The following is a 288,358-nucleotide window of genomic DNA, read 5'->3' on the forward strand; positions in this document are numbered from 1 at the left end:
CAATGTACTCTGAAAGGTATTTTTGGCATTTTTCCTTTAAAAAAATACACCTTTTAATATTTATTTAAACCTATAATGTATATTTAACATTTTGACCTGCCTGAATTTATTCAGTTCTGAAATCTATTAACTGTGAATGCTTTCACAAAACATATTTTTTTTTCATTTTTTGTTAAAGATATTCATATATGCTTCTCATCGGAAATCATTCTACGATAACTGTAAAGCAGATTAAAAAACAATATTTTGCCATTAATCAATAGAACGAAGGAACAGCTTATGCTCCACAGTGAAAGTGAGAACATTCAGGAGAAATCATATTGATGGCCAACATTATCTTACAGCAAGAATAAAGGTATAAAAGATGGGTAGTTTGGTGTCCATTCATGAAAAGTTCAGCTACTTTGTTGCATTCTACCTATAATACAAGACTCTCCCCAGACTGTTTGCCTTCTCTTGGGAATCAACAGATAAGTTTCCAGGGAACTTGGACGAAGTGTTTGGCTATGCCTTTTACAAGGACTTGAGCAAGGACTCAAGACTAGTTCTTAGTTTGACCCCTCTTCCCTGCCTGGCTGGGAGTTTCCTAACATTTGGGCATATTGGTAAAAAAGATTATGTTACTTGTTTAGTCAAAATAATTTTGATCTAGCAGTCAGGTAAATAATGAGCTTGGAAGATCTAAGTACCTGTGAGATATGGAACTCTTTGTGGAGAATCTTGTTTGTACTTTGTCTTCCCAGACTGGTCACAAGCTATTTAACCTGACAAACTAGTCAGAACAAAAATGCATTCGATATTTGAATATGCGATGCTATATTAATCAATTCTTCTGATATTAATACAATGTGTTTATTTTGAATCAGATTTTGCTGGCAACCCTTTTTACGTCAGAGAAGGAGTTCCGCATAAATTATTGTGAAGGGACAGATATCTCAGGGAGGTTTATTGTAGAATCATTTATTTTTTCTAAATCTGCCCAGTAGTTAATAAGCAAATTGCTTAGATGTTTTTCTTCAAAAAATAAAATAGCTCATGGGATGATTTGCAAATGCATAGTGTAATTTTATTTTTTGAAGCTGTTTATATTGAAAAATGTAACCAACTTTATTGAGTTTATAACTTACTGATTTTAACGTGTAACTGCTATTAGGGATATCAAGTTTGCCACAAGAGAAATGGCTTTACTCCAGTAGTAGATAACTATTAAGTTCTGAAATCTTGCCATGCAATAATTAAAACTCAGCTAAAATTAATAAAATAAGGTATGTGTGCTTATCAATCTTGCAGATAAAGTTATTTTAAAAAATAGGGAAATTAGACATAGCACCTCTTCTTCATATGGTATATTTGGCAGAAAAAAACATCCTTCTGGTATTACTGACTTATGAATAACAGAAATTAAATATTCTGATTTTTATGAATTATTTTTGGAGCAAACGTAATGTTTTTACACACAAAAATGATTCTGTTCTGCATGGCTCTAGAGTCAAAAGGCTTTAAATATAGCAATTGTGATCTGATCCACATGTATTTGTTTTTTTAAAAAATAAGAATGCAGTGTATATCGCAGATTTACCTAATTCCTGATAAGAATATATGCTGTGATATAGCAAATATAGCAATTCCAAAATTACAACAATGTGGATGTAGATTAGCGTACATTATTTTGTCCTTATTAATGATTCTGCAATTTGGTTTGAACAATTTTTTTAAATAGCAGGATTGTTTTGTGCTTTTAATGAAGTATAAGACTAATTGAGGCAAAATATGTTTGTATTCCATTCTGTTTGCTTGAAAAATAAGTATATTCTTCCTCAGCAGACACTGAATTCTTGGAACTGGGGTTCAAATATGTCCAGATCCCACCTCTATTTAAAACCGTGTTTAAAAACATGGTTTTCTGCTAATATGAAATTTTAGGCAAAAAATTCAAATATCTAATTTTTAGGGATTTTTTTCTCTCAGTATTCATTTAGTTTCCATATTTTAATTTGTGATTTTGAAGACCACTGATCCAGACTGATAGTAACTGTTCCTTCTGGCTATATGTTGCCAGTATGATAACACACAAATCCTATTGCTAAAATGATTTATCTGAAGAAGGAACCGCTCATAAATTTCTGAATAATATTAGGCCTTCCTCCAATAAAGGCAAACGCTTTGTCTGCCTTAAACTAATATTTGAAACAATTCTCATTTTACACAAATTTAATTACTCATTCTCCATTGCCACAAGATATGGCAAAGAATTAGCTTTTAAAGCCTACAGGTTATTAATAAATATTATCATATTAGCACCAAACCAGTGACTTTTATAGGATTACTCAATGGAATTACATGCCATTAAATTATGTAAGTTATAGTTATTGATAAAGTAAAAATACTAGTATGCGTGTTCACCAAATCTCCGCAAAGTACTGATTGTTATATAAATTTAATAACAATAATTATTTTCCTCATAAGGAATAGTTGGTTTTAAAATGCCAAAAATATCTTAATGAAACCCAGTTAGCACCTTACAAATATCAGTGCAGCCTGTAACAAGAAGAGAAATTACTGAATGAAGGTAAACAACTGAATACAGTGACAATAAACATATCACTTTTGTCAATATGCTACATATGATGTAGAATATGTAAAAATGCAGTGGTGTGACTGCAAGGTTTATTTTTTTAAAAAAAGAACACAGGATAAGCAGCTTTAATATAAAATTTTACATACAAAAATATTAAATCAAAATAAATAATTCCGGACATAAATATAATACATTAGAACTTCAAGAATATACTGTACACACACACGTATGCACACATACACAGATACAATCATTACATACATTTCTCTCTCTCTCTCACACATACACACACACATGCGCATGCACACACACACAAACATAGAAATTTTTTTAAAAAGAAGGCAGAGGTATTGCTTAATTGTCCTTCATCCATCTTGCTTAAGCTCCCGGCATTAAGAAATCCTGGAAATTAAAAACAAGATAAAGAGATCTCATTTCTACTTTCTACACAACTGAGGGGTGTGTGAGTGTGTGTGTGTGTTTGTGTGTATCTGATCTTTTATGGGGATAGTCTGATATGCACAGAAGCACCATAATTCTACTCTGTACAGTTTAACAACCCCTTTTTTTACATTAGTGCAACAGCTTCCAGCACTAGGTCCTTATACCACAAAATTATCTTTATGTCATTCGACTTAGGCTTTATATGCAGATAATTGAATTATGCATATATTCAATACATGCAGACTCAGCAATTCCTCAATGTTTTTGGAACCACCAAGTTTGTGAGAATAACTTCCCCAAGGGTCAAGTGTCCTAGACATGGCTGACATCCAAAATGTCAACTTGAAAAGAAAACTGGTAGACTTTCCTTAAAGCAAACAAAGAATCAAACCAAACCACTATTTTTGTATGGAGTTGATTAGCTGCCTTGAGTGCTCATCTTTAAAGAAAGGGAATGAATGAATGAATGGCAATTCAGAAATACCAGACGGGGATAGGTTTAAGTGGATGGGATTACTGAGAAATTGCTTTTTTATGAAATGTCATAGTAGTAAGCAATATTGTTGTGATGACATCTGAATATTCAAGAAAAACAAAGCAATAAAAGTTAAAACTTAATCAATTGACAAATGATTAAGAATGTTTCCGACATTGCTATTCCTTATATCGTTTGATGGAGTTCTAAACTCTGAGGACAGTCAGCATGAAACTGAACATCTGCTGATAGCAGTATTGTAACTATCACAAAGCACACTCTACTCCTTTTATATGTGAAGGAGTAGAGTTTGTCTCACAATACTGCTTTTGTCATTTTGAAGCAAGGAGCTATGGATATAGTTTCTGAGAAAGTATCTACAAAATGTGCCTCTAATAGTGAGTGAAAGAAGGGCCTCTTTGAACATCTTAATCAAAGTCCGGATGGCTTGTCATAATCAGCAAGCCTATGAAATGTTTCCTAGAGGAGTCCATAAAGGGGCTTTGGAGCATATGCTTCTGGGTGCAATTCAAGGTGCTGGCTGTCACCTTTAAGGCCCTTGGCTTGGGACCAGGTTATCTGAGGGATCCTCTCTTGCTGGTCACATCCACCCATCAGAGTGGGGAGGCAGGGAATGTTGCGGATCCCATCCCTGAGGGAGATACACCTGGTGGGACCCAGAAGAAGGGCCTTCTCTGTGATGGCTCCCTCTCTCTGGAGTGATTAATCTCCAGAGATTAGAATGACCCCCACTCTAATACTCTTCCGGAAGGCGCTGAAGACCTGGTTCTGCCAGCGGGCCTGGGCAACCCAGAGTGGGATGGAGCCCATTACATGGCTCGTGTGATCTGCTGTCTCCAGGGCGGGGGTGAGAATTGGGGAGTGATTTTGTTATATTGTACTGTATTAATTTATTTGATTCCTTTTGTTAGTTTTTATTGTTTTAAATGTGGTTTTTTTATTCTGTAAGCTGCCTTGAGTCACCATGGGTGAATAGGTGGTAATATAAATATCAATCAATCAATAAATAAATATGAGGACACAAAACTCCTGTCTGCTCCTCCTCCTTAAAGCAATGAAGTAGTCAGTAAATGATGTCTACCTGTACTGACTTTTGAACAAATCACACAAATCTGACAAACTTAGGGAAAAGGTGGAAGTGACAATTTTAGAGCTAAATCCAAGTATGGTTTTGTGCCAGAAGTGATGTCATTATACTCAAATGCATCAGTGTACAGTATTTGATGATTCCATGTACCATAATTCTGAGGCTGAGAGATTGCAAAGCAAAACTTGTCTGGTGGAATTACAGTTCAGCCAAATGAACTTCACCGGAAATAAACATAGACTCAGTTGATGAAATAAATAAATATATAAATTAATACTGACCAGATACACAATTAAGCCCATAAACATTTAAATATCTGTAAATATAAACACAAAAATATGCAGAAATTACAATTTACCATTGCTATAACACTTGAACATCGAGGCCAGTTCCAGATGATGGAGTACATTTTCCACAGTAACCACCACATTTTCCTATTACTTTGGTACCATCCTATAAATAAATGAGAAAAAAAATACATCAGAGAAGAGTAAAAGCAATTCTTCATATCCCAAATCTATTTGAGCAATTTATGGAAGGAAAATGTATTTACAATCCTAACCCCAATTACATTAGGCAAAGGGAACATAGTGAAAATGCAGAGGGTTATAAAAGGAAAATATATTTAGGTTAAAGAAACATACAACGAAATGAAAGAACTGATAGTAAAATAAAAAATGTATCATAAAACAAAGACGTCGCCACCCCAACTTTGTAAAACCTTATGATTTTAAAATGAAATTATATACATATAATATTCAATGTTTGTTCTGTTTTCTTTAATATATGTGGGTATATGCATAATTTTGTATGTATGTATGTATTTATTTATTTTGTTTGTTTATTTATTTATTATTATTTATTTATTTATTCTGTCGTGATTATGCAATGTATTTTGGAAGTAGTGACCCTTTGAAAGATGCATGCAACAAAATTTCATTCTGATGTATGCTGATTAGCGTACATTCAGAGTGACAATAAAGGTTATTCTAAGTTTAAATCTATTTCAGCTTCAAATGCCTTTTGATTTAAAAACAACAGAATTTGCCTCAGAAATATATATATATAAACAAACAATACGTGAGACTTTCCAGTCTTACATGTTGTTAAATTGAAGTCTACAAAACTTCCATGTATGCTACTCTTGATCTCTGATACTGATCCCACTTTCTTGTTCACTTATTCTCCTGACAGTGAAACTTCAAGAACTACGCCTGACAGCTGAAGCGGGGAAAGTAGACAATATTGATTGTCTTGACTCTCTGCTTTCAGTTGGTCATTTGGGACTCCCTCTAGGAGTTACTGCTGAACATCGATTATTATTTTTTTCAGCTGCTTCAGAGTAACCAAGTGAAAATTCCCCTTTGCACTGTCCCTTTTGAGACAAACATGATTTCATTTTCCACATGTCTTGGCTCCAGAGGTGGGCTTCAAAAATATTAGCAATGGGTTCTCTGCTCGGTTGCTGGGTGGACGTGGCCATGGTGGGTGTGGCCTAGTTGGCCTCCTGCACCATGGCCGGGGGGACGGGACTTTTGTCCTGCCCAGGCTCCAGAGGCTTTCTTTGTTTCTCACCTTCCTGAACTTCTAGGAAGCCAGTTTTTTGCCCTCCCCAAGCCTCCCTGTGTGCCCTGCACTTACCTGCATCCAAAATGGGCCATGTGGGGACTCCTGGGAGGGGTGGGGCAGGCGGGATCAGCCAGGAGTGGTTCTCCCAATTGCACATAATCTTAGTTAGGGGCTCTCCCAAACCCCTGAAAGCCCCCAGCAGCCCACCCCTGCTTGGCTTCCTTTATGTGCAAGTGGCCCAAGTATGCCAACCATTCTGCTGGACTTGTCCTGCTTATTGCAGCAAATTGTTGATCACGGCAAGATTGAAATTTGTGTAGACTCTCAAACTGTGGGTGTGCAGCTTCAGGGGAAAGACTGGGGACCATCATGAGGAAACCTAAAATGGATTGCACTTGTTCTTGTTCTGCCTGAATGCTTTTGCTGACCTGATGGACTGGGTTATGTGTAGAAAATAGACTATTTGGTCTAGTGTTGGAGGTGCCAGGCTAGAAACCAGAAGAGTGTGAGTTCTGGTCCCACTTTAGGTATGAAAGCCAGCTGGGTAACTGTGGGCTAGTCATTCTCACTTAGCCCAATCCACCTCTCAGGGTTATTGTTTTGGGAAAAATAGAAAGAGGAAGGTATATTAGGTGTGTTAGCTGCCTTGACTTATTTATGCTTATTTATTCTTGCTATATGTTATATTCAGGCATATTCATGAAATTACTATACAATTATTAGTATAGTATAAATAAGCCATACAGAATGGAGCAGCCTAGCGCATTATTTCTCTGGAATCATGGAAAATGAGGGTACTTAGGTACTACAGACCCTGGGAAAGAATTTGTCTTTTTTTCCTTGAGTTTAATGGCATTGTTAGAACAAGCACTGAACTGCCTACTATGGAGGACTCAGACAATTAATTAAAGAAGTATGTGCAGTCACGAAGCTCAGTCTTTTTACTTTCACAGTTAAGGAGATCCACTAATTAATTGCAATAATACAGATCAAGTTGAATTTACTCCATTGTATGGGTTTAACCCCACCAATTACATACCATGCTTTGCAATTCTTGGGCTTTTAATTTTGACTTCAAGGGGCTACCCTTTCGTATATACACACACACATGAACTTTTGCGATTTACAAGAAGGAGCAGCAAGTTAACATATGCAACATTTTAATTCAAAGTAAGTTTCACTTACAGGAGATCTTGTGATTTCAGAAACAGCGTAATTTCCTTGTGAAAGCCACTTTGAGGTCTGCAGTACTGACAGGCCAGTTCCAGAGAGGTTGATGCTAAAGCGACCCTTTCAAAAAAACAAGAAAAGACGTATATGAAATTGTACTGGCTCTCGGAAATGATTACTAAATACTCCAAATGCATGCTCCTTTAAAAACAAAGACAGAGGGAAGAAAAAGAGAGAAAATCTATTTGTGAACAATGTCGTTTTCTAGTGCTTTGGGTCCCCTGTGTAACAGCAGACCACAAGAGTCATTATTCTAACAAGATCTCCCTGGCACTGTTTTCAATTGTTCCAAGCACTCGCAGCGATTAGCACATACTGTACAAATCACAGCAGGAATGAGATTAAGCATTTATTCTCATTTGTAGCAGTTTGAGAACAAGGCTGCCTTGCTGTGGCCTGCCAGTTGAGGGCATTCTTGTCCCTCAAGTGATCTTTGTTGCTCTTTAACTCTTCTGAAAGAGGGAAAGAGAGAGGAGAGAGAGGGAGAGAGAGGAACAGTGGGAGGGAGGGAGAGACACAGAGAGAATGAGAATATATAACTTTCCTACATTTGGACAGGTATATTTTCTTGCTCTTTTATCTACATAGGACATTTGCCTTGTTGACTTGTCAGGATTTTCTGGGGCCAAAGCTAAGGCTCCTTTAGCATTTGTATGTCTGAACATGTTGTGACATACAAATGCTAAAAGAGACCTAGAACACATTATGAGTTTAGTTCTATTATTACATCATAATATTTTTCTACCTAATCAATTGAAGGGGTATCTCTTCTTTTTTCACCCAATTAATCTCAAATATTTGGAGCACATAGTTATTTTGCTGCATGAAGCGCTGGTGTTTCTATCAGGTAAAACAGGACTCTGTGTATTTTATTTTTACTGTAACTTTATGCAATGCTCTTAAAGGTAAAAGTAAAGGTTTCCCCTGTCAGTTGAGTCTGAGTCTAGGGGTCATTGCTAATCTCTGTTTCTTAGCTAAGGGAGCCAGCATTATCTGAAGACATTTCCATGGTCATGTAGCTGACGGTATGATAGTGCACGGGACATTGTTACTTTCTCACTGAAGTGGTACCTATTTATGTACTTATATTTGCGTAATTTTGATCTGCTAGCAGGGGTGGGTTTCAAAAAAATTTCCTACCACTTTGCATGGCTCATGTATTAAATATAAGAAAAACAAATTAAAGAACATTTGATCACCACAATATTTAGACCACCACAACAAACCCTCAGTTCAGAGAAACATACTCTTGCCAGTACAATTTAAAAAAAAACAACATTGTACAATATTTAAGAAAGGAGATGTTAGACAAGGAGTGACAGAATAAGGCAATGGCTGGCGTGTGATTGATTTGATTGGGAATAAATGACAAAATGCTGGAATATAACTCGGAATCAAGGTCTAGAGGGATACCTGTGGGCATTTGGCTGCACTGTAGCAATCCCCCGCAGTGGCAAAAGGAACAGGTCTCCCATCAAGTGTCTGTGCAAACTGTAAATCGGTAGCTGTGAAAAAAATATTTGGCAAGAACCACAGAGACAAAGGGGGAAATGGAATGGTTGTAAAAGAAAAAAAAATGCAAATGTTTAATTTGGCTCTTACATAAAATAAAACACTTAACTTTACACATTTATTTTCTGACTCATCAGCAATCCTCCCTGATTTTTCACATAGATAATTCAATAAGAAACGTGGCACAAAGTTTTAAATTTGTGTAGTGAGATACTGAAAATGAGGAATAATTCTGGGTTAAGCCATTCACCATTACAAGCATTGTAAATATGTAGGGGCACCAATCTTTTAGCAACGGGCTACAGGTTTGCCTCTTTTCCATTTGTTTCTTTGTTTTCTAATACATCTAAAATTGTAGGATTGTTCTAAAGCAGCAATTTCCCCCTGCCATTTGTTTTCAAACATAAGCATAAAGTGTGGATGTAGTCCTACAGACCATAAAAGAACTGCAAGGTATTCGGCCTATTTCATACGCCTCTTTAGGAGCTATCGCTAGGAACTGTCTCTAGCTCGAGACAACGTCCAGTTAGAATACAAAAACCAGCTCCAATATTATTGCTAAATTGTGCAATCGGATTGCTCCTGTATACCCTTTCTGATGGGACTTCAGTCAAAAGGGAATTCTGGTGACAACCACCTTCCCAATACTGTGAAATGTCAAGCTCCAAGGAAATCAGGAGATCCCAGATACCCAATGGGTATCAGGATTTATTGCAAACTTAAGCTTTCTACAAGAATCTGAACTGATAATGTTCAAAACAATTTGGTGGTAGATAAGGCATTCATGGTGGGCTGGACTTAGATCTTTTGTGGGTCAAAGGGACCCGTGACTGGTGATGTGTTTGACTCCTCCCTCAGGCTCAACCTAATTATCTCCTACACTAATTTCCCAATGAGAAATGGGATCACATAAAGTAGACCTTTCATGTCAATGCCTAAGATTATGATGTCACATTTGAGTTTAGCTGAGACAAGATCGGGAAAAGAACATTCGCAGAGAACTAAGTTTAACATGCAAGGTAAAATATTTCATTTTAAAGGAAAATATGGTAACATAAAAGTTAAACTTGGGAAATGTAAGCTGGTCTCTTTTAAAATAGTAATTCAAACAATTCCAACAAAGTTAAACAAGATGAGAAACAAAATATTATTGTTACTCACTTATTATCTGCATAGCGTTCAGGTCCAGCCTTACTTTGCTGAAGGCAGAAAACCCAGCGGCTGTGTAATCTTTTCTACACTGACAATTCTCTCTTCGGCTTCCATTATAGGGACACTCAGTAGGGTTATGTAACCTGAATCAAAAGAAAACCCTTTTCTACTTACTGCACGAAAAATTATGCAAAGTACGAGACATAACGAAAAATACAGAATGGCTGACTGTTCTTACCTGTAGCTGTAGACTTCTGAGAAATTCTCCGCATCACCATTTACCAAAGTGATGTATTCTTTAGGGCTATCAGAGTCCATGCCAGCACAATATATCTGGGGGGGGGGAAAGGAGCCATAATTTTATGAAATAATTAAAACTGATGATGAGCGCAAAGGGCAGAAATAAGAAGAGGATATAGAATTATGATTTTCTGAAAAGCTGCACAATGTAAATGTAATTGAATCTCAAAGGGCCAATTGCTCATTTTCTTTTCACATTGTTCTAATAATCTTTTCCCTCTCGAACTGAGAGCTGAAACAGAAAGTTTTCTTCATAATGATACTTATTGTGGAATGCCTTGCTTCTAATTCACTGAAAAACAAATGCCTATACTTCCAGCAAGCCAACAGAAATGTACAAGAAGCAGAAGAATCTGTAGTCACATGAATCTAAGGTTTTGTTTTTCCCTGTCCTATAAACAGTATTCCCCTCCAAAAACAGAGGAGGTATTTGAATCACACCTTTAAAAGTCTTCCTTTAACTTTCAGAAAATATTCACCATCCTCAGTAATGACTTGGAGTCTTTTTGCTTCTTTGCAGCTTGTTGGTAGTTCACCTAAAATAAGGAAAAGAAAGATGAGGTTCTAATCAGCAAAAACAAAACAGTCAAAAATAACACAGCGTGGATTTCTAACAACTGATCAGTGGAATATTACTATGAATATTTCAAGATACGTGAAATAGCTTCGATTATTTAATTAAAGAGAAAGGCCTTGGAAGTGTATGAAGCAGGGAACCTCCCCCACCAACACCTGTAGTGATGTTATAAAATTTGTAAAAGGTAAGATTTTGTGTGTGTGTATGTGTGTGTGTGAATGACTCAGCACCAGGCTTCCAATGTCAGTGCAACCTATGGCATTTTGCTCACATAGCCATCTAAGTGATATGTTATCACTGGTTGCTCTTCATTTCAACTGATACCAGCCCCAGCGTTAGGCAAAGCATGCTCATCAAGACATGCCCACCGAACCAGTGACAAAACAATTTGAATCTCACCACTGACCTAGATCCTAGGAAATTTTATTTGTGCCTTACATTCATTTCCCTCCCCCTTTGCTTCTTCCTGCATTCGAGACTGCACAAATGATGGTCTTTCAAGAACTGAGCCCCATGCATTGTCATGAAATCAAGCACTGTAATATTCCCTGCTATTTCTGTTGTTGCCTTCCTGGCTTAGAAAGTGCTGCAGGGCATTTTTACAATATACCACTGAAGTAATGCCAAAGCTTCAGATCACTTGAGGGTTCTTCAAACCAGAGTTCCCAAATACTTAAGAGAGATTGTGTGAGCGTGGAAAGGAGCTGTTGGTTCTTTTTTAAATCCTTCTAAAGGAGTGTTTCTCAACTGTGGCAACTTTGAGTGGCATGGACTTCAACTCCCAGAATTCCCCAGCCAGCAAGGCTTAATTTAATTTGACTGAAAAAGTGTGAGACGTGATATAAAAATGTGTGGAACTAGAACTGAATTAGTGCAGGATTAAAAGCAGAGGTGGTATTCAGCAGCTCTGACCAGTTCTGGAGAACCGGTAGCAGAAATTTTGAGTAGTTCAGAGAACCGGCAAATACCACCTCTGACTAGCCCTGCTCCCATCTATTCTCTGCCTCCCATTGAGTCCCAGCTGATCAGCTGGGTCTTCTTTTGTTGCCCTGCACAGGAGAACAGAGCTGGAAAGCAGGTTAGTGGGGTGGGGAGGGAATGGGGATTTTGCAGTAACCTTCCCTCAGGAATGGGGAGGGAAGAGGAATTTTGCAGTAACCTTCCCCAAGGAATGGGGTGGGAATGGAGATTTTACAGTAACCGTCCCCTGTCACCCACCAAACCATGTCATGCCCACCAAGCCACGCCCACAGAACCGGTAGTAAAAAGTTTTGAATCCCAGCACTGATTAAAAGGAAAAATAAAAGTCATTTCCAAAGAGTCTTACAATTATGGATGTTGTGGCATGGTCTCCTTTCCTCAGGTTTTAAATCATCAAGGCACAAAGTACTTGTTTGGTCACTGTTTGTGAGGCACTGAACTGACCGATGCATCACCCCAATTCCACAAGTCACCGAACACTGAAAAGAAAGGAAACCAAATTCAGAACCTTTCCTAATACCCATGTATAGCTTTCTAGTGAATTATGGGGAGAAAGAAAGAGAGAATGAAAACTTAACTGGCCAACAAAACCAAAGCTTAATTTAAAGATCGATAAAAAAGTGTTTGTGCATCTTTATCCTGTTGGCTCTTCTGAACTCTACAAATGCTTTATTACGTATTTGGAACAACTGTGTGAAAATTAAGATGTTCTTTAAAAACACAAAGATATTAGGAACTATGCACAGTGAGCACTACAAGCCTATGGAGGCTTAAATAGCAGAACAATTTTTAAAAGTAGAAAAAACGGGGGAGGAAACTTTTCACACACTATGCAGTTTTTACCCAGTGCTATAAACAGCAATTTGCCATCTAACTAACTCGCTCTCTCTGTGCAACATATACAGATTTGTTTGCTGGCAGGCATATTATCACAGCTATTTATGACTGGATATAGTAATATACCATCTGAAAAAAAGGACATGCTGAAAGAAAACCAATTAATTGTTCAAAATATCATTGATCTTTCTGCAATAAAGCTCTTTGGTAAGGTGCAGATCAAAGATGGAACAATTAAGGAGAAGTAGCAGGATAAACTGCAGGATAAATTGCAGACTGCATCAGCTGTTTGCAGTTATTTAGAGAAATTATTTTCAAAACAATAAACAAATGCAGATGGATACACATATGGTTAAGGAATAAATAAGCTTAAGGTAACACTTCCCATTTTTAGCACAAACTAGAAACTACATTGTCCCTAATTTAAGAGCACATTAGAGGGTTTTGAGAGCACATCTAAGTCACCTTTGGGTGGGCAGAGGATTATCTATAACTGGTTGGAAGGAGTACATGGGCCCCAACATTGGGTGAGACAAAGATGCAAAATGTGTAGGACAAAATGTTAATGTTTTTAAAACCATGCTAAGCCACTTTAAGATTTACATTACGGCTTTTGTGTTTCCAGCCTCAAAAATAGAAAAAAATATATGAATTTGCTGAATTTTCTCGAAGGGAACTTCCTTGCTCTAAACCACACTTCTCTAACTGCATCAGTAATAACTATTGAAAAGAAATATAAGCAACATTTCACCATAACAGACTATTCAAGGACTAATTTCTCTTTTAGCAAAGATCTACAGCCACAACAAGCTTTGTATCGTAAACTGTATGAAGCCAAGTGAAAATCCATTTAATAAATATGAAAGTTACTTGAAGAGCTGTCAGAAAGGCTCTTTTCTAAAGTTCAAATGGATTGGATTTTATTTCTGTATCCAAGCAATACAAACAATTGGTCACAGCGAGAGGAGAGCCTTCTGAACTCCAAACAAATGCCAGACTTTTCAGTTGTGTAGGAATGGTGTTAAAAGGAAAGAAAGATCTGTATGTGACCTTGTAAATGGAATTTGGGTTTTTCAGTAGCAAAATTCTGTATCTCCTAGCAACACAGGACCACACAATCTGACCACCTTGGTTTAAGCATGCTTCGGTCAACACTTACTTATTTAGTGTTGGCCTGCCTAGCTTTCTTTCTTCATTTATTCAACCGCCTAGAGTTCATATTGCTTTTCCTTATGCATGAGGAGAAACAATGATTGGCAGTGAGGAGATAACCTAGGTAAGGAAAAATGAATTCCCTCTGAAGCCAGAACTGAATCTGGAACAAATTTTCTACCCTTTGTTGCTATTTTCTATTTATGTTAACTGGTTGGTTACTCATTTTATTTCATTTTATTTATTTTATTTTATTTTGCCAGGAACCAAACATGTACTTCTCAAAGCCACTAACATTTATGTCAGCAGAGATATAATTATGTAGATATCCTTTGTATACAGATAAAACCTGTAATTTCTGGCCATTCATTGTAGGTAAGGTAAAGGTTCCCCTCACATACACGTGCTAGTCCTTTCTGGCTCTAGGGGGCGGTGCTCATCTCCGTTACAAAGCCGAAGAGCCAGCGCTGTCTGAAGAAGTCTCCATGGTCATGTGGCTGGCATGACTAAATGCCAAAGGCGCACAGAGCACTGTTACCTTCCCACCAAAGTGGTCCCTATTTTTCTACTTGCATTTTTACATGCTTTCGAACTGTCAGGTTGGCAGAAGCTGGGACAAGTCACGGGAGCTCACTCCGTTACGCGGTGCTAGAGATTCGAACTGCCGACCTTTCTGATCGAAAAGCTCAGCATCTTAGCCACTGAGCCACTGTGTCCCCTTTTGTAGGTAGGGAGAATTAAATCAGGGTAGGCAACCTTTGAAGGGTGAAAAGGTGTATTTGGCAACAGGCCATTTTCTAAAACATAAATGGGGCCATGAAAATGAGGTGAGTGGAAACAAACCAGGAACTAAAATTCATTAAATATAATTAATCAATTTGTATTTAATAAATGTTGAATGTTGAATGTACAACTCAGTAGCAAGTCTGTATGAAACTTGTAGGTGAGACCCTCAATTAGCAGAGAGTGAGGTATAATTAGTGTGCTGATGGTGCTCAGTTGTACATTTGTACGCTGGGTTGCTCTTAAGGTTTTTTTCTGGTATGTGGAGGCTGGATGGGAAAGGTCAGTTTTTGTTTTAATTCTAGCAAGCCCAAATGGTTGCAGGCTTTAAGGCCTCCAGAATCTGAAGATGTTTCTACCTTTGACTCTGGTTAGGGTGGCAGACAATTTGCAGGTACTCCTGGGCTTGCAGCTGTTGACTGAGAAGAGGGCAGCCATGGCCTTGAAGGTTTTTGTGCAATCCGTTTGGTGTATAACTTGTGGCCCTTCTTACCTGGAGAGGCTATGCTCACGGTCACCCATGTTTTGTTCACCTTCCAGTTGGACTGGTGCAATGTGATCTGCATGCAGTAGTTGCAAGGGATCTAGTGTGTCCCAGTACACACTAGTTTGGGGCATAACCCGATTTACTGATGTAGCAACATTGCTTTTCAAACTGTTCTGGCTCAGAGTAAGCTTTGGGGTGTTAATTCAAAGTGTCATAGTGCCGGCTTGTTTGCAGGTCTGCCTTTATCTAAGTATTTCTGCTCATCCCACATAATGTGGCAGGTTAGACATGCTCTGTGTCCTTCTGCCATCTAGAGACGTTCAACCCAAGAGACGTTCCTTCCCTATTATGGCACCTATGGAAAAATGTTTCCCACACACAATTGGATTAACTAACCCTGTTAGCCTTTTGTAGAGCTTCAAAGATCTGGGTATCCTGCAAACATTGTGCCAAGGATGCCTGCTTAGCTTGATACATAAAATTATTTCAATTTCAGATAGTTCACTAGAAGCCCTGGTCACACTGTACTATTTATGTATGTTTAATTATTATATTTTTCTGTTACAGATATTTAAATAATCCATTCTATATGTTCCGATGCCTTTTTAGCCAAAAACCAAAATTACTATGTTGAGAAGGACTGTCATATAAATCAATCAGTAAATAGGAATAAATCAATAAATAGGAGGAGCATTTGGCATACAGTACATGGCTCTTGGGCATGAGTTTGTACAGCCATGGAATAGACAAAAGATAAAGATTACTTCATGAAGGAACACACAGTAATCCACGAAAGATTTCTTTAAGGTCAGTTGGGCTACGTAGCAAAATAAATCATGAATAATAACAAAACAAAAATTTAGAAACATACACTTCCCCAATTTCCAACTCTCCACGATGCCAAAACAGGGCACTCGCCTAGATAGCATGACTGCACATTTAGTGGTGGGGTGCCTGGACAAGGGACAGTGTTCTGATAACCGTACTCATAGTGATCTTTCCCTGTATAAATTTCACTGCAGGAAACCAGCCTTTGCTTGTAGCCTTTACCACAGGTCACAGAGCACTGAAAAATACAGAGCAAAAGAAACATGCAGTTTTAAAAAAAAAATCAAGAAAGCATTTGACAAAGTAGGAAATGAGCTATCCAGTGGCCTATGAAGTTTCACAAGTCAAATTATTTACTACTATTTTAAATTATTTGCCAAGTCAAATTATTTGCTACTATTTCCAGCTTGGGTACTTTCCAGGTGTTTTGGCTTAAATTCCATCAGTACCGTATTTTTCAGAGTATAAGCCGCACCTAGCTTTTGGGGAGGACAAGAAGGGGGAAAAAAAAATCTGCCTTTGCCTCCCAGCAATTTGCCTCCTTGCAGCAAACAGCAAACAGCCTAGTCAGCTTCAGCACAGCCTGATTTAGCACAAGCAGCTGATTGACGGTTGGACTGGCCTCCCAGAATACTGCCAATCAGCTTTTACAGGCTGAGGGGATCGCCGCTGTCACCGCCCATCATGGCCTCCACACGTCCCATTTTCGGCCTCCGCATGCCCCATTTTCAGCTTGTCCGTTTTGGGCCCATTCCAGGCTGTGAGGATCGCTGCCTATCATCCCCACAGCATGAAACATCTGATCGGTGCTATTCTGGGAGGCAGATCCAACTGCCAATCAGCTGCTCATGCTAAATCAGGCTGGGCTGAAACTGACCAGGCTGTTTGCTAAGGCAAATTGCTGAGCCAAAGGGTAGGGTCTGGTGGGTGGGCAGAGCTTTGGCAACATTCGCTCTATAAGATGCACAGATATTTCCACCCACTTTTGGCGGGCGGGGGGGGGGAGTGCATCTTATAGATTGAAAAATACACTATATTCCTTTGTTGGTCCTGGGGCTTGATTCCTCAGCTGGCAGGTTCATTGACTTAACTTCTGGGGAAGGTAAACTTCCTAGCTTTGTCTAGTTTGGGTGGGGAGTGATTTGTAAGTGTTACCTTGGAAGCATAGAATTTGGTAATCAACTTGGGAGGATGGATAACCTTGGTACTTCCCCATAATTTTTCTTCAGGGTCACATCCTTTCCAGGAAATGAGGCAATCCATAAGAGATAGGTGACAATATAGGATGAGTACTTTTACTTTGTATTCACCCTGTCTGTCAAACTAACAGCAGTGGTCATGGCGGAATTGAAAACTTTGTATGGCCAGGAAGCTAAAGTACTAGAAAACAGAAGAACACAGGATGAATGTGAAGTGAAAGAAGAAGCTGGAGGCGAAACGTGATGGATTATTTCAATCCTGCCTTTTAATCCTTTGAGTACCTGTTTCAATTGCTCTGACAAATAGGGTGGGTGGGAACGTTGAAGGAAAATAGCCACAGTATCTTTTTAATTTTATGGAAACAGGGCCAAATGTTCTGGAACTCCTGCTGTTTGACTCTGTATGATTGATATTGCTTCCTGGAAACAGGAAGGCACCCTATATCCCTTTTACTATCTACTTGTGCAAAGCCCATATATAATTTGTGAATAGGGTGGCTTTGTTCAAAGGAACGGATACAATATTTATATTTTATCATTTTTGGTTAGTTTTGACTGATATGGTTCTCCCCTAACTGTGAACTTTTTGTTTGCTTTCTTGAGGAAGCCAGAAGCACTTTTACTAGGAAAACATAGAAATCCGTGCTAAAAACGTTACTGAATTTCCTGCAAAGGTACAATTTTGCTGCTAGATTTTGGACTAGAAATTAGGGAAACAGGTTTTCAAGCCAAATATAAATTTTGGATAGGACCAAGACTTCTGCTTCCTGATTAGATAGATAATTTGATTACCCCCTTCTTTCACTCAATAACAGAAAATTGCTGCCCAAATCCAGTCTTTCCCAATATCCTTCAGATGTATTGAAATTACAAATCCAACAATTTTGGATGTAGTCATTCCAACACAACTGGGAGACACAAGATTGGAGGACAAAGGACTTAAAATCTAGCTGTAGTTTGCAAATCTGATTCTATTTAACTTATTCTGGCTAGCAATCTTGAAAAACACAATGCACCAGGAACTTTACAGACGATACTGTTGCAATTGACTTTATGTCACTTCCTCAACACTTTGGTAAAATACCAAAATAGATTAACCATGTTCTTTTTAAGGTTAATATTTCCAACTTCTCTAAAGTACTCTTTTCTGTACATACAATACTAGCGTCACACTTAGGGGAGACCTTTGAAATAAAATGTGTTCTAGGTGAGATCTTACTAAGATGGTCCAATTTCTTTATTACTACTGTCTATTCCAGACAGCTGTCTAACAATGTTGGCATCAACACACAGTGGAAAACCAAATGGGCTGCTGAATGCCCAGATATAGGCAGTTACGTAGTTGACCTTACACAAAAGATGCCAGGTTTTGACCTTCCTCACCAGCATTGGTCAACTCTGAACAGGATCCATATCCAACATGGTGTCTTCCAGGACTCATTGTTTAAGTGGGGTCTTGTCTCTACCCCTCAGTATGACTGTGGTGTTCCTCAACAAAATATCCATCACATTGTGTCTGAATTTCCATCAAGAGCTTACACCAGCCCAATGTCTGATTTTTTCAACATAGACCACCCTGTCCTTGAATGGCTGGATGGACTGGATATTAACATTTGAACCACTCTAAGTTCAGGTATTTGCCATACGCTAAATAAATAAATAAATAAATCCAGACAGTCGTGAAACTTCAATAGAAACTACTCCATCTATTTCACATGAATGCTCATAAGCGACATTTGATTGAAGTAGTAAAAAGTTCCAGATACTGTCAGCTGGACCTTTCTATAAAAATTAGCTTTGACACCTATCTGCAAATGCCAACTTTTGATGGCAACCCTATCTCTACTTTGCTGCAAGCATTAAGATTCTTCAGCTTTGATTTGATTAAGTATAATTTCTGAGCTTCATTAGAATGAACACTGGTTGTACAGATGCTCCACAGGTTTGAGAACCCTTTTCTACTATGAGCTAAGCATACTTTCTGCCAAGCCTCTCCTTCGCAACCCAACAAATCAATCAATGAAGAGCCAACTTCCTTCCCTCCTGGGAATCAGGACTGCATTCCATCACAATACCATGGAGGAGATTCTTCTAATTGCTAAGGGATGCTGGTAGGCTACATGTATTCCCTATGACTTTTATCCCTGTTAGTAATTTTTAAACATCATTTCAATTATTAAATAGGAAAGAGCATTACAAAGCTGGTTGGTTTGCACATTTTATCTTGCCTTTCTGTATAACTGTCATTGATTATAGTTTAACAACGAAGCCTTGCTAGTTTTTCCTTTGCCCAGAGTTAAGACACATACCTCTGACCAGTCTCCTGTAATCCAAATGTATTCACATGGGGGTAAGGTGCAAATCTCAACATCGGATGGCTTCTTGCTTGGATCACAGTGAAGACTATCAACTTCGTGCATGTTTTGGTCAACACAGATAAGTTTCCGGTATCTAGACCCCTTGCCGCAGGTTTTGCTACACTGTCAACATCAAAAGAATAAAGAGAGCAGTTGGTAGACATAATATGACACCAGTGTAGTTAGATGACACCCCCCCCACCCCCCCAAAAAAGTATAAGTATAAGAAAGTGTAAGAATAAGTATAAGAAATTTGCTCAGGGACAAACAATTTCTCTTGGCTTGATGGTTGCTCCAGATTGTACATGGCATGTTGAAGGCTGTATTCAAAATATAGGTAGGGGTAAGATCTGTTCTAAGAGGGGAGTAGTAGGTTTTTAAGAGATGAAATGAATGTCCTAAATATATACAAAGCCTATAGCCATGATGGCGAACCTATGGCATGCGTGCCGGAAGTGGCACACAGAGCCATCTTCGCCAGCATGCGAGCCGTTGCCCTGGAGCAGGTCCACTGCACATGCGTGCATGCCGCCCGCCCGCCAGCTGATCGTCGGGTAGCTGCTGCACATGTGCAGGGGTGCGCATGAGACACACACACAGAAAGGCGCGGGGCGGCAGGGGGGTCACACGTGCATGTGCAGAGATGTGCAGTGTGCATGCAGGGAAGTCGTGCGCGCATGTGCAAGGGGTGTGGGCCCTCCTGCATGCATTTCCTTATGGGTGTTGGCATGCATGTGTGTGCATGCACTTTTAGCACGTAAAGACAGAAAGGTTAGCCATCACTGGCCTATAGCATCCATTTTGCCCTTAACCCTAATCCTTTAAAACTCCCACCATGCAAAAAAAGAGTTAACATCTTAGCTCTAAAACTAAGAAAGCTGTGATTCTTTTAAGCAGTTTCCTTTACTGTTCCTCGCCTATAGATCAAAATCTTACCAAATTAAAAGAAACTACTTAACACCATTAAACATATTCTGAGAACTACTACGGAGGAATCGTCTTAACTGTCTCCCATCTAAATTTTGCTAACTTTTGCTCCACATGTATAGGTATCTTTGTTCTATTAAGTTATCCGCGCTAATATTAATTGTTGAACAATCATATTAGCAGCTGTTCATAGAAAATCTAACTCAACTCTACAATAAATGCTCTCGGCAGAAAATAAAATTTGGGGATAGGAAAGGTAAAAGACAGAATGAAGCAGCCACCCAATAGGTAAATATTGCTATATTGTGTTGTATGGTATGCACATAGCTTTCAAATATGCAAGAACAGTAACATACTACTGCTGCAATTTTATTTTATTTACAGTGTTATTACACTGTAATGTAATAACAGTACAGTTTATTTACATTGTTAAGGCAATTTAGAATTAAAACACAATACAATCTAAACTGTACTAACACAAATTAAATTCATTAATGCAAAACAAACATCATCCACAGCTTCAAAAAGGTAGCACTTGAAATGTTGTGCAAATTTGTTTCTTTCCCTAAAATTCCAAGGGATTATTCAAGTGGGCCCAATAAACCCACCTACATCATAACCATGTTTAACCATTCTAAATAGGCGAAAATTACTTCAACCCACTGAGCCTCTCTAGAACTTTCCAATCCTCATTAAAAATGCAATAATTTCATAGTGTGTAATAATTACTGTGAAATGACTGCAGCTGTACAGCCCACTCTTAACCATGTATTATGTATATTAAATGAACACCAGTACTAGATTTGTAAGTGCTTTCTTTAGGGATTACTGAAAATAGATAACAAATGGCACTTTGCTTAACTGGAAGCAAAGTGACAGCCCAAGAAATTTTCCTTCTTTGACTTCAATACTTCCTTTTACAGTGAATCACAAAATAGTGGACTTGTACAGTATAGCCATTTACTCTACTGTATATGTACTTTACAATATAACTACCTAGTATCACTTATTTGGTCTTTTCATCCTATTTCTATATCTATAGGAAATATAACAACTCACTGAAACATTACTGAAAAAGAACTAACATTTTATAGGGGACTCTTCTGAAGATATAAATGATATAGTTAGTAACAAGGGAGATACACCTGTTGGCTTGCCATGAGTCTACACCTGACTCAACAGAGCAAATTTGATGGCCCCAACATTTTGATTCCTGGGTCTGAAATTCCAGTATTCTCGTAAATTAATGCCCTTTCCATCTATTTAACTGTTCTAAATCTAATTTAAAATACACCTGAGAATGACCTGAGCAGCTTGAGTATTCTTGGATCTACCATGGATATATGCTATAAGTCTAAAGGTGGCAAAGAGATGCAATCTAGTCAACTCTTTCTGACTGTTACCTGAGCACTAAAACCTCCCAACCAATCAATATTTGCTTGCTGGCCATCAACTAAGCAGAGATCTCTTTCCCCTTTTCACAAGCACAGAACAATTTTAAAAATGCTATTCATTCCCAATAGTATGCTAGGGACCTCCAAACTTCTAATGCTGGAACATAGCCAAGTCTGCCTTTGGGTTTCTTGACTAAAGATACTAGTAAGTGAAAGACCATCAGATTTGGAGGCAAAGTCCCCCTTGGATAAAAACGCAAGAGAGTTGTCCTTTCTGCAGCAATATTTACTGCTTACATAGCATTTTCACTCCCATCAATTCTGCATCACTGTACAGTGATATATTAAAATTGCTCACAATGGTTACAAGATTATATAATTGATGAGGGATTTGTCCTTCAATAATAGGAAATGCTTTGTTCCCCAAGACTAAAACAAGGTTCTGGGATGACATTCTGTAGTTGCTGCCACCTTAATTTCAGAAGGCCTTAAGTAAAGTCAACCATGAAGGCAATTCAGAAGGGCAGTAGGTTCACTAAAACGAAGCTGAGGTGGGAATGAGGGAAATGGTTACTCAAACATATCAGAACCTATCAGAAATATGTGGTGCTGACTGCCATTATATTCCAGCAAAATTCCTGAATTTGAGTACTTGATCAAAAGTCGGATACATTCATTACCTCAGGAAATATGACACATTCTTCCCACCTTCACAGGGTACTGTGAGAGGTTAAGACAATTTTCTGGAAATCTAATATCCCCAAATTCTTCTCTGATGAAGTTGATGGACACCTATTTAGATCGTTTAAATGGGGTGGGGTAAACAAACTTATATAGGATTTGACTATAAATGGCTATCAGCCTTACAGTTTTTATTAAGAAACCATAGACAGCATACTTTAAAGCAGGGGTCGCCAACTTTTTGGACCTCAGGGATCATCAAACTCACAATTTTTGATCCCAGGGACCACTAACCGGTTCTGTAGGCATGACCTAATTTGTGGGTGTGGCTTGGTGGTCATGTGATGGCATGGCTTGTATGTAAATATTATAAATATTTATATAAATATTGAATTTTTTTATAAAAAAGAGCAACTTTTACCCAAAATCAGGCAAAGTAGGCAGGCAGATTGAGTTACTCACAGAATCACAGATTCATTCAGAAATCTATCTGCCATTGGCTAGCTCAATCTGTCACATAACATTTGCTTGCAAGCAAACTCACAAAATTAACTCACAACACACCATGTATGTAAATATTGAACTTTTTATTAAAAAAGAGCAATTTTTACCCAAAATCAGGCAAAGCAGGCAGGCAGAGTTGCTCACAGAATCATTCAGTGATCTATCTGCCATTGGCTAGCTCAGTCTCTTAAATTTGCTTGCCATGAGTCTGCACTGAATTTGCTTGCAAGCAAACCTTCAGTCCTAAGGGAGGTTCGGCAGAGCTGAAGATCTAAAGACTAGCTAGAAAGCAAGAAATCCAACCGTTTCTTGCTTCCTAGATAATCTAAATCTCCCGCAGAACAGATGATGGTCGAAAAAAGGAAAAATAGCAATTTTAGCAGGCAAGTTTGCCGGGTAAGGAGTGAGTGGGTGGAAAGTGTTCCTGCGGGCCATGTGGGCTGCACAGCCTTATGTTTCTGCGCAGCCTGAATTAATTGCTTTGGGGGGGTGCTCTGGGGGTGAGATTTCTCAAGGCCCACCAGTTGGCAACCGCTGCTTTAAAGAGCAATAGATGACAATGCCTCTGACCATGTTTATGGACCTCCTGAATGCAGCCAGTCAGAGAAGGCTAAGCTAGATGGACAGTTGGCCTGATCCAGCAGGTCTCTTATGTCCTTCCATGGGAAAAAAAAATCTCCTCTCTGCTGTCTTTCCTTTGATTTACACTTTTGCTGACTTCCTCTTCATCGGTAATCTGTAACTTGTGTTTACTTTGGACATTTTTTTCCCTAAATCCCTTGGCTCAAAGTTTCAATTTTATTTTGGAAACAGCAGCCTAGCTCAGAGCACAAGAAACCATTAAGCACATGAGGTAAACTGAAGGGGAAGTAATCAGTGATATGTGTTATTTGCCAATTAAGTTAAGAACGGAAATGTGCTTCTTCTGAATATGTGCTTCTGTGGGTGCTGTTCTCAGAGACATGCAATATTTGGTAGTACTTATATAATGGTGAAAGTACACTCAACAGAAAATAGCTAGTCAGAAGTCTGGAAGAAATATATGGAGAGTTGCTATCTCTTAATATATCAAGAAACTGAAACAACTCTGAATACCATTTATATCCACAGCAATCATCTTTACCAGCTTATCCATTCTCAAACAAAACAAAGGGCAATTATTTTCTACTAACAAGGCTATTTTTTTTTTACTGCTCAGTTGAAACTCATTATTCTTTTATGTTATCCCATTTTAAGTACAGGCTAGAGCTTTGTCACCCTGGCTTGAATTCTTAAGAGTGCCACAGAATATGAGCAATATTTCTCTCCTTTTTAAAATTCTCTTTTCTTACTTATTCCCTTGCCTCATTTCTCTTAGATTGATTTAGCACAGGATTAACCAGCATCTATTTGTCCCCTGGACTGTTTTTTGGCATTTCTTGCCTAGCGCTAAAATTATTGCTATTTTCAGACCAAGAATTCTTGCCACCATTCTTGAATTAAATACTCATCTCCTATGCCTATTTAAGTCATTGGTTTGCATAACCAGAGAAAATGCTTTGAAACAGCAATGGAATCTAAGCTTTGTTCTGTAAATGTTTAGTTTTTAGTTGCCAGTTCCTTTAATACTTTATTTGGGCATACGAGAGAAAACCACACCCTTTATGAATGTCTGCTCGTAAATCTGAATAATTGGACTGATTTTTTTTTCCTGCTGCTTGCTGGTTCATTTAGAAAGGAGTTATTCCTCAAATCGGTGGAACTACTGTACAAAATCTGCATGCACTTTGTACATGCATGTCAATCGGAAGATACCTGGCAATAACTGATGCTGTTTATTTGCTTCCATTTTTTTGCACACTGCTGTCTATCAAAACTATCAAAAACTGCATTATATCATTTAGCTAAGAGGAAAGTATGACATCATGTGTCATGGCAATGGATTTATTGAAGAAATTCACTTGCATTGCTTGTCTTCACAAATTTTTAATACAGTGATATGGTCTTATGCAATAACCCTAACCCAAAAGTCTAGCGTCATTGCAGACAATAAAATACTATGCCACATACACATTATTCAAATTCAATTATGGTGTTATAAAGAGCAATAAAAATATCTAAGGACTATGGAGAAATCATAGTTCATTAAGAATGAACTATGCCATAGAACAATAGACTCTTATGATGTAGAGTAGCATATTTATTATGGAATTTATGTCATGCTTATGATCATAAGGAAACTAAATTGAGAACTACCTGAACTTTCACTGGAAATGGTTATACCAATGGCATCACTGTAGTGTCAAGATATATCCTATATTTGAAAATATGATTTGGACTTGCTAAGTTATCTACAAAAACTACTTTACACCAGGCTTCCCAGATATGTAAGTCTTGCATTATAAAACTTCACTTCCATGTTATCTGGGGATTTGAAGATTAAAGGTGAACTATTCTGATGGGCATCAAATTATGGAATGCTGCGCCAACTGCATTTCTAAAGAATTATGTACATCAAAACAAGGCAGAGTTTTGGAAGGATTATGAATGACAGCTTGGGACAGTCAATAACAAAGTGGCAGAGGGTTCAAGTTGAGACATTAATGAGGTTGTAACCTTGGTTCTGTCAATTTGGATTTATTAAAAGCTGGCTTAATTCAGTATGTATCTCATTTCTCAACAAATAACTGGCACACTACTTATATACTTCAGAAAAGGTGACTTTTTGATATGTGTTTTTTCAATCGATTAGCAAAACTAAAATGAAAAGGAGATGAGGCAAACTGAAATAAGAAATCCAGAACGGTTGGCAAAGAGAAAAAAAGGAATAATTTTTTAAAAAACCTGATAGGACTGGAATATGCTTTCTTTAAAGTGGAATAAAAAGTGGTGTGCTTTTTTTTTTTTTTTAAGAAAAACATTCCTGGTAGTTTCCTCAGTCACATGTTAGAGATTTACAGAGACTAGACACAGATACACACACACATCCAAACTAACACAGAGCCTGGAAAGCTTTAGAGAATCAGCATAGCCCATATTCACCTCCCACAAAAGGGTGGGCAGTAATTTTGCAGAGGACGGGTATCTAATGCTTTCCAGTTGTGGAAAGTTGTAACAAAAATAGTGAGAAACAGAGAGGAAAGCAATGGAGAGACAAGGCAAGTTAGTTACTTTGGAGCTAATTACTTCAACTGGGTAAGTCTTGCTAATTTATTTATTTTTTAAGTACTTATAATACATGTATTAGTTTGAATGTATTATGTTCATACTGTGTTACCAACAATATCTCACTCTCTTTTTACCAGAAGCTTATTGGAAACTAACAGGATTGTTAGATTTGAATCTTTATTTCTTTCTTCTTTGTGTAAAACGATTACAAAATCCTGAGATACTGTAAGCTACTGCAGCACTACTCAATATGTATATATTAAATATATTTACTCCAGTTGAAGATAAACCTCTTTGGCATTTCCATTACCCTTTCGTTTCCCATGACATGCAAATAAATCATGTGTGGATTATAAATCAATAGAAAAACAGCAAAATACATTTTTTCTTTTTCTTTTTAAAAAAACCATCTCTGTAACTTTATACAGAAAATGTGGTAAGAAATTCTGCCCTGTATATTGTAGTCTTCACTTAAGCAACTGACAAGAAGGCTGACATCAGAAGAGATGTTTAATTGGAGGGGGGTTACTTTCTTAGTTTTGAATAATTGTCTGAAAGGGGAAAGTTGGCTCTTTCAGAGTTTGAAGAACTATGAGTTGCATTACTCCCCCCTCCCTTCCAGATAGACATTCAGCAAGAGAAGAATAGAAAGGAAACAACTATCTGTAGTTTTGCATAGGTGAATCGTTAGAGCTGCATCTTTCATAACCAGATCATATTAGGCATCGTAATTTAACAGCTTATGTACAATCATGGATTCATCTTGGTGCTAAATTGTATTACACTGGGCAAAAGTTGTGGTAAAAATTGGCAGAGTCTTAGTTCACGCCTTCATTCTGTATATAACTCAAAGCTAAAAAAAGACATATACTTTGCATTATTTTGAGATCTTCTGTGTGATAGAAGTAATGTGATGTACCTCTCCTATATTAATGTACACAAGTCATAAGTCACCAAAGTCTGATTATCCTGTAGAATATAAACGAAATGGGAAGACAAATAGGTATTAAGAAAACCCCTTGCTGGTGGTTATTCAATTTTTAATCAGCATGAAAGTATGGGGTCAAAGTAGGCAGGCAAGCCCTAGTATAGAGCAGAACCTCAATTTGATAGAGGGGAAAGTTTAATCGTTTGTATGTCAGACATCAATAAGACTTTTCTGTTTCTTTTGTTTTGGGTTTTCACTACCTATGTCATGTGAAAGCTCCAATTAAGTTTTGAAGTGGGTGCATGACCAAGGGAGTAGGGATAAAATCTGTCCAGTACACTGATCAATGTCAATGCCAGGCTCCTATGCTTTGTTTCAATAGAAGAAACCCCAAAAGGGAGCTGTGTATTTTATATTTAATCTACTAGGTCATCTAACCAAACTTTCCCCTCTTAGATCAGTTTTAATATATCAGGTTTTACAGCCTCAAGTACTGAGAATATTCTAATTATTCCAACCATTCTAATTATTACCTGACTTGCTCTGACTTCATATAATAATCTCCTCTTAATGATTCTTATTCTATTTTAACAGCCTTTGGAGAAAGGTTTTTTGAGGCATGGACAACAATTTAAGCAGGTTTTATTTTCAGAAGAGCCTTCATGTGTTTCCTCTTTTCTCTTCCACGACATAGACACACTTCTTACAAAGCTGGCTGAAATTGAATGCCTTTGTACCAGAAGCTGTCCTATACTGAATCCATCTATACAAATGTTCTCTATTCTGCCTAGATGTGGATCTGTTTCCCAACTTTGCTTGCAAAAATTAGGGACTAAAGTTGTTTCTCTCTTCTTTCAGTGTGTAAATCCATTCCCTGTTCAAAGCTAAGTACTTCTGATTATGCCAAGAGCTATACAAATTGATCATCAGTTCAGAAATACACGTGGGCAATTTCACATGAAGGATTTTGTGATTTGAACAATAATTTCTAAATCTACTTGTTCAACTACTTATTTTCTCCCAAAGCCACATACAAAACATTGTTTTTTAAAGAAAATTAGCGTATCGTACCACCTAATGATACACAGTGACTATTTCTTGATTTTACCTTATCCTACTAAAATGTGTATTACTTTTAAGATTTTTTTAAATAACACAGACAGCAAAGTAGCTAGTCACAATAATGTAGGGATATGAAATGTTTTGCATTTAACTCTAAAAGGATGCTTCGGAGTGCATGGGAGTGGGAATGCACTGCTTTTTGGTAACTCAATCCTGGAAAAGGACAATGCTGCTTTAATAAGTCTTTGGCAAATACAGTGAAACCTTGGGTCATGAATGCTTCTGACCACGACCAAATTGGGTGCTGACCAAAAAATCTACAAACTGTTCGACTCTGATTGAGAACACATCCTCAGGTGGCAATCAAACATAGCTGTGGCAATTTTTCCTTCTGCGCCATTTTTTTTTTGTGCGCACATGCACAGTCAATCTTGCTTCCGGTCACGACCAAATCAGGTTGAGACAGAAGACTTGGAATGAATTATGGTCGTGACCCGAGTTTCCACTGTATTGCATTTATGGTCCTGTATGCTTCAAAGCACCTTTTGGGAATTGAATGAATCCAAGCTTACTGCTGAGCATATCTGGGTCTATATTCCAGACTGCTGCCCCAAAAATCATTATTTAACAATCAGTTTAAGATGTAATTGAGGAATGCAACTTTGGATTTATCAAGGCAATTTCAAAACAGAACAAACTTTTTGTCAACATTTACCCTACTATCAGCATTGTAATTTATACTGAAGAGAAACTTGAAATTATTGTATTTGCCTACATGGTAGTATTAAAGTTAGTGCTTATTCTATTTCCTACACTGGGTGAAATAAAGGTAACTTACTAAAAATATTCTACTTCTTATCTTCTGAAAAACTGAAATTCTGCTTTAATTATCAACTCACTGGTTATTGAAAATACCTTCGTGTTTTTTAAATCAAATATTCAGTACAGTATATCCCTGAATTAACATCCCAGGTGTTTGTCCATGGTAGTGTTTTTATGCATCGTTACCAAATGAAATGCCCAAAGGTGGGATTTAACCAACTGCATCAGAATCAGTAATTACTTTAATGGGCTTTAGTTCAGAGAACGCCAAGGACTCCACAATTCAACCCTGAGCTACATATACAGGTGGTACTCAAGGCCACAACTGAGCCCAAAATTTATGTTGCTAAGCAAGATGAGTTTTGCCCCATTTTATGGTTGTTGTGTTTTTTTTTGCTACAGTTGTTAAGTGATACATTATAGCTGTTAAGTTAATAACTGGCTTCCCCATTGACTTTGCTTGTCAGAAGGTTGCAAAAGGGGATCAGATGACCCTGGGACATTGCAACTATCATAAATACATGTCAGTTGCCAAGCAATCAAATTTTGATCAAGAGACCTTGGGGATACTGCAATGGTCGTACATGTGAAAAAACAGTTACTTTTTTCAGTGCTGTTGTAATTTCAAATGGCCATTAAATGAATGGCTGTAAGTCAAGACTGCTGTGTTCTCTTCTATGGATTTTATTTCATTTCTGATAAGCTTTTTTACTACCTCCCAGATCCATTCACTATGTCAATAAGTCTATCAGGTATTTTTCACCTTCACTCCAATTGCAATGTTTTGATTTACAGCAATGAACAATTTGGTTATGTCTTAACAATACATTTTTGAAAGCAAGTGATCAGACTTGGATCACATATATAGTATGTATATTTCAAGTATGTATAGATCAATGCAGTAATAGGGTTACAGAGGAAGATTATTGTAATATGTAACTATTGGTGATTAATTGATAGAAACTTTTAATCCAATTCTTCAGGGAAAATCATACAATAAGCTTCAGGAATTAGGTAAAGCTCCAATTTGTTTATAATAATAAGTCTTCTTTAGCCACACCACTGTGGAACTTTCTGCCAACAAGAATTGACAACACAAATAAAAAACTCTATTTGGGTTGGTTTAATGGTTAGGAACAAAGTAAGAATGTTGACTTGTTCCTTTTCCCATAAAACAAGAATTGCAAAAATAAGAGATTTAAAAAAAAGAAAAGTAGTCAATAAAGCCCTGAGGTCAGGCTCTGAATTGAGACATAAGGCTTCCTGGTTTGTCCAATCATTTTCGCTGTCAGTAGAAGCCAAATGGAAGTGCTTGGTAGAATGTTTTTCTAAACGAGACATGGTACAAGTTAACTGTGCCATAAAAATTGTCAATTTGTTATGAGCATGCTTGAAGTAGCCAGCAGTTATTTCATTCAGCTCATGGTATTCCTGAAGAAAAAGTAAAAATGTCCCCAAGTTAAGTTCAACCTTTAATGACTACATTTCTCGTTTCTTTTCTCTCTCCTCCCCACAATATTATGGAAGTGGCTCCTCATTTCTTTCTTTCTGGGACTTTATTTTTTAACTTTCCACTGTAGCCAATAACTTTGGTGTTTTTTGGTAGTTCCTAATCCAATTATTAAACATGGCTGGTATGTTCCTACCTATAAAAGTTCAGTTGATGTAAAAGCACTTTGCAAAGAGAAATAAGGCCTGTGAAAATAACTCTTTTCTAAATACTTTTAATGTAATTGATTTTATACCAAACTATTTGTCCACTTACTTCTTGCCAGTCCCCTGTTTTCCAATAATAGAATGAACATTCTGCCATTTGACATTCCTGTTCAGAAGCTGGTCTGCTTGACTGACGGCATTCAGTTTCTCTAGCCGGTTTTGAAGCAGTAAACTGGCAGAAGACGTTTCTCTGCTGAATTCCTTTCCCACAGGATACTGAACACTGGAGAGATTCAAAAAGTAAGTGTCAAGCACTTTGCCTGTGTTTTTAAAATCTTTCTTCATTGGGGAAATGTTCTTAATTCAAAGCTTATCTTTAGATCTTAAGACAGACATATGCCATTGCAATTTCTCAGAAAATTTATTACTTCCACATGTAGCACTCTTATATGGGGCTGATCTGAGGCACCACAGAGCTTGAACAATAAGCTTGAATAAATTCATTTGCTTATATTCATTTAGTTATATTGAAATTATATTCTCCCATTGGGACACAGCCCAATGTATGTTGTATGGATAAAGTATATCATTAAAATAATAGCTAACTATTGTATCCATTTTCCATCGGATCAATATATTTGCATTCATATATGTAATTTCAAATCATTGCATTGTAGAGGACAGAATATAGCATAATATATGCAAAATCATTTTTACAACATACATATAAAGTGGATAATTGACAGCAATTTTGTGCTTTACTGTGCCTAATATCTCCTGGCGAAGACAGACTCCTCAATATATTTCATGGCATGGATGGTCTTTATTTTGAGCTACATAAGTCTATTGTTTCCAGGCAAATATGATGCAAAAAACATAAGTTTACACATGGAAGCACATTCATTTTTTTCTATAAGAATCTAGCATATTCAGGCAACTTTTCTTTTATATTAATTATCATTGGGAAGCCTTAGGTTTTATTTGCAATCCATGAAAACACTTGATCAATTATCACTGCACTCACTGCACTAGTGAGTATTTAGGTTTAAGGCTGCTCAATAACAGGTTGAACGTATGTGTTTCAACCTAACAAATATGTTTACAAGAAAGACACTCCTAACAGCAAATTAGATTTATTTTGGAATGCTTATGCACAATTCTGCAGCCTGATTATAGCAACACCTGATATACTTGTTACAATATTTTCAAAGGTAATTTAATTCTAACTAGGATAATTAAATTTAGTGGGGAATAGCTAAAAGTCAAGAAGATATATAGATAAATAATAATCTGTTGTTTAGCATTTTTGAACTTTAAAGGCTTTGCAATAATGCAAAAAAAATATTAAACAACACCTTCTAATTTACATTCCTCCACTTTCTGAGATATTAGAAACACAAATAACTGGTATAACATGTAGTCAAGTTCCAGTTAAAGCAGGAATAAGTTTATAAGTTAAATAACATTGCATCTATAAGTTATACTTTCTTGTAACTTTTTTGCATTTACAATTTGTTATAAATTACTATACAAAGAAAAATAAATATTCCACAGAAGAATTTCTTTAGCCTTTGTTGCCCCATAAAATGAGTAAACCCAAAAGAATAAGATGACTGTGGGCATTCCTTTGGATTATAAATATTTATAGCTAGTTTTCTAACACTGAGAATGGAACACAATATAGTCTCATTTCTATGTTGGCTGATGCAAATATTTCCCATATGTGCTTTCCATTGTGATTAATAATACTGTTTATTCTCTTTATTCCTCATGGGATAGTGGGATAGTTTAATCACAGCAAAAGAAATGTACTCTAAAATTTAAAGCTATCTCATATCTATAGTATTCTAAATCTTGAGAATATATGTGAACATATGAATCTGATACTTGTGTGATTTCCCAACTAATATAATGGGAATAATCGCAAGCTCATTACTTTAATTCCAGTAGATCAAGAGATTTTTTTCTGCAAATCACAATTCATCTACAAAAATACCCACCTTTTTTTATATAACTTGGCATTATATTTCCTCGTTTGTTTAAAAAAAATACTGAAATAATATTTCTCCCCATGAAAAATTCTGCTTTGCTGGCTTTCCCCAATTTGCTCTTCAACATATAGAAATGTGCATTTTCACTTTGGAGTATGCTTACAATCTCAGGTCATTAAAACGTGTTTAGGCTTTTATAAAACTTAAACATTTCCCTGAAGTCTTAAACTTCAAAATGGGTGATTTCTTGCTATTTTACTCTCCCCTCCAAATAAATGCAGGCATATACTGCCTTTTTTATTTGTGTAAGAAGAAGAAGATATGAAAGAAGGAAGAGCAGAGGTTGTTTGGTTCACTGTTTTTTTAAAAGCCGGAAAGAAGTATTGAGAATATGTGAGTACAAAGCTTGACATTTAATATACATACATACATACATACATACATACATACATACATACATACATACATACATTCTGAAAATGGCAAAACATTCAGATAACCAACAAATGAATTGTAACAGCAGAGACTATTTTGCACATCTTCATTGTATCTGCCAAGGAGGGATATAAGTCCTAATACTACTCTGAGTCTAGATTATGCAGAAATGAATTGGCATTTAAATATGTTTTGGGACAGAAGTCTCTTTTCTGGACTGAAGTTTGATTTAGAGAAAGAATTTGAGTATTTTATCATAATGTAGGTAACATTGCAGATATTGCAGATATTAATGGCTATCCAAGAACAACAAATGATCAGCTTCAAAAGTGGCTTTGCTAACATGACTACATGTAAGAGTTACTCAGAGTAAGCCAAATGCAAGAAATGTTGGTGATGGGCTTACAGTTGGTAATTCAGAGGCAAAAGAAACACGGTGAATTGCTTCTGACAAAAATAGCAAAATTATCAGCCATCACTTTACTACTTATTAGGAAATAAGATTTCAAGAACTATTCTGCTGGTTCAGACCAATGTTGTATGCAGTCCTACCTGCTTACCAATTTAGATGCCTATGGAAAGTTACAATCAGCAAGTAATAACCAGGACCATGCTAATTCTCTGATCTAGCTCTTTTTAGAACGGAAATGGACATCATTTCTAACAATCATAGCGACCACCTCTTTCCTCCAATTGGTGTTCCTCCTCCTTCATTGGGGGAAAAATTAGGTTAGAAGTTACATTGGGAGCAACTGGTATGAGCCTCACCCGCACTCCAGTTGGGCAAATGGATTCTTGCTTTTGGCACCTATGTCTGTAGCCGCTTGCTTTCATTACCTGATTCAGTTGTTTCAGCTACAAATTTTCAGTTTCAGTCACATTTCCATGGACCTTGCAACATACTTAAGGGGTAGAGGGGGCATGCATAAGTGCACTATTGTGCCTATCATCCCTGTCATTGTATTTTTATTCTTTTATTCTTGTTCTCATTTTTGTTTGACAAATTCTAATAAACAAACAAACAAACAAATTTGTATCTCCAATCCTTTGTGGTTTTCAACAGGGTTGTCTGTTTAATGTAAGGACATCCCTCCCACAAGCAATTTGAGGTACTTAATTGGGGGAAAAAACTCTTACTTATGGATGGGTATTGGGGAAAAAAACTCTTACTCATGGTTGGGTAAATACTGTAGTCTTTTTATAGGCATTTTTCTCCCGCAGCTTTTGCCCCCAGTAAATTTAAAAGTGAACCATGAAATTTCATGTCTCTCTCCTTCCTTCCTTCTTTCAGTCCCTTGGATTAAATTTCAAGCCTCGGCTATGTTATCTCTGTGTTATATTATACCTAAGCTTCTTGACTTTCAGGACTTTCTGTTGCTTTTACATTCCTTTTAAATGACCAGTTCTCTGTGATGCCTGAAGAACTAGGATTTGGAAATGCTACAGGAGGAGTATATTGCAGCAGCTAATAAAAATATTTTTTTTCAACATCAGCACCCAGCACTAAGAGGCGCCACATTCTAAGAAGCATTATTTCAACCTCCTTATGCTTTGATTTTCCAACAGTTCAGCTAGACAAAATGTGCCACCACATTGTTCCATAATGAATAATATACTGTATTTTTCTAGACAGACTATATAATGGCAAAATCTCAAGTTCTCCCGTGGGTGGCCATAAACACATTTTGTAAATTAAAAAACAAACAAACAGTGCTGCAAATTTTATAGCCAGATGACCAGATGGCTTAGATTGATATCACTTACAATATAAAGGTGACAGACACTTCTATTTATAATGTCTGAAAAATATAGCCTCCTGGCTAAGCCTGATAAGCTTATATTTGAAATAACCATTGGCATTCAAATTATATAAAATCTTACACTCAGTTAGGCATGCTTACCCCACTTGTGTCAATAGGGCTAAACATATGCAACTGGGCGCAGCACTGCAATCATAAATCTTTTAATTGCCACATCACAACACATTATCATAGTCTATAAATCATGCTGTAGCCTTGCTAATTTGTGTTTCTTTCCAAAATGGACCTAATCATTTTGGATAATGGTTAAACAATTTAAAATGTCTATTTTTATATTTCTTCATGCCTTTGACAGACTGTTAAGCATTCTCCAGTATGCATTTATTAACTTCCAAATTGTTTAAGTTATGAGTTTGATAACTAGAGGCAGCTATTTTGTTAAGGAGACACAAAATAATATATTCATCTTTTCAAATTTGCTCCAAATTATGATAGGTGACCTGATTAACATTTGGTACAGATGGACAAATATTGGGAGTCCAAGAAGGGGACCCAGATCTTTTCCTTATGCTCTTCCTCGCTCTAGCTGGCTACCTTCCTTTCCTTGATATGTTTAAAATATTATATTCAGAGTATAAGGATGCAGAAAGAAAGACCATTGGTTGATTTATCCACTGCTTCTCCTTGCAGCACCAATCTATTTCCTTACCCATTTACTCTTTATGCTTACTAATTCAACTGAATCTTTGGGTGGCACTTTTGTCTTTCAGGATGCTCACACACCCTCAATTTCTCCTTTCCTTTCCTTTCTGTTCCCTTCCTTCCTTCCTTCCTTCCTTCCTTCCTTCCTTCCTTCCTTCCTTCCTTCCTTCCTTCCTTCCTTCCTTCCCATTCATCCATCTTCAGAAATCCTCCCACCACGGTTAAGCTCTGGATGTAAGTCCTAGAAATTCCCACTAAAATCTGCATTGCTGGGAATTCTGGGAGTTAGTCCACACACACACACACACACACACACACACACACACAAACACACACACACACACACACACACACGGTAAATCTTGGGAAAGACAGATCGAGATGCTTAGGCTCCTGGATAAAGGAATAGTAATTCCCTAGCTTTTAGAATAATATTACTAAAGAATAATAATATTACAAAGAATAATATTACTAAATTGAAGGCATTTTTGTCATGTTGTTATTATTTACTCAGAGGTAGTCATATTTTAGGTCCAGAGCCTAACTATATTTCTGATCACTTGCTTTATGTTTTATGTTTGCATGTTCTTCGCTGTTACCCCTCTTTTTTTCTAGGTAATTTCATTTTCAATCTTTTCTTTCCTGTTTGCCATCTAGCCACTAGCAAGAAGGGGAAGTTAGGGCCAGGTATTCTGCTATTTCAGGCTCCTTGACCCGCCTCACAGTTGCCTTGCAACACCAAGCACTGGTCCCTCCCATTCTTCTCTGTTTATTAAAAAGGATGGTACATTATAACAGCCTTTTCTGTGAATTACTAAGTGGAATAGTCACAGCACAGACAAAACCAGAGGTCTAGGATATGAGACAATCTATGGGCTGCATTAACAGAAATAATTTTCTTCCATGTAGATTCTCTGCCCTTTCTTTAGCTACACCCAGAGGCTCAGATCTCTCTTTTCAATAACTGATGCTGTAGCTTTTAAAGCTAAAAATTCCAAGGAAGGTTATGAAGAATGTATGTGTGCAGGGAAGATTATGATCCATGCAGTTTTGTATTATGCAATATATTCTATATTTTAGTAGCCAGTTTAAATTTAGTGGGCGTGCCTATTTCAATAGGAAGATGAGAATCCCCCCACCCAGCCAGTAATTATTAGTACATTGGGTGGGATAGTCATTTTACATTCTCTGAGAATGTTAGTAGTAAAAATGAACTTAGCCTCACTGCTTACCTACTAACTCCTAATCTTTTTCATAATTCCTCAGAAGGGCTATAGGGGTTTTCCCATCAGAAATTAACCCTCTGCTTGTGGAGGGGAACAAGAGACTGAAGGACAAAGCAGCTTAGTACCCAAGGATCTCTTCCCTATGTAACTTCTGATTAAATAAAACATGTTCACTTCTATTGAATATAAACCATACAGTAGATTTATGTTCAGATGTTCACAGACCGTAGGTATGAAAAGATATATGTGAGGGATCAATTCATCTGACCAAATAGATGCCTTATTTTACAAGTAATTAATTTTAACCAGCATTTGTTAATCCCGTTAATTTTGACTTGATTTTATTCTTTTTAGGGAAAAAGAGAGTTTGGCTTATGCTAGTGTGCACACACCCAAATGTTTATCTGTACATACATATATTAATGAGCATATGCTGTACATATAAAGCAGGTGAGATAACCACACTTAATGGGGAAATACAGAATTGGTTTGGTTAAGAGTTAAAAATCCTAATTGACCAGAGAGAGAGAGAGAAGGAGGGAGGAAGAGGGGGAGAAAAGAAATCTGGCAGTATAGAGAAAAATTATTTGTGGTGATAAGTACTTGTTAACCCTCTTGGTTTAGAAGGAGGGGATACTTTCTCAAATTAGGGTTATCTTCCTTTAGTACATCTGAGTAGATATGTGGACTAATGTCAGATAAATTAAAAGATCCAGGTTCTGTGGCATACAACAAGAGAAGCAGTGGAGGAAATATTACCCAAACACAAGATGATGTTCCTTTGGTACTTCATTTCAGTCTGATGGATCAGCCCAACCCCCATCTTTAAAATGGTTGGGCTGAAGGAAGAGCGGTTTTCACTTCAGAAATAGAAAGAGAGGTACTTAATACTTAGTCCACAGTGCCTTTGTCTACATGTCAGGATTCCAGCAGTGGCCCTAATTAAATCACATACGTCTATGTGTTTGGTATTGATATAGAAGCAGCGCTACCTAAGAACAGTTTTTTTCAAATGGATAACGAATGTTCAACAATTTTCTTGCATGTATCAGTTTCTTGTTTCTTTCCATGTAGAATATATGGGAAGTTCAGTATCTGTGGGAGCATAAAGCATATACTCCAAGTATTTTCAGTATACACATGTAAAGAAGGTACACACACTTTTCAGTCTTATGCAGATATGACCAAGAGTTACTATGTAAACACCTTACCTGTCCCCAATCTCCTGCTTTCCATTTTGGGCACCTGCCACCTCTACACTTTCTCAGCACATTTGGTTTAGCCAGTTGTGTACAAAGACTGTTTTCTAAAAGTTTTCCATCCTTCGACATGCAATATACTTCTCGGTACTTCTGTCCTCGTCCACAAGAAACAGAACACTGAAAAGAAAAGAGGGATGCTAATGTACCTTACGCACTTGTGTTAAACACTTACACATATTTTTAAAATACAGCATTTTAAGGGAAAGGAAAAGCATGCACCAGCTGTTATAAGCCTGGCGTCCCCCTGTTTACTACACTTCTATTTTTCAGTTTATGGAACTCTTCGAGATGATGTCACCAGTAACGTGTTCAATTTTGTCTTTTAGGCTGAAATAATTGTTTGCTGTTGCTTGCTAATTACACATATGTGTAACCAGAAGGGGCTTGGGATTTTATGTACTTTTTGTAGCCAACTCCAAAGATGGGAAAACAGACGCAATGGGACATTATGAGTCAAGCAAAAAGCACAGCACGAGTATATTGGCTGCAAGCTTTGTAGTAAAACAGTGACATTCAACCTCCTTCTGCTGGTTCATTGAACTTTTACAAATGTGACCACTTCTGGCATATGGGCCCCTGAACATTTTGATTTTAGATTAGTATCTATCAAAAGATTTAGGAATCAAAAGGAATCTAAAGGCAGAGCAGGAATTTAATATGACAGTTCCTTGCTTAGTGGGCCTCTTACACAGCATGATGCAAGAATATTCATTTTTCATTCCTTCATTACATGTTAAACAAGTCATTATGTGTTATTTCACACACAGTGCCTGTTTAATCCTGAATCCTACACACAAATACGTTTTCTTGTGATCTCTCAAAGTAATGATCTCCTGTTTTCTTTCCAGAATGGAGTCAATACAAGAACAGGCAGCTCACTAACACCTAGCAGGTTCTTGGCTTAGTTGACAGAGATGATAATCAGTGCAAGGGCTTAAATGGCAGGTTTTTAAAAATCTGATTTAAGGTAACCATAACATCAAGAGCTGGAAAGTATTTACTTTATTATCAATTGCATAATCACCACATTTTATGTTCACAGCGCCATTACTACTTTCACAAAACAATTGCATGACAAAATCAGTCTGTGACTTACCACTAGCCATTTTGCAAGCTTGGAAGAAATGGCCTCTTTTTTTTGTTACCGGCCAAATTAAGTCAGTAATTATGATTTGGATGCTGAATATTATTAGTTTCTACTGTGCTAGCTAGACGATATGCAGAACATCTAGAACTCTCAGGGCATTATAAAAATGTAAGATCCGCAGTTATAATTAGGAAAACCTTATGTTAAGCTTTCTAAATATTGCTAGAGAGTATGGTTTTATATTTGGAAATGTAAATCAATGTAAGCATTATTTAACATTTCTATATTCAATTGTTGAAATGCTGGACCTGTATTTTATTTACAGATAGTCCTTGATTTACAACCAATTGCATAATAATCATTTCATATTATAACGGACACCCCAAAAGCAACTTACCACTGGATTCGAAGTTCCATTTCGGACAAGTTCAAGTCTGCATTTATGGACTCTCAGAAACTAGGCCACATTTATGGCTAGTTGCAGTTTCCTGCAGTCCTGTGACCATAATTTACAATGTTTACCTCCAATTTCTGGCAAAAAAAGCCCCATAGTGAACAATGGGTTTGTTTAATGACTGTGGTAGTCTCTTAGCAATCACAGCATTTGCTTAATGACCACCACAGAAAAGCTTGTAAAATCGGGTCTAGTTACATGGTGACCTGCTTTAACAGCTGTCACAATTTATGACCAAAATGGCGGGCTCAATTACATCTGTAAGTCTAGGACTACATGTATTTGAAAAGTTGATGTGTTGCCTATTACTTTTATGGCCTCAGAACTAAGATAATAAAATATTTATTAAAAACTATTAAAAGATATAATGAATAAAAATGTAAAAACTGCAACATAAGCCAAAAAAAATCTAAAAGGCTTTAAGTAAAGAGAACAGGCTGCTTTAATTCCAGTGGCAGTTCATAGCATGAGTTGGGCAGTAGGAAAATAAACTCAAATTCAATTTGGACGTTAAAAGCATCCAGGATGGGACCACAAAAGAACTGTCCCATTTATGATCTGAGATTAGGGGAAGGAGTGTGCAGGCAGCACCTAAGCCATGTAAGGCTTTAAACACATTGAAATGAGGTGGGAAAGCCGTCCATGAATGCGTTTTAGTGCCTGGATAATGAGAAATATCAGTCACTGCCTGTAATTTGGCATCTTGAATCTACTGGCATTTTCTGATTATTTTCAAAGGCTGCTCCATGAAATCTACATTATAATAATTGAAGCTCGAGCTTACCACCTCATGAGTTATCAAAGCCAAGTTTCATCCAGATAAAGTCAAAGCTTATAAAAAGTTGCCTTACCATCAGTGATACACGGCTGTCCAACATCAGTGCTAAACCCTAGAAGATCAAAACATTATCCATGCCTCTAGCCCTGAGTAGTGTGTTTGTAAGGATTCAACGATATGCAGTGTCTCTTTATTTCAAGAAATTTTTTTCAGATACCTTTTTATTTTTAGCATATTGGAGATTTATTGAAAATACTTTTATGGCTGCCCATCTTAAGAGATACAACCTGGATGGCTCACAACAACAAACCTGGTGTTTCAGCCTCTTATGCATTCAACATCACCATATTTAGCTCCTTCCTCACCCCATGCCAGTGTTTTGGGGAAAGAGACAGCTCTTTTGGCCTTATGGAAATCCAAGAGAGTAGGGTTTGCCCAATACTGGGTATGACATTCCACAGGGCCAGAGCTGCTACAGAAAAGACACACTTCCTAGGGTCCACACCAGATGGCAGTATTTAAGGGAAGAGACTGAATCCTTTGATCAACGTATTGCTGACGAATCTGGAAACTAGTGAAATGATCAGGCAGGAGTTGTATTGCAGTTCTCTCCCCTATAGGGAGTTGTTCATGCTGGACCCATGAATGACAGTGCATTCAATGCATGATACAATAAAGAAAGAGAAGTATAATCTTCTACCATTTCCATGGTGTGGGCTCAAACATGAGCTTTTACCTATACTTGTACCCTTACTTGATCAGCTTCGTTTTCCTTCACCAGCCTCCACAGATATCACTTTGTGATCAGGGAGCCATCCTAGATCAGCCAACTGATAAGTTTAAGGATAATAATGTTAAGCGCCAATTGCTTCCTGTTCCCAGTGAGCAACTAGGCCCTTGACAGAACTGCTTGTTGGATTACAGTGAAATTCCCTAAGCAATTCCCAGAATCCCCAGTAGAGAAAACACCAATTGTGCAGTCCTTGTCAGATGTCTTAATAAATTAAAAAGTGTATGCAAATAACAAATCAAGGGAGTAACGTGAATAACTTTCCTATATTGGATGTATTTATTTTATTTTATTTATTTTGTCAAGCAATTATAAGATAACAGGTATAAGTATAAATATAGTTATGGATACATGAAATGGATACATATAAGAAAAAAAAAATAGGACAGGGATGGTAGGCACGTTGGTGCGCTTATGCACGCCCCCTGCAGACCTCTTAGGAAAGGGGTGAGGTCAATAGTAGAAAAATAGTACAAAAGAGGCTTGTTAAGAATTTTAAATAATTTTCTGAGAAATGAAATCAAGTTCTACAATGTTATTTGAAGGGATTAAAGATTAAGATTGTTAGAAATAAAAGGAAGGAACATAAAGCTGGTTTATTGGATTAAGGTTAAAAGAGGAAACTCTGATAAACCTTAGTGGATTTTTGCAGACATCAGATGGATTTGTTATAGATAAGAGATGAGATATGGGGGAAAAAAGATCATTTGTTGCATTTTAAGAGAAGATAATAAGTTACTAAAACTGTTTACATTTATGATGTAGGGGGAGGTCACTTTTCTTTTTCTTTATTACATTCTTATTTTTCTTCACTGTTTCTCTATTTTTCTCTTTTGTTTTATTTACCTTTTACATTTTCTTTTTCTTTTTGTTTGTATTAGTTTTTATTGTTGTAACTGTAATCTTTAATAAAAGTACTATTAAAAAAACCCAATATTATTCAGACCGGCACAAATCCACTACAGCAGCTTGGAACAACAGAAAAAGGAAACAAATTGCCAATGCAACAGAGTCCAACAAAATGGATACCTATGTAACTTTATCAAGAAGTGCTTGTCCACTCAGTTCAGTATATTTAGCACAACCAGAACAAGTTATGAAAAGAATAACAGCAACGATCGTCATTTTGAACCAATCAACAAACTATTACAAATACATTACATCACCACAGCACACAAAACAACTAAAGCCCTCTAAAACAGTGGCCCCCAACCTTTTTTGTACTGCGGCCCAGTATCGGCATCACAAAATGATCCACGGACCAGTACCGGCATCAGCATGCACAACCAAGGCAAGGCGAGCTGAGCGACCGGCCAGCCAGCCGTCCCCCGCTTCTCCCCGCCACCTTCAACTCCTCCTTTGTACCTTTTTTGTGCTTTTCGGGCTCTTTCTTAAACGCCTCCTGAGTAACGCGAGCCTCCACCGCCATTGGGACGGCTCTTTGTTTGAAGCCGCCCCCCCTCTTCGACGAAACTAAGGCATGAGGATTCCTTCAGCACCCAAATGCCGCTTTCCAACAAACGACAAACGACAAGCTCACCCGGAAGCACTTTCTCAAGCGCCGTCGAAACAAGGTGGCGGTGCCCAAGCAAACTGGCGGCCCGGTACAAAATTATCCACGGACCGGTACTGGTCCGGGGCCCGATGGTTGGGGACCACTGCTCTAAAACATCTTAAGCAAACCAAAAAAATCCAGTAGCCCAAGAAGGAAAAACAGAAGTCATCTACAATATGTAATATAAAGACTGTAACAATAACTGTCAAGGAACTTGGAGTACTCATCTCTAATGACTAAGTGCTACAGCCCACTGTAACTACATAGCCAAAAAGGCATTAAGAGTTGTTAACCTAAACCTGCATAGCTTTTGCTCTGGTAATATCACACTACTAACTACAGCATACAAAACATTTGCTAGATCAATACTTGAATACAACTCATCAGTCTGGAACCCGCATTATATATCTGATATTAATACAGTTGAGAAAGTCCAGAAATATTTCACAAAAAGAGTTCTCCCCTCCTCTACTTGTTGCAGAATACTTTATGCCACCAGACTTGAAATTCTAGACCTAGAAAACCTAGAACTATGCCACCTTCGGTCCGATATAAATATAGTACATAAAATTATATATTGCAATGTCCCATCTGTCAATGAATATTTCAACTTAAACCATAACAATACAAGAGCACACAATAGATACAAACTCAAGGTAAACCACACTAAACTTGATTGCAGGAAATACGACTTCAGCAACAGAGTGGTTAATGTCTGGAATACTCTACCTGACTCTGTGGTTTCTTCCCCAAACCCCCAAAATTTTAACCTTAGACTGTCTACTATTGACCTCACCCCTTTCCTAAGAGGTCTGTAGGGGGGCGTGCATAAGAGCACCAATGTGCCTACCATCCCTATCCTATTGTTTCTTTTTATTTTTCTTATATGTATCCTTTTCATGTATTCATAACTATGTTTATACTTATACTTACATCTTATAATCGCTTGACAAATAAAATAAATAAATATTTTTTAAAAAAACTATGTAGGACAGACATAGCAAACAACAAGAAGAATGCATCCATGATCATTAACTACAGTCAGAAGACATGATGAAAACTCTTTAATATCACAACACACAGACAGACACAACTACAATTTCAACTGGGAAACTGTTAGCATCTTAGACCAAGACAAATCCCAAGTTGCTAAGAAGACCCTGAAGCTTGCAGTTCAGACAAAATAATCACTAACAGACCCAGAGAATTAAACCATATTTACATATCATTCACCTGAGGTGGGGGGAAAAATAAGAAGGAAAGAGAAAGACCAGAATACATTTTTTTCCAGCAGCTAACACCCAATAAACAGAGATTAACATCAGCAAACGATCAAGCAAAAAGCAATATTCTAACCAAAGAACTACCAAGGAGAATATTATTCCACTATCAAAACTGGCAGGGTAACCCAATATAAACAGGAAGTTAAATCCCACGCTCACTAGCACTGATATTATTGCATGGTTGGCTAATGAAATATTTGCAAACGATCAATCCTAGTACCAAGGATTCCATAGTTTGAGTCTGAGCTATGTACATTCTTTTCTACTGAACTGTAATTGGCCTATTCACCTGAGATCATTGGTGGCAACTAATTTTACTGGATCAGAAAGTGATCCAGACTCTCTCCATATCAAGATAATTATACAATAGCTCAAGAGGTCTTCATGTGTTAGACCAGTATCTACTTTTGATAGTTTACTATAGAACCTACCAACTCCTGAAGCACTATCATGATCTAGCCTCCAAGGCTTGAAGATTCAAACCAAGCAGAAATAATATTTAAGAGACTTCAAAGCCATACCAGAGAACAGATCATACTGTATGTGTAGAGATCTTGCTGAGAGAGTGAGTGGCAAATGTATCAGCAGGACTTGTCCCAATGACTGAATAACATACAGACATCCATACCCAGTCATTTACAGAGCAGTGTTCTCAATCAAAGGGCAAGTGTCTATTAAGATCAATAGATCCTGGCCTTGAGACTGAGACTTTTAAAGAACTAAAAATCCTGGAGGGCGTTTTCAAAAGACAACTGGATTTTCCTTGTTTTTCCTTGAAGACATTTCACTTCTCATCCAAGAAGCTTCTTCAGTTCTAACAGCTAGTACTTAAGAAGCTTCTTGGCTGAGAAGCAAAATGTCTTCAAGGAAAAACAAAGAAAGCCCAGTTGCCTTTTGAAAATGCACCTCTGGGACATATATTGAGAATTAAAGATAGGAATAACAAGTAGGCATAAAATGCAAGGAAATAAATAAATATTGGCAATTCACATATATCAAATTGATCTTGGTGTAGCAGAACATATCAAAAATATTTGAAGGAATGGTAGAATTTAGAAAAACTGTGTGATTTATAAAGGACTTGCTTAAAGAGCTCTGAATTTGAGATTTTCAACTAAATTAGGAAAGCACTTTGTTGAATTCTTTCTTGAGTTGGACTAAGATTTTTGTTTCAAATTTATCCATTGATTTTAATGCTATTCAAAAACTGAAATCAATCAAAATTGCAAAACTAACCACATTGAGTTGGCTGAAACTCAATTTGGACTCAATTATATAACTTCCATAGTCATTAAAATCTCAACAATGAATATCTTACTTCTATTAAAAAAATAGAATGAGAAACATTAGATGAATCCTAAGTCAACTCTTTTACCACTGAGGTGGTAAAGTTGACTAGTTGGAGCTAGTCAATTCTTACTAGTTATTAGTTGAAGCTAGTGAGCTGCAACTATCAGTTAGTGAAATTAGTTGAACCTAGTCAACTCTTTTACTACTGAAATTGTTTAGATTTTTGTAAGTCTTATCAAAATAGTTATTCTAAGCAACATCAGGAATATTGCTACAGCTAAAGCAACATTCTTTATTAAGTAACATTTTGTGTGCATGTGTGTCTTTGAGTCAATCTTGACTCTTGGCAACTGCCTTGACAAGTTTGAAGTTTGTGTGGTAGCATTTTAGCAAGTTGTTTGCTAAGACTAGGGCTGAAGGAGAATGATTGGCTCAAACACTCCCAGCTATCTCTCTACCATAGGCAATACTACAACACACAGTCTCCTGGTTTCTAGCTTGGTGCCTTAACCTCTACCCCAAATTGACTCTCATTAATTAAAGAGAATATGAAAATTTTGGGTATCAATGCATATTTATCAAATCCTTTACTTATATTGAATACATATGCATGCATTAAAGAATTATTGACTTTTTGGACAAAATTTGCAATATTTGTCTTTGTTTTTTTTTGTCCCACAGGGTCTTAGGTATGGAAGACACTGGATGATGAATAGATAAACAGAAGAATCCAAGCCAAAATATATAAGGCTACATTGAAAGTGTTTTGACAATGGAAGGTTGAGTTTTATTTGAGATCACTTCTACTTCTTAGCATTAAAATAAACTGGTACATTTTTCTATAGTAATTCAGACTAGTGAATGATCTAAACGTATGTAAGATTCAGGTCTAAATGGGCAACAATTTTTTGGTTCTACCAAGGATTTCCTTCTTACATCTGATAACTTTTCCTTAATGGAAACATACTTTCTGCTGGGTTTATAAGGCAAATTGCTGATCATGGATTGGGCAGCGATGGCTGAATATGGGCAGTATCAAGAGTGCCCTGAAGGGTTTATTACTTCTTTACTCAAGAACATATTTTTCTGAGTCCACACAGGTATCGTACGAACCTTGGAAAATACACAGCCCCTTTCAACAAGGAGATGAGAGAATCCCACATCAATTTCAAAATACCTTTCCTTCTTTGAATGTGAACAGAAGAACATGATTCTAGAACATGATTCGCTAACAGGTTCATTTGATTAGGCAATTGAACACAAGCCTCATTTTTACAGTAAACCATTGGATTATGATTTATGAATGAGAATTGTAATGTGAAATTAAAACACAAATGCTGGCATTCTTGGACTTAAATTGGAGTTCAAACATTTCATAATCAAGTAACTGAATCAAGGCTGATCTATCAATTATTTAAGGTTGCCTTAAATATAATTCGACACAATTTCTTACTGATCTGTAATATAGATTATTTCAGGGTAGAAGGAGGCCTCGCTTGAGTATTCCATATGAGTGCTACATGAAGACCAGGATATTTAAAGTTTCCTTTTCTTAATGGTGGGAAATGTTAAGCAACATGAAACAAGTTTTTAAACAGCTATTGATCTCGTGATTCTTCCTTATACTGGAATGGATAAAGAACTGTACACTGATGAAAGGAAAAGGTATCAACCTCAGTCTTAGGAAAATATATAAATTAGGTTATATTTTATGCATATTTATGCATTACTTTCCTAAATGTTAATTAAAACAGATTAGTTATAGCCAGTATGTTTCTATAGATACATTCAGGATATAGATTTAACAAAGGATTGCTGTAACCTGTGTGCATTTATGACCTTGGGCAAATTAGTATAATCATCAAATCTCAATTCCTATCACGCATTAATTTAAGTATCACACCATTCTCAAATATTAATATCATTGTTTAATTATTTGCATTAAAAATACGGATAAACAGATAAAAATGATACAGTACTTTTCACATTTGTGAATATAAATTAAGACCAAGTCATCAGCATGACTTCTTGATTTATTTTGAAATTATGGGTTTGGTTTTTTGATAAACTGAAAAAGCTGAAAAGCTGAAGAAGTCTTTTGATTTTACTTGCTAATTCTTATAGGCTGTCAAGTCTTTTAAGATTTATAGAAGTTAATCAGCCAGCAATACAATCATATGCATGTCTTCTGAAAGGTTGTCTCAGTTTAGTTCAATAAATTCACTCCCAAGTAAGACTGTACAAAATTGTAGGCTAAAACATTGTAACAAAGAAATTAGGTGCAGTTGTTGAACTTAAGTCGTATAAAAGCCAGCAGATGAAAATATTGCCTAATAATATCAATAAAGGAGAGTATTTGTAGCTCAGGGTTGAAATGAGGAGTCGGTGCTCTGAACTTGGTTTTTTCCTTGTAGATGTTTAGATAAGGAAACATCTGCAAGAAAACAACCAAGCTCAGAGAGCACTTAAGGACCCCTCATTTCCTAAAATATTATAATACTGATCAATTTCAATCTACACATCTCTAAAAAAAACTACAGGAGTAAATTTGTCATGTATGGGACAGCCTTGATGCCCATATATCAAATCAAATTACAGAAATGCTCTCAGACTTTGGCTAATTTTGTATGAGATCTTGTGAAAGTTGGTGGCACATTGGTAAGAATAAATAACTAATGTACAATCATTAACCCACAGGGTTATAAAGACATAAATAATTATTACATTATTTTATTTTAAAATTTAATTATTAAAAGAATGCATATACACATGACCTGTAGGAGGAAATCTGCATCAGAGGATTCATGGTTTATGGAATGTTAGAGAGGAAGATCCCCTCCCTTATCATGGTAAACACCACCCTGTCTTAATGCAGACTATATTTTAAAATCTACTTTGATATATATCAAATTTTACTAGTTTTGCACTAAATTATTCTTCCCTCATGAAATCTCAAATATGCTTTTTCAAAAGGCAACTGGACTGCTTTTTCCTTGAGGAGGACATTTCACTTCTCATCTAAAAAGCTTCATCAGTTCTAGCAGGATGGTGGGGTGGGCAGGATGGTAGTCTTCAAATACTTTGCCTTTTAAAAAAGCACCTTTGAGATAACTATGACCTGGATGACTGAGAATCTCTACAGACATTCCTGCATGAAGATTATCAACCCTGTGGGCCCTCATGATTGCTGAAAGTAAGGTAAGAGGTTCAGTAATTCTTATTTATGTATGTGTTTCACATTTCTTTTGATTAACAGGAAAAACACTCAAGGATCTGATTTTAAAAATGTAGGGGGTAAATGACCACAACACATTTTTAAATTTGCCATTTTCCCGATATCCGCTTAATTGACTCAGCCTTCCATCCTTCTGAAGTTGGTAAAATGAGGACCCATATTGTTGAGGGAAATACACTGACTCTGTAAACTGCTTAGAGAGGGCTGTAAAAGCATTATGGATCAGTATATAAGTGCTATTGTTATTGCTAGTTTTAGCAATATGCACTATTTTAGTTTTTTTTCCCCAGTTACTTCTAGTTCACTTAGGGACAGACAATTATTACTACATTCCATGTCAGAAGAGTTACCTGTGAAATGATTCTTTGGGTGCTGATCAGTGGTATGAAACAGAGAATTTGGACATTTATCAGTATAAGCTTTTGCAGGGAATTCTTTAGATTAGGAAGTTAATATAAAACGATCCTTAGTCTTGCTGACATAATCAGGATGTCTAAATTTATTTTCATGTTATCAGTATCCATTCCACGTTAGCACAATATAGAGGTAAAGTCCCATTTCTTTTTCCAAGGTCAATTTCAAAACGACAGTTATAGTAGAGCCTTAAGAATATGCAATTTCCAGGCCCAATGATATTTTATCTTTTGGTGATTTCAGTTTAGCAGACAGATGTTTAATTATTGTTGGAATGGATAATTCTTTCACATTACAAACAGCTTATGCTAGCTAAAGACATGAATATTAGGTGATCTGTTGATTAAATTGCAAAAATTCTTACAAAAGAATTATATTTCAGTCCTAAGAAATTTGGCATCCTTTTTGTAAACAAATAATTCTTTTCTAGTTTAAGAGTGCCTACAGTAGAAGTTAACCTTGACTTATGACCATAATGGATCTTGCCCATCATGGTTGTAAGTTGTGATAGCTGTAAACAGTTGTAAAGCAGATGCTGTGGTTGTTAATACTGCAGTCATTAAATGAACCAATGGTTCATACAGGCAGTTTTGTTGAAAATAAGAAGAGCTGTCATATATGGGATGCTGCAAACAGCCATAAATGCGGCCATGTGGCCAAGTGCCTGAAGTTCCAGCCAAATAACTACAGAGAGAGGGGGGGCAAACCATCAGAACTTTAATCTGGGTTGTGGTAGGTCAGTTGTAACTTTGAACGGTTGCTAAAAATCTAGGACTACCTTTATATGTAAGTGCATTTAATCCTATAATCAGCCAAGGCTGACGGGGATCTCCTTTTACTAAAATAGCCATATCATAATTTAAAATGTTTTCCAGTTCATTACTAGTCCTCTAGAACCAACTTTCATCAGAATCATATCTGGAGTTTAATGTATCCAAATATAAAAAGGCATTAAAATGATGAACTCTGTGTAGCTGATTTATATGTTATTTTTTATGCAGAAATTTAGAGTTGTTTGGATGAGATTTAATTTATCATAAAAGACTGGAAGAGCAATAAATCCCTTGGTGAGCATTTCTACTAGCTGAGCTATTCCAGAAATACTCTGACTGGTGGGCTCCTCTTTTGGCAGGTTTATTCACAACTATAAATAATATTTGCCATAAGCCAGTTGGATAGAAGACAATAATAGTTCCTACATACAAAAAGGGAACACAAAGGACCCTCACAATTATAGGCTTATTATTCTAATAGATATTGTGGCTAAAATATATGTCAGGTTCCTTTTAAATAGAATTGAGAGCTGGGTAGATGAAAAGTACATTCTGGCAAAAGAACAAGCTGGGTTTAGACAGAGTTGATCCACTATCAACAATTGCTTTGTTTTGAACCATCTAATTAAAATATTTCAGTAAGGAGAAATAACAATTTGCTGCCTTTATAAAATTTAGTACAGCATGTGACATAGTAAACAGAGAAATATTATGGAGGAAATTAACTGTCCTCAGTATGGAACCCAGACTGCTAGCACAGATCAAAGCCCTTCACAAACACTTACTTGAATGTGTAGTTTGAGCATGACAATAGAACAGTGCACCAGTGATATACAATCTATACATTAATGACTTACCAGGACTGATGAAGGATCCAGAAGGATCTATGCCTAAAGCACTCAAATTCATATCCGCTGATAATATGATTTTTTGCAAGCTAGGTTGTATAGTTGTTAAGAAACTTGGTCAAGCTATCATAATAATTTTCTGATTATTAATAAATTAAAGTAAAATATCATGGCTTTTGGAAAATGACATCACAGCCATAGATACCTATTAGATGGTGAGCCAATAGAGCAAGTTATCTAAGGATAATCTTCTCTGAGACTAAATCTTGGCTCCCTCATCATGAAAGGAGTTCAGAGTGAAGGCACATGGATATTTACTGCTCACATTAATAAACCACAGCTACCTGGGTTCCTTAGCCCCAGTCATTAAAGGTTACCTCTAAGCTTTTATATAGAGCTGAAGATTAGGGCTTACAACATATACCAGAATTAGAACAAACACAAATCACAGTATCTGAGAAATATTTTAGGATCTATATAAAAGGATCTCACCTGCTGCAGTTGGACCTGTACTGGGAATTTATACAATTTGTTCTTTGTCTAAAATAAGATCATACAATTATTGGTGTAAAATCAATGCTATAGAAAATAAGAGACTCACAAAAGTGTGTGAGAACAGACAAAATCTCAAATGCATCACTTTGTACCACTCGCAAATGATATCAGGAGCTGTGATTGCCCTGTTTATTGTCCAACTGTCCTTGGAAAACAAGTTAAACAAGTTAAAAAATTTGCTGCACAAAGAATTTGGGATATTGAAGCTCAAAGAGATACAGCCATCATTAGCAAGGCTGGACGTTGACATGGATGAACCACTATAAATGTACCTTCCAAACTGCCAACTATTTAAACACAGAAATGCCCAAACACCTTAGGGGGGTATTTACTCAAGCATGATTAAATATGAAAGATTTAACTGAGTCCCTTACAATGGACATACTTATTTGTGGAACCCTAGAGATTGAAGACATAATTTGAATGTCAATTGTATAAGAAAGAGAGAGATCAGTATCAGACTGTACTTTAGATGAGTAGCCCACTGGGAGCCCTATATTAAAGCAACAATTTCCATGTGTGGTTAGAATTTTAAAATCACATATAATACAGCCCTTTATTTGAACAAAACAGTACAGCTGAGAACTGCATATGTGGATCTGATTGGGGTAAACAGTAGGAGTGACACACAGATATGATCTGCATTTTATTTTACTTATTTCTTTTATTCCATTTTTTAACACATAGCCTTATTACTGTTCAGTGTTTTATATTTTAAATTCTGAAATGTATGGTGGCTAATCAATAAAGTATTACTATTTCTATTGTTTAGACATAGGTTCTAATGATAATTTTGAATGATTTGAAGGCCATAGATTACCAGGCCTTGATATTAGAATTCTAAACTTAAGCTGACTTGTAGTATGTTATTGTATTAATTTCTTGGGGTATTTTATTATTTTGTTCTAAAACTAATTATACAAGTGTGAAAAATAAACTATTACTAGTAGTGCATTAATTATGTTATCCCCTCCTTATTACTGGAACATATGTGCCCTTAAAATAAAATAGATGCATTAAGCTTTTCAGAGATTTAATATGTTTCTTGGATTTATTTTGCAAAACAATATACATAGAAAAATATACACAAAAACAATGTCACAATTATTTCAGCAATATATTATCAGATGGCTCTAAGGACTGAAAAATAGGACCTTGGCCCCAATGTCTATGAGTTACCTCATATCTCTATAATGAATCGGTTATTCAGTTAATGCACATGGAATCAGTATTTAATGAATCCTTAAGCAGAAAAGCTACAATAAAGACATTAATCTTTATTAATAACCTATTCTGCCTCCTGGATTTATCTTTATAGGCCAAAGCGATACGATTATCTAAATTTGCTGCACCTTTAAGTAGGACTTGGCATGACCTCACCTTCTTGTTATTTCTTCACTTTATCTCTACCAAGAGCTTTTAATGACTGGATCTTCACACAATAACTCCACAATTCTGAATATATAGAATAGACCTGTACAAATTAAATAACCCTGCAAAATTTCATGAATTCCTTGTTTTAATGTTCAAAGGAAACTGCTTGGTAAGTACTCCCACACTTTATGAACATTAAGGAATTTGCAAATCAAAGACCTGAAGGAATTATGGACCTGAAGAAAAGAAATTATGGAGAAAATCTATCTATGTGGTTCCTAGGAGTCAACTTTGAGTTAATAGAGATAAGCAATCAATCAATTTGATCCTGTTTCCCTTGGTCAATTAAAAGAATCCAATTCACAGAAAGAGAATTCTAGATTCCATCTATTGAATAGAACCAATGGAATAATTTAGCAATTATTCTGGTCAAGATTATAGAAGTGTATAAAAATATTTGCCTTTATTCCTTAATTTCAGTACAAATTTAAATAATGCACATGAGAATGCATGCATTTTCCGATATATTCTAGGATTCAGACCATAGGGATAAATCAAAGCACATCAAACACATCTGCATTTTGTGAATCAGCATTGAGGGCTGAAGATTTTTTTTCAACAGGCCTAAAAGACTTTTACAGAACATCTATCTTTGCCAGAAAAAGGGATCAATTTCAAAAAAGAGAACTTTGTAGGTTTCAACTCAATCAAATTTTACCCTCTTGGTAATTATGGCTTCCTTACTTGAAGACCTGTTCCTAATGGATTTCACAGGGAGAGAGAAACTGGATTATTATACAGCAAAATACTAGTAAAAATTATATTGCAGTCTTGGGAGTTCTATGAATGTAGGAAAGAGAAAATTGCCTAGCTCCCATGAGCATTTTGAGAGAATGAATTAAAAATAAAGTGAGAACAAAAGCAACCTGGTACAAAGTGGAGTCAAAACAGCCATACAAAGCTGCTACGTAATAATGGAAAAAATAGCTAGGAAGAAAAGGAAATGACATTCCAGTTTGTTGACAGTACTACTCCAGCTTTTTTGCTAGACCTATCATCTAATATTAAATGGTCTGGTCGAGGCTTGCAGAACCAGTGTTTGCTTTATGCCTGCTCCAACAATACCTTTACTAAATTCATCTCTCTAGTTAAAAGACAATGGTGACAAATAATTCCATGCTAGGTCATCAAAGGAAAACTGGTGTGGTCCAATACCAGAATGGGAACATCATAGGAGGAGTGGGCAGTTTAAGATTTCCTCTCTAAAGACACTTTTGTTTTGACAAATTGATATACACTCTGTAGTATGGAATTGCTGACCTCTTAAAAACCAAAAACCTTTAGTAATGCCAGCCAGCCAAACTACTTTTGAACTAAACCATTGCTTAAAAGAAGGAAAAGAAATGGTAGATGCATGCGATGTACTTACATACGATGGCGCTTGACTCTAAAAACCACAGACATAAAACAAACTGCTGCATTAATCCCTGACAGTTCCTGTTAAAAATCTCAGATTGTAAATGAAGTACACAGTTGTTCGCGTGACACAGTGAGAGTGTTAAAACCGCAAGAATTCAAAAGGTCTTTCTTCATTTTTTGCCAGTAGATCCAGATAGATCCGATACTCCTTGAAGAGCCTAGTGTGAATCTAACAATTCACAGTAGTGCAAAATATTATTTTTTCTGTAATATACATAGGAATGAAATGCAACTAAAGAATTGAGCTGTCAGTTCCATGTGGCTACACTACTTCCATACATACAGAAAGGATGCATTAATAGAACAGACTCACTGCATGTACAACTGGGAGCACTGACATACTATAGAGACAGCAAGAGATAGAAATATATAGACACACATGTATATGGCAAGCCTACATGTACAAGAAAATGTGCTACTTACTAAAAACACATTCAAATTTACTCCAACCTTCCTTCGGCAGGTAACATACAATTATCCTGAATAGATAAAGGGAAGCTACAGATTTACCTTGTTTTTGAAGTTCAGAAATGGCAACCACACACATATATTATGAGTTACCACACACACACACACACACACACACACACAAAAGGCATTTTGATGTACAGATTAAAGTGCTGATCTAGAAACCAGCATATGCCTAGTGTCACTTAGGCACGAAAGCACCAGCTGGATGGACTTTGGGCCAATCACTCTCTCTCAGCCCTATTCTCTTCACAGGGTTGATGTTGTGAGGAAAATAGGAGGCAGAAGGAGTATTAGGCATGTTTATATCATGTGTTTATGGCATATAAATTTTAAAAAATAAATGAAATGTCCGCTGCCTTGTGTTAAATATGAAAAATATGGGATCAAAATCTTTTTTTTTAAAGGAAAAAAAGCCATTCTATATTAAAGAATTACATGTTACAACCAAGTGCAGAGAACACCCTCATTTCGAGCTATAAATATTCTCTTTTATCAGAATTACATATGCTGTAGAAACAAACAAACAAACAAAAGTATACAAGCTATGCAGAAAAACAAACCTGTTTGGAACCTCCTGCTTATATAAAACAGATGCAACACTTTGCAGGAACAGCCACTGTATCCCGAGTACCCATGCAAACAACTAATAAAGGACATACTTGGCTGGCAAAAGGTCTCAGATTCAATCTCTGGTATTTCCTAGTAGGAGAATCATGCATAGGAACCTGCAATGCTGCTGTCAAGTCAATGAAGACAGTGCTTTGGCATTACTGAGCTCCATAAACCATGTTCTGGCAAGGCATAAAATGACTATGTTCATAGTGAAAAAGCAAACACGGTAAGTAAGACCAACTGTATTTTGGTTTTTAATGGTTCTAGCTGCTAGGACAGTAACTATAAGTATATTGGCTAGAAGGACTGATATATGAGTTAGGTTAAACTCAAGGATGTAAATATGAAGCTCACAAGTCTTTGAAGAAGTTGCACAAAATGGAACCAAGACAAAATCCAGGTATGCATAATTCTTCAAAGGATTTAATTGCATTAAAATAAGATATTAAATTTGCTATGGGTCGATTATTGCTGATGTGGGATCAGATTTTATAACAATTTCCTTATTGTTTAAGCATGAGAACGATACAGAACTGAAGAATATCACAGCCACTTCTCATGTTACAGATAGGTTATTATTGTATTCAATTTGCTTGTTCCATATATTTCCTCATTTACTGATGAATTTTACTGGACTTCAGCAAGACAAGCCCATTGAGTGTGCCCTAATTCCCCTAGGTCTCATAATTTAGTTGATCCTTGGGCAGAAAATATGCTTAGGACTGCAGCTTTAAAATCTGATCCTAATATACACTAGTAATAAGTAACACCTTATGTTTCACTCCAGGCAGCAAAATGATAAGACACAGTCTTAGTAAATCCCTTTGCGTTGGAAATAATTTACTGCATGATAAATATGTTCCAAACTAGCTGAATTTCATCTTTTTAAAGAGACTCAATATACCCATCAGCTTCAGCTAGTACCTCTTAGAGTTCTATGAATGATGTGCAATATATGCCTTTAGTTGCCGTTTAGCTCAAGAAAACTTTCTGAAGTAGCATTCAGCTGAACAAACTGCCTATTAAATTAGTGATATATTATTCTATCAGTAACCCTAGATTGTCACAAAGATTAAGTTTTCCATAAACTTCCAACAAAGGTGTACTTTAGATACTTCAAATTATTTATAAAGCAATCAATCTGTCTCTTTGCACTATCATACAAGGTATTACCAAATATCTGCAATTATATTCAGTATCCAAAATGAACAAAGTTCAGATGTTTTGATTTGGCTTCATGGTCCACTTAAAGAGAGATAGATCAGGACGATGCTTAGTGAGAAATTGCTTTTCCTTCACAGTAACCTTGCCATTTAGAATGTAAGGAAAAAAGCATATAGAAAATCAAATGACCAGCAAGTCACAGAAAAAAAATGAAATAGGTATCTTTGCAGTCTTCTTGCTCAACCTGATATGCAATAGAGAAGATATAATGTATGGTACCAATTACAGAGATGGCCATCTAGCCTCCGGTTAAATATTTCCAAAAGACAGCTCAACATGTTTTGACACTATATCACCATTGAACAACCTCATTTTTAAAGAATATTTGCCTAGTGTTTCTTTTCCAAAATGTATATTTCTGAAATTTCTACTCATTGGATTTAGTTTTATTTATGTATTTATTTATTAAACATATATGCGGCTCATCTCACTGACAAGCAATGGGGATGGAACTATGGAATGACAAATCTCAAGACATTAAAATACAGTTATTCTGTTTCCCAAAGAGTATAGTTCAACTTATTGCAACTCAGCTTATCACAAAAAGCCTACCTTGGTTCCTGTATCACAAAAACAGGTCAGGAAAATTTCATATGGAAATCAAAATGGATTCTGGAATTGAACAGCTTTCTATGCCAAGTATAGAAAAAAAACATCAAGATATTGTAGCCACAGGCAAACTGATCCTCTACAGATGTTTGGGACTCCAATGTCCATCAGTCCTTCCCCACATGGCAAATGAAAAAGACGGTGGAAAATTGCAGATTGATTATATAGAATATTCCAGGTGGCCAACTGCTTACATGCTGAAAATAGAAGTCAGACTGACAGATTTTGTAAAGCCATCTGGTTAATTCATGGAAGAGAGTTTATATGGCATGTGCATACATGCATGTGAATTGCAAAATGCCTTTGCATATACATTTTTGTTTCTAAACATTTGTTCTTGGTTTCTATTGACATTTTGATTTCTATTAACAAATTAGCTATTCTGTTGCAAACGATCTGAACCAGAGCTAGAAAATCTTCTGTTCAGAAATCTGTCTCTTACAATGTGAGTATATTGTGAATGTATGATAGAAGAGCCAAGACAAGACAAAACACATTAACAATATATTTTAATCTTTTGGTCCTTAGACCAGAATTCAAACACTGTAAAGGAAATGCAATGTTTATATAAAATTAAATAGCAACAGTTGAAAAATAAATACATATCATTAACATAAATACATAAAGAAATCCATTCTACTGAAAAGCTTCAGCCAATAGTATACTGTTGGTTCAAAAATCTCCCCTAATAATAACAACAACAATAATAATAGTATCATAACATCATCATCATAGGAAGCAACCCTCCATCTGTTACAGATGAAGTATAAAGATCTACAGCAGAAATGTATTAATAAATGTCAGAGCTAAAAGAAATTGTAATTCAAAACTAAAATACTCCATTGCTATATTAGTACTGTATGATATCAAAACGAGGTAGACAAGCTTATGAAACAATAAGCTTATTTTCTTGGAGAAGGTTTGTTTTGGTCAGCACCATTAGTGTTTTCATTCTGGAGAAATCTAACATGCTTAAACTTCTGTGGATTTTATATTTTTAAAACAGTGATACATTTAGGTTAGGATACAGAGATATGGCTCAGTCCTGCAGATATTTTTGGTATGTGCGTGTGTATACGTGCATGGAATATCCACATACGAGGACTGCTGCAATTTTAATGAAGGCCTTTCATAAGACTCTTCCCTGAAGAACCAAAAGCTGTTCATATAACAGAAGCATGCAAAGATAAAATATCTTAGCTCAGGATTAATAATTATTGAAAGGTATGTTGAGCAGCAAGAACTGAACTAAAATAGTGTTATTTCAGTTCTGCCATCATTTGCCTTTTCAGCATCAAACCTTATATAGAGGCAAGAAGGAGAATGGAATTATGCAATTAATATACTTTCTCATCACCTTCTGTTTCAGAATCTGAATACTCAGAATATTTAAGTAGGTTAGGTCCACTTCTTTAGATTTCGGTTTTTTAAACTATTGTGATTGTGTTTAATAAAATGACAGCAGGGCATTTTATTTTTAAAGCTATAGAACAATGCACAGAAAATCACCCAACGAAGTTATATTTTCTATAAGTCAGATTTCTAGTTTTCGCTCCTGCATTAAAAATACACAGGTATCATAAGACTTTGGTTTATTTCTGTTTTAATTAAAAAAATAAAACAAGACATTGGGAAGTATAGACACCTCAAAGGGTTACCTAATTAAGAAACGTCTGAATGACATCTCTGTTTCATTATTAAGAGTGGGAAAAAATAATCACATTTTTAGGAAGAGGAACTTCATTTAATTTGCCAAAGAATTCTAGAATAATTACAGGAGGGAAACAGGGCTACATTTCACTAAGTAGCTTTTTATTTCATGCTCTTTGGCTTTTGAAAATTTAACTTGAAGTAAATGTAATTCACTATCAACAGCAGTTCTCAGTACACAATTTGAAAATAAAGTTAACATGTAAATTTAACCCTTGGAATTGAGAAGGCTTTACTAGCATCTTGGAGGTAAAATATTTTACAGCTCTGTCCCTTGCAATGATAAAGCACCACAAAAATATGATTTATGCATAAGTATTATGGCTGTTCAATGTTTCACCTTCTATTCCCCAAACAATTGACGAATGTAGCACCTGTCTGCCACTCACCAAAGCTACTGTATCTTTTTCCAGGATTGTACAACTGCCTTTTGGTCCTGGAAAATGATGTCGTTGCTTTAAAGATTTGCAGACAAGACAGTCATTTGGGTCCTTGCATACTCCAAACACTTTTTGGAATTGAATTCAAAGCATTGCACAGCCCTATTCTGTATAGCTATTAAACCATTCATTGAGGTATGCAGATTAAAATTATTACAAAACACTCCTCAGAAACAGCATAAATGAACACATTACTATTTTTGCAAATGAAATATAAAAATCAGGCAAGGTTAGGGAATTTATAAATTGATTGAATAAATTGATTCTCTCTATAAAGTGCTTTAGAGTCAAATTAGGCCAAACGAAATCTAAATGCACAAAATAATGACATAAAATTTATTTTGCTTTGTATTCAACTTTGACAGGGGTATCAGTAATCTACCATTTGGCTAATGTGTCATGTTCTAAAGTTATTCAGTTGGGGTGAATAATAATTTAAAAGGTCCAGAAATTCAGCAATGGTTCTGTGTCTCCTGCACTATCATTAGAAGAAGGAAGGATGAGTTTATTAGTTAAGCTCAGGGCCTCTCTTCAAGTGGTAAATTTGCACAGGACAGAAAAAAAAAAGCTTATTTATGTATTGGTGTTTATGCTATCCCACAAAGACTTAGCTACCAGTAGAATTGCTGGCATCAGGGAGTTGTGTGTGAACAACCGAAGGTTGCCTTGCCTCCTTGCTGGGACTTGTGAGATAAGTTGCATTGTGAAGATAGGTTGTATTGAGGTCAAGATCTTTGCCTATCTATGCCTTAATGGACCTGGCAAGTTAAGAAAGAGAGAAAAAAAGTCTCTCCTTTCTGTCATTCCATGCATCTGTTTGATGAAAAACTCAGCTAAGCTCATTTAAGGTTAATCTGCAGGAACTCAGGAAAACTGAAGTGAAGCCCAGTTCCTTTTATAAGACACCCATCTATTACTAGCATGGAATTAAATATAGGTAAAAATGCAAACTGCAGTACTTCTAAAGCACAGGTGTCAAACTTGTGTTGTCTCATGATGTATTGTGACTTTCCCCCCCTTTGCTAAACCGGAGGTGGGAGTGGCCAACACGTGACACATCTTGCCCACGGGCCGTGAGTTTGACACCCAATTCTAAAGATTACAAGCGGATAAACAAGCCTTGCATTTTTTACCTGAAGAAAGTGATTGAGAGAAACCTGTGGTAATCAATCAAATGTCCCATTTAAGGGAAAAAAAAAACTTCCCCTGAATACAGTATCCACAAATGAATGAGATCTTTTCACTTGATAGTTCCTATCTGCAGAACATGACAAAGCATTCACAAGGATGTCTTCTAGAAATACATATGCATATACTTCTGAAGCACTTCACAGCATGTTACAAACAAAAGCCAACCCAGTCTCAAAAAACACCCCCAACAATTAAAACCCAGCAAAAATCTCAGTTCTTTTAAAACGAAATGGGACAACTTGCCACAGTCAACTTACCACGGCCAACTCATTGCAGGACAACTTGCCAGGGCCAATTCGCCGTGGGATAACTCACTTTGGAACAATTTAATAATCTTATTTAATTATTTAAAATACATAAAAAAATTTCAATTGTTGCCATTCACATTTCATTCTGTCCCATTTTCCATACCCTTTTTTTTTCAATTATTCTATTCTACTATTTCTTTGATATTAGTGAAACTTTTGTCATGTAGCGAGTTGGCTGTGGCAAGTTGGCCATGGCGAGTTGGCCATGGCGAATTGTCGTAGACCCATTTTTAAATATGCCCCCCCCAAAAGATGGAACGGTATCATTATAAGCTTCTGAGTTTGGGAATAATCAGTCAAATCCTGAATCGTTATGAAGCTTGCTGAGAATTAAGGCGGCATATATTCTTTGATATTTAAATATGAACCTGGGACTATCAATGAATGGTTTTTAAAAATTTATTATGTGGCGTGTAGTCAAAAATTGGCATCGCTGATTTCTGCCAAGGCCCAGATCCCAACAGGGGAGTTATCGCCTAGGCCTCTGCATCTTCTAATGCTCTTCCTTATACTTACTAATTTCTGAACAAGCTGAATTTAACATCGAGTGCTGTTTTCTGTTCTATATAGCAGCGATCTCCAAGCTTTCCAGCTTGGTGCCCCAGCGGGAGGGGGGGAGAGATGTTCCGTGTGAGTGATAGGTATGTGCATGAGCTTACCCAGTTCCATTTGCGCAAGCAGGCGCACATGGACTTGCACAAGTGGAACTGCATGTGTGCTTTTCTGCCATTTGCATAGTTCAGTTCTGAAGGGGCTGTGGCCCACAAGTGGGCCGCAGCCTGGGGGTTGGGGACCTCTGCTATAGAGAAATACTGTATGTTGGCTCAGAGACATAAGACAACAGAAACTTTTTTGAGGAAGGTAGGACTACTTAAGAAAGGGTGCTCCTAAACCTACCTCTTTGGGTTGATAAATGTTGAAATTTGCAAGTTAAGACATGCAAAACGCTTGTCATATCTAAATTTCTAGAGTAAATTTCTATCAATTGAGTTTATTCAGCATCACATGCCAGCATAGTAGCGCTGACTTGTAGAAAAAATATGTTGCCTGCTTCTCCATTACTTATCAAGGTCAAGTTGAGATCTACCTATAGTATTTGGAACATTAAAAATAAGGACTTGGAATAATTAAAGAAGAGATTGGACTGCCATTTGTCAGAAATGGTGTAGGGTCTCCTGCTTGGGAGGGGGATTGGACTAGATGACCTACAAGGTCCCTTCCAACTCTGTTAATCTGTTAATTAAAATCAATCAAGAAGTCTATTGATACATGAGGTTAAAAGAAAGTCACTTCGATCTTTACATTTAAATTCAGACAAAGAATTATACCACATGCTGTTAACTATATTTCACAAAGTAATGGTTTCTCCCGCATGTAATCCCACAATCACCCTGTTTGTATGCTATTCTTTCATATGGGTGTGGAGAAAAGACTAGACAGATCGGACAGTGGTACTTTCCCCTAGTAGCTCCACAACATTAAGGATCTTCTAGAAAATGTCAGAGACGGAACAAATTTGAGAGCAATAGCATTTTGCAATCTCTTCTGGAATTACACAGAGAGCAAATTCCTGTTGGTGGGATCTCTCACCCGTTTCCATCCATTCAGATTCTCCTTCTGTTGCCAAAGAGCAAGGTGCCATCTTGCCTTGCTATGCTTTACTTTATTCTCCAAAGTTGCACGGGAGGAATCTTTATTTGTCCCCTCACTAAGCAGTGGGTTGAGTTTTTAATTATTTTTCTCCTTTCCAGAAAAAAAACAAAAAGTGCACCAAGGAAAGGAGGAAGTGGGGTGAGGTGACAGCTGGATATATTTTGTGCATCTTTCCATTAGCCAACTGAAAGGGAGCACTGTTGGCAAGATGGGGTTAAGAGCTCAGTAGTGGGGATACTATCCCAATGCTGTGAAGTTGCTGCAGAGTATATGCTGCAGAGTATCTGCTGCAGACCAGGATGGAGGTTGCATGAAAAGGCCCTTATTTCAATTGATTCTTATTTTTTTTTTTAAAAAAAAAAGTTCTCAGACAGTTAAGTTCGTGCTACACCTAGAAGTAAGTACGCAAAAAAAGAGGGCAGTATTTTAAGATGAGATTTAAGATTCCAAGCCACTTTTGCAGAGGATTCAAACTGTTGCTAAAGAGCTTAATCAGACCGATGAAGACAATAATGAAAAAAGGTTGGGTAATGGAATGTGCTTACTAAATATTCTTCATGAGAAGATGCAAGGGGTACAGAACTTGAAACGGGCTAATAAAGTGTACAAAACTTCACTATCAAGCAGAAAGTGCTTTTGAAAAAAATGAACAGATTTGGGAGATGAAGCTTTCCTCCCACATGTCTATACTACATGGAACTCATCATTTCTTTTTATTTTTTCCTTTTAAAAAGAATTTTAAGTGAAGATTCATTTTAAAAAAAGACAAGCAAACAACCACAAATCACCAAATATCAGGACCGTGACTTTGTTCCATTCCTAAGAATAATGTGTAACACAACAAAATAATTATGTTATGGTCGTACCGAGCTCCAAGGACCAGCATTCCAGGCAGCTTCTCGGGGACAGTCCTGCATATTGCACTGCTCGCGGTCTGGTGGTTTGTCAAGGATTTCACAGCTCAGATCAGTAAATCTTTCTCCATTGGAATGCTGGCATACAACTAGTCTTGTTCTGGTTCCTCCGCCACATGACTTGGTACACTGGAAAGAAAAGACATTACAATGATGGATAGTACCAGTATTATTACTACTTTATGCTTCCTTGGTCTGACTCAAAGCCACTTTGGGCATTAATTTTTCTGCCATTCAACAGGCATAGGATTCCAGGGGGAAAAAACAACAACTTGCAACACAAAATCAGAGAGAGTTAGCAGCACTGATGGGATGTGGGGGACATGAGATTATTGATGCTCTGCAAACTAAGAATTTATTTTCCCCTGGATTTTTCCAGACTTCTGAATTGATATATAGAGGTAGTCCTTGATTTATGTGCATTCATTTAAGGACAGTTCAAAATTATGATGGCACTGAAAAAAATGATTTATGACTGGTCCTTACGCTTAAAACCACTGTAGTGTCCCCATGATTATTTGAAAAAATGGTGGATGCTTGGCAACTGGCACATATTTACAATGGTTGTAGTATCCTAGTATCACATGATCACCATATGTGATTTCCCAGGGGTTTTTGACAAAGTCAATGGGGGAAGCCAGATTTACTTAACAACTATGCTATTTGCTTAACAAGTGTAGCACAAAAGGTTGTAAAACTGGGTGTGATTCACTTGCTGACTGCAGTAATGGAAGTTCCAAACTCAACAGTGGCCTTAAGTTGAGGACTACCTGTACACTGGAAATAGTAGTGATTGTGCCCCCAAAAATAGGGAGAGAAGGAAGGTAAAGAGAGAATAAGATTAACTTGTTGGGTATGCTATTAGTTTTCCAAGCTCAAAGCCTGTTGAAAATAGAAATAAGGCTGTGAAAACCTGATTATTTATCCAGATCTGAATGGGACACTCCTGTTTGTGATGTTTTGTGTTCACTTCATTGTTTGAATTGCCATCTTGGAATTATTTTGTGATTATGCTCTTACTTGGTCTGGTTAATTTCTTGTATTTTGTCATTTTTATATTACTCCCTTCTTGTGAGCTGCACAAACTTAGATGGAGTCAGCTGGCATCCAAACTGAATGGATGGATGGATGGATGGATATAATGAATGAAGCATTCCAAAATATGGTTCCTTCTATCTTTTAAGATTAGTTCTGATCTCGGCCTCACAAACATGGTTGACAGAGTGGGGAGAAGGAAGTCCTGCATGCTCCAAACTACTTCCTTAAAGATAGCCTGGATTCAGCAACTACTACAATGGTCTGTTAAAATAGCTTTCTGTCATATCCAGCTTTATAAACAGAAGAAATTATACAATAAAGGAAAGAAAAAAAACATCTATTCCAGAGTCAACTTTCATTAGTTAATTATCATGCTTTAATTTTATGTGTTTCACTTGCTTTTATAGGCTTTCATTGATATACTGTTTGCAATGTTTTGGTTTAAAAAAAAAAATCACCTCAGGGACTTCAGTGGTCAGTGACATACTAAGCTAAACAAATACATGCATACCTTCTCTCCGCTCTAACAATTATGATCTTTCAGATCAAGATCATTATCCCTGGACCAAGCCTTAACACTTTTGGAGAATCCCTTTTGAAACAATGAATGAACTTCACTTTCAAATGCAATCAGACAGCCTGTGTAATTATAGTACTCTATTACTAATATATTATAGTAATAGCAATGGCACTTAGACTTATATACTGATTCACAGTGCTCTACAGCCCTCTCTAAGCCATTTACAGTGTCAGCCTATTGCCCCCAACAATCTGGGCCCTCATTTTACCCACCCCGGAAAGACGGAAGGCTGAGTCAATCTTGAGCCAGGTGAGACTCGAACTGCCAAATTGCAGTCAGCCGGCAGTCAGCAGAAGTAGCCTGCAGTACTGCACTCTAACCACTGTGCCACCGTGGCTGTAATGTAATGGTAATCACATACAAAGTAAGAGTTCACTTGATTTTAAAGCTAAATGGCTTACCTCACTCCAGCTTCCATAGGCCCACTGAGGGCAGGGTCCCGATTCGCAGGATCTTAGCTCATCTGGTTTCATCCTTGCATCACAATTATCAGCAGCATATCCATTTTCATCCTGGCATACGACTACTCGCCGTTGAAATCCACCAGCACAGGTACTTGAGCACTATAAAAATTTAATTGTCACAGGCTCAGGATGGTTAGAGTAGGTTGCTGCTCCTGTTTCATCCTTGCTATAAATCCAGATCTCTTAAGTGTATAAAAGCTTTTGTATTTTTTGCTACTAGCAGCAGTGATAATATACATTTTTCACTGGTGGTGAATTGCAAAGCCACTTGTAAATCCTTGGAACAAGGATTTCGATTGGTATCATTTCTATTATTCTTTGTTTCACTGATTCAGATACCATCCGATACCAATCACTATGTCTTCTCCACCTTTCCATGTTCCTGCATACCTTTGGTTCTCTGGTGGGGGAGGTGAGAAGGAATGCAAACTCCTTAAAATCTTGAATTTTTGAAGCATAGATAAACCAGTCTGGGATAGCTGAGCATTTATTTTATTGGCATGGGGAAGGACGAGTGTTATATAGCAGGTTATATCTAGTGTAGAACCCGATTCACAAGGGAACAAAAACCCAAACCCCAGCAACTACTTACTGCTCCCCATGGCCCAGTTCGCCACTGGTTGCCTCCATGTCCATGACCTTGATTTCGGTTTGGGTGCCCTCCTCGATCGTTTTTTTGATGATAGTCAGGGTAAGGAAAAGGATTAGCGGGCCTGTTACCCAGGTTGATCTGCTGACACGATGGCATAGAGCAATCCTGCTCTGTCGCGAGGATATCTTCAGCATCACACTCGTTTCTATCGATACTCTGGTCATTGTAATCTACGCAGAGTATTTGCCTGGTCACCTTACCTTGCCCACAAGTTACAGAGCACTACATTAATAAGAAGAGAAGAGAGAGAATAGCTGGCCATAGCAATAAGATAGAATTTGAGATATAGCAATAGCATTTAAGTCTTATATACTGCTTTATAGTAGTTTACAGTCCTCTCTAAGCAATTTACAGAGTCAGCATATTGCCCCCCCAAATTTTGGCTCCTCATTTTACCCACCTGAGAAGGATGGAAGGCTGAATAAACCTTGAGCCTGGTGGGATTTGAACTGCCAAATGGCAGGCAGCTGGCAGGCAGCAGAAATAGTCTGCAATATGCATTCTAACCACTGCGCCACCATGGCTCATACAAAATACAAAAAAATACAATCCCCCCCAAAAACCCAACAACAACCCAAACAAACAAATCCTCATACATATAAACCAATTTTAAGTACCAAAAGTTTCACTAAAGTGGATTCAACAGATCTCATTGTTTTATTCCTTTAGCAGCTTACAAATCTGCCTTATATCAAGTCAGAATGCTTGCATCTAGCTCTTTGAGTATAGGTATTTGCCATCACTGAGTACCTGGTCTTTTTAACCAGAGATGGATGCCAGGTATACACACTAGCTCCTGCTTCATTATGTATTAACCTGATCATTGGTAAAACCATCTTGGCTATGTTCCAACAAGGGTACTTGATAGATTTTGAAAGAAGAGCTGCCATGATGACCAACAATGATGTGCGTTTTGCCTTCCACCCAAGAGCAAAACAAATCTTCTCCTCTTAATGTGAATTATGCATGTTCATAAGATTATCAATGGGCAGATATTTGGCATATTTAAACGAGGAAATTGCTTACTGAGCTCCATTCCATGGCTTTCCACCGGCCACAAGATATTACAAGACATGCTTCAGTTGCTGATGGTTTTGGAAGATGGAAACAGGCAGCTTCATCAGCCACAGAGCCATGATCATCACGACAGCTGACATACCTCATCCTGGTGCCCTTCCCACAGGTAGCAGAACACTAGAGAAGATCAACAAGAATGTCTCTGAAGAAGCAGATTCCTTTGACAAGTGTATCATAATCTTTACACAGATAGGATTAATTATCTAGTCTAATGGAAAAGAAGGACTAGGGGAGACACGATAGCAGTGTTCCAATATCTCAGGGGCTGCCACAAAGCAGAGGGAGTCAAGATATTCTCCAAAGCACCTGAGGGCAGGACAAGAAGCATTGGGTGGAAACGAATCAAGGAGAGAAGCAACTTAGAACTAAGGAGAAATTTCTTAATAGTTAGAACAATTAATCAGTGGAACAAGTTGTGAATGCTCCAAGACTGGAAGTTTTTAAAAAAATGTTGGATAGACATTTATCTGAAGTGGTGTAGGGTTTCCTGCCTAGGCAGGGGATAGGACTAGAAGACCTTCAACTAGACTCTGTTATTCTATTCTATCAAGGGAAATAAAAATGTAAACTAATTTGATTAGTTTTAACATACAGAAGTCCAGGATCCAAATCTCCACTGGGTTCTGTGACTGCTTTGCTTGATTTCTGGGCTGCTAGGATGGAGACGACATGACACCGTTTCACAGTCCTATTTCATAAATAAGAACATTACAAAAATAAGTACACTATCCAATAACTGACATCACAAGTATTTCATTGCAGCTTAGGGATTGCACTACTACAACGATAAAAGATTACAATATTAAATTCCCTCCCTGTCCAAACACAAATATAACTGACTCATCTTCTATTAAAAGTGGATATATCCAGTATATCTGGCAAATCATAAAATATAAATATATATGATATATGCATGTATATATGTATGAGATGACCAGGGAGGACTCAAATGCATCCTCAGCCTCGAGTCCCTTCATACTCACAAGCAATCTAAGTCCAGTCCACCTTAAATTGACTCTTATCTACTGAGAATTTGCTTTGACTGTTAGTAGTTCAGATTCTTGTAGACAGCTTAAATTTGCAATAAACCTTTATATTCATTTGAACTTCCTGGATTTCTTGATTTCTTGCACTTGACAATATATTACTAGTTTTATCGTATCAGGTAACATCTCTCTGGAAATCTAAACCATGGTGGAATTTGGTGTCAAAATGTATTCCCATTACACAAAAAACAGCTAGCATTTATAAACATATACAGTACAATTTAGATAAGAACATGGTGGTACTATTGATTTGCCCCCCTGAAATTACTGCATGCCTACTCTATCACCACACCGCACCTACCTGTGTATCTGTTGGCTTGGTTGCAGCATTGCATTCGTTATCATCTACTACAGAAATGTAGGCACCAACTACACATTTCACTGCCCTCATCTGATAGCCTTGCCCACAGGTTACTGTGCACTAGGAGGGAAAAAAATCCACAGATTTTAAAAAATGTCTGAACATATCAATACTGCAAATAAACACATTAGCTTAACACATTGACGAGCAAACAATTATAGCCTTGTTAGAGTACAGAAAAGCCAACTTTCCTAGGTGAGAAATGTACTATTGCCTTACCTGATTCATCAAACTTTAAAGGGAAGGGAGAGTCTAGATGGAAGCCTTCTGTATTTTTTCTATTTCTTCCTTGTTTAATATTTTTTAAAAAAATTAAAATGTGAAACAGGGAATAGCGCACAATACTTTCAGATTAATAGTGCTAGGAAATCTCTATTTGGAAGCAATATCATTATAATATAATATAATATAGTATAATATAATATAATGTAATGTAATGTAATGTAATGTAATGTAATGTAATGTAATATAATATAACATAACATAATATACCTTTACCACAATATACATAGATGATTTCAGAAATTAAATTCCTCAAATGTACAATTTGTCCTGCCCAATGCAAAGAAGAGCCAATTTGGTGTAGTGATTAAGGCACCAAGTTAGAAACTAGGAGACATGAATTGTAGTCCTGCCTGAGACACAAAGCCAGCTAGGTGACTTTGCATCAGTCTCTCTCTCTCTCCCTCTCCCACTCCCTCCCTCTGTTTCAGTTCCTTCTGCTTCCAATTAGATTGAACAGTTAAAACATATTCCTTTCACTAGAATCCCAAATTCTTCATTTATTTCCTTCAAATAAATGTGTGCAGTGATTTACGGATTAGAATGTCCTCCCCTCCCATACTTATTTTCATTGGGTTATCTGCCTTGAAGATAACACACTATATTCTTTGCAGATTCAATCCATTTTCCAGATTACAGCATAGTTAAGTGTCAGGGTTTAAAAGGACTTCTATCTGACATGGAGCTTGACACAGATAGCTTGTCACATTTCTTCACCAAATGTAAAGTTAGAGAAATAGAGAATTCTCTGGCTTTCTCCAGGGAAGAAGAAATTTTCCAATCATTTTTCAAGGGTAACACTTCCATTTAGCAAGGACATACCAAAGTTACTAAAAAAACATCGTAAGATGAATTCCCTTACTCTACTCTCTCAAGGGATTCAACTGAACTAATAACTTCTAACTTCTGGAAATGTCCTAATCAATGTCCCATCTTTCATTGTATATACACCCCTTGCAACTTGTAAACCAACTAATGAAGACATGAGAACACCATATTCTGCTGACAAGAATGTTAAAGAAATTTTCTGCTTTAGAAATTTTTTTAAAAAAATGTCTTACATAAAACCGAATGAGAATTGTTAGAAAAAAAAAATCAAGAGGCTTTCTCTGGTATTAGTCTAGTGACCGTTTTCATTGCATTAACTACAGCTACAACTGAAACTCAAAGCTATAAACAGTCTGGACTATTAGAATTGGGCACAGGAACCTATAATCTGACTCAGTATAAATTCCTTTTTACTTTTTTTTTTTAAATCAGGGCAAAGAAGTAGATTACAGTTAAGAACTGTACCAAGAACATGTTCTAAGAGGACCAAATTAGCCATGATTGCTTAAAGGGATGACTCACTACTTCAGCAATAGCATGAACCTGGCTTTCTCTTGGTAAGATATTTACACACTGGGTACAATTATGATTTGGTTATTAGAATACTGTGTTAAAACTGAAAATATTTTTAAGTTGCCTTACCTTTCTTACATGGAAATTATCAAAATAAAACTACAAAGGGTAGAAGTCACATACAACACTTGGAGGAAAAGTAGCTTATAAATAAAAAATATAAATATTCAGACAACTTGCATGTATTTTTTTTTTCATTTCATTTTTTTCATTTCCTATTGTTCCAGGAAGCTATCAATATCCCAACTGGTTGCTATCATCATCATCATCATCATCATCATCATCATCAATAATGATAATTAATTATCATTAATTCAATACTTTGCTTTGTGTCTTGCTTGTTACCCTTTAGTTGTAGAACTAAACTTTTTTTGGGTTGCAGAATGAGTGACATATTTTGGAAAGAAACAAACAGAAGGAACAAATGGCATCAAGTACCTGGCCCCACAGTCCTACTTGCCACGCTGCACATTCTTGCTGTTGGCAGTCTTGCATGGAATCTGGTTTGGCCTCAAGGTCACAAAGTCTGTCACTGATCCGATCTTCTCCAAATTGGCACCAGATTTGCCGATGCTTGTGCCCTTTTCCACAGGTTACCAAACACTGAAAAAAGAACGTATCTACCTTAAGCTGGCCTCACTCATTCAATGCCTTCTCTTCTCAAAAAGGTTAACACAGTGATACAAGAGTTTATGGAAGGGAACAAGCTTGGGCACATCAAGGCTGAACTTAGCTCTTCTAACTAAAGACCCATTGTTCAAAATAAATCTTAGCAGTGGTACAGGCCAAATAAATTCTACAAGCAGCCCCATAAAGCAAAAGTTAGATCATTGTCATGCCTATCTTCTCTTTATCTGTTTTATTATCTGGTGCTAAATTAACAGTGAGACCCGCTTTTCAAACTGAAAGGAGGCCTGCAGAAGCCTGTCTAATTCATCATGCTAATGACAGAGGAACCATGCATTAAGGAATAGAGATGTGAAGAAGATCATCAGATCTGAATAACCATTTTAGTGCAATTTCGCTGTGATTAAAATTACAGGGTTTTCTTTATTTTTGGTCTTTTAATGACCTCGTAATCCCTTGCACCAGGGTGGAGTCAGGGCAACTGAATGGAGCTGAGTGTTTCCTGGCCGGATGCCCTTCCTGTCACCAATGCAGAGTTCGCACTAGATGTATTCTCATTGTGCCCAGAGAGAGAAATATCTGCCTTTACCTAGGATCGAACTCACAGCCTCCTGATTGTGAGATGAGAGTTCCACCTCTAGGCCACCACCCCACTCTGTGATTAAAATTACAGTGTTAATGCAATATAAGATTCTTACTTCTGACCAATCTCCTGTTTTCCAGTGTGGGCACGGGAGTTCGTTGCACCGCTGTGCAGTCACTTTTTCCTGCTGGCTGCACTTACTGTCCTCCAAAACATCATTGAATGTGTTCATGCAGACTGCTCGACGCCTCTTTGTGCCACCACCGCAGCTCTTAGAGCACTTCAGGGAATAAAAACGAAGTCAAAGTTAGGGACTAGTACTACACAGTCAGCTGAAAATGCCCACTCCTCCATATTCCAGGTCAGCATATGATTGAATTTTAAGTGCATGTTTGTCAAAAAGTTCTTTACAAAAACAGCCAGAAATTTCTCCTAAGAAAATTCCAGCTATAAAGTACATGCTAATTATTGCTACCCTGACTCTCTCAACAGTCTATAAACTGGAGAAATTGTGCTGTATCTACTCTGGCTAATAACTGCTAGTACATACATTTAGTACTACAACCCAGTAATACTAAAAATAGCTACTTAAAAATAGTAATAATAATAGGGAAATCCTTGAGTCACTATGGTCTTCACAGGCTGATATCCCAAAGAACTGCTGTCCCATCATGGCAACTGTTTGGGTGGTACCTTTCATTTCTAAGCTCCTCGTCAGCTAACTTGCTTTTAGGGTTAGAATTGAGAGGATGGGATCAAATCTTTTTAGGGGAGGTTACTGAGAAAGTGATTGGCTTACAGCTCCAGGGGTCCCTGGAAAAAGCAGATTATCTGGCCCTCTTTCAGTCAGGATTCAGGCCTTCCTAAAGTACTGAGACAGCACTGATTGTGTTATTGGGGTTATTGTTTATCCTTGGGTGCTGGTGGAATATGTGTGGTAGTTTTTTTTTTTTAATCATGAAAATCACCGAGATTCACTTGTGCAAGTTGGCTATATAAATCAGATAGAGCAGAGGTGTCAAACTTGTGGCATCATGGTGGCATCACGTGACATATCGGGACTTTCCCCCCCTTTGCTAAACCGGGTGGGGATGGGGCCTGCATCTGACGCATCTGACCTGTAGGCCGTGAGTTTGACACCCCTTAGATACAGTATACAAACAAATAATGTAAATACAAAGTAAAATATGAGCAACCAGACAGGTCAAAGAATAAATATTCCACTTGTTAGGGAAGATAATTCAGTGGTTTAAATCACTTCTGGTTTAAATATTACATTGAATCATATTTTTTTTATGTAATATAAATGCTTTTGTTCCATTTTTTAATTTCACTTTCTTATTCATATTAAAGCAACCTCCCCCCATCTAATACTTTTCCCATTGTTTTTTTTTAAATAGGATCTATTTATAGTGGTTACTAAATTGACAGACTGGTTATGCAGCATATAAATAACTTAATGTAAAATGTAAGTTGTTTATACCACACACGGTTCTAATCATTTTGACTTCCTTTCATATCATTCTTCTTACCCACCCTGCATGCCTTGCTGCTTTTATCCCATAAAGGACCAACTTACTTCAGTCCAGGCTGAGTAGCGCCATCCTCCAGTGTTACAGTCTCCTGAACACTTTTCCCTAGTGTTTGGCTTGGATATGCCACTACAGTATCGGTCATCATACTTTTCAATTTTGCCTTCAAGTTTGCTGTACTTGGCACAGGAAATTTCCAGAGTTTTATAGCCCATTCCACACTGCACAGAGCATTCACTTTTTCTGACAATATGCCACCTAGATACAATCAAGAGCATGTCTTAGTAAAGGCAATCGCTGCAAGAGAAAGCTCTTTAGGTGGTCAAAAATGTGCCCAAGACAAAAAGCAAAAAACAGAATCAGGGGAAATATGTAGCGTAATTGTAAGCATGCTTCATTTTTTCATTTTATGCAAAGCCACTTTATATTGAATTCAGATTATTTGTGTGAATCTGAATTTGAATCAATGCATTCCATGTACGTCCAAGTGATTAAGATATAGGCAACAATATGGAAGTTTATAAGATAATGAACGGATGAGGGATCCCAGTTTCTATAGATGAGAATGTGGTAAAACTGGGCTGCATTTGTGTTAGTGGCATGCTAGCCAAAATGTGCCTAGAATTGCCCTTACCATTTTCAGGAAATGCTGCAAGGGGTACAGGTGTGTCCAAGATTAGTAACCTACCCTTCACTTTCTCTGATTTACTAAAGTCTCAAATCATCAGTCAGGCTACAAAAACGAAGAAAGACACATCGAGGTTTTTCTAAGCATTTTCCTTTATTGTTATTCACCTATAGACAGCCATCTTGCCAAACTAAAACAGACTATTTGCCTCATTAAACATGTACTCTTGAGACCTGCTAGGGATGACCCATCTTAATTGTTTCTCGTACAACTATTGGAACTTTTGCTAGCCACTAATACAATAGATGTATAATCTTGCTATGAATGCAATGAGAAAAAGACATGTTTAAGGTTAAAAGAGGCAGAAGAAATGCTCTGATGGAAGGTGAGTGAAGAAGTCTCCAGAAGAATGAACCAAATTAAAAATAAAAGTAAATACACCATTTGGGATGAAACCGAAGTGAGAAAATGCTGGAAAGATAATTTGAGAGTCAGCTCTACAAGAATCACAAGGTTGAGCGATAGACTTGAAATGAATGCTACACCTTTTAGCATTCAATTGTAAGGATGTAAGTATAGATGATATAATTGCAGAAATGTCATAATGTGCGTGCTGATTGACTGGCTGTTCGACTTGTTTAATATATGTGAAGGCTGTATTTGTGCTTGTCTATTGGAGAATGTTCCACAAAGATCTTTGTCCTGCAAGGTAGTCTAGACAAAGTGCACACTCAGGAGTAGTAGCTTTCTCTTTATTGTGATGTCACACTAGTAGAAACTTTCAATCCTGAATGCATTCCCACCCCTCTTCAGCCCTCCCAGGTAAATCAGACAGGAAACATGACCAGATGACTTCATCTACTTTATTGTAAGGCTGCATTAACAAAATCTTGCAAGTCTGAAAGTACAAATTTCCTGCTGTCATTTTTAGCAGCCTGATCAATTAGGGCCAATCCATTCTAAGTTTCTTTCTCTGACTGTTAAGCAACTGTAGGCTCTTCCCCCTTTCATCTGATGCTCCCTGGAGTACCAGAAACAATGCAAGAGGTAACGATGTCTAATATTTGAGAAGGGCAGTATAGCTAGATGAAGCTGGAAATGCAATCCAGCCTGACAGCTTTGCAGCCCGAGCACTCTTGATGAGAACCAGCTGAATAAGAGCTGCTTGGCTTGAGAGCAGTTTATTACAGCTGCCTTTACTTTGTTGTTAAAACCTAGGAAAAAATATGACAACAATCTGGCCACCACCACTTATTACTAGAAGCAATGTCTACTGCTAAAGCACCCATATGGTCAACTACTGTTGTACTGTTTGACAGACTTTGCGTTACTAATTCTTTGCTCTATGGACCCCAATTTTTACAGTCTTCTCTTTTGAGAAGATAGGCAGAAACAAAGGAGTTGGTTCACATGTACTTAGAAAAGCAACATATTTGAACACTTCCCCAGATCATCCCCAAAGGAAAACTAAAGACAACCCCCCCTCTACGATTTACCAGTTTCATATGCTTATAAAAGAAAGGATCTGTCCTGTATAAATTGGACAATTTTGTGGTTGGAGTTGTGGTTGCCAAATGAATGCAGATTCCCCACCCCATCCTCTTTTTTAAAATGAAAAGAGAGAGAGAAAGACAACATGGATGTTTATTTTATGGAGCTTAGTGTTCTGAAATAAGAACTTTCTGCTGTGATCGTCTTGGGGAGGGAGAGATAATGGGAGAAAAACTGAAATATGGAACCCTTATTATCCTTTCAAATAAAAGGCATCTGGCAACCTTCAGCATATTCCTTCAGCTACAATTTTCGGAAACGGGTTTCTATTGTTTTAACAGTAAGAGCAGAAAATGACAACCTAAGCGACTACTTTCTGCTATTAATTAATTTTTCTATGGTGCTAATTTAAAATGAGTTATTTCTATTTACAATATATACCACCCAACAACAGAAATATTCTCAACACTCAGAAAAAATAACAAGATAGTAGTAACACAATAGATAATTAAAAAATGACAAACTAGAAATTGGCAGCAATATCAATCCCATAAGTTCAAAGACTGAAAAAAAAATGAAAATAAGCAGAAGTGGCATAGATAGCATCACCAGATGGATTTGTAACTGGTGGACAAACCATACTCAACCATTGGTCCTTAATGGTACTACATCTACATGGAGGGAAGTAAGCAGTGGGGTGCCACAAGATTCTGTTTTAGGCTCAGTACTCTTCAGTATCTTCATAAATGATTTAGATGAGGGAATAAAAGCGAAGCTTACCAAATTTGTGGATGATATTAAAACTGGCAGGAATAGCCAACACCCTAGATGATAGGCTCAAGATCCAGAGGGATCTTGACAGATTCGAACACTGGGCCATATCTAACAAAATGAAATTCAATGTAGAGAAAAGTAAAGTCTTACACTTACGCAAGAAAAACCAAAAGTACACATATAGACTGTTGAAACCAGGCTTAATAGCAGTAACTATGAGAGGGATCATGAAGTCTTAGTGACAACCAATTAAGTATGAACCAACAGTGTGCAGTGGCAGCCAAAAAAGCCAATGAAATCATAAGTTGCATTAACAGAGAGGGATACAATCAAGATCAAGCGAAGTACTAATATGACTCTATAAAGCCTTAGTAAGACCACACCTAGAGTACTGTTTACAATTTTGGTCACCACACCATAAAAAAATGTTGAGACTCTAGAAAGAGTGCAGAGAACAGCAACCAAAATAATTAGGGGACTGGAGGCTAAAACATATGATGAATGGTTGCAGGAACTATGCTTGGCTAGTCTAGTGAAGAGAAGACCAGGGGAGACATGATAGCAGTCTTCCAATATTTGAGGGGCTGCCACAGAGAGGAGGGGGTCAAGCTATTTGTCAGCTACACTGACACCTGAAGGCACCTGAAGGCCAGACAAGGAATAATGGATTGAAACTGAGGAGAGATTTAACCTGGAAATAAAGAGAAATTTTCTGACAGGGAGAACTATCAACCAATGGAACAGCTTGCCTTCGCAAGTTGTGGGAGCTTCCTCACTGGAAGCTTTCAAGAAGAGACTGGACTGCCATTTGTCAGAAATGGTGTAGGGTCTGCTTGAGCAGGGGGTTGGACTAGATGACCTACAAGGCCCTTCCAACTCTGTTAGTCTGTAATCTAATGAGGCCGGACTGTTGCCAAAATTTCATAACTATTGATGCCATCACTAAAAAGCCCAGATGACAGGCTGGTCACTGGCCTTGGGTCTGGCAAAAGGGGATGCTGAGAACCCATCACTGAAGGAATTCTGGCTGGAAGGGTCCAGGGCAAGTGCCTTTTTTTTGCCATGGTTTCCATCCTCTGGAACATTGTGCCCCTTGAGGCGAGATCCACCTCCATCCTGAAGGCCTTCCAAAGGAGCCTCAATCTCTAGATCTGCTGGGGTTTTCCACACTGGAAGTGGTTTGTGGACTAGGAAGAAGATTCCCACCTCCACCTCAGTGTATTTTAGTTTTTAATGTTTAATCTCTGTTTGTTTTAATATTTTAATGTTTCTGTGATCTGGGGCATGACACAGAGGCAACACAGTCAGCTGACAGTTCAAACTGCACCTTTATTGCTCCAAATGTTCCCCAAACGTCCCCATGTTTCTGGCAAGTCCCAGAGCAAAGCGATGACACACACACCTCCAGCAGCCTCTAGCTGCAAGTAGTCTAGCACAAAGCTGTGAGCACAACAGCTGCAAAACAAGAAATCCATCAGGGCAAAGGAATAAGCCAATTAGTCCAGAAAGCAAAGGAAGAAGGCAGTTAATCCAGGAAGCAAGAAATAAATCAAGGAGTCCAGGAAACATCTAATGTTGGCAATGGCACACAACCCTCCATGAATTCAGCATTTGTTCCCGACAAATGCCCTCCCCACGGTGTCTCCTTAAGTCTCAGTTCCCAGGTGTGGCTTGTGGAGAGGGGTGGGGCACTCTTCTCCTGAGTAGTTGGGTCAGCCTGTGCTGTTCCTGCCTTCTCTCCACTCTCCATGCTTGAGGATCAGGAGTGGGTGGTCCTTGCTCATCGCCTGAGCTCTGTCTCTCATGTTGACTGCTTAGCCTCTCTTGGTCATCGTGCCCTGGTTCCTCTGCCTACAAGCTTCCCAATCCTGAAAGGCCCTGTCTTGACTCAGCCTGCTCTTCCACATATTCATCCGAAGCTAACAAAACCCCGCCCTTAATCTCGGTCGACTCCAGTTCTGGCTCATCTTCCTCTGCAGATTCAAGCTCTGATAGGGGCATGACAATTTCTATCTCTGCTTTTATGATGTTGTACGCTGCCCAGAGTCTCATGACAGCGAGATGGGCGGTATATAAATTTCATAAACAGAGGTGGTATTCAGCAGGTTCTAACCAGTTCTGGAGAATTGGTAGCGGAAATTTTGAGTAAGTCAGAGAACTGGCAACTACCATCTCCGACTGGAAATTTTAAAGTATCCTTCCTCTGCCACGCCCACCAAACCACACCCATAGAACCAGTAGTAAAAATATTTGAATCCCACCACTGTTCATAAATAAATAATTAAACAAGCCTGAGGTGAAACTAGCAAGGAACATAGGAAACGCTATAAGTAATAATTGGCATTCAATTCTCCCATGCAATGTGCATTCTTTGGGATTATGAACTTTGTGCACTCTCTAATATGAGATGAAAAAGAATAGTATGCTTAAAGTTTCCAATTGTTTGATGGCAATTGTTTTGCCTATGAGTGAGTGAGGTTCCTATTAATGCAATTTTAAAATGTGTGCGCAGGGAGAGTAGAAATCATGTCCAACCTATCATTAGAGTCAGGCACAGTCTCAGCGGGAAGGTCTAAGTATCATAAAAAGGGCAGAAAATGGTTAGTCATTTAATGGATTTTGACTATCAAAGAAAGGGAAATGCACTTCTGGGATTTCCTGTTACATGTGAAAAATATCTTGGCTGCTTTTCAGAACTATGCGCTTTGATTAGGGAAGGGAAAAAATGGTCTCAACCCTCCCACACCCGTTATTTTCATTAATCACTGAACAGCCCCAAATATTTTTTTTTCCCTGAGGGAGGGAGAGAAGCACAAAATAATAGGTAATTGTGCATGAAAGGAAGTGTTTAAACACCCACATTCCAGGCCCCTTTCATTTTAAAAACAAAAGCCAACTAATCCTCTCCCTATTACATGACTGAGGCAAATCCAGATTGTCAATGGAGGTTCACCCACAGCTTGTGGGACACATGTGGGTCTCAGGTGCTCCTTTGGGAGAGGGGCACACGTTGTTTGACAGAGGCTCACCTCCTTTTTCTGCTGCGCAGTTTGCTGTTGGATGAGGATAAACCAATGATTATAGAAATGGGAGAAACAAGCATCTGAAGAGTTTCTGAGATGGAACAGCAGGAGGCTTCTCAAAGAATGAATGAGCATTCACAAGATCATTGTTACCTTCTTGGCATTACCATCAGGGAAGTAGAAGTCTAGACCATGATAGGGCGGGGGGAGCAAGGGAATGGTTAAACTTTTCTACACTACAGTACATTGCAGAAAGAGGACAGATGCGCACATACATACATATACACAGTAGTTAAACTCAAAAGCCAAAATCATTGACTTCCTAATCAAATCAAGCAATCTGGAAATAGCAAGTGCTTCCTTCAGGTTCACAAGTATGGCAGAAGATTTAATGGGATTATAGTATCTACAATGAAACTCAAATACTTTGGCCACCTAATGAGAAGGAAGGACTCACTGGAGAAGAGCCTAATGCTGGGAAAGATTGAAGGCAATGGAAGAAGGGGACGGCAGAGAATGAGGTGGCTGGATGGAGCCACTGAACAGTCGGCGTGAGCTTAAATGGACTCCAGAAGATGGTAGAGGAACGTTGTCCATGGGGTCACGATGGGTCGGACACAACTTTGCAACTAACAACAACAACAAAGTTTCTACAAATATATACTTTTGTGATCAAAAGTGGAAGACTATTTGCCAAAGCAATCATAACAACCTTACTAAATTTTAATACAATCTTAGAGAAAAGAATGATCTTCTTTGGTGCAATGCCCAGTCTTCATAACTGTGTTCTGGGGAGGCTTACGGAGGGCCATTGGAAAGTGGAAAGTTTGTCACTAACTAAACTAATGATCTGTGCTGTAATTAATTGTTTAATTTGCTTTTTTGCCACTTAACATTTTATTATGATTATTTCTTTTAAAACTGAATTTTGCTTTGGATGCTTTTAGTGCCCTAAAGGTTCTTATGACTAATAAAATATTAACATCTATGAGATTGCACAGCAATGTATTTTCCTTTAAGTTTAGGCTGACTCCACAGGAAATGGAAGTCATATAGAATAAACAGCCTTGCTGTTAATGCTGAGTGGCGAGCAAAAATGTGGATTCATCGCAACCAGCACCAGAAGGCAAAAAAAGAAACAATGGATGGAAACTACCCAATGAGAGAAGCGACCTGGAATTAAGAAGAAACTTCCAAACAGTGAGGACAATTTTGCCTTCAGAAGTTGTAGATGCTTCATCACTAGAGGTTTTTAAGAAAAGACTGGACAGCCACTTATCAGAAATGATATAGGATCTCTTGCTTGACCAGGTGGTTGGACTAGAATGGGGGTCTCCAACCTTGGCAACTTAAAGTCCACAAGTCTTAAAGTTGCTAAGGTTGGAGACCCCTGGACTAGAAGACCTCCAAGGCCCCTTCCAGCTTTGTACTGATTGATTGAACCCAAAAGGAAAGAACAACATTCTACACTTCGATGTACAGGTGGTCCTTTACATACAACCACAACTGGGATCAGAATTTCCACTGATAAGTAAGACAGTTGTTCGGTGATTCCTGTCTGATATTACGACCTTTTTTGGTCACAGTTGTTAAGCAAATTACTGGAGTCGTTAAGTGAAACACATGGATCTTAAGGAAGCATGGCTTCCACTGTTGACTTTGATTGTTGAAAGTTGACTAGGAAGGTCAGAAATGGTGATCTCGTGACCATGGACCTGTCACAAATGCTTGCTGGTTTTCAAGTGCCCAAATTTTGATCATATGACTCTGGGGATGTTATGATGGTCCTACGTGCAATAACAGGTTCTAAGTCACATTTTCCAGGGCTATTGTATCTTCAAATGTTCGCTAATGAATGGTTGTAAGACTCATATAACTTTTAAAATTTAAATTCATCATTTTAGCCATTGTCTACCAACTGCATGTTTCTAGTCAATAAGATCCTGCGGGTTTGGGGTTTTTTTTTCCAGTTGGGCCTGCAATTTAAATTATGGTGTCTAAAACAATGGAATCCACATCTATAAGATTGCCTTACCTTAATTCACAATTTAAATTACATAGCTCTGTCACTGGATCAGGTTGAGGGATTTTATCACATCTTTGGTCAGATACCATGAACTGATCGGATTCCCGGGTGCAAATTGGTTTCCTTTTTCGTTCCCCTGAAAAGAACGAAACAAACACAATTACATAAAAGGTAAAGAACTCATTTTTCCCATACATATGTTCCAAAGTAGGCCTATATTTAGACAGGTTCTAAATATTGTTTATGCCCTTCCTAAACAATTTACATTGGCTAACTGCAAGGAACGGAAACACCAGAATATCTGAAGTTTATTTTTCAAAACCTGGCTGTATTTGGGAACTTCTTTTTAAAATGGCTACTTGATGCAACTGAGGTTTACCTCACTCTCCCATGTTTCATTTGCAAATATGTCGAACATGAGGGGATTCCTAAATCAAGCATTTTGGAGATGCAGAGTTCAAGCCCCCATTGCAAACAATGTGCAATGAATTTGTGTATTTATGTTAAATCATAATGAGGGTTGGAGGGGCATCTACTGCTGTGCATGAACACAACACAGAACTTGACACATAGACTTTGACTGCACATATGATTATTCCATTTGCTAGGTTTAAGTAGGATTAAATAGCTACGTGCTCTCTTTCTGAACTCAGAAAGAAATAGTGGTGAGGTTAACAGTTCCGTTCCTACTCTACCAACTGCCCATGAGAATGACAGCTTCACTCAAATTAATACTGGTATAATTCATACAATTCTTCCTAGCTGAAGCTGTTGTGCAGAAGCATATATCAAAATCTCTCGGCCAACATTTTTTTACTCCTTTGCATCAATGATAGTGGAGTTTGGGGGGCCAAGCCCCACCCTCAGCAGCAGTATGAGTATGAGTATGAGTAAGGAAAAGGGAAGGGCTCCAGAGTGGCTTTCTTTCCTGCAGCAGAAATAGGTTTGAGTCCCTTCTCCTAGTATTCATGCAGAAAAAAATGACAAGGTATGATCCACTTTTCTCTTGCTACCTTATGTAAATTCCATATTAAATGACCCAATATTGCATTATTTCCTTGGCTTTGCATTCTTACTTCTGGTCCCTCTAACTACCACACCAAACTGACTCTAAAGTACAAATGAAAAAAACCTCTTCAAAAGGGAGGATGACTTGAGGGATGCCAAGAACATCTCGTCTGGAATGTTCTGGCAAGACGTTTCCAGGTACTAATTACCTGGTGTCAAACTCAAGGCCTGGGGGCCAGATCTGGCCTGTGGGGTGCTTAGATTTGGCGCAAGGGGCCTCCCTGGAAGCAGCAAAGGACCAGCCGCAGTGCCTCTGGCAGTGAAAACGAAGCTCAAGGAGGCCACACAAGGCCCCCGCCCGGGCTCTGTTTTTGGCTGCAACGGCCTCCTGCAGCCCTCTGCTAATGAAAATGGAGGCCTAGGGACGCCGTGAACTCATTTTTCCCTGGCAGAGAGCTGCAGGAGGCTGTCACGGTTGAAAATGGAGCCTCAACAAGTGATGTCAAGCTGGCCATAGCCACCCTGGCCACGCCCCACACAACCCTGACATCAAACACAACCCTGATGTGTCCCTCAATGAAATCGAGTTTGACACCCCTGAATTAGATCAATCTCCCTCACCCATGAAAAGGTATTTAAGCCAAGAGAAGTGAATGTGAGTTTGGCAACTTCCGTGTAGACGTAATAGGAAAGGTGATACATTCCATCTGGCATTAGAGAGAAGTCTGTCTACAGTCTTTTCAACGTTCCTGTCTGCAGGTGAAGGGGTTTAGTTATACCTTCTCTTATAACTTACTGCATATTACATTAATAAACTTTGGGGCTCTTTGTTTCCATGAGTGTTTAGTTTCGTTTTCTGTCTTGAATCCAAAAGAACCTACTAGCACCTAACTGGCCGCTTAGTGTTAAAACATCTGCTCTCCCATTAGAGTCAGGGAGATTCTGTCTCCCGCTGCCATCACTAAGGAAACAGCACATTTTGGAAGAACTCACGACTCTTCCTCTAAAAGATCCTCCTAAACTCAGCCACCCTTCTGTGCTCGAAGCTTTGATTGGCCAGAAAATAGCAGAAAACACCTTTGCTTTTTGCTGGGGTTCTGCATACAAATTTCCTCCCTCTTCATTCCTTCACAAGTATCAAAAAGGAAATGAGAAGGGAATGAAAAAAGGGAGGAGGATGAGAACTCTATTCCCAGTGTTAGCGGCTGCGGAGACAACAACTAGCTCTGGAATACTTGTCTGCTGCCTTCTTCATTTTATGCTCTTCCTTCATTATCACTTACTGGACTATTGAACTTCAGGTACAATGTCTGTTAGGCAAAACTCCACCAGATGGCAACAGAGAGTCAAGAGTTTCTGTATTGCATGTCTAGAGGTTATCTGAGTTTTACAGTCCATATATGCTAGTCCTACCATGCTATCATATTTCTTGAAGGCATGGGGAAGCCTGGCAGGGCGTATTGGATCCCAGACCAGTTATCTCACTATATTTAGGCCGCTGTAACTGTGAATACAGTCATCTAATACAAACTGTCATAATGAAAAAGGAAGAAATATTCAGCATAAAAGTCACAGTGCAAATCCTGGCCTTTGGTATTTGCACCCAGAAGTCCTAAAGTCTGCATCACAATACACATTTTTCATTAGCTCCTCTCTGCAACTTTCACCCCCCACAGCAGTTGCCTATACTGGGAACTGGGAACAAGTAATTCATACATGGAAAACCTTAGATAATTTTTGACGCATCCAGTTCTCCGAAGTGTAGTCTTCTTTGGTAATAATAAATGAACTATTAATTGATTTTCCCAGGCCCCAGGATATTAATTGATTTTCCCAGGCCTCAGGATTTAGGTTGGTATCCTATTGAACATGAAATAAGAAGGAGCAACTTGTGCTTTGAAAATAAAAGAAAAGCCTGAATCTGTGAGAAAAGCCTATCGAAAAAGATTAGTCTCCGAGGAAAGAGTAAAGCCAGCCATTAATTGCAATACAGACCCAGAATTTGTAGCACTGCAAGACTGGTGAAACATGTACTTAATCAGTAAGATTTTGCACGTGTTAGGAAGAAAATATCAAGAACATATTTGAAAGGTCAATCTGGTTACTTCCTTGCCTTTCTAATACATCCTAATGTTATCCATGCCATTAACATTAATTTATCCTACAATTAGATTACTTCCAATTTGATTAATTAGATTACTTTAGGTTAGAACCACCCCTCCCCATTTTCCTGCTGATCGCAGTTTTCTCAAGCACAGAACAGACGCACATCCCAGAAAGGCGTTGCAATCCTGCGCAGGGAAGGCTGCAGTTTGCTCTGAAGTTATGGCAGAGTGTTGCACTGGGAGGCCTCCAAGGGGTAATACTAGTATATTTGGGGGTGAAAAGGAAGAAGGGTGGATTTCCCCCACTCTTCTCCGTCCCGCTGCAGGACTGCCATGGAGCTCGCACAGTGTGACCGTGGCAAAGGGGGCCCTGGCAGGCCGGTGGCGGGGGGAGATCTGGGCTGAGTTGTCCCATGCCAGGCAAGAGCAGCCTAACCGGCTGATGAGAGCGTGCAGCCAGGAAGGCGATGAGGCCCCACGAGGCCAGCAGCAGCAGCTGCAACAGGTGTGCAGCAGGCCCAGCAGCCGGGTTGAGGTGGGGGAGAAGCTGATTCCAATGCACTGCATGGCTTTCTGCCTCATCGTAGCTCCACCCGAACTCCAAGCCTGGCGGAGCGCAAACTGTAGTCGCTGCCTGTTCCAGAGCCACAAGATGAGCTTCAGAAGAGAGGGGCCCTCAGTTGTGAGGTTGTCTGGAACCATGGGTAGGACTAGGGCGGACAAGAGTGCACTGGAAACATCTCCAAGCACCCAGAGACAGAAAGAGAGGGAGTTTCCGGCTCTTGCTGGCTCAGCTGATCTGCGGGCTGCAATTAAGGGGCTGAGCAGCCATGAGGTGACCGGGGAAGGGAAAGGCTGCCTCCTGTGCTGGCCATGCCCACCTCCTTCACTAGGGCTTATTTTGGGGGTAGGGCATATATTAGGCCCACCCCCCCCCCAAAAAAAATCAGGCTAGGACTTATTTTCAGGATAGGTGGTATTTTCAGGGAAACAAGGTAGCCCCCAATCACTCAGCTGGACTTGAGAACTCATCATCTCCTGGCTTCTAGTCTGGTGTTAACCACCCCACCAAACTAGCTCTAATGCAGAGCAGGTGGCCATGATTTTGAGGTAAATATTCCCTCAAGTCAGCCTAAAGTAGTAAGAAAAGTCTTAATATTGTGAGCAGCTTAAAAGACATTCTCCATCATCCAGCTACAGCTTTTGGAAATGTAAAGTTTGAATTATTTTTCAAATCCCTTTAAAGCCACGTACCTTGACAGAGTTTACTGCAGGGCTGCCAAGGTCCATAGACATTCCAATAAAACTGCTGAGGTTTATCTTCAATGGGGATATTGAATGTGTATCGAACATCGGGGTTATATAAATTACCCACTGATAAAACCTGAGAAGAAAAAGATACAGAAAAGTATAGCATCAAGGGAGGAACTATACTATTTCATCTACATAAACATTAAAATAAAGCAATATTTATTTGATTTTCTTTTAGAAAAAGAGATTTTTTTTACCTGAAGAACTATTTCTTGATCAATGCGGTAAGTAGAATTGATTCGTTCAACGGGAGTATCTGAGCCACTGTATTCTATAACAGCATTTCCAATTTTTATTTCCTTCTTAAACATACTGACAACATAGTCTCCATTTAGTATGAAGCCCTCATTACTTGACAATGCTATGTTCACAAATATAAACAGAAAATGAATCCAAGTAATTTTCTTGTATACAGCAAGAAGGATATTACAGTGCAATTGAATATCAATATTGATTTATTTATTTTACTTCTAGACAACCCAATGATTTTGGTTCTTCCGGCAGTGTAGAAATCAATTTATTTACATAATATGAATTCTATAATTTAAATTCTGCTTTAAAAAGCAACCTAATTGGAATAAATTAAAAAATCATAACCATAGAAGTTGTGTTTTCCGGATGCAAACCCACAATATAAAAAATCATAACCTGTAGAATTGTGCTTTTTAAAAAACTAGACTACTCAGTTACTTTGGAATACTCTGTAACATCTTTCCAGATTTCCTTGAATTGTACCTATATTCAGAATAAGGATATGATATAATGCTGGAACAATATGTGTTATAGAACAAGTTACATATTTTTTTCCAGAATGGATCTCATTTTACTTGAACATGATTTCAACAATAACCAGATCAAACTATAAGGCAGGCAGTCCTCGACTTATGATTGCAATGTAGCCTGACTATTACAGGTAAGTAGTTTTAAGTGGCGATGGTGTAAAATAAGTCACTGTGTGATTGACCTGATTTTACAATCTTTTTTGCAGTGGTCGTTAAGCGAATCCTGGGATTGCTAAGTGAATCAATTTTTTGGCAGATTTTGCTGAAAACTGGAAGTAAATGCCATTAAAAAAAGTAATAAAAGGTTGTCATGCAGCCGCAAATGTGAGCTGGTTGCCAAGCACTCGAAATGCAGTCACACGATGAGGGATGGGCAAGCGTGGGCCCTCATTAGAACTTTGGAACAGAATTCTAAATACCAATGGTGAGGTCCATCCTAACTTCAAATCATTATGTGACCGATTGTAAGTCAAGGACTTCCTGTACAACAGGGGTGTCAAACTTGCATCGTCATGGTGTTGTCACGTGGTGTATCGTGACTCCCCCCCTTCACTAAACCAGGCATGGGCGTGGCCAGCTCGTGACGCATCTGGCCCGCGGGCTGCGAGTTTCATACCCATGCTGTAGAAGAAAGCAATGAGTCATTCTTAATTTTCAGTGATTCCTGATGTGTTTGGGTGGATTGTAAAAGCTACTCTTTTTATATGATTTCAGACAACCTGTACAAATGAAGTTCTAATTTAGTGCTATTTAATCTTGGCCAATCCAGTAACAATAATTTTTTAAAAGTTAATTTTTAATAAGGAATTTTGTAGAGTATTCAAATGTAACTCTACCTATGGTACATTCCCAATTCACTTCCTATGGTACATTCCCAGTTCATTCGTAGTTGTAGCTGATACATTAGCCAAAGCCAATAAAAGGATTTCAATTGTCTCTCAGATTATTTTGATCTCAAGTATCCAAATTTAGTCTTCAGGCACCTCCAAGTTATAAACTTGATTTTAGTGAAGAAAATGTATCCCATTTAGAGCAAGCTGTATTCAACTTCGCCAGCCACAACACTTAATCCAGGAGAAAAACCAAGGAATCAATTAAAATCACAAGGGAAAGAAAAAAGTAGCTTTTGCCAGTATGAGGGGATATATTTTTAAATAGTAATCCAAATTGTAGGTAGACTAGTTTTCAGTGCAAAACCAGGCTACATTGTGGAAATTGAACTAAGTTTCTTCAGAATTTAGACTGCGGTCTCTCCAAGGGGATAATGGAGTTATATAGTTCCTCATTCCAAATTATTGGCTTGACCTAACTCAAGTAATTTAAGTAGGCCCAGTTAAATCAAAATAGCTTGATCCTCAAACATGCCAAACTGGTCATGGCAGACAATGTTATTGTGACTCTAAGTGCCATAGAACAGGGCCTGATTAACCAGATTCAGAATGTGTTTTCCTCAGTCTGCATGCAAGCATTTTGCTTCATGACTTAATTCTACCATTTTCTACTATGAAAAGGTGGCGGGGGGAATCACCTCAACATCTCAAAAACAAGGTTTCACAAATTGAAAATCACCATTCTAGAATTTTCTGAAAAGACTTAGCTTCTATGGATCCTAACAGGTTTCTGTGCTTCCAGAAAGGATAAAGAAAACCAGAGCCTAAGGCTTAATCAGGTTTCCTTCCAGTTGTATATTCTACTTGTGTATTAATCGGATGTGTGCCTGTGTATGAAGGGAATATATATGTTGCAATATTTCCCACTACTTACAATTACAGAAAAAAATACAGCTCAAGCACCACCACAAGCACATTATGCCAGATCAAATTTCTACCTGCCTCTTCCCTATCCAACATCAAAAAACCAGAAGTCATGTATTTTTGTTCAGTGCAATTAATTCCAAACTGAACTTACAAATGGAGAATGAGAAAGTATTGTGTTTGCATATTTTGTCTTTGACTTGAAACTATATACAAAATTATACACTAAAAGCTGAAGACTTCAGAGCTTAGAAGAATAGTTCCCTTTCAGTTCAGGAAACCATGCCTTCCTTTAAAATGTATTGTTTCCTGAATGACAGAAGCCTGCTGTTATTACCTAGTTAATGTCCTACCTTAGTTTCTCACCTGTTTCTTATCACTGCTACTCTACTGCCCTACTACTCTACTCAGTGGAGATTGAACAAGGCTGCAAGAGATAAGACACAACTGATGGAAAATCCAGGCACGATCACATTCTATTCTAAGTTTGTATGGTGCCAGACAGTAATGGCTAGACCCAGATTTACACTTATAATAGATCCAATTAAATTTATTAGACATGAATTGGCCAAACCATTACAAAATATGAAAAAACTGAGAGGGATGAAAGATTGAGAGAAACGAAATTCCTCCAAAATGTCTAAGTATCAATGTCAGCTTTAATAACCCAGGCCATTATAGAAGGCTTAACTGCATAAATATGTAAATACATTGTATTGAAAGCTTCTATAGACATTTCAATTAACATTTGCTCTGTTCCAGATTTTGAAAGAAAGCTGAATTATATTTCAAATCCAAAATAGAGAAAAAAAAAAAACAATATTCATTTTATAGCCACCTCAAATGAGGTTTTTTTTTTAATGCAGGAAAAGGAAAGAAGATAGACCTGGGCATCTGGCGGATACTACACACAATAGGTGGAGGGAGGTTAATTCTACCTAATAAAATGCCCCATGTGTATGAGATTTATCCTTTATCCTTCACATAAAGTGATAGCATCAATAAAAATGTTTATTTTCTACCCTCCCATTTGACTAGGATGAGGTGTTTTTTTAAAATAAAACAAACAAGCCCTAATGTGGCCAGTTGACTAAATGGCCAAGTCTATTAACTGTTCACATGAACCTAATCTTAAAATGATACAGGAAGGCACAACACAAGTAATCCTTGACTTATAACTGATCACTTAATAACTATTCAAAGTTACAACTGACCCTGAAAAAGATTCTCATGACCTCTGGCCACACATATCCCATGCATCACTGGTACACATTTACCACCATTTGCAGCATCCCATGGTCATGTGACTGTGATTTATAACATTTTTGCCAGAAACCAGTGTTTGTTTCCAATTTCTGCCAAATAACGCCTCATAGCGAACAACGGGATTGATTGCTTGATGACCAAAGTATTCGTTTTATGACCGCTGCAAAACAGGTCCTAAAATCAGGCCTGATCACAATATGACCTACTTTACAACTGTCACAACTTATGACTGAAATTGCAGATTCAATTATAGTTGTAAGTTGAAGACTGCCTATGTCATTGATGGCTAACATTTTTGTCGTCGTGGGCTGAAAGTGCACCCATAATGCAATGCATGCACGATGACACCCCACCCCTGCACATGTGACTTCCTGTGCACACCATGTGCCTCTGTGCATGTGCGTGTGACCCCCCTGTGCACACTGCATACCTCTGCGCATGTATGTGCCCCCCCAGTGTGCCGCATGTATGACCCCATCCCCTGCACATGCGCGGCAAATACCTGACAATCAGCTGGTTGGCAGGAAGTGTGCGTGCATGCACAGTGGATCTGTTCTGGGCAATGGCTCATGTGTCAGCAGAAATGGCTCTGCGTGCCACTTCCGGCACGCATGCCATAGGTTTGCCATCATGGGCCTATGTGATCTTTCTGTCTTTTTCCAACCAAACAGCCATATGATAGTATGACAAGAGCATTTATTTTATTTTTTTGACAGGAATAACATTAATTTGCAGTTGCTGAAGAGCATCACTTCTTACCAAGGTAATTATCATCTTCTGGTTTCCCTGAGTAACTATGCTGCCGTACATCGATATTTGTAGCACCGGCTGGAATGCGTATCACAGTGTTATAACCTGAGAAGACAAACTAGAAAGTCAAGCTTTTTATGCACACGTAGTCTTGGCATTCAAAAAAATAATGATAAAAAGAAAAACTGTGCTACAATTCGACATCACAGTAACCAAGTTGATGCTTCCATGTTATCATCAAATAGCAAGAAGCTCAAAATATGAAAAAAAGTGAAAGCGAAATCTTGTTCGTCGTAGGACTGGTTTATCAAAACATGTCACAGATGGTTAAGTTTGCTAGCAAACAGCTTTTCTCTTCTTACCATAGTGCACCGTATTGAATGTCCCTGCAATGGTTTTGCATGATGAATTATCGCCACCACACACACCACATTTATCCCTTCTGGCTTTGGAATTGAGCACGTGATCACATCCAGCTTGCTTTAGAGAAAGAAAAGTTCAGAGTGAAATTGGACAATATGAAAATAAGATAGAATTCACAGGGTTACAAATGAAAACTATACTACCAGAGGCGACGGCCTCTGACAGCACATTCATTCTTTATTTTTCCAATATCCTGTTATGCTATAATAATCATAACCACCCTATTAGGACATGAAAAGTAAGCATGTTTCAAGCCACGTGAAGTGTAAAACCGTATAGCATGCTGGGAGATAAGCGAGACAGGATAGGCAGGTGAGCTCCTGGAGCTACAGAGAAGATTACACAAAGTTTATTATGCCTTGTGGTAATGGGTAGCAGTTGAAAGAACAAAAGATGAATCTGGGTTATTAAGCGCTAGGCTTATGAAGCTTTCAGCTAAATCGTGATGCAATTGTGATCCCAACAAAATGACTACAATTGCCCCAATTATCTATATTCAACTTGTCCATAATAATGCCAATCTCAACTATGTAGGTCTTCTGTAACTCTAAGAGAGTGAGATTTCTAATAATAATAAGTTTCTCCCGCTTAAAGTAGAAACTTACAATGGTGTGATCTTAGATGCTTAAAGCTAGCTTCTCAAGAGCACAATGTAATCTCATGTACAATACAGTAATTCCTGCACTGCATTTTCAGAGTTCTTCAGACATTCAGGGAAGGAAATGGCTCCCATTTATAGCGCACCGCAGGACTCTTTTATATCTGTCCTTGTTAAATTATATCGTTTTATGGGAAGCCTGGCACCTAAACAGTTCTCATAAATACGCCAATCCTGTAAGTCTCTCCAGAAAGGAAAAAAAGCAACATGGCCGTTTCAGTTCTGACACTACAGCCGAACAGAAGAAACAACAGAGAGCCCAGGATACTTATAATGTACTTGTTTTTTTTAGCCCCTCCACTGCTTTTCATTATCACTATCAAACAAAAAGAGGATTTACAGGCAATAGAGAATAGAGCTGATTTATACTTGAATCAGACAATTAGCCCATTTAGTTCAGGACAATCTGTATTGCATGGGGAACAAGCGGTGCACACACGCAACACTTCAAGGACTCCCGTACAGATCAATACAGGCTTTCTGGTTCCCATCCATGTTCCCTGCTGCTGCAGCTGCTGCTTTGTGAAGGACGATGACACACAAGGAATTATCCTGGCATGCTGTCTTCCTGGTTCAATAAAGCTCCTAAGTTAGTGGAAGTCTGATGGAAATGTGGAAAATGATATTCCACTCACATCTTGTCTCTTCAGACTTAATTGTCTCTCAATTGTTCACTAACAGGCTCTTTGGAAGATAGTCAGGAAAGCAACTGAAAAGGGGAAGATGGTGTGGGAAGCAGAGTTCTCCTCAGATCTAATCTTCTCCATTTAAATTTCATGCCAAGATTGGTCCCGAGGTAACAGAACAACAGAAGGGGTCTTGGAGGTCTTCTAGTCCAACCCCCTGCTTAGGCAGGAAACCCTATACCGTTTCAGACAAATGGTTGTCCAATATCTTTTTAAAGACCTCCAGGAAAGGACAGGTGTAAAATAAACTCAGCATGAGGTGAAGGAGATTTCAGTCTCTTATCTCTGCTTCCTGAAATGGGAAAGAAGTATTTTTGCCTCTCTTGCTATGTAAAGTCTCCAAGTGTAACTATCTGGTGGAGAGGAAAAAGGGATAGAAAATTTGGATCAGCTTGAATTTGGATCAGTGAGAAGACATAGTGTGGCTTCTAATTCAGTCTGGGCTGTATGCAGAGGTGGTATTCAGCAGGTTCTGACCAGTTCTGGAGAACCAGTAGTGGAAATTTTGAGTAGTTCAGAGAATTGACAAATACCACCTCTGACTGGAGATTTTACAGTATCCTTCCCCTGCCACACCCACCAAGCCATGCCCACAGAACCGGTAGTAAAAATTTTTGAATCCCACCACTGGTTGCATGGCTATCGGGATCAAAAAAGGTCACCTATTTTAAGCTCAGCTGAATTTAAGAGAGCCAGATTGGTGTAGTGCAGGTGTCAAACTCGTGTCATGTGATGTATCATGACTTCCCCCCCTTTGCTAAAACCGGTGGGCATGGCCAGTGCACACCCCTGGTGTAGTGGTTAAGGTGCTGGCTTAGAAACTAATCTGTGAATTCTAGTCTTGCTTTAGGCAGGAATAGCTGGCTGGGTGACTTTGGGCCAATCATTCTCTCTCAGCCCAGCCCACCTCACAGGAGTGTTGTTGTGGAGAAAATAGAAGGAGGTAGGAGTTTATGTATGTTCATTTCTTTGAGTTAACTATACCAGGGGTCTTCAACCTTGGCAACTTTAAGACTTGTGGACTTCAACTCCCAGAATTCCTCAGCCAGCAAAGCAAAGTTGGCTGAAGAATTCTGGGAGTTGAAGTCCACAAGTCTTAAAGTTGCCAAGGTTGGAGACCCCTGAACTATACGGTCTTAACGGCAGGACAACCATTTAATAAAATAAATAAAACTGATAGCAGTTCTTCAAAATTCAAGCCTCAGATTTTCCCTAAATTAACTTGGAGCTGCTGGACATTAAATGGATTTTTCCCCACTGGAAAAAAATACTATGCTATTAATAGGAACTGTTCTTGCTTACAGAGAAATGGCAATACATTCTGCTAGAGCAGGAATTAACTGGTAGAATATAAATGCTAAATCCAGATCCATTTAGGATTGGACTGGCTTTTTTTTTTTTTTTTTAAGATTCAGGTCAGGTTTTTGATGCCTCCAAGTTCTGACACATGGCATTAACATAGCCACGCACAGGGATCAAACAACATCTCTCTTTAGGATGGCATTTATTTATGCTTGACATACTTGACATTCTGTACAATTTGGAACTTTACTACTGTGGTTAGCCAAGGAGTAATACAAAACAGAAAAACTATTGTGTAAATTATATAAAATAGTGCTCTGGCTTAAATTAGGGAAATGTCACACAATTATCAGTTCATGTGAGGAGAAGATGGAAAACGTGACCCATGTTTGAAAATGGTTAGCTTGTTAAGTAAAAGTAAAGTAAAAATATTTACCCGACAAAGTCCTTGTACACAGATGTCATTCGTGTCTGGGCCACAAGGGGTGCCATCAATAACCCTGTCCCTGAGCTGATAATAAGCTGTATTTCCTGCCACTCTGCAGAAGAGCTTACACCGGTCTTTCATTAAAACTGTCAGAGCAAAATAATCTGGTTATTTTCTATCTAGTCTTTTCATGTTTTTTGGTAAGAAAGTTCTCTTGTCATTGATCCATAACACTGAATACATTCTGCGTCCTTCTTCAACTCAATGCACTCTACATGGGGCTGTTCCTGAAATCCATTTGGGAGCTTTAACAGCAGCAAGAGCAGTCTTTGGGGTTCCTAGAATGATCCATATTGCAGCTCAGCTCCGTGAACGACACTGGCTACCTGTCTGCTTCTGGGTGCAGTTCAAGGTGTTGGTGATGACCTTTAAAGCCCTTAATGGCATAGTTATAGGCTACCTGATGAACCATCTTGTCCCACTAGGACAAACTCTTGTGCTGTTTTACAGATTAAAGATTATCAGAGTTGGAAGGGACCTTGTAGGTCATCTAGTCTAAACCCACCCACCCCAAGCAGGAGACCCTAGACCATTTCTGACAAATGGCAGTCCAAACTTTTCTTGAAAGCTTCCAGTGATGAAGCTCCTACAACATCTGAAGGCAAGCTGTTCCATTGGTTGATTGTTCTCACTGTCAGAAAAATTCTCCTTATTTCTAGGTTGATTCTCTCCTTGATCAATTTCCATTTATTATTCCTTGTCTGGCCTTCATGTGCCTTGGAAAATAGCTTGACCCCTTCCTCTCTGTGGCAGCCCTTCAAATATTGGAAGGCCTATTGAGGTCAAAGAAGTCTTGATCAGAATTCAGAAGAAGAGCTTGCTGTAGTGCCCACCCTTAGAGAGTAACATATTCCAAGGGGTGGACACTACAGCAGAGAAGGCTGTTCTTCTGGATCCTGATCATCAAGATCTTTGTGACCAATGGGATCTGCAATAGGCCTTCTCTACCAGCACAAGAGGAGCGGCTGATTACCTACAGACTCCTACCCTTCTGCAAGAATAGCAATAGCATTTAGACTTATGTACCGCTTCACAGTGCTTTACAGCCCTCTCTAAATGGTTTAAAGAGTCGGCATTTTGCCCCCCAAAATCTGGGTCCTTATTTTACCGACCTTGGAAGGATGGAAAGCTGAGTCAATTTTGAGCCGATCAGAATTGAATTCCTGGTAGTGGTTATAGTTAGTCTGCAATACTGCATTCTAACCTGAAGACCTGATTCTGCCAAATGATCTGGGAACCCAATGGGGGAGTAAAACACTGGAGGTAGCTACTAGATTGATAGCAAACCCCACCACCCCCTTGCTTTCTGTTTCCCTACCCACGCATCTTTTATTTTCAGGGGATAAGAGCGTTTGTCTTCCATGAAGAATAGGGACAAAAACAAAGAGGAGGTAGAGGAAACGGGCAGCCCAAGCATTGTTTTAAACTGTAGCCCATAAAACCAAAATAGTATTAACATATATAAATAGTACATATTTTTCAACAGAGGGAAGAAAAATGAAATAATGATGTTTCTTTTGATTTTCACATCAAAAGTACTCAGTCCTACTTTTGACAAGATTTTCCCAATGCACTTTCAATGTTTATTCATTCAGTTTCTTATTGTTTACCTCAGTTGAGAAAACTATTTTCACAGTAGTTCATCTCATAACAATAGTGTATGAGAGTCAGCCACAGAGCTAGGAAGAACAAGCCCTACAACAGTATTTAGGAAGGGATCAGGTAGCTTTGGGCCAGTGACTCTCTCTCAGCTCCACCCACCTCGCAGGGTTGTTGTTGTGGGAAAAATAGGAGGGAATATGTGCCTTGAATTCGCCACCTTGAGATATTTATAGAAATAATAAAGGCAGGATATAAACCAACAAGCAAAAACCAAATCCTTCACGATTTCTCACTTCTAGTTGCCTTATTGATGTACTTACTTCCACTATACTTAGGAACCCAGCGCACATTAGGAGGTAGACCGTTAATGTTAAAATGCTTCCCATCAAAGACAGCGCACTGTTCATCACGGAAATCTTTCTTTAGTTTAGAACATGGTTCAGTGTTGCACGATTTAAATTTCATCCTGCGTCCCACACAGTATTTTCCACCATTTTTTGGCCTAAAATAAACATTTAAAAGATATGTTTATGAATGACATTAAGAGCTTTCAGATTCAGCCCCTCCATTTTTGAGTTCATGATGGTTTTCTCAGCTTTTGTTTTCTTTCCATTATACCAAGACTGTATTGTGTCTGAATTAAGTTAGCTTTTATGCTTCCGTTTTTTATGATGCTACTTCTTGTGAATCAGGAATAAGTTCTTTCACAGCGATGAAACATATTTATAAAGACTAAGGAAATCATATTCAAAGAAAAGGACAGTGATCATGAAATATTATCATTAGAACTAATTAAATCAGTCCAGTGTGTTTTAGTGAGCAAGGAGATGTATTTATTAAATAATGAAAGTCCTCTTAAATTTGAACTAAGTATCATAATTTCAAGATAAACGTTTACAATCAAACCTTTTAATTGGAGCTTAAACCTCACATTCAAATGTAAAAGGAAATTAGGTTAGCATTAGCATTTAGCCTTAAATATGCTGATGAAGTGTGCAAAGGAAGAAAAAAGAAGGGAAGTGGAGAAAACTTGTAAATCACACTCATTCTCCACCTGAGGAAGCTCTGGACTGAAATGGTTACATTTCAGGATCTGTTCAGAGAGGAAGAAAAACCATTTTATAAATTAAACTGATTTCATTTTCAACATATATAACATAGAAAGACCAAATGCAATCTCCCAGTTATGTGGAATAGCCATATAAAGGCTAAAAACCTTTTTTTTTTTCTTATTTGACTGGGACTGCAAAAGGAAAATTGTCAAAAGCCACACAATGAAGCTATATCCTATTTAGTTTGACAGGTAAAACTGTCAAATATACCCTATATTTAGAAATCATATTTAGATTTTTTCCCCCTATGTCTTTATTTTCAGGCAGAATTTTAAAAAAGTGCATGCATCTGATTGTGAATCACTAATGCCACCTTCCAATACTTAGGAAAATAGGTAAGGTGAAAATTATGAAGTATGTGGCCATTCAAGAGAGCCAGTATGGTGTAGTTGTGAAGGTGCTGGTCTAGAAACTAGGAGCCTGAGAGTTCTAGTACTGCCTTAGGCATGAAAGCCAAATGGGTGACTTTGGGCCAATAACTTTCTCTTAGCACTCCCTACCTCACTGGGTCGTTGTGGGGAAAATAGGAGAAGGAAAGGTATGTTCACTACCTTAAGTTATTGATATAATTAAGGCAGGATACAAATAAATACATACATAAATCCAATCCATGCCCTGAATGGATATTTAACTTGCATGCTGTACTTCATATCTTGCTCATCATTTACGGAGAATATGAAAATTCTTTTTTTTTTTCATTTCTTTTCCAAGGCTTAATAATGTGCCAGGAAATACAGAGAGACCTCAATTTACAACAGCAGAATCTTAGTTGCAAGACATGTTTTTTGTCAAATGAGACATCCATATGACTGCCTTGCTCAGTGACCACAATCCCAGCTCTCCCCATTGCAGTTGTTAAAGGTGCCTAAGGGGGAAGTCTTGGGAGGTTCAGCACCCAACTGTAAGCAGAAACCTACTGGGGCCCTGAAGGACTTGGCCAGCCAGGTCCCAGCAGTAGGTTCTCCCTGTGCCATTATGCCAATTGGCTAGACCCAGGGGCATGCAGGCCTCCTCTCTCTCTCCCACCCTCCCTCCCCCCTCTCTCCCCACACTCCCAGAAAGCCTAGGCTTCTCCCTGGCCTCCTCTTCATCATCCCCAGAATGTCCCAGCACAAGCCAGTTCCTGTTCTTGGCCACCCTTAAGAAAGGTTGTCTCTCTAACCATGAGGAAGATGTCTTTCTTCCAGGCTTTCTAGCTGAGCCTCACATCAACTGGACACACCTGTCAGCAGCCATAAGGAAAGGGAAAGATAACTGGATCTAGGAGTAGGCACCTGGTGCCTTCTGGCATGGTGGGCAAAGAGAAGATCCAGGCCTTTCGTGAAAGAGGGGAGATTGGAGCCTGCACCTGGTTGGGCCTGCTCGATCAGTTGAGGCCTTCTAGTGTGTGTGAAGTTTCCTAGGCAGCTGAGGAGTCTACCGTTAAGGGTGTGTGTGTATGTGTGTGTGTGTGTGTGTGTGTTTGTTTGCAGTATTCCCATTGTCGTGAGGGTAGGCACATTGCCAAGCACCTAAATTTTGATCACATAACTGTAGGGGCACTGCAACATTGGACTGTCATGTAAGGGTTCATTTAGTGCCATTATAATTGCCAAAGGTGTAATGTAATTCCATACCTATTTATGTAAGCATCCAGAGGAAAAACAATGGAAAATTACATGTATGTTGTGACATCACAACACAAGCCTGCTTGTTATGTACATCCATCCTGATGTTTGATGCACTTATATAAACCATACTATTTGCATTCTGCCCCTCCCACTCTGCAAAGACAGTGATGCCTGGAGCAAGTCATATAATTAATTATATGGGAATCTATTTCTAAAACAAACATACCTATGAGGTTTGTATGCATAAACAATCTCTCCTGAAAACTTTTACGCATGATACTAAGATAACTTTAATTAAGATGGCATGCAATTTTAATCTGACGTCAGTAAACAATAATGGATTGTTTAATTTATCAATAATGAATTGTCTAATTTAAAACTAGGTTTGAAGGCCACCTACAATAATTTCTGAAAGGAATACTATTCTCCCTAGGATATTGGTTTTTTTTAACATCAGAGGTAATATTGTTTTTTTAATACAATATTGCTTTTTGTAACATAATATGTATACAAAATTGTCACTAACTGTACAATGCCAGGTTCTTCTTCCAAGCTAGCATTTACAAACTTCAGAGTGCTATGATGGAACTTTCTGTCAACTGAGATGAATAGGTTAATACGTACTGCTTTGAAATGGCTTTCTTTTCCATTTCTTGCTCCTAGATAGTCTAACGAAGTTATGAGACTTTGGAAAATTTCAGGCTTAATCTTGCTTTTCTTAGAAGCAAGCAAACATGAATCTCAACCTAATCCCACTTCAAAAAGGCCTAGAAGATCTCTGTTGTATCATGACTTGTAAGTTGACTTGAGCTTTACAAATAAACTTTTTTTAACATATTAATGTTTCATCATGAATCATTAACCAACAGATTATTATGCCAAAGTCTATCTTATGGTTTAGGGATGGTCAATCAAGTTCTTTTATAGTCTTTTCTTAAAACTAATAAGTTTGAGTATCAAACATTTGGCTGGAGGTAGCCAGATACAAGACTTAACTACTGAAGACAAAAAGAGGAGTATCTCTATTTTGATGCTATTCCCTGCCTCTAACATCTATATACTGAATGAAGATATGTGCAAAAAATATTGGTTTTAGCAGAATGCATGTAAATGCTCCATATGACTGAAGTTTTGTCCATTACTTTTCCAGATTTTAATGCAACCCATCCCAACAATAATATGAAGAAGAGAGTAAAGGCTTGATCAAAAGGAATTGAATAATGAGAAATGAGCTGCTTTACCAGTTACATATCTTCATTCAAATTGTGATTGCAGATACGGGAAGATGTGACAATGATAAACCACCAGTTTGTCATCTCTACTCTCAGAAGACAGGAAGGGGTGAAGCTGTTTATCCTAGTTCTTTATTCATGTCCCCCCCCAAAAAATTCAATTTCCATGTGTTCAATAGAGCTTATTAGCAAGTAAAGTACCTTTACATTGCAATCTTGCAATATATATATATATGAAATTCAATGTCACCTAATCCTGTTGTTGCTTCCTTTTAATTAACCAAGCATGCATCTATTGCAAAGTATAATTTTCCAGTTGCAAAGATGAGAAACTATTTTAAAGGTAAATTCCTTTCACACTGTATTCCCATAAACTGATATTTAACTGTGAACCAAAAGAAATTTTAAAACATTTGTGAAGTCCTAACTTTTATTCACTAAGTTTTATTGAGATAGCCTAGAGCAGGGGGGTCAAACTCAAGTCATCATGGTGGTGTCATGGGATTTTTTTCCCCTTTGATAAACCGGGTGGGAGTGGGACCAGCATGTGACACATCCAGCCCATAGGCAGTGAGTTTGACACCCCTGGCCTAGAGGTATTTCCTATTTTAAAACTGGAATCATTTCCAGGTTATATAAAAAGTAGTACAGTATATTAGAAACCATATATTTATATTGTCAGGCATAGGGACTTTTGGAACTTAATGAATTCACTCTTTTCTGTATCCTTTTCTTAGTTTTGGCATAAGCTTCCACCGTCACTATAAACAATATTATTCATTTGAACACCTGTGTTTGGGAATGGATGCTGTATCTCATATGCAAAAATTATTTGAAAAAATATATTTAAGGCCTTTAAATATGAAACAAAATGACATTTTGTTCCATGTCATTAACATCTTTATTACAGCCTTCCCCCCAATATAAATGTATTTCCCAATGTATTTCCCAACCATGAATTAACAATCTTATAACACCAACTTGACAGAATTCTCGTGACATCTGGCAGATAGGTGTAAAAACAGAGAAAGAGTCTGTAGTTTTTGCCTCTACCAACATATTTCTGCCTCTCTGCAGCGGTGTACCATTAACCGCCATCCTTATTCTCCCCAAAACCATGGTCATGGTTTGCAGGCACAAAAAGGTGTCAATATTCTAGGAATCTTCTCCAACCAGAAGGTTGAACCAAAACAAGCAAAACATCTCACAGCTGTATATCTATGGTGAATTCCAACTGTTCTAAAAGGACCAATTTGGAAAAGACAATCTAAAGAGTCTTTAAATTTTTCCTTACATAGCAAATTGATTAAAACTCTCTAAAAGAAGTTTGCCTTGATGTATTAGGTATCATGGCTTACTCAGAGCCACCATAAACAATAAAATGTAAGCAGTGAAACAGTGGAATGGTCCTAATGTAGGTGCTATCTTGAGATGATTTGTGCTTGGGAGGGTCAGTCCTGTAGAAGGACAAATCATACACTAACGCCAGTTCCCATGACTGTATATGGTATGGAAGCAGATTATTAAAGCAATATTTATAAGACTTTATTTTCTCCAGACATTACGTAATTCCTTTTTACCCCAGAGCAGGCCTTGTATACCATATTCTCCAACTCAGGCCAAGAAAATAGCTGAGCTGGGTGTCATTAGGGTTGTTGCTCATCTGAGGAAAGCACTTTTTACCCACATTGCAGAATCTGTAACAGCTTCTTAAGTTGGTACCAAAAAAAAAAAAAGCCATTCACTGTTTTGATTCTGCTGGCTTAAAGCAGGGGTTCTCCAGCATGAACTGCAAAGGTCTCGGCAGCTAGCAAAATGGCAGCAAAAAATAAAAGGTTCTGCATCTCTTTGCTAGCATTTTATGGTCCTCCACAGGTTTGCATTTACATTTAGCAGTCCTATATAATATTTTCCTGATTTGTTTTTTGTGAATGCTACATTTTTGAATGGGTTTGTAATACTCTATTGAAAATGTCTATTTTCATTGATTGTGACAAAAATCCAGAGAAGTAAGGCAATGCTATTTGTTTAGCAAGTATTCAAAAGTCACAATAGCATTAAAAAGTAACTTACAACTGGTCCTCATATTTAGGACCACTGAAGCACCCCCATTGTCATGTGATCAAAATTCAGACCCTTGACAATTGGCATGTATTTATTTGCAGTATCCTAGGGTCATGTGATCACTATTGGTGACTTTTCCAGCCGATTTTCACAAGCAAAGTCAATGGGGGAAGCTTGACAATTGCATGATTCACTTAACAGCTATGGCAAAAATGTGGTAAAATTGGGTGAAAATCACTTAATAACTTTCTACTTAGCAACAGAATACCTGGTCCCAATTATGGTTGTAAGCCAAGGACTGCCTATAGTTCTCAGTAGAAAATGGAATAATTCCTAATCATAGCAGTTGATTATTCTTTACAGGAGATTATTCTTTGGAGACCACAAAGGGCTTCAAAGAATTTGTGATATGATGACAGCCTACAAGCAGAAATGAAAAAAGACACTTGCAAAGATACTCAAGCATTAGCATTAGCATTATTTTATGATTTAAGTTTAATGCTAAATTAAAATGTTCTTAATATTTGTTAATGATAATAATTTTAAATATTTATTCTTTCAACCCAGGAGCTGTTGATACAGTTTTACAGAGGAATTATTGCTTCTGTCATTCGTACTTCGATAACTGTCTAGTTTGGTACTCCAACCAAACAGGACAGGTACAGACTTCAACGGATGGCTAGGATTGCAGAAAAAACAAATGCAACCAGCTCGCCTTCCATTAAGGACCTGTAATATTGCAAGGGTCAGAAGGAGAGCTGAGAAAATATCTATAGATCTCTCACATCCTGGCATAAATTGTTTCAACTCTTCCTCTCGGATGCTGCTAAAGGGCATTGCATGCCAAAACAACCAGGCACAGTTTTTCCCCCTCATGCCATCACTCTACTGAACACCTAATTCCCACAGTACTATCTTATGCCTAAGTATATTTACCCATGTGGAATGGCTATTATTATCCTTCTCATCTTTTCTACCACCTCCTCTCATTGGTATCATTATTATGATTATTATTCTGTTGTTCTGCATGTACACTGAGAGCTTCTGAACCACACGCAAAATTCCTTGTGTGTTTAATCACAATTGGCCAAATAAAGTATTCTATTCTGTTCAAATTTAGTTTTGTAGTATACCACCGAGTCACTTGCTTGTGAGATATGCAGTTATATACATTAGATAAATAAATAAAATAAATAAACTGAAATAAGTATATGTATATGGTTTCAAAATCTAAGGGACTGCTTTGGACAAAACTCAGCAGCACTTTTTCGTGCGGCTGTTGATAAAAATAGGATCGCCAACATCCGATGCCGGATATGGCATAAGAAGAAGTAGTAGTAGTATCAGATTATCAGATTAACAGATTAACAGAGTTGGAAGGGACCTTGTAGGTCATCAAGTCCAACTCCCCACCCCCCACCCAAGCAGGAGACCCTATACCATTTCTGACAAATGGCAGTCCAATCTCTTCTTGAAAGTCTCAAGTGATCAAGACTGCAGCAGGCAGGGGAGGTAAATTCTCCACTTTCCATTCTAGCTGTACTTCTAAGAAAAATATCTGATTTGACTGTTTTTCCCCCAATGCAAATCACAGCTTTGCTGGAGCAGTTCTGAACTAAGTCCCAGTTTCATTAGTTCAGAGTTGAGCTTTGGCAATGAAATAAAGTCTTGGGGGTTCAGTCTTCATAAATGCATTTCAGATTTAATCCCAATTTGGGGCAATTTCCAATCTAAATACAAACCTATACATACACCAACCTATGCAATAAAACATGTGTTTCACTGCATGCACGTTGAAACACTTCACTGGATTACAGCTGTCCCCAGTATGTACACTATACGTATGCATGTGTACAATCTGTTTGTCATATACTATATGTCTGCCTGTGTGCCATCTGTTCATCGTCTTCATAATCCTATTTACATGAATCATTTGTGATATCTTGATCCATTTTACCAAAATGCCTTTCATACAGTGTTCTTATTTATTCGTCTTTTAATCTAGCTATCTATTATAAGAATTTATATCCTGTCCCTCAATAAAATTCTAAAGCAGATGATGTTTCAAAACATTCTAAAATATTCAACACGGTAAATTAGCAACAGCATAAAAACAGACTCAACCACGATAAAACACTCCAAATTAAAATAAAATGTATCACTGCTCTAAACTAAATTCAGAAGAGCCAACTGGCAAGCTTCTTTAAGAAATGGGTTTCACAAAGAGTGTTACCCCCTACTGTTCTGTGAAAAACCTGCATATTTTGTGGGGCAGCATATTTTATTATCAAGATACATTTGGGGTTTTCAGAGAAGAGTGTTCATTATATGTTATAGCTTCCTCATTATTTTTGTCATCTAACAGGCTGCTTCCATATTTTTTATTTTAAAGCCAGGAATTCTGTCATGCGAACAAGCAACTTTCTGATGCTTATGGCCTACTCACGGCAGCTTCACTCCCGCTTCAGATGATTGCTAACCACAAGTCAGAAATAGACAACTTCATGTAGTATTATATGCAGTAAACCTCAAGAAGTCAGTACGCTTAAGTCCACAATTCATCCTAGCTTAAACTTAGTTTATTCCCAATGCTTCATATAGGAATGCAGTTGTTAAATACTTCATCCAGATTCCACACATATAGTAAGAAGAAACATACTTGCTGGGCAGCAAACAGACAGGTTGCTGCCCATTCATAATGGGTTTATTACAAAACCTAAAATTGTGGTAAGAGAGCTGTAATATTTAACTTTTTGTACTTACTCAGGCCTGTTGCATTCTCGAATGGCATTTTTAATTCCTCCACCACATGTTCGTGAACAAACTCCAAAGGGGCTCCATGCGCCCCAAACCCCATCTGTCATAGGTACTTCTCGCTCTTTGGGAACACAGTGGCCATACTTGCAATGCTAAATTCCAGACAGGAGACCAGACAGAGACAGAGAAAGAGAAAGAGAGAGAGAAAACTATTAACAAGATTATTTTATTGTACAGTTAGGCTTCATTCTAGCATATTACAGTATTTTTAATAGCAATTTTATTAAAGATTGTAATTGCAGCAATACAAGCTTAAAAAAAAACTTTAAAAAAGTAGAATAAAAGGAAAGAGTAGACGGTGCAAAAAAGAAAGGAAAAAAGGGAAAAACAAGGAGACAACAGAAAAGAAAGAAAAGTAAGGATAACGGAAAGAAAAAAAAAATAAAGTAGTGACTTCTCACCATCATAACAAGAACAAACAATTTTACCTTTATTTATTTTATGTATTTATTTTATTTATTTTGATTTGTCAATTGCTTACAAGATAATAGGTATAAGTATATACATAGTTATGAATACATGATTTCCTGAAATCAAGTGTGGTGCAGTTAACCTTGAATTTGTATCTATTGTGTGCTCTTGTGTTGTTATGGTTGAAGCTGAAGTATTCATTGACAGGTAAGTCATTGCAATGTATGATTTTATATACCATACTTAGATCAGACCGAAGACAGCATAATTCAAGGTTTTCTAGGTCTAGAATTTCAAGTCTGGTGGCATAAGGTATTCTACGAGTAGAGGAATGGAGAATGCTTCTTGTGAAATATTTCTGGACTTTCTCAACTGTGCTAAAGTCAGATACGTAATGCGGGTTCCAGACTAATGAGCTGTATTCGAGTATTGGTCTAGCAAATGTTTTGTATGCTCTAGTTAATAGTGTGATATTACCAGAGGAAAAAGCTACGTAGGATTAGGTTAACAACTCTTAATGCCTTTTTGGCTATGTAGTTACAGTGGGCTCTAGCATTTAGATCATTTGAGATGAGTATTCCAAGGTCCTTTACAGAGCTTGGATCATCAACAAGGTCTTGACTATTCAGTTTGTATTTGATTTTCTGTTTTTTTTTTGCCAATATGTAAGACAGAGCATTCATTTGTTGAGATTTGAAGTTGCCATTTGTTTGACCATTCTGATACATAGCCAAGATCTTTTAGAAGGGTAGCAGTATTGTCTGTGGTATTGAACAGCTTTACATCATCAGCGAAGAGAACGCAGTTGCTCTTAATATGATCACAGAGGTCGTTTATGTAGAGTATGAAGAGAGCTGGTCCTAGAACACTGCTTTGGGGGACACCACTATTGACAGGTACAGAATTTGATAGGACACTTCCAATTTTGACCATCTGTTGTCTGTTTGACAGGAATGCTTCTATCCAGTTATGCAGGTATCCAGAGATACCATAAGATTTTAGTTTTAGGAGTAGTTTGTCATATACCACTGAATCAAAGGCTTTACAGAAGTCTATGTAGATTGTGTCTATTGCTTTGCCCTGATCGAGTTGTGTAGTCCATATATTTTTGCAGTGTAAGAGTTGCAGATTACAGGATAGTTTTTTTCTGAAACCAAATTGTTTATTGGAGAGTAGGTTGTTTGTCTCTAAGTGGAGGATAATGGATTGGTTAATCATTGATTCCATGACTTTACAGGTGACGCAGCACAAGGAGATTGGTCTGTAATTTTCAACTAGGCTGGGGTCTACCTTAGATCAGGGGTGTCAAATTCACATCGTCAAGTGACATATCGAGACTCTTTTCCCCTTTGCTTAACTGGGCGTGGGCATGTCCAGCACATGACGCATTTGGCCCATGGGCCAGGAGTTTGACAGCCCTGCCTTAGGCAGTCCTCAACTTACAACTGTTACAAGTACAGATTCTAAAAAGTTATTTACAAACCATCCTTGAAATTATGACTGCTGTACCCCACCAGCAGCCACCCGATTACATGTTGGGCACTCAGATTTACAACCGGTTGCAGCATCCCATGGTCAGGTGATTGCATTTTGCAACTTTTTTTCACCATTTTCTGGCAAAGAACACCCATTGAAAAAGCTAAATTCAGACTTACAACCATGTGGTTCGCTTAATGAGCATAATATAAACAGATGTAAAACTGAGTGCAGCCACATGGAGATATATGTCTGTAACAACAACAACAATAAAATACTGGGCTCAATTATGGTTGTAAGTCAGAGACCCTGTAGCGTATCACTTCCTCTTAAAATACAACAGATGATCTCTTCTTCACACACACATTACAATCTTTTTGAAATATATCTTTCTCTAATTTTGTAATGGCTGTGGTAATGACCTGGGAAACAAGAAGAAGAGCGGCAGCCTAAATATAAATGATAAATGAAATTTGAATCTGAAGGAGGAGAGGTGGCAAAGCTGTGTCAGAAGGAACCCCCCTTTAGTTTTTGTGTGAGTAAAACTGAGGGCAAGAGGGTACTTTCAGACTTGCAAGATTCTGTTAAATGTAACCTTCCAATAAAGATAGAGCTGGATTTATTGCTATGTTTCTTGTCTGGACTAACCTTGAGGGCTAGCAGATTGTTATAGCAATAGTACTAAGACTTATATACCACTTCAGAATGCTTTTACAGCCCTCTCTAAGCAACAATCTGGCTCCTCATTTTACCCACCTCGGAAGGATGGAAGACTGAGTCTGGTGAGATTTGAACTGCCAAATTGCAAGCAGCCGGCAGTCAGCAGAAATAGCCTGCAGTACTGCACTCTAACTACTGCGCCACTGTGGCTCATTATGGTTATACTTGTAAAATGTTTCCCTAAAGATAAGCCTTCCTTGCTCTCAAATGAGTTGAGAGAGATAGTTTTATTCTGAATGAAACAGATTAATTTTCATTAGTATCCAAAATTATGTCAATCTATTACTTTGCTGTCTTACTACAATTCTTTCTTCTTGCAGTTTTTAAATGTACTACAAAAAGCGATTTATAAATAAACATATGCAATAAAATACATTTTTAAAAAGCTAGAGATATCCGGGCTAGGTAATAAATATTTTAGAAAATTGAAATTACTTGAAACAATTGAAACTAGGAAAACATTCCATTACTCTGGAAATACTTATGTTTCTCAACGTAATTAATAATAATAGATAATTCAGTGGCACTGGCATTTGAAAATCTGTAACAGATACAGACTTTTAATGATTTCTACTACCATATTTTTCAGATGCAAAATTTATTAGCTGATGCTGTATTGTAGTCATTGTGCAGCAACTGAATATGAAAAGAATAAAAAGCTATGCATAAAATAACTCAAAAGATTTTGTTAAGATACAGTGATTTAGAAAACATGTTTATCTTAAAATTCTCCCCGCCACTTGTATATTTCATAGATAAGATCCAGCTTTTATGATATTTCAAAGTTTCCTTCATACTTAAATATATCATGTCAAGATGTCAGAGGAAATTAAGTTTTGATTTACAAAAATCACAGAGAGAAAGCTGGTAGCCTAGATTTTGATAGACAAACCATCTTTTATAATGATCCAGTATCATATGCTTATGTGACAGCAGGAGGGACAATTAAATTTAGATTGGCAGAAACAAAGAGCAGAACTTTAAAAAAAATGTAATGGCACCACAAATGGGAAAAAGAAATTCAAATGTTAAAAATATGGCTCTACCCATGTTGACAAATGAAATAACATAAATCTATGAATAATTCACTAATTATTATTGTTGTCATATTATCCTAAAGCAACATTTGTAGTCTCTTCAGTTAAAAAACAGAAACACAGAAAAAATGGAAAGTGCAATGTTTTGGTATTTGTATATACTCTGAACAGGGTATCTTGACTGAAATGTTACCTCTTAGATGCATTCAGCACATGGGATGGGCAAAGGGTTTATATAAGGGTCAGATGGCAAGGGTGATACAACATGCAGTGTAGCAATTACTGATTCTACTTCTGTATCTGAGCAGAAGCACATATGGTTATTATATGGGAGACTAATATATTTGCCCAGAGTCTCCATATTAGCCATCGCACGAATTCAAGTCAAGGTGAAAAGTCTCCTATGTGAGATATTCAGGTCGTTATAGAAGTAGCAACCTCAAATTACATATAATAGGGATGGATCATTTGGGCACTCTCATTTTCTGCATGTAAATCCCAAGTCCTCTGAGTTCAATTAGTCTGGGCCAAGAGATCATATTGCCTGTGGTAAGATGCCACAATATGTGAGATCAGAATCTATTTGCTTCTTTAGAGGGGAGGAAAACCTATTCAGTAGAATAAAATGAAGCAGAGATTCACCCCAAAGGATTTCTTTTCAGCCAAACCTGAGATAGTGAAATCCCAGGCTAACTCAAAAAAGCTAACCAAAGGCATTTAAAGTTAAGTGTGGAACAGTTAAGAATGGTTTTCAGAAAATTAGAATGAATGGCTTTTAAAGTAGGGGCATTTTTATACTGTAAACACAGAACTATGCACCATATAACAGAAAGCCCAAGATCTATGCTGTATGCAGTTCTATTGTTGCAGGGACATCATTACTGTATCTTCTCTGATTGCCTTAGAAACTTTGTGAGTTTTAATTATATAAATTGAATTGAAATTGAATTGAACTGAAATTGAATTGAATAGAATACTTTACTTGGCCAAATATGATTAAACATACTAGGAATTTGTCCCTGGTTCAGAAGTACTCAGTGTACATGAAAAGAAACAGAACAAAAATAATAATGCCAATAAAATTAAAATAAATTAGCATTGAACTGAAATTTCTGGACATAAGAATAAATTATAAAATGTTCTTTCTTTTAACTTGCTCCTACCAAAAATATGCTCTAACAACATGTTGTTAATATTCCTTGAATGTACAGGTATCCTCAACTCATAACAATTGAGCCCAAAAGTTCTATTGCTAAGTGAGACACTTGTTAAATGAATTTTGTCCAATTTTATGACCTTTCTTGCAGCAATTCTTAAGTGAATCGCCACAGTTGTTAAATTAGTAATACTGTTGTTACGTGAATCTGGCTTCCCCGTTGACTTTGCTTGTCAGAAGGTTGCAAAAGGTTGATCACATGATCCTGAGACACTGCAACCATCATAAATTTGAGTCAGTTGCGTGACCCATGGGGATTGCTGTGATGGTCAGAAGCATGAAAAAGGATCAGTGTCACTGTAACTTTGAATGGTCACTAAATGAACGGTTGTAAGTCAAGGACCACCTGTATGGTTAAGACAAAATGTTTAACACTGCTTCCCTTGAAAAAATTATGTGACTTTTCCTGTCTCTGATCTCAAAGATAAAGGTAAAGGTTCCCCTCGCACATATGTGCTACTCGTTTCTGGCTCTAGGGGGCGGTGCTCATCTCTGTTACAAAGCCGAAGAGCCAGCACTGTCCAAAGGTGTCTCTGTGGTCATGTGGCTGGCATGACTAAATGCCAAAGGCGCATGGAACACTGTTACCTTCCCACCAAAGTGGTCCCTATTTTTCTACTTGCATTTTTACATGCTTTCAAACTGCTAAGTTGGCAGAAGCTGGGACAAGTAACGGGAGCTGGGAGTCACTTCATTACATGGTGTTAGGGATTCGAAGGCCAAACTGCCAACTTTTCTGATCGACAAGTTCAGTGTCTTAGTCACTGAGCCACCGCTATCTCTGATCTCAAACGAAATAGTATCATACCTTTTTAAAGAAATGGAATCTATTTCATCGGCAGTGTCTAGCCATATTGTCCTCAGAGCAGTCTACTGTCCTACTGTCCTACTCTGAAGTGGTATTCTCATGAGTGAATTTTACTAAAGCCAAGTTGGCAAAAACAAAACTTCTATTATTTCTAAAGTAGATGTGGAAACACAAATATACATTCTACATGCACATACATGCTGCCTTTTAAATTCAGGCACACTTTTTACACCTCTAAATACTTTGTTTTTAAAGTAGGCAGTATTTTTCATGATAATGAAGCTATTTCATGTTGTACCAAGAGAAATAATTAATCATACCATTATTAGGATTGTGAGGATGTGGATCTACTTTGATGAATACTTCATGGCAAGCCATTGGTTTTTCTTTTTTCATTTTATACACATTTAATACAAATACTAAGGTAAGTCATATTGTCAAATCCTTTTTCTAATAGCAGAATTTAAAGAGACAATGGTTTTCTGAGTTCAGATATCACAGGTAATTGCTTACAAAACAGAACTGGTTACAAAACAGAACCAGAAGCTTTCAGTCTTTCCCTTGCTTTATAAAATAAAATAAAATAAAATAAAATAAGGACAAGTGTGCAATTCAGGTGGCTGGGCAAGATAAACCCTGAAATTTTGTAGCTTGCATTGCAACAACAACAACAATAATAATAACAATAAATATTTTGCAAATAAAAACAGCTCTTATTCTCTTTATCAAGGACTTGCAGTTTATTTGTTAAGACTGGGTGATCTATTCTTTTGGCTGTGCCCATTTACCGATCCAGAAAAATAAATAAATCAAAATGTGATAGCTTCTAAGGAAAACAATCAGTCTATTTTTCAGTTACATGTTAGATATTACAATATCTCAACAGAAAATGTTTTATCTGCAGAATGATTTTTTTTATGCATAAACTATCATACTAAATAGCGCAGTAGCAAGGAATGTAAATAGTAGGGTAGGCTGTTCTGGGATGCAGTGCTAAGTCTAGTATTTTTTAGTTAGTTTGGCTTCACATCTCTGATCTGGATAGTTTAAAATCAGTCAGCCTTCTAAAAGGCTATAAGTAGCCATAAGTGGTTGCACACCATTTATGGGCACCCAGTAGACTCCAAATGGAAGAGACAGCCTGAAAATTAAAGAAAATCAACTCACTATCCTTCTGCACTAGCCTGTTAATACCTCAGCTGACAAAAAAACATATACATGATGTTAATTGAGATAGCACTATCCCTTAAGAATACTTTGCAGCTCCATATGTACTAAAGTTGCTGAAAAGCAAGTATGCCCATTGCCAAATGGATTGATACAAGACATTTTAAGCAACTAGAAGTAACAGAAAGCAAGCCCTTTCCTGTGAGAATTTTATTATGACTGAGTTCCCAACAATGATAAGCTTATTACAGATTATATTTCCCATTTAGATGCGCAAATGCAATGGCATAATCATATTCTGAAAAATATATCTGCTTTTTATAACATAGCAGCAGCATGATAACCCTGAAGTAAACAAATACTGTATAACAGATATTTGTCTGAAAAGTTTAGAATTTGGATTATTATTTGGTTTAATACTATCCAGCTCAGTGTTCTCACACATGAAATATGTCTAACACATCACATGAGTTTGTCTGCTATAGGAAAGAGGTTTAAAGCAGATATTTGTATAACGTTGTTGGTTTAATTTCAGGGTTGGGTTTTTTTTTTGGTGTCTCAGGTTTTAGGTCTTAAAATGTATTCTCTTTATTTGTTTTTTACTGATTACATACACCCATGAGTTTTAAAATCTGCAGATCTGAAGCAAAACATTTTGCTTCATTTTGGTTAGAAAACACAGAAATAGTTTAAAAGGAAGATAAACTTTCTCCAATTGAGGGATCTGGGCTCCAGATGTTGTATCAGTACGCTACACTCAACCTACTTGTTCCAAATTAATTGTGGAGTGATGTTGCCTTCAACAGTATTTAAAAAGAAAACGTTATGATATAGGAGAATCCTTCACAGAAATAATCTGTAAAGTAGTCTTCGTGCAGCCCCATTATTAATGGTCACCAGTATAACGCTGGATATTACAGAAAGGAAAAAAAATCTCATTCCAAAAAAAAAGTTGAGCTTTTTCTCCTAGTGAATAGGGAAATAGGAAGTGATCTGTGAAGGAGTACAGTCTGATGACAGAGCAGTTTAAAAATGCTGCCGTCAAACAATGAAATGGTTAAAGATATTCTCAATGAACAGATACCATTATTTGGTGCAGCGGTTAAAGTGCTGGCCCAGAAACCAGGAGACAGTGAGTTCTAGTTCTGCCTTAGACATGAAAGCCCAGTGAGGTGACTTTGGGCCGGTCATTCTCTCTCAGCCCAACCCACCTCATAAAATTGTTGTGGTGAAAATAGGAGGAAAGAATATTAAGTATGTTTGCCGCCTTGAGTTATTTCCCCCAAAATAAAGGTGGGATAAAAATCTAAGACATAAATAATGGCAAGACATAGAGCAAAGAGACCAACTAACCTTTCCAAGGCCACAGTCCGTCCCATCTGCCCATGGTGTGTGTTGCGTACGACATCCTTTATGAGCTCCATCATCATTAATGCACCATAGTCTTCTGCACTGCTTCTGCTTAAGTGATTTTAAATGGTCTCAGCATTACTCAACAGCCAGTATAACATATGCTATAGGCCACATACTTATTTTAGATTATCTCCCTGGTGTTATTACCATCACTGAGAAAGGAAGTATAAACAATGAGCACAATAAACTAGAGGAAGTGACTTGGCTAAGGTTGCAAATGCTGACATTTTTGGCTCAAGTGCCTTAAACCTCCTGATTCAAAAGCGAAACCTTGTGCCCATACAAAATGCTCAGAAATCCCATTATGAAAAAAGTGCAAAATGAACAAAACCTGAAAATCAGAAATAGTGAACATTTTTATGACTCCCAAATTTGACAAGATTCTTCTTGAAATATTTGACACTGTTCTCCATCTGGATTATACTTGCATTCTCTTTCCTTGAAGTAATTAATGGTTTCTATTTTTAAATTTTGTAATTATTAAGAAAGAGTTGAATATGCTACAGCTGAGAAAGGCAGATGGTCCCCAAATTATTAAGACTTAAGCATCCTATGCTTTCAAATCAATCCCATTGAAACAAAACCTCTTACATAGATTATCAGTCACTATTTCCTAAGAGAGAGATTGTCTTATTATTCTATTTTTCTTATTCTATTTTTATTAAAAAAAAATACAGATATAAGCTGCAACTCTGCAGAATTTCACTCAGCTTTCTCTGTAATTTCTATTTACAATGGCTATATCTTTTTCTCGGTTGTACACAACATAGGGGGTAGAATTTAGAATTCACAATTACTTGTAAGTAAGTTTTATTAAGTTCAATAGATCACTACTGAGTAGACACTGGGAAATTTCATGGATAAGTTGCTTATTTTTATGTACGCTGATTAATGTACATTTAAAATAATTCTATTCTGTTCATTCTGTTTATTCCATCTTTGTATATATCTGTATGTGTATGAATAAGAAATCAAAACAAGATGAATATATCTTGCTAAATCTTAGGGAATCTCCTAGCAATCCTGCATGTCTATGCTGCATGACTCACCATTCTCTAACCTATGAGGATGGCGATGGAATTGAAGATTGCCACCCAGTATACACCTTGAGAAGAAGCCACTTCTCAAGTCAGTTCTTTTGGATAACAAGTGACCAATTTCCAATTTATTATGGAAGATTTTAGAGAAGATACTGCCGGGGGGGTGGGGGTGGGGGTGTAATCCAGATATAGAGGATTCTAGGGGAAACAAATTTATTAGAACCATTGGAGTCAGGCTTCAGGTTTTAGCTTGGAACAGAAATGGCATTTGTTGCCCCAGTGGATGATGTTTTGGGGCCTTGGAGAGAGGATGTGTACATCCTCCTGATCCTAGCAGATCTCTTGAGTTGACTCTGAGATGACTCTGACAACACCAACCACCCCAGTTACACAGCCAATACACTTTAAGTAAATACCACAATACACTTTTGAACTGAGGCTTGGAGACCTAATCTCAAACAAGTTGTTCTTTGAGAGAAGAACAATTTTGCTTTTGGTTTCTAGGTGGGGTTGGTTCTCGCCTCCATGCTGTTCAATACTGACTGAACTTGATGAAGTCATCTCTAAGTCTGGAGTGAGGAATTATCATCTGATGATAACACCCAGTCATATACTGATATCCCTAAAGCAAACCAGGGGAACCCCCAGAAATCTTAGCTGTAATGGCCTGGATGGATCAAACAAGCTGAGATTAAAACCCTGAAATATAGGAGTTGTCAGTAATATTCCTGGCTGAAGCCTCATTCCAAGTTTGATTCTGGATTATATTATAGGTCTGTAATTTGGAGTCCTCAGGATTCTAAACTCCTATTATAGTATAAATGGAGAATAGGGCCATGAGGGACTTCTCATCTGGTTTACTGTAACTTCCTGTATATGTGGCTGGGTTGAAAACAACCCCAAAACTCCAAATGGTACATAATGCTGTGGCCCATCTGCTACCCAGCTATGTTGTGATTGTTGCACTGGTTACCATTCTGCTTCTGAATCCAGTGCAACATGCTAGTTATTACCCCTAAAGTCTTGCATGGTTTGGAGCACAAGTAACTACATGGAACATCTTTCCTACCCTAGATATGGTTGATTCAGTGCAATCTTTGAAGAAAAGCACATGCCCTACCCATAAGAGATGAGGAGGGTAAAGTCTCAAGGATGCAACTTCTCTGTGGCCACTCTCCTCTGGAGATAATAAATGTCCCCAAATGTTCTGATCCTCAAGAACTCTATTGCTTCACAGGTCACATAATGGTTGATATGACTCAGTCAGATTAGGTTATTCTTTATTGTTTAAATAAATGCAATGTTTCCCCCAAAATAAGACCCTGTCTTATATTTTTTTGCCACCAAAAAAGGCACCAGTTCTTATGTCATCCCTGACTAACCTCACTTGCGTGCATCACCCCCCGGCCTCCTTTTCGCTATCAGAGGCCTTTAGGAACTTCTTCTGCAGCCGGCAAGGCTTTCCTGAAATCGATCTGGAGCTTTGCTATCAGCTACAGAGGCCTTCAGGAAAGCCTTGCCAGCCTTGCTGGCTGCAGAAGAAATGGGCCAGCAAGGCAGGTGTTGGAGTGTGAGGAGCCTGGCTACAACTGTCCAAAGGTAAGTAGTAGGGCAGCTCCACCTCCCCTATCCCCACCCTAGCTTAATTTTTACCCATGCAACCTGGAGTGAGCGGGATCTTAATTAGGGCTTATTTTGGGGGGGTAGGGCTTATATTGGGCACACATGTAAAAATCAAGCTAAGACTTACTTTCAGGGTAGGTTGTATTTTCGGGGAAACGGTATGAAATTCTAACATTCAGAGCTAGAAACCCCACATTTCTGAAAGATGTCTACATCAAGCCCCAATCTATGCATCCAAGTTACAAAAACAGATTCCACCTTTCAAAGCCGAAATTACAGTATATGTGCATACCGTATATGCTGTAAGTGTGACTGTTGAAGACATTTTACACTTGTTGATAAAACTAATGATGCATCTAATCTGCAACTCCTCTAATTAGTCATTTCTATGTCACCTCAATCCTGATTAAATAATCAAGAGGTCATGAGTGTGACAGCAACAGTCACAGCTCTTTCATAGCCGTATAAAGAAAACAGCAACTCTGTTAAAATATTTGCTTGTGTAAACAGGTGGAGGTGAATGTCTGTAAACAAGCTCCCTACTTTTTATGCTAATGGATTTTTCTCTCAAAAATTCAACACGCAACCTAATTTTAAAGATTATTACACTCATACAATGACAAATTCCTTCTGAACCTTTTTTTGAAAAAATATTGCTTGCAAGAATCTCAATTGCTGACCAAATAGCTGCCTTCTCGCAATTATTCAGGCATAGCCTGTACTTTGCTATAACCTTCTTTCACTAAAATTATAGAATCATGCGGCTGGAAAGGACCTTGGAGGTCTTCTAGCCTAATCTTCTGCCCAAGGCAGGAATTCTTATATCCAGTGGTGGCTAATCTTTTTGGGCTCCTCTGCCAAAACTTTTGTGCACGCTTGCATGCTTGCACTTGTGTGCCAGCACCTAGAAGGCAATGCGCCCCCCCACCTGCTATGCATGCATGTGTAATCCTCACCCACCATCCCCACCACCCCCTTACCTGTATTGCGCCTCACAGCTGATTTTTGGCTGGTTTGAGGCCTTTTTCAGCCTCCCAAAGGCTTGAGGAAGGCTTCCGCAGGCATTGCAGGCCAAAAACTAGCCCCGTTTCATCACTTCCGGTATTTTTGGAAAAACAGGAAGTGATGAAACGGGGCTAGTTTTTGGCCTGCAAAGCCTGCAGAAGCCTTCCTCAAGCCTTTGGGAGGCCGAAAATCAGCTTTGAGGCGCGTGCATGCCCAGTGAGGTAAGTTTGCTTGCAGCTCACACAAATGGCTCTGCGTGCCACTTGTGGCACCTGTGCCATAGGTTTGCCATCACAGTTATATGCCATCCCAACAAATAGTTGTCCAGTCTTTTTCTTGAAAACCTCCAGTGATGGAGAATGGATCAGTGTTTTTCAATCTTGGCAACTGTAAGTTGTCTGGACTTCAACTCCCACAATTCTCCAGCAAGCATGGTGGCTGGGGAATTCTGGGAGTTGAAGTCCAGCTATCTTAAAAGTTGCCAAGGTTGAGAACTATTGCACTGGGCCATGGAATGCATGGGCCATACGAGGGAAGGCTGACAAAATTCCCGAAGGAAGGATGGTGCTGTTTGAGAGTGGTGATCCATTCACCTACAAGTAGTCCTCGATTTTCAACCACAACTGAACCCAAAATTTCCATTGCTTAAGGACGACAGTTGTTAAATGAGTTTTGCCCTATTTTGCACGCTTTCTTGCCACAGTTCTTAAGTGGATCACTGCAGTTGTTAATTTAGTAACGTTGTTAAGTGAATCTAGCTTCCCCATTGACTTTGCTTGTCAGAAGTCACAAAGGGTGATCACATAACCTCAGGATGCTTCAACTGACATAAATAGATGCCAGTATCTGTTTTTGATCATATGATCATGGGGTTACTGCAACAGTCATAAGTGTAAAAAATAGTCACAAGTCACTTTTTCAGTGTCATTGTAACTTCCAATGGTCACTAAACAAATGGTTGTAAGTCGAGGACTGCCTGTACATATCTCAAATCACTGGACATATACAAGTGGCAACTCTAAAATTGGTATAGAAGTGTTTTATGAGTTGACAACAAGGCTGAATATTGTAGAAACCTGTTTTGGGATTTAAAAACTGAAATCTAAATTGGTCAGACCATAATGTTTTTTTCAGAAGTAAGGTCCTTTTCCAGTTCCAAATCTTGCATACCAAGCAGGCATTTTCGTTTTGATAAACCTAACAGTTGTTCGTATTATAAGCAAACCAAAGAAGTAAAAAAAAGCACATTACCATATAAGGGCAAACCTTAGCTCCAGGCCCAAAAATTAACTCGCACTGCTTATTGACATCATACATGTGACCAGGAAGTTGTTGAGGCAAAGTGTAGGTCCTTGATGAAGGCTCATCAAGCAAACACTCCCCGTATCCAGTGCTAGAATGAAAAGCATTACAGTTATCTTCACTACTGTAGTGTGGCAGAAGATTAAGGTTATTTTAAAATCTCCCACTAACAGATAATCAGGAGAATATTAACACTGAACAGATAGCACTTTTCCCGCAGTAAGTAAAGCATTCAGTTCATATAGCTGCTGTCAACTGAACAATCACTATCATGCCATCAAATGCTGCATTTCGTGACATGCACCTGCTCTTAAGAATAGTACTATAGTATATATTAAAATTCAATGCTTGTTTCCGAAGGCGGTTGCAGCGGTGGTCAGAAATGGCCACCTCAAAGAAGAACTCAACCGGAAAAGAATGTGCAGGAGGAAGATAAGAAGTGAAAGGTTTGGCTGACTGGGTTAAATTGTAAAAGCAACAACTAAGGTACCCTGGAATTTAAATTTACAAAAAATAACATTGCTCCCAAAGAAGAGTTGGAAGCAGCAAAGAAAAGTGAAAACGGAAAGGTTTGCCTTTTTTTTTTCTTCTCTCTCCTTCCCTATACTGACAACTAAGAGACTTAAATAAGAAATCGGAAAAATCCGCTTTGACATCAATAGGCAATTAAGCTGAAAAGAAAACAAAATGCCAAACGAATAATAAAGATTTCTGGACATTAAAAATTTTCTTTTTCATCAGCAGGAAGGGAGAGAAAAAGAATAAGGGCAGGATCTGGAAGAGGGAGGAGACTGCCTGGAATTAAAAAGAATCTACAGTAAAACTTCAACAAGACTTCTAAAAGATACATTTTAACTGAAACTTTGCAACTAAATAGTAACCCCATGAAGAGAAAGTGGGGAAAAAAAGAGCAAAAAAGAAACAGCTTGCGTGTATGTGGATTATTTGGTGATCTTTGGATTCTTGGTTATTATATTTGAATGACTAAAATCAATCGGGTGGTTATTTAAAAATTTATACAATGGCACTACTTCTGGATGAATTGAAAATGGAACTTAAAAAGTACAAAGAAGATGCACAAGAAGGGAAGGGTTCTTTTGGCTTAGTTTTTCAATTCTTAGAAATGGAGATTTGGAACTATGAGAAACAACAAGAAAAGACTGCAAAACAAGAAGACTGGGACAAAGAAGAAGCCATCTTTAATGAACAAGCAATTTTATGTGGGGATAAAGGAAAGTGGGGAAAGAGAATTGAGAATTTAAGACTTAAAAAAACAACCAAAGAAAAGAAAAATAATTTGAAAAATAAGTATAATACTGGAAAACAACAGAAGAGGGGAATACAGAAGAGAGAAATAGAGGTAGAGAGACAAGGGGGTAAAAAGGGGAGAGAGGAGAAGAGAGGGAAGAAGGAAAGGAAAAGAAGTTACAAAGGACCGGAGCAAGATGTAGAGAAACAGGACCTATTTAGAGATAATGGGTGACAATCTAACTGAAAAAGGGATTCTGTAAAGGTACATAAGATTGTATTTTTATATTAGTAATAGAAATAACTTTAGAAAATTGGAAACAATGTATGATTAAAATGAGAGATAAAATAGTTAGTGTAATTTAGTGAAATGTTTGTGAATAAAATAAGTGAAATAAAATAAATGAGAAAATTGAATTAGGAAGGAACAGGAACATTTTAATTAGTTAATGTTTTATAAAATATAAGTGAAGGAGTGGGAATTAACTATGGAAAGCTTATAATTGTTCCCATAGAAGTATGATATTTAATTGAAAAGTAATGTTAAAGATGTTAAGACTTTAATGAATATTAATATTAATGATAGAATTGAATTGGAATGGAATGTTGTTTTAATTATATTATACATTTATAATTTTTTCTTTTTTTAAGAATACAGTGTGTATTTTAAGAATGTACCAAGCAGAATCCGAATGGAAGTTATGTATTATATTGAATGTTACAACTTTAGGGAAAAGATATAAAGGCGTCATACTCCAATCAGTAACTACAGGAGAAATTTTGTTTAATGAGAAAGGATAACAGATAATTGAAACAGGACAGACAAAAAATATAAATACAATGATTTGAATTGAGATGAGATAATTAAAATAAAATTGAGAAAATTAAAAGAGGGGAGAAGCTATGCAGAAAATGTAAAATAGTAATAAGATATGGAATAGAATATAAAAATGTGCATGAACCTGAATTTGTGTCTGTATGAAGAAATGTAACCCGAGATTACGCTACTTTCAAAAAAAGATGTTTTATTTGTATTTTCTTTTCTCTTTGTGAAAATTCAAATAAAATTTACAAAAAAAAAAAAATCAATGCTTGTTTCAAAAATGACTTGGAAGAAGGGCTTCAGACCTCCTGGGAGCACAGAACTTTGCTGCTATTAATTAAACAGCTAAGGATTTTTTTTTGAGCATGGAAAAAGATGGGACTGACTTAAGAGTCACATTAACTGTGAAGAAGTAGCATCTCTTTTTTCACTCAACTGAAAAAAAACAACCACCTGAGTTTCTTTAATGAATTGTAGAGATACTGGGCTCCTGGGAGTTATTTGGCAATTCTTCCAAATAATTTTGGAAGCTTACCAAACCCTAGCTAGCACTATTATTCTGGGAGAAAGCTCTGCTTAAGATCTGGGTTCTGGACTACAACATGAATCTCTTTAGTACTCTTTTTGATATAAAACTCAGCTACCAAGTATCCGCAAAAGTATAGCCAAAGAAGAATGAAAGAAACAAGAGGGAGATATTACTATTTGATGGGACCCTTTCCCCAGTTTGTAGAAGATCCTTACAAAAACCGAATTTTTGCCCCTTATGAACCCAATGGAAAATCAGTTTGCTTAGTATCTAGAAAACACCTGGGAAAAACCAGAGAGGAGAGGAGAAGACAACAGAACACACAGTCTAGCATTAGGAAAATAAATCATTGCAACTTTTTTGGGTCCGGGTTTTGTGATCACACTCTTTTTCAGAGAAATGTTTTTTTTCAATGTGGGTTCTGCTTTTTGTCACTTAGTTCTTTCTTTTTATCCAGGTCTTTACCAAGGAAAAATTAAACGCTTGGATAGAAATTCATTCCTGTGCACCTTATGATCCATACACATGTCATCTGTAGAAAGGATTCAGGAGATGAGGTTCATACGTGTATGGGTGTTCATTATATGCTTCCTAAATTTATGTGCTAATTATAACAACCTTTCTATCCTGCCCTACCTCAAATGATTTCAGGTGGTTTACACTAAGGGGATTTTAGCACAGTACATTTCATTAATTTCTGTATAGGTGTACCAAAATTCAGATCTCATAAATCAATCACAATATAGCTACCCAACTTAAACAACTTTGGGTGGCTCACAACAGCAGTAAAAACCAGTAACTATAAAACATAAGCATAAAATGATAAAACAAAAACAAAATAATGTCATCTTAATCATCTATTCTATTCTATTCTATTCTATTCTATTCTATTCTATTCTATTCTATTCTATTCTATTCCATTCCATTCCATTCCATTCCATTCCATTCCAATCCACCCACTCACTCTACTCTATTCTTATACTGCACTGCACTGCACTGCATTCCATTCCATTCTTTCTGTAAAAAGCCACGTCTTTTCTGGAAAAAATGTTACAGCGGTTAGGAACATTCAAAACTTGCACGTGAAACAAGTGAAGAAGCATTTAGAAGAAAATGGCAACCAATTCAAATGTGTAATGTCATGCATATAATAAACTCTGAATGTAGCCTGTATTTTGATATGCCCTCACACGCAGACATACCCATTAGACACTTGCCTACAGCGTATCATTACATCAAAGTTATTTGCATGTCACTGTCCCACAATATCATGCCAAAAGCAGCTCATAAACTATTTTTAAAAAAATCACATGACGCGCACCAAGAAATCATTAAAATCTTACTCCAGAAATTCCGTGATGTATTTACGGCTGCATTTTGACCACATCCAGGGGTTAGTGTTGTAGTTGAGGGTGGGAGCCATAACATGCTGCTGGCTTTTTCCTCCTTCTTCTTTGCACTTATTATTGTCATCATGGGGCATGTTAAATCTAAAGAGAGATAGTAGGTTGACCACTGCGTTATACAATATTTTCTTTTTGTAAAAAAAAATTGATTTGTTCAAATTAAATACTTTTATATATAGCGGATTATATGAATTAGACAGATTAACTCCCCTGTTAATATCAACAAGGTTTAAAAGAGCTGAATCTGCTGGTTTATGATTTAAATAGGATTTATTGTGCAAAACAGAAGTGCAGAAGTTGCAGACAAGCATACACAATTTTATACCCTGTTTCTTTGAAATATGAAGTGCTTTATTCATAGGGTTCTTTTCTGTAAACCAGAATCCTCATTCCAAAGCAAAGATCTGTAGCTTATATGCATAATCAGAGGAGCTATCGTAGAGTTGGCTAAATATATCTGAACTCAAGAATGATTGATTACATGCCATCAAGTTATTTTTGACTCTCAGCAACCACACAGATATTCTGCAAGATTATCTGTCCTTAACCAGAACCCAGGAGCAATCCCAACAAAGAATTTCAATTTCTATACAGGCAAGGAAACAAAATAGCACCAGTAGCCAAAATGATATCAAGAGATATATATAAATTAAGAGGTCAGTCCTCATGGGATTCAGAGATTCATTTACTTATGAATATTTTGCCCTGCATTATAACATACTGTACATATTATGCAACCATTGTAGAAATATTTTTGAATTCTACAATTCACTATGACTGACTGATTAAAACACTCCTAGTTTTCCTAGTTTATTGCAGTTAATAAGCTCTTTCCTGAAAACTATTAAATTCTTGGAACAATTTAAAACAATTCATAAATTATTTTATAGATTCAGCACATTTATATCCTGCTAATCTTGCAACTCACAGGAGTTTATAATAAAACACATAAACCAAAATATAATTAAAGACACAAAAGTACAGATAATAAAATGATGAACTATTATGATAATCCCAAGAGTCCATCCAATCTCTGAATTTACAAAGAGTTCAGTTCCCAAATTTTCAGTTATGCATTAGGATAAAGTACTGTATATATGTATACATTAAAGTTTGGAAAACTTTCGATTCAGCTAGCCGAATAAGCTGTGCTATATTCACAGTTGAATGAACACAGGCTTGATTCAAATGTAAGTCTAGATTTGCTGTTCTATTGTCAGTTACTGCATTCTTTCTTTTCTCTTTTACTCTTTTGATTGGATAAGACTAAATTCCTGTCCCACCTCTTCCCTCAATCCAGTAGGCTTCTAGGAGAAGAACAAAGTGCCTTAAATTTACTGCTTGCAGAAACTAGCGCAAAGCCAGGACCTTCTGCTATTATAGGGCATTTTGGGATTCAATAGAGAGTAACTTTAATAGCCATACTTAAGATTTATTATGCTGACTGAGCATTGCTGGCAGATGTTCCACTATCCAACTAGGTAAAATAATCACTGCTAGTGAATGTTGAATTTTCTCCCTGTTTATATATAGTACAGTAGTTGCTAGTATGTGACATTTTCCTTGGTAGTGCCTTGATTAGGGTATTGGTAAGCATCCTAAAGCAAGCTAAATCTAAAAATAATAGGGAATTCCTGAATGCTTGGCATTCGGACAAATCAGCCATCAAGAGACATATATAGGTAAATCACATTTATGCACCACTCAAAAGAGACAATAAAAAAGTTAAAAAGGAAACAAAAAGACTCAGAATAAAATCCTCCCCAGCAGCCAACACCTAGATAAGCAGGGATTAACACCAGACAAACAATCAAGCAGAAAGCAATACCCTAATCAAGGAACTATCTAGGATAAAATTATACTGTCACAACAGCTGGCAGGGCAAGCTAATATGGTGAGCAAATCTCACCTTCACTAGCACTGATGATAATGTTGCCTAGTTGGATAGTGAAATATCTGCAAGCAAGCAAACAAGCTCAGAGAACAACAAAGACTCTACAGTTGAATATTGAGCTACATATGCAGGTAGTCCTCAGCTTACAACAGCTCATTTAGTGACTGTTCAAAGTTACAACATCAATGAAAAAAATGTGACTTATGACCATTTTTCGAGCTTACAATCTTTGCAACATTCCCATGATCATGTGATGAAAATTCAGATACTTACATGACCGTTGCTGTCATTTGATCACCTTTTGCAAACTTTTGACAAGCAAAATCAATGGGGAAGCCAGATTCACTTAACAACTAACTTATCAATTGCAGTGATTCCCGTAATAAATGTGGCAAGACAGATCGTAACACGGGGCAAAATTTACTTAACAAATGTCTCATTCAGAAATTTTGGGCTCAATTGTGGTCATAAGTTGAAGCCTATCTGTATTCTCTTCTCTTACTATGCTAAATTTGGTTATGGTCTAACTACTACAGAGAGACAGGCAACAGATCTATCGAGCAAGCTGTATTCTCTAATCACTTGAGGTCTTGATACATTTGACAAAAGCCTGAAGACAATGTACATTAAGCCTAGTCTGAGGCATAACATTACAATTTATGTATCACAAAAGTGGCAGGAAATCGTGCCAATAATTTTTGGCAACTGTGCTAGGAAAGGGCCCCAAAAGGAGGTTCAGGGACTACAAATAATGCCTTGCTGAGGCCACATTTGAAATACTGCACCAGTTTTTGGTCGCCACGATATAAAAAAGATCTTGAGACTCTGGAAAGAATGCAGAGAAGAGCAACAAAGATGATTAGGGGACTGGAGGCTAAAATACAGTATATGAAGAACGGTTGCTGGAATTGGGTATGTCTAGTTTAATGAAAAGAAGGACTAGGGGAGACATGATAGCAGTGTTCTGGTATCTCAGGGGCTGCCTCAAAGATCAGGGAGTCAAGCTATTCTCCAAAGCACCTGAGGGCAGGACAAGAAGCAGTGGGTGGAAACTAATCAAGGAGAGAAGCAACTTAGAACTAGGGAGAAATTTCCTGACAGTTAGAACAATTAATCAGTGGAACAACTTGCCTCCAGAAGTTGTAAATGCTCCAAGACTGGAAGTTTTTAAAAATATGTTGGATAACCATTTGTCTGAAGTGTAGGTTTTCCTGCCTAAGCAGGGGGTTGGACTAGAAGACCTCCAAGGTCCCTTCCAACTCTGTTATTCTATTTTATTCTATTCTGTTCTGAATATTCTGCCTGATGGTCTTGGAATTTCCTCAGCATTTGTTATGGTTGTATTCTCATAATGCACTAACTCGGAGTTTACCTTTATATAATTAATCATTTTGTCTATGATATGTACCACATAGATAAAAGGTAAAGGAGTCCCTGCAGATTTTACTCTGTTAGTAATTCCTGACTAATAGGGGACAGTGCTCATCTCCCTTTCATGGCCATTGAGCTAGTTCTGTCCAAAGAGTACTTCTGCGATCATGTGGTCAGCATGACATCACAGAGAGCTATTACCTTCCCACTGAAGTGGTTCCTATTTATCCACTTGCATTCGTATGCTTTTGAATTGATAGGCTGGCAGGAGCTGGGATGAGGAAAGGAGCTCATCCCGTTGCGTGGAGCTTGGGTCTAGAATCTGCCCTGCCAGCTTTCCTGTCAACAACACCCAGAATCTTAACATTTGAGACACCACCCTGCCCCTTGCACCACTTATTGATCTGTTAAATTAACAACATTGGTTAGACCTGAAGGTAATATAGATGCACATGTTCATGTGACCTCCTGAGAAGCAAAATCAACGGGGAGGCCAGATTTGCTTACCAGCCGTATTACTAACCTAAGAACTGCAGGGATTCACTTCACAACTGTGGCAAGAAAGGTCGTAAAATGTGGCAAAACCCACTTAATAACTGTCTCGCTTAGCAACAGAACTGTTGGGCTCCATTGTGGTCATAGGTTGAGGACTACCTGTATAGGCTTTTTAAATACATTACCCAATATTGCATACTACTGTTTTTAAAGTTGATATAAAATGACAGCACATACACATGGCCAAGTTCATGTGCAATTGTAAAAGCAGTACTTAGTCCACTGTCTTCACTAATAGAACAACTTCGGTATGGATCACAGACAGTACCCAATTCAGCCAAACCTGGGAAATTAAAAAAAAACAATAAAAAAGAACTTGTTATAAAGACACACAACATGCTGTCAAAAATGTTATCATCTTAAAGGGTAAAAAAAAAAAAAAAAGATTAAGCTTACCTAAAGTATCACATTTGTCATGAGCTCTACAAATATCCTGCCTGAAAGCAAAGCATACTTTTAATGCCTTTAATCTCCGTGCAAGTCATCATTTGCAATACAATAAATCTATTGTTTCTGCCAATGTTAATTTTCAATATTTTTTCATATCGATTGAGTAACAGCAGGCTCAAAAACAAGAATGAACTCTATTTTTTTAAAAAAAGTGTTAGAATAATACACGTAAAGTACATATGGAGTAATCTTATGTATGTATTCAACAAACAATCTGAAATATAAATTAACGTTGCCATTCAACTGCATGCCTTTAAACACTATTATTTTTGTCCTGGCTTCAGTCAGGTTTTGGGAGGTGATGATCAGCTTGTTATAAGTCACAAGTATATGGTCCTTCCCAGTGGTGGGATTCAAATATTTTTACTACCGGTTCTGTGGGCATGGCTTGGTAGGCGTAGCAGGGGAAGGATGCTGTAAAATCTCCAGTCATAGGTGGTATTTGCCGGTTCTCTGAACTACTCAAAATTTCCGCTACCGGTTCTCCAGAACTGGTCAGAACCTGCTGAATACCACCTCTGGTCCTTCCCCACAATCTCTTTAAAAAAGAAAGGTATATTACTGCTTTAGAGGTAATAGTATCTCTGAATCTTAGGCAATTTTGCCAAAATTCAGGCCATGGAGATAGCTGGAAAAGTTCTCCATAGCATAGGCTGTTTATGATATATTACTAAATCAATCCAGTTACAACCAGATAGTCCCTTATGCTTTTAACTAGATATTTTTGCTGTTATAGATCAAGTCAGTTTTTTGTAACTTAGTACTGTCTAGATGTATGTTAGGACTATACTTTCCATATTTCCCAGCAGGCATACCCCATGACTGAGTATTCTGGGGATCTATTTGGGTGGTACCACTGTGGGGAACCAAGTTTGAGAGCCAATGTGTGTAGTGGTTAAAATATTAGGTTAGAAACTGGGAGTTCTAGTCTTGCGTTGGGCACGAACACAGCTGAGTGATCTTTGGCCAGTCACTTTCTCTCAGCCCTTGCAATGGCAAACCACTTTTGAAAAATCTTGCCAAGAAAACTACATCAACTTGTCTAGACAGTCTCTGAGAACTGGATATGATTGAATGGAAGGGAAAAAGCAATCACATGGTTATTTCAGCACGAGCTGAAAGTTTCCCATGACATACCTTGTCACCAATACAGCAGTATCATGTTTATCTGGATGTTCTTCACTGAGCTGATTCTGAGTTTGCTGCCATTGGCAAAAGTTTTTTAATGTTGTCTGAGCATTGTAAGATATGGCTGGGCCATCCTAAACATAAAAGGTACAAAAATAAGGGTTATATAATTTTCTATCCACCTTAAATGTCCTCCTTCCCTCTGTCACAAGAAAATTGGTGTCAATTTTCAGATCGGGAAATCTTATTAAAAGGCATCTCATTCTGATAATAAAATACCTATGTACCATTTTTCTGCCCCAAATACACCTCAGTAAAATATAAATTCAATAAAGAGTAAAGTATGAAAAGGATAGCCATAAAATCGCAAAGTAATGTGAACAAGATTCACAGTCAGCTTTTGTAATTATCAACCGTACTAGAAACTGTCAGAAAAATAGCTCTGCATGTTTACTCTCCCATAAAGTCTTTCCTACAAAAAGAAAAACTGAGTGCTAAATTACATATTAGATGGGCTCACATAACCCACTTTATTTGATTGCCAAATTAACCTATTTTCTGGCTTCTCGCAATGCGCTGAATCAAACTAATTAAATTGCCTGCATTCATACAAGGTGCTGACCCACAAAAACAGCCCGAGTTAAAATCAACTGAAGTTAGCATATTGTGAAAACAAAGATGTTAGCTTTTTAACTGAGTTCCAGGATGCTGTCCTAGTGAAAGTATTGGACTAGGATTAGAGAGAGCAGACTATTAGCCATAAAAACACATTAGGTGACTTTTTACCACTTGCTCTCCATTAGATGCCTCCAAACTTCCAGAATGGCTGTCGGGGAAAATAGAGAAATGCAACCTATTCTCAACCTTAGCAACTTTAAGCAGTTTGGAATTCAACTCCCATGATGGCTGGGGAATTCTGGGAATCACAGCTTAAAGTTGCCAAGGTTGAAAAATCCTGATCTAGAGGAAAGGGGAGTGCTGTATAAATCTAATAAATAAATTTGATTTGATCTGGCTCACTGTACATCAATGGTGGTGAACTTTTTGGCCTGGCAGTGCGTGTCAAAAATCGGAAAATATCCTTACTAGCATTGATGATGTAACCTAGTTTGGGTAATGAAATGCCTTCAAGAAAACAACCAAGCTCAGAGAGCACCAAGGATCCCTCAAATTGGAAAATGTGTAACTTGATCCTGCTGGCATGTCACCTCTCTCACAACAACAAAAACAATTTGTTATCATCCCCTCCCCCCATCTAGGCCCTGAACAATGGCATTCAAGCTTGAGGAACAGCAGAATTGTCCTTGCAGTCCAGTGGTCCCCAGAATCTGCAACATACAGTTTCTTCATTTTATTTATATATCTCTTTCTCTATCTCTATCTCTATCTCTAATCTCTATCTCTGCCTGCCTGCCTGCCTACCTACCAACCTATCTACCTACACACTCCTATATCTGTTTATAGGTATGTATATGTGTATGTATACAACCAAGACACATAGTGGCTAATGATGTTTGGTTTTAATGCAAGCTAAAATATATAGGCCCCATAACTGAGGTAGATTTAAACAACCTGCCTCTACCAGTCAAGTTTCAGCAGTTTGAAACCCAGTGAATTGTCAGGCATGACATGTTGTAAAGCATCTCCTTGAAGGAATAATTAAGAAGGCATTTTTTGGAAACATAACAAGCAGATACACAAAAGAAAGGGAGTATTCTCAAAAGCAATTACCTGTTCATTATGTATGATGGCTAATTTCACAATAACAATATTAATTAAATTCCCAATGCTTGGGTCTTTGTATATAGATGCTACCTGCGTAAAAGATAAAAAATTTAAAATGTTAATTAGCATACGAGCAAGGAAAGAATTGCCAGCTTTTTTCCCTTCTTTTGAAAAAAGATGCCGCTTTTATTGGTATTAACAAATATACAAGGAAGCAAAAAGTGAAAGCTACACAGAAGGAAATGTGGCACCATAAAGCAGCAGGCAACCAAGACTGGAGCTGGATATAACTTTTTTCTTTTCAGTAAGCAAGCACAGATAGAAAACAGCCCTGGGCTACCAGACTGGCTGACAATTTTCCCTATCCAGACTGGTATTACCTTCTTTAACTCACATTATTCATATATCCTCTCTTTGACAGTCATAAAGGTGCTGGAAGTTCAGCTTGTACAGTCATAAAGTATAAAGCACCTTCTTGGTGGTCAGGAAGCAAAAGCCACAATAACGCTACTTTAAAGCCAAAAGGAAATCTAAAGTTGAAATGAGGAATCTAGCGAAAAGAGTGGCTTAAGAAGCATAGAGCAGGTTTAAAAGACAACACAGGAAAAAATGTTCTCTGTTTATATAATACACCAAAATACTCTAAAACATTACACGTAGAAAAAAGATAAAAAAAGGTTTTGGGTTTTTTTTGTTTGTTTGTTTATGGGGTTTTTGCTTTGTTTTGCTTTGTTTTTTTTCCAGAAATCACTGTTCTTTGGGAAAAATTGCTTAGGCGATTTAGTAAATTATAAGTCTGGGAACAAACAGAGACCACACAAAAATAGGTTGTTTTCACAAACCAAGACTTACCTCAAGACCTATGCAAAACTATATACATGTGTAAACAAAAGTCCTGAATGTAAAGATATGTAGCTTCCAAGATCTTACAGAATAGTTTGGACATAAAAATAATGAACTATTTCAGCAAGTAATTTCATTGTTTGGAGTGGGAATTTCTGGACTTAAGCTGAATGCTGCTTTCAGGACTCCCCCAGCAAAACTGCCCACAGAATACAATGGAAAAATCCAGGAGTTTAGCATATTTACAATTGCACAGTCATTTTCTTGATGTCAGTTCTATGTATGGAAAGCACCCTCTACAAAGAGACTTGGCTGTATCATGGGAGGGCTCCCTTTGACCTATCAGATCCAAACCAGGAGTCTTGTTGACATCTCCATGGAGTGAAGAACCATTCCACTGTGGGTAGTCATGTTCTACATCGAAGAACCATTCCACCACAGGTAGTCATGTTCTATACCAAAGAAACATTCCACTGCGGGTAGTCATATTCTACACTGAAGAACCACAGGTAGTCATGTTCTACACCAAAGAACCATTCCATTGTGGATAGTTGTGTTCTAGACCAAAGAACCATTCCACAGTGGGTAATCATGTTCTACATTTAGAAACCAATAGAAGGAAAAACACTAACATAGGTGACCCACTCAGTTTGGTTAGTGGGCAAGTATAACATTTAAAAGCACAAGTGGAGGTGTGTAACAATATAGAGAGAGCCAGTTTGATCTACTGATTAAGGCACTAGGCTAGAAACTGGGAGACCGTGAGTTCTAGTTCCACCTTAGCCATGAAACCTGGTGGGATGAGCTTAGGCAAACTCTGTCACAGGACTGTTATTGTGGGGAAAATAGAAGGATGAAGGACTATTAGGAATATTTGCTACCTTGAGTAACTTATAAAAGAACTACTGGCAAGATACACATAAATAAATAAATAAAATACATTTTAATACTTACTATGGACATTAATGTCAAAATGTAGTGTTGAAGATTAGTCCCATGGTATGAAGCCATTCGACTGTCTGCTACCACCATAACTTCCACATATCGGGGATAGGAGAGAAATCGTTTGATTCTTCGTGGACTACTTTTTTTCCTTATGTTGCCGGTGTTGTTTTTGCCAGATACAGGAAATTGCCCTAAGTTAAGTTTCAAGGCCTCTATGTCAGAGAACATGCTATTGGGGGGCCACTGCTTTGCCCTGTTTTGTCTTTTAGGGTTTTTGTGATTTTTTGCATGCCCTGCAGTGTTAAAAGAAAATAAAGCAGTAAGTATTCTCCACAAGATACCTTAGTAAGACACAAAAAAACCCCCAAACTTTACTTGTTCTTAGTACAATAAACAAAATACCATGCTCGAAAGTAGGCATTTAAGTGGAGAAATGAGAAATGAGAAAAGTAGAGCATGTTTGACATCTTTTCCAAATGTGTTTATGAGCCAAAATGCATGTATTGGCTGTCAAAATCTAGTTTTTAAAAAAAGTCATGGTGCATTACAGTTAAATTACCTTAAAATATATTGCATGTTAATTAGAATTGATAACAATCTACTATAGGCAAAACCTAAACTATAATAAAGTATTTGTTCAAAAAGAAAATGTGAACTCAACTAGCTTAAAAAAATGATAAAAAGTAACAAAACCAGGGACAATGTTAAAAAGAAACATATAAACAAAATATTCAAAGAGGAAAGTAAAATATAATAATGCAATTATTGAACCATTCACATTTCAAAATTGTATTACGATTCTACAAACAGTCAGAACTGAAGATGCTTCTTGGAAGCAAATCATCTTCAAGGAAAAACAAAGTAAAGTTGCCTTTTGGAAAAAGCATCTTTGGGATATTCTATAAACACTTAAGTTATATTAATATAAATAGGGTTTTTAAATAGATGTATGGACTTCAACTCCCAAGATTCCCCAGCTACCAAGGAAAAGGAATGCTGGCTGGGGGATTATGTAAAGTCCATATATCTTAGAAGTTGTCAAGGTCGAAAAACATTCAAAATTATAATATGTAGGAAAAAAATCTCACTGTATACGTCTGTATCTATTTTATAACTCTCATTCTTGAATGTCAAATAAAATTAGCAACCACGTCATTTAAGAGAACTATACATTTAAAGGACATTTCTATTCACTAATAGTTTCTGTTGACTGTCATTAATCTAGTGAGGCTATTTTCCATTGGTTATCACAGTGTAAATCAAAGCTTGTTTCTTAATAAATGATTTAACAGAAAATAATCTGCCCAACTTTTTTAAAATTTCAGCAGCAGTAAACAGAATATTACTTATATCAAAATCAATATAGAAAGACAGAAAAACATAGGTGAGAATAAAGTTGGGCAACATAGTTCAAACAATATAACACCCGGTCTAGAAATCTTTAAAAACATAAGATATCCAGGCTATATGGCAAATCACATATCCATAATCCCTGTGCCCATAAGAGTTGTTATGCTAAATCAGGGGTCCTCAAACTTGGCAACTTTAAGACTTGTGGACTTCAACTCCCAGAATTCCTGAGCTAACATGACTAGAGGAGGAATTCTGGGAGTTGAAGTCCACAAGTCTTAAAGCTGTCAAGTTTGAAGACCCCAACTGTTATGAGAGGACAATCACACATTCTTAGTACCTCTGACTCTTTCACTTCCATATTAAACTAGTGCTTCAGAAACTAGCATTTTTTATTACTTAACATGAAAATAAGTGTAAACTTGGTTTCAAGTCTGTGTGGGGAAAGAAATTTCTATAGTAACCTTGACTCAGCTACCCTCAGGGCTAAATACAATAAGGAGGGAATTAGTTATTTCAAAAGGCTTTCACAGAGCCGATTGTTTGTTACTTAACGTTCCCTCTGGCAATTGCACATACTGTAGATGGAAAATGATGGGGATTTTCTTACTGGCTGAATCTCAAATGATATTGCCTTTATTTAGAACTGTAACAAATGTACCTTCACTGCGTCTCAGCACACTGGGGGTGTGGCAGCAATAAACTGGATTACAAGACTTGCATACAATGTCATGAACATGCCTGGATGTATGCTTGTATGGTTCTTGCTTAATGCAGATTCTAAAATAGACTTGTTATGAAGTTTTGTTCGGAAAAACAAGGAAGTCAAAGTGTAGAGTCTGTTCTTAACTAGAAGCATCTTGGATCTAATTGGATCTAAACAATGGTGTCCAACATTGGCAACTTCAAGACCTGTGGATTTCAGGGTGCACAAGCCTTAAACTTGCCAACATTGAACACCCCTGAACTAGAGAACCGTGGAAATGTCCCACACATTGTTCTGCTGATGGAGGAGGAAGCAGCAGCTTTGATTGAAAGGATTTTGAATTAGAAGCACAAATCTGAGCCAGCAGTTTGCAGCAGCTGCCAAAAAAGCCAACACAGTCCTAGGCTGCATTAACAGAGATATTCAATCAAGATCACATGAAATGTTAATACTTCTTTATGAAACCAAACTAGGAATTTTACATCCAGTTTTGGTCACCACAATATAAAAAAAGATGCTGAGACTCTAGAAAAAGTGCAGAGAAGAGCAACAAAGACGATTAAGGGATTGGAGGCTAAAACATATGAAGAACAGTTGCAGGAACTGGGTATGTCTAGTTTGATGAAAAGATCTAAGGGTGATATGATATTCCAATATCTAAGGGGCTGCCACAAAGAAGAGGGAATCAAGCTATTCTCCAAAACACCTGAAGGCAGGACAAGATGCAATGGGTGGAAACTAATCAAGGAGGGAAGCAATCTAGAACTCAGGAGAAATTTCTTGACGGTTAGAACAATTAATCAGTGGAATGACTTGTCTCCAGGAACTGTGGGCGCTCCAACACTGGAGGTGTTTAAGAAGAGATTGGACAATCATTTTTGTGAAATAATAGACTTTTTGTTTTTGAGCAGGGGGTTGGACTAGAAGGCCTCAAAGGTCCCTTCCAACTTTATAATTCTGATATTCTGCTGACGACCTATGGTTGGAAGTGAACTCAGGAAAGGCCTATTGAAGGGCTAGAAGAGGGAAAAAAATGAATTCCTTGCCAATTCTGGGTTTTACAAGGTCTGGATTAATATAAAATAAGGATAAGTGGATAAATGGAAATATACCAAGGAATATGGTAAAGACACTAAGAGCTGGTTATTTAGGTTTGTAGGTTGGAGTGAAAACTTATGGTCATCATTATTGACAAGCACACGGGAAAGCATAAGATAGGGACAGAAACCACAGATTCAGTTTCTTCTAATAGCTAATACATGTTGGCTGTCAATAATGACATTTAACCCAAATAACTTGAGCTTTTCCCATCTTATCTTGGAAAACATTATACTATGCATAGTCCCTTGATTAAAGCAACTGCTACAACTTCATCTCCCATGGTCTTCTAAACTGGGTCATACTATTACACAAAGTGCATGTTGTTAACCCAGGTTTAGAGATGCTATACACTGTGTGAACTTAACTAGACAGCAGAAAGAAAAGTGAGAGTGAAGAAACAGGAAAAAAATTTCCTCTCCTCTACTGTGTGAGTGATTGATTTACTTGCAATATTTATACATTGACAATTCTATGTGTCTCCTGATTATTCATAAAACCATTCAAACAATTAAAACCATAATGTAATCAAATCTCCTTCAGAATCCACATCTCAGCAATGTTACACATTTTACGGAATAGTACTGTCTTCTCTGCTAGCTTAAACACCACCAGGGAGGGTGTTCCCAGATCCCTGGGAGCAGACTATTCCATAATCTTAGGTCCTACCTCCCACCAAATCTCACATGGGAGAGAGACGCTCGACTTCCCAATTTGGACAGATGCACTGGTAATTTTATCTCCATGCCAGGAAAAAAAAATTGCATTCTGTGTATCAACATTCAGATGGAAAATAGATGGAAAATAACTAGCCACATGCAACTACTGAGCTTTCCAAATCTTTTCTTATTGTTTCTAATCCATGCTTTAACAATTCAAAGAAGAAAATTTTGCCAGGAGAAATGCTAGTAACTGGGGAAAATAAAAATCTCACTTAGGTAATGAGGAAGCCCACAATAGGGAGCATTTTCAATCAGCTCTTGAGAAGGATCATACGTTCTCCTTTTTTTGTCCTCTGACACCATTTAGCAACTGTATGTTCTCATGAAAGGCAGGAGCCCAAAGCAGAGACAGTCCATTCAGAACCAGCTCTTGAAGCGGTTTTTCTCTGTCAGCCATAGTTACAGGTAGTCCTCGACGTACGACCACAATTGAGCCCAAAATTTCCATTGCTAAGCAAGGCAGTAGTTCTGCTCCATTTTACAACCTGTTCGCCGCAGTTGTTAAGCAAATCACCGCAGGTTTTAAGTGAATCACACCATCGTTATGCGGATTTGGCTTCCTCATTGACTTTGCTTGATGGAAGCCAAACAGGAAGATTAGAAATGCTGATTACATGACCTGGGACAATGCAACTTATAAATACATCCAAGTTCCCAAGCGCCTGGATTTTGATCACGAACCTGCAAGGGTTGCAACTGTGAAAACGGTCTCATAAGTCACTTTTTTCAGTGCTGTTGTAACTTCATATGGTCACTAAACGAATAGTTGTAAGTCAAGGACTACCTGTATCTTTGTAATTTTATTTTTAAGTCTGTGATGTAGGAATGATAGCATATGCTTATTATTAATCAAGTTAAGCATGTGCCAATTCAATCTTCACTCAAATCATCCGGAATCATCACATCCATATAATCATAAATGTTGTGAAAAGAAAATACAAAGAAAACAAGTGATGTGAGTTCTCCTTTCTTTACAGACTACTCTATATTGTGTTACTGAGTGACTGAGAGGTTATGCTACCATGAAATCCAACTCTTAAATTCGTTTCTTGTAGAACTAGTCCTAAAACATCCATAATAACAAAGATGTCTATTCATTTCAGCTTATCTCTAAATGCTTCCGTTATAGATAGTTTTCATAATTTCAAAGGTCCTTTTGATTACTGCTAATGAAAGCTGCTAGCATTAAAGATAGTGGAAACTTATTCCATATTGCCATTGCCTCACCTTGCCTCCAGACCTCCCCAAAACTCCAGGTAGATAATACAATACTGTAATGCAGGCTACAGTAATTCAACTTTTGCTCATTCTGCTAATGTATTTCAACCCAGACTTAATGGGGTCACTCACAGAGACTCCCATTTCTATTGCTTAATGCACAGCTAAGTATGAGAACCAAAGACTATTCATTCCCAACATGACCTCCAAAACTGAAAGTGCAAAGCTGAGAGTGGATCTCAATATTATTGCTGCAGAAACTTCCACATACTTCAATCTCTCAAAAAGCAATTTGAAATCACTCCACAATATTCTTCATTTCTGGTAATCTTGCAATTGCTGCTTATCTTCTAGTCCAGTTAGTCAACAGCAGATGAGAAAAAAACCCAGAAACATACACCATCCAGTCTAGAAGTGACATGAAGCTGTCACTCCACACTCAAGCACAAATGAAACAAATTGGCCGCGTACAGTACCCTCTCCCTCACCATTTTCATGTACTGTATTCCTTTATTTGTTGATTTAAAAAAAAACAATATGGAAGCTTTCTATGTTGGGAAGCTGTGAGCTAAAAAGTGGATTGTAAAAAATGTATAAGGGAAGCATTTAAATTCTCGGTTCCATTTAAAGGCTGCAATGATTTGTGAAAGTGAAATGTAAACAGGCTTGCAATTTTGCAAACGGGTGCTTTCCCCAACAATTGTGACCCAGACAATATGCTGCTTACTAGGGTATAGAGAGAAAGATAGACGTCTAAGTATATAGGAGACACAATCTATGGCAAGGAGTAAGGAAAGAGAGTAATGACTGGCTTGAGCTCAGGGACTGTCTACAAGAACTGTAAAACTCCTGTATACAAAAGATTTCTGCCCATCCTACTCTTGCGCATGGTTTGACAATCAATTTAGCTTTGTTTCTGTACTGTTTATCACAACCCTGCATGCTTTTTTTCCTTTTAGAAGGAAAGCCATGTGCATAAGTGAACTGTCAGGCTCTCTCTGTGTATACAGATCTAAATCAGTCAAACCACATCTGATGCAAGTATATAAAAATCTGATTTATACTTCATGTAGGAGAGAGGGAGGGAGCAAGAGAGATCAAGTATGAGGTGATTTCTTCATGCGTTTAAGCTTCAAAGAGTTGTGGTGTGCATTGAAGCGAGGGGACAAAGGACCTCAGGCAAAAGCCTTTAACACTTCTGTCACCCACATTTCACCTGACCAGTCACTGTTGAAAGGGGAAGAGAAAGACGTTGGCGTCAGGTCCCCTGTAGGGTCCCAGAAACTGGCCCCATGCTAAGAACAATTCCGCTACCACTGCAGGAATCGGCTGAAGGCCTTTTCTCCCCTGATTGTAATCCCCCTTTGGCTCTTCTCAAGAAAAGGGAAATCTGATTGCTTTCCTACTCACAAACGAGATGAGTAATGCGGGGTCACTAGAGCTCTGGGCCTCGAGTGAACATTTCACCTCGATCAGGAATCCCTGGTGGCTGCAAAGGACTGAGGCATGCAGGCAGCCACACCAAGCAAAGCAGGACTCAGCTTTCGACCTTGTTCCTTGAGAAATCACCTTATCGGTCGCTGCAGAATGAAGCAGATGCAGCTCTCCCTAACCTCCCCCGAAGACCAAAGAAAGGTCAACAGGAAAATGTTGTGCAGCAAAGAGGAGGCAACTTGTATGACACATTTGATAAAAAAATATATAAAGGTGAAACCAAGAACAAAACAAAGGAAGCCAAGCAAGGAAAGGCCAAAGCCCAAGTTGAAAATCAATCAGGAAGCTGAAGAAGAAAGGGCCAGAAACAGCTCATTAAAAATGACACTTCTTCAATGCAATGCATAGGGAGAAGGAAAGAAAGACTGTGTACAGGCTCACAGGTAGGGAGAAATAAATCTAGCAGGAGAAAATTGAAGGAAACTGCAATTGTGCGATCAAACCCATGTTTAATTGGAGATAAGCCTCATATGCACAATGCAACTTATTCCTGAGTAGGACTGTATATAGCTGTGATGGCGAACCTATGGCACATGTGCCACAAGTGGCACACAGAGCCACTTGTGCTGGCACGCGAGTCGCTAGCAAACTTACCTCACTGTGCATGCGCACGCCTCACAGCTGATTTTTTTTCCCCAGTTGGTTTGAGGCCTTTTTTGGCCTCCCAGAGGCTTGGAAAAAGCCTCTGCAAGGCTTTTCAGACCGAATTATAGGCCCGTTTTGTCACTTCGTGTAATACCGCCTCTGGGAGGCCGAAAAAGGCCTCAAACCAGCCGAAAAATCAGCTGTGAGGCACAGTGCGAGGGGGATTGCACACGCATGCGCAGAGGGCATGGGCTCGCACACTGCATTCTGGGTGTTGGCACGTGAGTGCGTGTGCACTGGCATGCGTGCAATTTTTGGCACAGGAGCCCAAAAAGATTAGCCACCACTGGTATATAGGACAGCATTCCTAGTTTTACAGAAATAAAATAACATAAAGTAAAATTCAACTATTTACTGATTTATACAAACTTACGACCGCAATTGAGCCTGGAATTTCTATTGCTAAGTGAGACAGTTGTTAAGGGAATTTTGCCCCATTTTACAACCTTGCCACAGTTATTAAGTGAATCACTTTATAACTGTTAAGTTAGCAACATGGTGGTTAAGTGAATCTGGCTTCCCCATTGACTTTGCTTGTCAGAAGGTCGCAAAAGGTGATCACGTGACCCCTGGAAACTGCAACTGTCATAAATATGAGTCAGTTGCCAAGCATCCAAATTTTGATCATGTCATCATGAGCAGGGGTCTCCAACCTCAGCAACTTTAAGACTTGTGGACTTCAACTCCCAGAATTCCTCAGCCAGCGTTGCTATGTGATTGGGCTTAGTTTTTGGGGAGGAAAAGAAAGAGAAAAAAAAATCTGCCTCTGCCTACCAGCATCCATCGGTATTCATCTGGCTAGCATCCTGTCACTGTATGAGAGAGTTGAGGGCTGTTTGGAAACTGAAGCAATATTTGTTGTGTGAGCAAGAAGGAGACAGCAAGGAGCCTGGGTGTGGCTTAGGTCAACTGTTCTGTACTAAAACTTCTTGCTGCTATGAAGCTATAACTGAAACTCCTCTCCTCTGCTTGTGTTTTGCAGGTGGGGAGGACGATTAAAACACTTTAGCATCAGAGTGTGTTAATAATAATATACAAAATACTAATGCTCTGATGGTCATTTTGAAAAACCCTTTCTTAGTGAGCACCGAGAAGCCAAGAGTAACATATGTGCCAAATTTCAAGTTTGTAGGCTTTAGGATTCTGGAGATTTTGTGATGATGCATGAGTGGTATTTCCATTTTATATATATAGATGAATGTTGCCCAAACCATTCTCTATACAACCACAGCATGCAGAAGATAAGCTGCAAAACTGGTACAGGTAGTCCTCAACATACAACAGTAATGGAGCCTGCCCATCATGGTTGTAAGATGTGATAGTCATAAATTTAACTCAGTAGTAACTCATTTGGATGTGTTGTTATTCTGAGAAGCAATAAAATCATGACAACAGAACCCAGAAAAGCAGAGATATACTCTAACAGCCAACTCAATAGATTAAAAATAAATAAATTCCACTAGTACTAATTTTGCAAATAATGAAAAAGGTCCATGGAGAATTCAGGTTTAGAGTAAAACCACAGAATTCAATGGAACCTGTTATCTATACCCTGATCGGTGAATTCAAAGAGTTTCCCTTAAGCGTGATTGATTAAAGCCACCTTCTGGCATATCCTGCAAGAAAATATGTGAGGAACTATTACACTAGATTATAAGAGGATATGAAATGAACATCCTGTGTTTCACAGTGCTATGGCTTGATATCACTCTATCTCTAGCAATAAAATGTAATCCTTGACTTTTTTTAACTAGTTTTCCTTTCTTTATCATTAAGCAAATCTTAATTCCTCTCTCAGTATCCTACCTCAATAACTCAGGAAAGACTCAGCTCCTAAAATCTGCTATGAGAAATTTCCTTTCTTTATTAAAGTTATTTTTAAGTTCCCAATCCCTTCCTTCTCCTGGCTGTCCCCTTCACTTCCCCTCCCTACAATAACTGGAAATGTTTAGATCAGAGTTATTTGAAGCTCAGATCTGAAAGACCCACTCAACAGGGATGCTGGCATGAAGAATTTACAATTGGCACCAATTTGAGCTTATGACTAGAAGACTCCACTAGTAGCTGCATTCACTTCTGTGCAGTTGCAACTAGATCTTAACACATCAGAACTACCCAGTGTGCAATATTTATTGTTGACAAGCTCCAAGGCTGCAGGCACAATGAACTTAAAAAGAACAGAAACATCAACGGCATCTTCTGTAGTTGGCAATTCAGATTGATCTATTACAGTCAAAACAAGATTTAAATTCCAAGATCCACTATGTGCATACTAACAACAGTAGTTCAATCACAAAAAACATGTTTGGCAGCCAGAAGCACCTACAGCCAATGCCCAATTTCTCCAGATAGGGGTGGCAAAGGATACTATCTGAACTTGGCTATCACCAGAGAGCTATGTGGGATAATTAAGGCTGAAATTGACTGTCCTTTCAACTGAGGGCAAATTCCCCTGTACTTATTAATTGCATTGTCTTGCATAAGGTAAAGGTTCCCCTCGCATATACATGCTAGTCGTTTCTGGCTCTAGGGAGCAGTGCTCATCTCCGTTACAAAGCCGAAGAGCCAGCACTGTCTGAAGACCGTGGTCATGACTAAACACCAAAGGCGCATGGAACACTGTTACCTTCCTGCCAAAGTGGTCCAGATTTTTCTACTTGCATTTTTACATGCTTTCGAACTGCTAGGTTGACAGAAGCTGGGACAAGTAATGGCAGCTCACTCAGTTACGCGGCGCTAGGGGTTCAAACCACCAAACTGCCAACCTTTCTGATCAACAAGCACAGCATCTTAGCCACTGAGTCACCGCGTCCCTGTTTGTCTTGCATATATACTATTTAATCTTGTGGGCTAAAATCCTGCGATCAATGGAAAGCTCTGTGATTACATGAAAATCCCACACCAGGCTAGTTCTCTGGTGCTTGACTGAGAAACGCACATCCCTTATGAACCTGAAGGCAAGAGATCACTCATATCCTGATGTGATAGAGGCAAGATTACGCTGTGTATTTCCCATCTGTTCTCTCTATGTTCCTTTTACCTAATTTTTTTTCCTGTCATTGCCGTGTGACACACCTAAGACCCACTAAGGACTTGACCTGGAAACAGGAAGTGTTCTATTAAGCCAAATGGGAGACAAGAGGAAAGTGAGGAGGCAGGAAGGAAGGAGCCTCTGCTCCAATGGGTGGAAATGTGACTTTGAAATAGTGCCAAAAAGTTATCTGTAAGTCATGGGAAATTCATCAGGTAAGATTTTTTTCCCTCAGCTTAAAAGGAACGGGGATGGATTCAAATTATATTCCCTTCTATTTTCCTCTTTCTGTTTTCCCTATACCTGACCTGGCTTTGGAATCTGCAGACAGTACAGTCTTGATCTGTCTTGATCTGAACATTTCTCTCTTGGGTTAACCAATACAGGTGATCCTCAACTTACAACAGTTTGCTTAGTGACCATTTAAAGTTTCCACGGCACTGAAAAAAATGAGGTATGACTGTTTTAAACACTTACGACCATTGCAGCATCCTCATGGTCATGTGTTCAAAATCCTGACAATTGGAAACTGGTTCATATTTATGACTCTAGCAGTGTAGAGTAGAGTGGAGTGGAGTGGAGTGGAGTGGAGTGGAATGGAATGGAACGGAACGGAACGGAACGGAACAGAACAGAACAGAGCAGAGCAGAACAGAATAGAATAACAAAGTTGGAAGAGATCTTGGAAGCCTTCTAGTCCAACCCCCTGTTTAGGCAGGAAACCCTATACCATTTCAGACAAATAGTTATCCAATCTCTTCTTAAAAACTTCCAATGTTGGAGCATTCACAACTTCTGGAGGCAAGTTGTTCCACTGGTTAATTGTTCTGTCAGGAAAGTTCTCTTTAGTACTAGGTTGCTTCTCTCCTTGGTTAGTTTCCATACTTCGCTTCTTGTACTGCCCTCAGGTACTTTGTAGAGCAGCATGACTCCCTGTCCTGGGGTCATGTGATCACCTTTTGTGACCTTCTGACAAGCCAAGTCAATGGGGAAGCCAGATTCATTTAACAACCATGTTACTAATTTAACAGCTGCGGCGACTCACTTAATCACTGTAGCAAAAAAAGGTTGTAAAACAGGGAAAAACTCGCTGAACAACTGTCTCACCTAGCAACAAAAATTTTGGGCTCAATTGTAGTCTTAAGTTGAGATCTACTCGTATTTATTCCAGTAAAGGAATGAAGAATAGCAAAGAAATTAAAGGCATGAGATGAGCAAAAGAAAAAGAACATAGCTGAAACACCAATGCTCATACTTCCCCAAACCTATCCTTACAATCCACCTGTGCATACACCTGTTCATTTATCACCTTTAAACTTTTCACCTCCCTTTCTGAGGATCTCAGCTTCACATAACCCTAACTTTCTCGGTCTGTCTCTTCCTCTCCACCCATTCACTGTTTCTTCATCTTCAGGTCTTCATTCACTCTGTTTGATCAAGCCATCCCAATGTTCTTCATTTGTGTTGGGTTTCTCATTCGTATGTATTCATTCAGTGTCCATTCATTCCTGTCTCTTCCCATTTCTTCCCAATTCTGACTGCATTCCAGCTTACTTTTATATTCCTCCTGGCACTCTCAACTATAACACATAACACAGTGAGCCAAAGCATATTATTGTATTGTATGTAGCCATTCAGCTCCTTTTGAGAAACATTCATTTTTCACAATAGACCACACCATATCCACTATTTTTTTTACTACCCTTAGAATTTCTGTATTCCCACCCATAAATAATTTAAACAATTAACAGCATCTGTAGTTTGAACCATTTGAGATTCTATTTATTCTTATGCTTTCTTTATTCCCATCTTACATTCAGCAAAGAACCATCAATTCCGTATTTACAGAAAACACCCCATAACTCAAGGCTATTCACTTTATTATATACTGTTTCTAAATCAACAAAATACAATAAACTTTTCTCTGCCCATTAATTTTCAATGACCTGCCTGAGAGCAAAAGTCTGGTCTGAAAATTCCTCTTTTGCACAGAACTTTGGTGCTTTTCTCACTATCCCTTCTTCTACTATTTTAATCAGAATTAATTTAATTAAATCGGAATTTAATCAGAATTAAGAGCTGTGGTGGCACAGTGGTATTGCAGGCAAAATCTGCCCACTGCCAGGAGTTTGATCCTGACTGACTCAAGGTTGACTCAGGTTTCCATCCTTCTCAGGTTGGTAAAATGAGGACCCAGATTGTTGGGGGCAATAACTTAGAGGGCTGTAAAACATAAAAAATTCCCTTCTCACCCTATGGGTGGTCTGGATCTTCCTCAATCTTCTTCTATCAAAGGCTGCGAGTTCAAGTCTTCTAAGCAGTATCTTTGTTCTTCCTAGCACTGCACTCTTCTGGACAGAGAGCTCTAGTGCTACTCCTGGGAACTGTTTGAGCCACTTTCCCAGTTTAGGATTTCCATCCCAAGAGGTCCTACTACCACTGGAACCAGTTTGACCTTTATTTTCCACATCCTAATTCATCTTTGAAGACCTGGTACTTCTCCAGTTTCTCATATTCTTTCTTCCTGATGATCTGCATTATCTGCACTTTGGGTCCTGTCTAGTTGCTAGATCCGTACTACTACAGACTTGGTATTTAGTGCCTGCTCTTCTGCTACTATGAGCACTGCCGCAGTGCTTTTAGTCCAGTCCTTTCCAACTACTGGTAAGAGATAGATATATCCTCATGAGATGAGGTTAGCGCCTACCCTTCTGATTTTCCAGAAAAGACCAGGTTCTTCCAATTAGGGTGGATATCTAAGAATAAGATTCAGTCTTGGGGATGGCTGGCAACTTGAAGCTACTTCCCCTGTTTTGTCCATTTTTACCCTTTAGGTTATATTTTTTAATCTCTGAATTCCACTTTTACCTTATAAATTTTAACTTTGTTCCTAACTCCGTTTTTAATCTGTATTTTCATTAATGTGTTTATATTGTTTTATTACGTCATAGTAAGCCACCCAGTCGAGATGGGCAGTGTAGAAATTTAATAAACAAATAAACAAAATGTATATGTACAATATACGTATATGTGTAAGTGTACTGTAGATGTACATGTACTGTACATGTAGATAGATAGATAGATAGATAGATAGATAGATAGATAGATGGATGGATGGATGGATGGATGGATGGATGGATGGATGGATGGATGGACGGTCAGTCAGTCAGTCAGTAAATTTAGCACATTTTGCTATCCAGTTTCTTCCTAGACAGTTTTAGGTGTGGGCTGCATTTTCTCTACCAACTCTTACTCTGTCTGAGGAAAGAAGTTTTGCTTTAGCAATTCTTTCAGTAGTGAAGAGGATAGAGAGACCCTGGTGAGTGATGTGTGTATTTTTGAGCCTATTCAATTAAAACGTGGACAGAGAATATGAATGTCCTTCTTGGCACCATACGGTCAACCTTCCAGTGGTCTGTAGTCTGCCAAGTTACCCACACTTCAATTAAAGCACAAGGAAAGACATAAGGTGGGAACCTCTCCAGTAATAGTACCACTTAGTGCAGTTCTGCCCTTGAGAAATTGTTGGATAGTTTCCCATCTGCTGAAATAAGCATCTACTCAATTTTCCTGATCTTAAATGTGATGGAGAATTTGTATCTAACGCTAGAATATTTTTCCCCTCCTGTGAGGCAGATTTCCCATTAGCAATTTTTGTAACCTATTTTGAACTGTAAAAGATAAGAAGAAAAAGAAAGAAAAACTCTCAGAATACCATTTAGAAAAAGGCAGTATTTTTTGTCATTCCCCCAGGAAATAAAGGAAGTACTTTCCAGAGAACTACTGTATTGTCTTCCTTATAAGACCCCTAAGTCAAATATAAGGAAATGACCACATAAATTATTTTTACATTTAGGAAATATTTAAAAGCTATTAGTACCTGAGAAACCTTTTATTTCTCATGAACCTGTATTCAGCTCTTGGCCAACAAGACTTTAGCTGAACTATTATGAATGAGCCTTTAAGGTATTTCTGCATTTGCAATTTTCTTCTTTAGTTAGAATAATATAATAACAGAGTTGGAAGGGACCTTGGAGGTCTTCTAGTCCAACCCCCTGATTAGGCAGCAAACCCTACACCATTTCAGACAAATGATTGTCCAATCTCTTCTTAAAAATGTTCAGTGTTGGAGCATTCATAACTTCTGGAGGCAAGTTGTTCCACTGATTAATTATTCTAACTGTCAGGAAATTTCTTCTTAGTTCTCCTTGATTAGTTTTCCATTAGTTAATCAACCTTTGCTGGTAAGAAGCCATGTGCAAAATATAATTTGTTCTGGGGCTGCTGTAAACACAGAGTGTCTTCCTGCAAGCTTCCAAGTGACAATGAGATTATTTCTTTGCCTCGGGTTTGGCTGGCATCTGTGACTGATGAAGTCACCCTACACAAAAGGACATCAGCAGGCAAGTCCCAGTGATGAAGCTGACAAAAGCCACTGCTCCTCCCCACTGCCCTGTGCCTTTGGAGTAAACCACTCTCCAACAGAAAGGTCAATGAAAAGGACCTCATGGTCTGTATGTATTGTGCTTCCCAGATATCTTTAAGGTCAGTAGTTACCAGCACAGCAGTCTCCGCTTGGATGATGACTGAGAAACTGAATAATGAGATCTGGTTCTTCTCGAGAAGCAAACAACATTTGCGGTTCTCCAAGTAAATATTCAATCAAGTAGAGGAAATCAAGCAATTCCAAAAGAAAGAAAGAAAGAATGAAAGAATGAAAGAAAGAAAGAAAGAAAGAAAGAAAGAAAGAAAGAAAGAAAGAAGGAAGGAAGGAAGGAAGGAAGGAAGGAAGGAAGGAAGGAAGGAAGGAAGGAAGGAAGGAAGGAAGGAAGGAAGGCCCTAATCCCCCTCTCTCTCTGCCCGTACTGACAATGAAAGACTTGAAAGGGGGGAAAAGAAAGACAAAGAAGAAAAATGTCCAAAGTTTGCTGGGATCCTTCCAACTACCTTTGCCTTGTTGAGGTCTGAGATCTGTTGCTTCAATCTTCCAAGGGCTGCTGATGAACTGTGCCAGATTCCGTGTTTCTTTCCAACTGTTCTGAATCTCCTGTATCTGATCTCAAAGAAGGGAGCAGATTCAGCTGGAAGAGAGAAACCAGAATGGCATAGTCCAGCAGCAACCCTTGGAAGAACAATAAAAGCCTGTTGAGAGGTACCATTCTCTCTCCAATATGCTCTGTCCTCTCACATGATCTAATAGGATGAAATTGGCACACCTCAGCACGATGGTTCCTGGTTGCATTAATGCTTCTACTCGTCCCTTCCCATTACACATCTGGAGAGTTCCTACTTGGGAAAGGCTGATTAGATATTATCTACTATCTGTACAGCTCAACACCTACGGCTGTCCAATTCTTCAGATTTGATTTGAAAGACGGGCTTCAGAACGTGCAGTAATGTGGATGCCCTTCCAGTCTGTGACTCATTAAAGCAGTCATATCCACTTCCAGAAACTGCACAATCCTGGAAACTTCCTTGAATGAATCACAGGCAGGTGTTGTGCTCATGTTCCAAAGCACCTCTTCCAAGCTAAATCCTACTGCGTGTCTCCATCATTTTCTATATATCCTTATATACTGAATGCTAGCACAATTGCTGAAATATGGAACAGAAGCTCTTGAGTTCAACATTTACGGCTGCCATAAAATTCTCTCCAACACGAGGAAATTAACAATATACTTTATAGGTAGCAATTACTCAAAACAGCATGTAAAGCATTTTCACCAAATTTAAGGTTCATTACTTACCAGTTTTAAATCAAGATTATAAAAATACATTCTAAATATTATTTATACGGACATATAGGTCTAGTTTTCATTAGCACTTACTAAACCTCCGGCTTTCTTTTTCTCAGAATGATGCAAGAAACCATGACAACTATACCGTCATATTATGCTATTTACCACCTCTGATTGCACCCTTCCTCTCACATCACTTGACTTTAACAGTGCTATACATCAGGGGTGTCAAACTCAAGACCCGGAGTCCAGATCCAGCCCGCTGGGTGTTTAGATCTGGCCTGCGGAACTGCCCTGGAAACAGTGAAGGACTGGCACACGGTGCCTCTACCAGCGAAAATAGAACCCGGGGAGACTGCGCATCGCCCACCTGGACTCCATTTTGGGCAGCGACAGTCTTCTGCAGTCCTCTGCCAGTGAGAGGATTGTTTTCTCCAGTAAGAGGGCTGCAGGAGGCCATCATGGCTGAAAACAGAGCCTTGACGAGTGACGTAGAGCTGGCCACGCCCCCCAGGCATGCCCCCACCAGCCCCGCAAGGTCAAACACAACCCTGATGCAGCCCTCAATGAAATTAAGTTTGACATCCCTGCTATGCATAGTCACGTATTATGTCCATTATATTTTATTTTTATTTTAGTAACAAGATGCGGTTGCGGTTTAGTGGTCAACATTAACATGAAGCCCAAATGTTTCATATGGATTTTTTTTTATAGCTTACAGGTTGATACAATAAGTAATAATCTTACATATTAGTCTAAGCAATGGGTGGAAACTGATCAAGAAGAGAAGCAACTTAGAACTAAGGAGAAATTTCCTGACAGTTAGAACAATACAGTATATGAAGAACGGTTGCTGGAATTGGGTATGTCTAGTTTAATCAAAAGAAGGACTAGGGGAGACATGATAGCAGTGTTCTGATATCTCAGGGGCTGCCACAAAGATCAGAGAGTCAAGCTATTCTCCAAAGCACTTGAGGGCAGGACAAGAAGCAGTGGATGGAAACTAATCAAGGAGAGAAGCAACCTAGAACTAGGGAGAAATTTCCTGACAGAACAATTAATCAGTGGAACGACTTGCCTCCAGAAGTTGTGAATGTTCCAACACTGGAAGTTTTTAAGAAGAGATTGGATAACCATTTGTCTGAAGTGGTGTAGGGTTTGCTGCCTAAGCAGGGGGTTGGACTAGAAGACCTCCAAGTTCCCTTCCAACTGTTATTCTACTCTACTCTACTCTATTCTAAACTGAACATATAAAACACAGCTGATGCAGCCTTCATACTTTTATTTATTTTAGTCTAATGACTAAAGAAATCAATCACATTAAGTTGCATAATCCCATAACTGTTCGGTTTCTTAGCTCTAGTTTTGGGGGGACGGAATCTGATATTGTTCCTTATGTCTACTGTCAGAAAGGCCTCGCCACAAGAAGACTCAAGCAGGACATGTTTGGTGATGGACAGAGGGTGGAAGGAACTCTGGATGGCAGCTAAAGTTTTCTCTGTTTTGACTGTGTTCTCAAGCAATTTATAGAAATTGAATAAATAAACACATAAATCATCAAATAAAATTATATCAACTCATAACTTCTCAGGCCCATGTTCCTGAAGAAAGTTTTCCTCTCTCTCAGCCACTTCCTGAGGCACTATAAAGTGAACACCATATTACCATATTTTTCATAGAAGGAGACTAAGTGCTCATTTCCAGATTCAACGATAATGAAATATAGGTAGCCCTTGACTTACAGTTCATTGAGTGACCATTTGAAGTTTCCACGGCCCTGAGAAAAGTAACTAATTACCCTTTTCTTTACACTTATGACAGTTGCAGCATCCCCCTGGTCACATGATCAAAATTTGGACGCTCAGCAACTGGCTCCTATTTATGACGGTTGCAGTGTCCTGGGGTCATGTGGTCATCTTTTGTGACCTTCTGACAAGCAAAGTCAATGGGGAAATCAGGTTCACTTAAAAATCGTGTTACTAACTTAACAACTGCAGTGATTCACATAATAACTGTGGCAAGAAAGGTCATAAAATGGGACAAAACTCACTTAGCAACATACATTTTGGACTCAATTGTGGACGTAAGTTGAGGACTACCTATACAAGGAATATAAGCTACATGTAATGAGAGATGAAAGAGGCTGAACTTCATCCCAGGAGATCTCTATTCAGTACTGGCATGGTGGTCTGGCAATCTGGTTTACTATTTTTAAAGTAAAGAAACATCCCATACAATCAGTTCTTCATGTTGGATCTTAGTTCTCATGAACAGAGTAGTATTCTTAAAGAGTTATTTTACCAGTTCAGATGGAAGGCCTGAGAAAATATAAACAGAAGGTACCTGAAATGTCACAGGTCTGCTTGTTCCTTGGTGAGAGTGTTGGTGGTACACTGTGTCGGTAGACAATATGTGGCTTTTTATTCTCTTCTTCATATTCTTGTTGGTCAGGTGATATGAGCGGCTCTACAAAGTATTCTCCATCATGAGACCTAAATGTGCCTAACTGAGAAGGAATGAGAGACACATCACATAACTTTCAATGGAGCTGTGCTTAAAAAAAAGATAATAAAAAAAGAAAGACACCAAAGTTTAAGGGAGATTTATAAATCTTCTGCTGAGAACTATAGACGTTTCTTTGGCCAACAAGGTTTTTTTTTCCCTGGTTTTGCTTTATATGTTTTATCATTCCTAAGCTTCCTGCAGGTCAGCCCTTTTTGAGGCCAAGGTAAAGGCTATGCTCCAAAAAAAAAGTTGGGGGATGAAGCCACAAAATTATTTTTACTTCCTCATGAAAATTAAACCAAGTACATTCAAGTTGATATAATTGCTTCCATACGTGTAATAATTTCCCCCTTGGATGACAACAAAATTATAATTTAGTAGCTACTCCAGGAAGGCTCTCACACTTGCCTACCCAAGTAGAAAACTTGTCTAGCTGTGGATTCTTGAATGTACACTCAGTTGCCAACCTGAGTTGACCTTTACTTAAAACAGGTTGCAGTGGTTGGTCAACTTGGTAAGTGCAGGTTTGGTTAGCACTTGCAATGGTACTGGAGACTGCCAGAGAGCTATATTATCAGCCTGGGAAGTTGAAGATCTCAACTGGAAGAATGCAATGAATGGCAAACCACTTTTGTACTGCGGGTACAAAACTTAGCTCAATGGCTCTGTCCGTGAAGTCACCAGCACAATTTAAAGGAGACACAATGTTTTTCTAATGCCAGCTTGCCCAGCAATAAGGCCTTCCAGTCACTGCCACCATCCTGCAGAATGGGAGAACATACCATAGCCAAGTCGCCATGGCCAACTCACTGTCTCACTGCGGGACAACTCACTGTGGCCAACTCACTGGGAGAACTCACTGCAGGACTTTTCAACCGTTCAATTTAATTATTTAAAGTAATTACAAAATTATTTTAATTTTTGTCATTCCCATTTCATTTTGTCCCATTCTGTTCTATGATTTCCTCAATATTAGTTGTAACTCTTGTCCTACGGTGAGTCGTCCCATGGTGAGTTGGGCATGTAGAGTTATCCCATAGTGAATTGGCTGTGGTGTGTCGGCTGCAGTAAGTTGGCTATGGCAAGTTGTTGTAGACCAAGGGCCTTCAAAGTTGGCAAGTTTAAGACTTATGGACTTCAACTCCCAGAATTCCTGAGCTAAGATGACCAGAGAAGGAATTCTGGGAGTTGAAGTCCACAAGTCTTAAAGCTGTAAACTTTGAAGACCCCTGTTGTAGAGCCACAATACCCTGTAGTATGGTCAACAAATCTAGAGCGTAGCATTTGGAGAATGGCTGGCATAATTTATGAAACAGTTTTAAACTATTTTAGACAGGGGTGTCAAACCTGATTGCATCGTGAGTCATACCATGACATATAATGCCATATCACGACGTATCAGGATGTTTTTTGCCTTTCCGGAGCTGGGGTGGTCGTGGCCTGTGCAAGCCATATCCCACCCGCGGGCCGCCAGTTCGACAGGCTTAGTATACTAGTTTCAGGACTCCCTATCAGATTCAGATTCCTTGATTAATTTATCTCTTTAAATTTTGGGAGCCTTATTAATACCACAGTGACGCAACCAGAGAAATCAACAACCAAAAGGGACATTTTCCCAGGAAGTATGCTTTTAGTCAGCCAGCCTTGTCTTCAACCTGCCTCCCAAATTAGTTGCTCATCCAATTTCTTGGAAAGGAAAGAGTTTGGTCTCATGGTTAAAGCACCAGGTGGGAAACCAGGAGACTGTGAGTTCTAGTTCTGCCTTACCCATGAAAGCTGGCTGGGAGACATTGGGCCAGTCATTCTCTCTTAGTCCAACCCACCTCATTGTTGTGGGGAAAATAGGAGGAGGAATGAGTATTACCTATGTTCACCACCTTGAATTATAAAATTATAAAAATAATATAAGAGAAAAATAAATAAATAAAGTGGAAATTGACCTGGAAACCCAAGCTGAGGCAATATAATTGTAACTGACCCCTTCACATTTTTCAGCAGGCCAGTATCTCACCAACACAAGTTCAGGACTGTATGTAACAAAAACAAAAATACAAAAAAAACCCAGACTATGGGGGAAAGGGATTATTTTAATGTACAGATAGCTCTGCAAATTAAAGAGTTTCCTTGATAAAATAAGAGAAGTCTTTTTAAAAAACCCTGCTCCTTCTACCCTAATAAAAAATTGAAAAGATCCATTGGGTCTTTCTCTACAAAATTCAGAAACACTGCTCTAAACATCCTATAAATGCAGGAAGGCACTGTCTGCCACACAGTACACACGAAAGGCAGATGCTACACAACAGAGCCTTACCTCCCCCGCATTGCAGGGGTAACTTCCAAGTTACCCCGGGGGGGAGGGCTCCTCTTGCCATCTGCCACAATTCATTTTGGACCTCTCTCTGGACAACCTTCTCTTCTTTCCACCTTAAGTCTCCACAAACAAGCCTGGCCTCCCTTAAGGTTGACCTTCCATGAAAGCAAATGCCAAATCTTGCAGTGCCTTATCTACCAGGAAGTGGCTGTGTACTGTTTCCCTCCTCAGCTTCAACCCTGCTTGCCTGGAGGGCTGGGAAAAACACACTCCCACCAGGTCCGCTGATTCCCTTGGGAGAACTCTGGGGCGGTATCGGCCCTCCTCCTTCTCCTCTGCCCCACCCGCCAAACACCAGAGCATTACAACAACAACAACAACAACAAGCCCAGAAAGTGATCACCACGGTACAAACTGGAGGAAGTCAAGATGGTTTGGGGGTGGTGGTGATGGAGAATTGGGGGCTCCCCATTCCTTCAGCCCCTTCCTGTTTGATGAAGGGCACTGCCAACTGGACAGTTCGGCCTGGCTGGTAAGTATAGCTAAACTCAGCTGCTTGCATCCTTTTTTTAGAATACTGAAGAAGGAAAGAAGAGCCTAGCTCCCTCACCCCTCACCCCAATTATATTTGCAGAACAGATCTAGAAAATCAGAGGAAACCAAACCCCTACTCCTTCACCACAGACAGCTACCAAACTATGATTTCTCCCCCCAACTCCACAAAAAACTTTGAGCTGCTAAGAGCACAAGTTTTCCAGCGGAAGGGGAGTAAAATCAAATTACTGATTTGGTGCTTTGAAAGCCTCTCCTTTACTCTCCCCCTCAACTGCTTTACTTCTAAACGGTTTCCATGTTACAGGGGTGGTGGGAATGGTTCCTCTCGGTCCAAATGTAGGCATGCTGACAATTTGTTGCCTTTTTCAAATCCCAGTTCCATTAAACGGGAGCAACTGGTTCTTAGCATTGGCACTCAAATCTGCGTGGAGTATACTTTCTGTCCCTAGAGGGAGCGAGGGAGAAGGAATCAATTACGCAGTTTCTGTTTGCTTCCTTCCACCTTAAACGCCTCTCGGGCCTCCAAGTGCCACCCTTGTTTGCGGTTCAGACTCAAAAGCTCCTCACCAACCCACTCAGCGGCCCCTTCTTCCCAAAAGCCACCTGGGGTAAACCCCACCTCCTCGCTTTCACTCCCCTGGCAAACATCAGTCTCCTTGATGTTAAGATGTTGAAAGTCTTCAGGGACGCAGCTGTTGCCAAGTGCACAAAACAAGGCTCCCAAACTACCTGTCTGGGATGACCCTTAAGAGAGAAAGTATAGAAATGGTTCACGACTACTTGCATGTTGCTGGCACCTCCCAGGATTCCCCTCCTTTCTTCTCCTCCTCCCATCAATCAAACTGAGAGCTCCTTAAAAGCAAAGCCTTTGACTCTTGAGGTTTTGCCATACACTCCAGTAATGATTTCTTAAGTTTTCTGCCACTAGATAGAAGTTATTTATAATCTAAAAGAAAGAAAGTGGCTGGGCAGGGGGCAAGGAACCAGGAAAAGAAAGGCACCCTGTTGTAGTGTTGATCAGCACAACTCTGAAGAAAGTTTTGCTGTGCTTTTAAGTTTTGTTGCAATCAAAACCAAGAAAGCAGTGGAGAAGACAAGAAAGAAAAGAGGTTTTAAAAAAACACAGAATGTGCTTCCCACTCTCCTAGCAAGATCCAAAGCTGGGAATGGAGGTTTTTCCTTAATTTTGATTGGCATCCTGTAAATAAAACTCTGAATTCAGCAAGACGATTATACACACTTACCATCCCAGAGCACAGGCTTATGACTGCTGTATGTTGGGGCTCCGTGTTGACATGTCCTTTATAGAAACAGTGCTTAATATCACTTTCCTCCTCGGTGTAAAAGTTAGTTTGGTTAACCTCGGGTTGTCCAAGGAAGCTGACCGTGAAAAGAGGGGCAATAAATCCCGAATGGGCCGTAAGGTTGAAAATGAAGTGCTGCCCAAAGGCTTGCAGTCTATAATGCACTTGGGTGGTACTGAAAGAAGAGGAGGCGATGGGAGGAGAGGGAGCATCCAAGATCCAAGGCTCAGCTTCGGAAGGAAGGCTCCGTTTCCTTCTCTCAAAGTGCACCTTTGCAGGCAATGGTTCTCCAAGCTCATTCACACGGGTCGGGACAACAATCTCGTACTCTCTCAGCGTCTCCAGCAGTTTGGCTGTGAAAAGTTGACATAGGTGCCCATGAATGCATAAGGGGGTGTGGGTGTGCGCGTGCGCATGCGCAAACTATTTAACAATACTTTTTTTACAGCTCTGGTCCAACAAGGAGAGATTAATTTAGTCAGCCACGAAGGAATATTCTTGTCAGAACCGATTAGAAAGCCCTTCTAAAACTTTAGCACCCAAATCAAACTCCTTCCTTTTACCCACCCAACTCAAGTTCTGCAATATTGCCAAAGTTGACCGGTCTCTGCGTCTGGTCCCATAGGTGAAAAGCTGGCAAGCAAAGGATGCTGAATTCATTTTTAGTCTTTATGTAACCAAGCTCAGTAACTGTGAGCAGCACACCCAATCAGCAGCATTTGCAGCATAAAAAGAAACTCAGTTAGGACCTGCAAATACTACTTCCAAAACAGTCCCATTGCAGCATTACAGGTAGGAATACAATAATTGTTCGCTATTAACATACCATAAACTCATCATGTAGGAAATAAGTATTTTCATTTAATAAAAAAATAGCTTTGCAAGAAGCTTCTCAGGCTCCCAGAGAATACTGTCACCAAAAAAGTCAAAGTATTGCCAGGAGGCACAGTTTAAAACTTGTGCCCCCTGGCAATATTTTGACTTAAAAAAAAACACAACCACCTTATTAGCTTTAATGCAAAAGGCCAAAGTGTCAAGAGATGAACAGATATGCTTGCAAGTTATGCATGGTGAACGGGTGGGGTTTTCTTTTTTTTCCTTTCCCCCGTTTTCGGGGTGGCAAGAGGACACTCGGTGACTCCCTGATCGGTGCTTTCTAGGACATGCACGAAAAGAGCCACCATGAATAAAATTAGCATACATTTGTAGGCGGAGCTGCTGGAGAGAACTTCAACGGGCTTAACACCGCTTTCTGAGCTTTTGCCGTTTTTTCTTCCCCTGCGGCAATGTAGAGGAGGGGGAAGAGAGAGAGAGAGAAACGAGTTGGGGGGACAAGAACAACAAAAAAAACCCCAACAACAACCTGACCTCACACAAAGTAACGCCGAAGTCGCCGGCTCTCTTTCCGACAACTCTGCGCGCCTGCTCTTGCGACTTTTTCTCCAAGTCCTGCCAAGCATCTTACCTTGTCGGAGATGCCTCCCTTGCTTTCTGGCTGCTGCTGCTGCTGCTGCTGCTGCGCCGGCTCTATTCAAGAAGTCTTGCAGGAGTAGCGTGCTTAATCCTACCGCCCATAACACCAGCTGCATGGTGGTTTGTGCCGCTTCGTTGCAGCGATCGAGCTTTCCACCCCCCTTGGCACCCCCCCCAAAGTCCTCCCTTCTAGTTGCTTGGGGAGGGGGGGCGGAGAGGGGAGGAGAGGTGGTTTATTGTCAAAACTCCCGAGATCTTTTCTCCCTTCCTCCTCCTCCTCCTCCTCCTTCCCCCACAACGCTTTCCCCGACTTCACTTTTATTAAACTTGAGGATCGCGCTCATCTAATTGGGTTTCTCGGGATTCGGCTGTGGCGAGAACTGTCCGCCCTGGAGCCAGTCGATCGAGAGGAGAAAAAGGAGTCGAGCTCGGGAGAGGATAAACACCAGCATCGTGCTTTTAGCGAGAGGGGCTGGGTGGAGGGGACGGAGGAGAGAGAGAGAGAGGGAGAGGAAGGAAAAAAAAATCAGCCCCACTAAGCTGCGGCTCCCCTTTTTCGCCCTCCGCCTCCTCCTCCCCCCCCACCCACCCACCCCGTTTCTCGGCCGCACTTCAGGGTCCTTGGGATTCCCGAGGAGGCGGGATCCGAGAGTTCCCGCCTCCCGGGAAGGAGGGGACAAAAGGCGGGAGAAGGTGGGGAAGGCGAGCGCTCCTGCCTGCCGCTCGGCCGGACGGGTTGCTGTTTGGTGGCGCGGAGGCCGCGGCGTTTTGGGGCTTGGGAAGTTCATGCCCTTACCTTCGGTGGCGGGGAGGCCAAGGCCAAGCCACTGCAGCATCCCTTCTCCCTCTTACAATTTTCCTTCAGGGGGGGATCCTTTCCCCACATAATGTCCGGGCACGCTGGCAGGGAAGGCACCGGCCCGAAAGGACAGCGCGTCACTTTTTGCGCGTGTGTGCAAAAGAGCTCCCTTCTTCGCTTTTCCCGTTAGGATTTTGCCTCCCGAAACCCGCCTGGGTTTGTGCTCTGAACCTCTCTTAAGGTTAGCCGCTGATCGGCCAAGCTTGCCTCAATTTATCATCCCGTTTGATAAAAATTAACCCGGGACCATCGAGTATCTTAGTAATATTTTCTGGAAAGTGCAGGGGTTTTTCATATATATGTATATGTGTGTGTGTGTGTGTGTGTGTGAATACACATACACACACCTCTTTTTTTCCCTGCAAGTTTATTTAGGCATGAACTATTGGGGGGAAAGAAGTAACTTTTACTGATGCTACCTTTTTTAAAAAAAATTGTATGTTGTACTTGGATGTAGGCTTCATTGTCATCAATATTGTCTTTTCAGGAAACAAAATGTAAAACTGATCATATAACATTCCCGAATCAATGCAACTTAATGTATTGGACAGGTAAACACAGTTGCCTAGAAAAATAATTGGGAATGCATTTCTAGGCACATCAGAAATAGTATTCACTCTGCCTCTCTTATACCCACATTGGTCTCTAAACCAAGGTTATACAGACACATGCAAAGATCTATGATACCCTCATGTAGACAAAAAAGTGAACTTCACTGCTTGAAAAGTGAGGTGGTTATGTATAAAGTTGGAGGTCACAATCAGCAATACAAGGTAGTTACTCAGAAAACATAAGACGGGGTTGGGATAGTCCAATAGCAATGCCCCACCTTCTAATAAATTATAATAAAGCCTGGATGAGAACAGCGTACATGTTCATCTTAATGTACTAATGTAGGACACATCCACCAACACATCCCTAGTTTAAATGAACTAATAATCCCCTTTCAATTGTTCTTTTGAAAGATTGCTGTGTTGTAGAAGCCAATCTGGTCTTGCAGAAGATACTTAGGCCTGTGCATATACCTCTACAGAGGTAGTCTGGTGGCCATCCAGTCCCCCTTAAATCCTAAGGAATAGAGAGAATGGCCTGTGCCCAGTGGCGTGGTGGGGAAGAATGACTTCAATAGCCAGTAGGAGTTGGGCAGATCCCAATCCCTGATCATGCCACTGCCAGCATTTCAACAAGACATCAATTGTCTGTACTGCACGTTTTGTGTCGGGAGAAGAAGAGAAAAAGCTCTGTAATAGCAAAGGAACTAAAGACTATTCAGGGTCTCTCTGCAGTAGGTTAGGGATGAGACAGAAGCAATGTCAGGGGCACAGCTCTCGCAAAACTGCTTACCAAGGTGTTTTTGTGCCACAGTAAGTAGGATCAGTCCTTGGTTAACCATAACAATTCCTATAAAATAAATACCAGCAGCGTAAACATTAAAATGATGACATCCGTCTCTGCTACATTAAAGTTACAATGAAGTAATTACGGGACTTGCTTCATTTGCAAATAACCATGCTACAAACTTGCCTGGACAACATCTTTTTTTTCTGTGTTTCGTGATGCGTCTCATCTTTAACCCACAAGCAAGACAGGCTTGAGCTGTCCTTAGCTGCACTAGTGTTAAAGGAATATTTGTCATTTTATCCTGACACTGCCCAGGGGTAAGCTGAAGACATGGAAATTCTGATAATTGTTACCTATCACCTTGGAGGCACCTGAGCTGACGGGGATCAGCAGCAATAGAGCTATCACAATTAGGAAAGCAAATTTAATGCCGGTACAGTTTTTTTATTTTAAAGAACAGGAGGATAACCCTTCAGTTCAGCTGTGGGGAAAGGCCACAGAGTGGTATGGGATTATACAGGATTTAATAAATATGTTCTCTTTTCCCCGCTTCTTTTTGGTGACTTTGAGTCAGTGTTAACTCCTGGAAACTACATGGACAAGTCCTCCCAGTTTTCTTGGCAAGATTTCACAGGTAGTTTGTCTCTGCCTTCTTCCTAGGACTGAGAAATAAGGACTGGCCCAGGTTCACCCAGCTGGCTTCATGTCTAAGACAGAACCAGAACTCTTGGTTTATAGCTTGGTATCTTAATCACTACACCATACTGGTTCTTTCTTCTCATCTAATTTCAGGATAGAACTAGAATTAAAAATAAAACTCTTAAATGAATCTTAAATGTTATTCATTTTATTTGGAATTTTTCTCTGGTATACCCATTCCAAGGACATTCAAGTCTTCTTCAGAAAAGCCCTTGAGGTGGTTAGAATGAAAGTAATATGCCAAAAATCAAGTTTTGAACTGGGCACTTTTAAAAACTTTCATTGTAATTTAAAAATTCCTGTTATTACACCAGTGCTGTTTGCACAACAGCCTTTGATCAGCAAGTCAACTAACCTAGTTAAGTCTTCTAACCCAGTGTTTCTCAATCTTAGCAACTTGGACTTCAACTCCCAGAGTTCCTCAGCTGGAATGCTAGGGGGATTCTGGGAGCTGAAGTTCAAACATCTTCAATTGCCAACTGATGGTTCAGGCAACATTGCAATGTGGCTCACTTTCTCCTAGAAGTGATTAGTATCTCATGAACTTTTGCACCACAAAGTATCTTTACAAATGCAATTGGTTCAAAGTTGGCTCAGTGGACAGAAGTAGGTATGGCTTTTGTGCTACAGTCAACCAGTGTTTGGAAACAAAAGGATTTTTTGCAGTGAAATCCAAGGTGGAAGAGCTGGGCTTCATAGCTGTGTTATAGCTGCTTGGGCTCGCTTCAAACAGTGAGATGGATGGCAAATAAATTTTATAATAATAATAAGAAATAGCAGACTATCTGGTTAACTGCTGCAGAAAGACTGCATAGATTAACCACAAACAATGCCACTACAAAGTAGCAACAATGGTACATTGGAAGATCTGCAAGAAAGATTTGTCTGCAAGCAAGAAGTGGTGAGACCATAAAATATAAAAAGTAATAGAAAATGAAGAAGCTAAAGTACTAGGGGACTTTAGAATTCAAATAGCCAGGCACCTGTGACATAACAGTCCAGACTTAACAATTGTGGATAAGAAAGACAAAGTCTGGATAATGGATGTGGCATACCTGAAGACAGCAAAATAGAAGAGAAAGAACTGGCGAAGATAACAAAATACAAACACGTGCAAATAGAAATAGAATGATTGTGGCAAAAGGAAGCAAAGGTAATATCAATAGTAATAGGAGCCTGGGCTGGGGTGCAATCCCAAAATAACTGGAGCACCCCTTGGATACCATTATCATTGACAAAATCAGTGGTCAATTGCAAAAGGCAACTTTACTTGTTTTTGGTTATTTTTTTAATGGCTTGATTAAAGAACATTAAATTCACCATACTATGGAAACCCATAACATGGGTTAATTTGGAAACGGATTACATGTTTGTGTGAAGACACTTTTTTTTCTTAATAGGATTGATTGGACAGAACTTGGAAAGTACTTTGAACAGAATATAGCATTCACACAATGCAATGTATCAAATGACGATAGCCTAACACATTCACCTAAACCTGGAGCTGTCTAATATTAAACATAACCTTCTACCTCTTCACTGCTGATTGAATTATGGTGTTTGCACAATATACTAATCTCGCCATTGGCAATCAGGACCTGGGCTACAAAATAATTACATATTTTTGAACTCATTCATTGTCTTCTGCAATGCATCATTAGACCATCTTAGCTCACCTTAAAATATAATGTATCTAAATCAAATGGGCTCCAGTTATAAATGCTTATGCGGCAATAAAAATTACAATTCCATGTTCCCAGATCTTTTTTCCAGACATTCAAAGCACCTCATGAAACATACAGTATGTTAGTCACGGCAAGCTTGTGCTCTTGAGTGATTTCTTTGTTCTTCTGATTGTTATCCCACTTTTCCTTTCCTGCAATTTTATACTCCCTACAATGTGAGGTTAGTTAGGCTTGTGAGGTTAGTTAGGCTAAGATGGGGACTGGGGTCAGCATCCTTCAGTAAGCCTATTGGTTTGCACAGAGTCTATTCATATCCAAGTTGACATCCATAGCATCTATTCTGGAAAGTCAGAAACACTGAATTATAGAACCAGATGTACTACATTGCAGGTAGAATACACGCACATACTACAAAATTGTACACAGTTGATGCTATGGTTAATAACTAGCAAGTTGAAAAGTGAAATACTGGTCTTTCATCTACACTCCACAGCATGTGTGGGCCTAAAGTTTAAATCATTAAAATTAAATACTTTTAAAGTCCATTTAGTTTAGTGTGAGAGTGATAATAACAGATTTTTACCCTCCAAACCCCTGCTTTATACAAAAAAATGTGATTGACTGAATCAGAACTTGCTATTGAGTTATGTTTTAAATTACAGCCTTAAGCGCAGGCTTAATATCTCCAACTAATATATATGATTCTAAAATGTCAAATTTGATTGTGTTGTGGCAATGTGTAATAATTTTAAGCTTTAATGGTAAATGCCTCCATAATTATTTAGCATTTTTTTCCTTTAAAGACATATTCAGTGTTTTATTCAGGCGATATGTATCCTATATTTTCACCAATAGGTGGTGCTCAAGGTAGCTAACAAGATAAATTTAAACAATACAGTACAGTATAACTAAAAGCATACATTAAAACACATTAAGATATACCATGACTTGAAATATATTAACTTTAATCAGCCAATCCTTGACTACAGGTGAAAAAATTGTCTGTTTTTTTACTCTGCCAATACGAGGACCACAATTAGCTTTACCACTTTTTAGAGTAAAGAATAATCACCAAGTTGCCTATCTCATGTTCCACCAGCCATGTCTTGATAATGGAAAAACTGAAAGAGGGTATTTTCCTAAAAACCTTAACACCTGGGCAGATTGCCTATGGAGATTCTCAGTCATCCAGGTCATGGTTGTCCCAAAGGTGCTTTTTGAAAGGTAACTGCACCTTTCTTTGACTTTCCTTGAAGACCTTTTGCTTCTCGCCCAAGAAGCTTCTTTCTTCAGCTCCACAGTTGAAGCTTCTTGGACGAGAAGCAAAATTGAAGAGTTTCTTGGATGAGAAGTGAAAAGTTTTCAAGGAATAACAAAGAAAATCCAGTTGCCTTTTGAAAAGTCACCTTTGGGACTTGGGCAGATTCCTTGGGATAGGGTTTCAAGTTGTAAAGAACTTCTTAAGTCATAACCAACACAATGGAATTGGGCCTAAAACTTACCAGTAATTGATAAGTTTGTTTTAACTTGGAACTCATGTTATCCCTTTAGCTAACTTTAATCAATAATTTAGATCAATGGAACTTCCAAACCATTTTAGGGATTGCCCTGGGTGGACAATATTGTCCAACTAAGTTGTGATCAATAGATGTATCACCAAGGCAAATAACATCATAAAGGACAGTTATATTAATATTATGGGAATTGATGTATGGAATGGAATCCTAGGGCTGAGCCAAGGCATCTTCAGGCTATATATAACTCCAGCACAGATGATATCTCTAATCCTATGGGCTATTTTGTGATGACTGTCCAAAAGTATGTTAGTCTTTTGTGGATTAAGCTTCACTGTTCAATACTGTTCAACTATTACAAATTCTGCACTACTATTACTGTTAATCTTCTCATCACTCCTTATCACCCATCCCTTCCGACTTGTGACTGTATGACTGTAACTTTGTCATTTGTATCCTTACGATTTATATTGACTGTTTCCTAGTATGATTTGATTGCTTATTGTACCTTATGACTGTCATTAAGTGTTGTACCTTATGATTCTCGACTCTTGACGAACGTATCTTTTCTTTTATATATACTGAGAGTATTTACACCAAGACAAATTCCTTGTGTGTCCAGTCACACTTGGCCAATAAACTGTTCTATTCTATTCTATTCTATTCTATTCTATTCTATTCTATTCTATTCTATTCCACTCCACTCCACGCCACGCCACGCCACGCCACGCCACGCCACGCCACGCCACGCCACGCCACTCCACTCCACTCCACTCCACCCCACCCCATCCCATCCCATCCCATTCCATTCCATTCCATTCCATTCCATTCCATTCCATTCTATTCTATTCTATTCTACTACATTAAGAGTACTGGACGCTGATTTAGGATCTTCCTTGCAAGATGGAGATGGAGCACTAAAGTTATAGAAATCAGTATTCTTATAGACAATCCCTGCTTAATGACTGTTCAAACTTCTGGTGGACTTTCCCAGAGCTACTTTTTTTGAAATTCTATGTGGTCACATGATCACATTTTGGCTGCTTGGCAACCAACTTACATAGATGGCTGTTTGCAGCATCCCAAGAGCACACAGGCTATAATTTTTGGCATTTTTCACTGGTTTCCAGGGTTTGTTTCTGGTTTACTGCAAAAAAACACCCATTGGTAAAAAACTAATTCGCTTAATGAGAATGGCATTTGCTTAACAGCTAACACAAAGAAGGTTTTGAAATCATACATAATCATGTGGTGACCTATTTAATGACCACCACAACTTAATCATAATTCTGGGCTCAGTAACAGTCATAAATTGAGGACTTCCAGTAATGGCATTGAATATCTAAAATACAGAGTATTTCCTAGCAGGATTAAAAATTCAAGGAGGATAACATGAAAACCGTTATCGAGCCTTGGCACCATCTCTTGAAACCTGCTCCAAGAAGGAGCAGACCCATCATAAAACAGAGCTATGAAGACTTATCCAATTATGATGTCATGGCCATTTTGATTTTAAAAAATGTCTGAAAAATCCAGAAAAACCGAAAGCAACATACACTCCTTACTAGTTTGCAAATTAGATCATTCACCATGGTAACCAAAGCAATCTCTTTGTCATAAACACACCCTAAATTATGTTATGTGTAATCTACCATATGCTCATATAGGAACATTTGAGACTGCCTAGAAATTATCCAGTATGAATTTCAGGGATTTCAATCCCTGGAATAAATAGCAGATGAGATTCATAAGGGACATCTGTAGAAATTCAGAAAGAGCAAGAATACCCCCATCTCTCTCTCTCCCACTCCCCTCTTCCTTTCTCCCTCCCTCTCTCTCTCTCTCTTTCATACAAGCACAAAAGCTGTGTGTGTATATGGGGTGTATGTGTCTTTAGAAGTACTTGGTATAGATGGCTAAGAATTGTTGTTTGCAGTACCGGTAATCCTTGACTTATGAACACAATTGATCCCCAAATTTCTGTTGCTAAGTGAAACATCAGTTAAGTGAATTTTGCCTCATTTTATGAGCTTTCTTGCCATAGTCATTAAGTGAATCACTACAGTTGTTCAGTAAGAAGACTTTGCTTGTAAAAGGTCACAAAAAGATTGATTGCTTATTTGTACCCTATGACTATCACTAAGTGTTGTACCTTATGATTCTTGACGAATGTATTTTTTCTTTTTATGTACACTGAGAGCATATGCACCAAGATAAATTCCTTGGGTGTCTAATTACACTTGGCCAATAAAAAATTCATTCATTCATTCATTCATTCATTCATTAAAAGGAGATTACCTCACCCTGGAAAACTGCAACAGTAATAAATATGAGTCAGTTTGCCAGGCATCCAAATTTTGATATGTGACTGTGGGGATGCTACTATGGTCATAAGAGTAAAAAATGTCATAAGCTGCATTTCTCAGTGCCATTGTAACTTTGAATGGCCACTAAAGGAACTGTTTTAAGTACAGGACTGCCTGTATCTTTTTGTGCCTTAATTAGCTAAAATTTAAAATGCATCTTTCCTAACATTATGATATAACTTCATCTTTCGCCTTTCTACTTGCTAAAAGCATAGATACCCTATCAAAACAACTGTCCTTCAAAAGTTAAAAATCTTTTCCCCCAGCACTTGAGAAAAGCTATAGGTATATTAGCACTAATATATGTATCTGTTTCTTTCTGTATGTAACCTTAAGGAATGAAATCTTAGAAGAGGTTCCTGATGTAACTAAAAGCAAAATTAGGCCAAGAACATCCAATGTTTTTATAAATAGATTTGTACCTAATAAAGTTTAATCATAACAGCTAATTGTCACATCCACATATGAAACTTCCATCATGATATGACTGCATTACAGCGAAGTCACACTTTATTATTTAAATTGGTACAGAAGGTACTCAAATTAAATAGCAAATGTATGCACTTGGCCTTGTCAGTTATGAGCTATGAATATTCATTTAAATAGCGAGGCTGTTCATCACTGGGTGTGTAAGTAGGGATTTCATCTTTTTCCAGATTTGTTTCTTAGTTTAAGGCAGGAAAATTCAGTCATCCAATATCACGCACTCTTCATAATGCATGTTGCTATGCATATATTTTACTGTTTAAATTGAATAAAGAGGTCATGCCCAAATCCATTTTGAATAATGAAGTTATGCTTTACCAAATTTTACTCAGAAGGAAATTATAAAAATGGATCACACTAATATATTTGCATTTTAGCTGCACTATTCCTACAATTTTGTATTAAACATTGTATTAGGGTAAATTTGAGGTAAGATAGGTGGTCTATGAATTTAATAAACAAACAAACCTGTTCCACAATCTATAGATTCACTACTTTTCTAATGTTCATATTTATCTGATGTGCATAGAAAAAATAGTATTATTTTGTCAGAGAAGATGAAAGTCAGACTCCATTTATGCCTGCCACACCTATACTTGTCTTTATACTGCTTATATACTGCTTTATAATGATACTGCTTATCATACATTTGTTCAATATTTCATTTACTTGAATAGACCAAAACAAACAAACAAACAAACCTTCTAGCTCTAAACTAGTATTTCTCAACCTAAGCAACTTTAAGATGTATGGATTTCAACTCCCAGAATTCCCCAGCTAGCATGGAGAGTTGAAATCCACACATGAGGAATATTGATACAATTGTGAAACAGTACTAAAATGGCTGAACATACCTGTAATACAGATGTATTGGATTCAAATCTCACAATGCCCAGACAGTTAGGGCAATCAAGCTAGCTACGCTGTCTGAGGATAACGGGAGTTGTAATTCAATGTGTTTAGAATTTATCACCATGGGGATGCAGTGGCTCAAAGGTCAGCAATTTGCCAGTTCGAATCCCTTGCACTGCGTGACAGAGTGAGCTCCCGTTACCTGTCCTAGCTTCTGCCAACCTAGCAGTTCGAAAGCATTTAAAAATGCAAGTAGAAAAATAGGGACCACTTTGGTGGGAAGGTAACAGCATTCCGTGTGCCTTCAGCATTTAGTCATGCTGGTCATATGACCACAGAGACATCTTCGGACAGCACTGTCCGCTGTTCCCTGGCTTTGTAATGGAGATGAGCATTGCCCCTTAGAGCTGGAAACAACTAGCACGTATGTGCAAGGGGAACCTTTACCTTTACCTTTAGAGTTTATCAGACATTCTTAAGCTTTTTAATATTAAATCCAACACTTAATAATTTTGTTTCTTTTGTCTGTACCTATTCCTACCCTATTGGATAATCTAATGCGGGGTGGGTGGGTGGGAGAACCCACATTTTTCCTCCTGAGTCACACAGAAATACATGCATATACATATAATAATCTGTTATAGTATGCATATGTGAATAAAGAGAGAAATTCCCATGTTGCCCATACCAAAAAGGAAGAAAAAAAATACTTTCAATTATCAGAGAGTGCTAACTAATGCAAACGATGGTTTCATTTAATTTTTCTTGGCTCCTAAAACCAAAAGCAAATCATACATCTACATAATGAGATCTAACCATGGTTGAACTAGAGTTTCAGAATCAAGTCTTTATTCTTTTCTAAGCTACTACAGAAAATGTTTGTTGACATCAAAATTATGTTTCAAACAACAAAGTGATTTTAACCTAAACCTAGACTACAGCTTCCATTGCTTCAAATTATAGAATTAGAAGGGGTCATTTAGGTCAAACACCTGCTCCATGTGGAATTTGTAACAGTTACCCAACTTACCTTATTGAAGTCATCTGATGAGTAGAAACATTCGACATCTCCTGAGCAGCTAGGTCCACTGTTGAATGGTCTTAATGTTGGGAGTGTTTTTTTTTCCTAACTTTCCACTGAAGTTTGTCCTTCTATAACTTAAATCCTTATTTTGTATTCTGGAATCATAGGTCTTAACCTCCTTCTGTGTGACATCCTTTCAAAAGCTGGGAGAATGCTGTCGATTTGACCCCCTCAGTCTTCTCAAGGCTATATGTATACAGCTCTTTCTCTTTTCATATTTTTTTAGTCCCTTAATAATTTTGTTTCTGTTGTCTGGACCTATTCCAGCTTTTCCTTTACTTTTTAAAACTTTTTTTTTTAATTTAACCTCTAAAACTTTTAAAAACATCCCCAGGATTGCACAAAGTTCTCAAAGTGGAAACTCATTAATGAAGACTCAAGTAGACCTAGTACTTCACTGGAATTAGAAACTGTACAGTCTAATTCTTTTATTGATGCAGCCTAAAACTGTGCTTTCCCTCTTTGCCACCCATTGTACTTCTGAGTCATATTCAATTTGCAGTCAAATCCTAGTCCAAGTACTTGTGAAAAAGCACTATTATTAATTCAAATTTTCGAGATCTATATTTATGTATTAGTTGTTGCCTAACTAGAAAAAACCCTCACATTGCTTCTTGTTGAGTTGGATTTTGTTACTTTCAGCCCATTTTTTCTAAGTTGTAAACAGCAATGTCTGCAGCAGGGATGGGTGTAAATGATAAGTGGAGCATCATATAATGCAAGCGCCACCATTTTAGGATAATGTGATATGGTCTGCAAGTATGAGAGCCAGTTGGGTCTAGTGATTGGGGACTAGGAGACTATGAGTTCTAGTGCCACCATAGGTTTGAAAAACTGGTTGGATAACCTTAGACCAGTCCCTTGCTCTCAGTCCAAATCAGCTCACAGGGGTGTTGTTGTTGGCAAAATAAGAGGAGGAAGGAATATTAGATATACTTGCCACCTTGAATTATTTATAAACAATAAATGATGGTAAGAAAAAAATCCCAAAGCTGCTTTTTCAAAAGGCAACTGAACTCATTTTGTTTTTTCTTTGATAGCTTCTTCAGTTCTTGGATGAGAAGTGTAACATCTTTAAGGAAAAAAAACCAAGAAAGTCCTCTTAAAAAAGCACCTTTGGGACAACCATGACCTGGATGATTGAGAATCTCCATGGGCAATGAGATAAAAATCAAATAAATAAATGAAAGAGGCAGAGCTTATATTGCAATGACCTTATGGCCTACCCCCATAAAGACCAATTTGAACTACATTTCTGTCTTTCTGAACATTAGTTATCCCACCCAATTATGTGTCATCTACAAATTGAATAAGCATTCCCTTTATCTCTTCATCTAAGACATTAAAATATCTTGAGAATAATTAATACTAATTAATAACTAATAATTAAGTTTAGAAGAACTCAATGGCAACTTACTGTACCTGCCACCTTATACCAATTTAATTGGATTCTATTAAAGAACACTTTTGATATTGATTCGGAATGAATCCTTTTAATGTTCATTTGATTTTATTCTGTAGATCAACTCCCAATCTCTCTTGGGAAGGAAGTTTTCCTTCAACAGGAAAGTATATTATAGACTAGCATCACTCTTCTAAAATTAATTATTGTTTGAACACGTTAGCTTTCCTGATCTGCCAGTAATGTTATTGTGTTAAAAAATAAATAAATCTATTTATCTATGTAAAAAATAAAACTTAAGTATTGTCCCTAAAGGCAGCCTAATAAATCAGTTATTAAAAATATCATTTGCATATCACACCCTCAAAATATGTCTAGAAGTTGGATCTTGACAGTTAAAAAAAGTCCTCAGGTTAGGCAAGCTCTAAAGGGATGTTAGAAGATTGAAATATTCATTATATTACTTTAATTAGAACCCTACATTGTATAGTGTTCTTATCCAAAATATCTTATGGCAATTTATGGGGAGCCTCCCACCCCCTTTTCTCTCTCACACAAACAGAATGAATACCATTTTCTTTACTTCTTAAAGTCACATCTTTTCATTGAGCTGCCTCACTGGTTTCAGTGAGGCTGAGGCCATTGAAATCAATCTAGACATGGAGACAGAAAGCTGAAAAACTATCAGTATGCAGTTGATGGGAAGTGAATGTAGTGACCATAACTAGCACTCTTTCCCACCATAGCACTCAAAAACAAATAGTTGCACTGTAAATTATGACATATTTCTAACAGGATGCAGAATCTTGTAGAATAAGGTGTTCTCCATGATACAGTTTGCAATAATTCAGGGTTGTTGTTTTTTGAAGGACTCTTTGTTCCCAAATGCATGGGCTCCTGTGTCTATGACAATTTGCCATGGCCAACTTGTCATGGCCAACTAACCCCGTCTAGCTCACCATGGCTAATTCGCCACCTTGCCATAGGACAACTTGCTGCAGGACAAGTGTCACACTAATATCAAAGAAATGGTGGAATGGAATCATTAATGAAGGGATGAAAAAGGAGAGACAGAATGAAATGTGGAACGGCAAAAATTAAAATATTTTTTATTTATTTTAAATAATTAAATAGAATTGTTAAATTGCCCACAGCGAGTTGTTCTGTGGTGACTTGTCCTGCAGTGAGCTGGCCATGATGAGTTGGCTACAATGAGTTGGCTGTGGCAAGTAGACTAAAATAACAGAGTTGGAAGGGACATTGGAAGTCTTCTAGTCCAGGGGTCACCAACCTTTTGGACCTCAGGGACCACCAAATTCATAATTTTAAATCCCATGGACCACTAATATGAATTTTGACTGATGGCGGCTTGCTGACATTGGTGGGAAAGTCGGTCCCATATTCCAGAGATGCAGTAGTCACAAGACTGGCCCTTTGGTTATCCCAGAGCAGCTGCTCTTCCACCCGGGTGCACTGGCCTGCCATGGACTGCAGCAGCTGCTCCAGAATGACCAAAGGGCCAGTCCTGTGACTACTGCAGCTCTGGAATATGAGACAGACTTTACCACCAATGTCAGCAAGCCACCCTGCGGCAGATTCCCCCCCCGCCCCAGCCATTGGTCTTACTTTCCAGTTCCAGCTTGTTGGCTGAACGATGGGTGCCATGTGGGTGGTGCAGCCTTGTGTTCCCATGCAGCCTGGATAAATTGCTTTGGGGGAAGTGCTTTGGAGGGGGACATTTCTCAGCGGACCACCAAAATTTTCTTGCGGATCACCCGTGGTCCCCGGCCCACCAGTTGGCGACCACTGTTCTAGTCCAGCTCCCTGCTTAGGCAGGAAACCCTATAGCATTTCAGACAAATGGTTATCCAAAACATTATAGTTGTCCCATTCCCTGGGCTCCCAGTCCAGTTGAAAAGGTTCCCCTCAACTCACTCCTTCTGGTGATCAGGAAATTATCAGGAAATTAAATGCAAGGATATTCCCAACACATAAAAGCATGATTTTGCTTTTGTTTGGGATGTTAGCTTGAGGACAGATTCTCACAATGATGCTCTTGTAGTGATCCAAAGAAAAGAGAAGAGAAATGTGGAAATCACACCTGGCACATGCAGATTTGATAGTTGCAGCTAAGCAGATTATATTTATACAAAAATATAACACATGATGTCAGATTTTAATTGAATCAGCATATTTGTTATTTTTTTTTAGATCTTTCATTACATATTTTTGTGGAATTTCTTTCTCTTAGCTTGTAATTTACAATTCTTTTCCCTTTAGGATAACCCACCCAGAGTCCTATAAAAGTAAAAGAGACAGTTTTATAAATTGAATGAATAAATCTATGTTGGCCTAGGCTTTTTGAAAATCCAAATCAACTTACTCCTTAAATGGTTTTGGTTTGTGATACTTAAAATAGCAACCATTAAATTGGGCTTATGCAGTGCTAGAAAGATGCATTGATGTTGCCAAAGTTCATAGCTAATTGGCTGAAGGAAACATGAATTCGTCCAGCTTGAAATGAGCTGGGTTGCAGACCAATGACCATTGCTGCATTTTCCTCAAAAGTTCTTCTCTGGTTCCTAATTTCAAGCAAGTGCTTCTCTGACTCCATTGATCTGTAAGAACAGTCTGGAAAACATAGCTTGGAAATATAGTTGGCTTTCAACCTTTCTAATTCCCCAGATAGCATGGGACATATTCAGGAATGCCCAAGACTTTAATATAAAATCAAAATAAAGCTATTTAAAAATTACCTGGTATTTAATACTTTATTGATTTTATATTTTTGCATGCTAACAGCCCAATTATTTAGAAATGAATGAAGTATAACTTATACAGGTGAAACTCAAAAAATTAGAATAACATGCAAAAGTTCATTTATTTCAGTAATGCAACTTAAAAAGTGAAACTAAATATGGATAGACTCATTACATGCAAAGCAAGATAGTTCAAGCTGTGATTTGTCATAATTGTGATGATTATGGCTTACAGCTCATGAAAACCTCAAATCCACAGTCTCAGAAAATTAGAATATTACATGCAATCAATAAAACATGGATTGTACATAGAACAATATCGGACCTCTGAAAAGTATAAGCATGCATATGTACTCAGTACTGGGTTTGGGCCCCTTTTGCAGCAATTACTGCTTCAATGTGGCGTGGCATGGAAACTATCAGACTGTGGCACTGCTGAGGTGTTATGGGAGACCAGGATGCTTCAATAGCGGCCTTCAGCTCTTCTGCATTGTTGGGTCTCATGTCTCTCATCTTTCTCTTGGCAATGCCCCTTAGATTCTCTATGGGGTTCAGATCAGGCGAGTTTGCTGGCCAATCAAGCACAGTAATACCATGGTCATTGAACCAGGTTTTGGTACTTTTGGCAGTGTGGGCAGGTGCCAAGTCCTGCTGGAAAATGAAGTCAGCATCCCCATAAAGCTCATCTGCAGAAGGAAGCAAGAAGTGCTCCAAAATCTCCTGGTAGACAGCTGTGTTGACCCTGGACTTAATGAAGCACAGTGGATCAACACCAGCAGATGACATGGCTCCCCAAATCAACACAGACTGTGGAAACTTCACACTGGACTTCAAGCATCTTACAGTGCGTGCCTCTCCATTCTTCCTCCAGACTCTGGGTCCTTGGTTTCCAAATGAGATGCAAAAGTTGCTCTCATCAGAAAAGAGGACTTTGAACCACTGAGCAACAGACCAGTTCTTTTTTTCTTTAGCCCAGGTAAGATGCTTCTGATGTTGTTTGTTGTTCAGGAGTGGCTTGACAAGAGGAATACGACATTTGAAGCCCATGTCCAGGATCTGTCTCTGTGTGGTGGCTTTTGATGCACTGACTCCAGCCTCAGTCCACTCCTTGTGAAAGGCCCCAACACTTTTGAATGGCCTTTTCCTGACAATCCTCTCCAGGTTGCGGTCATCCCTGCTGCTTCTGCACCTTTTTCTTCCACACTTTCCCCTTCCACATAACTTTCTATTAATGTGCCTTGATACAGCACTTTGGGAACATCCAACTTCATTTGCAATTACCTTTTGAGGCTTTCCCTCCTTATGGAGGGTGTCAATGATGGTTTTCTGCACAACTGTCAGGTCAGCGGTCTTTCCCATGATTGTGATTCCTACTGAACCAGATTGAGAGGCCATTTAAAGGCTCAGGAACCCTTTGCAGGTGTTATGGCTTAATTAGCTGATTAGAGTGGGACACTTTGAGCCTAGAATATTGAACCTTTTCACAACCTTTTTCTGAGATTGTGAATTTGGGGTTTTCATGAGCTATAAGCCATAATCATCTCAATTTATGACAAATCATGGCTTGAACTATCTTGCTTTGCATGTAATGAGTCTATCTCATATATTAGGTTCACTTTTTAAGTTGCATTACTGAAATAAATGAACTTTTGCACAATATTCTAATTTTTTGAGTTTTACCTGTATTTAATTAAGAACTGGTTATGTGTTAAGAATGGATTGGTGGGAGTAACAAAAATGACAAAAAGGTGAAATTATCTTTGTTGCAACCCAAGAGTTGTGTTGGATGAGCCAAATATTGCTGAAAATCTGAGGGAGCTGCAAGAAAGTTATCTAATACCTAATGGAAACAGAGTGAGGAATGATGATGTAACTTCTCCTATTCTGCTACCTATGCAAATACCCAATAAAAGTGTTGTATAGTTTCTTAGATATTTCTAAGTATATAATAACACTGGATTCCATTGTACACTATGAAAAACAACCTTTTCAGTCTGACTTCCTCCCATAATGGAAAAAAACAACAACCTTGGATTATATTTTAGTCTTATAACAATTTCCCTTACCACCTCCTCCCACCAGCAATTAATATGGGCGACACCATATTTCAGTTTTGTATAATTCTTCATCTGAAACACTACTTTCACCTTAGGGACCTGTGAACTCCATATCCTTGCCCTCAAGCCTTTCTGGTAACTGTGGAAAACATTGACTAAAATGAGGTCAGAGGGCTTCCTTAAAGGAATAAAATATAATCTGACCAGCTGCTGAGATAACATTCTTTGTGTTTTAATATTGCAGAACTTCAACCAGAAATGTACTATGAATTATACATAGCCTTAATTCGTCTGCATCTTGAGAAGTCTATCACGCTGGAAAAGTGGAAAGGAAAGTGCCAACCACAAAGTGGATGCCCTCAATTACACCAATGATAGGTGTTCTACTAAAAGAGCTGAAAGACCACACTAGATACACAAGATAAGGTTTAGTTATGTTGTCTCTAAGAGTTGACACTCTTATTGGTTATTCATATAATCAATCAGTCAGTCCATTTCAGGTCCCTTCTCTATAAGAGAGCTTATACTATTTTTGTTTAACTATGCTTGCTTCACTGACAATTTTATCAGGTTACATTTCCTCTTCCTAGATCTGTCAAATGTTACTGACTTTCCTTATGAATCTTGGCTACATGGAGAATAAGGCATTGTATGTAAATTTTTTCCATCTCAGCAGGCACTGTAGAAGTCATAAATTACTGCTACGCTGCTTGTTTATAAGCCATTATTTCCCAGTCTCAATACTCCTTCACATTACATGGAGGAAGTAATTATTGACTATATTTGTGAGGTACTCCTTTCACAAGATTTTTGTATTTCATTTTGCTTTTTGAAAGCAGCAACCTTAGAAAAGAGTAAGAATGCCTGTGTTTGTAATGGTGAGAAATCATATGCCCTCCAAGTCACAAATACAAGAAATCAGGAGTCTTTGGCCCCTGGGATCCAATGGACACATTCAGAATTTTTTTCCTACTGGTGGAAACATGATGGCACCAATACTCAACAATGAATCATTCCTGCAATGTCTATTCATCAAACAGCCTTAGAAGCTGCATTTATAACTAAGGTCAAAGGAGATGCTAACTTGATGGGGAAGATCTCACGGGTGCATAATATGGTATTAAAGATGATCTTGAAACTCCAATTCAAGCAGAAAGCAGCAATAGGTTACTTGCAGGAGTAAAACACTCCTGATGCATTATAGCTGTTCTACACTCCTTATAATTGGCTGCCTACTCATTCCAGTTCAGTTTAAAAAAATTAGGATTTACCCTTCTAGAGCAATTAGTCTGAAGTTTATCTACTTGCATCAGGACTGATATTTTGTCTTCTTTCTGAGAATAGGGAATAACTACTTTTTTAGAGAACAGAAAGAGACACCAGCTGAAGAATACTAGGAAGACAAATCAGTTTGACGTAATGGTTTAAGATATTGGCCTAGAAACCAGCTGGGTGACCTTGGGCCTATCACTTTCCCTTAGACCAAGTTACCTCACAGGTTTGTTATTGGAAAATAGGAGGAAAGAATATTATGCATGTTTACCTCTTGAAGTTATTTATAAAACATAGTAAAGCTAAAATAAAAAAGGCCTCATTAAAAAAGCAAAACAAAACATGGTCTTTTATGTAATCATTTTGCAACTCTTTTCCTAAGGGATATCTGAAGTACCTCTCCACTGATTTATAGAGGACACCCATATACTTAAAAAAAAATCCAGTGATCTTTTCATGACTTTCTTATTTTGTTGATATTATTCTCATGAAAGACTCACATATTTGAATTTAAGGGTTTTTTAAATATGTTTTTTTTAAAAATTTAAGGTATTCTCAATCCTTCAGAGAGAGCTCCAAATGATTTCACTGGAGCTACAGGCATCTAAATTTCACAAGAGGGCATGCAAAGAAATGGTGCCCTTTTCCCACTGTTAGAAAAATGATATTTTCCACTATAGAGAGAGGTTTGTCTCTCACCAGAGGAAAAAGTGCCTAGACTTTTAATCAGTTAACCTTCTGTTTTGTAAATCAGGAAACCAGCCTTAGAAATATCAAAAGATATCCTGGACCTTTAAATATGTCGTTGGACATAATAAGCTGCCACTGAAATCCATCCTGCACTTTCTCAAACATTTTCTTCTCCTTCAAAAGAGGCTTCGGCTTCTCCATCTTATTTCCTGAGTGCTTGAGAATTCCTTTTGAATGCTTGGGGACTTGGGGAGGGTTGGTGGTGGTGAGGAATTATTGTTAGAAATGGCAGAGAGCTACCACTGCTAGTGTTGTTCTTCTTTATTGTACATCTTTCCATCATTCTGAAACCTCTTTGCCTTCCCAATCTGAAAATGCTCTGTCAGAGAAGGAGGTCTTTTTCCACCAAGTCTTCCCTTTCTCTTTAATTAAAGAGTGGAGAGCCAAAGAGGTTGCAATCTCTCACTTAGATAATGAGATGGGGTGGTGTATAAATTTGATCACTGAAAACTATTATTATTATTATTATTATTATTATTATTATTATTATTATTATTATTCACACAAAAACAACAGTATGCACAGCAAATGAGATAACTATGCTGGGTTTCGTATCACAAATCACTAGTTGAACACTTCCCAAGCATTTAGGACTGCGTGATGTATCGGCGGATTATGCGAGCGGATCCCAGTAAGGTGGCCTTCTGCAGCTGACCAATGGTGATTTTGTTAGCGCCAATTGTTTTCAAGTGCTTGCCTAAGTCTTTAGGCACAGCACCCAGTGTGCCGAGTACCACTGGAACCACCTGCACTGGTTTATGCCAGAGTCTCTGCAGTTTGATTCTCAAATCCTGATATCTGGTGATTTTTTTTCAAGTTGTTTCTCATTGATTCTGCTGTCACCAGGTATGGCAATGTTGACAATCCACACTTTTTTCTTCTCCACAATCGTGATATCCAGGATGTTGTGTTCCAAAACTTTATCCTCCTCTTCTCTTTCTCTTTCCCCTTTCCCTCTTCTCTCTCCCTCTCCCTCTCCTCTTTCTCCCTCCTCTCTCTCTCTCCTCTCTCTCTCTTCCTCTCTCTCCTCTCTCTCCCTCTCTCTCTCTCTCTCTCCCTCCTCTCTCTCTTCCCTCTCCTCTCCTCTCTCCCTCTCCTCTCTCTCTCCCTCTCTCTCTCCCCTCTCCCTCCTCTCTCTCCCTCTCCTCTCTCCCCTCTTATCTCTCTCCCTCTTCTCTCTCTTTCTCTCTCACCTCTCCTCTTCTCTCTCTCCCTCTCCTCTCTCTCCTCTTCTCTCTCTTCTCTCTCACTCTCCCTCTCTCTCTCTCCCTCTCTCTCTCTCCCTCTCTCTCTCTCTCCTCTCTCTCTCTCTCTCCCTCTTCTCTCTCTCCCTCTCTCTCTCTCTCTCTCTCTCTCCTCTCCCTCTCTCTCTCTCCCTCTCCTCTGTCTCCCTCCTCTCTCTCTCCCCTCTCCCTCTCTCTCTCTCTGAAGCATATTCTTAAGCCATTTCTGAACTCTTATTCTTTCCGAAAGACACACCTTAAACAGCAGTAAGAACTTAACACATCTCAAAAGCCATCTAGAATCAACCAAGTGAAATCTACAGAAGAAGAAAAAACAAAAACAAAAAATGGGGCAAAAATACACAGACGGCTAGAAAAGATAATAGGGGAACATGTAGATTTTAAACCTGAACTATTTTTATTAGGGATGATATCACAAAAAATTGATAAGAAGGCTATGTATTTAGTATTATATGTCTTAACAGCATGAGGATTATCTTCGCACAATATTGGAAAAATGAAGAAACACCGCAAGATGAAGAGATAATTAAGAAGTTATTAGATTGTGCAGAAACAGCCAGACTTACACTGAAAATCAAACAGAAAGAAGACATAGAATATTATCAAACATGGAACCAATTTTACCAGTGGTTGGAAAACAGGGGTGGAGTGTAAGAATGGAATCTGTATTGTTAAGCAAATTAAACACCCAGACAACACGATGTTTATTAAGCACTAAGAAATGTAATTAATAGAAAATTAATAAAATTTATTTTTTAAAAATAGAATTCTTTATTGGCCAAGTATGATTGGACACACAAGGACTTTGTCTTTGGTGCATATACTCTCAGTGTACATAAAAAGAAATGATACATTTGTCAAGAATCGTAAGATGATAGTCATGGGGTACAAATAAGCAATTAAATCAAACTAGGAAACAATCAATATAAATCATAAGGATACAAGCAGGGGTGGGTTTCTACCAGTTCTGTCCACCTCTCTAGAACCAGTTGCTCCGAAGAGCAACAAACATAGAACCGGTTCTATGTCTGCTGCTGTTGTGGCCTACCCCTCCCCCCCTCCGGGCTCTTACCTGACCTTTATTTCCTGCTTTTTCAATCGCAGCTGCTTTGCGCGACACAGCTGCGGTTGAAAAAGTAGGAAAAAGGGGCTTTTCCAACTGCTGCGCACTTGCACGCAACGCTGTTCAGCTGTCCGGGCAGCTCAGCATGTTTTAAATTACACTCACACGACTCACGCATGTGCACACAACGCTAATAGACAGAACCAGTAGTTATACCAGTTGGATCCTGTTAAGTTTGGGAAAAGAGAGGCTGAACCAGAGCATGAGTGCAACAATACTTTATTATAACAATAAAGGGCTGACCGTGCTTGCCAAGCCGGGAACTGGCTCGCAGCGATCAGCAACTGGTTGGACCCCGCAGCCTGCTTTTATAGCTGGCTGCTGGGGAGAACCAACCAATGGGTAAAGGGGAGAACGCCCCGCAAAGTGAATGGACCTGAGTGAGAACTCCTAGAGTCCTCAGGACATAACACCCCTTCCCCCAGATGCGAACACGCATAGTCCTTGAGGTAGGCAGGAGGTTTATGTTGGCGCCCGGGCAGCGCAGCTCCGGAACGCTGACTGTCCGCTCAGAGTCTGTCTGGGAAGGCAGAGCCGGGTATGTGTCACCAACGTGCCCCTTGGTTCGGGCAGGCCCGGGACTCGTAGGGTTGGTCACTGGGGACGTGCTCCCGTATACTGGATCGGGCTGGTCCACCGTCTGGGCGCCGCTGTCCGTGCTCGGGCTTTCTGGACTGACTGTTGGTGTGTACTGGTCGCCGGGCAGGATGTGGATGAGGGGTTGATGCTGAGACCTCCCGTCGCTTTGTGATTCTGGGTCACTGCTAGTGTGGGTGCTGAGGCGCCTACGCAGCTGGTCCAGGTGCCTTCTCCAGACCCGGCTGTCCTCCAGTCTGACCCGATCGACCTTGGTCCGGTGATGGCCACGATCTCGCCCGGGATCCACAGGGGGTCTCCAGCGAAGTTCCTCGCGAATACTGGCTCCTGTAAGATAAAATGTCTAACCCCCGATGTGGAAGCGAGGGGAGAGTCAGGGCAGTATTGTGAGTGAAGTCTGTCCAATACAGTCCTCAGACGCCTGCCCATCAGGAGCTCAGCCGGGGACTTGTTGGTGGCTGAACATGGAGTTGAATGCTGGCTCATCAGGAAACGCGAGAGTTTGTGGTGCCAGTCATCCTTACTGAACCTAGCCAGGGCTTCTTTAGTGGTCCTGACGGCCCTCTCAGCCAATCCGTTACTGGCAGGATGAAAAGGGGCTGTGAAAATGTGGCGGATACCCAGGTTGGCAGCGAAACGGCTGAACTCGGTTGATGCGAACTGTGGGCCATTGTCGGAGACAATGGAGTCGGGTAGCCCGTGTGTAACAAACAGGCGTGTTAATACGTTGGTGATTGCTTGTGTGGTGGTCGTGGATAGCTGTGCAACGTCAATCCATTTAGAATAGGCGTCCACGACCACTAGGAACATTTTCCCATGCAAGGGGCCGGCCAGGTCGATGTGGATTCTGGACCACGGAGCGCTGGCGCTCTCCCATTTAGTAGGGGTGGCAATGGGAGGAGCCGGACGGGATTCCTGGCAGATGTTGCAGGAACTTACCCAACTGACAACGTCCTCGTCGAGGCCTGGCCACCATACGTAGCTGCGTGCTAATGCCTTCATTCTCACGATGCCAGGGTGTCCCTCGTGCAACGCCTCCAGGACCCGGGTACGTAGTGAGGTCGGGATGACCACTCGAGTGCCCCACAGTAGACAGCCCTGCAAACTGGACAGCTCCTGCATGCGGGTCTTGAAAGGTGAGAATTTGTTTTCCACATTGCCACCCGGCCACCCCCTCCTCACCCAGTCGAGCACCTGGGCGAGCGTTTTGTCTGCCTTGGTTTTAGCAGCAATGTCCAGGGCAGTGATGGGGAGGTCCAATTGGGTTACCTCGAAAATGGCGTGGACAGGAGCAGGGTCTTCAGCTGGAGCCGGCAAGGGACAGCGGCTGAGAGCGTCAGCGTGGGACAGTGTTTTACCTGGCCGGTGTAAGAGTCTGTAGGAGTAGGCTGCTAGGAAGAGGGTCCATCTCGTCATCCTAGGGGAAAGGACTTGAGGGGTCTGTTTGTCTCTGGCTAGTAGACCCAGGAGGGGCTTGTGGTCTGTGACCAGCTCGAAAAAATGGCCAAAGAGAAATTCGTGAAATTTTTTCACTGCTGCAACAGCTGCTAGAGCTTCCTTATCGATCTGGCTGTAATTACGCTCTGTTGCGGAGAGCGTCCTGGAGAAAAAGGCAATGGGCGCCTCAGCGCCATTGGGAAGCTTGTGGCTTAATACTGCCCCAATTCCAAAGGGGGATGCGTCTGCTGCCAGGACTAAAGGAAGGTTGGGGTCGAATTGAATAAGTACCGCCTCTGACGTGAGTAGTGATTTCACGGCGTGAAAAGCTTGGTCTTCTTTGTGCCCCCAGTGCCAAGGTGACTTTTTATCCAGTAATCTGTGTAGGGGTTCAGCTACTGATGCTTTATGGGGCAAGAAAGACGCGTAAAAGTTTAATAGCCCCAAGAAGGCCTGTAGTTCAGTTTTGGAGGTTGGAGTGGGTGCCTTGTGAATTGCCTTAACCTTGGACTCCAGGGGGTGAATGCCTGAGGCGTCAATTTTATAACCCAGAAAGTCCACCTGTCTAGTGGCAATGGCGCATTTTTCTTTTTTCAATTTGAGGCCATGCTGTCTGAACCTCTCTAACACTGCTCGAACTCTCTGGAAGAGTTGGGGTCTGTCCCTGGCCGAGACTAAGATGTCGTCGAAGTAGGGTACTACTCCAGGGAGGCCCTGTAAAATCCGCTCCATGAGGGATTGAAAGATACCTGGGGCAACACTTACGCCAAATTGGAGACGCTTGCATCGGAAAGCACCCCTGTGAGTGACGATGGTCTGGAGTTCCGCTGTTTGGTTATCAACAGGGAACTGTTGATACGCTTGAGACATGTCCAATTTGGCAAAAATGCTGCCAGGTTCAAAAGTGTGTAATAAATGCTGAATGACGGGCACTGGGTAAGCGCTAACTTGTAGAAACTTATTGATTGTGGTCTTGTAGTCCGAGCAAATTCTCAGGCTACCGTCTTTTTTGAGGGGTGTGACAATGGGCGTCTCCCATTTGGCGAAATCTGTTGGCTCAATGACCCCTTGTTTTAATAGTTTATCCAATTCAGCATCTAGTTTTGGCCGAATAGCGAATGGGACCCTATGCGGTTTTAGCCTGATTGGTACTGCCTGGGGGTCGACTGAGAACGATATTGGGGTACCGTTATAACACCCCAGCTCATCGCTGAATACATCTGAGTAATCAGCGAATAAGGAGTCAGTGTCTGAGGTTGAGACAGCATGGACTCCTGTAAGCCCTAGGCCGAGATGGGGAAACCAATCGAGCCCCAATAAGGTAGGGAGATTGCCGTTAACTACCACTAGAGGTAGGTGACCTTTAAAAGCTCTAAAACTGACAAGGAACTTGCCTCTGCCGATTACAGGAATGGTCCTCCCCTGGTAGTCCTTCAGGCCAAACTGGCACTTCTGGAGCCGGCTAGTTGATAGGCTGGGCTGGAGCCTCTTGAGGGTGTTCCACGAGATAATTGAGAGCGCTGACCCTGTGTCAACCTCCATGCGGCACGGTTTACCTTCTAAGTAAACGGAGAGAGAGATTTTACTAACAGTGTGGCAAGTGTGCTTGGCACGGTGATGTGTGCGACAGTTCAATACTTGCCTGTGCGGCCCCGAGTGTGAGACGGCGGGGTGCCTTTGTGTTGAGCTTTGAGGGGCTTGGCAGACTCTCGCAATGTGCCCCCTTTTATGGCAGTTATTGCAGGTGGCTCCTTTAAACTTGCAGGTGGCCCTCAGATGAGATCCACCACAGGCTAGGCACAGGGTGATGTGCTTGGGTGGACCCGATGTTTTCTTGTTTGGGTCCTACCTGTGGCCGTCTGTCGTTGGAGAGGCGGTGGACGTCGTTTTCATCACTCAGGGATTCCTCTGCTACCACCTCCTCGGAGTGGACTGGAATTGATGTCAGCTTGGCAGTCGGGCCATGGATTTCGGTGGCTGAGTGCGCTGCCAGTTCTGCTGCTAAGGCCTCCTCGACTGCTTGTGCGAGATTGAGGTCTTTTTTCGCGAGGAGGCGCCTTTGAAGGTGTAGGTCCTTGACCCCGCAGACTAGTTGATCGAGGAGCATGTCCTCCAGGTAGGTTCCAAACCCACAATGCAATGCTGCTGTTCTGAGAGCGGCCATATACTGATTAATGGTTTCCTTGTCCGCTTGCTTCCTCATACGGAAGGTGAATCTCCTGGCAATCTGTGAGGGCCTGGGGGAATAGTGGTTAGTGAGGATCTCAAGTAGCTCTGACCAAGGAACGTTTTTCAACTCACGTGGAGCCACGAGGGCTGTGGCAGTATCGAAGACGATGGCCCCACAGTAGATCAGGAAATACGATTTTTTCCGATGTTCTCCAGCATCAGCAAGTCCAATTGCATCTATATAATGGTTAAAACGGTTCTTGTATGATTCCCACTTTTCCTCATCCGGTTTGAATGCTGGGAAGACTGGATTGGAGTTCATGGTGATGCGGCCGGTAGAACAACCTGTGGAAAAAAATCTCTCTGGGGCAGCAGAAAAATGCTCTAGTGCCTGTGGCAGGCAAGTGATTTCAGCTCTGGAGAGGCTTTTCGCAGTCCTCTCTCTCTCTCTGGGTTAGCCAAGTTTGGCCGTCAGCCGTTGGCGGCGTTTGAATTCGCACCTGAGTGGGCGTTAGTGACTTGACTACGGCACCATGCTGTGCCTTTTAGGTTTGAAATTCAAATGACAGCCGTTTGAATTTCGCACCTAAACAATGAGCGGCTGCGGCTCGCAGCGCTTCACTTTCCCTGTAGCTGGGCTAACAAGCGGCTACAGACGCTTCTAACTTTTCGTTCTGACTGCTCTCTCTGGCTGCGGATCAGTGTTCGCTTCTATTGCTTGCTGGCCGCTTTCTCTGTCAGCGGACCAGCATTCGCTCTTTTTGTTTGCTCTTTTGCTTGCTGACCGCTCTCTCTGGCTGCGGATCAGCGTTGCTCTTATCGCCGGCCGATCGCTCTCTCTGGCTGCGGATCGGCGGCTAGTGAATCAGCGGTTGCAAGGTGCTTCTGGTAGCCATCCCACCTTCGTCGCCAGTGTTAAGTTTGGGAAAAGAGAGGCTGAACCAGAGCATGAGTGCAACAATACTTTATTATAACAATAAAGGGCTGACCGTGCTTGCCAAGCCGGGAACTGGCTCGCAGCGATCAGCAACTGGTTGGACCCCGCAGCCTGCTTTTATAGCTGGCTGCTGGGGAGAACCAACCAATGGGTAAAGGGGAGAACGCCCCCGCAAAGTGAATGGACCTGAGTGAGAACTCCTAGAGTCCTCAGGACATAACAGATCCCATCCCTGGATACAAGCAACAAAGCTACAGTGATACAGTCCTAAGTGGGAGGAGATGAGTGATAGGAACGATGAGAAGATTAATAGTAATAGTAGTGCAGACTTAGTAAATAGTTGACAGTGTTGAGGGAATTATTTGTTTAGCAGAGTGATGGCGTTCAGGAAAAATTGTTCTTGTATCTAGTTGTTCTGGTGTGTGGTGCTCTATTGTGTTGTTTTGAGGGTAGGAGTTGAAACAGTTTATGTCCGGGATGTGAGGGGTCTGTAAATAGAAAGAAGAAGAATTAAAACAGAAAGTGGTACAATGGTAGCCAGAACCTGAGGTGATAAACTGGTTTGCCTTTTCCTGTCCACACATACAAAAAAGTAGACAGCGTTTGAGAAGCATGCTGGCAAACTGGATGTGGTTCTTGGATAAATGACAGGATGTTGCTCAACAAGCTGCAAGCTAACTCTACCCTGCGAGTCCAATATTTGTACACCACATTACTAGCTAATGTAATACATACATGTCCAAGCAAGATGAAATAAACCCTGGGAATTGCACAGAGACCAATCCATTTTTAAAATTACTTCAGTCTGTGGGCCAGTTTTCCCTGAAAAGCCATTGTTTCTGTATACTCTCTTTTGGCTCATGGTCCGTCTGGGTTATCCAGAGCAGTGAGACTAGTCTTCACGGTTCCCAGGCAACACTTTCATTGTTCCTGCAGACTGGAATTTAGTCTAATTCAGGTAGTCCTCAATTTATGACCATTGAGACCATCAACCTCAATTTATGACCATTGAGACCAATTTTATTTTTGCTAAGCAAAAATATTTGTTGGTAAGCAAGGTGTTAATTGAGTTATCCCTAAATTTATAACTTTTGTTTTGCCATAGTTGTGAAGCAAATCATGCGGTCATGAAGCGAATCCTGCTTCTCCCTTTAACTTGCTTATTGGAAGCCGGTTGGGAAGGTTATAAATGGTAAACACATGACCCTGGAACACTGCAACGGTTGTAAATACATCCAGGTTTCCATGTGCCAGAATTTTGAAAATGGGGATGCTGCAACTGTCATAAGTGTAAGGACAGGTCATAAGTCACTTTTTCCAGCACTGTTGCAACTTGAATGGTCACTGAATGAACGGTTGTAAGCTGAGGATTATATGTGCAAGTGAAAAACTCCAGATTTCAAAGACCGACATTGGTGAAAAAAAGAATTTAAGAAATAATTCCCATCCATTTTGGAACTCTAATGCTTGATAAGGCTATCTCTTACCCACTGAGAAGCACTGGAATGGGATGTGGTAGTCCCAAAATACATTACATTAAAACAATACCATTAGTATAACTACATCCATTCAATATTTCTAAAAAAAAACTTTGTTAAAAAATCTTTGGTAGGAGGTTGATGATTCCATGCAAGCTTATTGGGACTCTGTGGCCTCAGATTATGCTCCCTGCTCAAGTATTACTCCTTTCCTGTAAGGCACTGTGAAACAGACATTTCTGTGGAAAAAAATTGAGCGGAGAGGGAAGAGAAAGCAAATTGGAAGATTTCCTGTGGTGGAAGATGGTTGTAAAACCACATCTGACCAAAGAAGAAAAGCTGAGAGAGATGGATAGACAGTGTTCAGGCTCTAAAGAACAAGAAAATATTTGACACCTTGTTTGGAGATAATATATGAGGGCACTTTCTAGTGACCTTGTATTTGGTTTTAATGTTCACTATACAAACTAGGTCATCGATTCAGAGATGTTTCCTAAACAGAGAAACAGAATAGCCAAGGCTGGGCAAAAAAAAAATCAATAAGAATGGGAGTAATTCATTCCTTCCTTCCTTCCTTCCTTCCTTCCTTCCTTCCTTCCTTCCTTCCTTCCTTCCTTCCTTCCTTCCTTCCTTCCTTCCTTCCTTCCTTCCTTCCTTCCTTCCTTCCTTCCTTCCTTCCTTCCCAGAAGGGATCCTCTATCTACTGAGAATGGGGCAATTCAGAAACCACTTTTGAAAAATCCTCACCAAGAATATTGCTGGGATTTCTCCAGGCAGTCACTAGGAGTCAACACTGGTTGGAAAGCCCATACACACACACACGCATATCATATAAGCAACAAAAAACAACTCAGTTTTCCCATAACATCTGCACTGACTGAAGTAAAAAAATATTTCCTTTATATCTGGAAGACTGTAACTCCCATTATGGCAAGCCAATAGACCTCTGCTGGTCACAAGCCAAGACACTGGAGAAATTAGGGGGAGAATGAGTAATAATCATGTAATTATTTGAAGAGAACTTAAGAGATAACAGATTTGGCCTGTGTTGTTAAGTACCAATTTTAGCTCTTAAAAACTCAAGTTGAGCACAACTCCAAACAAGCCTCCGGTGTTAGATATTAACTGCAAATGGTACTTACTAGAATGTCTAATCAAGTACCTAATTACAATTGACTTATTTCATCATTCTCACATAATTTCATTTTTTGAAAAGAAAATACAATAAACACAGGAAAGATCAAGGGAGCCCTGGAAAGAAAGAAAAAAAAAGGGGGGGGGAGATAGCTCACCATCATAAGATTCTATGGAGAAACTTTTTTTACAGCAAATTATTTACTGAGAAGTAAGCTTCTTGCTTATTCCTAGTAAATACATGGCAGTCTTAATTACCTTTTACCCAGTTATGTTTTCTAGAAAGGAAACCTACAACGTAAGGAAGCAATTTCTTCAAAGAACAGTCTGTTCCCTTTAAATCTGTTGTTAAACTATAATATTATTCTGTGTAGCACATACTTATTTAGCTGTTTCATTGTTGTCCATAGGAATAGGTCCGTCCTGTAATAGTAGCAAAGGCCATTTGCTTTTTCTTCTTTAGAAGTTTTCCAACTTTAACACAAAAAGGTCAAATAAATGCTTATTTTGTGCTTGTTTTGTTTTTATTACCAGGCTTGATCAACATATTTCGGTGCTTACATAAAGAGCCATCAACTGTGGAATGGAACTGTAGATCAAACTCTGCTGTTGCCCCCCATTCCTGGGTGGTATTGTATATGACTATTCAATTTACTTTTATTGGCAGTTTGGATGACATGCAGACTATTCTCTTATGGTTCTGTGCCATGAATCTTTGCAGACAAGAGAGACCGTGTGCTTGTAGAAAAACTCTAGCCTAAGCGAACAGATACCCAACATCTGAAAGAACAAAGCTGTATTCCTAAATACATACTCAGCAAATAGCTTCCCTATCATGAAGAGTCTGTTTCTACTCACAAACAGCTCTGGATATAATATCTGTGCAAACATCATACTGTGTAGTCCCAAAGAGAGGAAAAATGTCATTTATGTGGGTCTAAAATTCAGCTCCTTCCTGCTATTTCAGATTGGATTAATTATTGGGTGATCAACATACTGCATTTCTATATTCAAACCAGTCTTATCCAACTTCCATAAATCCCAGTCTGCACAACCAATTCTGTGAATGGCAACCCCAACATTCAGTTTAAGTAAAACTGAACTTTAACTTAATAGTTCAAAGAGCCCAGAGATAGTCTGGGTTCGTATAAGGAACGGATGGATTAATATAATTGATTTCATAGTTCCAAAATTATAGTTTGTAATTTCGATTTATTTTATAAACTGGAATTAAATCATGGTGTAACATGCTGTGAGTGAGAATTCAGTTATAGGTTGATTTCCATAAAATCACTGTGGTTTAGTTTCATAATTATTCAATTAGCTTTTAAGCCTGGTCCATGTACTACTGAAAATATATGGGAGTAATTCTCCTGTAGTTAGACTTCATCACTCTATTATGGAAGAATATTATAACAGAAGTGTGAAGTAATATATTTTAATTACTTGTCCTTGTTGTTTACTGATTGTAGGCCTTAGACACAACGAATTCCTGGATAAAGAAGATAACTTGTCTTTGGTAGAATGTGCTTGTGGCCTTGACTTTGAAGCTGTCTAAATAGACTATAAAATGATATGTGTGGAAACATTCTAATCGGTCTTCCCTGTGTTATCTTTTATTATTATTAATTAACTTTTTACTGCCAGCATTTTGTGCAATTATTGTAAGAGGTTACAAGGTTCAAATTACAAATGCAGGCATATTGTCTAAAACTGAAATAAATAATACAATTCAGAATAATGCTATACATGCAAAAAATAAAATTTTAAGAAATCTAGATCTTATAATTAATTAACAGGATTATAAAACTAGTTTGTGAATAAAAATACTAAAATGCTTTACTTACTAAGTATTACACTGGAAATAAGTATATGCACACATACCATATACCTGTATGTTTATAAATCTTACTATGGTTGATGCTTAGTGAAACGTAACAAGACTAAAAACACGAAACATGAAAGCATTTTTTTAAAAAAACGGAGTTGTATATTAATAGGGTCCTAAAAGTTAAAGGAGAACCAAAGCTGGAAAAAGTTGTTCAACTCTCCTAGAGACGTTAGAGTACCTGACAACACTAAGAAGCAAATGATTTTGTCCTCAAAACTACTAAGACTACTATTAATAGCAGTCATAAGTCAGTGCATGCTTCTATAGAAAGGACATCTAAGAAACACATGAGCTATAAATAGGAAATGTTTTCATGTTAGCAAAGGTTACTAGAAGAATATTATGTATTTAATATTATCTAACTAGTGCATTGCTATAAAGACAACAATTTCTGAGTGTTTTCTTTAACCTGATTTAAAGTTTTGTCCTTTGCAATTTGGGAGGGAAAGTACAATAATATTACTTTTTCAGAGAAATCCTTCCCATGACCTGAAGGAACGTGAACCAGTACCTTATATTAAAAAGACATTTAGAGGAGTAAGTTAGTAGTAGTTCTTAGCTGATGTTCAATGCCAGGCAGGTGATTAGCTCACATGCTGGTACTTTCAGAAATTGAATTTATTTAACAGTAAACCAAGTAAGTGACAATCTCTGCGTGTTACATTTCCTAACCAAAGTAGGTTATTGTTCCCTGTGCAATGTTACTACCTATGGAAAGAATTAAGAGTCAGGTACACATGAAGTTTAAATAGCATGAGCGTAAAGCAGTAACTCATCAAGTTTTGAAATCGGACACATAGAAAAATAGGCTTGGGAAATATAGGAAGAGAGAAGAAGGGGAGCACTTTAAAAACACAATCAATTTTTTATTTTATTTTAATGCCCCATATTATCTAAGCAAATATTTTAATAACAGAAGATTTCGGTCAATTTTATCTGATTTTCTCTGCTATCCTCTTTTTATGATAGCCGTAGCTCTTAAGTACAATAGAAATATTTGTAAAAATAGTTGCCATTCTCCTTTCACATAGGTTCTCTTCTGGTGGTGACCCCAGATAATTCATTAAAAAAAAGAAAAAAGAAATGAGACTGTCATTACTCAGTGAAAGACAAAATGGCTGTTTTTTCTAATGGCTGCTGGATAATGCTGCAATTAGCTTTCTAGTCTGCTGCTGACCTTTTATGGTTGACTCATCTTATCTTTTTCTGAATATTTACCATATTTACTTTTTGGGAGTGGGGAGGTATCAAACCTGAAGTCATTATTAGACCACAGAATTTATCTTTATTTCTGATAGGATGTGTTATTTATTTAGGAAGAAGATTCATAATGTGGGTAAATTCAACTATTCAACATTGGGAACCATCCATTTATTCATACCAACAGGAAGGAAGGAAGATGAGGGTTATTAAAATTTAAAATTCACTACAGCTTAGCTGAAGATGAATCCACTCATCTGTTGAATTTAAAGGATAGGCAGTTCCTCATTGCCGCCTTGACTCTCATACTGATCATGGGTGTTTCTTAATAATAATAATAATAACCTTTATTGTCATTGTAACATATATACAACAAAATTGATTCTTATGCCAACTTGTGATATTCTAGTCCGGATTATAGTGGATTGGGAATAAGGTTGGGTTGGTCATGTAAGATATGGGATATCTTTGGGAAAAGAGACAAGTAAGCATGGTGTGTACATTCCATTATTCTGTTTCATCAATCTGAGTTTTCCTGGACCACCCAAACTATGATCAGCCTAACTAATCTGGTGTAATTAGTAGGAATGCTATTCTAGAATATTTTCACCATCATAAATAGCCTTTTATTTTCTTGTATCCCTTCATCTGTACTCAATTCCATTATACAATGATTTATTTTTCCTTATCACCATTTTTTGGGAATATGTGGCTTTTATTCTTGTAAAACATATATTTGGGGTTTTTTTTTTGTAACGGATTGTAATCCTGAAAGGTGGAAAATATGTGTTTATATGAATGCACACTTAATCGTTGATCAATAACAGAAAATTTCAGTTCACATCCTGAAACTGGAAAGGCGATGAAAATGCTGTAGCACCAAGAATTATGTTTTAAGAATTATGAGTGGAGAAAAGAGGAACGGAAGAAAATCTGAAGCATTTTTGCTGACTCCTGCTTTAAGGGGTTATCAAGTTAGTGATAATGTAAGGAGACATGTTGACTTAAGTGGCATAGATAAATGTTTTAGCAATATGCAGGATTTAAAACCTATCAAGAGACAATTTTACCAAGAAAGAATGATGATTACTTAGGGACACTTTTCACTGTATTTCTGCTTTTTCAGCAAATTGTTCCCCCATTCATATTCTCTCTGTGTGTGTCAATCCTTGGAGAATCTAGTCAACTTTTCCTTGAATACATCTCATGTTTTTAATGCATGTTTTTACCTTCCTGATAAGAAGGTATTACTATTGCTATTATTATTATGGTTGGTTGCAATCAACCCAACCTGAGATACATATACATTGTTGTTTGATGGTTAAAAAGTATCATTGTAGGAGAAGGGTCTTCAAACTTGACAGCTTTAAGACTTGTGGACTTCAGCTCCCAGAATTCCTCCTCCAGTCATGTTAACTCAGGAATTCTGGGAGTTGAAGTCTACAAGTCTTAAACTTACTAAGTTCAAAGTCCGTTGTTGTAAGTTATAAGCTGTTCCAAGTCAAGCTGTTTTTTGCAATTGACTGACTACCATCCAGATCAATTCACTGCAGTATGAAAGAAAGCCTCTTCGTTGAAGGTTATGGATCATAATCTACCATGCTAGTTTGCAGATATTTTTTTTTTCAGACTTTCCAGTCTGAAAGTAGGTGGCCCAAGGTCCCATCATATACAGTAATGGTAAAGATTTGAAAACATATGTACCACGGATCATAACCCAGGAATCTTTGCCAGAAAAATTATAAATGGTACTCAGTTAAGTGGAAAAAACTGTAATTCTTCTATCTAACCCAGATAATGATTTGTGAAATGTGTAATGTTACATAAACGCCCAGAGAGCTTTTAGCCTTATGGCCATCTATTCTTCACTAACTATTTCATAATCTATAATACCATAAAGTAATCACTCAAATAAGCTCACGAGGAAAGTAATGCTGTGCTCTTACAGCCTGGATCCAAGGACAAGCCATCTATCAGCATCAGAGAACAAGTGGACCAGACTTCTCATTTTATTCATTTTTATTTGAAAATGAGCACATCAGTTAAGAATTTGAGCACATATATAGCATGTGGGCAGTGAACTTGAGGCTTTCCCACTGTGTCCAACTAATCAGAGAATGGTGAGTTGTTCCAACACATCTACTTGTAAACTAGCTTATCTCAAAAAGGTGACACAATCACTGGAATGTCAGAGTTTGTTTTGTCAGTAAAAAGCATTGTTTGTGCAGAGTGGCACTTCCTTTGCAAGGAAGCTGCAACATCTCCTTTAAAAAGGCAGCATCAACTTATGCCAGGAAGCAAACATTTTGAGTGATCTCTAAAATGGCTACCATGATTGCTATAGTCAGTCACAAACACTGATTAAGAAGACAAGTAGGAGAGGTTTGGCATCCATTAGCTCTCCTCTCAAACGATCTCTAGCATCTTTCTCTCTTTTTCTCAAGGCTAATGGGCCTACGTCCAAACAAAGCACTTGCCTGAAGCCATTCAATATTATTATTTTCTAAAGAATCCCTCTAGGCACTTTTGTAAATAAAATGAAGTTTTGTAGCATGGCATCTTTCCAGATTATTATTGTTTAATTTAAAAAAATCTTATAAAATTTTGATCTGGTGATGCAGTGAGCCTGGCAGGCACCAATGGTGGTGTCCACAAGCCCATGTTGCTTACCTCAAAACTATATAAAATATTATCTTGATGTGTATCACACATCAAGTATTACACAAACAATTGTATCACAAGACAGCATAAAAGGTCTTTTTAAAAATAGCTTTCTCAATTAAGCTTTTTATTTTCTGAAATGTTGATGTATTGATTTTCTTCAGACTCAAACAACCTGGTCACAAAGGCATTAGCTATTTCATCATATTGAGTTTATTGCTGTGATTTCTTCTGAAAAAAAAAATGCTGTAGAAATGTCTGTGAAGTTTCTTAGCCATCCAGATCATGGTTGCCCCAAAGGTGCTTTTTATCAAGAGCCAATTAGACTTTTTGGAGCTGAAGAAGCTTCTTAGATGAGTAGCGAAATGTCTTCCAAGAAAAAACCAGAAAGTCCAATTGCCTCTTGAAAAAAGCACCTTTGGGACACGTTTTAGAAATGTTGCTGAACCTTCCAATAATGTTTTTTCTTGTGGAATCCTTGATGTTCTCTGAGCTTGGTTGTATTCTTGTAGATCAGGAGTGGCAGCCTGCAGGCCAAATGAGTCACACGCAAGCCACGGCCACCCCACCTCCACAAATGGGGAAAGCATCATGAAATGTCTTGTGTCAGCAAGGTGACGCGGCGAGTTTGACATCCATGTTGTAGATGGTTCATTAGTTAACCTGGTAACATCTTCAGTGCTAGAAGAGAGTAGGGTTTGCTCTCTGGTACAGTGTTGTCAATGTTGGTGGCAATATTGTTTTTTTTCTTGGTAGTTCCTTGCTTAGGCTGTTGTTTATTGTTTCCCTGTTTGTCTGAGTTGGTATTTGATTGGAGTATTGTTATGGCTTGATTGCTTCATGTTAATCCTCGTGTTAATCCCCGCTTATTTGAATGTCAATTGCTGGCAAGGAGATATTTTGGTCCTTTTGTTTCCTTTTTAGTGTTTTCACTGTTTCTTTTGAATGGTGTGTAAATATTATATCTGTGTGTCTATTGATGGCTGATTTATGAGTGCCAAGCTTCCAATAATTCTTTAGTGTTTTTGAACTGAGCTGGGTCTAGAATGCTCACAGTTTCTCAGTTGAAAGGATGGTTGAATCTGTCCATGTGAGATTAAGGGTTTTTTATTGTGTTTGCTGACTGCTAGTTGGTGTTCATGAATGCACTTCAGCTTGTTTTGAGCTGTCTGTCCTACATAGTGGCTATTACAATCCTTTCACAGTATGTTCATAGGTTTTTCTTGTTTTTCCTTATTGAACTACTGGATCTTTTGCTTTATTTAAGATTTTTGAAGGACTTTAGTTCATTTGTGTCCTAGGGTGATACTATGAGGTAGTAGCGTGTTGGTTATTTCTGAGGTGTTTGGGATGTCTAGTTGTGTTATCCTTTTCCTAGTTTGTGTTGGTTATGTTGGAGTGGTTTGAATAATCAGGTGTTTTTTGATAAATATGTATGGGTATCCATTTTGTTGGAAAATATATAGGCACTCTATTTCCTTTTTCTGGTGTTCAGCTGAAGTGTGTTTGTGCTCATCTAAATAATGTTCTTACATAGGGACTCTTGTGGAAGGTTCTATTGTTAGCTTGGAAGTGGAACACTTGGCTAGTGGAACACTAGTTTATGATAAACTTGTATTTCTAATTTGCTGTTATTTCCTCTCCTAATGAGGTCATCAGGGAAGAATGTATATTGAGGTTTTCTTCTTCCTTTGTGAGTTTTATTCCTTTGAAGGTGTTATTTCATGTGTCTTTTCTAGTTGTTCTTTTTCTGTTATGACAAAGGTGTCAACTATATATCGGACCCATACTTTTGGTGGTATGCCTGGAGTATAGTTTCTACATCTTGCATTAGTCTCTGCCAGTGGTGGGATTCAAAATTTTTTACTACCAGTTCTGTAGGTGTGGCTTGGTGGGTGTGGCAGGGGAAGGATACTGTAAAATCTCCAGTCAGAGGTGGTAATTGCCGGTTCTCTGAACTACTCAAAATTTCCGCTACCAGTTCTCCAGAAATGGTCAGAACCTGCTGAATACCACCTCTGGTCTCTGCTGTGAATACTGAAACTAGTGATTCCAAGGTTGTTCCTCTGATTTGTTGGTTATATTTGTCCATAAAACTGAAAGTAGGTAGTAAGGCAGAGGTAAACGTCTGTAGAGATTCTTGGTCATTCAGGTCATGGTTGTCCCAAAGGTGCTTTTTCAGGAGTCAACTGGACTTTCTTGTTTTTTTTTCCTTTGAAGGCATTTTGCTTCTCATCCAAGAAGCTTCTTCAACTCTGACAAGATCCTGTCAGAGCTGAAGATGCTTCTTGGATAAGAAGCAAAATGTCTTCAAAAGAAAAAACAAGAAAGTCCAGTTGATTCCTGAAAAAGCACCTTTAGGATAAGGCAGAGGTAGATGTGGTCCATGATTCTGGGTACAGGTAATCCTTGCTTTATAACAGTTCGTGTAGTCACCATTCAAAGTTACAATGGCACTGAAAAAAATGACTTATGACCATTTTTCACACTTATGACATTTGTAGCAGTCCCATGATCATGTGATCAAAATTGGAATCTGGTTCATACTTAGGGCCATTGTTGTGTCCCAAGGTCGTGTGATTACAACCTTTTGACAGGCAATGTTAATGAGGAAGCCATATTCACTTAACAACCTTGTTACTAACTTATCAACTGTAGTGATTCACATAACAACTATGGCAAGAAAGGTTGTAAAATGGAGCAAAACTCACTTTACAAATGTCTTGCTTAACAAGATAAATTTAATGTAACCACTCCTATTGGTTTCTCTGGGTCCTTTTCTGAAAGAGCATCCTTGACAATTAGTGAAGAAGCTAAGTCACCCCTCCCCAAATTGGAGCCAAGCTCCACTGTATCATCTGAAACATCATGTCTGAACTGCTATCCAAGAGAGGCAGATGAGTTTCAAGATAAAACGCCAAATATCCTCTAAAAAAATAAAATTACTGTGTTTCTTGGCCATGAATGGAAGATACCAGATGGTTTTGGATGCGTATTAAACAGAAGACAAGTTCTCTTGGCATATTGAAATTTGTTCAGAGATTGTGTTTATATTTTTAACAAGCTTTCTTTGGAGGCAAAATTTGCCCATATTCTTCAGGTTTTTCATAAAAAAGAAAACACAGATCAGAACATTTTCTTTAGGGGGAAAAAAAAGGTTCCAAAGGCCCATTTCTCTGAAAACAAAAATCATTGTACATAGCTCCATAAATCACAGAACTGGTATCACTTAGAATGCAGTGACAGTTTGGTTAACTTCTAACACTTCACTGAAACCATAGCCCTTCAGTTTTCATATAAACCAGCCTCGTATGAAAGATCCTGCTGTGAGAAATCATGTGTAACCCATGCCAAAATGAACTTCAGATACCTTTTTTTTTTCTAAAACACTAACAACATGCCTCATAAAAAACCTTAACAAAAGAATTTGTTGTTTAGTTAAGGAAACAAATATGGCTAGTCTAAAAAAAGGACTATGGGTGACATGGTAACAGTTTCAATATTTGAGGGGCTGCCACAAAGAAGAAGGGATCAATTTATTTCCCAAGGTGCAGAGGGCATGGCAAGAAACAATGGATGGAAACTAATTAAGGAGAGGAAGCAACCTAGAATTAAGGAGAAACTTCCAAACAGAACAATTAACCAGTGGAACGGCTTGCCTTCAGAAGTTGTGACTGCTTCATCACTGGAAGAGACTGGATAGCCATTTGTCCAAAATGGTATAAAGTCTTCTGCTTGAGTAGTGGGTTGGACTAGAAGACCTCTAAGGTCCCTTCCAACTGTGCTGTAACCAACTAACAATCCTAACAAAGCCCCAAAATTTCAAGTGCCCTGCTAACGTCAGAGTAGCTTGATGAAAATACAGGAAGAGCAATATCTAAAGGAAAACAACTCTGGCTATTGCTAGCTTGAAAACTAGTTTAAATATTAAGAGCATTCAGGAGAAATAGCAGCCTGCAAAATAGCATAGTGTATTCTAATCCTAACTGGCCTCACCCCTTTCCAATTCCAATAACTTAAGAAGGTGGGTATTTTCTAGGGTTGTTAATTTCCAGTCCTAAAAACAAGTGACCTTGGAGGGCAGGACATCTGGAAGGAAGAATTCTTGACCCCGAGGTTGAATTCTTGACCTTTGACCTTGGTGAATGGGAAGCAGCATATGTGTTCCTTGTACCTTTAAAGATAATGTTTATGCAAGTTCATATCTCAGATGTTAATTGGAAAGAAATGAGGGTAGCAAAGGGAGATTTGCAAAAAAATATATTTTTTTTGCATATTTTTTAATTATTATTTTCCCATCATTATTATATGAACTTTCTCAGTCACTGAGATAATTGCTGAAGCCCTTCTTCTGGCGCTTTATCCATCATAATGATGGAGGTTGGCAATTTGAGATCAGGCCTTACTATTATTACCGGGCAAGGATTATACAGCATTGTTCCCTGGTGTAGATTGTTATATTTCCAATTCTTGTCATCAGTGTTTTTCTACTGTTTAAATTTTTTATTATCTATATACTGCCTAGAATTGCTTCAACAAATAACATTGCAATATGCTTTCTCCAGAATATTTACTTGAATCTTTCTTTGGTGTTATGTTAGTGACTCTCTCTCTTTCTCTTATTTTTTTTTAAATCTGGGAATTCTGAAAATGAATTGTATAGACATTAAACTGTCAATATATGCCTGTTAACTTGCTAAAAATAGAATTGGTAAAATAGAATATTAAATATATTTCTGATGGTTTCTAATCTTCCACTGGGTGGAAAATACATATTTCAATATACTAGTGATGAGCCATCAAGGGCATTTAAAATAGTTTCTGCTTCTGTTTCTGAACCTATTGCTATTTCTGTCTCTGCCTATACTTTTTTAGGAGTGATGTCACATTTTATCTCTTCACAGATTTATCATATAGAATATTTTCTTTTCTCTTTAGCAGCTAATTTTTCTCAGTGCAGCATATTCTTTCTTATTTGTATAATTTGGCAGCTGGACTTCTTTCTTCTTTGAAGAGTTTATAGCAGTGGATTTGAATTTCTTTTAGCCATTAAATTCACAACTCAGTTGATGCTGCTGCATCTAAAATAGATCATGTTTATACACAACCATGACGGTTATCAATTCGTCATTGCATAATACATCCCTGTAGTAGAATATGCTGCGTGCTCAAGGAGAGCTTTTAAAATTTGTTTCTGCAGATACTGTACTGCTGTATTTTGAAATTTTGCGTAAAACTAAGTTTAAAATAAAACCAGCAGAAACCCCACCTGTCTTTACAAAAAATTGTGGACTGTTTCTTAAAATGACAGTGACAGTCCCAACAAGATATAATATGTAACTCTCTTGGTAAGTGAAATTCTTGAGTAGTATAAACACACATATTTTAAACATCCTATATTAAAACTGATGAACTCTCTCCACAAATAAAGACATATGGCATCATTATTGTTCTCTGCCAGCTCAATATATTTTTAATGGTTTTTCAACTTTCCTGTTTCTCTTTATTGTGTGCACAACTGTCTAGCTTTGTAATACAGGTAGTGTTTGACTTACAACAGATCATTAGTGACTGTTGGAAGTTACACCTGCACTGAAAAAAGTGACTTATGGCCATTTTTCACATGAGTACTGCAATGGGGGCAAAATTCACTTAACAAATGTCTAACTTAGGAACAGGAATTTTGGGCTGAATTGTGGTTGTAAGTCATGGACTACCTGTAAATCTGTTTTTTTTTTCCTTTTGCAATGTTTCAGTCAGCTAGTCTGTTCTTTCATTAAGTTAAAACACCAAACATGAACATATTTTGAAATTTCTTTATTGACATTGTCCATCTTCTCACAACCTGCATTTTCTCTCATGCTGGTTGAGCTAAATAAGCTTTTTCTAAATAAATAAGATAAATAAGCAATATCTTTAAGGTTGTATGACAAGTGATACGTGGCTTCATTTTGTTATAAGTGTAATTATTATTTGGCCTACCTTCATTTCCCTCCCTTTAATATCATCCTGCATTGACCACTAAAGGCCAAATTACAAATAATAAAATTTACATCTGGGTAAAGAATGGGATCATCTCTTTGTAACCATCTATGAAGTCAACATTGATCTGATGGCACATAATCAGTCAGAGATGGGATGATGTTACCCATCTCTGAGTTTTTAATGCAAAGTGAACTTGCCTGTATTTTACTATTTATCTTTATAACTAATAAAGACAAAGGTGATATTGCCTTTATTATCAGAACTGCTTGCAAATGGGATGCTTACAGTATATCTATATATCTCATCATCTGCAATGTTCCTTGAATCTTGTTTTTAACTCAGTCACCAGATTGTAAGAGTTTGGGACAAGTTGGTGGAATGTGGCCTTGTAAAACTCCCAGATTCAGTCCATAAGATCTTCAGTTGAAAAGAAACTACACCAACAATTATGTAAGAAATTAGCTGGTACAACTCATCATGCACAACCTAGCATACTTTATGTAGGAATTTCCTCTCATTTTACTCCCCTAAGCAACATTGTGAGGTAGATAGGATGAGAGGGAGGGAGGGAGAGAGAGAGAGAGAGAGAGAGAGAGATTTGGTTATTCATGGTTGAATGAGAACTTTTACACCCAAAGGGGTTTTTTAGGAGACAACTGGACTTTCTTGTTTTTTCTTCTTCAAAGACAATTTGCTTTTCATCCAAGAAGCTTTTTTAGCTCTAACTGGATAGTAGGGGAATGAAAGGATTTATACTCCTTGCGGACAGCTGGTCATTTGCATTATTTTTGAGGCCACTTGGAGGTTTGCTACTTAGGTGACCCTGAGGACATAGATAAACCTCCAAATGGCCTCAATGGGTATAAATGGGTGTAAATGTCCAGCTGTCTGCAAGGAGTATAAATCCTTCCATTCCCCACCATCCAGTCAGAGCTGTAGAAGCTTCTTGGATGAGAAATGAAATGTCTTCAGAGAAGAAAGATAAAACAAGAAAGTCCAATTGCCTCCTGAAAAAAACACCTTTGGAACAACCATGACCTGGAGAACTGAGAATCTCCATAAACCAAAAGAAAAAAGAAGTTAGCTATTATTTTAATGAATCAAGAACTATTCATATTCGTCTTCCAGTTCCAAAGCATTCCTTCTTGTTTGAGTTTGATGCAGTGCACAGCTCAAAACTAAAGGGAAACACTGTATACAATTTATATTGTGTTTGTTTAACAAGAACCCACACCTCTATTCAAAACTACAAGAATGTCATCTGTCAGTTAGATAAATAATTTCTAAATGACAGAGGCTTCAGAGAACTGAGTAGCACTGTTAAAAGTCAAGCCAAAATAAACTCCATTTATTTAACCCTAATTTTACACTGATGGTACAATAATACAGTTCTGAAGATGAAAAATAAACTTAAAAAAAAAACCTTGAGGATATAGATTAACAATGGCTTAGATCTGGGAACAGCTTAAGGAAATAGAGTAAACCAAATAATTATAAGGGAAGTAAAATATATATTTTGAAAACTTCTGTTTAGACTGTGATATATGAGCATATTTTAAAATCTATTTGCAGAGAAGAAAAATATAAAAAAATCAATCTTGGGCAAGCATGGTACATGCAACAATAAAAGCTAGGGAGAAAAAAACATTTATTTGTTTTTTAAATGTGAAATTACATATTGCACTTCCACAACCTATAGGCAACTTAAAAATCAATTGTCAAGACACAATATTAGATAAAATATTATTAGTGCCTGAGACAAAATAAATAAAGAAACTCTATAAATATGTACTTGAGACCATAGCATGTATGAAGAACCAGTTCTGTTTAAGATGTTCTATAGGTGGCATCTTCCACAGGCTAGGTTAGCAAAAATGTATGGTTCTCAATCACCTGTATGTTGGAAATGCTTAAAAGAACGGGGTACCTTTTTTACCATATGTGGTGGGACTAAAAAAAAATAATACATGAATTTTGGCAAAAAAATTGGCTATGGCTGGAAGAAATGTTAGGTTTAAAAATTAGCTTTGTACCAGAGATGTTCCTAATTAGGTATAAAAGATAACTTTTGCAAATCAGATATTTACTTAATTATCCATGTAATTACAGCAACAAGAATATTACTAGCCCAAAATTGGAGGTCAAAAGAAATTTCAAATGATGACACTATAATAGATAAGATTTTTCGATGTGCTGAATTAGATAGTTTGACACTAGAATTAAAAGAATGAGATGTATCCGAATATTATAAAGTATGGAATACACATGGAGAGACATGAAAGGAAGTCTATAAAATGAAAATTAGAATTTAAGTTTAATTGAAATGTGGTACAAGAATAAGATCTAATAATGATGCAAAGATTAAACGTATATATGTAAACGTATGTATATATGCATATAAATGTTTAGATTTGCTATTGATTTTTCTTTAGTTTAAAATGTAAAGACTGAAAAGTATGTCAAAGAAAGTTCACCACGTTTAATACTTTTTAATGTTATTTTTACTAATTTTTTTTTAAAAAAATCTGGGTAGATCAACGTTACAATTTTAAACTAGCTCATTATAGAAAAAGTATGGACAAAAGTCAAATATTAATTTATTAAAACTGTGTACTGCCTGACTCTCAATGACTCTGGATGGCTCACAACAAGAAAACAAAGAAATAACAAAATATGCCTTCAAAACTGAATACAGCTAGTCCTCAAGTTACAACAGTTCATTTAGTGACTGTTTAAAGTTACAACGGCACTGAAAAAAGGGACTTATGACCGTTTTCCACACTTACAACTGTTGCGACATCCCCCATGGTCACGTGATCAAAATTTGGATGCTTGGCAATTGACTTGTATTTGTGATGTTTGCAATGTCCCAGAGTCATGTGATTGGTTTTTGTGACCTTCTGACAAGCAAAGTCATCAGGGGAGCCAGATTCACTTAATAACTGTGTGACTAACTTAACAACAAGGTCATAAAAAAGGGACAAAATTCACTTAACAACTATCTCACTTAGCGATGGAAATTTTGGGCTCTATTATGATCGCAAATTGAAGACTACCTTTTATGAACAGTGAACAGAACATATGGAGATGAGCTTGCAGCAAGAATTGCATAATGCCATTTTGTGGTGGTCTCAGAAGTGTATCCCATGTCCTCAGTCTTTGAGATGTTTAACAGAATAATAGAGTTGGGAGGGACCTTGGAGGTCTTCTAGTCCAACCCCCTGCTCAGGGAGAAAAAAAACCCGATACCATTTCAAACAAATGGTTATCCAATCTCTGCTTAAAAACTTCCAGTGTTGAAGCATTCACAACTTCTGGCGGCAAGTTGTTACACTGGAACCACTCCACCCCTGGTTCTTCTGTTCATCAAACTAGACATACCCAATTCCAGCAACCATTCTTTATATGTTTTAGCCTTCAGTCATCTAATCATCTTTGTTGTTCTTCTCCGTAGTCTTTCCAGAGTCTCAGCATCTTTTTTTATACTATAGTGACTAAAACTGGATGCTAAAACTGGATCCAAGTGTGGAATACAACATCCAGGAGTTTACTAATTCCTACCAAAGCATTATGAAGAGGCATTAACACTTCTCGTGATCTTGATACTATCCCTGTGTTAATGCAGCCTAGAACTGTGTTGGCTTTTTGACAGCTGTAGCTATCACCTCATATTTATGTGATTGTCCACTAGATTCCAAGATCCCTCTCATAGTTACTACTATTGAGCCAGGTACTACCTATACTATACCTGCGCATTTGTTTTTTCTTGCCTAAATGTAGAACTTGACTTTTTTCACCAATGAATTTTATTTTGTTAGATAGTGCCTAATATTCACGAAGCTTATCTTCTGGAGGGTTGGCTATCTGTGCCAGCTTGGTGTCATCTGCAAATCTGACAAGTTCCCCATCTATCCCCTCATCTAAATCATATATAAAGATATTGAAGAGTACTGGGTGTAAGACAGAGCTTAGGATACCCCACTTTATACAGTACTTTCCTCCAAGTAGATGCAGTTCCATTCAGTGGTGGGATTAAAAAATGTTTACTACCGGTTCTGTGGGTATGGCTTGGTGGGCGTGGCCATGTGACTGGGTGGGCATGGCTTTTTTCTTTTTTTCAGCCACCCTCCACCCGATTTTTGGGGCTTTCTGGGCCTCAGAGGAGCCTCGGAGGGTGTTTTTGCTCTCCTAAGGCTCCTCTAAGTCTCAGAAAAAAGAAACAGAGCATGGGAGGGGCACACAGCACCCCCTATGCTCTGTTTTGGGAGCTTCCTGGCCTCAGAAAAGCTTTGGTGACCCATGGCAAATCCTTGCTACCGGTTTGCCCGATCCGGTGCAAATCTGGCTGAATACCACCACTGCTTCCATTAATGATTACAAGTTGAGGATTACACATTTACATCTCAGTTCCAAAAATAAGAGTTTAATTAGATTTCCAGAAATCTCTATGGAATGGAGGACCCTAGTTTAGGTTGCATAGGCATTAGCAGGGAAATATTATTTGATCCCCAGGTTGAATGTCCATAAAATACACACACACACACACACACACACACACACACACACACACACACACTGTTTTTTTTTTTTTTACAGAATTCAGCCCCTGATCTCCCCAGCTAAAGCTCTTCCAACATGTTTTGAAGGTGGTTGTGTCTTTAGCTTTGCTCCTTCAACCTTAGCATGTGGAGAACAAGCAGAGACCACGAACTAGAAATTCATCCTCCTTCCAGTGGATCCCCAAAAGAGTGTAAAAATGGTAATTTAAGAGCTATTAGAACTCCTGAAGTCACACAAATCCTCTCATACCCACTGTACACAAGAAAGGGAAAAACAAATAAGTTCTCCCTCCCTTGTGTTTTCAGTACATGCTGTGTCAATTTGTCTGCCTGATTTTTTTTAAAAAAGAAGGAGGAATGGAAAGTTTTTTGACCTAAGACATCATTCCTTCTGGCATGTTGCACTGAAAGCGGTTACAGTAGTGATGATGTGTTTTGTTGTGGCTGGTGTTTTTTTCCATGGCTGTAACCCTGTTGCAGAGCGTAAAGCTTCTATGTAGGGAGACAGAGAAATGGCTTAACTAGGTGGTTCTCAACCTTTTCTTTACCACGCCCCACCAATTTAAATACCTTTTGTGGCCACGGATCATGGCCACAGACCACCAAGACTTAACACAACATTTAAATCATGAAAATTCCTTCAAGAACTTGTGGACCTCTGGCGATGACATTGCAGCCCCACCTCCAGCGGTCCACAGACCACAGGTTGAGAAATGACAGGTTAACCGAGAGCCATGGTGGCACAATGGTTAGAATGCAGTACTGCAGGCTACTTCAGATACAGATTCAGATAACAGATAATCAGAGTTGGAAGGGACCTTGTAGGTCATCTAGTCCAACCTCCTGCCCAAGCGGGAGATCCTACACCATTTCTGACAAATGGCAGTCCAATCTCTTCTTGAAAGTCTCAAGTGATGGCGCTCCCACAACGTCCGAGAGCAAAGCTGTTCCATTGGTTGATTGTTTTCACTGTCAGAAAGTTTCTCCTTGTTTCCAGGTTAAATCTGTCCTTGTTCAGTTTCCATCCATTATTCCTTGTCTGGCCTATAGGAGCTTTAGAAAATAGCTTGACCCCTTCCTCTCTGTGGCAGCCCCTCAAATATTGGAAGACTGCTATCATGTCTCCCCTGGTCCTTCTCTTTACTAGACTAACCACGCCCAGTTCCTGCAACCGTTCATTGTATGTTTTAGCCTCCAGTCCCCTAATCCTCCTGGTTGCTCTTCTCTGATTCTCACCAATTTAAGGTTGACTCAGCCTTCCATCCTTCCAAGGATGTTGGGGGCAATATGCTGACTCTGTAAACCATTTAGAGAGGGTTGTAAAGCACTGTGAAGCCGTGTATAAGTCTAAGTGCTATTGCTATTAACTTACTCTTAACTTCTGGGACGAGGTAAGTTTGGTTCTTGCTACTCACGTAAATAAGGCAAATCCACTAGCTTTTTACAAGGATTTTGAAAGTGATTAACTAGGAAGCAGAGGGAGGACTGAAAAATTGGGGAAATTGCAAAACTGGGGGAAATGGTCTCAAATGCAACTGAATTTCACAGATGCAGTTTACAAAAATGGGAGCTTTACTATGGGAACTCTGTGGAGAGCTAGAAGGAAATCATCTCAGCTGTCCAAGCAAGGAAGGAAAGAAGGAAGGAAGGAAAGGAAGGAAGGAGAAGATCTCAGCAAAATGGATTCCAAGTCAGAAAGGGCCAAATGTCATACGTGGACAGTATGACGGTAAAGCAATCTGCCTGAGAAATTAAAGTATCGTCACAAGTCAAGGGTGCCTGTACTAACTGAGTGGGTAGGTAGATTGATAGTTAAGCAAAATAGCTCCTTATATTCAGGTACACGGTGAAAACAGTTTTATAGGAATAAAATAGGTGGAGAAGTAGAATAACATACAGGTAGTCTTCAGGTTTACAACGGTTCATTTAGTGATGGTTCAAAGTTACAACGGCACTGAAAAAAAGTGACCAGTGACCGTTTTTCACAATTAAGCCCATTTGTAGATCCCCATGGTCACTTGATCAAAATTCAGGCACTTGGCAACTGGCTCATATTTATGATGGTTGCAATGTCCTGGGCTTGTGTGATCCTCTATGGCGCAGTGGTTAGAGTGCAGTACTAAAAGCTTCTTCTGCAGCCAGCTGCCTACAATTTGGCAGTCCAAATCCCACCAGGCTCAAGGTTGGCTCAGCCTTCCATCCTTTCGAGATGGGTAAAATGAAGACCCAGATTGTTGGGAGCAATAGGTTGACTCTGTAAATTGCTTAGAGAGGGCTGTAAAGTACTGTGAAGTGGTATATAAGTCTAAGTGCCATTGCTACCACTTTGCTATTGCTATCACTTTGACAGGCAAAATTTATGAGGAAACCAGATTCACTTAACAATCCTGTTATTAACTTAACACCTGCAGCGATTCAACTCAAGCAACCAGGGCAAGAAAAATTGCAAAATGGAGCAAAGCTCAGTTAACAAATATCTGACTTAGCAGCAGACATTTGAGCCTCAGTTGTGATTGTAAGTCGAGGACTACCTGTATGCTTGATTTTAAAAAAGATGGTAAAAGGGAGGTCAGGCTCCAAACTAAGATGTGGGATTTGTGAACGGAGAAGAAAGATATATTATACCAGCACCAAATAAAACACATCTTATCCCACAAGAAGTAAGATGTCAATGCTTGATAATAAAAAAAAAAATCGAGGAGAAGAAATACAGATGCTGAGGAAATTATTGACTTTTTTTTTCTTTGCCCTAGAAATCAATCAATTTTTGCAGTTTTAGCACATTTGCCCTAATCTCCCCCCCCCTTTTTTTTTCCAAGTTCAGTTCCCTTCTTGGGTTGCTTTCTAAAGTGGGGAAGTCACAGTGACCTGCCTTTTCAAGCTGGATTGAATCCTTGAAGAAGTGCTCTGAAGCCAAGGACTAGTTGCAGTTATTTATGTAAACAGTTCAGGAGAACAGCACAAAAGTGGGGGGGGATGAGGAGACGAAAGGAGAAAAATGTTATTTGTGGTATCTTTGCTGCTTCGATGAACAGAGCAGTATGTTTGGATTTGCTTCACTATGCATCATTGGGCCTCCTGTGAGAAAAAGTCTGGCCTCCCTTTACATGCATGCGCGACAGAAAGCAGGCTCAGAAAAAGCTTGGAAACTTACAGGCTTGTAGTATTTACAGGGTGAGGCCCAGTGGTGGAACTAAAAATATTTTACTACTGGTTTTGTGGGTGCGCGCTTTGCGGGTGCGAAGCATTCTAAGACGGGCAATTTTAAGCATAAAAACTTACCTTACTGTCAGCGCTTGTGAGTAAAACAGCTGAGGTGTGGCAATCTGCTCTGCTGCGCCTATCAGCTGAGCAATAAACAAAGGAAATATAGGACAGGAAAGGGCCGGGGGCAGGTGGGCAGGGCCAACTGCTGACTGGCGCTCCCGGATTGCTAGAACCAGTGTCAACTGGCAGCATACCACCACTGGTATGGCCAGTTTGCATCCCTTAATGCAGGGGTGTCAAACTCACACCGTCATGGCGGCATCACATGCTGTATTGGTATTTTTTTTTCCTCTTTGCTAAACTGGTCATGGGCCAGTGTGTGATGCATCCAGACCGCGGGCCACGAGTTTTACCGCCCTGTCTTAATGTACATCAGGTGTGATGTCAGAAACTGGTATTTCCAGGAAATTGTGAGTGTCCCAGTTGCCTTTCTAAGATCTTCTGATGATGGTTGTCCAGCCTTTTATGGCAGCTCCTCCATTTGAAGCATGTTATGTCCCTGGAACTTAAACAAGTTCCCACCCAGGTCCGTTCGCGCCGCGGGGGCGGTTGCCCTCTCTCATTGGCTGGTTCTCCCCAGCAGCCAGCTATAAAAGCAGGCTGCGGGGTCCAACCAGTCGCTGTTCGCTGCGAGCCAGTTCCAGGCTTGGCAAGCACGTTCAGTCCTTTATTTCCTAAATAAAGTATTGTTGCACCCATGCCCTGGTTCAGCCTCTCATTGCTCAACTACAACACTGGCGACGAGGATGGGATGGCTACCAGAGGCAAAATGCAACCGCTGAATCACTAGCCGCTGATCCACAGCCAGAGAGAACGATCAGCAGGCAGCGAGAACGAACGCTGATCCGCAGCCAGAGAGAGCGGTCAGCGAACAAGTGAGAGTGAGAAAGCGTCTGTAGCCGCTTGTTAGCCAGCTACAGGGAAAGTGTAGCGCTGCGAGCCGCAGCCGCTCTAAACAAAAGGGCGCGAAATTCAAACGGCTGTCATTTGAATTTCTATACAAAAACAGCAGCGGTGCTGTGTTCTTTGAAATCACTGACGCCAACGCAGGCGCCAAATTCAAAGCGCTGCCAAACAGCCGTTGCTGCTTACAGCGCGCAAACCCAGAGAGAGAGCGGGAGGCGCGGAGCCCCCGCAGAGCTGTAATCACTTGCCTGCCTAGGCACAAGAGTTTTTTCTTGCCTCCATTGTGGTCCCAGAGAGATTCCAAAGCAGCTAGCCACTAGATTCTCAACATGAATTCCAACCCAGTCTTCCCATCGTTCAAGCCGGATGAGGAGAAATGGGAGTCATACAAGAATCGCTTTAACCATTACATCGACACCATTGGGCTGGCTGATGCAGGGGAGCACCAAAAAAATCATATTTCCTGATCTACTGCGGAGCCATCGTCTTTGATACTGCCACAGCACTCGTGGCTCCACGTGAGTTAAAAATGTCCCCTGGACAGAACTGTTAGAAATCCTTACTAACCACTATTCTCCTAGACCCTCACAGATTGCCAGGCGGTTCACCTTCCGTATGAGGAAACAATCAGACAAAGAAACTATCAACCAGTACATGGCTGCCCTCAGGACTGCAGCACTCCATTGTGGGTTTGGGACCTACCTGGAAGACATGCTCCTCGATCAGCTAGTCTGTGGGGTCAAGGATCTTCACCTTCAGAGGCGCCTACTCGCCAGGAAGGACCTCAACCTCGCTCAAGCCGTCGAGGAAGCCCTGGCAGCGGAGCTGGCAGCACACTCAGCCACCGAGATCCAAGGTCCTGGCTCCAAACAAATTGCAGTTTCCGTCCACTCTGAAGAGGTGGTCATCGAGGAGGACCCCAGTGATGCGGCCGACATCCACCGCCTAGCCCACACCAGACACCCGCAGGTAGGAGCCAAGCAAGAAAGCATCAGTCCATCCAAGCACATCACCCTGTGCCTATCCTGTGGTGGATCTCACCTGAGGACCACCTGCAAATTCAAGGGAGCCACCTGCAACAATTGTCACAAAAAGGGGCACATCGCCAGAGTCTGTCAAGCCACTTACAACTCGGCACAAAGGGTCCCTTCCTTTTCACATTCCGGACCCCAAAGGCAAGTATTGAACTGTCGCACCCGCCACCATGCTAAGCACGCTTGCCATACCGTTAGTAAAATCTCTCTCTCCGTTTTATTAGAAGGTAAACCTTGCCGCATGGAGGTTGACACGGGGTCAGCGCTCTCAATTATCTCTTGGAGCACTCTCAAGAAACTACAGCCCAGTCTATCCAGAAACCGGCTCCAGAAGTGCCAGCTTAGCCTGAAGGACTACCAGGGGAAGATCATTCCTGTAATCGGCAGAGGCAAGTTTCTTGTTAATTTTAAAACTTTCAAAGGCCACCTACCTCTAGTGGTAGTTAGCGGCAACCTCCCTACACTTTTGGGACTTGATTGGTTCCCCCACCTCGGCCTAGGGTTAACAGGAGTCCATGCGGTCTCAACCTCTGACACTGACTCCCTATTCGCTGACTACTCAGACGTATTCAGCAATGAGCTGGGGTGTTATAACGGTACCCCTATCTCATTCTCAGTCGACCCCCAAGCAGTCCCAATCTGGTTGAAACCTCGTAGAGTTCCATTCGCTATTTGGCCTAAATTATATGCGGAACTGGATAAATTATTAAAACAAGGGGTCATTGAGCCAACAGATTTCGCCAAATGGGAGACGCCCATTGTCACACCCCTCAAAAAAGACGGTAGCCTGAGAATTTGCTCGGACTACAAAACCACAATTAATAAGTTTTTACAAGTTAGCGCTTACCCAGTGCCCGTCATTCAGCATTTATTACACACTTTTGAACCTGGCAGCAATTTTGCCAAATTGGACATGTCTCAAGCGTATCAACAGTTCCCTGTTGACAACCAAACAGCGGAACTCCAGACCATTGTCACCCACAGGGTGCTTTCCGGTGCAAGCGTCTCCAATTTGGCGTAAGTGTTGCCCCAGGCATTTTTCAATCCCTCATGGAGCGGATTTTGCAGGGCCTCCCTGGTGTAGTACCCTACTTCGACGACATCTTAGTCTCAGCCAGGGACAGACCCCAACTCTTCCAGAGAGTGTGAGCAGTGTTAGAGAGGTTCAGACAGCATGGCCTCAAATTAAAAAAAGAAAAATGTGCCATTGCCACTAGACAGGTGGACTTTCTGGGTTATAAAATTGACGCCTCAGGCATTCACCCCCTGGAGTCCAAGGTTAAGGCAATTCACGAGGCACCCACTCCAACCTCCAAAGCGGAACTGCAGGCCTTCTTGGGGCTACTGAATTTTTACGCATCTTTCCTGCCCCATAAAGCATCTGTGGCGGAACCCCTGCACAGACTTTTGGATAAAAAATCGTCTTGGCACTGGGGACACAAGGAAGACTCCGCTTTTCGCGCAGTCAAATCACTACTCACGTCGGAGGCGGTCCTTATTCAGTTTGACCCCAACCTTCCATTAGTGCTAGCAGCGGACGCATCCCCTTTTGGAATTGGGGCAGTGTTAAGCCACAGGCTCCCCAATGGCTCCGAGGCTCCCATCGCTTTTTTTTTCCAGGACGCTCTCTGCAACAGAGCGCAATTATAGCCAAATCGATAAGGAAGCTTTAGCAGCTGTCGCAGCAGTGAAGAAATTTCATGAATTTCTTTTTGGCCACTTTTTCGAGCTGGTCACGGATCATAAGCCTCTCCTGGGTCTACTAGCAGGTGACAAACAGACCCCTCAAGTCCTGTCTCCTAGAATGAGCGGCATACTCGTATAGACTCATACACCGTCCAGGTAAAACATTGTCCCACGCAGACGCCCTCAGCCGCTGCCCCCTGCCTGCTCCAGCTGAGGATCCTGCCCCGGTCCATGCTATCTTTGAGGTCACCCAACTGGACCTCCCCATCACTGCCCTTGACATTGCCGCCAAATCCAAGGCAGACAAAACGATCGCCCAGGTACTGGACTGGGTGAGGAGGGGGTGGCCGGGCAGTGATGTTGAAACCAAATTCATGCCTTTTAAGACCCGCCTACAGGAGTTATCCAGTTTGCAGGGCTGTTTGCTGTGGGGCACACGAGTGGTCATCCCGACCTCACTGCGTACCCGAGTGTTGGAGGCGTTGCATGAGGGCCACCCTGGCATCGTCAGGATGAAGGCATTAGCACGCAGCTACGTATGGTGGCCTGGCCTCGACGATGATATCATCAGATGGGTAAGCTCCTGCCATCCCTGCCAGGAATCCCGTCCATCCTCCAATTGCCACCCCCACTAAGTGGGAAAGCGCCAGCGCACCTTGGTCCAGGATTCACATCGACCTAGCGGGCCCGATGCACGGCAAAATGTTCCTGGTGGTCGTGGACTCTTACTCTAAATGGATTGACGTGGCACAACTATCCACAACCACCACGCAAGCGGTTACCAAGGTATTGACTCGCCTGTTCGTAACACACGGGCTACCAGACTCTATTGTTTCCGACAATGGCCCCCAGTTCGCATCGGCCGAGTTCAGTCACTTCGCTGCCAATCTGGGCATCCGCCACATCTTCACGGCTCCCTTTCATCCTGCCAGTAACGGATTGGCAGAAAGAGCCGTTAGGACCACTAAAGAAGCTCTAGCTAGGTTCAGCAAGGAAGACTGGCACCACAGACTCTCCCGTTTCTTGCTGAGCCAGCACTCAACCCCGTGCACAGTCACTAATAAGTCCCGGCTGAACTCCTGATGGGTAGACGCCTGCGGACTGTATTGGACAGGCTTCACCCACATTACTGCCCTGACTCTCCCCTCGCTTCCACATCGGGGGTTAGGCATTTTGTCTTACAGGAAACCATGTTCGCGAGGAACTTCGCTGGAGACCCTCTGTGGATCCCGGGCGAGATCATGGCCATCACCGGACCCAGGTCGTATCGAGTCAGACTGGAGGATGTCCGAATCTGGAAAAGGCACCTGGATCAACTGTGGAGGCGCCAAGGCACTCACGTCAGCAGTGACTCATGGTTGCAGACTGGTGCGAGGCTACAGCATCAACCCCACATCAGCACCAATTCCGGTGACCTGTTTACACCTGCAGCCGAGCCGGGGAGCCCGAACACGAACCGTGACCACCAGACGGCTGACCAGTCAGAACCAGTCAACGGGAGCACATCCCCAGTGACCAGCCCTATGAGTCCCGAACCAGCACTGACCGAGGAACGCGTTCGTGACACCCCACCGGTCCGACCTTCCTCTGCAGACTCTGAACTACCAGACAACTCACCAGAGTTGCGCCGTTCTGGGCGCCAGCATAAGCCTCCCGCGTACCTTAAGGACTATGCGTGTTCGCATCTGGGGGGAAGGGGTGTTATGTCCCTGGAACTTAAAGAAGTTCCCACCCAGGTCCGTTCGCGCCGCGGGGGCGGTTGCCCTCTCTCATTGGCTGGTTCTCCCCAGCAGCCAGCTATAAAAGCAGGCTGCGGGGTCCAACCAGTCGCTGTTCGCTGCGAGCCAGTTCCAGGCTTGGCAAGCACGTTCAGTCCTTTATTTCCTAAATAAAGTATTGTTGCACCCATGCCCTGGTTCAGCCTCTCATTGCTCAACTACAACAAAGCAGAACAGAGAGGTAGATTTATCTACATATTTAGGTGCTTCTGATTTAGAGTCACTCTGGGAAACTTCAACTGGCAGGCCTTTTAGATGCTACCAACATAGAATGGCATCTAGGAAGGACATAGGATATCCACAAATCTTGTTGCACTGATATATGTGACCTGTTAACTCAGAGATAATTATGAACCTGCTTTGGTCAAAAATGCCTGGATGACTATATTGTTGCACATTTAGAAGCTGAAATATTGGGTGTCTGAATTTCTGTGGAGCTTGCTACAAGGACGACTCCTCCTGATCCATAGGTGAGGAAAAGCAGACAAGGCAAGCAAATGTGAAATGGAGCTGAAACCAAAATTGTTCATAAACCCAGTGACAGAATAACAGAATAATAGAGTTAAAAGGCCTCTTCTAGTCCAATCCTCTGCTCAAGCAGGAAACCTAATACAGAGTGACATACAGAGTGATGCCAATACTTTGAGATGGCTATTGAAGAGAGGTTAGAACTAGCCCCTTTGCTGATGGTATTTTTCTGCATCCACACCGAAGTATACCTCTAGATATTTCCATGGGCTGAAATCTAATTTCAGCTCTATTAATTGCTTAGCAAGGAATAGATCCCAAAATGGGTTATTCCCTGGGATATGGGCATAACAATACAGCTGTGCAATGAAAGTAGATTTGAGTCGGTAAGATTTAGATTTAAAGCTCCTTCATTCTCCAGCTTTTTTTCTCATTATACATTTCCCCTTCATCCCACTTCTGAAATTTACTCTGCTCTTAGATTTGTTTGCCCCACTGGAACCAATTTGTAGGCGAACAAGGAAGAAGTCAGAGAACTGGATAAATGAGAAAAGGGAGAACCCATTCCTGCTCCTACTTTAACTCTGGCTGATGTCAGCTGACATGCCTTTGGAAGTTTTACTCTCCTGATAACATTTTCACAGGCTGAAAGTCACTTCATAGTCTTTACAGGCTGAAACATCAAATTTCACTCACAATTCTGTCCCCCAGAGTTCTGATTTTAAGCTCTCTGATAGGGATACTTGGGAAAATGCTTTACCGCACAGTAAATGGGGTATTATATATGGAGGTAGCAAGCTGTTCTTTTTCAGCAAAAGTCTTCCTTGATTGGTAAGTCCACATTGCTAGAGAGTCAATTCCAGATTACTTTGGTGAGAATATTCTTCACAAGTGGTGTTCTTGTGTGAAGAGCTTCATACTAGAACTGTGAACTCATTAGGGATGGTAATTTACAATTTTTGATTCATAAAAAATAAGAATTGACCCAATTATCCTGCCTTTATCCTGCCAATTATCCTGCCTTCCCTGCAATATTGTTCAAATGACATGTGAAGGAAGAAAGACTTTACATGTAAAACTATCCTTACATTGGCTTCCACACTAATCAGAACTTTGTGTTAATCTATGGAGACAGTTATTATGAAGAGCACTCCCATGGTGTTAATAACATCTGAACGGGGTTTCAGAGTCTGGAGATATGTGGTAGGTGATAGATGCCACCTCAGTTCCCACAGTATAATGCTCCGATTCTCTATAGCTTCGAATTCATTGTATTTTTTAAAAAATATTTTTTTTGAAATGTGCCAAAGTTAAAGGTTTATTATTACAGTCAATTTGAATATGTATTACTTCATACTCTTATCACTTTTAGGATTTTACTTCCATAGCTCTGGTTATGTTAGGTTCTTTGTTGCTGCATTACTTTAAGAAAATGGATATTATATTTGAAATATTTCATATTAAATTTATAATGGTTCATAGTGTATTTGTAAAACACAGTGCATCATTTGTTGATATGAAAAACGCTTCATAACTTTTAATTTGAAATCCTGATGATAATGAGGGCTTATTATTTTATTATCTTAATTCACAGGACTAGGGAATAAAATGTTATGAGGCACATTGCTCTTAGAAGCACTGGGAAAATGGCTGGGCATGAAATATATTACCATTTTTTCTAATTTGCATCCTCAATGGCTTTTCTAAGAAGTAATGTTTTTTTTTTTAAGTATGGGTATTGTTCACTGTTATTCAAAATGAGTTCTCAGTAATAACGTTCCTTCCTGCTTTCGTGTAAGGGGTTATATCTGGGCCAATGCAGTAATTCTTTCTCTCTGAGAATTCAGACTGCTCTCAAGAAGTCTCAAAGGAGTTGACTTGAGAAGAAACTTTATTATAGATACTCTGCAACCCTAATGACAAAGGCCAGCTTCTGCAGAGACTAACAATCTAGCTGTGTGTGTCCCTTTGCGGGTGCCCAAATCCCAACACTTAATTCCTGAGCATCTTTCTCTGGTTCTGAGATAACCCAGGGTGTGGCATGAAGACAACACAGTCAGATAATCAGTAGGAGTCCTTTTATTAGCTCCAACTTTGCCCCCCATGTCCTGGTTACCTTCTGTCTGGAGAAAAACTCTCCCAGGAACAGCCTTTGACCGCAGAGAATCAAGTCCAAAACGTGGTCAACAAAAACTGTAACTATAAGTCCAATCAAGGCAAAATGAGGTAATTAGTCCAACAGGGCAGGAGCAGGAATTCCAGATGTGAAGGCATGGCAATAACTCCACACGGTTAGAAAGACGCCAGGAACACAGATAAGCAAAGTCAACACAAGATAAACTCATGTTTCCTCCCAGAAGCTGCTATACTCAGTATGCATTTCTTTTGAACTCTCTTCCCAGTTGTAGCTAATGAAGGGAATCAGGGCCCTTTCCTCCCCCATAAGCCATGCAACCCACGTTGCTCTCTTCTCTGTTCCTCCTTGCATGCCCTAGGATGAAGAAGTGGGCCTGGGTTTTCCTCTGAACTCCTTCTCCCTTGTTCTACCTCTCTCCCCTGCTTTGCCAGACTTTGCCCTTCCCCAGTTTCCTTCACAGCCAATGGAGCCACATTCCCACTCCCTGTCAGCTGTTCGTCTTCCTCCTCAGATTCAAGGGCATGACAGGTTCTTCCCTTGACTAGTTTTTTGCTGCTGGGTTGTTGATGGCCCCTGTGTCTAAAGTCTAAATAATCTCTGAGTTCATTTGATGATCATTATCCTACCTTCCCTCTAGAATCTTAAAATATATTCATAATACTCCCTCCTCAACTTATTCCCATAATAAACAGTTTGTAAAATAAAATTGGCTAAATGCCATCCAGTAAGGGTGGTGTTTGTTTCTTCCTTGCTACATGTGAATCCAAGATGGTTTTTTAAAAATTATAAGAAAAAAAACCTAAGATACAGTCATGTAAAATCTGTAAATATTTGTGTGTGTATATATAGATGCATATTTGAAATACTACACATAAAAACATTCTGCCTCAATACTTTTACCTCTCCCTCTTCTTCCCTTTCTTCTTTCTCCTTCTTTGTATCTTCAATAGCAACTATTCAAGGTTGACTCAGCCTTCCCTCCTTCTGAGATGGGTAAAATGAGGACCCGGATTGTTGGGGCAATATGCTGGCTCTGTAAAACCACTTAGAGAGGGCTGTAAGTCACTGTGAAGTGGTATATAAGTCTAAGTGGTATAACTATTGCTATTCAGAGCCCAGAAAAGGAATAACAAAATATTAAGCCAAAGAAATGGAAGATTTGCAATAAAAAAATTAAAAGATCCCAGCATGATCATATGTTTTGAAAGATGTGCAGTATTCATGAAGCATCTTCAATCTGCAGTTATGGATGAATTCTTAATAAAATTAAGATGGGACACACTATTCCAGGGGTGTCAAACTCACATCGTCATGGTGGCATCATGTGACATATCGGGACTCCCCCCCTTTGCTAAATTGGGCAAGGGCAGCATGTGATGCATCCGGCCCACGGGCCAGGAGTTTGACAGCCCTGCACTAGTCTAGCAATATTATTTGTACTCATGCTAGATGCAACATTCTTTATTAATGGTAAGGGTAACATCAGTCAACCATGGCATAGTTTGGCTAGTTTTAAACAGGTACGAGAAAGGTTCATTTTTATTCTAAAACTTGCTGAACAATATTCTATGCAAGATATGCATCAGAATGATCAAACAAATGGCAACTTCGAATCTCAACAAACAAATGCTTTGTCTTACATATTCGCAAAAAATATATATCAGAAAATAAAATACAAGCTAAATAGTCAAGATCTTGGTGATGACTTCAGCTATGTCAAGGACCTTGGAGATCTTAGTGCTAGAGTCCACTGTAACTACATAGCCAAAAAGGCATTAAGAGTTGTTAACCTAATCCTGCATAGCTTTTTCTCTGGTAATATCACTCTATTAATATCACTCTACTAACTAGAGCATACATTTGCTAGACCAATATTTGAATACAGCTCATCTGTCTGGAATCCACATTATATATCAGATATTAATACAATCGAGAAAGTCCAGAAATATTTCACAAGAAGAGTTCTCCACTCCTCTACTCGTAGCAGAATACCTTATGTCACCAGACTTGAAATTTTAGACCTAGACAACCTGGAACTATGCCGCCTTCGATCCAATCTAAGTATAGTACATAAAATTATCTACTGCAATGTCCTACCTATCAATGAATGCTTCAGCTTCAACCACAACAATACAAGAGTACACAATAAATACAAACTCAAGGTAAACTGCACCAAACTTGATTGCAGGAAATATGACTTCAGTAACAGAGTGGTCAATATCTGGAATACTCTACCTGACTCTGTGGTTTCTTCCCCAAACCCCAAAAACTTTAACCTTAGACTGTCTACTGTTGACCTCACCCCTTTCCTAAGAGGTCTGTAGGCAGTGTGCATCAGTGCACCAATGTGCCTACCATCCCTGTCCTATTGTTTCTTTTTCTTATTTGTATCCATTTCATGTGTTCATAACCATGTTTATACTTATACCTGTTATCTAATACTTGCTTGACAAATAAATAAATAAATAAAAAATAAATAGAATCCAGAAACTATTTTGTCAACAAACATACTCTCATACCACAAACTAGAAGGTATGTACAGGATATACATTCACCCATTCAGGATATATATTATATATATATCAGAATGAATAATAAAGATAGTCCTTATTTAATGACCACAAATAGAACCTGGCAACTCGATTCTGGTCATTAAGGGAAATTGTGCATATGATCTTCAGCTTTCCTTTGCTTTACCGTGTAGGCCTGTCAAACTGGCAGCCTGCGGGACAGATGTGTCACATGCAGGCCACAACCACCCCAACTCCGCAAAGGCACAAAATGTCACAATACGTCATGGTACATCACATGATGCAATCAATTTGACACCCTGCAAAAATTGTAAGTGGAAAGAATTGGTTGCAAAGTTATTTTGTCATCATCTTGATTTTATAATTGTGAATAGTTTCTGTATGAGACTGTTGCTAAATGAGGAATACCTGAATTGCTAACCCCAGAGTAATGAACTACTTAGTTTAGGCTGAGTTTGGGCACATAATAGCCTCTTGACATTGAATTGTGCCTAATAGTCAAAGCACACAATGCAACATGAGCTATATAAGTCTGCAATTTCTAATAGTTTGCGGAACCTTTGCACAGTCTATCAGCCAAAGCAAACCAATGAAAGAATTATCATGGTGTTAAACTTTAAAGACTTTAAAAAAAAGTTGAAAACTTTTTCCCGAAATAGTAAAAGCTAACAAATAAGTTGCAGCTGTTAAAATATAAATGCTACACTGGTAAAGTGTTTGGACCCAAAGATACCAAGTCATTCTATTTTTTCCAGACTCTTGATTTTTGCCTGGAAATAACATTGGTGATTATTGTTGTTGCTGTTGCAGTTGTACTTCCCATACAACTACCTACAGTTCTTCAGTCTGGTTCCATTTAAGAAATGGAACTGTTGCTTCTGAATGTCAGGATTCCAGCAGTTAGCCCAATTAAATCACGAGTCTCGAGCCAAACTTCCAAAACTTCAAAAGGATTTATTGGGAGTTAACATGTCCGGCACTACCTGGGTGTAGCTGACTCTGAGACACATAATTCATTGTCACCCTTGACCCTGGTTTCCCCCCACCCCCTGGGTGTATCATAATTCATATTCTCCAATGAGACACATCCATAGCCAAGAGTCAAAACCATTTATGGAATGTACTTTCAATTTCCAAGCTGCCGCACTGCTCTTCCAAACCCCTTTCCCCCCTCCCTTTCTGTTGGCAACTCTAAAAAGACCATAGAAATATTTTATGAGTTGACACTGAATGGATAGATAAAATACAGTGTTGGACACCATCAATGTACTGATGGCACCTCCTTTCACTTTCTTTTGATCAGAATACAGAATAACAGAATTGGAAGGGACCTTGGAGGTCTTCTAGTCCAACCCATTACTCAAGCTGGAGACCCTACACCATTTCAGACAAAAGGTTGTCCAATCTCTTCTTAAAAGCTTCCAGTGTTGGAGCATTCACAACTTCTGGAGGCAAGTTGTTCCACTGATTAATTGTTCTAACTATCAGGAAATTTCTCCTTAGTTCTAGGTTGGATCTCTCCTTGATAGGTTTTCCACATGTTTCTTCTTATGCTGCCTTCGGGTACTTTGGAGAATAGGTTTACACCTTTTTCATTCATACTTTTTTTTTTAGCGTATGGCCCATGTTAACCAGGAATCACTGAGGTGTCTCTGTGAAAGGAATTTTTTGGGCGGTGTTATCTTTACCTGCAGGGCACCTGAATGCCGGTAGGTAATTGGGCAAGGCTCCTTTCTTGTCCCTACATGGTTATTTGCTCACGGGAATCGAGCCGCTGATCTCAGCAGTGTGCAGCATCAGCATCTAACCATGTGAGCCGCCATGGGCCCCTTTCATTCATACTGATTTGGTGTAGAATCTGATTGAAAAATATTTCTGTATTTATTGGTTTTTTTTATTGCTGTATCAGCAAATAAGAAAATAGAACATGAATTGGTCTTAATTAGAGCTACTGAGATAGAGAAGAAAAGCAATCATGGATAATAACTAGCAGATTCAGAACAATAAGATCAATTCTAAGGTTGTCATTAGAATCTTTTTTCTCCCTTCCCTTCCGTAAGGAATTGATTTAAAAAAATCTTTTAATTAAGGACAATCATATCTGTGGTTTGAATGTCTCAGATCAGCATTAACTCTGGATACATCCACAATTTAATAAATGAAATCAGTACAGTATAGTCTCAGAGAATGTATCTTCTAAGTGAATAAGCTTGATTAAAATGTGCACTCACACAAAACATTCCTCTAGTGTTACAACTTAAAAACTTAATATTTGGTTGATCCAACATGGCAACAGAAACAGGAGAAGAGATTCTATTTCGTGCTTAATATTTGCAGGCAAAAGGAGCTGTATCTTTATATCAGAAATGTACTTTATAGATTAAACTGGCTTGAGTGAAGCAAGACAAATAATCTTTTTTTAAGAAGGATGTTATGTGACAGATTGGAGAAAATGAAGAAAAGCTAACTGGATCAGTTCTTCTTTGAAGAATCATTTTGTTTATTTGTCTAGTTAGCTTATACATACATATATATGAGCTGCATATGAGCTGCAGTGGTGCAATGGTTAGAATGCAGTACTGCAGGTTACTTCTGCTGACTGCCAGCTGCCAACAGTTTGGCAGTTCGGGTCTTATCAGATTCAGAGTTGACTCAGACTTCCATTTTTCCAAGGTGGGTAAAATGAGGATTCAGATTGTTGGGGGCAATTATGCTGACTCTGTAAACCGCTTAGAGAGAGATGTAAAGCTCTGTGAAAAGGTATATAAGTCTAAGTACTATTTTGATTGCCATACATACATACATACATACATACATACATACATTACATAATGAAAGAGTAATTGGCCATAGTATGACATAGACTATTGAACAAGATTGGGTCTTTGCCTGATCCAGCCAAACTCTTACATTCTCTGTGGTTTCAGTGGTCTGTTAAAGGCTTTGCATGAAATATTTTCTCCTGCCCATTTGCTTAAACTGATACATGGATTCAGCCACTTGCATTGATAACTTTCATAGCCATTTTCTCACTGCATTGGGGCTTCAATAGAGAATGTCATTCAGACTCATCAGGAAATTTAAAGTCATCTGTACAAAGAGATTGCAATTCTTTCTAACAATTGCATTAGTCCCAACAATATTTTCTTGCCACTAGAGCCAATAGCAGATGCCAATGCCAAATTCTGCCATTGCTAGTCTCTGGAGCCTTTTAGTCATGCTCCAGGTCATTGTTGCTGTGCTCCCCATGTGCCCATTCAAGCAAGCAAACTATGTTCAGGATGGGAAGAATTACAGTCTCTCTCCATCTGACTTGTAGTTTCTTTCTGATGGTTTCATGGGTTGAATGCAGAGGAAGAAAGCTAGTGAATGGATATATTGCCTTGAAGAAGAGTTGGGCAGCTGTCTGGTGGCATCTTGTTCAGCAGTCTTCCAAAATCCTCAGATAGAGAAACAGGGAAAGATCTCTGCCCAGATTATTATTATTATTGTTGTTGTTATTATTATTGTTGTTGTTGTTATTATTATTATTAATTTCTTTGCTTTTGTTTTCATCATATTTCCATTGTTAACTGCAGTGCTTACCATTTCTGTACAAGAGGCATGGTTACATTGAGCAATGTAGTTATCGACGTAAAAAACATAATATTAAACACAGAATATTGTGGTACTTCTAGCAACTTTGTTCTGCTGACTAGCTTTTAGCTTGCTGATGAGATAGACTTATTTGTTGACTCTGAACATTCAAAAGAGATTTTTGAATCTAGTACTAAGGTCAGAGTGCCGGGGGCCAGTTTTGGTGGTCAATTTAACCTCTTTCAGAATAATGCCTGGAATTTTCTGTAGAATTATCAAAAAGTAAACTAAATTTGTTGTAATGAGCCTTGTCCTATCAAACAGCACATTTTCTCCTACATAAACTATGCAAAAGTACTATCTTTTTCAGATAAACCCACAATCGTTTTTTGAAGTTCTATTCATTAAACAAAGAATCTTCTTTTTTTAAATCAGTCTCATTGGGCTTCCAGGGCAGGTCATGCTGCACACAAATGACATGCTAAAACAAAGTGCATCTCAGGTAATAATATTTAAAACCCCAGAACTCCAAGCAAATAGCAAGCTTAGAAGCCCGTGTGACGTAAGTGATGTTTTGACTCAAGATTGCTGGATTCAAATCATAATGCCTTCGCTGAACCACTTTAAGTCTAAATTACATTATCAAGATTATTGTGAAGGTATGAAGGATTTTATTGAGTAATGTCCTTGAAGTCCTGTTATAATATTTCTCAAGTTTAGCAACCTTAAGATATATGGGCTTAAACTCCCAGAAGTTCCCTTCCTTCAGCTGGAAGTTGAAGTCCACATATCTTAAAGTGGCCAAGGTTGAGAAATATTGTCCTATCAGAAGTATTGAAATATTGTCCTATCTACCTGAGTCTTCAACTGAAAACTTTTTCAAAGTACCTTACCTACCATCCATAAAAGAAAGCTATGTTTAAATTTATATTTCCAAGAATGAAAGCAAAGTCATTTTTGCAAATCTCAGAAGGGATCCACAGAAAATCCTGGCAATTTTGCTGAAGGACCAAGGAGAAATTGGAGTTACAGAGCATACAGAACATCATAAATGCTTGTTAAGCCATGGTGGCACAGTGGTTAGAATGCAGTACTGCAGGCTACTTCTGCTGCCTGCCAGCTGCCTGCAATTGGGCAGGCTCAAGGTTGACTCAGCTTTCCATCCTTCCAAGGTGGGTAAAATGAGGACCCAAATTATTGGGGGAAATATGCTGACTTTCTAAACCGCTTAGAGAGGACTGTAAAGCGGTATATAAGTCTAAGTGCTATTGCTATTGCTAAGGTTCAGCAGGCATTGGAAAGTGTTTAGAACAGATATGTTGAACCTACATGCGGCCTTGGAGAGCTAATAATGCAGTTCCATAAGACTTTAATTTTTTAACATTATTATGTCATTTCTAGCAATAGTTACTATATTATATAGTATATAGGAGCCCTGGTGGCTCAGTGGTTAAAGTGCAATATTGCAGGCAAAACTCTGCCCGCAGCTGGAGTTCTATCTTGAAGGGCTCAAGGTTGACTTAGCCTTCCATCCTTCTGAGATTGATAAAATGAGGACCCAGATTGTTGGGGTCATTATGCAAATAATGCTTTTAATCTACCCAGAGAGTGCTGTAAAATTCTATGGGATGGTATATAAGTATACATGCTATTGCTATTACATATTGTATATGCAGACCAAGACAATTACTCTTCCCTCACTGCAGCCCAATCAAGCCAAAAGGCTGGATACGCCTGGCTTAAAGTCTTCCAAATTTTGTAATATGTAGCTGAGCATAACCCTTTGTTAAAAAACCTGAACAGCTTTTTATCCCAATAGACACACTTACTAAAATGAGATTACTTACAGATGATTTCTAATGCCTACAGTTGTTTTTCCCCTATAAAATTTCATATTTTAAAGCTGGGCTGGATAGCTTGTGAACCAAAATCTCTAGCATATCTTGATTAATACCTATGAACTATAGCCTGCCAAAAGATTAACAATTTTCCTGCCTCTTTTATTTTGGGAAGAAAACCAAAATAGAAAAGTTACACCACTGTACATTTGCCTATAGAAAAACAAGAAAATTTTGATTAGGTGGAATTCTTTGGTGTAATGGAAATCATGATTGCGCACATTGTGAAAAGATTTTGAACAAGTGCTTCAGTATGTTCTTGGGGAAAAAAATATATGGTTGCTTTAGGAAGCCAACTTATTAAAACTAATATGATTCTAAAAGCAGTAGCACCATTTTTTCAGATGCTCATGGAAGTTGGAAAAGTTTGGGTTGCTTTAATGAACAGCAAAGTTTAATGAACAGCATGTTGCTATGAAGTCTAAAGCACTTCTGAAACATGCATAATCCTATTATATTTCAGAAAATTATAAAAATGGAATTCAGGTAGGTGTCAGGTTTCCAAGTGATGAAATCCATTTTAAAAAAAAAGTACAAAGTCCATCTTTCAAAAAGATTTCTTTTATTTAGGAAAACATCAAATTGGCAAAGTCCATGGTAATTCTGGATCTGACCTAACCCGGAATTACCCCACAATATTAGAAGTTAGAAACAACCCCCAAAAGTCACATTCTCCAATAGAAGTAATTCAACGTTGCTTGATGTCATAAATCTCCACCTACAGGTGCCCAAGAATGGACAGCTCGTTTCCCACGGGAAAGAAGATCACCTAGCCATAACATTCTCTTTATCTCCTCTCCTCCCCCCTTAGGAATGTGTCAAGCCCAAAACCCTTCCCCCCATGACTGCCACAGTGAAAAGAAGAAAAATAATATATACTAAGACAAACTAAAATGGCTACACTTATGTCAATTTTGGGCTTGACAGGCTGCCCTCCCTCATTGGAAAAGAAACCCCTGCAATGACATAAAATACACAAAGATTGAAATTAGGTGAAATTAGGTTAAATTGTGGCTGTGGGTGTTTGTCAGCTTGTATTTTTTGGATCTGTGCTGCCTTATTCAAAGCCTTTTTTGTGTTTTCCCAAGAGTCTTTAATTGCATCCATCTACTCAGTTACTGACATGGATGGCAGGGAGTCCCTTGGCAATTCAGGCATGGGAACAAACTCCATCCCAGTATTGATTGGGAAAGGTATTAACCCAGTACTACTTTGTACAGCATTATTATAAGCAACCTCTGCAAATGGCAGCAAATCAGCCCAGTTGGTTTGTTGATAATTTACACAACATCTCAAATATTGTCCAATAATTTAGTTAGTCTTCTCAACCAATCCATTGGTCTTGGCATGGAAAGCTGAACTCAGACCTTGAGAGGATCCAATTGCTTGTATGAATTCTCTCCAGAATTTAGCAGTAAATTGTAACCCCTCTATCTGAAATGATTCTGTGAGGCACTCCATGTAGTCTATATATATGATTCACAAACATTTCGGATAATTTTGTGGCTGATGGTAGATCTTTGCATGGAATAAAATGAGCTTGTTTGGAAAATAAATCCACTACAGTCCAAATTACTGTGCCCCCCCCCCCTCCCGGAAAAGAAACCCCTGCAATGACATAAAATACACAAAGATTGAAATTAGGTTAAACTCAATCATACAATGCACATTTTTAACCTCCTCTGCCACCCACAGAATTTGGTTTTGGCTTGTGTGGATATTTTTCATGGAATTTCCCCACCAATCTATCATATAGATTATAAGCTTGTAAAATACTGGGGTTCCTAGATTTTACCCAATTGAAGTTAAAATGATGCAAATGTTTTACTTGTTCAAATAAACATTGAGAGAATTTTAAGGCAAATACAAGTAGCATAAACATTTTATTTTGTAGACAATGAGAGAGAGAAAGGAGGGAGGGAGGGAGAAAGATTCCTTGAATTTCTTGTTTCTTTTAGGGATAATGGGTTAGCTGAATCCAGTTCTCAGATTCTTTTTTTTTTAATTAAACAAATTTTATTCAGTTTTTCACATAAAAACAAAAATCTCTTTTTAGTGGACAGCATATTTCTGGGTCATCACTTTTACATACAAACATGACAGCAGTTATACATTCATATATGCATACTTAATTCTATTATTACCTTTTCCATTCCAAATTTTCAGTAAGGAGAGAAACAAACAAATTAATTCTAGCCTCTTTCATTAATCTCAATCAAAACATCTTTTTGTTTCATTTCAATTATTTCAAATATAATCCTTTAATATTTATTTTAAAAATAAAGATAAACAATATATGTTTGCCTAATAATAATAATAATAATAATGATGATGATGATGATAAAAGGTTACCAATGTCTCTCCTTCCTTTTAATAGTCTATGTTAACTTATTAATTTAAGTGGTTCTTTAGTCTGTCATATTCCCTTTCCATCACACATTCTTTTTGTAAATTCTAGATTAATACAAGTTTTAACACGAAAGAAAAAAACCCAAGTATAGGTTTCCCCCCTTTTTACTGCTTTGAGTGTGGCACCTCAGTGGTTAAAATATACCTTTATTACCTCATCTGATTCCCAATAAACCATTATTTTTAAGAAGTTACAATAATAATCATTACATCTTTTCATTTGGATTCCACAGCATATTTTCCCCCCTTGATTTTTAATAAGAGTTATCAGTATCTATCCCTCCTTTAATAATCTATATTACCCTATTTTCTAAATATTTTTAATTGCAGATATATTCTTGTTACCCCTTGTCACCCTGCAGAATCCCCTTTTTAATTCATCAACCATTATCTCTGAAAAAAACAATTCCTTTTCAACATTTTACTATTTCCGTATTTCTTTATTTTATGCACCTGTTTCTTACTGCTTCTCCTCCCCCTCTTTCCCCCATATCTTTTCTCATTCCAGTTTATATCCCTCTCTTTCTTGATATCTTCCTTTCCCCTTTTCTGCTGGGTCTTTCTGCCTTTCCCGACTTCACAGATATTCCCCTTTTTGATTGCCTTCTTAAATCTCAACTTTTTAGCCTTCCTTCTTTCCCCACTTCTTTGTAGTGTTCTTTGTGTTAATTGTCTATTTAAGATGTCTTCTCCTTGAGTCGACTCCTCCTCCTCTGAAGCTCTTTCTTCTTATTCTTCAATTGCCATTGCCATTTTTTCTAACACAGAGCAAAGTGATTCAACTCTTTCCTGTAGTAATTCTCTCATATTTTTAAGTTCCATTTTTAATTCCCAAAGAGATATCATCATTACACACTCTTATATTTTATAATCGTTGAAGTCCACAAAAAACACTTTTACTTTCCTTCTTTCTTCTTTCAATTTTCTAAAGTTCTCAATTATTCCAGCCCAGGGTCTATACCAAAAACATCAATCAATCCCACAGTCAGTCTTTCCTTGCTTTTTTCTTTATTCTGTTTCAGCTTTCACTTTCTAAGATTCTTACTTTGTTTCAATATTTCTTTAACGTTATATCAGCACCAGTTCATTCAGAAACAGGATGCTTTCCCTTTTGTTTGAGCTCAAGTTTTTCTCAGAATATGGCACTCTCCATTATACAAAGTCTTCACCTTTTTCCCCTATTTTTTTATTTAGGGTTTTTCGAACTTCAATATTCCAGTACAATCCACTCTCCAATTTGTAAATTTTATTATTATTATTTTTTGACAATCTTAAGTCCAGCATTATTTTATGCCTGTTTATTGCCAAAATATTTTAGTCCAATTTAGTTAAATCTTTAGTTCCGGCTTCTTCCTTTCCCGGTTCAAAGCCCCACTTAGCTGTCAAAAATATTTTCTTATTTTTTTTCCTGTCCCTTTGTAATTTCGCCAGTCACTTTTCTTTTCTTAAGAATTCAATGTTACCTTAATCCCGGGGTACTTTTGTTTAGTTGTGTCACACAGTTGTTGCGGTTCAGATGTTATCCACCTCTTTCTTCCCTCCTGCACAAATCTTAGTCCAGCCGAGTCCTCCTCTTCAGGGTGGCCATTTTAGACCACCACTGTCTTCGGGAGGAAAAAGCCCAAGCCCAAGAGGGGAGATGCAGCTCCCCTCAACCTGGCTTGTGGCTTCCCCTTACTCCACCATCCCTCCAAGGCAGCTTCAGCTCCTAATTGCGATGATCGGGGCTCTCCAACAAAAGAGCACGGACCATAGCCACAGAGAGTCGTGGCCTACAGTCTTCAGCAAGGAGGGCTTAACCCGGAAGTCCCAGTTCTCAGATTCTTAATTTTCTTTCTCATGTATGAAATATTTAATATATAATTTGTTGATATGCCATTTTTAGATTTCTTGTTAAATTTAAATAATTTTAGTTGCTTGTTATAAATCATAGTTTTATTTTTTATTCACCTAGAGAGCATGAGGATTAAAGTGGTACCAATAGCAATAGCACTTATAGACTTACATACCACTTTATAGTGCTTTACAGCCTTTTCTAAGCAGTTTATAGAGTCAGCATATTGCCCCCAACAATCTGGGCCCACATTTTACCCACCTTGGAAGGTTGGAAGGCTGAATTAAACTTGAGCCTGGTGAGATTCGAACCACCAAATTGCAAGCAGCTGATAGTCAGAAATGGCCTACAGTACAGCACTCTAACTATTGCGCCACCAAGGCTCTTAGATAGGTAGATAATTTTGCATAAATAAATACAATTAAATAAAAAACTTACAACTTCTTATACCATGAGGTAATTTTTCAGCAGTTTATACCCAGGGACAAACAGGAAAGATACTCACAATCTATGTTGACAATTATTTTATTACCACATTGCAAATGCAAATCTTTCTGTATATTACTGACCCTTGGCCTGGCTTGGTCTCCAAGACACTTAATCTCAAATATATTTAGTTTAGTGGGGCAAAATGTGTGCTGTTATTTTAATCAAAATTAAAAAAAATCATATTTCCTTTCTGAATTTCAGAATTGTTAGAAGGCCACTGCTAGAATTTATATTTTATTGTCTGCACCAACATGTTCTTTCTTTGAATCAAACATTTTTCTCACTTTCTCAAAATCATCCTAATTTTGCTGTAGGCAGAGCATTTTTTCTTTATCAGAAAATATGTATATCACTAGTGGCTGCACAAAAGAGGTCTCTAGGTTGTGGGCAAAGTTTAGCAAAATTATAATGTGTTGAATATAGATTTGAGTTTCCATTTCTACAGAGCAGTTACCCGAGCAGAAGCATCTGCAACAGTGGTGGTATTCAATTTGTTTTTACTACTGGTCTGTGGGTGTGACTTGGTGGGCATGGCAGGGGAAGGATACTGTAAAATCTCCATTCCCTCCCCACCCCACTAACCTGCTTTCCAGCTCTGTTCTCCTGTGCAGGGCAACAAAAGATGACCCAGGCAATCAGCTGGGACTTGGGAGGCAAAGAATAGATGGGGGCAGGGTCAGTCAGAGGTGGTATTTGCCGGTTCTCCGAACCACTCAGTATTTCCGCTATGGGTTCTCCAGAACTGGTCATAACTTGCTGAACACCACACCACCTCTGATCTGCAATTGGAAACTGTACTTTTAATGCTTTTTGGTTGTCTTCATTTCTTATTTTCTGCATTGTTTTACCCATTCATTTCCCACAAAGAAAAGAGACAATGTCATGATCTTCACTAAATTGTCAGTAGGATGAATTCAGCTAGATTGAAAAGGCCTCTAAAACACTGGAAGTGTTACAGAGATTGTTGTCATTAATTATAGCATGACTGCTACGTAAGTATATTTATGCACAGTCCAAATTAGACCCAGACTGATAAAATATGAAGTTTCTGCACCATAGATATTCTCTGATCATGTGGAAAGCACATGTCTACTGGGTGGGAGACTATTGTGGGGATATGCTGTACATTCTTGCAGCGCGATCACCCATAGAGGCTGGTAAGGAGATTGGGGAGTTGAAGATTTGGGCCTGAATTCAAATCCCAAATAATCCTTCCCTCTCCTGTTTTCTTAATTCCATTGAGTAACAGGCATTGTAAGAGATCGCCTCAAAGAAAAAGTTTGCAAAGCTCACTAAGTGCTGTAAAGAAAGAAATTAAACAGGGCAAACCTACTTAATGTGCAAGGACGATAGCTATAATGTCACAAAAACTGAGCATTATCTAGATGAACTGGAGTCAATACAGAAGCATGCCTTCTTTCACTCATCCTGAGCAATAGCTATCTTGGCTAGAAGATTAAGAGAATTGTAGTTTCAATACACCTGGCTAATGCTAAATAAATGAAAGTGAAGTTCTGGTATACAAAGACCAAATATTAAAGACTCTCAAAACAAACTCTTATTAGATATACATTTCCCAGCTATAATCTTGATAAAAACCCACCTCATAAATTAGATTTGTAAAGAGAGTAATTATGTTTTTTTTTTAAAAAAAATGTATCTGCAATGCTGGGTGCGTCACAAAGGGAGACCACAAGATTAAAATGAAGATTTAAAAGGCTGAATCTGTATTTTAGGTCAGTTCTTCATCCCTAAGTTAGTTCTAAACCAAGTCTCCATATTCTGAATATTAACATACTGTGTAAACTGAACATTCAGCATTCTCAGAAAAGGCGAAATCATTAAGAAAATATTGGAATGTGCTGAAATGAGTAGATTGACATTTGAAATTAGAGAACAAGAGGATAAACAATTTTATAAAATTTGGGACCTTTTCTATCAATGGTTAGATAATAAAATACAATAATGAAATATGTAGAACTTTAGAAAATAATAAGTATATAAAGATGTATTTTTTCCTTTTTTTATTATATCTACAAAATGTTTTTAGGATAGATTTGTGAGGACTATATGAATTGTTATAAAATAAACTAAGTAAACTATGGTTATCTCGCAAAATATGAAGGAATAAAATTATTGTCAAATGATTGATTAATAATGATACTAGGGTATTCAATTTTTGATTGATAGTATGAGCTATTATGCAATGTAACTGTAACTGAAGACTACGAAATGGATGCACAAATTTTTTTTGTAAACGAACTGGCACACTGCTTGTATACTTATGGAAGTAAGTTTGATGTTTTTATGTTTTGTTTGTTTATGTTTGTCTTTAAAAATCAATAAAATTTACAAAAAAAAAAAAGCATTCTCAGAAAAGGCCATGCCAGTTGGGGAAGACTTGGATTTGAAACCCACATTTCAACCTGGAGAATTTCAAGACTAAAAATGGCTAGACTAGTGGCTAAGGTTATAGCAGTGATACAATAACTTGGAATTTCCAATATAAAAAGAGATAGTCTAGTACTCGCTACAGTTCTGCAGAAGTATTGAACATCATCCAATACTGCATGTCTGTTTACATGTGTAAGACTCACATATTCCAGACCACTCCTATAATCCACACTGCAAGATGCTAAAAATTCCATCAGCAGGTTCAAAAATGCACCACATAACTCCAGATGCCTAAGATGCACAGTAGAGTAGAAAACAAATTTTCTTTTCTGGCATCCTTCAGTCCTTCTCCAACTCTGGGCTCCTATCATAGTTGACAATTTTGAGAGGGAGACCTTCTTACTACCTCTATAAAGAGTTGAAGGTTAACTTGCTGCATAAGATCTCACTAAGCTTTAACGCACAATTCTTTCGCCTTAGTATAGGGATTTCTATTGTTTTTCTGTACATGAACTGCTATATCAGTATCAGAAATATTTGAAGACTACACACAGAGGTGGTATTCAGCAGGTTCTGGCCAGTTCTGGAGAACCAGTAGTGGAAATTTTGAGTAGTTCAGAGAACTGGCAAATACCACCTCTGACTGGCCCCATCCCCATCTATTCTCTGCCTTCCGAGTCCCAGCTGATCGGCTGGGTCTTCTTTTGTTTCCCTGCAACAAATGCTGGAAAGCAGGTTAGTGGGATGGGGAGGGAATGGGGATTTTGCAGTAGCCTTTCCCTGCTACGCCCACCAAGCCACGCCCACCAAGCCATGCCCACAGAACTGGTAGTAAAAAAAATTGAATCCCACCGCTGGCTACACAAATACGAAGGGTCATTAACATGACCTGCATGAACCCTTAGAACCTCACAATTGATTAAACACCAATTATTTTTTAAGTAAAAATGACCAGTTCACAAGGTCACCAATTACGTTGAGATTTGCCAGTTATTGTGAGATTCAAGGTTCTTGCCTAGAAGCTAGTAAGATTCTGAACATGCCTCACAAAGGTTTGATAAGGAGATTTGGCCATTTAAAAAAATGTTCAGTATTTTATTCTGCCTACTTGTAGTGGCTTCACAGATCCATCTTTAGATTTTGAGATTTATAAAACAAATTCTGTAAACCCAGCCAACGATTTGTAGCTTGTTTGGTAAACCATGGTTATGCAAAACACTGCTTCATGAAATTAGCAAATGCAGTCTGTGTGTATACCCTAACCGTCTATTGAGGATTTTTTTCTCTTTGTTTTGTTTCAACATTTCCATATTTTACTCTGCATGCAGTTTAGAAAATGTTCCAGCATATAATCATGTACCAGAATGAAAAGGACTTTCTAATGCTGTGTACATAATTTAGGAGATACTTCAGCTAATGGATTAAGAGACTATTTTCAAATGGAATTCTTCACTGCTTTGGCCATGAAGCAGAAATCTGAGCTGCCGAAATGGCATAAAGCTTCTAAATTAATGAACAGAAGGAGCATATTCTGGAGCACATTAATTTTAGGTACCCTTTCCTGGGGTGAAGATGCTATTTTAATAAAAGGATTGAAATAAGGCAGGGAAAGGAATGCACGAAGGATAGAAGCCACTAAATTGATGCTGATATAGAAGGATGTGTAGGATAATTCATTGCACGGATTCAAGCCACATCACTGGAACAAGTTGGAAGCCCAAGCTAAGAACAGGAACAACCAATAGATATTACTTCTGAGAAGTCTGCAGGACAGAGAATCCAACCAAATCGGTATCACCTAAGCCAGTCTTAAACCGCCACAAGAAGACACCTCATCATTCATGCCCATTGTGTTTTCTTGGGGACTATTACAAAAACAAAAGATACCTATTCACTTCCTCCATGTATTCTGTGTGAAAGTATGAAAAAATAAATGCTCCATCTCCTGAGTCTCCCATCCACTTTTCAAGCCACCAAGCCAGAATCTTAGAGAAGAGGAAAAGTAAGCAGCAATTCAAGGCAGAACATGATATATGTTCCGCCTGGAACCCACACTGTATATCGGACATTAACACAATTGAATGGGTTCAGAAGTATTTCTCTAGAAAAGTACTCCACTCCTCTACTCACTATAGAATTCCCTATGCCTCCAGGCTTGAAATTTTGGGCTTGGACAATCTGGAACTATGCCGCCTGCAATCTGATCTAAGCATAGTACACAAAATTTATTCATATGTTGAATGATTATGTACTATTATTCATAGTACATAAAATGTATTCATAACCATGTATACACTTATACTTATTATCTTGTAAACAATTGACAAATCAAATAAATAAATAAATAAAATAAAATAAAAATAAATAAAATTGTCTGATACAACATCTTGCCTATCAATGACTTCTTCAGCTTCAACCACAATAATATATGGGCAACCAATCAATATAAACTCAAGGTAAACCACTTCAAACTTCAGCAACAGAGTGGCCAATGCCTGGAATGATCTACCCGACTCCATTGTCACAGCCTCAAACCCTCACAGATTCAACCTCAAACTGCCAACCATAGACCTCACCCCATTCTTAAGAGGTCCTTAAAGGGGGCGCGCATAAGCACACCAGCGTGCCTACTGTCACTGTTTTACTGTCCCCATTTATCTGTATTCACTTCCTTTGTTCATGTTCATGTTCATACCTATACTTGTTATTTTGCACATGTTTGACAAACAAACAAACAAATGTAGAAATGGGACATTTTGTCAGACTCCATAACTAAAAATGAGACTTCTGATCATGCTTAAGAATATCTTTAAGTGCCAGGAGTTGCCAGGGTTGAGAGTTTTCTTTGAACATCATGTATCCTGAAGAAATTGAGAAAACGTAGATCATAGACAAATAGAAGGCTTTTATACAAAGGTAGTATTCAGCAGCTTCTGACCAGTTCGGGAGAACTGGTAGCGGAAATTTTGAGTAGTTCAGAGAACCAGTAAATACCACCTCTGACTGGCCCTGCCCCTATCTATTCTGTGCCTCCTGGGTCCAAGCTGATTGGCTGGCTCTTCTTTTGTTGCCCTGCATAGGAGAATGGAGCTAGAAAACAGGTTAATGGGATGGGGAGGGAATGGGATTTTGCAGTAACCTTCCCCCAGGGATGGAGAGGGAATGGGGATTTTGCAGTAACCTTTCCCTGCCATGTCCACCAAGCCACAACCACAGAACCGGTAGTAAAAAATTTTGAATCCTACCACTGCCCCAAAGGTGCTTCCTTCTTGCAGAGCAAACTTGGGTGCGTCTTTCTCTTTCTATGTCTTCCTCCAACGCATCGATTTCGAAGCAAATCCACCATTTTCAACAACTTCCTTTCAATTGTAATTGTGACTTTGAATGATTTTTTAAAAATAGAAATCACACAGCTTTCTATTTTGTAGGAAGCTACACAATATTTGATCTATTGTGTAGGAAGCTACACAATATTTGATCTATTGTGTAGGAAGCTACACAATATTTGATCTTCAAATATTTGACAGTAGGCCACCCAATCTTTTTCACTGGGTGTCCGTAATGAGCTGAAACAAAGGCAATAAAAAAAAATCAATGAAAATAAAAAGGCTTTAAGTGGAAGTGTTGTCATCAGCTGCCAACAAAATTGAATCACATATTAACACAATTTCCTTTTCTGAAACTGCCTAACATTTTGCACATCAGTTTTTGAAGAAAAAAGAGAGAGAGACTTGGAAACAGACAAAGAAAGAGAATTACAAGAACAGAAACGTTGTCATATATTTTTATTAAACCAAAAATATCCCTTTGTCTTTAAGGATTGTCTTATATCCATATAAATATAAAGATTCTGGTTCATCCTTTCATGCCCAGTGGTGCTCAGCCCAGCTAGGCATGATCAGAATAATATAGATGTTTGAAGAATCTTATTTTTGCAAATATATGAAGACAATTGTGTTTCCTGGGCCAATGTAGAAATTGTAACTTTATTATCCATGGTTTTCATATTTCCTAGTTATCTATTCTGAGAGTAGACCTGTTTCAAACTATGTTCTGAAAATACATATTTAAAAGTTGTATTTTGGGGTAAATTACACATTAATGTAGAATTTGGAACACGTTCTGGACTGGAAACAAGTCTGATTGGGCCATGTCTACAAAGAAACTGGGAAAGGAATTTTTGGAGACTACTTTACAGTTTGTTTTGCATTGATGAAATTAGGAAATTATTGAAAATGAATATGTGTTGCTCAGGAATGGTGTGTTGAATTGATAAAGATCTCCGAGCTTGGTTTTTTAATTGTAGCCGTTTTTTTTAACCTCCTCAGTTAATAATACCAATTCAGTAGTTTTGAAGAAGCATAGATGATTGTTGGCAGGGGTTTTATATTCTTTTGTCTTTCCTGTTGTGTACATGCTTGGAAAAATGGTCCTGTTTTGCAAGTCATTGATGCTTTGTTGATGATAGGTAATTTATTTAGCTGGAAAGCCTGTAGTTCTTTCTTAGTTGCTGCTTCCTGTTTGTTTAGTGATATTGATATTGGTGATGTAATGTAGGAGGATGTTGTTCTTTTCCTCTCATTGTTGACTCCGTAGTTGAGTTTGGGTTATTACATTAATAAAGGGATGGCTGTAGTTCATCTAAGTGTTGTCTGATTTTTGAATAAAATAGAATAACAGAGTTAGAGGGGACCTTGGAGGTCTTCTAGTCCAACCCCCTGCTTAGGCAGGAAACCCTACACCACTTCAGACAAACTGTTATCCAACATCTTTTTAAAAACTTCCAGTGTTGGAGCATTCACAATTTGTGGAGGCAAGTTGTTACACTGATTAATTGTTTGGTTAGGAAATTTCTCCTTAGTTCTAAGTTGCTTCTCTCCTTAATTAGATTCCATCCATTGCTTCTTATCCTGCCCGCAGGTGCTTTGGAGAAAAGCTTGACTCTGTCTTCTTTGCAGCAGCCCCTCAAATATTGGAACACTGCTATCATGTCTCCCCCAGTGCTTCTTTTCATTAAACCGTCCTTCATATGTTTTAGCCTCCAGTCCCCTAATCATCTTTGTTGCTCTTCTCTGAACTCTTTCTAGAGTCTAGTGTAGTGACCAAAACTGGATGCAGTATATGAAGGGCATGTTGTTTTGTGCTGAGTTGATGATGCCTAAATCTAAGGTAGTTGCTTAGGTCTTTTGAAAGTCATAATCAGGGATAAAAAGTAACTAAATACACTTAGTTTGCCAAATACCTGCCAGCAATTAACATGTGGTTCAATTTCCTTTATTGTATCACACATAATTTTCAAGAAAAACATCTCCCTATGCCTACAGAGAAAAGTTTTCAATCAGTCTGTGTTACCTGTTCTAACCTATGCCAGTGAAACATGGACATTAACCTCACAATTGACACAAAAGCTACGAGTGGCATAAAGAGCCATACAAAGATATATGCTCAGCATTACAAGACAAGATAGGAAATTCTGCACGTGGATTAGAACAAACAAAAGTATACAACAGCATCAAGAGAGTAAAAGAATTACTCTCAGGCAGGTGAAATAAGGCAGCCATAGAATGGATCCTACTTGATAAAAAAGCATCCACAAAAGATATCTAAAGGAAGATGGATTGACGACATCAGCAAGCATTGTGGGTCCAATTGGCAAAAGAAAGCTCAGGACCATATAGGTTGGAAACATGTGGAAGAAGCCTTCAACCCACAGTGGATTTACAATGCCTAGAATGAAATGAAATCAAGAATAAGTCAATATGTCTTTTGATGATTACTTGGTTGGACTGCCATGTTACTAACAAGCTGAATATATATTTTGTATGTATTTGTATATAGAAATACATTTAAATATGGGAATGTGTCTAAAAAGAAGCATGGGGTCCCTCTGCATTATTTCTGTATTAAATAGGCAAAAAAACCTTATCAGTTTATTTATTTATTCTATTTGTATTTGGCCAAACCGGTAAAGATTTAGAGTGTTGCCAAAACATCTAGCTGTACTGTAAGAAAAGTCAAAGTTGGCCTTTAGTTGTAAAAAGGCTAGACACATTGGTCTGTTATACTACAGATTTCTGGAAGAGGCTGCCGTTAGAATAAAACCCATCTAAATACAGTCCAGTTCCCCAAAAGACTGAAAGTCAATAATTTTAATCCAGTGCAGAAATAATCAATAGAGATAAGTGCAGAGATAAGCAATAGATATAGCCACAAAGCTTAGAATACAAGAAAGAACAACAGAAGAATTGAAGAATTAAAAATGGCTTCCTCCATTTTTTTCATCAACTTCTATTCTTATGTAAAAAGACTCTGTTTCTATGTAAAATGAAATTTTACAGGATTTAGCAGATCTGGCTATTTCACCGCCTAGTAAATCATAGAAAATCATCAGGGATATTTCAAGCTCATCAATCCTGAAGTCTTGTTTAATTTACTCTTATTCTGATACGTTATAAACTTTCTGATTTTTGAACAGTTTTCTCTATTTACATAAAACTGCCAAATAATATTTACCTCGTGACTTTAACTGTATTGCTGCCCACCTTACAGACTATATAAAATTGCAAATATGGGTTAGATGTAACCTGATCACAGCTATTTTCTTTTTTACTTGGTTCTTTAAAACTTCCTATTTCTTAGCAACTCAGTGTTTGCAAAGTCGCTAAAAATGAGACTATTGCCTGTCAGCACTTGCAGCTTTTAAAAAACATTAGAAGAAGGCTAATTACAGTAACTTGTAAAAATATTGCTGATGCTGCTAAAATCAATGGAAATTAAAATTTTGTAAGGTTTAGAGAAAGTGATCAAGAGATTAGTCCAAAGGCCTTGGGAGCAAATGAAGAAAACTTGGGTACAATCTGTACAAGAATCTTCCTTCTGGAAATGTATCATTTCCAATTGCTGACAAAATGAACAAAGAAATCTTATTTCTATATCATGGCAGACACTTAAGCACCCTATTTTTCTATTCCAACTTTGCAATGTTTCTGCAAGTTTCAGGTAAACTGATAGGAGGAAAACTTTAAGAAGTTATCTGTTGCTAGCAAAATTGTAGCCAAAGGTTAATTGGGTCCATAAATTGAAGACATTGAATTGTGAAATAAGGAATTTTGCTTACGATCCTATGCATAACATATAGGACAGCATTAATAACAGATAGTTCTGTGCAGATGATCTATTCTGACTTAGGAGAAGAAGAACAAAGATGATTTAGGGGACTGTAGGCTAAAACTTCTGAAGAACAATTGAAGGAACTGGATATGTTTGGTCTAGTGAAAAAAAAGACTAGAAGTAACATGATAGCAGTGTTCCATTCAATATCTAAGGAGCTGCCACAAAGAAGAGGTCAACCTATTCTCATAGCACCCAAAGCAGAGGTGGTATTCAGCAGGTCCTGACCAGTTATGGACAACCAGTAGCAGAAATTTTGAGTAGTTCAGAGAACCGGCAAATACCACCTCTGACCAGCCTTACCCTGCCACGCCCACAGAACCTGTAGTAGAAACATTTGAATCCCATCACTGACCTGAAGGCAGGACAAGAAGCAATGGAAGGAAACTAATCAAGGAAAGAACCAACCTAGAACTAAGGAGTAATTTCCTGACAGTTAGTACAATTAATCAGTGGAACAACTTGCCTCCATAAGTTGTGGGTGTGCCAACACTGGAGGTTTTTAAGACGAGTTTCAACAATTATTTGTCTGAAATAGTAAAGGGTTTCCTGTCTGAACAAGGGGTTGGACTTGTAAATCTCCGAGGTCCCTTCCATTTATGTTATTCTGTAAGTGAAATGTTTATGGGTCAGCTGAAAAATTCTGGTACACCTTCCTTGTGGAATATGCCTGGGCTGGCTGGCTGGCTACTAAAGGTTGTGAATAGTCTAAAAAAGCTTCTTCATTTTGGACAGAGTCTTCATCCAACTGACTCTTCAATGCAGCTTCTTCTTCTTGCTTAAGTCAAGGTAGCCTCTTTTTTGTTCTTAGTTAGTGTGTGCGTATGCGCAGAAAACTTGTCCTCTGATGCCACAGAGAGAGGCAAAGCAGAGAAGCAGCCTTTAAGTGAAGGCACTGATGTAGAGGGACTGACATTTCAATACAGGTATGACCACAAATGAGCCCAGGATTTACAACCACCACGTACAACCATTAATGAGCCCAGGATTTATATCGCTAAATAGAAATTTTTTAAGTGAGTTTTGCCCCATTTTACAACTTTTCTTGACACGTCTGTCAAATGAATCACTGTGTTTGTTAAATTAGTAATTAAGTATTAATTGTTTTAATTAATTAATTAAATTATTAATTAATTTATTAATTTATTTATTAATCAATTTATTGTTTGTTTATTTATTTATTATTATGTTTTAGTTAATTAATTAATTGTTAAATTAGTAATTAAGTGAATTTGGCTTCCCCACTGACTTTGCTTGACAAAAGCTGATCGTGTGACCTCAGGACACTGCAACTGTCAAGCACCCAAATGTAAATCATGTGAGCATGTGGGGATGTAGCAATGGTCACAAGGGCGAAAAATGGTTATCAGTCACTTTTTTTAGTGCCGTTGTAACTTCGGATGGTCACTAAATGAACTGTTAATGGATTACTTGTATTACGATGACAAGTTGCTTCAAAGAGGCTGTGGAAAGCAAAACCACACTGCATTATTTAGCTGTGTGTAGATGTCTTGCTTTCAAAGTTGACTCAGCCTTCCATCTTTCTGAGGTGGGTAAAATGAGGACCCAGATTGTTGAGGGCAATAGGCTGACTCTGTAAATCTCTTAGAGAGGGCTGTAAAAGCACTAAGAAGCAGTGTATAAGGCTAAATGCTATTGTTATTTGTCTTCTTGGCTTTTTCATTTTAGGTTAATCTAAGAGAAAAGCATCCTGATGACTTTTTCTACAAAGTTTTTTCAGATCAGGAAGCACAACAAGCTGCAGAACTCCACCTCTCTACAACAATAATACTCAAACCTATCATTTTTGCATTAAATTAATTTTTAAAAGTGTGGAAAGTATTACTAGAAACTCAGTTTTGATGGCAAATGAGTGAGTGCCAAATGAAAAACAAAACCCTTCCTTTTGTTAATGCAAATCAAAGAGCTAGTAATGAATATGAATTATTCCTGGCCTTTATGCCAGATCAGATATTATTAAATTTGACCAAAAATAGAAAAATCCTACTGTTGTCATTGTAAAACTGATGGCACTGAAAGTCTCTTATGAAAACAATCCAAAATCTATAGTTGAAGAATTTCTTCCTTTGGCTTTATCCTTAATTTGAATCAGGCTTTCTATTCAGATTTAGAGAATTTAAATTGCAAACTATTTTTTTTAAAACCAAACAATACAATTAGGACCATGGATAAAATTAAAACCAGTACCATTAAAATCAACTTAGTTAACAATGACAAGCTTAGTGAAAAGATGGTTTTGTCATTGTCCTGAACATTGGGAAAATAAGGGCCAAATGGATTTCCATAGTTCATTCCATTCCATATGTGCACCTACCCAGAGGTATACATTTGGTCAGAATTGGCATGGGAGTGTATAAAAATGATTGATGATTGATGGTGAAGTTGACGGAAATAATCTTGTGATGGAAACTCTATGTTAAAAGGGGGGGTTTAATCAAGTAGCTGTGACTGCCATCTTCACTTTTCTGATTCCCTTTGTGGACATTGCTTCACACACCCCAAATTCACAGGTAATTCTTTGAAGAAAGAAAGTCATCTTCAACAACTGCCGTGGGGAAAGCATATATACAGGTATTCTTGTTCTTTTCTTTAAGCTACTGTACTTGATAAAGAACCCTGTGAAGATTTTGACAAGCATGCATAATTTATTGCCATCACGATGCAAAAGAGTTTCTCTCTCTGCTCAGCAGACGGGCAGAACTAAGTTTCTTAGAAAATACCATAGCAACCTTTGCTTCAAACCTTCCTGAATGTCTTAGATACCTCATGGAAGTGGAAATGATACTACTAGCCCTTGGAACAGGAAACCTTACATTGACAAATCTCCCTCCTCACTGAAATGTCCCAAAGGTGCTTTTTCAGGAGGCAACTGGACTTTCTTGTTTTTTCTTTGAAGGCGTTTTGCTTTTCCTCCAAGAAACTTTTCAGCTCTGACAGGATAGTGGGGAATGGAAGAATTTCTATTCCTTGCAGACAGCTCTTTTAGAGGGTTGTTGGGTGCAAATGATGAGCTGCCTGCAAGGAATAGAAATCCTTCCATTCCCCACTGTCCTGTCAGAGCTGAAGAAGCTTCTTGGAGGAGAAGCAAAATGTCTTCAAAGAAAAAACAAGAAAATCCAGTTGCCTCCTGAAAAAGCACCTTTGGGACAACCATGACTTGGATGACTGAGGATCTCTACAGATTTCCTCACTTGCTGGCTCCCCGTCTTGAGCCACATTGCACTACCAGCTCTATGAAGGCAGGAAGCCTTAGTGAAGGAGTACAACAAAATTATGAGAAACCCATTACTTCCTCTGCACACTGATCTTCCTCATCCATCAAATGGCCTTAAAGCCAGGAAGCCCTCTCGCTCAACAGCTTTTTAACAATGTTGGCATCAACACACAATGGAAAGCCAAATGGGCTGCTGAATGCCCAGATACAGGCAGTTACATAGATGACCCTACACAAAAGATGCCAGTTTTTGACCTTCCTCACCAGCATTGGTCAACTCTGAACAGGATCTGTACCCAACATGGTGTCTGCCAGGACTCATTGTTTACATGGGGTCTTGTCTCTATTCCTCAGTGTGACTTTTGTGCTCCTTGACAAAATATCCACCACATTGTCCAAATGTTCACCAAGAGCTTACACCAGCCCAATATCTGATTTTTTTTCAATATAGAGCACCCTGTCCTTGAAAGGCTGGGTGGATTGGACATTAACATTTGAACTACTATACATCTAAGTATTTGCCATATGCTAAATAAATCCTCACTGAAATATTACACAAAGCTTGAAGAACAAGTAGGAATCATCCTTATCAACCACTTTGGTGTAGACGTAGTCAAAGTTTAGAGGTAAACCATCAGTGTGTTTCTTTAAAGGTCACAAGACTTTTCTTAAATCAGATTAAAGCTCTGTGACAGGCTCCAAGTAGAACAGCTGCATTTCAGAGCTTGCCTATATATTGCCTATGTTTTCGATCACAAATTCAATTCATTTTCCAACGTTGGCTGAAAGATCCATTGAATTGTATCCTGCTGGCTTGGATCCTGCATATTTGACAGGATAACAGCTTCCTGGCCATATGGATGACATTTTGCAGCAGTAAGGAACAAATACTCTGGAGGACCAAACTTTTAAAATAATCCCTATTTGTGGGACAGTGCTCAAACATCACTTGATTTATCATTCACTCATCTAATGTGTCAAAGTTTCATATTTCTCCAGAAAGTAGGGTAAAAGAAAAAAGCACATGGAAATCTTAAATAATAAATGCAATCGTCCTAAAACAGCTAGTGATTCAAACGCCATCTGGAAAGTTCACTTTTTTGTTTTCGACAAGATTACAGCCACATTTTCCAGGTGAATGTACTCATTTGGTGAATTTCATTAAGAAATTCCAGGCAACTAGGGTGTTGTTAACAAAGATAGAAAAATAGTCACCATTTAAAGGGAAATTAAAAATACAGCTTGATTTTTTCAGGTAGCCACAGTACACTTCTTGATACTTCTGTAGGTAGTAGCAATCGTCACATAGGGTTGGAAGTATGGAATCAAATTTAATCCCCTATCTTCTTTTTTAAAAACTTTTTTTAACATTCAATTTGTTGGAAGGTAATTTGTTTTCTTCCTAAAGGAGAAATTAGGATAACTTTTCTAGCTTTTCTAGACAACCCTAAAAGACCATTCCTGTCCCCTGCATTTCTTTTTTTAAAAATACAAATTTTATTTGGGTTTTCATAAAACATAATACAAATAAAACATCTTTTTTTGAGAATAGCATGATCCCGGGTTATCACTTCTCCATACAGACACAAACTCAATTTCATATTTATCTTTGTGTTCTATTCCATATCTTATTACTATTTTAACATTTTCTCCATAATTTTTCCCCTCCCTTGGTTTTCTCAACTTTATTTTTAATTATCTCATAACTAAATTCAAAGTGATGCCATTTTAAACACTTTTAAACAACCACCCGATTGATTTTAGTCATTGAAATCCAATTGCCAACAATCTAAATATCACCAAGTAATCCAAATAATCCAAAGCTGTTTCTTCTTGCTTCTTTTTTTACACTTTCTCCTCCTGGGGTTCTATTATTTTGTTACAAAGTTTCAGCTAGAATGTATCTTTTAGGAATCTTGTTAAGGTTTCACTGTAAAATCCTTTTAGTTCCAGGCAGTCTCCTCCATTTTTCCAGATCCCGCCCTTTTATTCTTTCCTTTTTTCTCCTTTCCTGCTTTTAAAGGTTTTTGAGCATCCAAAAGTTTTTATTATCCCTTTGACATTTTATTTTCAGCTTAAATGCCTATTGATGTTAAAGTGGATTTTTGTCAATTTCTTACTTAAATCTCTTCTCTGTCAGTATAGGAAGGGAAGAAAAATAAAAGCCAAATCCTTTCCCTTCCCTCTCTCCTTTGCTGCTTCAAAGTCTTCTTGGGGAACAATGTTATTTTTTATAGTTCAAATTGCAGGGTACCTTATGTTGTTGCTTTTTCAGTTCAACCTGGTCAAACAAAACTTTCTCTTCTTATCTTCCTCCTGCACATTCTTTTCTGATCAAGTTCTTTGAGGTGGCCATTTCTGACCACTGCTGCAACTTCCTTCAGGGAAGGGAGTAATGGCCAGCTGAGGAGGAGAGATGCAGCTCTCCTCAACCCTGCCGGCAGTCTCCCCCTTCTTCACCACCTCTATGGGATGGCTTAGCCCCAAATCCAGCTTGCTTGGGGAGCTCCGGTGGTGAGCATGGATCGAAACCGCACACGATCGCGGATTCAATCTGTCACCGAAGAAGCTCAAACTGGAAGTCCTGTCCCCTGCATTTCAAGAGGAGCACTTTTTCTAGATTTACCATGGACTTGCCTGCTCAAGCTTCAGCTACTTTATTATACCATTAGATCAGACAGGCAGACATCAAATGTACTTGTTTCTTTATATTTCTCCTCTACTTCCCAAAGTAGCTTGTAATAAATGTGCTTTTAAAACACACAAACACATTTGTGTGTTTGTGTATGGAGAGAGAGAGAGAGAGAGAGAGAGAGAGGGAGGGAGGGAGGAAGGGAGGGAGGGAGGGAGAGAGAGAGAGAGAAGGAAGGAAGGAAGGAAGGAAGGAAGGAAGGAAGGAAGGAAGGAAGGAAGGAAGGAAGGAAGGAAGGAAGGAAGGAAAAAAAAGAGACAGGGTGGAAATACACTGAATGGCACAATCCAGAAGCTGGCATTGTGTAGAGCAGGGGTATCAAACTCAATTTCATTGAGGGACACATCAGGGTTGGGTTTAACCTCAGGGGGCTGTGGGGGGCATGATCAAGATGGGTGTGGCCAGGTTGATGTCACTCTGCCAGCAAAAACAGGCTCCTGAGCTCCATTTTGGGTTGCAACAGCTTCCTGCAACCTTCTGCCAGTGAAAACAGAGGCCATGGAGACAGTGTGTGCCCCCCCGAGCTCTATTTTCACTGGCAGAGGCTGCAGGAAGCCATCACAGCTGAAAATGGAGTGTGGGAGGGCCATGTGTCTAAAGAAGGTACTAGACAGGATGTAGAAAGTAAAGGCTGAAGTGGTTCCACTTGTGGTAGGAGAACTTAGGAGTTTGTCTCCATAAGCTGGGAGAGTAGCAGGTCTGAGAAACTACATTGGAGTTCTCTGTCCAGAAGAATGCAGTGCTAGGAACAGCTAAGAGGACCTGAGAGTGAGGAAAACATAGACCACCCATAGGAATGGAATGTGAAAGGAATGGTTTTTTTAAAAAAAAATATAATTGATGGATGGGTTGTGTATGTATATATGTATATACACATGCATATACCACACACAGATACACATATCAATTATCATGTGTTAATGAGAGAGAAAATCACTCATCTTTTCATTTTCTTATTTTCTACCCCACTTTTTCACACAGAACAGCAATGAAGGCAGTTAATGTTATAAAAAACACAAATAGTAAATTATTTTTTTAAAAAACCAACACAAGTAATATCGATCAATATATTAATCAAATCAATTAACTAATGAAATTCCAACATGCATCTTTACCAACTGTGTCACTATTGAGATGATGGCTTCTAAGCCCAATGGTCAAAGAAGGCATGCATTGCATAATCTAGGTTGCAATTTATTTATTCACTAATTTGTATAAGCATCCATCTCAGACAAGTGAGACAGCAAACAATCATAAACTCAGTTAAAAATACTAACCCCTATTGAGACACTATCTTCATGTGATAGTGGGGTTTTTATGCTCCGAAGATGTCTATGCTCAACCATACTGGAGAGGTCTCATTAGAGGAGCCAGACATAGGGAAACAATAAGGTGAGACATAACTTATAGAAACCTATATCAAATTGGTGATCACCCAGGACAACAATGATCACGCTAGGTGGTGAAATACCTCGACATCTGACGGCAAGTGGCGTATAGGACTCAGGACTGTTGGCTGAGCAACCAGGACGAGCAGCAGTAGATTACTGGAAGAAAAGTTGCTTGCTTATCACAAATATACAAAAACAAATTTAATAAAATACATAAACATTAAAAACTGAAACAAACATAGTAAGGACTTACTATTACAAATCAGGTCCAGCAAGAAGAGGATGTCATCATCAACCTCATCCACATCCACATCCACATCCTCATCCATCTCTCAGATAACAGATAACAGATAATCAGAGTTGCAAGGGACCTTGTAGGTCATCTAGTCCAACCCCACACCAAAGTGGCAGACCCTACACCATTCTGATAAATGACAGTCCAATCTCTTCTTGAAAGTCTCAACTGATGGCACTCCCACAACTTCCGAGGGCAAAGCTGTTCCATTGGTTGATTGTTCTCACTGTCAGAAAGTTTCTCCTTATTTCCAGGTTGAATCTCTCCTTCTTCAGTTTCCATCCATTATTCCTTGTCTGGCCTACAGGTGCTTTAGAAAATAGATTGACCCCTTCCTTTCTGTGGCAGCCCCTCAAATATTGGAAGACCTCTATCATGTCTCCCCTGGTCCTTCTCTTCACTAGACTAGCCAAGCCCAGTTCCTGCAACCATTTGTAGTATGTTTTAGCCTCCAGCCCCCTAATCATCCTGGTTGCTCTTCTCTGTACTATTTCTAGAGTCTCAACATCTTTTTTATAATGTGGTGGACAAAACTGGATGCAGTACTCTAGATGTGGTCTTACTAAGGCTTTATAGAGTGGTATTAGTACTTCCCTTGATCTTGATTGTATCCCTCTGTTAATACAATTTAGGATTGCATTAGCTTTTTTGGCTGCTGCTGCACACTGCTGGCTCATATTTAGCTGGTTGTCCACTAAGATTCTCCTGAATGGTTCAAGTGGTTTACAATATTGACACTAGTTTGTTTAAATCCATTAAAACAAAGTAACATATTAAGGTTGAAATTTTAGACCTAGACATCCTACAACTACGCCACCTTTGGTCCGACCTAAGTATAGTACATAAAATTATCTATTGCAATATCCTACCCATCAATGACAACTTCAGCTTCAACCATAACAATACAAGAGCACACAATAGATACAAACTCAAGGTAAAGCACACCAAACTTGATTGCAGGAAATACGACTTCAGCAACAGAGTGGTCAATGTCTGGAATGCTCTACCTGACTCTGTGGTTTCTTCCCCAAACCCCAAAAACTTTAACCTTAGACTGTCTACTATTGACCTCACCCCTTTCCTAAGAAGTCTGTAGGGGGCTTGCATAAGTGCACCAACATGCCTACCATCCCTGTCCTATTGTTTCTTTTTATTCGTATCCATTTCATGTATTCATAACCATGTTTATACTTATACCTGTTATCTAATATTTGATTGACAAATAAAATAATAAATAAATAAATAAATGCCAATATAAATTCAAAAATCATTCATGCTTCAAAAAAATATTAAAAAGCCCGCTCAGTTGGATTATTAAGCCTTTCTTAACGGCATATACAAAAAGTATAGGAGCTCCTGGGCATTTCATTATTTACATCAAACCAAGGGTGTTTATGCAGTCCTGTTCCCTTGATGGAAGCAAAGTCTAGTCATAACGTGATATAATACAATCTACAATCCAAATGAGTTTGGTAATAGAGTTTGAAATAGAGCTAATCCACTGTATTCTTACAAGTCTTATAAAATCTTAAGCTTGATCCTAATTCTTTTATTACACCATATGATTTTAATTATTTGTCTCTGACAGTCTTCTGAAGATTTTCAAAGCTCACACAGCTCTAATAGATAGTAGCAAACATTAGGGACAGGATGAAATCTTGAGGCATTGCAAAACATGACAGTCACATGGGCTATAAATAATACCACAAGTGGTCTCTTTCCTGAAAAAGGGCAGTAATCCTTAGAACATGCGGCTTCTAAGCTTTGTTCCAACAAGTCATGTACCAAAAAGGGCTTTCCTTTTCTGTCCATCTCCCAGTGAAGGTCATGAAAGCAAGGCACCAAGTTGAATCCAATGGAACAAATATAAACAATAATTATCACCCTAAAACGTCTGGAGATGAAACTGTTTAGTATTTTATCTAAAAACAAGGAATCTGACAGGAGCGTTTCACTATTCAAATCTAGGGTATCTACATTTATTTTCTTTAAATGGGATTGAACCTGCCTTTTAGAAAAATAAATAGATGCCACCCAACTCCAGGATCCAGTCTGATAATTCAGAGTCAGATGCATTTAATAACCACCACCACCAACAACAAAAAGATTCAGAGAGCAGATGGTAGAATTCAGGGAAACAGAAAGTAATCAAGCGAATAAATGTACTTACGTGTACACACACGAGAGCAATGCTTCTACCATCTGGATAACACCGACAGAATATAGTAATTCCCTTTAGAACACGGACTATTGCTGAAGTCTTTGAAACAGGTGGTTCAGAAGGTGCTAAAATATTACTGCAGGCGTATCTTTATTATTAATTCAAACCAGTCTGCCCTTAAGACTATTGGGTTAGTACTTTGTCTGAAGAATCAAAGCTACATAAGATCAATAGATTTTCATCTGCTTTTTGTCTCCTACCTTTCCTGTTTTTGAGTTTACATTTCCTTAAGTTACATCCTATAAACAGCATGTCCTCCCAATCGGTCAAATTATTCCTGACTATTCATTGTTCACAGCAAAGGTACATGTGCTTTGTGTCCCTGTCAATCAAAGCAACTGAATTAATCATAGAGACTCCAAACTTAATGGAGTTAATAAATGAAAGTGAGAAGCAGGATCGTGATTTTTGTAGAGTAATGAAAAATTACAATGAACATTTTTTTTGTATTAAAAATGAACTTTTGCCCAAGTAAGACCTACTGGACTTTGTTCTGTTTCTCCTGCTTTCCCAAAAGGTTTCCTAAAATGACATCTTTTGATTTACAGGGGCAAAAGAATAAATTGGTAACTTCGCCTTGTACTGAAGAAATGATAATTTATTACTCAAAGAAAATCCCTTATTGACAGTTTCTGTCTTTCTTTCTGAAGACTCATTCCACTATCTGGGATAGACCAAGACCTTAACCCAGCTAAATAAATGATCTCAGAATGAAAGGCTTTTATGTTAGCTCCTCTTCTGCTTCAGCCTGACAGCATCTATCCACAAATAAAATATGTGCCCAAATTAACAACCAAGGGTAAGCATAGATGCCATCATAAAGCTAGAGATAATTCAAACCTTACTTCATGGCAAAACTAGGATCAGGTGAAGACAGCAAAGGGAACAAATAAAATCAGTGTTGCGTGTTGATTGTTTATGTAATACTCATAAAAATAAATGTCATGCTAAAAGGACTGCCATCAATGCTAGTGACTGGTACACTATATTTTTGTTGCACAACGACAACCACCACAAAATCTTGCCACTCCTTAAACTTGATTCACTTCCCAACGGCCAACAACAGTTTACAGATAGGTTTGTCTACCTGCTTATTTCCTTCTAGTTGTGATCATCAAAAGCTTAGTTTATAGTCCCTTTAATAAGTTAATAAAACAAGACTCCAGCTCAGCCATATGTCTCAGGAAGCTCATCTATGGCACCAGAGTATCTTAAAACAGATGGGGAGGAATTAAAATTAAAATTTGAATGATCCCTGGCAAGGGTTAAATTATAATTGGCTTGTTTCACTTTTGTAACAGATAGAAGGACAAAATGTGATGTACTGACATTGGGTAATATAAGCATAGAAAAATATGCCTGCACAAGTGGTTTTTCAAAAAAATATCGGTCCGATAAGCAGTGGGAGGATCATGTAGGGTTTGCTACTCCTAACTGGAACACTAAGTCAGATTTATCATCTAATTCTGCCTCCATGTCTTAGCTGACCTCTCAGTATTTTCCTTGGTTGCCATGCCAATTTCAATGTTTATCTGGTTCTGTTCATATTTATATAAAGAAGGCAATATATTTTCTCTATGAAAGATAAAAACCCTTTGTGCTAAGTTCATACACTGTACTCTTCCTCAGGCTTTCACTCTCTAGTATGCACACATGGTTCCAAGGAAACCTTGAATTGTGGCTTGTACAATTGTGAATGAAGAGATTTCTTCTATACCAGGTTTATACCAGGTTTTTATACCAGTTGCTGATACAGTTCTACAGGGGAATGATTGAGTCTGTCATTTGTACTTCTATAACTGTCTGTTTGGGTACAGAAATTAAACAAGACAAGTATAGACTTTAATCGATAGTTGGCACTGCAGAATAAAACAATTGCAACCAGCCTGCCTTCCATTGAGGATCTGTATATTGCATGGGTGAGAAAGAGAGCTGAGAAAATATCTACAAACCCCTTACATCTTGGCATAAACTATTTCAACTCCTCCCCTCAGGATGCCACTATAGGGCATTACATGCCAAAACAACTAGAGAAAGAGGCAGTTTTTTCTCCCATGCCATCACTATGCTAAACACCTAATTTATGCTTAAAGATATTTACCCATGTAATGAGCTGTATTGCTATTATTCTTTTCATCTTTCCTATTACCTTCTCCTATTGGTATCTTATAATTTACCACTTTGTTGTTAGTAGCTTATGATTTATGGTTGTATTTTATGATTTATGTTTATCACTTTGTTGTTTTTATGTACGCTAAGAGCTTATGCATTGGAAACAAATTCCTTATGTGTCCAATCATACCTGGCCAATATAGAATATTCTCTTCTCTTCTCTTCTCTTCTCTTCTCTTCTCTTCTCTTCTCTTCTCTTCTCTTCTCTTCTCTTCTCTTCTCTTCTCTTCTCTGGTGGACAATCACTTAAATATGAGCCAGCAGTGTGCTACAGCTGTCAAAAAAGCTAACACAGTTCTAGACTGCATTAATACAGTGATAGAATCAAGATCACATGAACTGTTAATACCACTTTATAATGCCTTGGTAGGGCCACACTTAGAATAATGTATTGAGTTTTGGCCACCAAGATGTTGAGACTGTAGAAGGAGTGCAGAGAAGAGCAACAAAGATGATTAGAGAACTGGAGGCTAAAATATATAAAGAACAGTTGCTGGAACTGGGTGTGTCTGGATTAATGAAAAGAAGGACTAGGGGTGACATGATAGCAGTGTTCCAATATCTCAGGGGCTGCCACAAAGAAGAGGGAGTCATGCTATTCTCCAAAGCACCTGAGGGCAGGACAAGAAGCAATGCATGGAAATTAATCAAGGAGAGAAGCAACCTAGAACTAAGAAGAAATTTCCTGACAGTTAACCATTTGTCTGAAACTGTATTGAGTTTCCTGTGTGAGCAGAGGGTTGGACTAGAAGATCTCCAAAGGTTCCTTCCAACTCTGTTATTCTACTGTTCCGTTCCGTTCCATTCCATTCCATTCTCTCCCTTTTTTTCAGATGGATGGTTACATCTCCCTTTTATAAGTCCAGAGCTTTATTTAAATCAGTAACTCTTCTCCAAACTTAATCCCATAACAACTTTGGGAGATCAGATGGATTGAGAGTTAGTGAGTGGCCCATAAGCAGCCAGTGGCTTCTCTGATTGAATTGAAATCTGAAACTAAGTCTCCTCAGTTATTGTAGAGTGGCTAGAGTCACACAGCAGAGTAAGCTATGTGTGACCACATCTTGACCACATCTGTGCAATGAAATATTATAAAGACTTGAAACATAAGGAAGAAAAACATTATTCTGAATGTATGCAGAACAGATTTTCCCCAGTCTATGCAAGTCCTTGGGACTGTATGATTTTGTCTTCAGTATTTAGAAGTTTATGAACTAAACACTGCCTTTTCTCACAAGCTATTGAAATAGTCTGTAGCTTTGTCTAATGTGTTTCAAGAATTGCCCATGTGTACAGCTCCCTTTCAAGTGAGAGGCACAACAGTATGCCTGAAATTATATCCAAAGGCACATTACAAAAGAGGTCATACCCTCTGTTAAATCACCATGTGATTCGCTTGGAGTTTGCTTCAGAGTGTTGCATGAGTATGGTATTATTGGTTTGCAAATCATGGTCTGGAAGTTGGAACTTAAAAAGCAAGACAGGAAGAATATTGATAAGTTTGAATTGTGATGTTGGAGAAGGCTCCTGCGTATTCCTTGGACAGCAAATGTGACTAACAAGGAAGTACTGGAATGCATGCTATCAGATGTGTCACTGAGAGGCAAAATCACAACATTCCAGTCTCACTTATTTTGGACATGTCACATGGGGAAATTCACTAGAGAAAGCAATTATATTTGGAAGCGTTAGTGGTAAAAGGAAACCAGACCACCAAAGAACACTGTGGCTGGACACCATCAAAGCTGACACCAGCCGGAGGATAGGAAAACTCAAAGAAGCAGTGCAAGATTGGAAGAAGTGGAGAGACCTGGCCCATAGAATTGCCAAGAGTCAGAAATGACTGAATGGATAACATCATCAAATCATGGTCTGCAGCTTAGTGTGCTGTGTGAATCTAATTGTTTTGTTTCATGCAGCAAACAATGGCTTAACATAATGTGTGAACTCACATTCTTGTCCTTTTTCCAGACTGAAATATTCTGAGCAATAAAGATAAGGTGTTATAGATACTGAGCTGAAATTTTAAGAAAATGTTTTGGGACATTATTTGGAACTCTGGATGACTCCTGCTGCATTATTTTCATGTTATGCTTGTCCACATTTTCCTTACATGGTCTACTTCTTTAATCAGACTCCTGGGATATTGAAATCTATTATAAACTAAATGGATGGTCCAGATTTGCACAATACTAAGTGACATGTGGGTGACTAATTTATGATTAAATATGGGAAACATGGCAGGTCAGGCCATCTTGTTCGGTACTGTCTTACTTTATCAGACCATCTTGCTAAATGCTGTCCCACTTTATCAAGAAGTAAAGTTTCCCACTACGTGAGACCAATCATTTAAAATAGAGATTCAAACAATTGAAGCTGTAACTTTCAGGAAATCTATGCTGCAAGCCATGCCTTTCTCCCTGTGGTCTCCCTGTATGTTCCAGGAATATCTTTGGAATAGAATATTACATCATCCAGTTTGTTCCTGAATACTGTTCTGAGGGATGGTTTCAAGATAAGACAATTGATGAGTTTTATGGATTCTATGCAGCCTAATCATTCGTACTATCACCCACTGATGAAGTTATTTAAGAAGACTGTATCTCATTGTGCCTACCATGGTAGCCAAACCTAACAACTTTGGAGATAACATTGTCTTCTTCACCACAACTGAGAGATGAGCCCCCCTCTGTCTTGAAACTGATTTGTCAGTTGTGTCTCTGGACCCTGGGGAATCTCTTGGTGAAAAATGATACTGTGTCTGTATGTCCCTTTTCTTCACTGGGAACTGCATTAACATTTCATTAACATGGAATTAACATTATACTTTGCTGCATTTCTTCCAAAGGAGGGATTTCTTCCAAAAGCACTGTAAAATTTCAGTAAAACTGCATTCCAATTTATTGCCTGTTTCTTTCTCTTTCTCTCTTTTTTCGCACTGCATTAAAACCCTGTGCTCAGTGCGGCTTGACTGCTTCTCTCCCATTGTGTTAAGTAAGCACTTCAAGAGGAGTGCTATTCTCATCAGAGTCCGATCTCAGTGAAATGTGAAAAGGATCCTTGAACTCCCAAATTCCAAGGGTATCTGTGAGCAAACTGCAATTTTACCTTCAGTTATGCTTCAGTAAGTGCCACCAAATGTGAGATATAACTGAGGGAAAAGAAGTTTCTTCATTGTTTTATATTGTTCTTCTTTCTTTCTTCTGAACTAAGATTTATTTATTTTATTTATTTGATTTGTCAGTTGCTTACAAGATAATAGGTATAAGTATATACATAGTTATGAATACATGAAATGGGTACATATAAGAAAAATAAAAGAAACAATAGGACAGGGACGGTAGGCATGTTGGTGCGCTTATGCACGCTCCCTACAGACCTCTTAGGAAAGAAATGAGGTCAATAGTAGACAGTCTAAGGTTAAAGTTTTTGGGGTTTAGGGAAGAAACCACAGAATCAGGTAGAGTATTCCACACATTGACCACTCTGTTGCTAAAGTCGTATTTTCTGCAATTAAGTTTGGTGCAGTTAACCTTGAGTTTGTATCTACTGTGTGCTCTTGTGTTGTTATGGTTGAAGTTGAAGTATTCATTGACAGGTAAGTCATTGCAATGTATGATTTTATATACCATACTTAGATCAGACTGAAGATGATGTAATTCAAGGTTTTCTAGATCTAGAATTTCAAGTCTGGTGGTATAAGGTATTCTACAATGAGTAGAGGAGTGGAGAACTCTTCTTGTGAACTATTTCTGGACTTTCTCAACTGTGCTAATATCAGATATGTGATGTGGGTTCCAGACTGATGAGCTGTATTTGAGGATTGGTGTAGCAAATGTTTTGTATGCTCTAGATAGTAGTGTGATATTACCAGAGAAAAAGCTATGCAGGATTAGGTTAACAACTCTTAATGCCTTTTTGGCTATGTAGTTACAGTGGGCTCTAGCACTTAGATCATTAGAGATGAGTATTCCAAGGTCCTTTACAGAGCTTGGATCATCAACAAGGCCTTGACTATTCAGCTTGTATTTTATTTTCTAATTTTTTTTGCCAATATGTAAGACAGAGATTTGAAGTTGCCATTTTTTTGACCATTCTGATACATAGTCAAGATCTTTTTGAAAGGTGGCAGTACATCATCAGCAAAGAGAATGCAGTTGCTCTTAATATGACCACAGAGGTCATTTATGTAGAGTATGAAGAGAGTTGGTCCTAGAACACTGCCTTGAGGGACACCACTATTGACAGGTACAGAATTTGATAGGACACTCCCAATTTTGACCATTTGTTGTCTGTTTGACAGGAATGCTTCTATCCAGTTATGCAGTTGTCCAGAGATACTGTAAGATTTTAGTTTTAGGAGTAGTTTGTTGTGTACCACTGAATCAAAGGCTATACAGAAGGCTATGTAGATTGCGTCTATTGTTTTTCTCTGATCAAGTTGTGTAGTCCATATGTTTTTGCAGTGTAAGAGTTGCAGATTACAGGATAGTTTTTTTCTGAAACCAAATTGATCTGACTCTCTTTCCTAGGCTGAGAGAGAGAGACTGGCCCAGCTTAAAGCAAGACTAGAATTCACAGTCTCCTGGTTTACCGTCTGATGCCTTAACCACTGCACCAAACTGGCTATCTTCTATTCTTCATCACTGGAAGCTTTCAGGAAGAGATTGGACTGCCATTTATTGGAAATGGTGTAGGGTCTTCTGTTTCGGTGGGGGTTGGACTAGATGACTTACAAGATCTCTTTCAACTCTGTTAATCTATTCTGTTCTGTTCTGTTCTGTTCTGTTCTGTTCCGTTCCGTTCCATTCCATTCCATTCCTCGTACTTCTTAAACCAAAGCAATATGAAGACAGGAAGAAGACAGGCAACTCTGTTAAAGTTCAAACTCAGGAAAAAGAAATCAAGGGATAAGAGGAATAAAATGCCAAAAGTTGATGATATGAATATATTTTGTGTCTCACATTTGATGTAGTGGTGAAAGCATCAGGCTAGAGACTGGAAAACAGTAATTTCTAATCCTTCCTTAGGCACGAAGCCAGTTAGGTGACTTTGGACCAGTCACACCCTCTTAACCTCTTAGGAATCAGACAATGACAAACCACTTCTGAAATCTTGCCAATAACACTGCAGGGACTAGTGAAGGCACATACACAGTACATACAGGAAAGAAGTAGCAACAGGCTACCTTACTTGAATTGCAAAAATCCACTACTAGTTGGCAACAGAAAGATTTAATAGAAATGTCTTTCCTGTCATCTAGTTGTCTCCAAAATGTTTACAGTCCTAATACAGTAGCCCTCAAACAGAAAACCAAAGGGGACATCAAGTCACAACTTTTCTCTAGACAAACTAGAGAAAAAACTATAATAACACCACAAGGTTAGGTCTTGCTGAGAAGATTTCTAAATCCTAATGCAATAGAAAAACACACACACACACACACACACACACACACACACCACACACATTTTCTGACCCTCTGGACTAGATTTGAATTCAGGACAATTTGCCAATCTAATTTCAATTTATCCCTGTCTTACTATTTTAGTCACATAAGATTTATTTTTAAAAATTGCAACCTAAAAACTGCAACCTGTGGGAGATCCTTAACTTCATCTAACTGTAGGGCCAAATTTGTGCATGAATTGATGTGTGTTCTTAAAGGAGAAGTAAGACTAAATGGAGGAGTTTTGAAATAACATCTTAATGATAGACAGGAAAACATCTAAATCTGTAGTGGGTTAAAGTTCAAAGCAGTGAAAGCAAACAAGCAAGCAGCAGAAATAATACATGATAAATGAGATTTTGAGAGAGGATTAGTAGTTGAAAACTGAAGAGGCCAAAATATAAAAGGGAAGGAAAAATGAAAGACAGCAGAGACTAAAGCAAATTTGTCATGATATATTAATAATATATATCCTATGTCACCTGTAATAATGATGATAAATGAATTGCTATGAGAGGACCATGCCCTTATAAGATCCATCTGTATAAACCACAACTTCTTGTAATTTTTTTAAACACAAAGTGACACTGCTAAATTTTCCCCTCACCCTTGGCTTCCTTCTTATTATTTTTATATTCAGAATCTACCGAAGAAAAAAAGTGTGTCAGAAGTTTGATTAATGTCCCAAATTATGCCACAGCAAACTATGATTTGCATCTTAATAATCTGTTGACAAACACATAATTGCTTGATTTCAAAAAACATACAAAGTCAAATCCAAACAAACCATGATATGGTCTATACAACTTGACAGAAACAGTTCTGATGATGAAATTCTAACGATCATAATAGTCCTTGAGGATTTTCAACTCTGGTTAAACAACATACTGACATATGAAGAGATCTGCTTGATTTTGGCTAAATCCTGATTTCATTAGCTTATTCTTAGATACAGATACAGATTAACAGAGTTGGAAGGGACCTTGTAGTCATCTAGTCCAACCCCCCACCCAAGCAGACTTTACACCATTTTTGATAGATGGCAGTCCAGTCTCTTCTTGAAAGCTTCCTGTGATGAAGCTCCCACAACTTCTGGATTAAATAAGCTGTAAACAGTTTGCTGCAATGTCTGAACCCATTCTGTGTGTTCAGATTATAAATCTAGCTGAGGTTATTACGAGGAGCCATGACTTTGGACTCAGCATGATTGCTAATGAATCCAACCAGTGATAGTTTATTTAGTTCATTAGAGTAATATGTGAACTCAGCAAATGCTTGAAAGCAGGGACAATTATCTTCTTCTTTAATTGTGTCCTGTTGCTATTTTTTTCTTGGTTTTGCTTTCTTAACAAGAACTTCAATATCAGAGTGTAAATCTTCAGAACTACTAATTGTTAGTGAGATAGCTCTCAATTGTGATAATTGCACCAGGTTGTAGAGATTCCCCTGAGGTTTACAGTGCATTTGAAGCTTGCATTTTCAACCAATCACAGCAGTATGGTGTAACCCTGAAGAAGGGGAGGACAAAGCAGAAATGGTGGAATCTAACAATTTCAGTTTCTTGTATGATTGGTTCATAGTGTTGGAAGAAATATCCATCTGGTTCAGTTCCAAGCTGGGAGAAAGACACTGGAAACATGGAGGCTGTCTGGAACGATGGTTTAATGATGAAGCAGAACCACATGGGTTCTGGGCAGCTGACCACATACAGTTGAAAGTGGGTAGCTTTTATACCCTTTCTGGGCCCTGTGTTTGAGTTTCCTGTTCCTGTGCAAGTACATGTATTCTATTGGCTGTTGTAGGGGTTATGTAGGGGTCATAGCTGGCTCTATAGGTTGTCTGAGCTAACTTTGGTTGAAGTTTGGAGGGTGATGCAATGTCCTTAGGAGATTGTGCAATGTAGTGAGCTCTGCTGCTAAATGGTAGTGGGTTAATCCTATTATGTCCTGAAGAGTCAAGTCTTAATCCCATCATCCTGGAGCTGGAGGTATTTTGTTTTGTAGATAGGATGGCCCAGTCTTTCTTAATGGTCACAAAATATCTGCTGGGGACAGGGAGCTGGGGCTCTGAGTTTCTGACTCCCTTAAGATTTTTTATTTCTCTTTTAGGGGAAATATTTTATCCTGCCTTTTAAAAATATTTCTCAAAATATTTCATTCTTCTAGAAGAGGAGTGGGTGCTAACTTTCTACAATAGTATTGCTATATTAGTCTGAGACTTCTTTTCAAGTTTGCTCCTAAAATTTGAAATATTTTTTGTGCATGTCTGTTGGAAATTTTGCCTAGATGTTTTTCCTAGTGCAGGTAATCCTTAATGTACAATTGGTTGCTTAGTAACTGTTCTAAGTTATAATGGAGCCTCCAAAGGGTCCTCCAAAGGTCCAACAGCTGATCCCGCCCTGTCACAGGATCATATTTTTTGCACTTGACAACTAGCCCACAATGATGATTATTTGTGCAGCCAGCAGTCACATGACCACAACTGATAGCATTTTTGCAGAAAAACAGCATTGACTTCCAGTTTTCAGCAAGAAATGCCAATAGGTCTGCCTACTAACCACCTCAGAAAAGTTCATAAAATTACATCAGTCATGTTATGACCCACTTTGTGGCCATTCTGACTTGCTACTATAATAGGTGGGATATATTACTGTAGGCTACCTAGAGTAGCTCCACAGTCAGATAGACAGCAAATAAATTTAACAAGCAAACAAACAAATAAATATCCATTTTTGTAGATTTCCCTAATACACATTCTTAAAATGGGTGAATTACATTTAAAAAAAACAACCCTCAGAAAACAAATCTGAATAAATACATTTAGATTCCACTATCACCGCTACTACCAGTACCTGGCCCTATATTTTGCTTTGTATAATAATGCCTGGACAGTAGGAGTCATTTGATAAAGTACAGAAAATAAGGTGCTGAGCTATATCTTTCAGCCTATCTTTTTTCACAAATTTGTGAGGTAAAACTGGAGGGCCTGAGATGCTGGATGGCAGACTAATATAAAACAAAATGAACAAAGAAAGTAATTTTTAGTAAGTTCGTCACAGAACTTAGCTGACTAATCAGCAGGCCTAATCTGGAGAAATCAAAATGGCCGCTCAATCCAAAACTTCCCTTTGACTGTATTGTTATTGCTTCATCTTTAGTTTTTTTCAACCAACTCTTCAGACCCCCCTGCTGACCAACGTTATCTTCAATGAGCAATTCTGGAGGAAGGGAAGCTTCAGAAAGTCCACACACCTTGGGAGCTACAGTAGCACAAACTGTGCTTCAGAAGCTTGCTGGGTTCCCATCCCCTCCTGTTCCTCTTTTTTCTGATCGTCTGGATGCAAGCATTTGAAGTGAAGCCATACGGAAGATCCTGTGGTTGCCATAGCTCCCTGGCAGTTGCTTTCAAATGCACCGTTTCATTCAGAAAAATCCCCATACAAAGCCAGTGAGATTGTTTACCCATGGCTGACCCCCAATGTGGCACAGCAGGCTTGGCAGCTAATTCCTCAATCACACTTTTACTCCTTACAAGCAAAGTGGCCGAGGAGAGGAATGGGGCATCAGCAGGGGAGAAGCCCCTGTGTGCTGGACAGGTGATGTGCATTAAACCTTCCCTGGTGCATAACCCCTCTCTTCCCCTGACTGGCAGAGGGGTAAAAGAGTCAGGGAATGCAGAGGAAAATCAAGATAGGAGAAATTTCCTTTCTTCCACTGTGGCAAATCAGCCACAAATGCCTAGAAGGGAACTGTGGAGCCATTGATGCTCTCTGAACTTGGTTGTTTTCATGCAGATGTTTGAAGCTATAGCTATACTCTTCTATTGATACAGGAGGGAGCACTCTGTTTGTCACCCAATCACGATCCCAGCTATAAAGCCATTTGAGGTGACTGATTTTGTGGGTGTTGCTATCACTGTAAGTTAATGGCCAGCTTTCCACTATAGGGGCAGGAACCAGATTCCTCCCAAGGATCTAAATGCTCCCAAGCATTGGTGATGCCATGATATATGCTCTATTCATCCCATTTCCTGGGGACACTTCTCATTTTAACCCAAACCCTGTGCAAAATAGCTCTTTGTGTCTGAACAAATGCCCTTCCTTGTATCCCTCCTCCCTCCCTTTCTTTCCTTCTCTCCTTCCTTCCTTCCCACCTTCCTTCCTTTCTCTTCCTCTTCCTCTTCCCCCTCCCCTCCTCCTGTTCCCCTTCCTTCCTTCCTTCCTTCCTTCCTTCCTTCCTTCCTTCCTTCCTTCCTTCCTTCCTTCCTTCCTTCCCACTATTCACTGAAGCTGGCCTCAAGAGATGCTCCAAGGCTTGGCATGGCTGCTTTGAGGCCTTTTGAGGTCTTCTGAAACTGCATGGCCTCCTCCTTTGATTTCATTGCTTTTAGGTTGTAAGTAGAAGCTTGACTGCATTATTTCTGCAAAGTGTGAACTGTTCCGAGGACAATTTTCAACTGAAAAGGTCTCAATGTAAGTAGAGAGTCCCTTTTGCCATTTGCCTTTTGTCTTTCAGATGATAAACAGCATGACCCGACATGCCTGCTCTCTTTTATGACCTCAAGAAAAACTGGCATTGAAAGCTCCTAAGGAGCCAGAAAGGCTCCTTGCTCTGGGAGGGAACTCCTCTTGTCTGGCATCTTAAAGGCTGTAGAATGGCTGCCTTTACTTCTATGTACAGTCTTCCTTTACTATTAAATGTACAGTGCATGTACAAAGGTATTAGGAACATTCAGTAAATTGTAGCTTATGTGACATTTATTGTTCTACAGCTTTTTAAAAAACATTTTGCAAAAAACCAAAGGGGTCTTTACCAGGTCAAAGAACTGATGGGTAGAAGTAGCAACTCCCTTTTTTCTCAGATGAAAGTTTCCCAACCTTACTGGGAGGTGCCACAAATTATGATTTGATTTTTTTTTTGTACAGGTGCAATACTATGAAGTCTTCCCCTCTTCTTATCACCCCTCTCCTCTCACCCTATGCACTAGGACCTTGGAACATGATGGCGAGGCTTTCCCCCTTGACATACAGGTCAGAGGTCACCAGGTACTGGTGAGTTCTGGTGATGTGGTAGACACACTCAAATGTCCCTGGTGCTTCACTTAGGCTACTTGGTTCAAAACCTCCATATATATATATATATATATTCTTAAGTTTTCACGGGTACTTACATATATGGTATTCAGCTTTGTTCGGGTATTTTCCCATGTCATTATAGTTGTGCTTTTAAAGTTGTAGCAACTTTTTGGCAGAATCTCATCTGCCATCATCAGGCTTCTGTATTGTGTTCGTCTGTGAGTCAGACTTTTACAGTTGTTTCAGTTTTAAATTTGGGGCTAGCCTACTACTGTGCCAGAATGGTTTTTTCTTCATCCTGATTGGTTGGGAGTCTTGGTCTGTGTTTATTGGTCTTGGAGTTTGCTGTGTTCTGCTTGATTGGTGTTTCTAATATCTTCTGTCTGTTTTGTGGCTTGCTTTTTTTTGTGTGTGTCTTGATTGGCTGGCAACATTGTGTTCCTGTATTGGAGGCTTTTAGTCCAGCTTGGCTCTGAGTAAATGGATGGCTATCATTTGTTAGGAAGCTAGGTTTCATCTGGGTGCCTGTTTTCTGAGGTTTTTGCGGGTATTTGTATGTGGATCTTTGGTTATTTGGGTTTTCTCCCACGTAAAATTGGAAGTATCTAGGCGACGTTTCGATGAAATCTCATTCATCATCTTCAGGCTTGTGTCTTCGGCTTTGTGCTTCTCAGAGTAATGTGAGCTTGCAGCTGCTTCTTCCTTTTAACTGCTAGTGGGGGTGTGACTTGATTGGGTGGGGGCTTGGCTGTGTTCTGATTGGGTGGGGGGTGTTCCCATTGGTTGGGGGTTTGGCTGTGTTCTGATTTGTTGGGGGTTTGGCTGTGTTCTGATTTGTTGGGGGGTTGGCTGTGTTCTGATTGGCTGGGGGGGTTCTGTTCAGGTGGGGGCTTGGTTGTACTCAGGTTAGTCTTAGTTGCTGGGGCGTTTGAGCTGGTGAGCTGTGATCCTGCTGTTTGGCTTCACATTCATGGTCGTGCCACATCTTCATGGTGGGTGTCAGTTTGCTTCATGTATGGGTCAGAGGGGTTTGAAGCGGGTAGTGATGCAGCTGCAGTATGGCTTCTGGTCCATGGTCATGTCTCATCTTCTGTGTGGGTGTGAGTCTGCTTTCTACGTGGAAGTGTGGTGGTAGCATTTTGTGAGGCCCTCGTACGTGTGGGTCTGGTGTCATTCTTCATGTTAGGTACTCGTTTGTTCATGAGGGCGGGTTTCCAAATGGCTGGTAAGTGGGAGGTATCATCTCATTTATTCATGCTGTGTGGACGTTTTTCTATCTCTATGGCTTCTCTGATTATTCTGTTGTTGAAGTGTTCAGTTTTGGTGATAGTTCTGGTATTTTTAAAGTCAATCTCATGTCCTGTGGCTTTGAGGTGTTGGACCAGGGAAGAGGTCGGTTCTTCTTTTTTGATTGAGTTCTTATGTTCTTCAATGAGTGTCTCAGCTATGGAATTGATCTGTGCTGGGTGGTGGTGTGAGAGTGCGTGTAGATAGCAGTTTGTATGTGTTTTCTTCTGGTAGATGATGTGTCCTAGGGAGCCATTGGATTTTTTGTATACTAAGACATCTAGGAAGGGAAGTTGATTGTTAGCTTCTGTTTCCATGGTGCATTGTATTTTGGGGTGTAGACTGTTGAGGTGTGTGAGGAAGTTGTTCAGCTTTTCTTTCCCATGTGGCCAGATTATGAAGGTGTCATCTATGTATCTGAACCAGAGTTTGGGTTTGTGATCATATTTTTCTAGAGCTTGTGTTTCAAAATGTTCCATGTAGAGGTTTGCGATGACAGGTGAGAGGGGTGACCCCATGGATGCTCCTTCTATTTGTTTGTATTTTTGTCCATTGTAGGTGAAGTATGTATTGGATAGGCAGTGGTTGGTCAGATCTAGGATGTGCTTGGGGGGTTGTATTTGTTTTGGATGGCTGTCAAGGCTTCTTTTATTGGCACTTGGGTGAAAAGGGATATGACATCGAAGCTCACTAGTAGGTTGCTGGGTTGTAAGTTTTGTTTCTTTATGATCTCAATGAACTGGAATGAGTTTCTTATGTGTGAATTGATGGATTCTGATGATGGATTCTGATGGATTCTGATGAGACTTCATCAAAACGTCGCCTAGATACTTCCAATTTTACGTGGGAGAAAACCCGAATAACCAAAGATATATACATACATACATACATACATACATACATACATACATGAAATGAAATACAACTCATCACAAAATCTCCAGAACTGTAAAGCCTGCAAACTTGAAATTTGGCACATATCTTGGCTTCTAGGTACTCACTAAGAAAGGATTTTTCGAAATGACCATCAGAGCATTAGTATTTCATATATTATTATTAACACGCTCTGATGCTAAGGAGTTCTACTCCCCCTCCCTGCCTGAAAAGAAATCTGTTCCAAATACAAAACACAAGCAGAGGAGAGAGTTTCAGTTTAAGTTTCACAGCAGCAAGAAGCTTTAGTACAGAACAGTTGAGCTAAGCCATGCCCAGGCTCCTTGCTGTCTCCTTGCTCACACAGCAAATACTGTTTCAATTTCCAAACAGTCCTCAACTCTCTGACACACTGACAGGACGCTAATCAAATGAATACTGACGGATGCTGGTAGGCAGAAGCATATTTTTCCCCTTATTTTCCTCCCCCAAAACTAAGCCCGATCACATAGTTTCGTAGTATCCAGCTAATTATATATAAAAAGACACATTCATGGTAAAAAACACCTATATAAGATGGGTCCCATGGTTGCATGATGTCACATACGTACAGAGGTTGCAGCTAAGAATGCCTTAAAGCATGAACAGACAAAGAGAAGCATAAGACAAGGACAACAATGAATGACAACAATGTCAATGAATACTTCAGCTTCAACCATAACAACACAAGAGCACACAACAGATACAAACTCAAGGTTAACCGCACCAAGCTTGATTGCAGGAAATACGACTTCAGCAACAGAGTGGTCAATGTCTGGAATACTCTACCCGACTCTATAGTTTCTTCGCCAAACCCCAAAAACTTTAACCTTAGACTGTCTACTATTGACCTCACCCCTTTCCTAAGAGGTCTGTAGGGGGCGTGCATAAGCGCACCAACGTGCCTACCGTCCCTGTCCTATTGTTTCTTTTATTTTTCTTTTATTTTTCTTATATGTACCCATTTCATGTATTCATAAGTATGTATACACTTATACTTATTATCTTGTAAACAATTGACAAATAAATAAATAAATAAATAAATAAATAAATAAATAAATAAAACAAAGTGAAAAGCTATAAAACACAAATAAAGCCAGCGGAAGAAATTAGATGCCCACGATCACCTGAAGAACAGAGATATAAATACTAGCACTACTATGTCTATTTCTGCAACAGTAGGAATATACTGTAGAAATATTGGAACAATTTTTGAGAACTTTACTTAGGCATGGGGTTTTATTATACTAAGCTGCACAACATTTTTGTGTTTATTTTCTCTACTTTAATATTTTAACCATTCATCCGGACAAGTAAAAATCTTAAAAATAACTGTAACCCAGACATGTTTTGTTGGAAAGGACAATATTTTGAAAAGTTATTATGGCAATAAACTGGAAAACATGACATAGAACTCTTTTTATAACAAGTGTATTGATGAAAAGCTGTGATGCAGAGGGAAAAAAATTGAATTTATTCAATTGAAATTGTTCCTCAATTTATGTTCAGTTGGGTTGGAAATGAACAATATTTTAATTTATTTGGTTACCTTTCTCCAAAGCAGAGCCTCTTTGCTTTTCTCCCTCTCTGTTTGACTTTCTAGCTCATGGCTAGCACAATTTCTGGGTGAGATTGGAGTGGTTTAAAGGGTGGAAATTGGTCTATTTTTGCTCACAAATACCACCTCCTTCCATTGACATCCTTCTTGGAATATTCTCCCTCCCCCATTTGATTACCTTTTCTGTACATGGGACTAGAAAATAGCCAAAGGTAGGAACTCTTCTCTTCTCCCCAACCACTGACTGGAATTGGCCTCAGAAAAAGAAGGTGAACTAGCACAACACTGTGCTGTTCACCTCCAATCACTGAACTAGTCCAGAAGGATATGCTGGTTGATGATATTGAAAGTTTCAGAGAGTTCAAAGGATGGACGCACAACCCACATCCCACCCTCCCAGAAATAATCTAAAATGGGACCAATGCAGCTTCCTATCCCATAGCCAGGCTTGAATGCTAACTGAAAGGGACTGAGATAATCTGCTATATCAAAAGTCCTCTGAAGATGCTGCACGACCAATTTGGGATTGAGGGAGATTAGATACTGAAATTGTCCAGCATGGTGGGGTCCGGCAATGGCATCTTGAGGAGGGCGCCTCCTTAACCAGTGCTTCCTTAACAGGTGAAAGAACAACCTGTAAGTCAAGGACACATTAGCCACCATAGAACCCACTCATGTGAAGCCCCACCCCCACCTCAGGGTGGTTTAGTCAGCCAGGAGGAACATGGATCTAAGGAGCAGGTAGATGAGCTCACAGACCCAAAGACCCTGCCAGTATCTATCTGAGAACAAATCCAAGTAATTTTATTGACAGATGCTGGAAAAAATTCTCCACACACCCCTCTACAAAGGTTTTCTGAGCTCATGTCACCTGAAACAGGACAGTGGGACAACTATATGTGGATGAAATGAGAACAGAGAAGTAATGGTGCTTCACCACCCTTGTTGTTGTTGTTAGTTGTGAAGTCATACCCCACCCATCGCGACCCCATGGATACTGTTCCTCCAAGCCTTCCTCTCCTCTACCATCGCCTGGAGTCCATTTAAGCTTACCCTGACTGCTTCAGTGACTCCATCCAGCCACCTCATTCTCTGTCGTCTATTTCTTCTTTTGCCCTCAATCGTTCCCAGCATTAGGCTCTTCTCCATTGAGTTCTTCCTTCTCATTAGGTGGCCAAATTATTTGAGTTTCATCTTCAGGATCTGGCCTTCTAAAGAGCAGCCAGGGTTGATCTCCTCTAGGACTGACTGGGTTTGATCACCTTGCAGTCCAAGGGACTCCCAAGAGTCTTCTCCAGAACCTCTAGGTAGGCCTAATAGCACCTAGACTTATATACTGCTCCATAGTGCTTTTACAGCCCTCTCTAAGCAGTTTACAGTCAGCATATTTTCCTCAACAATCTGAATCCTTATTTTACCAACCTAAAAAGGATGGAAAGCTGGCTCAGCCTTGAGCTGGTCAAAATCGAATTCCAGACAGTGAACAGTGAGTTAGCCTGCAATACCGCATTCTAACCACTGTGTCACCATGGCCTAAAAGCAGCCCTCTAACCTGTGTTCGGTCAAGTTCATCTTTCATGAAGTGGCAACAGCACTTTAGATGCCTCTTCCCTCACTTCATCACCCCCAGAAGAAAGTTAAGAAAATATACCTTGTTGTATTGCAAGGTAACAGGCTACGTTGAGGAGACACAGAGTGGGCTATGCATGGCACACAGCCAAAATTAAAGGCAGCTCTAGGCTTGGACAATGTAAATTTTGCAGACGATGTATATGAGGGGATTGTTATCAGCTCTGACCCCTGAGTCCATATTAAATATTCTCAGTTGATTCGAATGTAAATGAAAAAATACAAATGAAGCCTCTAAGTTTGCACCTTTGCAGCTCCTAAGAACAGAGTGTTGTTGTTACTGTTTTAGATCGAAAGAGGAATAAAAGTGCAATCTTTACACGTGCAATCTTTACACTACAAAGAACAGAGAAAAAAATGCATAACATATTGTCTAGGGGAAGCATTGTCTGATTTATTTCAGTCTTCTCAACACAGAATGATAGCTGCTTTATGGGGTTTAAGCAGATTATCCAGCCCTTCCTGCCATGTAGCATGATTCCTTTATTTTTAAATGTACTGTATTGGATTTAGGATTGCAATAATATGCATTTATTATTACCTAGATGCAAGCCTCATAGAACTCAGTGAGATCTAATTCCAAATAAACTACATGCCTGTTTGGTTGATTTCATAAGTCAGATTTTGATTAAGAAAGAAGAGCCGAGTTGCAATAAAACAAAACAAAACAAAAAAATAGCTCTGTTAAGAATGAGAACGACATCAAATCCACTGTTTGCTTAATAACCAGCTGAAATGTTTATCTTTCTGTTTGCAGAAGGTAATAAAAAGAATAAAACTTATCTCCTAGCAAAACCAGGTCAGTTCAACATAAGAGTTGTGCCTGCAGAAAGGTCATACCACTTGTGTCTGGAAAAGTCTTTCTGTGAAAGACACAACAGTGCACTCCGAAAAGGTCTGTTTTCTGGTTCAGAAAGACACAGTAATCTTTATTTGAGCTATGCAGTGATCCAGACTGAAAACAGAAAGCAAGCGTGGGCAAGCATGTCGCCCTTGTTGGCAAGTCCTTAAAGAAGTTGTGTCTTTTCTTCGGCTTGCATGGCTACCCTAGGAAAAGAAGTGTTTGATTTCAGGAAGTGTCACCAGATGTGACATGCATCTTTTATTTTCCCCCATCAAATCTAAGCTGCTTGCATAACATGTAATCTGTAAGTTATTTTATGGTATCCATCACTTTAAAAATAAGAAGACCTGTTTTATGTAAAATGGGAAAGATCCTTCTACACTTCTAAGATATTTTCTTGACTGGTGAGTTTAAATCATAGCCCTGGAATATCTTCATGGCACCCCCAAAGTTGGCTTGCTTTTGTTCCCTGCTAAAGAACCAGGAGAAACTGGAGCAAGGGTGTTCCAGTTGCCTGTTAGTACCTGGGTAGCCAGAGTTACCTGTTGTAGACACCTGGTCCCACCTGATATGGGATGAATTATTTTTATTTCGAGAATCACAATTTACCTCACTTAACATTGATAAATGTAACATTGTATTTGCTAGCTTTATGCACTTTTCTTAATTTTAGTTTTAAAATAGTAAAATACAAAGGAAACAAAATGTATGTTAGATAACGAGTAGAGTAAAACAAAGAGAAACAGCTACTAAACGCATATAAAAATTTGATAGTGACAAAGTCTCCCCTCCCCTCTTCTTTCTTCTCTTCTCTTTCTATCTACTTCCCTTCCCTTCCCTTCCCTTTCCCTTTCCCAATCTAGATAATTAGTGACCAACATTTTGGCTTGCTTAGGCCGCATTAAGTGAAGAGGAATTGTTTTGGGCTACAGATTAATATATGTAGTGTAGTTAATGTATAAAAATTGCACAATAATGTTAAAAATGTATGATCTTGTGGGGCTGCATTAGTAGCTGTCTAGGGCCACATGTGGCCTGCAGGCTGTGAGTTGAACATGCCTGATCCAAATATTTATACTTTGCACTAAATATTAAAGATTATTGCTAGACTCTATTTAAATCCTTGCATCTATTATTTACGGCTGATCTCATAACTCCCTTCTAAAAGCCATATTCCAAATATCTAAATTTGCGCCGAAGTGCAATGTTTTGTACATAAGAGAGCCATTCTTGTTTAAATTTGGTTAAACTTTTATTATGGATATATACTGTCAATTTTATCATTGATGCATGGACTTTCCCAATTTGATATTGTTGGCAAGATTCCTCTTTTCCAAAGTTGTGATATATTTGTTTTTGCAGCTCTCGCTATATATATATTAATAAATTGTGATGTGTTTCCATTTATGTTTTCTGGGAGCATACCTAACAAAAATAGCTGTGGTTTCAGTTCACATTTTATATTTAAGATTTTCTGAATGTTTTGATGTATATCTTTTCAGTACTTTTAAGGCATTTTTTTTCATAAGCACTGCATATGATAAAATGTTCTTTGTTATGTCAATTGCAGCATTTATTATTATATAATTTCTCTAACTTTGTAATTATGCACCATCTGTAAAACATTTTGTACCAATTTTCCTTTAAATTATAACTTGGAAAACATTGTATTGATTTTCCCTTAAATGTTCACATTGTTACACTCTGATTATTTCTTTGAGTTTTGCATCCACTTTATGATATAACTTTTAATTTGTTCTATTGTTTTACTGTGCCATATTTCAATAGCAATTTATATACAGGCAGTCCTTGACTTACATCAGTTCATTTAGTAACCATTCAAAGTTAAAGCAGCACTGAAAAAAGTGAGTTATGACCATTTTTTACACTTATGGCCATTGCAACTCCCTCAAAATCATGTGATCAAAATTTAGTCACTTGGCAACTGATTCATATTTATGACAGTTGCAGTGTTTTGGTGTCATGTGATCATCTTTTGAGACTTTCTGACAAGCAAAGTCAATGCGAAACTCAGATTCAGGGGTGGGATTCTACTGGTTCTGTATGGCTCTGTAGAACCGGTAGCTCTGAAGAGCAGCAGACATAGACCCGGTTCTATGTCTGCTGCTGTTTTGGCCCACCCGCCTACCTGGGCTCTTACCTGACCTTTATTTCCCACTTTTTCAACCTCAGCTGTTTTGCATGGCACAGCTGTGGTTGAAAAATCAGGAAAAAGGTGCTTTTTCAACTGTTGCACACCCATATGCAGCGCTGCTCAGCTGTCCAGGCAGCAAACTGATGATGCGTGCATGCACACGCAAACTGTAAATCACCAGTAGTTACACTGGTCGGATCCCACCCCTGCCCAGATTCACTTCACAATCATGTCATTAACTTAACAACTTCAGTAATTCACTTAAACAACTATGGCAAGAAAGATCCTAAAATGGGGCAAAATTAACTTAACAAATGTCTCACTCAGCAACAGAAATTTTGGGCTCAGTTGTGGTGGGAAGTCAAGAACTACGTATATACTGTATATATAAACCTATACACGTCCTGAAGGTGATGTTGGTTGTATTTAAATGTTTCAAATCCTGCCATTTCTGAAAGTCCCTCTTTAGGAAGGAAAGAAAGAAGGAGGGATAAGAATTTTAGGCAAATCTTTGGGAGAGGGGCAGAATAGCAATCGCATCCCATAAAGACATGCATTCTGCACTCTCTGCACACATCCTGTACCTATTCTGAATACCATACCTTAACCTAAACTAATCTCACTTCAGGATGAAGCATAGACGGGGGAGAGGAAGAGAGGGAGAGGGAGAGAGAGGGAGGGGGAGAGCAAGCAAGCGAGAGAGGGAGAGGGAGGGAGGAGAGAGAGGGAGAGCAGGAGAGGGAGGGGCGAGGGAGGAACAGCTAGAGCAACAGAGGGAGAGGGAGGGAGAAGGAGAGCAAGCAAGTGAGAGGGAGAGGGAGGGAGGGAGGGAGAGGGAGAGAGAGGGAGGAGGAGAGCAAGCAAGCGAGAGAGGGAGAGGGAAGGAGGAGGGAGCGGGAGAGCAGGAGAGGGAGAGGGAGAGGGAGGGACAGCTAGAGAGACAGAGGGAGAGGGAGGGAGAAGGAGAGCAAGCAAGTGAGAGGGAGAGGGAGGGAGAGAGAGGGAGAGCGGAGGAGAGCGAGAGCAAGCAAGTGAGAGAGGGAGAGAAAGAGGGAGGAAGAGAGAGAGGGAGAGAGGGAGAGGGAGAGGGAGAGAGTACTGCTGGACTAAAGTTATAATGCTACTGAAGAAATCTGGGCTGTTTGTTGCATTAAAAAAAACTTGTGCAAACTCAGATTAGCTAGCCTAATTCAAAGGTTCTACAAAGTTGCTTTCTCCTATATGAAGAAGTCAGTAAAGGAGATGAATGTAGATAGAGCTATAAGATTGCCTCTTCTGTCCAGATGGTGGGATAAACAATCAGAACATTCACTCTCTATCCCTTTTAGCTCAGTTCCTTTTAGCTCAGTGGATATTGACATACAAATGAGATTTTGAGAACAGTTTTGTCAAGAAGGGCAGTGCAGAAATTCAATGACCAAGCATGTGATTTGGAGAGTGATCGGACACTCACGTAGCACTTGCTTGGAATGTTTTACATTGAGTAAAACATGGGATCATGCACCAGCTGTGGAAGGCAGCTGCAGAAGCCCAAGAAAAGAGGCAGCTGTGTTAAGATGTTCCCAACAGATGTTACAGGGGTGTTCATACACCCTCCAAATCAATTTTGCCTTTGGCATTCAGATTTTCGCGCAGCCAATCCCTTCTTTTACCTCTCTTTAGCTAGTCTGACAATAGCTGGATTGCAAAAATCCAGGCAGCCATTATATGGCAGCAGTTTTAGAATGTTCTCCATCTCCTTTTTTTCCATCTAATGGTTTTCTGAAAAATTTACAGGCAAGTTATGGTATGTTCCTGTGCCTCCCAAATGAATACCATATTTTTCTGACTATAAGACACTCTGAACTATAAGGCACTCCTAGGTTTTGGGGAGGAAAACAAGAAAAAAAAATCTGCCTCTGCCTCCCAGCAATTTGCCTCCTTGTAGCAAATAGCAAACAGCCTGGTCAGCTTCAGCACAGCCTGATTTACCATGAGCAACTGATTGTCGGTTGGATCTGCCTCCCAAAATACTGACGATCAGCTGTTCCAGGCTGCAGGGATCGCCACTGCCTATTACCGCCTTCATGCGCTATGTTTTTACACTGGATCCCGTGGGGTGCACGGAGGCTGAAATCAGGGCGTGCGGAGGCCAAAAATGATGTGCACAGAGGTGACGATAAGTGGCGGTTATCCCTGCAGATTGGAACAGCTGATCGTTGGTATTCCAGGAGACCGACAATCAGCTGTTCATGCGAAATCAGGCTGTGCTGAAGCTGACCAGGTTGTTTGCTGTTTGCTGCAAGGAGGCAAATTTCTGGGAAGCAGAAGCTGAAGGGTGGGGGCCAGCAGGTGGGTGGGGCTTCAGCAACATTTGCTGTATAAGATGCTTTGGGGGGGGGGAGTGCGTCTTATACACTGAAAAATACAGTATATTGAGTCTGCTATGCCTGGCTTTATTTATGAAATGTTAACCCAGTAGAACATTGGTTTTGTTTTTTTAAAAAAAAACCAGTCTAAAGTTCATATAGTCCTTTAATATGATAAACTATTTGTTCAGGTCTAAAGCTAGATTAGTTGGCCACAGATAATGCAAGGGATTCAGTAGGGCATTAAACTTTCTTTTTAAAGGGGCAGTAATTTAAAGCACAATGACATTCCATGCTCCATGCACTGTGTTACAATTGTACAGAGTTCCCATGCTTATTCTTGAGTAAATACAAAAATAAAACCATTTATGAAACATAGTAGCTACACCTTCGTTTTAGGTTTCCCACACTTGGGGTATTGTATATACTGTATAGGTAGTATATCTCCTATCAAGCTTCACATACATTTCCCCTGAAATATGATTTTATTCCTAGTCATTTGAGTCTCTACTGGGGTGGAAATAAAGCTATTGCTATTTTATCTTCTTATTGCAGACATCCAAGAAAATGCATCTACTTCTTGTGCTTACCTATGTTAAATTGTATGTCTACTCTCATCTGTCTCTGCAGGAGGCTTGAGTGGTGGCCAATTTATCCCATTATTGTTTTTGTGGAGGTAGTAGTCCTTTAGCATTCTGTCTCCAAACTGCTCATGATTGGTCTCTTAGCCAAAGGAGTTTCTAGATGGATTATATAGATCCATTTCAATCTAGTTTCAATCTTGGTTAAAGGATGGAGACTAGTTTGAACACTTTGGACAGAAACTCAATAGAACGTACATCTCTGTTGGTCCTGCTGTACTTTTCAATTATTTCCAATCCATAAATCATGATGTCTTTCTAAATCAAGCCAAAGGAAGACAACAGGCACCGGTTCATAGGACCCCACCCTTTCTTGGAAAAATGATTTCAAAAGATAGCACTGGAAGATAGCTGTCTGACACCTTATTCATTATTCAGTAGGAACTAGCTTCCTTCCCATAATATGATGAACAGTTGCAGGAATTGGGCATGGCTAGTCTAGTGAAGAAAAGGACCAGGTGAGACATGATAGCAGTCTTCCAATATTTGAGGGGCTGCCACAGAGAGGAAGGGGTCAAGCTATTTTCTAAAGTGCCTGAAGGCCAGACAAAAAATAATGGATGGAAACTGAACAAAGAGAGATTCAACCTGGAAATAAGGAGAAATTTTCTAACAGTGAGAACAATCAACCAATGGAACAGCTTGCCTTCAGAAGTTGTGGGAACTTGACCACTGGAAGCTTTTAATAAGAGACTGGACTGCCATCTGTCAAAAATGGTGTAGGGTCTCCTACTTAGGTGGGGGATTGGACTAGATGACCTATAAGGTCCCTTCCGACTTTATTAATCTGTATCTAACTGTATATTCGTTAATGAGGTTCAGAATTTTGAGGCTCTGAATCCGAAAGTCTAATTCTCGTTTCTACCCAAATCCAAGAAAGATGTTCTAGTTCGAAATCATTATTAAAATGTTAATCATAGGTTCACTGAAGACAAAGAAAGAAAAGCTTAATTGAGACTCACAATTTATTTAGTGTTTTGCTTACTTATTGGATTTTTATAGCTGCCCATCTCAACAAGTGACTCTGGGCGGCCTGCATCATAATGGTTTGGAGTACTTTCAAAGATTATTAGAAAAATATACAACCTAGAGTTGCTTTAAATAAGGTGGTAATCAGATGTCGTCATGCATACATTCATGAAGTCTTTCAACAGTTACTAATTATGACTGCCACAAGTTGTCAAAATAGGGGAGATCATCACTGAATACCAATTGCAAAACAGAAGTCTATTGTCTTCTGCTTGTAAGATACCTCAGACACACCTGTTGACCATAGTGAGAAGCAAGAGGTTGGCACAGATGGACAATTGACCTGATCTTACAGAAGTCTTAAATGTTTATAGCCCAGCCATCCAGAGCAAAGACTGTGTCATTGTGGAAGTTAAAAAATAGTGACATATGTTCCAGTACTTTGGTTAGGTCTTAGTTGAAGCACGTTCACTGTTGGTATGACAAACATAAATATACTTGGTGTTGAAACCTTAAAATTTCATAACCAGGTACAATATTTTATCTCTCTCCCCACCTCATTTTTATTTCAAATGTTCCCAAGCAAATCTGACAGAGATCATAAACATCTCCCTACCCATGCATAGCACGAGTAGCTCTGAAAAAGTTATTTGTCTCGTGAAGTACTTTTCCGATTTTGCACAGACAAGCATGAGAAGAAGAAAGCAAATGCTTTACATTTTACATATGATTGTCTCTTTTCTGAGGTGGAGCCAGCCTGCTAAGAACATGAGGTAAAGAGATCAACTAGAGATAAAAAGGAAAAGTATTGCCATGAGGTTAACATTACGTCAGGGGAAGACATTAGAGAACTGTCATCCAAAAACCCTATCCCTGATGATCTTTCATTTCTGCTACTTTTAAGAAGCAAAATGTGTGTCTGGCATTCAATGAATATAAAATGTCAGTACTGGGAAGTTGTCAAGAATTCCTGGGCTAGCTTCCCAAAGTTGGTGCCTTCCAGATGTATTCAGAGGTGGCATTCAGCTGGTTCTGACCAGTTCTGGAGAATCAGTAGCAGAAATTTTGAGTAGTTCAGAGAAATGGTGGTAACTTTCCCCCAGGAAGATTGGAGATTTTACAGTAGATTGGAAGAATGGAGATTTTACAGTATCCTTCCTCTGGAGTGGGGTGGGTATGGAGATTGGGGGCATGCATAAGCACACCAATTGTGCCTACCATCCCTGTCCTATTGTTTCTTTTTATTTTTCTTATAAGTTTTCTTATTTTTCCTATTATTCTTATACCTGTATCTTGTAAGCGATTGACAAATCAAATCAATCAATCAATCAATCAATCAATCAATTTTGGAGTATCCTTTCCCTGCCATGCCTACCAAGCCACACCCACCAATCCATGCCATGCCCACCAAGCTATGCCCACAGAACTTGTAGTAAAAATTTTTGAATACCACCACCGGATATATTAGAGATAGTATTTCCAAGGAATCTGAATGTGAAAAGCTAACCAACCAGAAGCAACTGCACAATTTCTTGATTATATCAATTTATTTTGGATCGTTTCTCCTTTCATCTTAATTTGTTTAAAACTTTTTTTCCTTGCATTGCAAATGCTTGGGTTCCTGAAGCATGTTGTTGTTGTTGTTGTTGTTATTATTATTATTATTATATTCATTAGACATGAAAGTCAGTCAACTGAACATTTAAAAATGTATCACAAATATCATTCACTGGCACTGATGGTTGATATGGGTTGCTGCCAGCATCCTACGTATTAAACAAGTATCTTTTTAAAATGTACGATGTTCTGAGTAGTGTAGTTTTTTGCAGTTCCGCTGATGTTATTGCAGGAAACTGCAATTTCTTGATGTTTTTTGTAAAATTCTTGGACATGGTACCAAGTGACAATGGGTATCATTGTTACTGTACATGTTTCATCCATAATCTCATTGTTTCGATGGCCAGGTCGCGATATTTCATGATTTTTTCCAGTTCTTTTTCTTCAACTCTGGTATTCTCCTGGTACAGCAATATCAATAAATGGTACATTTTGGTTTTCGACAACTGTGATATCTGGCATGTTGTGTTCCAAATGATGATCTGTCTGTATTTGAAAGTCTCACAAATTAATTTGTGTAATTCCAGACATTGATGAGATATGACTCCCAGCAGCCTCCTGCTGAGGAACCCTGACAGATAGCATAGCATAGCAAATAGTGGAGGATGTTGGGAGTTATACTTCAACAACATTTGGAATGACAGAGATTGCTTACCCCAGTTATATATAGATTTGATTACGGTAAATAGAAATTGCTCAACTTTACCTTCTTTGTGTTTTACTATCAGGACTTTGATTTATGTTGCCTCTGAATATATCACATCAAATGGCCAGATACATGGAAAAACAACCCTATTCATGATAGGGTTATATTCCCCCCCAAAATAACATCCGGTCACTTAATAATTCCCTTTGTTTTTTAGGCCTGACCTCTTTGAACTTTGGAGTCTACCTTATCAGCTTCTACCAGGGCCAGGAGGTGAAGAAAGATCCTTTTTTTCCTTCTGAGTTTGTCTTGTCAGGAAAAGAGCCTATATGAGTCACATTAACATTTTTAATCTATTTACTCGAGCAAAGTGAAAACCACATGAAAAAGTATGCTGTAACTGTTGGATCTATTCAAAATATGGTTACGAGGAACAGATAAGAGCAAGAAAGAAATCAGCACAGTTTAATTCCACAGAACAGGAAGTTCTTATGAAATTGGTTTACTTGATACTACGTGTTTGATGGCAACATATGTTTAGCAAGACTTTTGAAAGAAGGAGTGCGATTGCTAGATAAAACACTTTTAAGCTCTCACGTCAGAAGAGCTTATTGTTGACCCACTTCAGTCTGTAGCTTGTCAGAGCTTTTAGAGGTACAATAAAATCTGGCAAATTTGAGGGACATATTTTCTCTGTCCATTCCAGAGGTGATATTCAGCAGATTCTGACCAGTTCTGGAGAATTTTGAGTAGTTCAGAGAACTGGCAAATACGACCTCTGACTGGAGATTTTACAGTATCCTTTCCTTGGCATACTCACCAAGCCATGCCCACAGAACCGGTAGTAAAAAAAATTGAATCCCATCACTGGTCCATTCCCATGGCTTTTGAAGGAGAGAAGCATCCAGTCTGATAGTATCACAATTCAGTTTGTCATCTTGCATATATACCCCAAACGTCCGAACATCTGAAATCTTGGAGACTGTCAGGGTTCCCCCACTCCTTCTTATGAAAACTCGAGAGCAAGCCAGGAATGCTTTACAATAGTGGTGGGATTCAAATTTTATTTACTACCTGTTCTGTGGGCATGGTTTGGTGGGCATGGCAGGGGAAGGATACGGTTAAACCTCCAGTCAGACGTGGTATTTGCTGGTTCTCTGAGTTGCTCAAAATTCCCACTACCGGTTCTCCAGAACTGGTCAGAACTTGCTGAATACCACCTCTGCTTTACGAGTTGATAGAGACTCTGTAATTTGGAAATCCAAATCCAAGGAGCTCAGAAACAATTCAGTTTTTAATGCAGTTTCTTCAAAGCATGGTAATTTAAACAACCTTACTCGTCCTATATTACCTATTTTCAACTTTCACTAAAATAAAAGGAAGGACATTGATCAGCTGCCAAATCACAATTTTAAACCATTCCAGTCACTGCCAGAGGATAACTTATAAAATGTTAAATGCCATCCAGATAATGTGCAAAATGGTGGCACATACCATTGAAGCTTTTATTGATTTCACAAGGTAATTCAGATGCATTTCTACCACTTAAAATTCCCACATTGTTGTATGTGTTTTAGATGATTCTGGTTCCATGGGTGTGTGTTAGTGTAGAACAAAGAGCAAGAATATTCTGTATTAACAAATCAATAGTTACAGATGCTAAAAGTTTTTGCTTATGATCCCAAGATTTGATTTGATTTTTATATTACTCTATCTCAGATCGGCTCTAAGTGGTTTACAAGAAATGCATTGAAAACAATAGGAACAACAAGAGACAAAAGAAATACTATAATAAAAGCACTATCCACTGTGGGCAGCCCCCAATGTATCTTCCCTGAAGTTGTTATCAAATAGTTAAACTTTTACAGCTCTGTAAAAAACAAGCAAGGAGGAGGAGATTAATTCAACAAAAGGTTATTTTTTTGTACTTACTAGATAACCCAGATAATGTTTACAGGAGATTGGCTGTCAACTTCATTTTGTTAGAAGTGCAAAATGAATAAGAGGACACTGAGTCATATGATATGAACTTTTTCTACCATTGTCTCAGTTGATTTAATTATTCATAAATTTCTCAACATATTGTTACCAAGATTAATATAGTTTACAGATGCGAATGTAGTTTTGGATTATATACAGTTTTGGAACTCTTTATTATTTGACGAATTGCTGATGTATCAGGCATGAATGGCAGCAAAAATATTGGTTCTAGAAAAACAAGATTATCTTAGGTTTATGGTCTTGGATGACCGGTATCTGTTTGCATTCTGTTTACAAAGTGATTCTCTGTCCATGTAATGAGAAGACTGATCAGCATTATTCTAAGAGATCAAATGTGTTCAAAAATTAGATGGAAGGATTTCTTATATCTATTCATAATGTGATTTTACGGTCTGTTTTCTCTGCCTTTTCCTCCCTCCTTCCATCTTTTCTTTCTTTCCTTTCTTTTTCCTTTCTTTCTTTCTCTCTCTCTTTCTCCTCCCTCCGTCCCTCCCTCCCTATAATAACATCTATTAATCATAAAAACAACTAAAGTAACTTTTTTTTTAAAAAAAAGATCATGGCTCATTTTTTGGCAAAGTTCAAGGGTCCTGTCTATTGTGTTGATGGTTTCTACCTTATTTCTTTAATATTTGACTTCTTGTCTGAAATCAAAATGGTCATTCTCTAAAATCAGCTATTGTATATCTGCATTCATAGAGGCTTCTGATGCTGGACTATCTTTAGGGCATTCAAAATAAATAGGATCATCACTGAACCTGTGAATCTGGAATTTCTGAAAAAGGCAACATATCTGAAAAATGCCAATTTTGCCTTTCTCAAGTTCCTTCAACCATTTCACACATCAGAAAGTAGACCCAGATGTAGGTTTGTGGCTCTAAAGCTTTTGCTGCGAATCTATTTTATGTATACGATCAGCAAATGCTGTTTAGAGCTACGTTTCATAGATTTATGGAGAAAGAGCTCCCCCCCACCCCACCCCCGCCAAGAGCTAACCCATTTCTTTAGAGGAAAGAAGCTTGAGCCTGCAAATCAGATCTGAAACCAACATTTTCTCTCTGCTCAACTTATTTCTTTACCAGTCTGAGGATTTATTAAGACTGCTATTTGGGGTAATTGCCAAGCTATGTATGTGTTGTATGTGAATGATTGAACCATCCAGATATACCTTACTATTTTGATGGTGACCTTGGGATACAGAAAGGGATCTGGGACTGAATATGCTCACGGAGCATAGATTTTCATCCTTGATACAAGAGGTCATTGACTTACGATGAGTCTAACTTTTCTGTGGCTAAACAAGAGTTGTTAAGTGAGTTGTGTTCCATTTTATGACCTTTTTTGCCGCAGTTGTTAAGCAAATCACTGCAGTTGCTAAGTGAATCATACAATTGTTTACTGAATTTGACTTTCCCCATTGATTTGGTTTTGGGAAGCAAGCTGGGAAGGTTACAAATGGTGATCATATGAGCCTGGAACGGTGCAACTGTCATAAGTACCTGCCAGTTGCCAAGTGCCCGAATTTTGATCGCATGACCATAAGGATGCTGCGATGGTCATACATGTGAAAACTGGTCATCAGTCACTTTTTTCAGTGCTGTTGTAACTTTGATAGGTGAATATATGTTTGTAGGCCTGTATATGGTCTATAATAATTATCCAATAGCCATCCCTTCTCCATTGTATGAACATGTGTCTATGATGCCAGCATTGCTACAGGTATCAATTACAAGATGGTATCAAGATTTGTGTGTACATGGATCAATTGCCCAGACTATTTCAGCACCTTTTGAAAGAAAGCCATTGACTGCAGCCAGATGCTACTGATTATGAGTATGACTAAGATGCACATGTTTATAATATATAATAATACTCATAAACGTCTCTCTTGCAATTAAGGTATGTTCTGGTTGTTAGCATCAATGAAAAGTAGTCAGTTATTCCAAATGGTTATTTTGTTTATTCATTCTGTTTCTTTGGCTACGTCAAGTTAAATTATCTTGATAAGGCTGTCCTGTAATATGGGCTGCATTTTTATTATTATTTTTAATTAAAAATATATATTGTATATACTGTAGATACGTATGAGGAAGGGGCATGTGTCATAAATGTCTGCAATTTCTCCATTTCTTTCATTTCTCTGTCATTCACAACATACTGATATTGCAACTGCTTTCCTGAATGGCCATGTTCCTCCAAGGCTTACTGATCATTAAGTCAGATATCAGGCTAACTGTCCTCGCAAGACAAGGGAAATATTATTTAAAAAAAGCTCATCTTACAAAGACTAATGGTCAAATAGGTTTTTCAGCATAGAAATGTAAACATGGAATTTGTTGCATTGCACAGATTCTGTAAGGCCACACTTGGAATACTACATCCAGTTTTGGTTGCCATGATGTAAAAAAAGATGTTGAGACTCTAGAAAGAGGGCAGAAAAGAGCAACAAAGATGATTAGGAGATCGGAGGCTAAAGCATATGAAGAACAGTTGCAGGAACTGGATATGTCTAGTCTGATGAAAAGGACTGGGGTGACATGATAGTAGTGTTTCAATATCTGAGGGGGTGCCACAAAGAAGAGGGAGTCAAGCTATTCTCCAAAGCACCTGAGGGCAGGACAAGAAGCAATGGGTGGAAGCTAATCAAGGAGAGAAGCAACTTAGAACTAAGGAGAAATTTCCTGACAGTTATAACAATTAACCAGTGGAGCAACTTGTCTCCAGAAGTTGTGAATGCTCCAACACTGGAGTTGCTAAGTGAATCATACAATTGAAGTTGCTGGAGTTGCTAAGTGAATCATCTCCAACACTGAAGTTTTTAAGAAGAGATTGGATAACTATTGGTCTGAAATAGTATAGGGTTTTCTGCCTAAGCAGGGGGTTGGACTAGAAGACCTCCAAGATCCCTTCCAACTCTGTTATTCTATTCTATTCTATTCTATTCTATTCTATTCTATTCTATTCTATTCTATTCTATTCTATTCTATTCTATTCTATTCCATTCCTAAAAGATGAGAACCAAACAAATGCCAGTGATTTCGCTTTTAAATATTCTTTTTGTAATCAATTTGCTTGTTAAACCCAACTTGAACATCAGGCATGAACCTTTTCACATAGGGTTAAATAAAGTGTCCTCTTCCAACATGTTAACTGCAATGTTTTTCTCCAAATTTGATGGAATTATTTGGTGAGAATCTTGATAATTTATCTTCTTTGCTTACTGTATTTCTGTAACTATTTTATCATTCCAGTAACCTGCCAATGTGGTAATAACCAGAGTGTTGATCTAACTTCATGTGCTAGTACAAGAGGTTCTTGTAAATAAGAACCTTTTACAATCTTCTTAGAATGAATATCTTCTAAGGAATCTTGGATGGTGACATCTCTTCATTTTAGCATACCAATTCAAGGCTGAAATCTTTTTTAATTCAGAGATCCTTTGGAAGGTCTTCCTTGCTTCCTTGCTGTCTTTCTTGTTTCCATTTTCAATGTCTTCACAGAAATTGTTGTAATACTGTCTCCTGTCTCTTCTAACTATTCTGTGACATTTTTGTTACGTTCTTTCTTGAGATCTTTATTTTTCTTGGCTCCGTCTTCTCTTCTTGGCAATTTCCATGGTTTGTTCTAACATCCAGTTTGTTTTCTTCTGTTTGTTGATCTTTGGCAGTTTCTTTTCATATTCATCCTTAACAACGCCTTTGATTTCATTCCATAGTTCCTCTGGTTCCCTTATCAATGAGATTCAGAATTCCAAAGCAATGATGATGTTATCTTTAATAAATTGTGGGTATGTGCTCACAACCATATTGTAACAATTGGTTCACTTTTTTGTTCTCCTTTAGCTTGTCTTGGAACATAATCATTTTATGATCTGTTCTATGGGTTGCTGCTGACCACATTTTTGCTGCTATAACTGAAAATTTCCACTCTTTCAAACAATAGTACAATTGATTTAATTTCTGTGTATTCCTTTATATGAGGACCACGTATATAGGTGCTGCTTTGTTTGCTGGAAGACTGTGTTAGCAATGAAGAAATAATTGGCATAGCAGAAGTTGCTGTCAGTTTCTAGCTTAATTTCTGTTCCCTAGGTCAATATATTTTCTTCCTTTATATTTCCAACTCTGGCATTCCTGACTCCAAACACAGGCTGCATATCTTGCCTACCTAATGGGCTGATTTCAGCTGAACTTGACCATGACACCTGTCAATCTCCTTTTCTTCTTCACCAGTAGCTGTAACTTGGATAATCATCATATAAAAGAGTTTCCACAAGCTCTAATTGATATCTTTGTCATTGTCTGCAGTGCACCCAAGTATTGTCTTTGCTAATTCCTTTTTAACTATGAAAGCAACACTGTTCCTTCTTTGTTTTTCAGGTCGTGAATAGTGAACTTCTGAGTGATACCAGTCCATTTCAAATGGATGATGGCTGAGATATCAATGTGCAGTTGATTGATTTCATCTTTCATGGTTGAGCTTCCTACGTCCATATTTCTTACATTCCAGGCTCCCACTGTAATTCTGTTAGATTTTCTTGCATGGTCACATCAGCAACTAGACATTCCAAAGGTCATGTCATAAACGTCATTAGCACTCAGAAAGACCCTCAGTTCTTCTTAAGCACTTGTTGACTGCCATCTAACCTGAGGGGCCCTTCTTCTGGCACTGTATCATCTGTCAATTTATATTGTCTGTTCCCTGTGGTTTTCTTCATAAAATATAGTACAAATACTTCTCTTGGGCAGTATGAATTGCTGCCTTCTCTGTTGTCACTAAAGTGACCATCTTTTTCTAGCATCTTCCTATAAAACTGCTGTTCAATATGGATATTGTTGGTTTTCGCTGGGCAGTTGGGATGACCATCATTTGGATGGCTGTACTAGGATACTCCTATCATACATTGCTGGCATTTTTGTTTCATTAGGACTGAAACGCTGCTCCACCTTAATGAAGCATCATAGTGGGAATTGGGGGTGGGTGGGGTTTACTCAGACTGTGCAACTCTTCTTCAGAGTAATTTGCATCTAGGAGAGTTGAACAAAGTGTCTTCTTCAAGCATCTCCACAAGGCAAGTAATACCTTGCTTCTAATCAGCAGAGTAAATGGAATGCTTTGCTCAACAAAAACAGCTTTTGTGAAGTATTTGCAACTATATAGTAGAGCAGCTGGTAAAGGACATACTTTGTTGCACTAAAGTAGTGTGAGGTGCCTCCACAAAATAAAACCTTCTTAAACAGCAACCAGAAGGCCTACCCCCCCGCCCAAATAAAGCTAAGAAATCATAGCATTTGCAAGCAAATTTTGGAAGTATTATTGGAATAGCAAATGTAGCAGTTAGTATAGTTGCTAGCATTTTCTTTTGCAAATATTACATATTGGCAGGCAGTATCAAAACCAGCAGGTGGAAGGAAAGATTTTACTGTCACCCATAGCCACAAGAACTTAGAAGGCATCTTTCCATTCTCAGAGTTTCAAAACAGGAAGAACACATATAGGTTTTTAAATTGTATTATTTAGGTATTCTGTTTCTTTTACCTTGTTTTTGTTTTCATATATTGTACATTGACTAGAATCACTTCATTCGGTGAGGAAGCTTGGGAAATGAGAAAAATAAATATTTACTCTTATAGGAATATGTCCCAGTTACAAAGCATCTCTCGGGATTCCAAAAGTGTATTGATTCCAAAGGCAGAATTGATGATGGTTTGATTAATTGTTTTTAAAGGACGAATATTTAAATGTTTTAAAATTGACTTAGAAATGTCTACAGTTCACCAACCTGACATAAAAACAGACGTCATAGGCTGGTTTAGTTGCTAAAGTTGAATACGTTAAAAAACGAACCCACCCTGAAAAGAAAATTGAACTCAATCAACTGCAGTCTTCAAATACTTTTTACAATAGGCTTTGCAACTGCATTTGCAGACTTGCAACACGTTACTCAGGAACAAACATAGCACTGCTTGATAATTAAACTGGCTTGAAAACATGAGAAAGGAAAACATCAGATGGATATATGCTATTCTTTAAACATACCACACATGTGATACCTATGTGTCAAGTTCAGATTTTTGTAGACTGCTGATGCTCGCTAATATCTACAACATTCACATAAAGAAATAAGCTGATCAAGAATATTTATACTATATTCTGGTATCTTTCCAAAAACTGTTTATATTGGTAACTCTTTAAAGTATAATTTTTCAGAGCAACATTGTTCTACTCAGGGAATAACATACTATCTAGCTGTACCCACATTAATCTCCTTTTCAAATAATTTAATTAAGATTACAATTTAAAAAGTAAAATTAAAACAAGCTACTAAAATATGAAAATAAAAATAAAAAGGGAAAAAAAGAAAAAAGTAACTTCCCTTTTTATCCAAAAAAATTGTAGTCAATTGTCATCATTTTTAAGATATAACAAATACACATTTCCCCAGAGCTCATCTCTTAACTATTAACAAAACTTAAAGATTTGCCATTCATTCTTGGTAACAGAAGTTTTATTAAGGGCTACCAGAAATAACTACATAACTTTTTTTTTAACCTTGATCAAATAATCTGACTCTATATTCCTTCCCTGTACTTTGGACAATATTAGGTTTTGATTCCTTAAAACGATGTCCTAAAACTTGTTTTCTTTTGGTCTTCTTTTTTCTCCTCTCAGGAAATCCTTCTGTTTGACATATCTCTTTTGTAAACCCAATTAAAAATTATTGAAATCACTCTTCTGAATTAATACTCGTATCATTTTTCAAGACACTGGTCATTTTCATTTGTACTGTGTGTCATCTTTTTGCATATCAGTTTCATAGCTTGTCATATTTAAATCAACATTCAAATCAGTTTCAAGTTTATCTGGCATTATTTGTTCTTTTTCTGTAGCTGTGTTTGTCCATCACCTATCAATGACATTAGATATTCTTAAAATTATTTTCTCAGTTCATAAGTCCCAAATCTTCACAAAAGCATTTGTTGTTAATTTTTTTTAGTTCTATTAACATATCTGAGTGTTCTTTTTTAAGTAATCTCCAATTTCCCCTGGTTCCCTTTAGTGTCCAACATTCAAAATCCCTTATTATTGTATTATCTTTCCAGAAAACCCAAGCAAACAATGTTTCCCATAGAAAGGAGCATTATGTTTAATTACAAATTTTCACTTCAAAACCATCTAGATTCTTAGTTCATTTTTAATTTTTCAAAATCATCATTTTGAACCCCCTTTTGCTGATTATGCCAAATCAGGTTTTTTTGTCCATAAAAATGACATTGTTATGAATATGAACTAAGATGGAAACCCTGACTCCCGGCCATTCAATTAGAAGCTAACTGCAAAAAATCTGTTCCCTCATCTATAGATGTACACATGGGTTATCTGAAGCTCTTGCTCTGGAGAGTTCCTTCAGCGCCCAGCAATATCTAAAAGGCCAACCTGGTTGTTGAGACCTAAGTGATGGTGCAAATACTTGGGTAAGTCCTTCCCTCTTTAAACTATGTTTTCCCCCTAATCCAGCTTGGAAAGAACTTGAGATTACTATGGGAAAAGGACACTTCCACTGAGTATTTAGGGTAAGCTAGATGTTCCTTTTGAACAAGACAGCCTCTAAACTGGGATTGCAGCTGATTGCAGATATCAATCACCCTTTATTGGTGGTAGATTGACAAAATTCAACATCAGGAGATCCATATTTCTGATTTAATTGGAAGGGGAGAAAAGAAAACAAAACTCTTGGCCACTTCCTTCTACTTCTAATGTAGATAATTTTAACTTCTTCCAAAGTTCTTTAATGTTTATTCTATATTTTCATAACACATTTCCTTATGAGGATGTTGGAGGAAATTGCTGGAAGTTGCTGGAGATGAGTAGAGATTTAGCGACCTTTAAACTTTGGAAATACCATTTTTGGAGGATCCATATGTGCTAGCATTGTAAGAATGCTCTATTGTCTTCCCTAAAAATAATCATTTATATTTTAAATGTCTTATATCAAAATCAAATAAACATAATTTTAATATTTATAAAACTTTGTCTATTTTAACTGAACAGGTTGGCTTTCATATATGCACTTTAAACATATTGCTTATGCTCTTCCCCAAATCCCCCAAAGTAGGAATTATATATGCAGTAGACCATTAAATAAGTCAATGTGTCTACTTATCAGATACTGAGAAAGTGAAGAAACAGCTACAATGTCAATCCAAGGGGCATCTTTTATCTATGAATAAATTATGTTCCCTTAAACAAGCATCCTGGGTGCTTCTAGCATTAGATGCTTAGTTGGTAATCAAAGACTTGGTCAGCAAAAAATGCAAAGCTGAAAGTTAACACTATGGCAACCCAGCTGAGGCAAGGATTTGCTGGAAACAATTTACTGCTAGAGTTCATCCAGTGTTTGGGGATGCTGGCAGCCCCAGTGTTCCTAAAACCACAAATAAGTCCTCTCAGAGCTCATTCGATTGACATGAAGTTGCAAGACAAAAGGAGCGAGGTGCCTTCACTTTGAACTGGTCTTTCTTCAAAGCTCAAGGCAAATGCTGTACAAAACAATTACTGCTAGCCATTTCCCACCCCTGCACCCATTTGCAGGGACTTCTGAAATGGCTAAACATGTTAATAGCTGTATTGAGCTGTTGTTTGAGGATTAACAAGCACTTCAGAGAGTTTTAACCTGTCTCTAGTTTTCCTCTCAGCTCTTGGCTACCACAGTGGTCATTAATAGCTGTGGAAGAATCACAGCCTGGTTTCCTAGGATTACATCAGCAGTAATTAAAAAGCCTAACTGCTACAAACAATGGCAGGCTAAATTACACTAATTTATCTTTCCAGGCCCCCGAAAAGGCCTCAAATAAGAGGACAACAAAGAAAAGGGATAAACCCAACTGAATGAAATGCTATTTTCTGAAGATGAACTGCAGCAATGAAAATTGAGAATTTTCTAAGGATGAGTCATTCTTTTTGTATAATATTTGCAGTATTGGGTAATTTGTAGCGAACTTGGTGCAGGAAACTTGGGAAGTGTGACAAAAATATACATAAAAACCAAAGTCTTCAAAGTAATAAGGATTTAAAAAAAAACTTAAAAAAAGAAAAACAAAGAAAAACAAAGTGAGAACTGTTTAAAACAAATTGGGAGGTGGTGGTGGGGAACGGGACAGAAGCATTTCTTCATTGTTTAAACTGCCAGACACTGTTTCATAACATACAGTCAAATAACTGCTGTATATGAAGAAATAGTGGCTATTTAGGGTGCTTGTTTGTGGGCACCCATCTTACTGATTACTGCAATTAGTTATACAATTATTGGAGCCATTTGACAAATATTTTAATCAGTCTTCTCTACTTTCTGGCTGAACTAACTTCATTAGGTTCCTGGGGTGCTAAAATGGAGATGGAATGAGAAGAATAATCAATTATTATGAATGGAAAAAAAATGTTAATATGAAAGGGAAGGAAGAACTCTCACCTTGTCAAACATTTAAAACATGGCCAGGGCTGAATTCCTGAATTATTTTGTCCTGCTTTATTCTGCTTTACTTTCATACTGCATGAAAAGAAGTAAAGTCTTCTGAATTATTTGCAACTGTCCATGCTGAAGAACATGGTTTAAAATAGTGTGGAAAAGAACTGGCAGCTCCAAATGTCTATTGTGCATTAAGGCAGGAACAAGTAGTCCATTTATTTGGAATTGGGTGGCCTAGAAATTTGAAATGCAAACAAGCAAACAAATAAATTTCCTATAACTACTAGAGCTTAGCAGAAAGCCATTCATGAACACATATCATGGTTGCAAGCATGTGGCCTAAAAATTAAATATACCTAAATGAGCTGTACTTGATATCCTATGTTTGAATAGACATTTAAAAAACTATTTAATATCATTTTTCCTTTTCTGGACTTCTAAGTTCCTCCCAACCTTCTGCTTCACTGTCGGGTGTAATCTTAATTGTTTTTTTGACTGCCTAGCCTTATGATCTGGTATTCTGGGAAACGCAACTCCATGCAACATTCTTTTAAACAATTCATCAAGCATATGGACCACATAGCTCCTTGAAAACTCTCGTCTCTGGGGGTCAAAACTCACAAAGCCTTTGAAATGGTAAAATGTAAAAATATCCATAATCAGGTAAACATTTCTCAATTACATTACTCATTCAGGTTCTGTTCCTAATCATTTAATCTGCATGATTAAGTATGTATATGCAAAGTCTACATGATGAAGAGCCCCAGTGGATACATTTTCATTTGAAAAGCAATTTGTACTTCTGACATATGTGAATGTGAACATATTGAGAATGATGCCAAGAAAATATACCTTATTTTCTAATTGAAATACTACAGATAGGAACAAAATGGTGCAATGCATTCTCTTTCATTAAAAAGAAAATTATTTATAAATTTGAAACTTTCCCCCCTCAGGTTAGTACAAACTTCTTATATTCCTTTCTTTTTTTACCCTGTAAAATAAGACATAGCTATCATCTTCAAATGATATTTCCCCAATGTTTTTTGTTGTTATTATATCTCCCATAATTCCAAGCAACATGACCTATTATCAGAGAACATCAAAACTATAGTCCAAAATATCTGGAAGGGCTATCAGATAAGGAAGATGAATGCAAGGAAGTTAATTCAGTTCCCGTGGATAGGTAATATGTTATTAAAAATAATGCTTAGGATTGCGAAAACATAGAGCCCTATTGGAAAGGATGATGCCAGATATCCAAGGCTTTAGAAAAGGTCAAGGGAAGAAGGACATTATTGCTGATACATGTCAGATAATTGAGATAGCCAAAGAATACCAAAAAAAGAAGTCAAAATAGGTTTCATTGATTGTAGAAAGATCCTTAATTGTGTCAATTCTATCAAAGTATGAAATATGTTTAGGAAAATGGGATGGTCAGAACATATCATTGTCTTCAAAGTGAAGGACAGTTCATATGGAACATATTGAAACAAACTGGCTTCAGTTTTGCAAGGGAAATGAGGTAAAACTGTATAGTCTCCTTTTATTTATTAAACCTAAGCTGAATACTTATTGAAGGAAGCAGTTTGGATGAATCGGGTTCAACAGAATCTGGAATAGGCAGCAGTAACCTGTGCTATTCTAACCACACTACTCACACAGCTGAAAATACAAAAGAAAGTCAAGTAAGTGAAAGTCAAGGGCCACAATGAAAAATGTAAATGTGTGTGTGTGTGCATATGCGTGTGTGTACACACACACACACACACACACACACACACAAATATAATATTAATTTAATATAATATAAAAAAGACCAAACTAAATCTTTTAGGATCAAACATCAAGCCTGAAAGAACCATCAGTCATGAAATACATTGAAGACTAACACTTGATAGAGCATCAATGAAGGCCTTGGAAAAAATATTCTGAGGTCATGTTGTGACCATATATACAAAGATTACTATTGTGCAGACAATAGTTTTCTCTGTAATACTTCACTGAAGCAAAAGTTGGACTTCAAGGAAGCAGGATAGAGGAAACCTTTATCCGTTGGTATTGGCAGATTCCTGACAATGCTATGGATAGCCCAAAAACAGAAACAAAAGAATCATATAACAACCAATCCAGAACCTTCAATCAACATATAAAAGGCCAAGTTCAAATTATCACCGTCACATTAATTTGAACACATAATATGAAGATGTAGCACTCTTGGTAAGTGTATAATGTTGGGGAAGATAGAAGAAAATAGATAAAAGGGCAATTAGCAGCAAGGTGACATGTGATCCATTGGAAAACCTGAAGGAGCAAATTGGAGACAGGTTGTCTTGGGAAAAATAACTACCTTTGTGGCCCTAACAGCCAACACCTACTTGATGGCAATAAGCAATCAATCAAAGAAACAAACAAATGTGAAAATGAATATGATTTAGATGAATTTAAAAGATGATTATATACATAGAGGGTAGATCTATAAATGGTTCTTCATCAGAAAGAACCATTTTATAAGCAAGAAACATTTGACAGAGAGCTTAAAGACTCAGAAAAGAGTTATCATAGGTCTATTAATTTGAAAAGGCAAGAATGAGCAGCCCAGAAACTGAACTTGAAGACCAACATGCATATGCAATATTTTTAATGCTAATTACAGAATTTCCTCAATAGTTTCCTAATTGAGAGGGCTCCGAGCTTGTGGGTTGGTTTCCAAATGTTTAGTTACCAAGCTAGGTAACATCTTCAGCAGAATTTAGGGAATGTCAGAGTTGATATTCTGCTTATAAGGGCTTTGTGTGGTCAGTAGTTGTTGTATTGGGAGGATCATGTCAAGTGAGGGTCTAGTGATGTGTCTTGTGAAATGTCACTGCTCCAAAACTGACCACATAGAGCCCTTATAAGCAGAATACCAATACTGACATTCTCTAAATTCTGCTGAAGATGTTGTGTAGCCTGGTAATGAAATGTTCAAAAACCAACCTATAAGCTTGGAGAATGAACTCTCATCCAACTCCCCAGCTATAAATATTCAGCACTATTGCAAAATTTCCTAATTATCTGCAATAAAACTATATGTTTAACAGTCTCATGACTTTTGGGGAATGCAGAGCTCAGAAGGAAAAAGGGTTGCATGTTATGAAACATTTACATTACTTTACATAATATCACATTATTATTTGTAATGTAATAACAATTTAAAATACCTAGTTGGCCACTCTTGGAAAGAGGTTACTGAATTAATTTCATGATAGATGAGCTGTTTGTTTTGTTTTGGGGGATTTTTGTTTTTGTTTTGTCTTTCTTTTTTCTTTCCATTTTTTATTAAGTTGATCAGAATATAAAATACAAAAGAAAATAAAAATAGTGGGAATTGTTGAGGTATTCCCCGTTAGGAGAATGAGTGCACTCAGGGAAACATAGTGAAAGTGGTGTTGAATAACATACAATCAGCATACAGATACACTGAATAGTAAAATGCAGGTTTTACTTCCAGTAAATGGGTAAACAAAGTCCAACAAACAGTTCAAATCATACACGGTTAAAGCAGGTAGTATTCAATACAATCAGTCCAGGGATAATCCAAAAACAAAGTCCAGTATCATAAACAAAGTTCAGTAAATGGAGTTTGCTAATAGTTTGCAAGACTCACAGCAATCCAAGCAGAATAACAATCAGGCAAAAGGCAACAAGGAAATGCAAGAAGAGAGCAAACCAGGTTTCTGTCTCCATCTTATGGCCATTGGGGGAACCTCAGCCAATCACACTTACAGCATTCTCTTAAAGATACAGTATTAAATTACTATCCTGGTTTATATATTGCCAACCCAATATATATATCATTCCTAACATTCTCCGCTTTGGGTATATAAAACCTTACAGTTTAAATCCATATTCCTCACAGCAAGCCTATATTTTACAGTGCCTTGGGCTTTTGTAAAATGATCTGCAATGTTATTCTCTGATATGCAGTACTCCAGTATAATCATTTTACTTTGAACACATTGTCTCACATTTAGATATCGTAGATCGTGTGTTTTGATCTTGTCTTTACAGTGAGATTGGAAGCCATCTGAATTGCTGATTGGTTGTCTTCATATACAACTATAGGTTCATTTACATTAATTCTCATGTCTATCATTAGTTGTTTATAACATTCTAAGTTCGTACATAATAGAGACAAACATGAGAACTCAGCCTCCATTGTTGATTAGCTTAGATGTTTTTGTCAAATAGACCGCCATCCAATTAACACCTTTCCTAATAATACTATAGTACCTGGTGTTGATTTATGTGTAGGTATGTCTGTAGCGAAACTTGCATTGGCATATGCAGTTAAATTTAGTTCATTCTTAGGCTCCAAATATAATGTATAATGCATCATTTGTTTAAGATATCTCAACACACGCTTAGTAGCTTGCCAGTGCCATTCAGTTGGCTCAGCGTTGAATCTCGCTAATTGGTTGACACAGTATGCTATGTTGGGCCTAGACCAATTACTAAGATAGGATAAGCTAACAATCAATGAATGATAAATGACTTTATCAAAAACAGGACTTTGCACATCACTGTGGCTAAACTCCTGGCTTATTGGTGTTTTAGCTGGTTTAGAAAGTTCTATTTTAAAGTTGTTCAGTAACTGGTTAATTTTATCTGCCTGTAAGATTTTGTAGCCTCTCTTAGTTTTCTCTATTTTCAAACCAAGATACTGTTTGATGTCACCTAAATGTTTTATTTTAAATTTCTTTTCTAACAGTGAAATAATCTCAGTAGCTTCTTGATCAGTCTTAGTGATTAATGCTATGTCATCAGTGAACAATAGCAACAATGAAATTGCACCATCACTTTCCTTTTTGAATAAACATGGATCAGCCATGCCAGCTATCATTGTTAATTCCTTCACTATGCACTGGTTCCATTCATAGCCTGATTGCTTCAAGCCATAAAGACTCTTTTTTAATCTCCAGCAGTCAGTTTTGTTATCTGTTTTTATCCCCAAAGGCTTATTTAAATATACAGTATACGTATATACTGTATACGTATATACAACGATGCATGCAGACATGCTGTCTCAACATCTAAATGGTTTATTATGTATTTGTTCTTAGCTGCCCACACTAATGCTGCTCATAATGTGGTAGCTTTCAGACTACGTGCAAACACCTCATCATAGTCATTGTGCTACAAGCCTGGCTTTATGGGAAACAGTCCAATCCACACCTGTCTTAATTTTATAAATCCACTTATACCCTATGGCATGCTCACCCGGTGGTAACCTGACATTTTCATACACCTCCAACCTTTGTAAGGATTTCAATTCCTTATCCATTGCTTCCTGACAAGCAGCCTGATCTTTAGCAGGATACAATTTCAGCTCATTATAGTAAGTAGGAACTATATTTACTTGGCATACTATACTAGCCTGATATCTATCTGGTGCTCATGTTACACGGGTTGAACGTCTAGGCAACTCAGATGATGAGGCAGGACTGGAAGGCAGAAGCAGCAGCAGCGGCGGGGGCAGAAGCAGGGGCGGGGGCAGTGGCGGCAGCGATGGCAGGGGCAGAAGTGGCAGCGGGGGCAGAAGCGGCAGGGGCAGAAGCGGCGGCGATGGTGGTGATGGCAAGAGCAGGAGGTGGCGCTCTGATGGCGCCTGCTTTTTCTGTTGCTGCTTGGCCTGGCGCTCGCCTCGCCCTGCCTCCCGCCTGCTTCTCCTCCTCCTCCTCGCTGGCTCTGGCACGAAGGTTGGGGTGGGCACTGGGCCGCATTACAAGGTGACCTGGGCCGCATGCGGCCCTTGGGCCGCAGGTTGGACAAACCTGCTCTAAAGGTTCTTTGGTCTTAAACCCATTCAGTCTGTTTGATGGAGTAACCTTGCTTTTCTTCTGGTTACATGCATTACAGTTTAAGTACTTGCTACAGAGTTTTAATTTTACTCCCTCTGACAATTAGACAGTTTGTTTCAGCATTTTGAAATTAATACACCCCAGACATCTATGCAGTAAATGTATACATTTGTCATGTGGCTTAACATTGTTATAAACTGAGTTAGCCATCTGCAACTGGTCATCATGTATACCATATAAATCATTCTCTAAAGTAGCAGTAACACTTTTACTCTCTTTCTCTATTATACAGTTATCTCCCCTAAAGGTTACTACATAACCAGTATTAACTAAATATAACAAATTAACTTACTGATAACAAATTAAATTTCAGTTTAGGTACATATAACATAGGTAAATGCTCATTTATAAATGAACAACATGCAGTACCTTCACCAGATGCTTTCATCTTCCATCCATTTGCCAATGATGCATGTTGCTTACTTGTGGACATCTTTACAAACCTCTCTCTATGGTAGTAATGCACTGCAATGCTCCAGTATCAATTACCCATGAATCATGGTTTACAGTTGAATTGCTGGACATAGCTAAATTAACATTCTTCTTAGCCTTCTGGTGATTACCAGTATTTTGTTGTTTTCCCTTCTTACAGAATCAAGCTATATGTCCCCTTGCCCCACAAGAAAAATATTTCCTAATAGGATAGGCAGTTGAAAACAAATCCTCTTCTTGTGTTTGTTTCTCTCTCAGTTGGTCTCTATCCAGCCTTCTTCTTGCCTCTTCTAATAATCCTCCAGTTATGTCAGTCAATGTCAGTTCATTTCTGGTCAGGACTTCCAGTGA

At 38.6% G+C, this 288,358-nt stretch overlaps 1 protein-coding gene and 2 long non-coding RNA genes across 9 annotated transcripts; 2 read left to right on the forward strand and 1 right to left on the reverse strand.

Moving 5' to 3' along the window:
* Nucleotides 1-1,445: 1,445 nt before the first annotated feature.
* On the reverse strand, nt 1,446-154,550 carry ADAMTS9 (ADAM metallopeptidase with thrombospondin type 1 motif 9). Of its 5 annotated transcripts, none has more exons than XM_026721947.2 (40): nt 153,945-154,550; nt 152,420-152,832; nt 148,148-148,310; nt 129,812-130,095; nt 128,021-128,104; nt 126,299-126,423; nt 125,108-125,148; nt 124,889-124,994; nt 120,829-120,975; nt 116,835-116,976; nt 111,856-111,960; nt 103,614-103,759; nt 95,153-95,334; nt 93,180-93,316; nt 90,037-90,154; nt 89,684-89,779; nt 85,320-85,483; nt 85,066-85,195; nt 80,708-80,834; nt 72,804-73,014; nt 71,340-71,504; nt 70,453-70,617; nt 68,272-68,391; nt 67,517-67,612; nt 66,874-67,041; nt 65,788-66,069; nt 65,133-65,294; nt 63,066-63,242; nt 38,016-38,183; nt 30,800-30,973; nt 19,522-19,692; nt 16,057-16,251; nt 12,273-12,405; nt 10,810-10,904; nt 10,307-10,401; nt 10,078-10,211; nt 8,818-8,909; nt 7,360-7,464; nt 4,964-5,058; nt 1,446-2,980 (listed from the first exon to the last, which is right to left on the reverse strand). In XM_026721947.2, the coding sequence occupies exons 1-39, from the start codon at nt 154,066-154,068 to the stop codon at nt 4,969-4,971; spliced, it is 5,832 nt and encodes a 1,943-aa protein (XP_026577732.2). In that variant the 5' UTR covers nt 154,069-154,550; the 3' UTR covers nt 1,446-2,980; nt 4,964-4,968. The 5 variants fall into 5 exon arrangements, with proteins under 5 accessions (XP_026577732.2, XP_087779735.1, XP_087779737.1 ...); XM_087923609.1 differs by having other exon boundaries at nt 111,856-111,963; XM_087923611.1 differs by lacking the exons at nt 148,148-148,310; nt 152,420-152,832; nt 153,945-154,550 and adding an exon at nt 145,014-145,146 and having other exon boundaries at nt 111,856-111,963.
* LOC148126814 (uncharacterized) lies at nt 26,105-47,597 on the forward strand. 3 transcript variants are annotated; one of them, XR_015741596.1, is made up of 4 exons: nt 26,105-26,249; nt 30,865-30,990; nt 38,915-39,033; nt 45,985-47,597. It is a non-coding gene; the product is annotated as an uncharacterized LOC148126814 (long non-coding RNA). The 3 variants fall into 3 exon arrangements; XR_015741594.1 differs by having other exon boundaries at nt 26,107-26,249; nt 45,993-47,597; XR_015741595.1 differs by having other exon boundaries at nt 26,124-26,249; nt 30,810-30,990; nt 45,993-47,597.
* On the forward strand, nt 150,816-184,791 carry LOC148126815 (uncharacterized). Its single transcript, XR_015741593.1, has 2 exons — nt 150,816-151,152; nt 183,732-184,791. It is a non-coding gene; the product is annotated as an uncharacterized LOC148126815 (long non-coding RNA).
* Nucleotides 184,792-288,358: the final 103,567 nt, after the last annotated feature.

The sequence above is a fragment of the Pseudonaja textilis genome, chromosome 2, assembly GCF_049901715.1.
Source record: "Pseudonaja textilis isolate UNSWEBS1 chromosome 2, rPseTex1.2, whole genome shotgun sequence".
In the NCBI taxonomy this organism is placed as follows: domain Eukaryota; kingdom Metazoa; phylum Chordata; class Lepidosauria; order Squamata; family Elapidae; genus Pseudonaja; species Pseudonaja textilis.

Coding starts and splice junctions, on each gene's coding strand:
- ADAMTS9 (XM_087923609.1), bottom strand. CDS start 154,068: ATGCAGCTGGTGTTATGGGCGGTAGGATTAAGCACGCTACTCCTGCAA. Junction 103,760..111,855: donor CGGACTGTGGCCTTGGAAAG/GTTAGTTGGTCT, acceptor TCTGGAATTTAG/CATTGCAAGTATGGCCACTG. Junction 67,613..68,271: donor CCAAGCCAACAGATACACAG/GTAGGTGCGGTG, acceptor TTTATGAAATAG/GACTGTGAAACGGTGTCATG.